Source organism: Lissotriton vulgaris, chromosome 6 (assembly GCF_964263255.1).
Source record: "Lissotriton vulgaris chromosome 6, aLisVul1.2, whole genome shotgun sequence".
Lineage (NCBI taxonomy): Eukaryota > Metazoa > Chordata > Amphibia > Caudata > Salamandridae > Lissotriton > Lissotriton vulgaris.
In genome coordinates, this window is record NC_141694.1 from 240,208,445 (window position 1) to 240,496,802 (window position 288,358).

Genomic DNA, 288,358 nt, shown 5'->3' on the forward strand with positions numbered 1-288,358 from the left:
CCCCGTTAAAGGCCGCAGCTGAATTCTTCCAGTACACTGAAAGGTACATGGCATGCACCTCGTCATGAAAGACTCGAGTGAGCAGACTCTGCTGGACGGCCTTTATTCAGTGTTGCTTATCATGGACAAAATAAAATATGTTAGAGGTGAAGGGCTGTGTGAGAAAACACTTCTGAAAGTAAAAATAAAGTTTTAAGTATCTTTGTTAACTTTGTTCTTTTTTGCTATGGTTTTTGTAAAACTTTCATTTTGGGGGACTTTCCAGACTGCTGGCATTATCAAAAAACATAAATGGCTGAAAGCAAAAATAGTTTTTGGTGTCAAAGCACACCCTGGCATAATAGTCCTGGTACTGCATGGAGCTACTCTGTCAATATTGTCCTAGTGAAAGCTGGTGAAAAATCACAAAACCATCACTCACAGTGAAGTTAGCCAACGGTTGAAGTGAGCCAACCCGTTGCCCAATGCTGTAGTGGGAGGAAGAAAAATGTGAATGATATAACAGACCAATGGATGAAGAGGGTAAACTGAAAGTGTGTGAGTGTGTGTGTTTTCGTAAAAACCAAGAGGTCTGCGAAAGCCAGTCCTAAAAACATGATCATGCGGATACTGACACTAGTGCCCTCCGGGGGGCTCCTGGTGCCAGAGCGGGCCTCTAAAGCAGCTTCACAGCAAAGCAGTGTATGTTGCTGGAAAGCTTACATACTGTGTGGCACCTTAATGAAGCCACTTACACAGCCTCACACAGATGCAAAATAACGTGCTGCTCAATGAAGTGCAAGTGTTGAGACTGGAGAAGGATTTACGTACTCTCCTTCCTAATGTGAAATCATATGTGAGCAGGCTAAATAATGTCACTAACAATGCCCGACACTGCAAGCTCCAAATTAGTGTGATTTAGGCTGACCTCATATGTAAATGACAGTCAATGGCTAAAGAGGGGGATCTATTTCCTATTTTTTATGCATGCTGCCTTGTGCGTTGACACATGGTGAATGACACTTCAGCAAACCGCTAGGAAGAAATGCCAGCAGAGAGCTAGCCTAAATATCTTTAATGGATATATCACAATGTATGAATTACTGTATTTTTGCCATGAATAATGCAAGCACCATTACATGCCAAATCTGAGAGAAACAGGGCAGGGAAGCACGTGTACCCAAATCCAGGCAGAGGCCTTTTCTCCGAACATATGGGTGCTCAAATCTACAAGGGCGGGCTCGATTATATGTTGACAAATAGGATTGTAAGAGATTGGTACTGCAATTCATACTTCTGCCTTTTGCTGTATGTGTAAGCCAGTGCATTGATAAATTAAGATTGCCAGAGATGATAAAAGGATTTGAAAATATAGTAATTTCCAAAAATATTGTTTCCATACCTGGGCTTTCTTACCAGAAGACTCATAAATGAAGCCAATGGTTGCCTGGTGGTGCACATACCAAAATTGGACAGTAAACCAAAGGCCGATACATCAAACCATTTTACCACTATTATTGTCTTGAACATCATGAGAACCACTTCGCTAATATTAGTGGTTGTGTCAGCGACACATCTAATGCTGGTTGGAAACTGGTCCGAAATTGTTGGATGACTTTATGTTCAAATATGGGTGGGTGTGTGTGTGTGTGTAAACTATCAGCATTCCATGATCTCATTTTAGTTCTATCCATTTATTTCCAGTGACTGCCCAACATGCTCGTTCTTTTCCATGTAAGCTTAGTCTAGACAAGGACCACATCTTTATTCTTTCTGAAAGAACCAGTGACCATTTTTACACGTATGTCCACCTCAACCATGTGCTGCGCCATCATGCCACATCCCTGACTCCCACCCCGTCCTAGAGCATCACGTTACTATGTTACCAAAATGTCCATACAGTGGGTATTCTAGGTTTATACAGTTACTAAACACACAGGTGATTTACTGTAGGCATATAGTATTTTAGTAACATAAGAGGCGTTTTCTGATAACAAATCCGATCAAACCATGCTTTATTTAACAAGTTTCACAATGTTAGACTTGCGTTTTTTTTGTTTAACAATGGAACCTGCCTTAGTTTTTATATTTAAACCTGATTCAATTGAACAATCGACAATTTTTAAATAATAAATAAATGTTAAAATAATAATAGTCTTTCCACAGCACTAATAGGAGTGGACTATTTTAGCGTAAGTATGTCGACCCAACAGTTCTTTTAAGATAATCTTTTAAGATAATCTTAAATGGTTAGAATATCATACCAAAACATAGAAATTCAAACTCGTTCCATTTATCTTAACATCAGAAACATAAATTACAATCATTTAGGAAACACTGCTATTTAAAGAACATTATTTCTTCTCCAAATAGTATTTTACCATTCACAGTAACTTTGAAAGCTGAAGGACGGAGAATTAACTGAACATACACCTAAGAACTCCTGCTCTTCACTGCCAGCATTTTTCAAAATCCACACCTAAACTGCCTTTGTGAGGTAAATCGTGCCACGGAGTCTTCAGAATTAAACCCAACACATATTTCAGTCGGAGGCCAACATCAGATAATGAACTGACACCAAATGAAATAACTGTTTTGTCGAAATAGAATGACAGTTTATGAATTCAAAGGAGTCACCAACATCTGTATAATAATTTTATCTTCCATTTCAAAACAATCTTGTTGAGTTAATCGTTTATGAGGCAAACATTGGATCCGACTCATATGTTAAAATGAGTAAATCAAATAAAGTGCTAATGACACTCGGACTTGGTTTCCACGGGTACTGCAAATGGATGTTGTAAAACGTAAATTCCTGGAAAACAAAAAAAATCTATTTAGCAAATGCTTTGTCAAAAGCTCTGTACTTGAAAATGATAAACACTGTGTTCTCAATATTTATTATTAAGAAACCTTTTATGCATTTTTTTAAACAACAGTTTAATGGTATGCAATTAATAGTACTCATTTCTCTTTTGCTTAACGATTGGTGCGATATCCAGGCTGCACCGCATGCCATTCTGCTCACAACATAGGTTGTAAAATGCAGCCCCCAACACGAAAAGGTCCAACTTCTGGTGATTGTGTGGGATGAACAGACTCACATACACCTCATTTACGGAAGGACTAAAGCACAGGCACCATTAAAAGCGGCTGGGTTGTCTGGGGAACAGTTAAAGGGCCACAGATATGTCTCGAAGGGTGAAAGTGGAAGGTTTGTGGTAACCAATTTCCAAGCAACCAAGTCTACAATAGAAAGATGGCTTCATTCAACAATTGTTGACCATCCGGGCAGACACAGGTTAGATGCAATGTTTCAGTCAAGGGAGATTTGTGGGGTGAATCTATTTACCGTGCCACACAATTATCACACTTGCGATAATATAAGAGACTTCAGCAGAGGTTGTTTGCTACACCACTTGTTCTCCAGTATCTCATATTCATGTAAAGCATTTATAGTGTGAAGGGTAATCAGAAATAACATAATAAAATAATTTAAAAAACTGCGGAAAATAATTCTCCCCAAGCCATAAACCCTTCCCTTAGGAATCGGGCCATCATCATTAGCAGAAAACACTATCAGAGGTCCTATCAGTCACACCACAAGCACATTCTCCAGTAGAACAGGGAAACAGAGGGTCTGTGTTAGATCCACAGCTAAAAGGACTACCAGATCTAAAATATTCAACCAGGCCAGACAGGGCTAGTCCTCTGCATCGCAACCCTAATATCCTTTCCTTGGGCGAACACTTTTGAAGGTGCTAGTGAGGCCACTGCCTTTGGAATGCAAGCGCATTTATCTCTGCCCGAAGGTGCACTTAAATATAGACCTGTATATGAGTAGCAGTGATTACCGGGGTGTTTTTCACTAAGGGGTTCATAGTGACAAAATATACAAAGAGAGCAAAGTGCTAGTTGTTTATAACACACCAACAAGAGGTGAAACGCATGCCCTTTACTCAGTTAACAATTTACACATTCATATTGTATAACGGTTTTTATATGTGTGCAACAATGTAAACAGGGTTTTAAAATTGTGCATTTTAAAAACAGAAATAAACATGGACTAGAGAAAGCACTGACATCTCACTCTTTCAATGTCTGACTGTTGACCTAACACATTTAGGAAACATACTCTTAGAACAAAGTCACCCCGACAGAAGTGGAACTAGTAACGCTTAGAGAATGCATCTCAATAGCGGACACCATAGGTGCCTGAAGGATAAATTACTTACCTGTAATCCCAGTTCTCTTCCAGGGGTATACTCATCAAAGTCATAAGCACTGAATAGTCCAGCCCATTCGCAGGAACCCTGAAGCATTTACAATAATATAAACATAAACATATACATATATACAAATATATATATTACCTACTGGCGGTCGCCAGTAGGTAGTTATAGTTAGGATTTTTTTCAATGCAAAATCTCAAAATTCTATTTGGAATAACTTTGGCGCCGGTTGACAAATCTGCCTGAAAATTTCCTCAAATTTGCCTCGCGGAGCTCCGGTCCTTCCTTGTAATGTCACTGACCATGTCATGAGTGATGTAATATGTGCGTCATCAGCAGTGCATTACACGCGCAAGTTATAGTGAGTCCAACTAACTATAACGTGGAATTTCAATGGTTTTATGTCAGTAAAATTTCCAGCTAACTATAACTGGTGTGAAACCTATGTTTTTTTCAGTGAATTTAATAGGTTTTTTAAATGCTAATTCCCAACTATAACTGGAGTGAAACCTATGGTTTTTTCAGTGAATATATATATATATATATACACACACACACACAGACACACATATATATATATATGTATATACACATATATGTATGTTGTCGAAAAACATACGTAGTATCTTCAAAACAAACATACATATATATGTACATACACTTAAACATGCAGCCTAACACCATACAACAGGCTAAGATGCCAAAATTGCATTGGATTTTTCATTTAAAATAGGCACATTTTTACAAAGCATTAGAATATATAAAAACATGCACTCCTTAGGGTTTGGAAATAGCCCTTTATTTTCAAGGAAAAAAGGAAAGTAATTGCAAGCAACTAGCCCATAGGGATGTACCACGTTACCACGCGTACTTTTAGCAAGCATACCATTACCACAGATTTTTTACAACGCAGGTCATGTTACAACGGATACCCTTACAACGCAATACACTACAACGCACATACTATTACAACGCATACCATTACAACGTAAGTATAGGTAAGTATATATATTTTATTTAAAAATATTTTTGTAATATTTAATTTAATAATTCATTATTATATTTAAAATAATTATTTTTTAAATATTTAATTTAATTATTTATTATTTAATCATTAAATAATTATATTAATGAAATTATTTTTAATTGTAAATTTTTAAAATATATATTAAAAATACCCCTGTACCCCAAAACCCATACCCAGCCCTAAAACCTAAAAATACCCCTGTACCCCAAAACCCAAACCCATACCCAACCCTAAAACCACCCATGTACCCCAAAACCAGCCCTAAAACCTAAAAATACCCCTGTACCCCAAAACCCATACCCAACCCTAAAACCTAAAAATACCCCTGTACCCCAAAACCCAAACCCAACCCTAAAACCTAAAAATACCCCTGTACCCCAAAACCCAAACCCAGCCCTAAAACCTAAAAATACCCCTGTACCCCAAAACCCAAAAATACCCCTGTACCCCAAAACCCAAACCTAAAACCTAAAAATACCCCTGTACCCCAAAACCCAAACCCAGCCCTAAAACCTAAAAATACCCCTGTACCCCAAAACCCAAACCCAGCCCTAAAACCTAAAAATACCCCTGTACCCCAAAACCCAAACCCAGCCCTAAAACCTAAAAATACCCCTGTACCCCAAAACCCAAGCCCAGCCCTAAAACCTAAAAATACCCCTGTACCCCAAAACCCAAACCCAGCCCATAAACCTAAAAATACCCCTGAACCCCAAAACCCAAACCCAACCCTAAAACCTAAAAATACCCCTGTACCCCAAAACCCAACCCTAAAACCTAAAAATACCCCTGTACCCCAAAAACCACACCCAATACCCCAATACTTACCTTTAAACTTACCTAAATTTACGATGTAATGGTATGCGTTGTAATAGTACCTGCGTTGTAAAAAAATGTGTGGTAAAGGTATCCGTGGTAATGGATCCTGCGTGGTAATGGATCCGTGGTAACGGTACTGCGTGCTAAAAAAAACGTGGTAACAGTTACATACCAGCCCATAGGCTGCGTAAAAAGAATCACAACAGTAATCAAAACTGGCACAGTGCCGACAGGGATCCAATTGGTGGGTAGACTTTTTTTAAAACCTCAAGGAAGTCTGTATGCTGTAATAGCCACTAAATGAATCTTTATAGAGGAAAACTGAAGGCCTGATTTGGCCAATTACAATAGATGGGGTAAGATCAACTGCTCCTGCCCCTGAATGGGATCATAATTATTATTGATGCACCATAAGTAAAACCGCTTCTATTTGAAAGCGTACAACTCTCTGGTGGATGGTCTTCTTGGGTCCTTAACCCCTTGAGTGCTGCTGACGGGAGCACTACCTTGCTAGTGCTGCCGTCGGCAAACAGCCGGCGCAGCCCCGCCCATTTTGCAGCAGTGCCGCACTGCCGCGAAATCGCGGCCGCGGCAAAGGGGTTAAGGATGTTCATACAGTCTGCTGACAAAGCTAGATGCCCGTACTGGAGAACCTCAGGAGCCTTGCCGTTAATCTGAGAGATGAGAGGTTGGGGTGAAACACCTTCCCCAAATGCTTGGATAGTAAGTCCGGTCACCAAGCTAACCTCCTGTGCTGGGTCTCTGATAGTTGAAGAAGGTCTGGATACCACCACTGGCGAGGCCTCAAGGGGGCAATCAGTATCATTCTGGTCTTGGCCCTGTAGAGCTTGTTGATCACTAGAGGAATGAGTGGAATTGGTGGAAAAGCGTAAAGTAATGTTGCAACCATTTGATCCAAAGTGCATTACCTCTGGAGCCTGGTTGGTAGAACCTGGATGCGAAGACGGGGCATTTTGCATATGTTGAGTCCGCAAACAGGTCGATGTCTGGTATGCCCTATCACTGGAAGGTGCCTTGTGCACCTTCTAGTGATAGGGCATACCAGACTTGGCTTCATTCAACAATTGTTGACCATCTGTCAAGGGAGATTTGTGGGGTGAATCTATGTACAGTGCCACACAATTATCACGCAAGAGGTTGTTTGCTACACCACTTGTTCTCCGGTATCCCATATTCATGTAATGCATTTACTGTGTGATGAAATAAAATAATTAAAAATTCGGAAAATAATTCTCCCCAAGCCATAAACCCTTCCCCTAGGGTTCAGGCCATCATCATTAGCAGAAAACACTATTAGATGTCGTATCAGTCACACCACAAGCAAATTCTCCAATAGTACAGGGAAACAGGGGTCCGCGTTCGATCCACAGCTAAAAGGACTACCAGATCTAAAATATTCAGACAGGGCCTGGTTGAATATTTCAACCAGGCCCTGTCTGGTTGAAATATTCAACCAGACTTTGTTGTTTAGCACCCAATTGTGAGCTTCAACGAAGTTCCGACTTAGAGAGTCTGCATGGATGTTGAGAGTACCTGGGTGATGATTTAACTTCCTTGCGAGTAGCCACTTCGATATGGTTTGAGCCTCCTGTGAGAGTGTCTCGAACTGGTTCCTCCCTGTTTTTTCAGGTAATACATGGCTGTAGTATTGTCCGTCTGATTCAACAGGGAGCGTGTGCTAACGGACAGGAGCAATGCCTGCAGTGCAAAATGTACAGCTCTCAGCTCTACCATATTGATATGATAACTCCGCTCCGTCTCTGACCACAACCCTTGTATTGAAGAGGACCCATGCGAGTCCCCTAATCCTGGAGGGAAGCTTATGTGGCAATTGTCTGGCTGGGAAGATCGTGATGAAAAGGAATTTCTTTCAGTCAATCAATCAATCAATCAACAATTTGTATAGCGCGCTACTCACCCGGTAGGGTCTCAATGCTCTGGCGGGAGGGGTTCGTTACTGCTCCAAGAGCCAGGTCTCGAGTTGTTTCCAGAAGGAGAGGTGGTCCTGGGTCAGCCGTAGGTGGATGGGGAGAGAGTTCCATACCTTGGCCGCCAGGTAGGAGAAGGATCTTCCTCCAGCGGTGGCTCCGCAAATGCCTGGTACGGCGGCGAGGGAGAGGCTGGCCGATCGTAGCTGGCGGGTGGGTGTGTAGAAAGTGAGGCGGCTGTTGAGGTACATCGGGCCCATGTCGTGGAGAGCCTTCTGTGCGTGAGTGAGGAGTCTGAACGTGATCCTCTTGTTGACAGGGAGCCAGTGCAGGTCTCTCAGGTGGGTAGAGATGTGGCTGCGACGAGGGATGTCCAGGATGAGTTGTGCGGAGGGGTTCTGTATGCGCTGGACTCTTTTCCGTAGTTTGGCAGTGGTTCCCGCGTAGAGGGTGTTCCCGTAGTCCAGTTGGCTGGTGTCGAGTGCTTGGGTGACTGTCTTCCTGGTTTCTGTGGGGAACCATCGGAAGATCTTACTGAGCATGCGCAGGGTGTTGAAGCACGATGACGATACAGCGTTGGCTTGTCTGGTCATCGAGAGGGAGAAGCCCAAGTTTCGTGCGCGGTCGGTTGGCATGGGGGTGGTGCCCAGGGCAGGGGGCCACCAGGAGTCGTCCTAGGCGGAGGGCGATGATCCCAGGATGAGGACTTCCGTCTTGTCTGAGTTCAGTTTCAGGCGGCTGTTCTTCAACCACTCGGCAACGACTTTCATCCCTTTGTGTAGGCTGGCTATGGCGGTGGCGGGGTCGTTGGTGAGGGAGAGGATCAGCTGGGTGTCGTCGGCGTAGGAGATGATGTTAAGTTGTGTTGGCATGTGATGGCTGCGAGGGGGCTCATGTAGACGTTGAAGCGGGTGGGGCTGAGTGAGGACCCTTGTGGTACGCCGCAGATTACTTCGGTGGCCTCGGATCTGAACGGTGGGAGACGGACTCTCTTGGTTCTTCCGGCGCGGAACGAGATGATCCACTCCAGTGCCTTCTCTTGAATTCCGATGTTGCTGAGACGCTGTGCTAGGGTGCGGTGGCAGACAGTGTCGAATGCTGCAGAGAGGTCCAGGAGGATGAGGGCCGCTGTTTCCCTGTTATCGAGCAGGGATCTGATGTCGTCGGTGGCTGCGATTAGGGCAGTCTCGGTGATGTGGTTGGCTCGGAAGCCGGACTGCGAAGGGTCGAGGGATCAGTTTGTCTCGAGGAAGGCAAGCTGTTTGTTGACGGTCTTCTCGATGACTTTGGCAGGAAAGGGAGGAGCGAGATGGGGCGGAAGTTCTTGAGGTCGTGTGGTCCGCTGTTGGTTTCTTCAGGAGGGCTTAGAGCTCGGCGCGCTTCCTGCTCTCTGGGAAGGTGGCGGTGTTGAAGGAGATGTTGATGATGTCCCGGAGTTGGGGTGCGATGACGGAGTCGGCCTGGTTGAAGACGTGGTGGGGGCAGTGGTCGGTTGGTGATCCGGAGTGGAGGGTGTTCATCGTGCGGGTGGTGTCTTCGGTGCTGACCGGGGTCCAGTTGCAGAGGGTGGTGGTGGGCGTTGGTTCGGTGGTTGGGTGTGTGGTCTGTGCGCCGAAGCTGTTGTGTATGTCTGCGATCTTGCGGTGGAAGAAGGTGGCGAGTGAGTCGCAGAGGTCCTGCGAGGGTGTGATGTTGTTGCTTCCGGCGTTGGGGTTGGAGAGCTCTTTGATGAGGCTGAAGAGTTCCTTGCTGTTGTGGGTGTTGTTGTCCAGTCGTTCTTTGAATGTAGTCCTTTTGGTGGTGCGGATCAGCTGGTGGTGTTTGCGGGTGGCGTTCTTGAAGGCTGTCATGTTTTCTGTGGTCTGGTCGTGGCGCCAGGCTTTTTCAAGGGTGCAGCAGTTTTTCTTGGATGTTTTGAGTTAGTCGGTGAACCAGGAGGCTTTCTTGCTGCTGGTTCTGCTGGGAGGTATCTTCAGTGGTGCGAGGTAGTCGGCGCAGTTGGTGAACCACTGTGTGAAGGTGCGGGCTGCTTCGTTGGGGTCCGTTGCACTGGCGGGAGGGTTCTGGCTGAGGGAGGTGGTGAGCTGGTCGGCGGTGATCTTGCTCCAGCTCCTGCGAGGAACCTGTTGCGGGTGGTGGTAGGTCGTGGTTCTTTTGAAGCTGAAGTGGACGCAGCTGTGATCCGTCCAATGAAGTCCGGTGGAGTGGCTGAAGGAGATGTGCTTGCTGAAGGAGAAGACGGTGTCAAGCGTGTGGCCGGCGTAGTGGGAGGGGGTGTTTACCAGTTGCTTGAGTCTGAGGTTGGCGAGGTTATCCAGCAGAGCGGTGGTGTTGCCGTCCTTGTTGTTCTCCAGGTGGAAGTTGAGGTCCCCTAGGAGGATGTAGTCAGCGGAGGAGAGGGAGTGAGGGCTAATGAAGTCTGTGATGTCTTCACTGAATTGTGTGCGTGGTCCCGGGGGTCTGTAGATGAGAATGCCTCTGAGGGTGGTCTTAGGGTCGGTGTGTATCTGGAAGTGGAGGTGCTCGGCGGCAGTGAAGGTGTCGTCGGAGTTAGTCGTGATGCGGATGGTGTTCCTGTGGACGATGGCGATGCCTCCTCCGGTTTGGTAGACGCGGTCCCTCCGTGTGATCCTGTATCCGTCCGGGATGGCTATGGCGATGTCGGGCGCTGAGGAGGCGTTCATCCAGGTTTCCGTGAGGAAGGCGACGTCTGGTGATGTTGTGTCGAGCAGGTTCAAGAGTTCGACGGCGTGTCTGTGGACGGAGCGGGTGTTGAGCAGGATGCACTTGAGGCGATTGTTGCTGGTGCCTGGCTTTTTGGTGCAGGTCCGGTGGTAGGTGAACTTGCAGGCTTGGTAAGCGAAGGGTCCGTGGGTGTGTTTCGAGTTTGCACAGTAGCAGGCGGGGTTCCGGCCGGCATGGAGTTCGTTGAGGGTGGTTGCGTCGTAAGTTCGTCGCGTGGGCTGGCCTCCTCGGGGGCCAGAGGTCCTGGCGCTGGGCGCGGGCCAGGCACGGACGGGCGTAGACGGGCTTGCCTTTGGCGCGCCTTTGGCACGCAAACGGCGCGCGTGAACGCTGCGTGTACGCGTGGGCTTCATATGAGGCAAAGTGGGAGGGAGGAGCAGCTGGGAGGCAGGAGCGGGGTGGCCAATCGGGTAAAGAAAAGGGGGCGGGCCGCGAGGGAGCAGCAGCGGGAAGCGGGGAGCGGGTGGGGGCACCAGAGGGTAGCGTGAATAGCGAAGCACACTATCTGAAAGACATAAATACAAAAGCAGAAGTTTAAACACAAGTACAGGGAAGATTACAGTGAGCACAAAAATCGGGCGAAAACGGAGCAGTGAGAGCGAGCAGCAGCGAGGGGGCACAGCTGGCAAGCCGTGCGGCATGGGGGGGGTGATCGATCCATCCACCATTTGAGTGAATCCCTGGTTGACTGAAGTAGAATCACAGAGTCTTCCCAATGGTAAGGGTCTTGCGACCACTGATCCTCCAGAGCTTGCTGCAGAGGACGCATTTGTAGTCCGGCATTCGGGACAATGAAGATGCAGAATGCCATCAAGCATAGAAGTGAGGACAGTTGTCTGACCATGGGAAGTTGAGAGCGGAGCAGAGTGTAGCACTTGTTGTGTATTGAGGATAGCCTCTCCACCAAAGGACACACATGCACACTTACAGTATCCAGAGAAGCCCCCAGGTAATGAATCTTTTGAGTTGGGTCGAAAATCAACTTCGCATAGTTGATTTGTTGGCCCAGATGGCCTGGCACATGTATAGAGCATTTGAGTTTATTCTGCAGCGAAGTGGGTGACAAGCTTTTCAGTAGCCAGTCGTCCAGATACGGGTAGATGAAGATCTTCTTGTGAAGAAAAGCTGCTACTACTGCCAAGCGTTTTGAGAAGGTGTGGGGGGCTAATTTGAGCCCAAATGGGAGGACTTGGAACTGCAGTGTTGAGACGCTACCTGAAAACGCAGAAACGTTTTCTTAAAGTATGCGTTTTGAAGATCTACGGAACAGATCCAGTCCCCTTGATGGCGTTGGGGAAAGTTGTGGTGCAGCGCTAACATCCAAAATGTTTCTTTGCATATGAACTTGTTCACACGTCCCAGATTGAGTATTGGTCTGTAATCTTGGGTAGGACACCTTTTTAGAACCAAGTAGTACGGGAATAAATTCCCTGTCGCTGTTACAGAAAAGGAACTTCCTTTATAACGTCTTTTATTTAGGAGAGTATTCACCTCTGTCTGTAGCAAGTGATGTTGTTGGACATAAGTTCCCAGAGTGGTACTGATGGAGGTGGGGCTTTGAATCTGAGCAAGTAACCATTCTGCACAAAATTGAGCACCCACTTGTCTCTGGAATCTTTCTCCACTCGTCCAGGTGAAACATGATACTTTCCCCACCAGAGCGGGCAATGGGGATTGGGGAAGCCAGTGCTCATTGTTTTGCAGGTTGCTTCGCTGAGGAAGGTGCTGGTCTAGGGGTTCCCCTTCTTCGTCGACGCTGGAGGTACTGTAACCTGGGCTACTGTTGCAGAGTCAAGCAGTGAGGGGCTTGAACCCTCTGTTAAAAATGCAGACGGTTGTATGATCGGTACTGGGTCGAAAATAATTATGCTTCCCAAGACAGACCAACCCCAAAGTGCCCAAATCAGATTCCATCTTGGACATCTCGTCATCAGCATGAGCGCCGAATAAGGAGGTAACATTGAAAGAAAGGTTCATAATCCTGTGTTGTGCTTCCGGTTTAAGACCAGTGAACCAGAACCAGGCCTAGCACAAATACCGTGGTAGTATCCATGTGCTGCTGAATCCAAGTCATCTGCATCTGATCTGGTTCGCAACAAGCCCACCTTCCTGCAAGATCTCATGAAAGTCTTGGTGGTCTTCCTTGGGCAGCTTATCTGTGAATCTAGCCAAAGAGTCATACAGAGCCCTGTCGTACCTCCCAGGAGTGCTGCAAAACTAGCCAAGTATTGCACATTGTATTTCCCGGGGAGTCCATGCGCTTACTCTCCTTCTCAGAGGGACAGAAGAGGATGCTGCTCTAGGATGTGTCCTCCTGGCTGCCAAAGAATAGGGGGTCAGGAGATGCACTGCCTAGTTAGCAATTTAATTAATCTACTCTAATACTTAGTATATTTAGATGAGTTATAGTTAGCTAAACTAACTATAACAGGGAAATTTCAATGGTTTTGTATGAGTGAAATGACCAGCTAACTAGAACATGTGTGAAGCCTATGATTTTCCAGTGAATTTCTAAGGTTTTTAAAATTCTAATTCCTAACTATAACGTGGCTGAATCCTATGGTTTTTTTCCAGTGAATTTCTAAGGTTTTTAAAATTCTAATTCCTAACTATAACGTGGCTGAATCCTATGGTTTTTTTCAGTGAATTTCTAAGGTTTTTTAAATGTTCATTTTTATCTATAACGTGGCTGAAACCTATGGTTTTTTCAGTGAATCTATAACCGACTGGCGGTCGCCAGTAGGTAGTTATAGTTAGGACCTAGTTTCCATAGGAAATCCACAACATTCTATTTGGAATAACTTAGGCACCGGCGGACAAATCTTTGCGAACTTCTCCAAGGAAATGGCCTGCTTGGTTCCGCTCCTTCCGTGAAGGTTTGGGGGTGATTTGTCAAGTGGGGGCCGAGAAAAAAGGGGGGTCCCAAAACGTGTTTTCCCCATGCAATTTTCCATAGGGACCTTTAGCCAGGGCTACAGCCCGAACGGCTGAACGGAATTACACCAAAGTTGGCAGAGAGGTGGAGTTTGGTTCTCAGATTGTGCTTTTTGTTGAATAGTGTAAATCCGTTCACTAGTTTGAGAAAATTACAAGTAAAATCATAGCGATATCTGGAGACCAAGTACGGCACGCGTACGGAAATCTGTACAATTACGAGTACGAGCTGCATGCTGATTGGTTGTCAACTGCCTGTCAACACTGGAAACCAGCCATCTTGTTCGTCGCAAAAAACAAGTCACAAGAAAATAGTAAAACAAAGTTGAGAAATAAGGAAAAGGGGCAGGGTAGAAACATCCTGAACCTCTAGGGTTGCTCAGGGGGTCGTTGATGGATTTTTAGGCAATATATTCTAATTTTGTTTAAAAAAATAGAAAAATTGCGGCGTACACGTACGGAAATCTGTACAATTATGAGCACGAGCTGCCTGCCAATTGGCTGTCAATGCTCAAATCTAGGAAGTGTTGGCAGCCATCTTTTAATGAAGTATGCGGGGGGCTCATGGCTCTTGTACATGCCCCGGGGACCGCCACCTTCCTGGAGCAGTAATATTTGAAAAAGGGGGGTCCGTGAGGGCACGGACCTCCAAGCCCCGGGGAATACCACTTTTCGGGGCTTTTTAATGTTGGGAGGGGGTCGCGCAGTCTCCGTCCTGCAGCTCTTGATGACTCTGGGGACCGCCATCTCTCAGGGTCGACTCCTGCAGTGTCACGGGGTGTCCGGGAGCGTTGCGGCTCCCACTTTAGCACAGGAAACCGGTTTCCTATTTGAAAGAGAGAGCAAGTCAAGCTGCAGTGTCTTTCAAGTAGGAAAGCAGATTGCTTTTCGTTAGAGAGAGCAGCATATAAACTTTCCTCTTTGACAAAGCAATGCCGGCTCTTTAAGGACGCCGGGAGCCGGCTGAAACCGTGGGGGTATTGGTGGTCCCTACACGGTCCCTAATGATATTTTTTGAGTCCTGGGGAATGGGTTCCTTTGCAGCTCCTTAAGCATTCGTACATTTAATTTCTGCAAAATCCTTTTTGTGATGGGGAACAGAGTATTCCTCTAGTGACGTCATCCATGTATGTTTTTTACTTTTTCTTTATTTGAATTACGTTTTATTTACAGTATGTTTCTAACTCTCTTAAGAACGAGTTCCACAGCGTAGCGCGAGTTGCAGTGTTTTTAGCTTTTTTGTTCTTTTGCTTACTTACCAGTTTGTGTTCAAGATTCGGTGTCTTATTTGTGTAGCTTTCCTTTGTGCATCTTTTGTGCAGCCTTTTTTTGTGTATGTTTTTTTTAATCTGAGTTTTCTTATTCAGTGCTTCATCCAGTGTTGTGAATATAGCAGTACATCTGTAGACATGTACTTTACTCCTTTTCCTTGCCTCACTCCACCCTAATTGACAACGTAATGGGGTGAGTCAAAGCATGGCACTGGTGTCGTCACTGTTTTAAGTTTGCAACACAGTAGGTAGGATAAATAAATAAAGCACTTGACACAATGCAGAGTGACACTTTATTGTATTTAATTTTCAAATGTTTTGAAAATAAAATACACTCATGTACAAAATATTATTGCTTTATTTGTAAGATAAATATTTAATATATTTCATATGAATCACCACATATGGTGTTATCACAGTAAAGATAAAATGAAGTGTTTGGTTTTGTACAAGGACCTACAACATAAGAAATTCAACAAAACAATTTGGAAGACAGTTTTGAAATTAGTAACAGTGTCATAGAAGAGCTGAACATACTTTTTTACAAGTAGCAAGAATGAAGAGGAAGATATAAATGCTGCAGATATCAGCTGTGATTTCCTAGACTAAACCTTAGATGTTGATTTTCTGGAAGCATTAGATGACATCGAGTACGATCATATGACTTTTGAAATTGATAATCAGGAACATGAAATACATGAGGAAATTATTTTGGTTTGAGACATTCTTCTTGCAGAATGGTAATCATTCAGCTAGTACTGAAGTACTCACGTTGCAAAGTGGGCCTTAGGGCATGGACTGCTTCAAACCCCTATAGACTATGTATGCACTTTTTTATGCACCGTCAAATTTGTCTTTTATATCTTTAATTGCCCAGTCTGTTTCCTTACATTTCTAGGAAACACTAATACACTTCTAGCAAGGCAGCATGTGTTCCAATTTACTGCCTTCAGCTGGGGTAGTTGTTACAACAAAAAGGCTCAATAAAGGGCCTGCACTTTGAATACGAATATGAAATAGAATAGTTGATAACCATAGCCAAGAAAGGCAGCAAGTAGGTGTGTGTACGTGTAGATGGTGTGTTGATTGAGTGGAAGATGAATAATGTAAAAAATAAGAAAGGCTGCAAGTGTGCAAATTACCCATTGCCATTCACGGGTAGTAGTTACCAAGAAGGCAAAATAAAAGGCCTGTACTTTGAATTAGAATAACAAACTGAAGATTTGATAACCATAGACCTTACTGGCTCTTTTTTAATATTGGTAGACTTTTATTAAGCTTTTTATTATACATGAATGGCAGGAAGTGTGCAAATTACCTACTGCCATTCACGAGTAATAGTTACCAAGAAGTTCAATAAAGGGCCTGTACTTTGAACTTTTATTACAAGAAGAATAATTGATAACCCAGCCAACAAAGGCAGCAAGTGTGCAAATTTCTCACTGCCTTCGGCCAGGGTAGTAGCTATAACAAAAAGTCTTGATAAAGGTGCCATGACTTTGAATCACAATATGAAATTCAAGAATAATTGATAACCCCAGCCAAGAAAAGCAGTAAGTGCGCAAATTTCTCACTGCCTTCGGTCGGGGTAGTATCTCCATTAAAAAGGCTCGATAAAGGGCCTAGAGTTTGAATCAGAATATGAAATTCAAGAATAATTGAGAACCCTAGCCAAGAAAGGCAGCATGTAAGTGTGTGTACATGTGGATGATGAGTTCATTGATTGGAAGATGAATAAGGTAAAAAGTTAGAAATGTTGAAAATGCGCAAAGTAAGCATTGTCTTATCATTGAAGTAGATATTTGGATACCGAGCTCATTACAGACTGCAATTTACGGGAAGTAGTTAACAAGAAGGCTGAATAAAGGGTGTGCACTTTGAATTTGTATTTGAAGAAGAATAACTTATAACCCCAGTCAAGAAAGGCAGCAAGTGTGCATATTTCCAACTGCTTTTGGTGGGAGAAGTTACGACAAAAAAGATTGATAAATGTCTAATGAGTAATGTTGAGGAGAGATATGTTCCTGATTTTTATGAAGTTGACAGACTGTTTCATGTAACAGAAAAGTTCATTGCAATAAATGTATAGTAATGTAAGTTTACTAAAATCAAGAATATTATGTGAGTATGGACTGCTTGCCGTAGATGCTGTTGCAGCAGTTTGTGTGCTTGGTGCAGCAGCAGGTGGGTTGCCCTGCAATTTTTGTGTTGCAGCTCAAGCAAAGTTGTTGTGGTGCAAGCTCTTCACGTGTCGCACTATATTTGCTGTGTCAAAGAAGTCTTTTTTGGATGAATTACCCTTTGAAAGAGTTGTTTGGTAAATTTTACAGATTACTTTTGGAGCATTAACCTTTGGCTGGAGTATTAGCTACGACAAAAAGGTTCGATAAAAGGCTTTGACGTTCAATCAGAATATGAAATTGAAGAATAATTGATAATTCCAGTCAAGAAATGCAGAAAGTGTGCAAATGAAGCACTGCTTTCGGCTGGGGTAGTTGGTACCAATTACAAGATAATGTCAAAAAAAGTAATGTTGAGCATAGCGATGCTCCTGCTCCCTGCATTTTATTAGGTCGATATACTGTTCCCCGTAAGACAAAAGTTCATCACAATACATTTATTATGATGAACTTTTGTCTTACGGGGAACAGTCTATCGACCTAATAAAATTCAGGGAGCAGGAGCATCGCAACAGCATCTACGGCAAGAAGTCCATAGAATGTTAATTTTACCGAAATGAGGATCAATTTGTGGGTTTGGACTGCTTGCTGAATATGCTGCTGCAGCAATCGATGTGCTTGGTACAACAGCAGGTGGGTTTTCCTGTAATGCTCGAGCACAGTTATTGGGGTGAGTTATTGATATATCGTATCATACTTGGTGTGCCAAAGGAGTATTTTTTGGATGCATCACTCCTTTAAAGAGTTGTTTGGCAAATTTTACAGGTTACTAACGGAGCATTACCCTTTTTTTGTTCTTCGGGAATAGTAAATAAGTTCCAAATTTGAGATTTTTTCTTCTTCTTTGGAGGGTCTTCAGGAATGAAATCTCTTTTTGAAGAAAAGCAGGAAGATGATTGCATTGCTGTTATTATGGTGTTCTTCTTTCAATTTGACCGGATTCTCAGAAGAGATGGTCCTTCTTAGGAACTCAAAGTAGAATGAATAAAAAGGGAGGGATCTTTGAACAGTTGGAATAGGAAGTGTTATGAACTAATACACTATAATACGTTTACTTTCTGGCTTTTTCAGTTAAATATTCAATTTCTTGTACAGATTTAAGCGCTCAATTTTGTATTGCAGGAAGACTTAGACTCACCCAAATGATTCTTCTAGATTTGTAGTAAAGACTTGCAGATGATGAGTGATCTGAACATTCATAAGCTCTAATTTCTCGGTGATATAACATTTTTAAACTGTAACTATTTAATTTTTTAGTTAGAGTTTTCTTGTAGGAAATCTCTTTTCACATCTCTTTCAATTCTGTCTTTTCTGATTTTTGTTATGTAGGGTGTTAAATATCGAGCAACAGCAACAGAACTGTCTGCAATATATTGAATGTCTATGTTAGCATTCCACATGGACAAAATGAATGGGTTGTAGTCATTTATATATTTTGACTTTTCATTTCTTTTTAAGTTGTATGTATTTTTTGGAGAATTGTTTGGGATAGTATGTAGCAAAGATGACATAAAACTGTTCACTCTTCCTGACAATTTTACAGAACGTGGAAATCCAAAACGACATTTGGTGTAGAACTTGTTCTTACATTTGCAGTGTTTTAAGTCCTTATCTTGTGTACTTTTCGGTATATTACATGTGGCATATTTTCCAATAAAGGACAGCGCAGTATCATCTGACTCAGTTGTAAATTTGGGAGCATATTTGATTCATATTAGCATATGTGTGTGAGGTGCATCTTTTGGTTGATACTCTTTTCTCCAAAAGAAATCCAAAACCTTTCCAAGAGGAGAATTTTTTTATTGGTGATAAAAGATATAGCTTTGAATCTGATTGAAATACTTGTATACATTAACTAGATCCAAAGAACACAATTCTCCAGGTATCTTGTATTCAATATTTAGTATCTTTGGATTTGTGTCTCGAAGAAATTGAAGTCAATCGTACCAAGCGTACTCAGCACAGCTCACATATACATTTTTATAATATTGATTAGTTTTTTTAGTAGATACGTTGCCTTTTACACTTTGCTAACATTCACTAATTCTTGCCAAATGTTCATACTCCTAGTAGGAACGCCATTAACAAGAATAATTAAAGGTTGATCTTCTACATTTTCTACACCAATTGTTTTAATTTTTTATAAAAAAAATCTACAGGCAAATATACAACTATTCCCTTTAATCCTGTTTGTAAATCTGAAGGAGGCAATTGTCCCGTCTTAGGCTCCATATGAACAATAGCCTGAAATGGTTGCACACATTGAATAAGAATAGACTCATATGTGTTTAACTCCTTGAATGCTCATGACGAGCTGAGCTCGTCATGAGCCACGGCGCTCCGGTGCTCATAACAAGCTCAGCTCGTCATGAGCCGTGGAATGCTCGCATGCGGGGATGATTCCCCTGCTGTGCTGAGCATTCCACGAGAACGGGTGTAGCCGTGACGAGCTGAGCTCGTCATGAGCATAGGAGCACCGTGCCTCATGTGCGCGCCCCCCTCCGCCCCAGCACAGCGGGGGAATATCCCCCGCAGCGGTGTTAAATCCATCAGTTCAGAAGGAATAATTACGAACTCAAGATTAATATGCACAGCTCTAGCAGGCATTTTGTTCTCATCTAATTTTTTATAATATTTACAAATACGCTGATCAGAACCCAAATCAAAAGAATTCTCTACCAACAAATAAGTTGCAAAATGTTTCCATTTGTTATTATGTTCCTTTTTAAATACAGATGAACAGTCCTGGTTTGATTTTTTATAATGAGTTTGTTGAAAACAAATAGAAGAATAATTTGGCGTTTGAAGTGAAATCACCTTAAACTTTGTAATATCTTGCTCAAAATTTTCTACAGTAGAACATTGTATATTCACATTTTCTTCTATTAATATCTCAGTTTCTGCACGGTCTTCCTGAGGACCAAAGTAAGTAAGCTAAATTGCATTAGAGACATTCGTTACATCTGATACAGATTCACCGAAAAGAGTACTGTTCAATTTTTTTTTAACATTAGTGCTGGAATTCTTGCGTAATACAATGTTCGGACTAATTTCCTCATTTGAGTATGATGAACTGGTAACTTTCTGAATTGGTGAAAAACACTTCGCCATAATTTTTTAGAAAGACAAGCTAGAGAATGACCTTGCAAACCAGTATTTTCTCTCACTCTACAAGTCTGTAGTCCTTGCAACATCTTAATCTTTTTTTTAACACTATATAGTTATGTAAGAAATTGTATTTAAAAAATCACTAGATTTTTGAGTTACAGTATAAATACTACTACAATTGCAAGTGTTCACTGGAGCTTTAGGACGTTTCCCTAAAACTTCCTCAGCTAACACCTCTTTTGCATTTCTAGGAACAAAGTTGGCTTTCACAATAGCACAACCATTTCTAAGCTCATAGGCACGACCACTAGTGTCAACTGCAAGAAAGAAATCGGTACTCTAAAGATAGCAGTCATCATTAAAAATAGGCTCAGAACTTGAACTATGGTTCCATTCACCCAAAAAAACCTCTGAAAAATTACTTCTGTTACTTACTCTTTTCCACTTACTTTTGCCCTTCATTAAAGGGATTTGTTTATCCAGTGATCGAATTGTATTGATTACTATAACAAATAAAAAAATTCAATTTGAAAACCTTGTCAAGTAGATTTTCTAGTTTTCTTTTTCTTATAAAATGCGGCTTAAAAAAAGAAATTCTTCACTTTCTTGATTAAATTTGTCACAACTGTATTATAAAATACAAGAATAATTGATAACCCTAGCCAAGAGAGGCAGTAAGTGTACAAATTTCTTACTGCCTTCGGCTGGGGGTAGTTGTTACAATAAAAAAGGCTTGATAAAGGGCGTGCACTTAAAATACGGGTATGAAATAGAATAGTTGATAACCGTAGCCAAGAAAGTTAGCAAGTAGGTGTGTGTACGTGTAGATGTGTTGATTGAGTGGAAGATGAATTTTGTCAAAAACAAGAAAGGCTGCAAGTGTGCAAATTAATCAGTATCTTTAGCTGGGGAAGTAGTTACAACAAAAAGGCTAGATAAAGGGCCTTGACTTTGAATCAGAATATAAAATTGAACAATTATTGATAACTCCAGCAAAGAAAGGCAGAAAGTGTGCAAATTTCCCACTGCCTTCGGACAGGGTAGTTCTTACAACAAAAAAGCTTGATAAATGTGTAGTGACTGATCTTGAGGATAGCGATGCTCCTGTTTCTTGTTTTTGATGAGGTTGATAGATTATTTCATGTAACACAAAAGTTCATCGCAATAAATGCATAGAAATTTAAGTTTACCACAATCAAGATTAATATGAGAGTATGGACTGGTTGCCGAGGATGCTGTTGCAGCAGTTGATGTGCTTGGTGGAGCAGCAGGTGGGATGCCCTTCAATCTTTGTGTTGCAGCTCAAGCAAAGTTGTTGAGGTGCAAGTTCTTCATGTGCCGCACTATATTTGCTGTGCTAAAGAAGTATTCTTTGTATGGATCACCCTTTAAAAGAGTTGTTTGGCAAATTTTACAGATTACTTTTGGAGTAATAACCTTCGGTTGGGGTAGTAGCTATGACAAAAAGGTTCGATAAAGGGCCTTGATGTTCATTCAGAATATTAAGTTGAGGAATAATTGATAATCCCAACCAAGAAAGGCAGCAAGTTTGTATCTAAAGCAACAAAGTTCTGTGGAGTGTGTTGATGCGTGGTCCAAGCACGATACATTGGTAGCAAAGTCTTTAAAATCAAGTTTTCTAATAAATATCGGTTGTCCATTCACAGAAGTTGAAGTACATCTTTAAAAAGTATGATATATTTTTTCCTAAATAAGTCATCTCATTCAATACGGTCACATGGTGATGAGTTGTGGTGCACTGAGTTAGTAATACCTTTGGCGCGGAGCTTGAATGTACCTTGTGATGATGTGTGGTCGGGGGGGAGGTACATTAATTGAAGTAATGTCTTTTGTTGATTGAATTCTGTATCAATTCCATTTAAAAAGACAGTATGTCTCACTGTGACATAAAACTGTTCACTCTTCTTTGTGATGATTTATGGTGCACTGAGTAAGTAGTATCTTTGGCGTTGAGCTTGTACGTTTCATGTGCAGTGTAGATTGAAGGCAGTTGTTAACAGACAGACTAATGATTTTTGTCACTTATTTAAACAAAATGTGAACACATATAGTAGAAATGTGTCTGCATTAAATAAATAAAGGCTGAATTTCCTAGGTGTTCAAACTTTTGGAAAATCTGAGGACACTGTGCAATTGTCTCTGTTTTAAGTAAATCAAGATTGTATTGAATGTTTTCTGTAGTGCTGGTGCTCTTGGTATCTAGTTGTGAACTCTTCTGATTGCAGAATTGATTGAAGGCACTTCTAAGCACACATATTGAAGAGAACTTTACATGCAAAACTCAATTGAAGTCTTGAACTTATTATGTATAGTTAACAGAATGTGAGGACACCGTATAATTGTCTCTGCCTTAAGGAAAGCAATTATGAATACAAAGCTGTACTTCATGTAGAAGGAAAGCTGAATTCAAGTTGTCAACCCAGCTGTCCGCAGTGTAGATTGAAGGCTGTTCTTGACACAAAGATCAATGAATGCTGGTTTGTCACAGTTAACAGAATCTGAGGACACAGAACAATTGTCAGTTTTAAATAAAGCAAGGCTAGATTCAATGTTGTCCTTAGTGTAGATGGAAAGGTGAATTTAAGTTGTGAACCCTGCTGTCCGTAATGTAGATTGAAGGCTCTAGTGAGCACAGTTATAGAGGAATGCTATTTGTGAGATTCTTTTACAAAATTGGAAGATAAAGAATCCATTAGTCTCTACCTTAAATAAAGGAAGGCTGGATTCAATGTTTTCTGTAGTACTTATGTGCTCGTGGTATAAAGAGGTAAACACTGGTGTTCTTAGTGTCCATTTGAAGGTAGTACTTAGTATAGATATTGAGGAATGTTTCTTGTGCCATCCATTAATAAAATTGTGTCTGCCTTACATAAATGAAGGCAAATTTGAATGTGTGCAGTGTAGATGGAAAGCTGAATTCAAGTTTTGAACCCTGCTGTCCGTAGTGTGGATCGAAGGCAGTAGGTGACACAGACATGGAGAAATGCTTTTTGTCACTTATTTAAACAAAATCTGAAGATATACAGTAGAAATATCTCTAAATTAAAAAAAATGAAGGCTGAATTTTCTACTGTTCAAACTTTAAGAAAATATGAGGACATTGTGAAATTGTCCTTGAAAGGCAGCAAGTATTCAAATGTGTCACTGCCTTCGGCCAGGGTAGTTGATAGAACAAAAAGGGCTTGATAAAGGCCTGCACTTTGAATAGGACTATGAAATTGAACAAGAGTTCATAACCCCTGCAAAGAAATGCAGGAAGTGCGCACATTTCCCACTGCTTTCTGGCAGTGCAGTATCTACATGAAAAAGGCCTGATAAAGGGACATGAGTTTGAATTAGAATGTGAAATTGAAGAGTAATTGATAACCACAGCCAAGAAAGTCAGGAAGTGTGCAAATTTGCCATTGCCTTCGGCCGGGGTAGTAGCTACACCAAAAAGGCTCGATAAATGGTGTTGAGTTTGAATCAGAATATGAAATAGGTGTTATTCTTAGTTTAGTTTCCACTGAGTTAGTGGTACCTGAAACAACCAGGTTTGTGGAAATTGCGAAGATGTGTGGTCCGGGCAGGATGTACTAATCGTAATTTTTATTGGTCTTGTGAATTCTGGCTTAGTAAGGGCAATTGGCGATTTAGTTAGTAATACCTTTGGCGCTGAGGTTGAACGTACCCTGTGATGATACATGATCGGAGGGGAGGAACAGTAATTGAAGTAATGTCGTTAGTCGATTGAATTCTGCATCAATTCCATTTAAAAGGAACAGTATGTTTCACTATAACATAAAAGTGTTCACTCTTCTTGGTGATTTTTTATGGTGGAGTGAGTAAGTAGTATCTTTGGCGCTGAGCTTGTACGTTCCTTGCGCAGTGTAGATTGAAGGCAGTTGTTGACACAGAGATAGACAAATGCTTTTTGTCAGTTATTTAAAGAAAATGTGAAGGCATATAGTAGAATTTTCTCTGCATTAAATGAAGGCTGAATTTCCTACTGTTCAAACTTTAAGAAAATCTGAGGACATTTTGCAATTGTCTCTGTTTGAAATCAATCAAGATTGTATTGAATGTTTTCTGTAGTGCTGGCGGTCTTGGTATCTAGTTCTCAACTGTACACAGTGTAGAAATGATTGAAGGCCGTTCTCAGCACAGATACTAAAGAGAAATTTACATCCAAAGCTGATTTGAAGTTGTGAACCCTGCTGTCTGCAATGTAGATTGAAGGTACTACTAGACACAAACATCAATGAATGCTATTTTGTACCGTTAAAAGAATCTGAGGACATAGTACAATTGTCTCTGCTTTAAATAAATTGAGAGTAATATGTCATACTCTGTTTTAAGAATTTGCTGCATTCTTAAATGCACAAAGGCAAGCATTAAGTTTGATGCCATGCTTAGGTCATCAATAATGAGAAGTTTCATTTTCGTCAAGACTCTTGAAACTTTACAACAAGCTTCTCCAGATAGCTTGAGGTATTGTAATTTGTTGTTATGCTCCACAGGTAGTACAAGTAAATGATGTAATGTAGGATTGGATATGTTAACATTTGGTCATGTTTTGAATATAAGGAACATATTACAAATATGCAACAAGCAAATGATGCGGAATATGGAACTATTCCACAAGAAATAAACATTGGAGAAATGACTGAACATGGCAAAGAAGATTTACAGAGACGATTACTTTGAAATTTGTTTCCAAAAGAAAATATTATTCCTAAGCTGGTAGCTACTTTTTAAATAATTGACAACCCCAGTGAAGAAAAGCAGCAAGTGTGAAAATATCCTACTGCCTTCGGCCAGGGTATTAGCTACAACAAAAAGGCTCGATAAAGGGCCCCAGCCTAGAAAGACAGTTAGTGTGCACATTATCCACTGCCTTCGGCCGGGGTCATAGGTACAGAAAAAAGGCCCAAAAAAGGGCCACCAGTTTGTATCAGAATATGAAATTCACAAATGATTGATAACCCCAGCCAAAAACAGTAGCAAGTTGGTGTGTTTTATGTGTAGATGATGTGTTGATTGAGTGGAAGATAAAAAAAGGTGAAAAATTAGAAAGTGTCAGGTGCCCCACAAGACTTACCCTTGCTTGCGAAGCAATTCCGCAGAGACTACAAGAGCACTCGTCCCTGTACCCACCTGACCCTCGTGGAAGCTAAGACCCAGCAGGGATGAGATGGGCGCAGGGAAGGGAGCCACGGTGTAGAGGCTTAATGGGATTGTGGGGCTTGCGGGTTCTCCGGTGCCAGCTGGAAACCAGCGAAGAACCAGCTCAGAAACAGAGCTAGACCAGAAAGGGACCACCCCACACCACACACACAGAACTAGTGTCCTTCCGGGAACTCACCAGTGCTTCTGAAGACCGCTGGACCCAGTTCAGCTCCTGATAAGGACAGCTAAGGTGATGCGCTCCTGCGTGGGACACCAAAGCTTGAACCAAAGGAAAGCGCTCCTGCGCATGCACAAACAAACGTCAACTTAAATGGCAAAGCGCTTCTGCGCGTAGAATAGATATAGTATGCAGTCACGAAACATAAGGCATCCCTTGGTGCTGCAAACAGGCTATATACAATGCTCCCGCTTAGTGGAGCAATCCCCCTAACAGCGCTCCAGCGCGATGGGGGAACCAACTATCTATGCAAACACACCCCAAAGTAAAGCACTCCTGTGCAGAAAACCCTCAACCCTCCAAGTACAGCGCTCCGGCGCGACAAGGGTCAAGGAAGGCCAACAGGTGCCAATCTGAATAACGCTTCAGAGCGGAGAACCACATTGAAAACAAACAAGCGCTCCTGCGCGAGTTCAGGTATTGATATAATAAGCGCTCCGAGCATCCGCGTCTCAGGATCCAGAAAGTATACGAAGCACTGAACCGGCGTGAAAAGCGATGTTTAAGCGTTTCCCCCGGAAGTGCTTCAGTGCTCACAGGTCAGCAGCCCAGGACTAGACCGGGACTTTACTTCCGCCCGGAAGTGAGTATCCCAGTTCTTCTGTGTGTGCCATGGCAAGTGGCCAGGAGCGGCAACCCCTGCGAACCGTGACAGCACCCCCCCCCCCCAGAACAGGTCCCCCCAGAGAGAAGACAGGGGAGGCAGGGCGAGGGCTCAGAGGGTGACTCAGATGAAAAGCACGGACCAGAACAGGAGCATGGCGCACATGTGACAGGGGCTCCCAGGACCGCTCATCGGGACCGTACCCCTTCCAGTCCACCAAGTAAAACAGCTTGCCCCTGGTGCGACGAGACCCCAAGATAGCCCTGACCTCATACTCAACATGGTCCTCCACCACCACCGGAGAAGGAGGAGAGAAAACAGAGCCGCCAGAGTGGACCGCACGCAGAAGGGAGACATGGACGACCGGGTGGATCTTCATGTGCGGAGGAAGCGAGAGCCTCATGGCCACAGGGTTGACCACCTTCTCGATGACAAAGGGACCCACAAAACGAGGCAACAGCTTCTTGGGTCCATGCACATTGAGGTGCCGAATGGAAAGCCACACCCTATCACCTGCGCGGTATGCGGGTTCCTTTTGTCTATGTGCGTCAGCATGCGCCTTGTAGGTGTCCTTCACCTTGGCCAACTCGAACCGAGCTTGCTGCCAGAGCCTGCGCAGTGAATCATGGTAAGACCGTACTGTGGGCAACCGGCTATCCAGGGTCACCTCCCAGGCAGTGGTGCGGGGGTGTCGTCCGTGGAGGCAGAAGAAAGGGGACATGCCGATGGCCGAATGCTTGCTATTGTTGTACGCATATTCCGCCATCCATAGCACCTCAGACCATTCCTTCTCAACTGTAAGCAGCAAACAGCGAAGGTACTGCTCCATGGTGTGGTTTGTCCTTTCGGCCGGACCATCGGTCTAGGGATGGTATGCAGAGGATAGGCGTACGTCCATCTCGAGTATCCTGCAGACCTCCTTCCAGAAGCGGGACACAAATTGCGATCCCCGATCCGTAATGACCACCGACGGGATGCCATGGAGGCGAACCACCTCCTGCAAGAAGACCAAGGCCAGTTCTGCTGCCGTGGGCAATTTCACCAAGGGCACGAAATGCGCCATCTTGGGCAGGTGGTCCACTATGGTGAGGACCGCGGTGTGACCCGTCTTGGTGAGCGGGAGCTCGACCACAAAATCCATTGAGACGGTGTGCCACGGATACGGCGGTACAGGAATGGGACGCAGATAGCCAACAGCAGGCTCTGACCTGTTCTTGCCTAGCAGACAAACGGCGCAGCTTGTCACATGTTTTTTTGTGTCGGTCACCATTGTCGGCCACCAGAACCGTCTCTGTACCAGATCGAGCGTCTTGTGATAGCCCAGATGACCGGAGAGGATATGATCATGGCATAGGCAGAGCGCTCTTTTTTGTCCAGGCAACCCCGGAAGGTACAGCTGTTCTCCTCTATATAGCAACCCTGTCACACCTTCGTCACCTTCTGCCAGGATCACTGGATCGACCTGCTTCGTGTCTTGTTTCGCCTGGGTGTTCAAATCTGTGGATGCGACTAAGCCCTGGAAGTGTTTCTCCGGTATGATTGAAACAGGCTCGGCGTCTTCGGCATCCTCATCAGCTTCCTCTAGCTGCGAAAGAGCATCCGCTTCGGCTTGGTCTTTCCCAGGCCAGAACGTGATCACAAAGTTGTACTCGTTAAAGAACAGGGTCCATCGGAGCTGTCGGGCTGTGAGGGCACGTGCTGATCGTAGAAACTGGAGGATACTGTGGTCTGTGTAGATGGTTACTGAATGTTTGGCGTCTTTCAGGAAGTGGCGCTATTCCTCGAACACTGTCTTAATGGCTAGGAGCTCCCGATCAGACACGGTATAGTTGCGTTCAGCGGGTTGGAGCTTCTTGGAGTAAAAGGCCGCAGGATGCAGCGGTCCTGTGCTGGTACTTCTTTGTGAGAGCACTCCCCCTATGGCGTCCTTAGAGGCATCTGCCTCCACTATGAAGGGTTGCTCCGTATTAGGGTGCACCAGGACCGGGGCTCGGTAAAATGCCTTTTCAGTTCTTGGAAGGCGTCGTCAGCTTTTTGATCCCAACCAAAACGCACCCCTTTGCCCAACAAGCGTGTGATAGGAGCCACCATCTCGGAGAAACCCGTTATGAATCGACGGTAGTAGTTGGAGAAACCGAGGAACCTTTGTACCCCTTTTACGGACTCCGGGGCAGGCCAGGATAGGATAGCTTCCACTTTCTTGTTGTCCATTTGGATGCCTGCTGGAGTGATGATATGCCCCAGGAACTCAACAGAGGTGACGTGAAAAACGCTCTTCTCCAGTTTCACGTTCAAACGGTACTTTTTCAACTGTTGGAGGACGGAACGCACATGCAGAATGTGCTCTACGGTGGTCTGTGAATATATCAAGATATCGTCTATGTAGACTATACAAAAGACGTCGAAGTCTCTCAATACCTCCTCGATGAAGAACTGGAACGCGGCGGGGGCATTACAGAGTCCGAAAGGCATGACCTGGTATTCGAACAGACCGAACTTCGTCCGGAAGTCGGTCTTCCATTCGTCACCCTTGCGGTCTCTGACTAGATGGTAAGCGCCCCGCAGGTCAAGCTTTGTGTAAACGGAGGCGTTCTTGACCTGGTCCAGGAGGTTGGAGATCAAAGGTAGAGGGTACCGGTTCTTCACGGTGATGGCGTTTATCGAGCGGAAGTCTATGCAGGTCCTCAGGTCCCCTTCCTTCTTCGATACGAAGAAAAGGGGAGAGGAAACCGGAGACCTGGAGTGACGAATAAACCCGTTGTCCAGGAACTCGTCCAGATAGGAGCGGAGGTGGAGGTTCTCCTTTTCCGTGAGTGAATATATACTGCTGCATGGCAACGTGGAGCCGGGGATCAGGTCAATACGGCAGTCAAACGACCGATGGGGTGGCAGAGTGTTGGCTCCCTTCTAGTCGAATACCTCTGCTAGGTCTAGAAATTCATTCGGTATGGTTGCTTGGGAAACCAACCCCATGCCTTGTACTGGCAGCGAGCATGCTTGTATGGAGCGAGCGCTTAGCAGGTCGTCCTTCGAGTATCAGGTGCTACAGCAGTGTTCCGAATCCAGGTATATGATTCTGGTTACCCAATCGATGTGGGGATTGTGCTTCACCAACCATGGCAAACCCAAAATCACCTTGAATTGAGGGGCGTCTATTACATCAAAGCTGATGGACTCGGCATGGTTGTTGGCAAAGGACATAGTCATGTTCTCTGTTCGGTGTCTAATAGGGCCGGAAGTCAGGTCCGTTCCATCAACCGCCTTGACGGTTTCTGGCTGTCAAATGGAAGCACTTTGAAAACATGACAGATTAACAAAGGGCGCTCAGGCCCTGCAGTAATAGGCTTGATTTTTATATTTAGTTTCTTGTGTGGGTGGCATAGTTATTGTTGTAGGCCCAGTAGTAGCATGTACATGAGCAGTCTTGGTATACGTAACTATCAAGAGTAACATTTCAATCATGGACAAACAATAACCATAACACTTTCAAAAAAGGCAGCAATTGCACTTAATGACTGATCATGAAGTGTTGAAGTGTCGAAAATATGTATTTTGGCGAAAGCATGTTATAAAAAGATGTACGATAGAGTGAAAAATGGTTAGGTAACCTAAGCTAAATAAAGGGTTAGTACAACACCGTAGTGTCAAAGTTATAAATCCAACAATTATTATGAATTAAATCTATGGTAGTCTGAGGAGGCAAAACTTTCGTCGGCCAACTAGAGCACAGAAAAAAAAACTATAGGTCACGTGAGGAAGCAAGAAATGTTAAGTCAGTGGAGGATTAAAAGGGAGCAAATATGATGATTACCAGAGAGTATGTATGTTGAAACACAAAGCACGTGGCGTAGCACAAAAATGCAACATATATATTTATGAAAGCACAATATGTAAGAAAACAGGCTTGGGAAGGCCATGTGAGGCAATAATAAATATTAAAATTCATGGGAGAAAAAAAAAAGGAAAATAGAGCTCGGAGGGACACGTGACGCAGTAAAAAAATAATACTAATATGAATGCACAAATTGGACCAATACAGGCTAAAGCACGGGGCACAGTTCAAAAATAGTACACAGAAATTCGTGCACGCACAATTTATTTAGAAAAGGCCTACTAGGGCCCTGTGATGCAGAAGGTAATATTACGATCAACCATATACGATCAATAACATTAGAGGCCGGGGAAGGCCACGTGACGTAGCAATAATTAATAAAAGTTACAGGACGATTAGGAGGAAACAAATACAATGAAGTACAAAGCACATGGAGCAAAAAAATAAAGCAAAATAGATCTGGGAGGGCCACATGACGCAGTCAAAAAATAATACTATTATGAACGCACAAATTATAAGAATACAGGCTAAAGCGCGTGACACTTCAAAAATAGGACACAGAAATTCATGCACGTACAATTTATTTAGAAAAGGCCAAGGAGGGCTCCTTGACGCAGAAGGAAACATTATGACCAATTATATATGATAAATAATAAGAGGCCTGGGAAGGCCACATGAGGTAACAATAAACATTAAAAGTCACGGGAGGAGTAGGAGGGAGCAAATACGATGAAGCACAGAGCATGTGCCGCAGAAAAGTAAAGCAAAACAGCTGGGAGGGGCATGTGACGCAGTAAAAAATATAATACTAACATGAATGCACAAATTGGACCAATACAGGCTACAGCATGGGGCACAGTTCAAAAATAGTACACAGAAATTCATGCACAAAGAATTTATTTAGAAAAGGCCTACTAAGGCCCCGTGACACAGAAGGCAATATTACGAACAACCATATACGATCAATACGAATAGAGGCCTGGGAGGTAGCAATAAATATTAAAAGTCACGGGAGGATTAGGAGGGAGCAAATACAATGAAGTACAAAGTATGTGCGCACAAAAATAAAGCCAACCAGAGCTTCATGGGCCATGTGACAGCAAAAAAAAAAATATATATATATCATGCAGGTACAATTTATAGCGGCTTCTCCTACCTTTGCTTTTGTCGTATCTTGTCTTGTCTTCAAAGGCTGGGGCGTTGGCTGGGCCTGGGTGGGTGGGCGCGGGCGACGCCGGCACTGCGTCTATGATGGCCTGGCTGGAAGGTAGCAGCAGTGACACCACGTTGAGTGTCATGAGTCCTCCTCTTCTCGAGCAAACAGTTTGTAGTACAATCGACGACAATGAGAGTCTGTCACCGCAGCGGAGGCAAAAGAGAGCGTGGTAAGGTCACTATCCGTTTTATATGGGAACTGTAGGGGCTGACCAAACTAAGTCCAGGGTCGTCATTGGTAGCGTTTTCGCGGTCTAGAAGACGGACCTAATGTATTGGGTTCCAGGCTTAATAATAGCAAGAAAGGTACGTGGTGATATGTGGGAAAGTGTGGGCGGGCGTGCACTGTGAAAATGTGAGTGTGTGCACCAACAATTACCAACAGAGAGAGACGGGGCGGGGTTTTCATGTGCGCAGAGGCAGACCCAGAATCCGATCTCCAATGAGTGACCACTTGTAAATATTCTCGTAGCGTGCCCTGTCCTCTGATTTGACAGTGCGAGAGTTATTGCCCCATAGTTTGCATTGCTTATCATTCTCAGCGCATACTCGCATATGCGCTACGAATACGCTTTGACGTTACGCGTTGCATCAAAGCTTCCGTGTGACATCATGTACGGCGCCCCCGTACGCGAAAGGCGCACATGTTTTTAATTGTTTAAAAGCATATATTTATGTATTTAATGAACATACTAACAGAATACATTATGTACAATAGTTATGAAAATGTAAACAATATTATAATACTTTAAAAGCAATTACACAAATCGCGGTGGAACGTTATATGTACTCGCATCGTAAGAGCACCGTAAGCTCAGCGTAAGCAAAGTCATATGACTTTAAAAGAAAAGGATTTGATTGGTTCATAATAGTTCCTATTCCAATTGTTGAAAGTTCTGTCACATTTTAATCATTCTACTTTGTCTTTCTAAGAAGAAGCATCTGTTCTGAGCATCCTGTCAAATAGAAGGAAGATTACCATAATAACAGCAATGTACTCCTCTTCCAGCCATTCTTCAGAGGAATATTTAATTCCTGAAAAACCTCCAAAGAAGAGGAAAGAAGCTCTAAATTGGCAATGTTTTTACTTTTCCAGAAGGGCAAAAAAAGGTTAATGCTCCAAAAGTAACCTGTAAAATTTGCCAAACAAGTCTTTTAAGGGGTGATCCATCTAAAAAATACTCCTTTGGCACAGCAAATATGGTGCGACACGTGAAGAACTTGCCCCCCAATAACTTTGCTCGAGCTGCAACACGGAGGTTGCAGGAGAACCCACCTGCTTCTGCACCAAGCACATCAAATACAGCAGCAGAATTTTCAGCAAGCAGTCCACATCTACAAATTGATTCTGATTTTGCGGACGTTAAAATTGTATGCATTTATTGCGATAAACTTGTGTTATAGGGAACGGTCTATTGATCTGTTAAAACGCAGGTCAAAGGAGCATCGCTGTCCTCAACGTTAGTTTTTTTTTTTCATTCTTTTGTTCCAGTTGGACACTTTTTTGGTTCCAGTTCTATTTTTTGGTTTTAAAAAAAAAACTAGTTGACAAAACAAAAAAAGAAAAAAAAATAAAAACACAAAAAAAGTTTTTTAGAACTACCTTCACTGGTCAAAGAAAGAACTATATTTCTATTTTAGTGTATAAAAATGTGTCAGAATGAATGTGTAGTTCATAAATGAATGAATGAAAACATTACTAGTGTATGGTGAATGTGAAAGTGCAGAACTATAAGGAAGTGCTACGGCATTCATCTATAAGGTGTTTATATTATACTGTAGTACCTCTGAAGCACTTGAATGTAACATATCCATATAAATATGTTACAAGTCTATGCTTCAAGTTGCACTGCTGGTGAAACTGCCTGGGTGAATTTGTATGCGTTAGGGGTAGATATACAACCTCCTTGTGCCTCTTTTAACCCAGCCGTTACGTCACTTTTGCGATGCACTGGTAGTGTAAAAGATGTGACATGGTTTGTGGAAGGTGCATCACATTATAAAGCCCTGCGCCAGAAGGAGGGGATATCACAGTACACAATAATTGTCATATCTCTGGGAATGTACCACTTATTGTACATCTGCTGATTAGTGTTTTAATGTACTGAATGGTTTCTTTTAGAGTAGTGTACAGATAAGCACATAGTGCTGTATGGTCAGTACAATACTGAAACAGAAGTATGATGGTGTTTACTGGAAGTGTAAGGATACAGATTGGGGAATTGAAGGTATGAAAGACAAGTTTGCTGGTGCATAGAAGACTACATGCATAGTCTATTGGGGTTTTCTCATGAACTACTGAACAGATTTACTCCATTTCAGAAAAAGCACAATCTACAAACCGAACTCTACCACTCTGCCAAATTTGGTATAATTACATTAGTGTATGCGCATGGTACAATGATAAAAAAAAACAATGTTAAAGGAATTATATAGAATTCAATTTTAATATATTGGAAAAAAAAGTATTAATTCGGTTTTTTTAAATTTTGTTTTGTTAATATTTTACATTAAGAATATGAAATATAATGTAAAAAATGAAATAAATATAAATATTTATATTATAAATGTAAGAAATTGGTATGAAAATAAATAAATATAATTATTAATACATTTAATAATTATCATTTACAAAACCTCTGAAATTCATTGAAAAAAAATATAGGTTTCGCACCTGGATAGTTAGGAATTAGCATTTAAAAAACCCTTAAGAAATTCACTTTAAAAAACCATAGGATTCACAGATGTTATAGTTAGCTGGACATTTCACTCATACATATATATATATATATATATATATATATATATATATATATATATATATATATATATATATATATATATATATATATATATATATATATATATATATATATATATATATATATATATATATATATCCAAAACTTGAGTTCGCCCCAGGTGAGAGAGACCACAGGCAGTTGTGCATCAATCCGCTTTATTTGGAGACAAACGCTCGCCAAGCAGCACACAGGAATCTTCCTTCTAAAATCAAGAGCCAGACGCGTTTCAGGAGAATGACCCTCCCTTCCTCAGTGGCTTTCCTGCTACCAACGACGGGCGGATTACCCCTCGCACTTGAATGTCAAATGAGTCCCGCCCATGTGGGCGTGGCCAACACCGTGGCACTCTGGTTCTCCTAGTGCAGGTAGGTTTCAACTACAGTGAGTGTCCGTCGTGTAGTGCAGTACATTAACATAGTGTCACCCCAGTGGGTTGAAGTCCAAAAGCTGCTCTGTTGCATGGCTTCTGCCTCGTATTGCCTCTGGGATTTCTGCCTTCCCTAAGAGTCAGCTTCTCCTGTTACTCGGGCCTGCAGCGCAGGGGGTCTCTTCTCGCGGCCGGACGCAGCCGCTCAAAATCCAAAACTTGAGTTCGCCCCAGGTGAGAGAGACCACAGGCAGTTGTGCATCAATCCGCCCGTCGTTGGTAGCAGGAAAGCCACTGAGGAAGGGAGGGTCATTCTCCAGAAACGCGTCTGGCTCTTGATTTTAGAAGGAAGATTCCTATGTGCTGCTTGGCGAGCGTTTGTCTCCAAATAAAGCGGATTGATGCACAACTGCCTGTGGTCTCTCTCACCTGGGGCAAACTCAAGTTTTGGATTTTGAGCGGCAGCGTCCGGCCGCGAGAAGAGACCCCCTGCGCTGCAGGCCCGAGTAACAGGAGAAGCTGACTCTTAGGGAAGGCAGAAATCCCGGAGGCAATACGAGGCAGAAGCCATGCAACAGAGCAGCTTTTGGACTTCAACCCACTGGGGTGACACTATGTTAATGTGCTGCATTACACGACGGACACTCACTGTAGTTGAAACCTGCCTGCACTACGAGAACCAGAGTGCCACGGTGTTGGCCACGCCCACATGGGCGAGACTCATTTGACATTCAAGTGCGAGGGGTAATCCGCCCGTCGTTGGTAGCAGGAAAGCCACTGAGGAAGGGAGGGTCATTCTCCTGAAAAGCGTCTGGCTCTTGATTTTAGAAGGAAGATTCCTGTGTGCTGCTTGGCGATCGTTTGTCTCCAAATAAAGCGGATTGATGCACAACTGCCTGTGGTCTCTCTCACCTGGGGCGAACTCAAGTTTTGGATATATATATATATATATATATATTCCACCAAGCACAGCGGCCGCTGTGCGAATGCACTTCCAATCCAGTCTTTCACAAAGTTTTCAACGAGATAGCGTGTGTGCTCAAAATTTATTTATTTCTTCATTTTGGTTCCAGCATGTAATACACGGAAAACATGGAACAAAAAACCCAACGCGTTTCGGCGATTTGACTCTCGCCTTGCTCACGGGTAACTCGTGTAACGAAAATGAAGCTTATAAATAAAGTTGTTACAAAGGTGCACATGTGATCAGTGAACAAATAGTAAACATAGACAAAGGACGTGGACCATGTAACTTTGGCGGCCATCTTATCACAGTATTATTAACAGGCTGGTCAAATCAAAATAATACATTCCTAGTGGATTTATCAGCTGTTTCCATGATTTTAGGTAGCTGTATCGTGATTCATAAACATATTAATATCACCCTATAGTGCGTGGTTGATAGGTTGGTCCAAACAAGCTAAGTAATGAAACGTAACTTGATTCAAAGCCAAGTGACTATAGACTATGCTTAAATAAAGTGTCCGTGCACTAAAGTGCAGATCACATAAAATCCAAGTGGATTATATAACGTCCGTGAACATCAAAGTTCCCCCAATGTCTGGACCTGTTTCTATGCTCATCAGAGGTTTAAATCCTATTCTTTTCTTCCCCAGTGGGACAAATAATGCTAGTTTCCAGGTAGTCACGTGTATTCTCACAACACAGGAATTCAACAATTATTTTCTTCAGATGACATATCTTCTTGATCCTGTACATCAGCAGGAGAAAACAAAAAAGAGAGGGATACAGCCTGTCAGATTAGCAAATTCATGCCAAATATAAGTAAATGCCAAACTATGTCCAAAACAGTTTCAATTATACATCCTCTGTCATTGTGATACCAATGTGTTTAAAATGTTGAAATGCAGCAGTTTTGCAGGAGTTATAGAACATGCAATGTGTGTCATTACTGTTGGTCAGTACCAGTATACTCAAGACAATATTGAAGCCCCAATAACATGAAATTATGCAGAAAAAGGACGGAACACAGTTGTATAGCCTTTACTCTCCGAGGTGCCAAACCATTTCTTCCTCAGAGTTAAGACCTCCCGGAATGAGGGTATCTAGATTTATAATGTACCTGTTCTCTAGCTGTCGTAGCTTACGAATCTTGTCCCCCCCTCTTTTCATTTGGGGTAATTTATCCACTACAAAGAATTTTAGAAGGTTGCGATTCCCTCCATGTAGTACCTCAAAGTGTCGAGCAACAGGTGAGTTTTGTTCTTTGTTTTGGATTGCCCTCATATGTTGTAAAATCCGGGTCTTAGCAGGGAACATGGTGCTACCTACGTACTTTTTAGGACAGGGACATGTAAGCACATAAACACAGTATTCCGACAGACACGTGAGATGTTTTTCAATGGTTTTCTCTTTGTCTTCTACCGGAAAGTATACTTTTTTGACATTTGTGCTATACTTGCAAGCTTTGCACTTCATGCAAGTATAAAAACCCTGAATTTTGGAGGTGATAGATTTGGTCATGCTCACCTCATTTTGGCTTACCTTGCTTCTGAGTGTATCTGCTCTGCGATAGGTGACACATGGCCTCTCCTTAAGGATGTCATTAAGGGTTGGTTCTGTCCTAAGGACTTTCCAATGTTTGTACAGGCTTTTTTGAACTTTCCATGACGGAGTGAAACGTGGAAATGAATCTAATCGTTTCATTTTCCTCGCTTCCACTTCTCTGTTCTGAGGTCGGTAGGGACAGGTGACTAATCTTGCTTGCTTTGTCGAATGAACAGTCTATGACTTTTTGTTTATAGCCTCTCTCCCTGAAACGTTCTTTCATACATTCCCCCTCTTTGGCAAAATCTGAGTCCCTGCTACAATTCCTCCGAGCCCGGAGGAATTCACCAAACGGAATACTCTCAATCAGAGCTCTGGGATGACGGCTTTCCACATGGAGTAGAGTGTTCCCTGCGGTTTTCTTGTGAAACAATTTCATCGCAAGTTTGCCTGCAGAGACCTCCACAGATAGATCTAGGAAGACTGCCTTGGATTCACTGATCTTGCCTTCTAGGGTTAGGTTGAGCTCATTTCTGTTAAGTTCTTTGATAAATAGTTCTGCAATGTTTGGACCCTCCTAGATGATAAATAGGTCGTCTATGTATCGCAGCCATACTCTCACATGGCTGCGATACAGAGTGTTGGTCCTTGCTACTTGCTGCCCCCAGCTCGCCATGAATAGATTAGCGAAACTGGGAGCAAAGCAAGTTCCCATTGCTGTCCCTTGACATTGGCGGTAGTACGTGTCATTAAACACAAAATAGTTGTGCTCGAGACAGAACTGCATCATTTTGATGATCATTTCCGTATGCTCCAGATAAGAGATAGACCTTCTCTTTAGGTACATATATATATATATATATATATACACACACACACACACACACACACGTATGTTTGTTTTGAGGATACTATGCATGTTTGTTTTGACAATATATATATATATATATATATATATATATATATATATATATATATATACACACACACACATATATATATACACATATATACATACATACATATATATACATATACACATATACATATACACATATACATATACACATATATACATATACACATAAATACATATATATATTTATATTGTCATTATAGTTTATGCTCCGGGGTCCCCAGCGAATGGGCAGGTCTATCCAGTGCTGATGACTATCGATGAGTATTCCCTGGAAGAGAAGTAGGGGTGCAGCACACCCAGAAAGCATTCTGGAGTTCAGAAGTTGAATGAACAATACAGATGCCTCAAAATATGTGTGTATCCTGTCACATTTGCTGCTCCTTCAAAGATCAAATAGCAGGCTATATCTATTGACAGGTTGCTACTGACTTGGAAACTAGAGTGCAATTTTATTTTTCCGACTGCCAAGTGACATGATTTTGTAAAAGTTATCTAGGCGACAATCCTGATGGGGAACAGGAAGGAAAAGGAAAGGCTGTACCATGTCAGTTTTTTCTAACAGGCTACAACATTTAAAGATTGGACAATTAACTATGAACATTTCAAATTATAGCAGTAATTCGGAAAGCACACATAAAGCGTCTTTTCTAATTCTAATAACATTTTAATAGGATCAAAAGAAATAAAGACACTTTACTCTGTAATGTGCAAATGATACATATTAACTGAAACCAGATTTCCATGCATTCATTTTTACCAGTAAAACTGCATGTCTATGCAAATATATTGGCCATTCCAAAGGAAAATGGAATGTTTGTAAATTAGTGTGCTACTTTACCAGTGCTCCAAAATTCACCGCCAGCTACATGCCACATCATTATCGTTCTCCTGCTCAATAGGATGGCACATTTGCTAGACTTGTTTTTTTTTTTGTAGGACTCTTTGATCTATCACAGTTCCTAGAACTTCAGTGATATAACATTAATGGCAGAACCCCCACTCTGAAAATTGTTCCAGCATCACTGGCTGATAATGGCCGGAAGCAGTTCCAATAAGGCTGAGGGATTTAGCAGAACATGCACATCCAGTGCTGAATGGACCCTGAAGTCTCTACACAATGCAGAAGTGATTTTCTCTGTCGCTATTGATCACACACCTGCTTACAAAACAGACTTATCACCTAACATGTAACTGCTAAGGGTAATCATTTTGTGGTGGGTGCAATAACAGGGTCTGTGGATGTGTCCCAGAATCGAGTACTCGAAGAGTGAAAATCTCAGGATGCAGGACACTTAACTCTTCCTGTCCTTCTTGTGGGTGACAGAAGGGCACAAGGGGCGCTCATAACAAACACTTCTTGTAGTTTAAAACTACTTTCAAGGAACTACAGTTGACTTTTGGTTAAACAGCCAGATAATAAATTTCATGGTGGCATCTGTGACCTGTCTCTCCATATAGGCCAATGGGTGCAATCTTGGGCAAATCACATTCTCATGTATTCTCTCACTCGCATGTTCAATCAACAAGTGCAGTATGTGATATAATTTGAGTGGAGTTACTTAGAGAGATACTGAAAACAAATACCACAGCTTGACCATTATGTTTAGCCGTGAAACAGGCAGCTTTACAATTCTCCACACTACGGTTCATGAATAAAAAGCATTGTTAAAGCCAGTAGCTCTCACCTACAAGATATACTAGCTTAGTCAGTGTTTTAGCCATATTTCACAGCAGTATGACTGCTCTCCAGCATAGTTAAAAGTTAGGGGAAACAGTGTTAAGACGCGGTCAGGGCTGGCCATGTCAGAGCGATATATTTTTCTGGTGGGGATGAGGAAGACACAAAGAAACAGGGGTGTGAAGAGGTGGCAAGCAAGGAAATGCGGAAGTCGTGGGAGAAGGGATAGTGACAACAGGTGAGAAATGATGCGGGATGGGGAAGGTTGAAGCAATGACTGGGTAAACGAGGTAAGCAACGAAAATGGCGAGGTAGCAACAAAAACAGCGAGGAAGCTTCTCTATCTATTTTCTCCTCCAAGAACAAAAACCCTTCAGCAGCCGTAGACTAAGAAGGGGGCCGCATTGAGGGGGGTTTACGAGGAGCAACGGCAAAGAGACCCAGCCGCAATTGCAGTGGAGGGGGGCGCACTGAGGGAGGTTTCTGCAGTGCAGTTGGCTGTACCTCTGAGAAAGAGATATTATCATGAAGCACAGATGCCTCACCAGGACAAAACTGCCAGGCTGCCTTTACTTCAGAGTGTTTTACTGTTAACACGCACAGTATTTTAGATGACAAAAGCAGCAGCTATGTTGAACTAGAAGGAATCACTCAAATGTAATCCGAAAATCGCACAGAAAGAAAACATTGCCAGCAAAATAAGTGTTAAATATTTCATGAAATGCGTCTGTATCGTAATGTGAAATATGCATTCAGTATAAACAAGCAACGGAGTGGGAGGCGTGGCCGGAAAACTGAGCCGACAAGCATGCTTGAAATTAGTGCAGCCTTAGGGAGAATGATTAGACAGACAAGCACAGTGCAAGAAACGTGCAGGAGAAATTATGTAAACAAGCACAGTGCAAGTGATGTACAGGCAAAACGTTATAAAAAAGGGGCCTAAAATCGGATGGAAACATTACTTCAGCAACAGGAAACCGATAAGAGCAGCACACAAGGATCAGCAGAAGGAACAGGAAACAGTATAATGCAGCCAATAGAAACTGAGAAAAAAGTAAGTGGCAAGCACAGGGACCAAAGAAATGCAATGAAAGCAGAGGGGGTGTAAGCTCCTTTTAGGATATATCCTCGCGATGTGTAGGCAAAATCTAATAAGAGTAGTATCGGGTTGGAGAATAAATAATATCAGTTGTAAAGCGCCTAGTTACACCAACTGGTTTGTCCCCGCGCTGAGGCAATAACTCTTCATAGAAGGAGAACTATACCTGGAAAAGCCAGGTTTTCCGGGTTTTTTTCGGAAGAGAGACTCCGATGGTTCCGCACGGAGAGAAAGAGGTAGAGTGGTCTAGTTTTTGGCTACCAAATAACTGAACAAACGCACTTCCATTCTTACTTTTTGTACTTCGGAACCTTTAACCAGATAGGTCCTGGTTGATCTAAGATGGTGTGTAGGATTATAAGGGGTAAGTAGGCCATGCAGATAACTTGGACCTTTGCCCTGTAAGCTACGGCGACTAATGCATAAGGCTTTAAAAATAACTTTGCATTACAGGCAGCCAATGCAGGTCTTCAAAAGCCTTCACCGTGGAAGCTCTTGTGAGCTTCAGAATTAGGCGGGCTGGCGCATGCTGGATAAATTGCAGCGTGTGAAGGCATTTGTTTGTTGCTCCTAAATAGAGAACGTTACTGTGGTCCAATTGGGATGTTAACAAAGTGTGGATCAGGGTTTTCCTAGCTGGGGTAGGAAGAAAGTCCAGCGTTTTCTGTGACATTCTCAAGATTACAAAGAACTTCCCTACCACCTTTCTGGTCTGTGCCTCAAAGGAAGGAGTGGAGTCCAACCAAATTCTTAGGTTTTTAATCTGTTTTCTTGGGGTAGGAGTAGGGCCCAATATCTATGGCCACCATGCCGATGACCGAATGGAGGGGGGGATTCCCCACCACTAAGATATCTGTTTTACTGCAGTTTAATTTAAGGCAGGTATTTGTCACCCATGAGGTCAAGTCAGGAAGATAACGTGATGGCTGCTACGTCAGAGGTTTGCAATAACGAGACAACCAACTTCATGCCATCCACATATGACACAATGGTGACTCATTGCCATTCCACAATCTCTGCCAGGGGTGTGATATAAAGGTAAAAAAATGTAGGGCTCAAAATGTAGCCCCTTGGGACCCCTTGGGACAGAGCTATACTTTTGGAGATATGTGGGCGTTGTGCCACCTGGAAGCTCCGATCCTGCATAAAGGAAGCTATCCATTTAAGTACGACATCATCCAGCCCTCCTAATCGGAGACGTTGTAAAAGCAGTTTGTGGGATACCGTATCAAAGGCAGCACTGAGGTCCAAGAAGGAGTTGAAACGGGTATAGGAGGGCTAGTGGGAGGGAAACATGAAACCGGGATAGGCAAAGACACAGGGAGGGGTTGGTAATAAGTTAAAAACAAAGAATAATAATACACAGCAAAAGGGTTGTTAAATATACTGGGCTATCTAGGACAAAGGGCACTTAAGACTTGTGGAGCACCGTACTGCCACAGTGCTGTTGTGTTTTTGCTGGTGTTAGATGCTTTGGGCACTGTGCCACTGCTGTCCAGAGCCAAGTGTTCCCTATTGTAAATTAATATACGCATCAGAGATTCCATGATTGGCTGATATGGTTTACTGGTCAGACCCTAGTACAGTGCATTAAGTGTGCCCAGGGCTTGTAAACCAAATGCTACTAGTGGGCTTGCAGCACTGGTTTTGCCAACCACAGAAGCAGCCTGTAAACGTGTGTCTCAGGTCTGCCATTGCGGAGCCTGTGAGCAGTCTGGTACTGCCACGTTGACTGGGCATGTGACCCTCTTGCCAGTCCCTAAACCTTCCCTTTTCTTCATGTCAGACAGCCCTATGGTAGGCCCAAGGGCAGGGTGCATTCTAGGTATAAGGTAGGACAAGCGCTGATATGTGTGGCATGTCCTAATAGTGAATTACAGCCATTTTCGTTCTTCACTATTGCAAGGCTACCTACTCCCTATAGGCCAGAATGGGCCTGCCTCTGCTAGGTTATGTGTTCCTTGTCTGGATTTTGAGTGACAGGGGCTGGGGGATTCCAGGAGACAGGGTGAGTCAACCCAGTGCTGAATAGAGAGATCTGCATCTAGATGGGAGGGAGGAGTTGCACCTGGGACCTGAATAGGGCTGTGCCTTCCCTCCACAATGCTGTGTGACTTCCCTCCACAATGCTGGCTCCACCTCCTGTGGTGCGTCTGATGTCTCTACCCTGCACTATGAAAGGAAAGAAGAAGTCATGTAAGCAGAGTGCTCCAGAACTGACCAGAGCTGGTTTGGACTAGGCAAATGCCTCTCTTCCTTCAGAGAACAAAGATAAACTGTGTACAGAAGAGGTGACCAGACCCCACAGAATTAGATCACTTTTGGGAAACAAGAAGAAACCTTTGCTTAGGAGAGGAACTCGAGAGACTAAGGAGAGACCATCCCTAAACTGAAGTGCTGCTTGGGGGATTGGCCTGCAGTGGTTGCCTGACTGCCAAAGAAAGGAGAGAGGAACTTTGTGTGCACTTTCATCAACTTGTAATGATCTCCAAGGGCTTGAGAAAAGAGCATGCCTCCTGTGGAAGTCTCAGGGACAACCGACTTCACCCACCAGCTCCCCAAAGATTTCTTTGGAAGTGCCTGTAGATGTGCTGGACTTTCTGAGGAACTGCGTATCGCTAGGAGCTGGAAGCGCGACTCACGAGTAAGAAGCTTGACGCCGACTGCAGCTGTCGCTTCACAACGCGAGAAGGCATCGGCGGAGAAGAGGATCGACGTTGCAGCAGACCCTTCACCAGGAAGCGTGTTGCAGGGCCCGTCGCGGCCCACAAGAACCGCTGTGTCATCGCAGGGCCACAGAAGCGCCTTGCATCGCCGGAGAAGAGGATCGACTTCGCAGCAGACGCCGCCGCAACACCGGGAAGAGTTTCGCAGGACCTTTCGAGGCTCGCATCGATGTCAAAGCACCGAGCATCGCCGGAGAAGAGGATCGACGTTGCAGCGGACGGCACAACATCACCTACAAAAAGACAACATCTTTCTTTCTTTGCACCAGATCTTCTTCGGATCAGAGAAGAACCGACGCATCACCGTCCCCTATGCAGCAGCAGGGGACCGACGCATCACCGTTCTTGCGTGTAAGGAATCAACGCATCACCTTCCCTGCAACACTTTTGTAGTATTGCGTTACGCATTTTAAGGTACATTGACTCAAAGTGTCGCATTTTGCATCCAAGATAGAACTAAGCTAATTCTACCATTTTAAGTACAGTATTGTGGATTTTTGTCGTTTGTGGTCTTGTGTTAGATCCATACAAAATATACCTATTTTTAATAAACAACTTGTGTGGCGTCCATCTGTAGTGTTATCACTTGATTACTGTATGCGTTCACAAATGCTTTACACACTGCCTCTGAAATAAGCCTGTCTGCTCGTGCCAAGCTATCAAGGGGTTGAGCAGGGGTTATTTTAGGAGTGTACCCCATTACCCTGACTAGATGCAAGGGTCCCTATTTGTCACAGGTACCCACCTATGCCAACTAGAGACCCCCAAATCTAACAGTTTGCTATTAACACTATTGTTGTGCATGTGGAGCGACCCGTCACCCTGTGTTCAGGCAGGTCGCTCCCAATGCCACAGAGCTAGCTCCACCTGTCTGTGCCTGTGCCCTCCGCCCGCTGCTGACGAGAGTTCGAGCCTCCTGTGGCTGCCCTAGTTTTCACTACTTTTCGCTGTATTTCAGCCTGCTCCTCTGGGCTACTGTGTTGCTTTCTTCATGGTATTGTTTTTACCTTTTTTGCTGATTTTTTTGTGCTCCTTGGAGCACCCCTGTTCCCTCTCCCCCGCTGCGCTTCGTTTTTCCTGCTGCTGCGTCCCTGCCCCCGCTCGCCAATTGACCCTCAAGCCTGCCTCCCAGCTGCTCCTCCCCATCACCTCTCCTTCTTAATGGCGGCCGCGCCCCTGACGCGCCTAAGGCATGCCAGTCTGCGCCCGTCCGCTCCTGGACCGCGCCCAGCGCCAGACCCCCCTGCCCCGGAATGTGCCACGACACGTCACTGCTACAACGCCAACCTCCTCCATGCACTCAACACCAGCCGCTCATCTACCTGCGTCCAGGCCACCCCAAAGCGCACCCACGGACCGTTCACCTGCCAAAACTGCAACTTCACCAGCCAGCATACACCAACACGACCTGCCCCTCCTACTAGGGCAGGCCACAACTATCTCAGGTGCATACTACTCAACACCCACTCCGTCCATAGGCACGCGGTCGAACTCTGGGACCTGCTCGACTAATCCTGCCCGGACATCGCCTTCCTGACGGAGACCTGGATGAACACCTCATCGTCACCCGACATAGACCGAGAGAAGGAATCACCATCGTCCACAAAAACACCCTAAGAATATCGACCAGCACTGAAGACACCCTCAGCTCCGCCGAACACCTGCACTTCCAGATCCACATCGACCCCAACACCACTCTCCGAGGAACCCTCGTCTATAAACCCCCTGGACCCCAGCCACAGTTCAGCGACTCCATCACTGACATAGTGAGCTTGCACACCTTGGCATCCACAGACTACATCCTCCTCGGAGACCTGAACTTCCACCTTGAGAAAGGCAACAACAGCAACTCCACCACCCTGCTCGACAACCTCGGACTCAGACAGCTTGTCACGACACCCACATACAACACGGGACACACGCTCAACCCAATCTTTTCCGCCAGCAACCAAGTCACCTTCAGCCACACCACCAATCTCCACTGGACCATCGCTGCATCCACTTCTCCTTCAAAATAAAACCACAGCACACAACCACCCGCAATGAATCCCCACAGCAGCTGGAACAAGGTCACCGAAAACCAGCTAATCACCACCCTCGCCCGAGACACACCAATCAAGCCCGCCGACACCGAATGAGCCACCCGGAACCTCAGGCAGTGGATCAACGACTGCGCCAACAGCCTCGCCCCGATCAAGAAACCTTCAAACAGACGGACCAACAGAAGGGCCATCTGGTTCACCACTGACCTCCATGCATCCAAGCAGACCTGCCGAAGACTCGAGAAGAAGTGGTGCCATGAACAGAAACCTGACAACCATGCAGCCCTTAAGAACGCCAGCCGTAGGCACCACCAACTCATTCGAACCACCAAAAGGACCTCCTTCAAGGAACCCATCGACAACAATGCACGCAAAAGCAAAGAGCTCTTCAACATCGTGAAGGAACTCGCCAACCCCAGCTCTGACATCCCGCCTTCACAAGAACTTTGCGACTCTCTAGCCACCTTCTTTCACCGCAAGATCATAGACATCCATGACAGCTTCAACACTCAGACCCCCCCTCCCCCCCGACAGCCGCTGACACCTCAGACCCACCCCCCCCAGTAACACCGGCCTCCTGCTTTCCTGGAACCACATCAACGACGAAGACACCATCAAAACCATGAACACCATACACTCCGGCTCTCCTTCAGACCCCTGCCCTCACCACATCTTCAACAAAGCGAGCCCCATCATCGCTCCCCAACTCGTAAAGATCTTCAACAGCTCCTTCGAGACCGCCATCTTCCCGGAGAGCTGGAAACACGCAGAGATCAACGCCCTCCTCAAGCAACCAAAGGCGGACCCAAAGGATCTCAAGAATTTCCGGCCCATCTCCCTGCTCCCGTTACCGGCAAAAGTCATTGAGAAGATTGTCAACAAATAGCTGACCGGCTTCCTCGAAGAGAACACCACCCTGGACTCATCCCAATCCGGATTCCGCAGCAACCGCAGCACGGAAACCAACCTCATCGCCACCACTAATGACATCAGGACCCTGCTGGACAACGGCGAAAAAGCGTCCCTCATCCTCCTAGACCTCTCAGCCGCCTTCAACACCGTCTGCCACCATACGCACACGCCTCCACAACGCAGGGATCTGCGAAAAAGCACAGGACTGGATCAACTCCTTCCTCACAGACAGAAACCAAAGAGTCTGCCTCCCTCCATTCCGATCCGAAGCCACCAAGATCACCTGCGGTGTACCCCAAGGAACATCCCTCAGCCCGACCCTCTTCAACATCTACATGACACTACTCGCCAACATTGTCTGATCACACAACCTCAACATAGTCTCATGCCGACGACACCCAGCTTATCCTCTCTCTCACCAAAGACCCTGCCATAGCCAAAATCAACTTCCACTAAGGAATGAAGGCCGTCGCTTAATGGATGAAGAACAGTTGCCTGAAACTGAACTCGGACAAGGAGGCCCTCATCCTCGGCTCCACCCCCTCCCCCTGGGCCGACTTCTGGTGGCTGGCCTCGCTGGGAGCTACGCCGACACCCACAGACCACGCATGCAACCTGGGATTCGTCCTCGACTAACCACAGTCAATGACCCAGCAAGTCAATGCCGTCCCCTCCTCCTGCTTCAACACCCTCCACATGCTTCGCAAGATCAACAGATGTCTCCCTAAGCCCTCCTCACCAGTAGGCTGGACTACGGCAATGCCCTCTATGCGGGAATCACGGCCTAACTACAGAAAAGACTAAAGCTTACAGAATGCTCCCACACGCCTCATCCTCGACATCCCCCGCCACAGCCACATCACTGCCCACCTGAGGGACCTGCACTGGCTCCCCGTCAACAAGAGGATCACCTTCAAGCTCCTCACCAATGCTCAGAAAGCACTCCATGACGCCGGACCAGAATACCTCAACAAATGACTCACCTTCTACACCCCAACCGCCAGCTTCGCTATGCTGACCTCGCCCTCGCCACCGTCCCAACCATCCACCCAACGACCACCTGTGGCAGATCCTTTTCGAACCACGACGCCAAGACATGGAACACCCTCCCCATCCACCTGTGCCAGACCCAGGACCTGCTGACCTTCAGGCGACTTCTCAAGGCCTGGCTGTTCAAGCAGTCCCCCCCCACCCATCCCCCACCAACTTCCCCCTAGCACCTTGAGACCCTCGCGGGTGAGTAGTGCGCTCTAAAAATGTCTGATTGATTGCTATCCCTACACTTCGTACGCCAGCCTTCTTGCTGATACTTGTGCCAGGCCCATCTGGATTACTGATGTGCAGGACTTGTCCCACCATGCAGGTCTCAAGGCCCAATGTTGGCCCCTTCGTTGGTCATGCTGGAGTACCCATCTTTCCACAACCAGTGCACAGTGCTATCACACAGACCACTCTAGGCATGTGTGTGTAGAAGGGATTGAAACAGTCTGCGCTCTTTAGACTTTTGTGGATGTGTGCCTGTCTGACGTTACAAATGTTATGGTTGTGAACCTCACTGCGATATTCTCGGTCCCTTGGAAAAAAGGGTCGAGAGAGAGACAGAAAAACTAAATAGGTTTACTGCGACTTAGGCGAAACGAGCACGTATGTTTAGCATTACTGTAGTAGATTGCAACCATGATTTGACCTGGTTTGTGGGAAATGAGCAGGGCAAACACAAGCATTACGGGGTTATGGAAAATGAGCAATATTATGAAATACTGTAACATTGAACCAAGCGAGTCCTAGGCCGGATATGGGAAATTAAATTTGGCATCGTGACTATATGTATTGTGACAGTTTTTTTATCTTGAGTGATTATTACCAATATAAAAGGGAAAATTATGCACACTGATTCTCTGGTGATTACTCACTCAGTTATATTGGCCATTTATGTGTCAACATGGTGTCTACTCAGTTGCTGCACGGTAGGGAACATTATGTGTTTTTTAGATCGAGCTACAGTGCGCATGCACTGTCGGTAAGACCTGCTGTTATCAATAAAATAATGTTATTCTTGTCTCCTACTTACCATTGGTGCAGTTAAGCGTCGCTATTCTTTGCTGCCTCCTGTCTCGTTGCTGCAGCCGATATGTCAATTCTTTTCGAGGCAGAGGAGCACCGGTAAAGTACAAGTTACTCACGCTTGTTTACTATATATTCCTTCCTGCGCACTCTTTTTTGGCATCTAAAGGCGCGCAGCACTGCAAAACTGTGCTGAGCTGGTAAATCAACACATTGGTTTATTTTGGATGTAAACATAATTTCCAACTCCTGCTTGATGAGTCTGTGGCCTGCTCTCCCCTTCTTTCTCACACACTTTTTCCTCTCTTCTACCTGGATTTCACTCACCACTTTAAGTGCAAACTTCATATCCCTCTATCTTTTCCCTGATAACTAATCTATGCAGCTCTCACACCTAAGTATTCCCATACTACATAATTCCACTACATAAATCCACTACACACCACACAATTCCACAACAATTCCAATACAAACCACATAATTCAGCTACACGCCACTTACATCCACCCCACTCCCAAAAAATGGGTAAAAGGCATTATCATTTACGCCAATAGCTTTAACTCTACCAAATGTGAGACCTATTGCATTGCAAATGCTTGTTTTTTTACACAGGATTTAAATTACAGAGAAGACAGGATGTTTTAAATATAACTGCTTGTGACGGATCCTTGCAAACGCAACACGATGATGGATTGATGGAGTGTTGAAACTTTTCAACCACTCATTCCCAGCCAAGAGATGTGGGTTTAATCCATTGTTCTTTTCCTCACTATACTACCCCAGTTTGGACCCAGCCATATGCAAATCAGTCTTGACCCTGCAATCCTGGGAACAAATCAGCCCGAACTGCCGGGCCAGGTGCTCCCTGGACTGAAAACCAGCATCCTGGGAGCGGTTTCACCACGAATCAGGCAGGCTAGCTTGAATTCAATGGCACAGCGAGCTAAGGACCCAAGTCTGGGCATATTCTTGGCCACTTAGGGTGAACGTAGCAAAATCAACAAGATATTGGACGGAGTGTTGAAACCTTTCAAACACTCATACCCAGTCAAGAGATCTGAGTTTAATCCATCGTTCTTTTGCTCACTATGCCACTCCATGTAGGACCCGGCCATATGCAAATCAGTCTTGACCCTGCTCCTTATGGGAACAGTCCAGCCTGAATATCCATCATACTTGGCAGGTGATGCAGATTACAGATCTGGTTCCATCTGGATTCCATCTGGCTAGCATCTTGTGTGGTTCTAAACATTGTGCAAACCTGGTGCTTAAAGTCACTCTCCACAACAAAATACTTCTTCGTAGTGCTGGCACTGGTAGACTTGGCACCCTTGGCTTGGTATCCCCTGACTTTTTGTCTCTACCTCCTGTATTTTTTACTGTGTGCTGGATTTCGTTTTTGCTTGCATGGAGTCTTTAGGCAATTTGCCACTGCTGACCAGTGCCAAAGTGCAAATGCTCCCTGTGTAAATTGGCATTTTAATTAGTTATCCATGATTGACATATTTGATTTACTAGTAAGTCCATTCCCAAGTAAAGAGCACTGTGTGCCCCCCGGCCATGTACCTCGAATGACACTACTCATCCTGCAGCACGGATTGTGCCATCCACGCCAGTAGCCATTCAAATATGTCCTAGACCTGCCACTGAAGTGTCTGCGTGCACAGTTTTGACTGCCATATTGAGCTGGCAAGTACACCCATTTGCCAGGCCATAACCTTCCCTTTTCTTACATGTCGGTCAACCATATGGTAGGCCGCAGGTATCATCATGGGTAGGGTGCAGAGTATGTTAAAGGTAGGACATGCACTGGTGTTGGTTATATGTCCTGATAGTGAAATACTGTGCATTACGTTTTTCCCTATTGTCCGGACTAGCTCCCCCATAGGCTATCATTGGAGCTGCACTGAAACATTTTACATGTGTAACTTTCAATTGGGAACAGAGAGAGAGTTGGAGTTTAGGCTCTCTGAACTGAGAATTTAATAACACATCTTTTAATAAAGGTGATTTTTAAACTGTGTTTTTGAAAATACCACTTTTAGAAAGTGGGCATTTGTTGTTTAACCATGCAAGTTTGTGTATTCACAGTCTGGTTTTGGAGTTTTCACTAGCCCCTGAATAGGCTTTGTCAGGTCTGCACAATGCTGCCTCCACCTCCTGTAGTGAAGCTGGTCTGTGTCCGTCTGAAACCCGACAGCGACCAGACCAGGGACTCTGGTCCTCTGACCCGCCACCACTTCACCTCCAGCACTTTTCACAAACTCAACCCCGGAAGCAACAACTTCCAGCTTTTGATGGAGAACACCACCCACGGCCCTCTCTCCTGTCTACACTGCTGCCACACCTTCCCCCTCCCCGTACCCAAGGAGCATCCTCCTTAACGTATGTTCCATACACAAGCACGCCATAGAAATCTGGGACATCCTCAACACCTACTCGCCAGACGTTGCCTTCCTCACAGAAACCTGGACCAACAGCAACCCTGCACCCGACATCATCACCGCCATTCCCTCGCATCCACTGACTGATAACCACGATGACTCAAACACCACCTCCCTCCTAGAGAACCCTGGCAAAATAGAAGTGAAACAACTAGTCATTGCTCGCAGGCACACAGCGGACCACATGCTTTTTCCTCCGGTGAAGACGGGGTTAAGTATCTCCTACACCACAAAACTCCTCTGGACAGATCACCACTGCATCCATTTCTCCTTCAAAAACTCCACCGTAGACAGGCATGTCCACTGCCTCCCCCGCAGAAGTTGGAAAGTTACTGAAGACCAGCTCTCCTTCGCCCTCGTCAACACCCCACCAAAACTTCATAAGAAGCAAACATCGCAGCACGCAACCTCCACTGCTGGATCACGAACTACGCCGACACACTCGGTCCCTCAAGAAAGCCACCAGAGGGGTGGCAAGGCTTGGCACCAGCCAGGGTGGCTGCAGAACCATCCTGCATAATTCGCCTGATTTTGCCTCACAGAGCGGAGCGGGGTGTCCAGTCCAACGATCGACTGCCTGGGGGCCGGTGCTGGGTTTGCGATCCCGCTCTGGAATGGCAGCAGAGACCGGGGCCTACACCAGCACTGGATGGCACTAAAGGAGCTTGGCTGAGGGCCACAAGTTAGGCAGAGAAACGACTGCTGGGGTCAGGCTGCCGCTATCTGGACTGGTGTCTGTGGTATCCACTGCCTGAGGCATAGACACTGGGCCGTAACCAGCTGTCTCTTCTGTCTCCCCCGGGTTGCGGACGAGGAGGGCCATGGTGAAGACGCCTAGAGCGGGCTGCAGGGCACGACAGCAAGGAAAATACACTGGCTTGGAGGATTGGCCCGAGGGACCGGCACACGAGCAGGTGAAGAGATGCCCCAGGAGGCCATAACAGATGAGGGATAAGACGGATGTAGAACAAGGATGAACAACACCCTGCAAGACTAGGAGAGCAAGAGCCAGCAAACAGCTAGAGGTTAAGGCGAGCCTTGGGTGAGGCAGTGAAGCCTGGTGACAACGAATTGGTGGTTTGGAAGCACTGCATAAATGTAAGTCTACACTGGAAGTGATGAGGCCTGGCTGGAAGCGGGGCTTCTACTGCAGAGTGGAGTAAGGAAATTAACGCCTGGGAAGAATCATTCTGGGCCCTTCTGTTGAGCTGCGCTGGTGTCTACTCAGCAGGTGCTGCTGATTCCAGCTCTTAGACCCAGAAGGGCGCATTGCAGGGGGCAAGCCCAGAGGTTAACGAGCTCCATACTAGGACCACCAACATGCGCCTGAAGGGAGTACCCCCTTGCCCCCATCAAGTGCAATAAATTGGACAAATAGGCGGAGCTCATGCAGGCGGCTGCTGACGGACACGCGGCTGGAAGGCAGGAGGAGGTGGCAGAACCCTCGCTTGGGGATACAATGGCAGCCATTCATGAACTGAGAACTAACCCTAGAAACGAAAATGGAGAAGGCCACCGAGAAACTGGAAGATCAGGTACAGCGGTTAGCCCACCAGCACAAAATAATGGACACAAAACACTAAGACCAGGAAGGAAAGGCCGTACAAACAAAATTAGGGTGGTGCGGGTCCTGGAGTGGTTAGAGGGCCCCTCCATGGATCTCTTCTTGCAGGACCGCATACTGAACCATCTGAAAGGCCTATCAAGTTTTTTCTCAGTCGAACGAGGCGCAGAGCACCGGTACCTCCGCTGAGGTCAGGAGCCCCACCCATGACAATTATTGCCTAGACCCTGAACTATTGAGATCGCAACACTATCCTACAAGCTGCACGCCTCAAGGGAGATCTACCCTATGAAAAGGCATTGATCCGTTTTTTCCTCCAACTTTACACTACTGGTGCAATAACAGCGACACACACATTCGACGAAGGCAAAAGGACACTCTGGCCCAAAGGCCTCTAATACAGGATGCTGTTCCCGGTGAAGCTCAGGGTGTTGGACAATGGCAAGTCTTGGACGTTTACAGCGCCCAGGGAGACACGAGACTGGCTTGTAGATGAACGAGGAAACAAGCAACAGCGACTGCACTTCGGGGATCAGAGTGGCGATGTCCCTCATGGGGAACACAATGATGTTTCAGGCGAAGGTCTCTCACCAGGTGAGCGTTTTTGGAATGAGAGGACACTTGGCCCTGCTCGTAGGATGGGGCAGAAAAGAAACACACTTTGCTGAGCAACGAGCCCCTGCTGATTCTTGGGCAAGATTAACTAAAGACTGAGCTATGGACTTCTCCACATTTAAAGGTCTCACAAGTGTGGAGGTTCTTGTGAACAAATGTAGAGAAAGAAAAACATTGGGCACTAGAATTCCAGGGAAGATGGGAGAGGGCTGCTAATGATCTACAGGAAGTGGCGCCAGCTGACCCCAGCATATAGTGAAAGTTTGATTGGGCGACAGGTGCTCTGCAAATTGGGGATGAGGGTAGTTTTAGGCCTACGGTGCAGGATAGCAGGGTGATGGGGTATTATGAGGGTACTTATTTCTGGTATTATGTTGTATAAGATGCATGTTTTCTTGATTTAGCTTCAGAGACACCAATATGCAACGTATGTGATATTCAGCCAAATGATGACAGGGAAGAGGAGGAGACAATCTGGAAGGAGTCAGGAAGGCTGTGACCTATTCCACTATGGCTATGACATCGCCACATAAAACTGCAGTGAAGGTCATTATGTGTAATGTCAATGGCCTGGGAGGTAAAATCAAGTGTTGATGGTCCTACAATCCCCAGACCTAGTTCTCCTACAGTAGCAGCATTTAACCCCTTCAATGCTCATGACGAGCTCAGCTCGTCATGAGGCACAGTTGAGCTGTGCTTATGACGAGCTGAGCTCGTCATGAAAAGAGGAATTCATAAAATGTTAGCACAGGAGGGGAAAACCATTAGCAGCCAATGTGTTAAAGGGCAACAACTACCTGGGAGAGAATCGGTTTGGATACACACTTCTAGCTCATGTGGGATTCACATCATGCTCCAGGGGATGGCAATCCTCACCACAAACACAATACCTTTCCTACCGCAGCCTACGTAGCAGAACCCAACGGGCAGGTACATGGTGCTTACAGGGTGATGGGAGGGCCAGACTCATAGAACACATTAAAATCTTATTAGATATGCCCCAAGACATCCTCATACTGGAAGGGGCTATGAATGCCAAAATGTCAGTAGAGCAAGATAGGAAAACAATGCCCCATCAGGGTACAGGGCCACAGTCATTGCATACATTTGCTGAAGCAATGGGGCATTTGGACTTATGGAGGGCTCACAACTTGACTGCTAGTTAATACATGTACATCTTGGCAGCACATGGTAGTGGCTCAAGTCTATATTACTTCTTAACTCAGACCATGTATGCAGGGCAATTTCGTGAAGCACGTCACAGGGCAAGGGGCATATCAGATCACTCTCCGGTGGAGGTGCTTCTACAGGGTCCTGCTCAAGACTAAACTCTCCCACTGCGCATAGACCCCAAGCATTTTAGAGTTCGCAAATTTCAAAATAAATGTCGGGAACTAACAAAACAATACTGCGATGAAAATACAGGCTTAATGAACTCACATAGCACTCTCCGACAAGCATTTAAAGTGGTGGCCACGGATTTTGTAATGGCAGTGGCTGGGGCAAAAGAAAAGGGCAGCGCTCCAGCTGCGATAAAACAGAACAAGAAATATCAAACTTGGAGATGCTGTTGGGGCAGGAAGGGGCAATCGACCCAGCACTGAGACACAAGTTGTGTCTGCAACAGGCAGAGCTCATTGACTTGGAGGAGAATGTGGCTCGTGCGCACACGGTTGCCAGGCAGAGACAAATATATGATGTTGGTGATAACATCAATAAGATAATAGCATGGCTAGAAAGGTGAGATAGGAACCGAAACTGGGTGTCAGAGCTCCGAAATCCAGGTGACCCCACCAAAGAGGACCGAAGCGGAAATAGCAGGGGCTTTTGCAGCCTACTATGAGGCAATATACCATACGGTCTCTAGCAGGTCGGGAGAAGATGGCGCCAAACTGCTCAAAGACTTTCCCCTACCGGTGCTTACGGCGGAGGATAGCGAGGCAATTGATTGAGACTTGACGTCAGAAGAGATCATGGGGACCACCCGGGATTTACAATCTGGGAAGGAGGAGAGTCCGGACGGTCTCCCCACAGAATTATATAAATGCGTGGAACAGGGAGTGGCCGAGCCGATCCTAAACATGTTCACTGCTGCAGGAGATGAGGGACAGCTGCCAGAAGATCTAAGTGAGAGGCTGGCTTAGTATATGGTGCTCACTTATTTGAGGAAAGCACCTTGCACTAATCCAGGAAACCCTTATGGTTATTTTAGTTGTCTTAGACAACCTTAGAAAGCCCTTTAAGTGGAAGCTGTGGAGAGAAGCCTTCAAGGCTTAGTCCAGAATGAGTGCATGTTTTACCAGTACTTAATCTTAGGGTTTAGGTTAAGTGAAAAAGAATCACCCAGTGTAGTTATAAAAATGTGTATTTAATTACAAACACTCACTAACATGTTGCAATATCTCCTACCCTGAGATATATTCACAATACACATAATACTATGAGAACAGAACACATAAGTAAACAAATACAAAGTCTCTAGAGGGAGACCAAACCATATACTAAAATAGTGGAATGCAAATCAAGTCTTAAGTCGAGACTGAACCCAGAAGACATAGAAGTGTTGGGGACCCAAGGAACTACCCAAGGGAAGTACCCATGAACCCCACGGAAGTCGGGTGCAGCACGTGAACACAACCGCCTGATCAGCACAAGTCAATGGGTAAGTCGCGGATGCAGTTTTAAAGAAGAAGGACCCTTCCAGTGGACCCTGAAGAAACCCTGTGGAAGATGGAAGAATGGAGTGTCAACCCACTCGTGCATATCCCAGGAACCAGTATACCTACACCAGGGAAGCCAAGTGCATGAAGTGACCTCGGAAACCGGCATAGACCACTATGGAGGACTTCAGGAAAAAGTGCAGCTGGAAAAGAAAATGAAGGAGTCTGGAGGAACCCAAAGGTGGATTTAAGATGAGAAGAACCTGCAAGCAGAGGGGACAGAGTCTATGCCATACAGGAGTGACCAGGAGGCACAGAGACGAATGCCCGTCGGTGTTGATAGATACATGAAATTTGATGGTGCCCTTGAAGTTGCAGCTGTGCGGACCAGGCGCCGCTGTGGAAGACCAGGAGCCGTTCACGACCTGTCCTACGTTGGTTGTCAGAGCCAGGAGGGGTGGGGGGGGGGGGGGGTAGGGGGGGGGGGTTCAGTGTCCGGCAGGGGAACCAACAAGCTTTGGCAGCAGCAGCAACCAATGTAGTCGTCAAAAATGGTACAGCGTCATGGAGAGCAAGGTCCAGGTGACTGACCACGAGCAGGTAAGACAGATTAGGCAACAAGCAAACAGGGGAGACCACTGAAGTCAAAGAAGACTCAAGTGGAGCCATGGGCCTAAGGCACAGGAGTGGCAAGAGGACCTTGAGGAGCTCACCAATGAAGAAAGCCCATGCTGCAGAGGTAGCAGTGAGGGCAAAGATCTTGGCTGCAGGAGTTGCTTAAGGTTGGAGCTTCTTGGAGCCTGAAGATCTCTGGAGGAGAGAGTCAATAAAGCACAGGGGTTATGCTCCAATGAGGGAACTGGTCCCAAACTCAGTATGAAGACAGTGTAGGCCCAGAGGGAGTTGCAGACCTACTACCTGTGTTGCTGAGCCTTTCGGTGTCTGTGGGAGCCCAAAATCAGAAGACCAGTCAGCTGTGTTGCAGTGCCTGTGGATGCATGGGAGTGACTCTTTCACTCCAAGGGAGATTCCTTTGGGTGTCTTGGATGTCCACAGGCCTGGTAAAGAACCTGTAGGGAGCACAGGCACAGATGTTGCAGAAGACCGTAGGACAATGAGACCAGGAGCAACAGGAATCTTCCCTGTTGCAGTCTTGGTTCCCTAAGCGAAGTCCAGAGAGTTCAGACAGGCGAAGTTGAAATGGGTTTCAATCTGAATCATGTCCCAAAACAAATCTAGGGACTCACCCACAGGTAAGCCCCTAAGTACCCTTAGGAAAACGTTGGGACAACTAAGGGGTCCCTCCCACAGGGGGCTGGACAGTGGGGAGGATACTCCCATGTCCTGTGTCCAGTTTTGCACCAGAGCGGAAGCCAAGACTCCCTGAACTGGAGTATGCAAGGAGGGCACACAATGTCCCCGTCAAGACGTCTCAGTGGCACTGTTAAGTATCCCACCCTGCCCCCAATACACTAAAACTTGTCTGGGAGGTGGTCACACCTCCTTGTGACAGGATACCTATTGTTCTGCCGTCCCCTGATAAAGCTTGGATCAGCAGCAGGAGGGCAGAATCGAGTCGCTAGTCGTCAGGAGCACTAGTTTGCTGTCTGGTTCTCGAAGACTGGAGGGCACTGAGGGCCTCCCGAAGGAGCTTTATAGTGCATGGAATCATAACTCCCACACTGTTTACGGTGTGGGGGTATGAATCCAACATGTTCGATACCAAACATGACAGGATTCATTACCACCAGTTTAGAGATGGTCATCGGGTAATACGCACGCCCACTCTATATGTTGTAACGGCTGATGCTCTAACAACGTGGTAGAATGGACTCAGAACGTTGTAGTGGTGCCCTGCTAATGCAGAGGTACCCTCAAATTTGTCTTCAGGATTGAAAGACCTCCCTTAGGAGTGACTTATGGGTTTTAAGTGTCACCTCAGTTATAGAGAAACCTTTGTCTTAAGTGGTGCTAGCACCAGCTAGCACAGGCTGCAATGGCAGGCCTGAAACCACCATTTGAAGGGTTATCAGCCCATGGTGGACCCCGGTGTACATATGCCCTAGGTATTTTAGTCCCATTTACTAGGGACTTACAAGGATACTCCAGTAGCCAATCTGGAGTGTACCCAAGTACTCACTATGCCCAATTTAGGGAGGAAGCAAAAGACACACAATTGATGGAAGGAATGCAGAACAAATCAGCACATTCACCCCCGTTAAAATATCTGGGTTGAATCCATCATTCCTTTGCTCACCATGCCACTTCAGTTTAAACCTGGCCATATGCAAATCAGTCTTGACCCTGTGCCTCATGGGAACTGTCAGGCACTAACTGCCAAGCCAGGCCCTCCCTGGACCGGAAACAAGCATCTTAGGACTGGTTTTGGGGAAGCCCGATAACAGTGCTCCATAAACTGCAGTGGGGGTCTATGAGGGCGGTCTGGCAGACTCAGATATTAGGAGCTACTACTTGGCATCACAGCTTGTCAACGTAAAATACAATGAACCCGCCTATCGAACAGACCGCCTTGTCATGGGAAATTGTGGATGCCCAGCTGTGCTGTACAGTAAATGGCCAGATAGATCATTCCAAGTACATACAAGGACGGTAGGGCAGACATGACACAAAGCCACAAAACTATTGGGATGGGATCTATTTGGACCCAAACGGACAGGGCTTACATGTGCATTCTGGTGGCAGTGAATTAATGCCATAGATTCCTGTGGGTTTAGCCGCAGCTCTCGGCTGACGCTCAAATTCCTAAAAAGGATTTGAGAGTCTTTATAGGGACATGCACAATTGGCACATTAAATTCAGACCATGGACCTGCATTTAGCTCTCTGGCTTACAAAGAAGCTATGGGAAGTTTGGGTGTGGTCTTGTGGTATCTCGCTCTGTATCATCCTGAGGGAAATTAGATTGTGGAGAGGAAAAACCGGGACTTAAAGCAATCCTTAACAGCAAGGGTATTCGGCTCAGGTGGCAGTTGGGTCAATCGCCTATATGGGGTCCAGAGGGCACTTAAAATATCAAGAAGTTCCCCAGGGTCCATACTCCATATGAAGCCCTGTTTGGGAATAGAATGTGGGTACACAACCTCGATTGTGGCAGCGCAGTGGCGGATGAATAACCATTTGACATCAATGATCGTTTGGCTGTTTAACTGAAACTCAATGAATTCTGGGCATTACAAAGCAATGTTCAAGTAAAACGCAAAGCCACTGGGGAAGTGAAAGTTGTTCCGGCAAGATCTGTCTGGGTCCCAAAGATTGGAGACCTTGTCAGAGACAAAATTGTGGACAAAGAAAGAATTTGGGCTATCTTACAGAGATACCAACAATGGGATGGAACTTGTGCCTGTTGAAATCGAACAGCAACAAAATTCAAATGAAACACAAATCTCAATTTGGCCTAATACCGACATTTATGTTAATATATCTTGAAGGGGGAAGTACACAGCACAAACTACTCATTCCAGGCACGAGGGGTGCTAATATGGATAAGGGCAGGCATCCACACGTCGCAGAGGAGGTGGTTACAGACCCGGAGGGGAGAGATGTATTCGTGAAAGGCAAACTGAATGGGCTATTGCTTCTTATAGGCTCTGTATATGCCCCGAATGTGGAGCAAAACGTATTCCTCAGGAAACTTACAAGAGTACTGGCCAGATGAAGTGGACTCCCCAGGCTTATCGGAGACTTAGAATCAGTCTTGAATGTAGGCTTAGACAGGTCATATCCACCCCTAACAAGCACCACTGCAACACCCAACGCACAGGCCCCGTTGGCATGACTAACAAACTGGTCGCTGACAGATGTATGGCGGACCTTGAACCCCAACATACATATGTGCTTGTTCTATTCCTCAGTGCATTACCTCCACGTCCGACTCGGCGGCATAGTTGGACCGTCCGCCCTCCTCCCCATATCAAACACACTGAATACTTGGGATGCACAAACTCAGATCACAACCCCCATTTTTGGCAGCTCACATGGGACATAGGACACCCCCTGGTAGCCACATGGCGCCTACAACCAACAGTGCTGGAAGACAAGGCATTCCGCTCCTCCCTGTGGACAACCATACTAGAGCACTTTAAGGTAACCTTGAATGGGACACCTTCAAGGTGGCCCTGAGCCATCACTGCTTGGGAGCCAGCTGGAACACACGCAAATAACTGGACACAGTAGATTGACAGCTGCTGGGTAAAGAGAAAGCAGTCAGCGAGAAGCAAGGAAACAAGAAGGGTAGACACACTGCAGGCTGAACACGCGGACCTGTTAGAGCGGCTCTACTGCCACACCTATGCAGCACAGTTAGCACGCACACATGCCACTGCCGACCGCACAGGTAAAATGCTCGTGGCTACTGCGCCAGGATCAATAACACCATCCCATAGGCACCGTAAGGTCTGAAAAAGGACAGCTTGTTTACACACAACATAAAATACACCGAACAATGACACGCCATAACACCACACTGTACCGATCCATGAGGTCCCATGATGAGAGGAAACTTCCAACGTTTCTAGAGTCTCTGTAACGGCCTGAAACAGCAATGACAAAAACAACAGTTGATGGACAGAATGCAGAACAATGTCATACATTCACCCCAATACAGAGATCTGGGCCTAAATCCATGTTTTTTTTGCTCACCATGCCATTCCAGTTTGAACCCAGCCATATGCAAATCAGTCTTGACCCTGTGCCTCATGGGAACAGTCCAGCCAGAACTGCCTGACCAGGTCCTCCCTGGACTGGAAACAAGCATCCTAGGACCGATTTTAGGGTTTCACCCCTCTTCAGCTAGGATAGCTTGATTCCAGTGGCATGGAGAGCACAGGACTCACGTCTGAGCATGCCCGTCCCACTAGGGGTGACAAATGTAAAACAACAGTTGATGGACAGAATTCAGAACAATGTCATACATTCACCCCAGTACAGAGATATGGGGCTAAATCCATCGTTATTTTGCTCACCATTCCATTCCAGTTTGAACCCAGCCATATGCAAATCAGTCTTGACCTTGTGCCTCATAGGAACAGTCCAGCCATAACTGCCATGCCAGGTCCTCCCTGGACTGGAAACAAGCATCCTAGGACCGGTTTCGGGGTTTCACCCCTCTTCAGCCAGCAATGAAGCACATGCGTCTCCTAAATGAGCATATAACACCTGTGGAAATCCGAAGCGCAATAATCGGGCTAGAGAATGGGAAACCACTGGCCTTGATATATTCCCAGCAGAATTCTTTTAGGCAGAAGTCAAAATACTTGCTCCCTGCTTACATGCACTGTACACAGAGGCCCTGAACGAGCATCAACTTGCCCATCCATGTGAGAGGCGAATCTGGTGTCCCTGTCCAAGCCCCACAAAGACCCCACGGAACTGGGATCATAGAGGCCACTAGCTCTCCTGAACGTTGATTACAAAATACTAGCAAAGCTACTAGCGAACAGACTCACACAGGAGGTCTCCAATCCGGTGGACGCAGACCAGAATGGGTTTGTGTCCAGAAGAACCTCACTAAATCGGAGGCACTTCTTTAGAATCGTCACTTACTCAAAAACCCACTGGCCACGCGCAGGGTGCCTGATATTAGTTCTCACTTGGGCCAAAACGGAGAGCGCCACACTCCATGGATAATCCACGCTGGGCCTCTGTAAGGTCTCTATAGCCACCAACTGTGACACAATCCTGGATGTACTGACCCTCATCCACAACAACAACAACAACACACTACCCCTAACCCCAGTAACAGTTGTGTCTTAAAAGAACTTACACCACAAGCATACAGCAAGACACGCTATGGAGAAAGTAAACAAAAAGCACTTGCATGCCTACTTCACAGCAGACTAAGAATCATGACCAAAACGCCAGTCACTCACACTAGTTCACAGAAAACAGCAACCAGAGTGACCACGCGCCAGCTTAAGAGTTCAGTTTTATATCCTATTAATTTGTCACAATTCCATTATAACCTGCCTCCACAGTTTAAGCTGCTTAGAACACCATGCAACCAAACCACGGAAGTAGAGCGCATACCTCAACAACTCCAGTAGAGTTGTATTAATCAATAATTTGAGTGATAGTTAACCAATTGTAAATGTTATGAACTATATATACTGTGACTGTAATATTATGCAATTGGCGAATCAACGAACAACCTGATAAATGTATGTAAAATGTTGAGATGAGCGCTAGAAGATCTATGTAATAAGCAGCCACGAAACGCAGCAGTTTATCTAATCTGCATAGCTCATGTACACCTGTAAAAAAAAAAAAAGCTAAGAAAAACAGATTTAAAAAAACCAAAATAATTTGCTGAGCTACCAAAGATAGATTGAACTTCGTCTGGCTACTTTATCCATTTTGATACATTCTCGCTGGATCCAAGAGAACCAGAATCAACTCCAGCTCCTGTTTCCCCATAAACAACAACTATGTGACTTCTACCTTTGGATGAAAAAGACTCACTTTGTTACTCCCTGGCTACAGCTCTGGATTGCAAATGGTCTACTTTTCCTGGTCCTTTGGATAGGTATAGTCAATGTCTTTTTCCTGCTCCTGAATGGACATTATCTCCCAGAACACTCTGCAGTACAATGTGAACTTGGTCCTGAAACAGCATGCATTATCACATAGTGAGCAAAGAGACCTGTGAACATTACAGCAGTTCCAGAGGGAATAGTTTGGGATAGGGCTGCATAGGATTTATATGGTCCAACTGAAATTTTGAAAATACCACATTTGTTTAACATTTCTTCTGTTGAGATCATCACTTTCAGTACTTTCTCTGATGATTGGGACTTTTAAACTGTAAATACTATGCTGTCAGATTTAGAACAATCTGCTGCGTTTTCAAGTATTGAGTTGTATGAGGATAAATCTGATTTTGACACCATGTATTGTTACCAACACTATTTCCTGCACAAAGCAAGTATCCCACATAATATTTTCCCTTAACAACAATGGGAACATTGTCCAACACCACCTAAACGGAGTTCACATATATTATGCTTCCTTCATTTACCAGCTGTCTTTACAGGGTTTGGACTTTTGGAAGGACACCAGACACAAAATCTGTCTGGAGGACTAGAGATTGGCAAATTGAGGGAACTGGACCTTATTTAGTGCATGCCTCATACCACAGCAAATTATATTACTGAATAATACAGTGCAACAGACTTCCTGTCTTGGGTTAGCAAAGATAAAGGACTTGAACACGCCTTGGATTTCCTCACTCACACACTTTGAGGGGTGGTGAAACTATACACAACATATTAAGGATGAACTAGATGACATTCTACGCGATGGTTCATACAATTAATCGGACCCCAAATGGAAATGATGGTTGCTTTGGCCTATCAACACAAATAGGTATCAGTCAAGATTCAGAGGTACCACTGAAGGATTTAGTACCCGTAGGCCTGACCTACGCTACGTACAAACAGAACACTCAGGAAATTATGCTTAGAGTGGCCGAACCCTCAACAATGCCCCATGTGAAACAACACTTGTCCTTGCTCTCTGATGACATGGATCTAAGGATTTCTAGTTAGGTCCCCAGAAGCCACGTCAGAAACGCTTCTTATGCGTTATTTACAACGAAGTATGGAAAAACTCTCAACAAGAGGCTGCGGAGAGATTGCCCGAGATTGACAGGGTTTACGTAGAAAAGTCTTTGCCAGTGGTCAACACGGCTATGAACACACTGACCTCCAGGATGTATTCACTGGGAAACAATGTGTCTTCTGCGATAGTTATAATGGAACATGATTTGTCTAGTCTTCAACTTGGGCAATTGATATCCACCTGTGAGTTTGGCGGTGCTGTGGGGGTTGTGAACGTCCCTCCGCTTCTGGGTCAGTTTCCTGTGTTGCTGCCGCTGCCCCTCGCCGCACCCGCTCCGCGGGTGCCGCTTCGCGGCTTCAGGGAGTGAAAAGCTGTGCCTAAAGGCTCCTGGAGGCGCTTGAGACAGACATTGCGCCAGCGCTCTAGCAGGGACTCGGAGGTCCAGGAGTCCCTGCTCTCCCAGGTGCATTGCAGACGCGCCCACCACCAGACACGCCCCCCGCCTGACCAGCGAGAAAAGGCGCGTGTCTCCTGACATCCTTGGGACCCACCTGTGAGTTTATCGGTGCTGTGGAGGTTGTGAACGTCCCTCCGCTTCTGGGTCAGTTTCCTGTGTTGCTGCCACTGCCCCTCGCCGCACCCGCTCCGCGGGTGCCGCTTCGCGGCTTCAGGGAGTGAAAAGCTGTGCCTAAAGGCTCCTGGAGGCGCTTGAGACAGACATTGCGCCAGCGCACTAGCAGGGACTCGGAGGTCCAGGAGTCCCTGCTCTCCCAGGTGCATTGCGGACGCGCCCACCACCAGACACGCCCCCCGCCTGCAACTTGCTTACTTCACGTCTTGCTAGGCGCTTAGCGGGACGCCGAGCGAAGCCCGAGCAAAGGGCGGGCCGTCTGTGGCCGTCAGGGGCTGTCAAGGCTGGGCTGGGCCACGTCCCTTTCCATCATCAGCAGTGAGTGTATACGGCCTGTGTGAGACCCCGTGCTGTTTCCTGCAATCATGTCCACCCGCTCTGGAAAACTTCTTAGGAGTGATGGTGAAAAGGGGTCCATTGCCGGGAGCCCTGTTATAGGAACTATGGACCGCTTCATCACCAGGGTGGCGGCGGTGATTGAAAAGGAGATTGCCATGTCTGAGAGGCGCCTATCTGAGGTTTATCTCCCTTCAAGACGTTCTTCCTTGGGGGTTGCTGCCCAGTCGCTTACACCGGCTAGTGAGCGGGTTGACTCTGCTCCTCCACCCGGTGTGTCTGGCTACTCTATAGACCCCCCCGAGTTTGATGAAATAGGACAAAATATAGATAGGCTGGAAAATCTGGCCGCACTTCTCCCTATTGCCCCTGTGGAAGATAGTGGTCCTAGTATACTGTCTTCGACAGTATCACCTAAACCCCTTAAGGAGTCCACCAATGATCCCTTGCCTCCAAAACCGCCTACCCCCACCATAGTTATACCAGATGGGGAGATAGACAGGGAGTCTCTAAACATCCAAACTCCCAAAACCAGGCAGGAAAATAGGCTCCCAAATAAAAAGGCAAGGAAATGCAAAAAGGGTAGGCTAGTGAGACAGGCCGCTCTTTACCAAAGTGTAAGAAAGCACTCTGGCCCTGGCATGAGAAACATAAGGGGTCGGTCTATAGAGAATGGAGTCGACATAGGAGGGGACGTTGTGATTTCTCCCAGGGGGGCCACACTCAGATGTTAACGCTGCCAAGGCTTCTGAGCCCACTGACTCTGTAACAATTGATAACATCCTTGAGAAGTTAGATAGTCTCTTGAGGCCTCTACTAACTCAGGTTAAGGGTCTAGGGGTGAGGATAGATAAATTAGAGCAATCAACCCTTGACGGGTTCCACTCACTCAAATCAGGACACGGGCGCAAAGGGGAACAAACCACCACCCCAGAGAAACTCTAAGCCCCCAACCTGTCAAAATAAGGTTGACTCTAATAGTGCATTAACCTCAGCTCCCAAATCTCCTCCCCGCCCCAAAGCAGGACCAATACACAAGGGGCCACCAACACACTTAGAACCTGCCTTAAATAAACCTAAGTCTCTCCCACAAAAACAGCCACAGACAGCTAGTGGTAAAACGAAAGACACTCAAACACCAGGCACATGCAACAAATCGCATGAATTAGTGGCAGGGAAAGCTCCTAGATCTGTACCCCAACCTATAGCCCCAGCTACTACTTTATCGGTCCCTAGCAACCCAGTACGCCGGATACCTCCAGTAAACCTCCCGCCAGACTGTCAACCTTTTGTTGCTGTTATGGTTAACGTTCCTCCCCTAAAGGAAGGCCAGATGGAAAACCATCAATCACTTAAGAATAAGTGCATCCATTGGTTGAAGGCAAACAAGCCAATTCCGTTGGGTGTGGATGGTATTATCCTAAGTGTCCGTAGAGTAGGGTGGGTAGGCCAGGGAAAAAAAATCCAGGAGGGGGATTGCATAATCATAAATTTTCAAGACCCTAGAGTAGTGCCCTCGATCTGTACTCCTATTAAAAACATGGGGGCTCCAGGGGTTAAATTGGTAGATCTTTCTTATTTCTACCCCAGGCATATTGTTAGCTTAACTGGAGGAAGTTTAAGCTCCCCTGATTTCAGTCAAAACTGGGAGACACAGTGGGCAGGGCCTACGGGGGGCACAAGGGTGAATCATTTGTGGGCACCAGGGCCCTACTGACTGGAATTTGGGAGTAGAGTAGACCCAATTGGAGCATCACCAACCCAAACTAACCTTGAAAGCGGGATAGTAGCCCCTAAAGCCACCTCCCAAGACCCCTGCTCCCCTGAGACACCCTTGAGGAGGACTACAGACAGGGACATTCTCACACCCAGCGACACTCCAGCTGTGACGGACCTAGTCTCTAAGGTTTTCAGCTGGAATGTGGCAGGGATTGCAAGAAAACTGGCCCAACCAGGCTTTACTGCTTGGGTTGATGAGCATTCCCTGTGTATTTTCCAAGAGACATGGAGCTTGGTGTCGGTCCATAGGGTAGGATTTTCTTCCTATTTCTCCCCTGCACAAGTGTCGGAAACAGGGAGAGGGCGACCTTCGGGTGGCCTTCTCATTTGGGTCGCAGCCTCTCTAGACTGTAGAGTAGAGGAGTTTCCCACAGGCTGCCCGGACATACAAAATATCACCCTAATAGATCAAAGGGGAAGACTGGTCCTAAATGTTTATGCCCGGGGGACCAAGGGTGGGAGAAAGTCTCCTGTAATATCTCTCCTCGAGACTTTGCTAAAGAATACCCCATACAAGACACGCACACTGGTTGCGGGCGACATGAACTGCACGTACGAGCCCTTGGGCTCAGACGTTGCCCTCGACCAAGACGAGGAGGATGCCAGGCTAGGGATCCCCGTACTGGAAATCCCACCGATCAGAAGGTGGACAGAAGTGGTGCTCCAGCTATATTCACTGACCCTTGAATTTAACTTAAGGGCAGCAAATGGGAGGACAACCTCGGATAGGGGGGGTTCCCACACGTTTAACAGGCCAGGACACACCTCCAGGATAGATTATTTACTAATAGATGTATACCTATGGTCATATGTAAGGGATATGCAGGTGGTCCCTACGACTGAAAGCGACCACAATCCAGTCTCCTTAAGCATGGACCAGTGGTGGTGTCCCACAAGGAAGGACAATACTAACCGGGTAGCTGTACCCCCGGATGAGTCTGAAGTCTCCCCATGTGGTAGACGAATAAAATGGGCGAAACTGGCCCTCTCTGAGGCAAAGGTAGGGGAAATTTTAACCCTCTTAAATCAGGTGGTGACAACCCTCGGGTCCTCCCTAGAAGGGGTGGGTAGAGTGAGTGGTCTTTTTGTCTCCTTGGTGGAAGCCTTGACTAATGTGTTTACCTCACACCCTAGCAAGTCGGGTAACAAAAAATTTAAAAAACTAGATAAATGGTTGGTATACCCAAACTTGTAGGGCACTTAAGGGTAACCTATTTGAAGCAGTAAAACATAAACCCCGAAATGTGATACAGGAAGCAAGGAAGGCCTATAATGAATCCCTCAAAACGGCTAGGAGGGAGTGGGAGGAAAAATTCTGGGAAGACCTGCTCCAAGCCAGTAAAAGTAAGGATTCAAGGGCATTCTGGAATCTCATAGCCACACGGAATAAACCCGATGCAGCTATGAGACCCTGCAGCATCCCGCCTCAAAACTGGGTAAAACATTTTGGGGCTTTATATCTCCCTCCAGATGGGGAACCGAATGGTGGGTGGAACCTTACGCTAGCAATTGAACCTCACGCCTATGATCTCTTCACTCCCCTAGAGATTGAAAAGGTTATAGGGTGGGTAGCGCCTCGTAAGGCAACAGGCCCAGACGGCCTCCCGGGGGATCTCATGAGGGCAAACCCAGTGGAATGGGGAAGGGTTATTGATGCTCTCCTAAACGACATCATGATGGGAGGGGCAGTGCCAGAATCCTGGAAAGGGGCGGTGGTGGTCCCGATTTATAAAAAAGGATGTAGGGAAGCCCCGGGGAACTACCGCCCCATAAGCCTGATAGACTCCACCCAAAAGATAGCTGGTAAAGCCATCCTCGGAAGGATCCTCCATTGGGTGGAGGAGAACAAAATCTTATCGGACTTTCAGGCAGGTTTTCGGGCTGGAATGGGGACAATAGAGCAGGTGTTTAGGTTGGCACTACTGGGGTGGAAGGTGGTGGAACTAGGCAAGGGTAGTCTTTACTTGGCCTTTATAGACCTGAAGACTGCCTTTGACCTAGTCCCCCGGGAGGAGCTTTGGAGGGTGCTTTATGAGCTGGGATTACCCCCTTACATCCTGTCCCTCCTCATTAGCCTCCATGCCCATACCTTCGCACAGGTCCGTTGGGGTAAAAACGGAGAACTCACCGAGAAGATACCAGTGTCCAGGGGCGTAAGACAGGGCTGTGTCTTGGCGCCCACCCTATTTTCACTTTATGTGAATGGGGTGGTAGAACATCTCCAACAAGAACCAGCTGACGCCCCCTGTCTCGGAGGAGTCCGGATCCCCACTATGCTTTTTGCGGACGACACGCTTTTGATCTCGAAGACTCCCCAAGGCCTGCAGAAATTGCTAACGCGTTTCCAGGAGTTTTGTGCCGCAAAAGGGTTAATAATTAATGTGGACAAAACAAAATATCTAGTCCTAAATCCACCAAGGAAATTGGGCCGCCCACCAACGCTTAACTCTGTTGCCTTGGAGAAGGTGTCCGAATTCGATTACCTTGGTATTCGGATAACGGACAGGTTGTCCTGGGCAAATCACATCAACAAAATGGTCCTTAACCACAGGAGAGTAGGAGGAGCTCTCATGAGGGAGTTCCGGGCCTCAACTAGGAGATCACTCACCCCGGTAATTGATATCTACAAGGCCAAGGTAGTGACATCAGCCTTGTATGGGGCAGAACTGTGGGGCCACTGCCGACTGGACACCTTAGCGACAGCGGAGAGAAAACTACTAAAATCCCTTATTTCTATCCCACTGAGCACACCGTCCGTACCAGTGTTGTTGGATACAGGCTGAAAAAACATTAAAGATCAAGCCCAGCTTCGCCCTCTCCTTTTAAGGACACGAATCTGGAGGGGTGAAGAGCTAAAATCCTACGCTGACGGCCTGGGGGAAATAATGAGTTTGGGGGGTTGGGCCAAAATAAAATGGTTAAGAGAAACTAAAAAACTTCTGGAGAAGATTGGATTGGGGGACTATTGGTTAACACGCTCAGCCCCTCCGAAAGAAGTTGTTAAGGCCCTTTTTTGGAAGTGGACTGCGGAGCAACTAATTACAAGCTCAAACCATTGCAAGTCTACTGTTGCCTTCTTATTAGTCAAAGACATTGTGGCCTTTGAACCCTACCTGGACCTGATTACCCTCCCCTTTGATCGAGCCCTTTACTTTAAATTTAGAGTTGGATCCCTCCCGCTTGGTACTGTGACATCAAATTGGAAATCAGCGGCCCGTACGTCCCCCAATTGTGCTTGTTGCCCGAGTAGGGTAGAGTCCCTTGCGCATGTTCTATTTGAATGCCCGGACTATGCAAGGCCTAGGAGCTTCTGGTTGAAACCTCTTTGCCAAAACATGGGTACACGTAGCCACTTAGTAGCCTTGCGCATCCTAACTACGGACACATCCCCCCCCATTGTATGTGGAACAGCAACATTTTTAAAACAGTTTTGGCTTATTCGATGTAAGAGATTGTCAGTAGCGGTTTAATCCTTTTTTTAGTTAAATTATTCGGGCACCTCATGCCCTTTTATTGTTTTTAAATGAGTCCTTATACTGACTTCTTAAAGTGATGCTTTTTGTACATTGTAATGATTGTATTGTAAATGTGCTTATAAGATATCTTGCATATCGAATAAAAGCTTATGACTGACTGATATCCATTCTATTATTGAACTGGACGCAACAATCACTGTGTTCTTGTCACGTGCTCTGGCGGTATATCAACAGTTCGTCTCTGTTTTCTGCATAGAACTTAACAGAAAGACAGACAACAATGGCACTAAGAGATGAAAAGTATACAATGCCGCACATTGAATATTTGGACCAATTACATTTTACCGTGGCTGAGTCACCCTCAACAGAATGATTAATCTATGGCCATATTACACTGCCAGTCACGACATTCCAATGTTAGTACTGTCTACAGTTTCACCAGGTAGGCAGGTACGGAGATGAAGCGTTGAGAGAGGGGTACATACATGAATCTTGGGAATTGCCATACAGATTTCGAGGCAGGAATGGGGACACTTAAGTTTTTCTCAGCCGTTCAGACTGTGAGAGTTCCGTAAGTGGGTCTCAGGATATTGTGCTTTACGGAGCATGTAATGTTTCAGTTGCAAACCTATTGTGTCACTTGGAAGGATCCCCAGCTGCTGTGAGTTATCCAGTGTTCAAACTATTCTCAAATCGAATGACCCAAACAGTAAGGGAAGTGCTGTTAAGGCCTTCATTGAATGTTTCCCTTATATGGTTTGATTCCCTGAGCAGGCTGACAGCCATGCTTTTACAAAAGGATGAGGCCTTAACCTCAGCCCGACAGACTTTTGATCTCCAGGTTGCATGGTCTTTAGCTGAAATACAGGCATTAGTCCGAAGGAACATCCGGCTTCATTTCGGGGAAATGGTACATCTTATCTTTAACATGTCTGATACATAGGTTCTGGACTATTGAGCACCATTCGGATGATCTTCAGAGTTATCCCATTAGTCATACACTCCATATTAGGAAACGCGTTTGGAGGGCGACCCCTTTTCCTACACCTTGCAGTGGGTATCCTGGTTTTAATTTTCCTGCTACGCAATGAACGTCCCAGCTTCCAAAGAGATGGAGAAAGCACTCCTAGTGCAACAATGCCATGAGCGCATGGTACTCTATCTGGGCACACCTTGGCTTCGGGAGCTAAGGGAGCATTGGTTCCAATCGTTCAGATAGGTCTGTGTTAAGTGTTACTTGCCTGTGCTCCGCTGTCTATTCTGCGGATACGAATGTGTGTTAGGCATATGTTTAACACTTCCATTGGTTGCGCCACCAGACAGACGTCCTACTGGACCCTTTAAAGGCCCACGTATTAGTGTTGTCCACATATTCCAATGTTGATTCTTAGAGCCACCACGGGATGCTTCAGTTCCTGTCAGAATGGGCATCGGGTCTCTGCAACAGGCTCACAGGTGCTGAGAGCTTCCTCAGCGGCTGCTGTGTGTACCGGGGACCACAATTGCTCCACTGACCTGATCCAAGAGGTGTTACAGGGACCGTGGTCTGCGAAGTCAAGCAGCAGTGATCGTGAGTCTCCCACACAGGACACAAACATTTGGCTCTCCGTGTGATGTGAACAATTTGGCCTTATTCCAAAAAACAGGCCAAAGTGGAATTTGGAAACATAATTTTGTTTTATTTTTCATTCCTTGCTCTCACTGAGCACCATGGCTTTCGATGTGCTCAGTTAGTCTAAACAGTATATTGACTAGAGGACTAATAGATGTTTTCCTTTTTACATATACCATGTTTTTAGATGTGTTTACATTTGTTTTTAACAATGTTTTTATACTTCTTAGACGGTAATTTTTTATCATTTGTTTATCTTATCGTACTTCGGATGAGAAGTGGGTGTTATGAGGCCTCATGTACCCAAATACAGGCCTAATTAGCTGCACAACCTTTTACCTACATTTGTCCTAACTTGCTCAACATAACGGCTCTGGTGCTGACCGTTTGTCTAGTTATGTCCTGAATAAATGTTGTGTTTCTACGAAAACTAGCCTACTTGATTATGCATGAGGATTCTTAGTATTATACAACAGGATTACCATCTTCTGTAAAAATAACTCTGTACATAAGTCACCACTATCGTCATCCTTAAACGGCAGGCCCACAGTATCATTACACATCTAGGTAGAACCCCTGAGGGTACGTTTTGGGTATATAAGCACGACATCTTCACTAGGCTAACCAGAGGAGAAGCTTCCATGCTTGCACGAGACACTGGAATCCCTGCACGCAGAAACTCCAGCATGCAGTGGTCTACCATCCCTTCTGAGGTGTCCTTTGTACTTTCCCATCAGGTAATGGGGTTGGCTCTTTCCTAGGGGAATTCTTGGCTTAACACCTTCATACATGCTAGGTACAATTAGCTAGGGTTTGCATCTTAGGAGTACTCTTGATTACTGCTATGTATTCATATGCCTGCATATCTTCACTTTTTTAACACCATGGTAGAATTCTACCTTTTATTTACTCTGTAGGTGCTTGAAGTCGCATAGATCTGTTTCTGTCTCATGGTTGTGTCAGCCCATATACTTTGTACTAGAAAGACGCTGGTTCAATAAATGCTTATTGAAAACATCCCCATAATTTATTCAGTGTATTTCTCTGAGACTAAGTGAGTTCGAGTAACTGAGCGAAAAGTAGTACACTGTTTCCATGATCCCTTAAGGATCAAGGGTTGTAATGTCCGATAGTTGCTAGAGACTATTCACTTCTTGGTAAAGTTAGGGGGCTTATCATGGCACTGTGAGATAGCTGGTCTAAAGGCTAATATATCTTTGGGGGGTGTCTGGAATCAGTCTAGACTCCAATCCTGTAGTTTATGTTATCTAAACGTGCAGATCCAATATACATTTATAGGAACTACATGACACTACCTCGCTACCAAAGCCAGGAACACCCTTCCTCTTCCATCTCCGGCAATCTCCCACATTGCCCCAGTTAAGAAAGACCTGACTTTGATGACCCCAGCACTCAACGGAGCACGCCCCCCCCCCAGTGCCCTGAGACCCTCACAAGTGAGTAGTTGCACTTTACCAATCCTGATTGATTGACTGATTGACCATGAGAAGAGCTGAAGAGCTGCCAGGAGGAGTACTGCCCCTTTGCTGTGCGTTGCTTTGCTGGGTTGGTCTGCAGTTGCTGCTTCTAAAAGGAGTGAAATGTTTGCCCTGCTGTGGTATCCTACTTTAAGAAGATCTCCAAGGGCTTGATGCATGGCATGCCTCCTGTTCTAAAGTGCCAGGGACAAAAATATTTCACTTGCAGCATCCTTGAACTCCATTGCTGGGAGTTTGGACCAGCCTTATGGCACCAACTCAAGTTCTGGAGGTTGGTCCTGCTGCAAAGAACTGAAAAGAACTAAAAGAAACCTGAAAAATGGATTCCCTGCCCTTCCAGTGCCTTTTTTTCTGATGCAGCACCGCTGTGTTGAAAGAATTTCCTTGCACTGCCGCCATGAGGCCAAAGAATCGATGCAGCATCTACCAGCGGCTGTAAAATTCATCCACTGCATGCAGAGTCCGGGGCCACGACCTCCAAAGTCAGATGTCACCACACCGACTCAGACGCAGGCCCTGCTATGCAGCTGAAAGAATCGACGCATCTTGGTACCACGGCTGAAGAAGATTGACGCAGATCCCGTTTGCTGCCACATCAACCTCCAGTGCATCTTGGATTTCCAAGTCGTGCCTGGGCACAATACATCTCCAACTTAGCACATGCAGACCAGAACCGTCTAGAAATAGACGCCTCACTTCCCCCTAATGTCTGGATTTGACGCATCACTTCTCCTGTGTGCAGCAGAATTGTTGCCACACCTCGCCTCACAAAGGACTCAGGAATGGAGGCATTGCTGTGTTTTCCAAAGCTTCCCTCCTCTGCACCGGTTTTACTTTGAGGATTTTGCCACATTTGAGGTACTTTGTGTAAAAATGATGCATCCATAGATTTCAATGGACAGAATTGCTTGAAACCTTTTAAAAGTCATATTTTGAGTTGAGTACGTTGTATTTTTGTCGTTTTGGTCTTGATTGGTTTAGCAAAATTGACTTTATTTTTCTAAACTGGTGTAGTGCCCATTTGCAGTATTTTCACTGTGAGTTTGGGTACAAATACTTTACACATTGCCTCAGAGATAAGCCAGTATGCTCCTGCCAAGCTACCAAGTGGGTGAGCAGGGGTTAGCTAGGTGTGTAAAACCATTATCCTGACTAGGAGGTAGGGTCCCTACTTGGACAAGGTGAATACCTCTGCCAACTAGAGACCCCAATTCCTAACAGGCACAGATTGTGGTGGCCACATGAAGACTGGTAATGAATGCCCACTTTTGATTTCCGGCATAGCTAATAAAACTCACTAATATGTCAGAGAGTATACGATTTGTGTATAAAATAAAACCCTTGATTTAGCGTCCAGATCAGCCTCCCCACCCCCCCAGACTAAAACCGCCTTTGAATTTTCCGTTGGGTTCCACTTACTATAAACATAGGTTGCATCTTACTTATCTCTTATGAAAACCGTGTTTTTAATGTCAGTTTGTTATGGTTCATGTTATCTGCCTGTAGTTATTTCATTATCCTCAGGAGGGCAGTTTTTTTTTTAATAGAACAAACGCGGTCGGAAGGTATAGGAGCGCAAGTTGATTTACAAAAGGACACATTCCTTTTTTTGGTAGGCACAGAGAGAATATCAGCCTGATTCATCAAAGACCCGTTTTGCAAGTCTATAATAGCGATTCATAAGGAATCGCTATTACAGACTCGCAAAACAGGATTCATGTAGCAATCGCAAAATAAAATGCGATTCCTACATATCCCTTATTTGTGATTAGCAAATTGCTAATCGCAAATAAGGAATACTCCCCATTCATTCCTATGGGCCTTGAATGGGGAGTATTCCTTATTTGCGATTAGCAATTTGCTAATCGCAAATAAGATAGCGATTTAAAGGGTGGCAGGGGTGTCCAAAGGACACCCTGTAGCACCCCTTAAGTGCAAATTTACACAGGTGTTGCGCACACACATGTCCAAAGGACATGTGTGTGTGCAACATGCAACTTAAAAAAATGCTTTTAAAAGCATTTTTCAACGTTTTCGCTATTTACCACGAGGTTTGACCTTGCGGTAAATAGCGGGCCGAAATTGCGAATTCGCAATTTAAAAATGGATGATGAATTGCATTTAAGGAATCTCAAATAGAGATTCCTTAAATGTAATTCCTCGCTAAATAGCGAAATCGCTATTACCGATTTTTGCATTTGGGATGATGAATCCCAAATGCAAAAATCACACTCGCAAAGGGCCAGATTCTCAGAATCTGGCCCTTTGCGAGCGCAATTCAGCTTGATGAATCAGGCTGTAAGTACTTTGCCCAATATCACAGGATGTTGAGCTGGCACCAAGACTCTAACTCGGTTCCCCCATTCCAAAGTCAGCATCTTGGACCGTTAGGCCACATCCTCTCTAAGGGTGGGCTTGGTCTTCAGATTACATCTGCAGCGTATCGAGCGGAGGTGTTTATCACTATTTGGGTATCAGCTTAAACTAATAAGTGAAGCAGCTAAGCTCAGGGCCATAGATTCCCACTATGGACATATCACATGTATTCTTTTATGGCAACGTGCCTACTTCCAACGCAAGTATTTTGTGACTAGAGCAGAGATTTTTTTGGAGCATAATTAGCCCATCACAATTCAAGACCAGGTTGATTGATCATTACAACAGACTAGTGTGTGCTATTTTCCCAAATAGCAAAAATAACAACACGTGTATTACTAATGCTGCATGGCAGAAGACATCAAACGGCAGTGATACACGATGCAAAAAACACTAAACTTAAATAATACATGACAGATCGTGCAATAAATGCAAGACAAATGGTAGATGTTCATGTTGACCAGTTCCAAGGGATTCCGATTCTTTTATATTGGTATATGAACCTCTGCAGAGAAAATGCCATTTGCATCTTAGAAAATGCTTATTCGTGTCTATTGTTTTCAATTGGTATTTTTTTTACAATAGAGCCTACCCTGTTGTGTAGCATATATAATTCAGTGTCCAATTTCGCATTACTATGACCCAGGGGAAACCAGTTTGCAGAGCATAGCTGGACTTTCACCGGTGGTGTCAACAGTGGTGTTCAGCAGGACCAGATTAGAGGCTACAGTTCCACCATGCACACGACTGGGAGTGTAACATTTTTAACAGGCAGGAAGGAAAAGAAAACAATAGTGAAAACCCAATAAATTCAGATTGTTTCGGCAAGAGAATGTAGCATAACACCCAGAACTGCAGACTTTGGTACCGGCAAAACGCTTTGAATCTCGGCACTCCCCGAGCCCACAAAGAAAAAAGAACAAGCAGCGACATTAAAGAGACAAGCAGGAAAAACATTTCTGAAAAAAAAAAAGTTTCTCAAATCTAACCAATAAACAGAAAAGAGTAACGAGACCAGTAAATTTGGCGGTGCTCCCGGGAGTAAAAAAAAAAGTTAAAAAAAGGGCTGGACGAAAAAAAGAGAGGTATAACCTCTAGTAAGAAAGCATTTCTAAAGGAAAATGGAGCAGCGAATTAAAATCAGTGGGTGGGCTGTAAGACCACATAAGGATACAGTATGTCTCGAAGCCCGCACATGCGCTGCCCAGGCCCGACCTAAAAAATGAGAACGTCTACCATTAACTATGCTATCTTTTTATCTTACTTGTTTAACATGTTACATATAACATTTCACTGTACCCATTTACCTCTTGAGGCCCACTCTGTACTTTGGGGATTAATCAATCAATCAATCAGGATTTGTAAAGTGTGGCAAATCACAAGTGAGTCTCTCAAGATACTGGAGTTGCTAGATGCTTCGCAGTGCTCTCTGTTTATTCATTCAAACAGCCTGGTCTTGAGTCCTTTCATGGAGTGGTGGGGCGGTCCTAAGGTGCAGGGGAAGGTCGTTCCAGTCTTTGGCACCAGGTGAGAGAAGGAGAGCCCTCTGCTATTGGCTTGGCAGATCCAAAGGGTGTCTGCAAGGAAGAAGGAAGGGGATGGCAGGTGACTGGCTGGTTGCTTGTCTTTCGTTGTGCAGGGCTGTGTATGTGTAGGTCAACATCTCAAACTGGCATCTCTTCTGGCTCTGGATCCTGTGTAGCCTCTTGAGGTGTGGAGGAATGCGATTCCATCTGGGTAGGTCGAGGACGAGTCTTGCAGCTGAGTTTTGTAGTGATTCCTATGTAGAGAGTGTTCCCGTAGTCCAACCTGTTTGTGATGAGGGACACAGTGACAGTCCTTCAGGTGTGTATTGGGAGCCACCTGAAAATCTTTGCAGCATGCGTAAGGTATGGAAGCAGGCAGATGAGACTGCATTTACCAGTTTCTGCATAGATAACTTGCTGTCCTAGGTGATGTGGAGGTTGCCGGCAGGGTCAGTCAGGGTAGAGGAGGGCACAGATCAGCAGGCCCACAAGCGCCGTTGTTGAGCAAGGTTTTGTTCCCAAAGGGGAGGACTTCCAATTTTTCCATGTTGAGCTTGAGAGAGTTGCCTTCATCAGGTCGGCAACGTTCATCATACATATGTGAAGTTGGCTTTAGTAGTGGAAGGGTCTTCTGACAGCAAGAGGATGAGCTGGGTGTCATCAGTATGTGAGATGATGCTAAGTCCGTTTGAACTGATGGTGTCGGGAAGGGGGGGGGCTATGAACACGTTGAAGAAGGTGAGGCTGAGGGACGATCCTTGTGGGACACGCAGATGATATTCTTGGGTTCCGAGGTGAAGGGTGGAAGATGGATTCTCTGGGTTCTTCTAGAGAGGTATTAGGAGATCCATTTGAGGGCATCTCCCTAGATTCCGATTTGGTGAAGTCTGTTGATCAAGATGTGGTGGGTAACAATGTTGAAGGTGGCTAACAGGTCCTGAAGGATAAGGGCTGCTGTTTCTGCAATGAAGCCTGTCTTGGTCCTGTGGTTGGCTCGAAATCTGGTTTGATAGGTTCCAGGAGTTAGTGGCGTTTCAGGTGTTTGACGAGTTTAAAAAAAAAAAAATTATACCGAGTTTTATAAAGCACAAACTTGACCCAAAGGTGTCGGAGCGCTTTACAAGAACACCAGTTACATTACATGAGGACACATTCATTTTTGTTCAGCACAGGGAAATTAAGTGTTTTGCCCAGAACCACAAGATGTTGTGCGTCCTTGCCAAGACTCAAACCCAGGTCTCTGGATTTGAGGTGGACCGCCCTAGTCGATAAAGCAACTCCTCTCCCCAGTTGCTGGTTGACCGTCTTTTTGACAACCTTTGCCAGAAAGAGGAGTAGGGAGATGGGTCATTAGTTCTTTGGTTTTGCTGTGTCAGAGGATAGTTTCTTCAGGACAGAGTTTACATCCACAACAAATTGAATGCGGCAGGTGAGGAGTGGGGCCTCATGGGGGGGGGGGGGGGGGGGGAGGAGGGGAACGTTTGATTGTTTTGCTTGAAAAGCCAATAAACATATCAGAAATATACCTCTTTCACAAATATATTGTCCTGGATGTGGTGGAAACCACACAAATATAACCTACTATTTATGCAAACAAAGTCATGAAGAACAATTTTACTATTTACAACACACAAACAGAAAACACTGATGTGAGGGAAACAGCAATGCAGCGAGCAATTACATATATACCGAAGGTTAGGGTGGATGTTAGGGGGTTATGTTAAAGATGTTGGTTTGTTGTCAACATGTAAAACTGTAAAATGGCCCAATGATTAATAAGCTATTATATGCCAATAGCATATTACAAAGCACATCCAAAAACATAGGATCGCAAAGGACTCTGGTGAACATATGTAACCGATGCAATAAAAACATTCAAAAGTAATTACAGCCATCATTATCCTGACTGCAAGTGACACCGTATTACCAGATCTGAACACTCAAACCTGCACACATGAAAAAAACTGCAACAATCCCCTTTGATCGATACCACATGTACCAATCGATGCTGCAATATTGTGTCTTGACAAACCACATGCACTTTTTTTGTGTTTTTTTTTAGGATTCCCATATGATTTATAAACTCGAAGTACAAAACAAATCATACATGGTTCAATCACTCATTTTGTTTTGTACCTGGAACCTCAAATATTGCATGAAACAAACTTCATTACTGAATTTGTTTGCGCTATCTGACCCCCACCTCCTCCCTTTATTCAGGAATGAGATTAGAACTCAGTCAAAGTGTTCAACCATGAAATGGATAACATTAGGCATGAGTTCCATTTGATCTAGTAGACAAGTGCCCCATGCCACAACAGGATACCCCCACAGGATGACTTTGGTCCTTGCACCAAATAAAAAAAAAAGTAAAACCATTATCAACAGTCATTCACAGGGCAGGATCCCTGCACCCAATTCATAGGGCAGTATCCCTGCACCTATTACACAATAAAATGAAGCCATGATGTACCCCTCCGCCGGTCTAAACTTAGCACCTGATGTTCGGTCTTTAAAAACCCTGCAACCAAATTGGGAGTAAATAATGGGATATGATAATAGTGAAAGAAATCTTCATCAAACACTATGCTAAAGGATATGAGGTATGAAACCTCTGGATCCACAAGCAAGCTTCCGGATAATGTCCATATCGCACATGGCACAGCCAATACACTGGGTACACGAGGAGGGAAAGGGGTACACAGCTAAGCCTCCTCTCAAAAAGGCCCCTCAGGGTAGCTGCCAACAGCTGTCTCAAAGCTTGTATCTTACTGGAGGGCCCATATGAGTGTAGAACTCCATGAACAGCCTCGACAGCTAGCTGTAACAGAGGACCATTCTGTGGAGAAAGTGCTGGCAGCTTCAATGGGAAAAGCGACACAAGTATCTATGGAATGGGCATGGAGAAGAACGTACAAATTACAAAAGTAGGCCGAATTGGGACACATCGCTCAATGAGGGAAACCAGGCCCCATTGATTCAAGACAGCTCCAGCTGGCAGCACGCACGCAGCCCAGGAAGTACAGAACACTGTGCAAGCCTCAAAGCAGGCATGTTCTGGGCTAACAATCACCAACACAAAGGCAAGGAATACAATATAGAGATCAACGATCAAGGGAGCAGAAACCCAGCCAAAGGAAGCAATCAGCGTCATTCGCCAACCTGGAATAACGGCATTAGTCATTGACCAACCACAGCGAACCACGCAGCAGGAAACACAGGCTACGCTTTTTCACCCTACGCTTTTTCACCCCATGTATATTTTCAAAGGTCACCCGGATACTCTGAATAGAGGTAACGTCATAAGGCTATTAAAAGCAATACCAACTCTTGCTGGCCTGAGTTAAACTGACTTACTTTGTATAGAATTCATCTGCACAGCAAACCCTTCAATGCCAGAGACAACTAAAGCCACAAGGAAATCAACTAAAATCACTGAGAAAATTCTAGTAGAACAGTGCATCTTTTAAGCCTGGGGCTTTCACATCATCCCATATCAAAAACCTGAGTACCTCCTACCCCCTACCTCTTAAAGTCTTCAATCCAAGACCTGCATCAACAAAACCACACAGTTGCACAAATTCTATGCTTAGAGGGGTGCTGGGAAGAATTCCACAACAGAGGGACAAAGGGTTGGCGGACCTACAAGATAGAGCTTGGGCAGCAACAGCACCTCAGAGCAGATCTTTATATATTGGGCCAATCACACGGACCAAGACCACCTTCGCGGAGGTGTATGGACGTTTCACACAGAACGAAGGCGCTACACGTGTTAAGGATACCCCACTCCACCCATAGTCATGGACCATTAATGGTCTATCTACCAAAAATAAAGTTCCGGATTTCCGGCAATACGTCAAGGCCTTTGACATAATCATGCTGCAGGAAACCTGGCTCACTGACCCACACTACTTTCAAGGCTCCATGTGCTTCACCACATCGGCCACAAAGGGAGGCAAATTTTGACACCACTCTGGGGGGCTGGCAACATATGTATCCACGACGGGCATACCATTGGCAGAGCTTGTGCGCACTACTTCAGCAGCTATCACAGCATTTAAGCTCACCATCTCCCTCCAGGGCGCACAAACAGAGATGGTTTTAGTCAACTCATATATTCACCCAAAAAAACAAAGCGAAAGATTCAAAAAGGTTAACTGACCAAGTATAAAAGTACGCAACTGAGATGGAAATCTCAAACTTTATCCTGCCTGGGGACATAAACCAATACCTCTGCGGTACATCGGGGGCAAAGAGGTTTGCATCCAATCCGCAATTTTTAACACTCGGACCCAATGCGCACCAACACACGGAGGCAAGAGCCGCAAGAAAAGCTGTCACCTGGAAGACTTAAAACACCCACTCCTCAGAGCTCTCAATGGTAGATTCCCAGAAGAGTAGCCTCCTGTTTCATCATATTACTCCTCCACAACAAGCTCCATATCAGATTATATGTTTGCAAGCCTCTCACTGTTTTCACACATCCTTGGGTTCAGAATGGGGAACAAGGAGGAAAGAAATCACTGTCTACAAGAAGGCTGCTAATAGCCACTGTACCCATCTACATCCAGCGAGAACTAGCCCAGGGGACCATTTACAACTCAAATTTAAGGAGGATCAAATGTGCAGCATTTAACGCAGAGTCTCTGTCAGAAGCAGCAACTGAACTCTTCAAATCACATGCAACAAGCTTAAAAGACCAAAAATCCCAATGGAAACATTTTACAGCCACATTTCTAGAATGTCAGGCTGCACCCTCAACCAAAAAAGATCACTCCCAGGTTTCAAGCCGGAGAAATAAGATCCCAAAAGCACATAGAGACCATCTCAAGCTCTTCTAAAAATCAATAAACAGCAATTTAAGTACATTGAGAAGACAGCTAGGAGCCTCAAGTACCCGGTAACTTTTGAGGAATCAAGGGATCTCACTCAAAAAAACTGAAATGGGAAATTAACAAAGAGCAAGAAAATGCAACTTGGACAAAACTTCTCCATGACCAAAACCATAATGATAGCGCCAACTTCTGGAAAATGGTGAACAACATAATCCACCCTCTCCATGAGGGAATTTCGTCACATATCTCAGAAGAAATCCGGGTTGAATTTTTAACTAAGCATTATAATGAACAAATGGGCGGCGCCGGCATACAGGACATTAACAGATGGCAAAAAGAAAAACACTCGGGAGCGGGCCACAATGAGACGCCAGTGCAGAGCACGCCAGATGGAGAGGTCAAATCGGCTAGTGAGGAGAGTGACTCACCGCTACTCCTAACAAAAAAGCAGATCGCAAAAGGGAGAAAAAAAGGGTCTCCTGGAACGAATGGCATTCCACCCGCACTGTTCAAAGCTAAGGCGGCTGACTGGGCAGACATCCTGCAACCTCTTGAAAACAAAGGAAGGGTTATTCGTGTTGTGATAAGTGGTGACGCCTCCACAGTTTAACGTAAATTCTTGGTAGAACAATTATTAAAACAGTGCTACAGAAAAGAGGAAAACCCACAACCTCCAAATCAGACGGTAGTCCACAAACAATGAATACAAAGGATCTGTGCACACGTCCTTTCGTTGACAGTATAAGTACTGTACGTAATTAGACAACCACAAAACAAAGCACAATAAGAGATGTTGGTAGAAGTATTCTTTCAGTTTAGGTTTATTACAGGTGCCCAGCCAACACGTGTTTCATCAGGGAGTTACCCAAGACTTCTTCAGGGCTCTAAAAAATGCATAATGGTAGCAGGTTACACAAATGTAATCGCACCACATACATTGCATAATGGCAAGCTTAACAGAACTGTGACTTCTAGTGCAAACAAACATCCAAGCAAGTGATTCCAAAAATTACCAAGATTTCTGGATTGCAACATACAGATATTATATTGAAAAAATCCTCTCATGATCTCTCTGAGTTCAAAAAATTGTACATGTTGGACCAACTACTAAGTCAGACATAGATCATACAGTTTGAGTCCCGTGCAAACACATAATGGTTGATAAGGTTCACAGTGTCAATTACACCAGCAAAGTTTGAAGTATGTACATTGACCTGGTGTACTGGAGAGGGTTACCATCACCCATGCATTAGAGTAACCAGTGCAATAATGAGAGAGAGAAATGAGGGTGTTATGGAAAACACCCTATAGTGTGCACGCAAAATTGCGCGTCTTACCTAAAGGGCAGCTTATCAAAAACTTCGAAAAATACGAAACACTAACGTGGGAAACAGAAGAAAAAACTATGGTAAGACAATAGTCGTTCAATAAAGGCAAAGTGCAAGCAACTAAGCAAGCAAGTCTTGGCTCAAGCGCATAGAATCTCACCTCTCCGCTGGTTTTACTTCCGTCCCGGCAGTGGCTGATTTCAGGCTATGTTGCTAGCAAGGACAGTATCTTAGACTGGTAAGTACCAGAAAGGGGAGCGCTGTTAAGAGGAACATATGAAATTTAATCATAAGGAGCCTGAACAGTGTGCTACAGAAGGAGCATAATCAAATATCTCCACAAACCTATCGACATATACATGAATAAAAATAATGGCAAAATTAGCCGAGGGAATATAACAACATGGCCCATAATGTTACTCTGGCCAGTGTGTCATAAGCAGTGAAAAATGTGCCCATCACTATGACCTATCAAAAAACACGGCTAATGCTCTGCATGACACGAAGCATTAAAATATGACCAACCACATAAAAACGGCCAAAATAGGTCATTTCCAATAGTAATGCGCCGCCCCAAAATTAGAGGGGACTAATTACATTGAAATTCAATTATCAGACGTTGCAAATAAATCAAACATAATAGGGAATATATTAAACCTTCGCCGAGTGTTCCAATATGGAGACCAAATATGGGCCAGTCATAACCATGTATCGAGCTAAACTTCCACGTACAAAGCACCCCCTAAAAGTTATCATGCACAAACAGGGATGTATGTACATCGAGTAAGTCAGATGCCCAGTCAAGGTCCAGTACAATAAAATGGCATAAGAAAAAATGAACATACAACACCGATCACGTCTAACTCCGATGGCAAATCATGCTCAAACATGCCGAAAAAGTCCATCCATGCCCAGAGAAAAAAAAACGTGTTCGCTCACCACTAATCAAACTCATGATTCAAGCAGCCAGTACGCCGCCGCCATTCCTTCACCCGTGTGTGTCGCGGAAGTAAATGAGGCTTCCCGGCATACGACGTCTATATAGATACGCGCTAAAGCTAGAGCGCTAAACTCATCCGGGACTCCTAGAGGATCGCGTTTGCAAACCCGGAAGTGGGTATATGTCGTAACATTTGTTGCTTCCTAACTTAGTGAGCAACTCGACCCCGATTTGGGTTACGACGCAAAGTTAAATTTTAAAGCTCAAGTAGTGAATTCTTGTACTGCACAAAAATGAAAAACTTAAGCGAAGAATAAAATGAAAAAAGGACAATGGTGTGCAAGACTGAGAGTCTGGAGCCAATATTACCGAATACGTATTGTAATAGGTCCCCATCATGCGCACCATAATTACCCGAACTGTGACTAGAACTTGACATGTTGCTGTCTTAAGTTTGGACTGGTAAGTAATAAAAACATGTTCTGAGATTCACTGCAGAGGACAGGTGTTATATGTACTTGCTCGGACGAGAGCACCATCATCTCAAGATTGATATGGATGCTCGAACGGACAATGGTAAAAAAAAAAAAGGGGGTGGGACCTAACTGGATAACTAATCGTATCCACGTTCGGAAAACTCCTAAGGTCCCAAGAGGAAAATCTTTGGGTAAGGTTCAAACTAAGAGAGTTAAACTGAAGGAAGGAGCCCAACAACCATGTGACATGATGTGTTCATACATAGTATTTCCCATGAGCTTCCGTATGCTTAGAAATAATATAGTTAAAACGGTCAGCATCACGAGTTCATTGTATATATCACACAGGATGTGTCAATCAAACATTCCAAACACTTATTCCTGGTGACGGATGTTACAGATTCCATCAACAAGCTAACAAAATACACAGTATATGCCACTTTACTCTATGTAGGTGTTAGTCCCCTAGGAAGTATTGCAATTTATAGTCTGTGTTAAGCCCCTGTTCAACTGCATTAAGGCGCAAAATCCAGGTCGGTTCTGCCCGGCGAAGAGACAGTTCTCTGTCTCCGCCTCTTTGGTGAGGTGGAATCATTTCTATGCTAAAGAAATTGAATTGTTTATATTGTCCCTGATCTTTACACGTCATGGCATGTATGGCAATCGGGTATCTGGAATCACCCTGCTTCAGTGCCCTAGCACTGATGCGATCCTTAAGACTCCGTATGGTACTCCCCAGATACTGCTGATTGCACTTACTTTTAATAACATAGATGACAAATTTGGTGAAAGACTTTATGTTCGGCTTAATGTGGTATTTTTTCTCCATCGGGACCTTGAAATTCAGTGGTGTTGTGTAGTGCCCATTTACAAACGCCACAGGTTCCACATTTATAGAATCTCAGAGGGCGTTTGATTAACCAATTGGTGTCTCTCGTTGTCATAGGGACGGTAGGGCTGAGGATGCTTCTAAATGAGGTGCCCCTCCTATAGGTGACCAAGGGTCTACCCGAGGTAAATTCATCGAAAGATTTGGCCGCCCACAGAATATTCCAATGTTTGTGCATCACCCTGGTCAGTGTGTCTGTTTCTTGATTATAGTTTGTGACCAGTCTCACAGGCTGACTGGTTGTAGTTCTAGATACCTTAACTCTGAGTGTGTCAGTGCGTGTCACTAGTTGTATACGTTTTTCGGCTGTCTCGAGCGTCTTTTGCTGATAGCCCCTGGCTACAAATCTCTTTTTCATGACTTCTAGGCTTGCCTGAAATTCTAGTTTAGTGCTGCAATTGCGCCTTGCCCTAGTGAATTCCCCATAGGGGATGGCCTTAATTTGATGGTCGGGATGTGCACTGGTAGCATGCAGTAACAAATTACACGCTGTGGGTTTACGATGTAACCTAATCTGCATTGCGCCATTATGTATAAAGAGCTCAACATCTAAGAAAACAAGATTGGTTTTGCTCCAGTGATGTGTAAGTTGAACAACTAATGTGTTTGTGTTCAGAAATTTAACGAATTCCTGCAATGTTTGTTCTGATCCTGACCACAAGAGAAGACAATCGTCTATGTAGCACCCCCAGTAAGTAAAGTGTTCACTGAATCTGCTACCTTTCTCACTCCAAATCCACTTCGCTTCGAAGTAACCCATGAAGAGGTTAGCGAATGAGGGCCAAAACTTCGAGCCCATCGCCACTCCTTTCACTTGCTTATACCATTTGCCCTCAAACGTGAAGCAGTTATTGCTGAGTATAAGCTCAATCATAGTTAGAAGCATCCTATGTTTCCATTGTGTCGCTGGTTTTTTGCCAAAATGCCATTTCATGGCTAGCATACCTAAGCTGGGGTCAATATTCGTGTACAAAGAGACCACATCTAGAGAGGCCAATATGATGTCATTCTCCCAGGTGACGTCCGCCAATAGACCTAGAATGTGTTCAGTGTCTCTAATGTACGCAGGAAGATTTTGGACCAGGGGTTGTAAAAACAGGTCTACATAATCTGCAATACGCTCTGAAGGACCACTAATGCTCGAGACGATGGGCCTACCAGGTGGGAAAGGGAGATTATTATGGACTTTTGGTAGCGCATATAGTACCGGGTACCTTTGTTTATCTACTTTAAGATACTGAAATTCTTCAATGCTTAGCAGACGGTCCTCATGCCATGCTTTAAGGTTTTTGTTGAAAAGTAGAGTGAGCGTGTTCATAAGGTTGGCTTTTAGTGTCTCATAGCAGGAGTTAACAGACAGCTGACCCAGAATCTCATTGTTGTAATCTTGCCTGTCCATGATCACGATGTTGCCACCCTTGTCTGCCTCTCTAAATATGATTGAGGTGTTGCTGGATAGTAAGTTGAGTGCTGATCTTTCCCCATTAGTCAAATTATCATGTTTGGTACCTCTGTAAAATTTGCTCTTAGATTCAAGTTTGTCTAAGTCCCGTAGGGTTACTTTATAAAATGTGTCGATCACGTTACCCCCAGCTAAGGTTGGGGTCCACTTTGACTTGACTTTCAGACCACTCAAAATGGTGAGATCACACTCCACATCCAAAGTTGATGGACAGAATGCAGAACAATGTCTTACATTCACCCCAGTACAAAGATCTAGGCCTAAATCCATCGTTTTTTTGCACTCCACACCACCCTAGGTCAGACACTGGCTATATGCAAATCAGTCTTGAACCTGTGCCTCATGGGAACAGTCCAGCCCGAACTACCAAGCCATGTCTTTCCTAGACCGGAATCAAGCATCCAAGGACCGGTTTCTGGCTATCAGTCTTCTTCAGCCTGGATAGCTTGACTCCAGTGATGTGGAGAGTCTGGGACTCGCGTCTGAGCATACCCAGCCCACTCAGGGTGAAAATTGCAAAAAACACAGTTGATGGACAGAATGCAGAACAATGTCTTCCATTCACCCCAGTACAAAGATCTAGGCCTAAATCCATCGTTTTTTTGCACTCCACACCACTCTAGGTCAGACACTGGCTATATGCAAATCAGCTTTGACCCTGTGACTCATGGGAACAGTCCAGCTCGAACTACCAAGCCATGTCTTTCCTAGACCGGAATCAAGCATGCAAAGACACCACTGGAGTCATGTCATTCGGTGTCACGTCTTGGTTAGTAATTGATAACAGCTGTGTGTCATGCAGGTCTTGTTTATTTAACACATCTAACACACCACACTCAGGAATATTCTTCACATTCTTATTTCTCAATGGATTATTTATGAAAATGTTTTTCAGTTTCAGATTTCTTACATATTTAAACAAATCTTTTTTGGCCTTACAGACATCACCCTTCTCTCTCGGACAAAATCCTAAGCCTTTCTTCAACAGTGAACTCATATCATCAGTCAGTACCACGGATGAGAGATTAATAATGTCCACCCCCTCATCTTTTATATTCGTTAGTTCCTCTTGTCCCCTGATCTCAGATTTCTCCCGCAATCGTTTGTGACCGGCTCTCTTGCCTCTCCTTGTTTTTTTGCTTGTGCCCCAATGTTGGGTTGCATTCTGTTCCCTTTTTTATTCGTTGGACCTCCTTTAAAAAAAGTTATCCAACCTGTTTAGATTGGAGGCGCTGGCAACACCATCCAATTCCCCAACACTATACATTGGAACACTTATGGAGGTTGAGCTGGATGACACTGAATTTGTGTTGTTTCCCTAGCCTGTCGGTATTTAAATCACCAGTAGTCATCTCATCATATTTGCTGGCGAAGGTAAAAACCCTCCCTTCTCTATAGTCGATTTAATCTCGCTTCAATTTACTCGCTTTGCGTTGCTTGATGTCCTCCTAATGTTTAGATAAGACATCAGCTAATATGACATAGTTCTTTTCAGTGGAATCAGGTATATTTAGATCTTTAATTTCACCCTCCAGTTTCTTGATTTCTAATTGGAACGCTGCTACTTTGCGGTCCACATTTTCTATCAAGATTCCATTAAGAGTTTTTGAGTTTAAAGTCAGCGAATCTTCCCATAGTTTGAAAATATCCTCATCAAGCTCGTCATAGGTGGGGAAGATTTGAGCACGCAAACCCCTGGGTACTCAGTCTAACCTCATGTATTGTCTGAGGGTAATTCAATCCCACCATTTACTCAACTTTTTTTAAGCTTCTCTAACCAAATTTCCTCTCAAACCCTCACTCTTAGTTTGACTTGTGTTTTTTACACTTGCTGCCACAGTGTCACCTTTAGTGAGATTTTGGAAAAGTTCTGCTGCAATTTTGTCTCGATCCATGATAATGGTAGAGAATACTTTTAGCTGTAGTAAACAAAGTAGTAAAACGTTTGGGCTGCCCTTATCGCCTTATGCCAAAACTGAAAACAAAAGAAGGGTTATTCGTGTTGCGATAAGTGGTGGCGCCTCCACAGTTTAACGTAAATTCTTGGTAGAACAATTATTAAAACGGTGCTACAGAAAAGAGGAAACCCCACAACCTCCAAATCAGACCGTAGTCCATCAATCAATCAATCAAACTTTATTTCGGTTTTGTTTTTACAAACCATAAAACTACATAAATAAAATACAACAGGATAAAAATTCATTGTGGAAAGAACCAACATTAAAGTGCAATTAATACTGGGTTTAGCAGCAATTTATATCAAAAAAATTAGTCAACTATGTAGCAGCATAGGTTTTACTATATGTACTATAAAGTAAAGTGTAAACAAAGTGCATTATAGATCCATGCATTTTCTGTATTTAAGAACTGATTTTAAGAATTCCAATACAAAAAGGATGCAATCATTATGTAATAACTGTAGATACATCATGGCTGGTCTGATCTGATAAAAATTAAGTTTCTTTAAAAGGGGGACCAGATAACGTTTGCGGGGAAATTCATATAATTTACATAAAAACATACAATGCAGCACGTCCTGCGGAGACTTCCCGTCGCAGCAGCAGGGAGCTGCTTCTTTACTAAAAACAGAATTTTTAGGCCTTACAAGCAGGTGATGAAATTGATTAATCTGTAACCTTGTTAGCAGAAATTTTTTGTATGAGGACAAGGAGCCCAATAAGTAAGGCTCAGTGTGTGGTGTTGTTTTTAACATAATATATGTCCCAACACTTGGTTTCAATACCTCAATGGCTTCCCTCTTCATTTTTCTTTCTCTGAGGAAGGCCCTTTTTATTGCCTGCACATCCCCCTTAAGAATACATTCAGGGGTATCAAATCACTCACCTTGCCCTACACTTAATAAGCCTTTTCTGATGTAGTTCAACCACAGAGGAGTTATCCATAGACAGCAATCTTTTAAAATCATATGTGTAAGGGGGATATCAGGGTTTAACCACAGGTTTAACCAGCAGGTCAGTGGACGCAAGGAAAAAGAGTCACTGACGTACTGGATCTCCAATTCTTCATGAGCAGTGAGGTTTGGTGTACCTTGTGGGAGACACAATAAGCGTTTCAGAAAGGTATTCTCTACTATTTGTAGACGCTCTCCCCAGATATACCCCCAGATTTCGCTTCCATAAGTTGCAGTCACCACTGATTTAGCATTATATAATTGCAGCATTGCACCAGTGGGCTTTTTCTCCAATTTAGATGCAAAATTAAATATTGCTGCATTTACTCTAGCAACGTCCCCTTTCTTTTTGAAGACAAGAGGGCCCCAATTCAATTTGTTTCAAAGAGGACACCGAGATACGAGAACGTGTTGGTAAACTGATTTTTTGCATCTACCACATAAAAATGGAAATTCTTTTTTAGTAGCTGGCCTATCTGCATAATATACAATTTAGAATCTTATTGTAAGATCTCTGTCAGACATAAAGGACTTGAAGGCAGTTAAGAAGCCTTGAAGACCTCGTTCAGTCGTAGATAGGAGGACCGCATCGTCCGCATATTGTAGGACCGGGAACCCCCGGCGTCCCACTCTGGGACAGTCGTCCCCCACCTCCCGTAAAGCGCTATCTTGGTTATTAATATAAGAGTTAAACAAAAAGGGAGCCAAAATACATCCTTGTCGGACTCCCCTTCTAATGTTAAAATCATTGGTCACGCTCAGGTCCTGAGAAAACCTAACAGTTGCTCTTTTGGACCTATGCAGATCTTCTAAAAAATCTACGATGCCACTATCAACCCCCCTTTCCCTCATGGACTGCCAAAGCTTCTTCCTTTTCACGCAGTCAAAAGCTGCGGACAGGTGCATGAAGGCAAGGGGAATAGACCCCTTATGTGCCACTGTATATTTTCTTAAAATCAGAAACAGATTGAGACATTTGGTGATTGTAGAACGTCCCCTACAGAACCCGTACTGGGAGTCAGACATGATTTTATTGTTTTCTACCCATACAGTGCGTCTTTGCAATAAGACCCTTACCATTAATTTCACCATATAATCTATGAGTGAAATAGATCTATAGCAGTGTGGGCTACTTTTATCCCCTTTTGAAAAAACGGGTACTATAGTTGAAATTCCCCATGACTGAGGGCAACCACTTTGAGCTGCAGCATTAAAAACAGATTGCAAAATTGGTGCCCAAAAAGAGGGATCAGACTTGAATAAGTCTGGGGGGATCCCATCGGGACATGGGGCTTTGCCGGCTGTTAAGCCTACAATTCCTTCCAGGATCTCCCCCCTCCCAAACTTAAATATGTTAACATTAAGATCGGGTGCCCAGGTGTCATTCTGTTCGTATGGGCAGGCATACATTTGCTCAAAATGGGCCTCCCATTCCTCTTTTGTGATATAACAATCAAGGCCACCTCCTGCCTCCTGATCTAGGAAAGGTTTTTTTAAAATACCCCAAAACTTAGAACTATTCTTGAGAGTTTCAGGATCCAGTAACTCATCCCATGCCTCATCCCATGCCTCATCCCTTAAGGCTCCCTTGCGTTTAGCTAACGCTATTTTGCAATCCCTACGGAAGACTATTACGTCAGCTTTCACTCTGGGTCTAGTGGCTAGGGCTGCCCTCAAACTTCTTGCTGATTTTCGAGCACTGTTGATCAAACCATTTGGGGCCCACATTTTTCTGTTTCTTAACTGGTGCTGAAGGCCACAAACACCTTTGCAGATTGGTGCCCCCCCCCCCCTGTGTGCAGACAGCTATTTTATCTGCACATACCGTTTTTATATCATTATAAAACAGCTCTGGGGTTACTTGTGCCCATCTTAACCTATGCTTCCCATCAGTTGTAGTTTGTGCTCCCAGTTTAGGGTATGATCCAATTTCTGTTTCCCAGGGGCCTGTTAGGTGAAGTGTTAAAGGATTGTGATCACTAAATTCACTATCACCAGTTAGAAAGGAGTGTGCAGATGTTTGCATGAGGGATGAGATTAACACAAAATCAATAAAAATCCCTTTCCCATGGCCCTTAAAAGTAGGCACCTCAAATCGGGCATATAGGTCCATCAAAGCCATGACTGGTGTCAAATCAAATTCATTAGTCATTTCATTTAGCAATTCCCCTTCAACCGAGTGCTCAAAATGCTTCGACAGTGGACAGTTCATCTCGGAAATACAAGAAGATAGGGGGTTGCCACAAGAAAGAATATTGAAATCACCTACAACCATAAGATTATGTAAATAATGGCTCATAGATCTATAAATAAAAGCGTTCAGAGCAAGTATAAAACTTTGATCAGGACGTAGAGAGGAAGAATTATAAAAATTTACCAGGCCTACCATGCTATTCCCAGTATGCAGTGTTCTTGCAAGAATGCCCGGATCAGAAGTAGGTACTACACAAACTTTGCATGCCAGAGCTACAGAAACAGATTGCTATTCCCCCCTTTGATCTCCCCCTGATAGATACAAGTGCTGGAACAAAATAAGCCTTGTAACCTTCCAAAAAAAAGATCGTAATCAGCCGACCAGGTTTCCTGCAAGCAAATTGTCAAGAATTGCTTGACATAATTTATCTAGCTAGGGTTCCCTATCTTGGCAGACAGTCCTGCAATATTCCAGGAGATGAAGTTAATCGTACTTCCTCTTGGCAGCCTATCCTCTAAAGCTCCTGGGGTGGTTTTCCTCCCTCCTACTGGAGTACCCGATCCCTTAAGTCAATCACAGGCTTCCAGGCCAGACAAGATTTCATATCTGTTTTGTACTGGAAATCTACACCCATTATTATTTAAACTACTATGTGATATCTGTGGTGGCAAAGGGGGAGCATGATGTAAAAGGGGTCTCACCCTAGACCAGTCACCCTCCGTTGGTTTACCTCCCGATTAAATCTAACCGGCCCCTCCTCGGTAATGGCCTGTAAAAAAAAAAAAAACAAGGGTAGTAATTTAATTACAGTGCCCGTTGTTGACTGTGATCTTAGTCCCCTTGAGAGTAAACGGCCTGCAGTGTAAGGGTTATCAAAATTAATGATGAAGCAATCACCACTCCCTATTTTATTGAAGCTACCAATCCAGTTGACCCTACGTGCCATTATTATATTGGTAATAAGGTTCACTCCATCAAGGGTATTCTAGTTAAGCCTATACACTATTTTGTTCAATAGTTGCCCATACCTTTCGTTCTCTCCTGGAAGGAGAGCAGGGACCGGTCCCAATATGACTACATATGGAGTAGCTTCTGGCGGGATATCAATAACTGCTGCTCTCCGGGACATCCTAGGTCCTTCCTCTGGCCTCTGGTTTGATTCAGGGATAGGAGAGCTCTTCCTAGTTTTCAAAGGTTGTGTTAAATCTATCTTATCTCTCGCATTACTCCTGAGGTTACTTGGGTCATCTGTAACAATTGACATAGTATTAGGCAACACTGGTTCATCCTCTATGTCATTGCAACCATCTATTCTATTTGTCGTACTCGGGACTTAAATATTAGAGTTCTGGGTGTCCACTGTAACTGTGACCTTCAAGAGTTTGGCCAACAAGGATTCCAAATTCAGTAATCTGGATTCTACCCCACTCAGTTTTAACACAATGGGTTCCAGTAAGATTTTTACCCTGTCCTCAAGTTTCCCCCAGAAATCTCCGTCTATATGCCCAGTGGATGATGTTCCTTCAGCACTTTGGATATTATTAGACAAATCTCTCTGGGACTCTTTACCAGTGTCGTGTATTTCTACCACTGTCACCCCTTTAATTCCTGGGGCTGTATGTCCCTGCTGTTTAGATGCCCGTTTTTTTGGGAATGGCAATAGTTGTTTTTTTTGACGGGTGGTTCATGTTTTATGTTTCTGCACTCTTCCCCGCAGTTTATACTTAACCAGGCTGGATATCAGTTCCGGGGACCCAGAGAGCCGACTTACATTAGATATGAATGTGTCAGCCTCTATCCGAGCGACCCTTTCTTGAACTAGGGGTGACATAATATGGGTCACAGGGATATATGATGTTAGCACGCATACCATTACCACGCATTTTTTACAACGCAGGACCTTTTACAACGAATACCTTTACAACGCATTACACTACAACGCAGATACTATTACAACGCATACCATTACAACGTAAGTATAGGTAAGTATATAATATTTTTAAATAATGTAATTAATTATTTAAATATTTTAATTAATTAAATATTTTATTAAAAATTTAAAATAATTATATTAATTTTTATTTAATAATTTGTAAATATATATGTTAAAAATACCCCTGTACCCAAAACCCAAACCCAACCCTGAACCGTAAAAATACCCCTGTACCCCAAAACCCTAACCCAGCACCCTAAAAATACCCCTGCACCCCAAAACCCAAACTCAGCCCAGAACCCTAAAAATACCCCTGTACCCCAAAACCCAAACCCCAGCCCTGAACCCTAAAAATACCCCTGTACCCCAAAACCCAAACCCCAACCCTGAACCCTAAAAATACCCCTGTACCCCAAAACCCAAACCCAGCCCTGAAACCTAAAAATACCCCTGTACCCCAAATCCCAACCCCAACCCTGAAACCTAAAAATACCCCTGTACCCCAAATCCCAAACCCAATCCTGAACCCTAAAAATACCCATGAACCCCAAAACCCAAACCCAGCCCTGAAACCTAAAAATACCCCTGTACCCCAAAACCAGCCCTGAAACCTAAAAATACCCCTGTACCCCAAAACCCAAACCCAACCCTGAACCCTAAAAATACCCCTGTACCCCAAAACCCAAACCCAGCCCTGAAACCTAAAAATACCCCTGTACCCCAAAACCCAAACCCAGCCCTGAAACCTAAAAATACCCCAGTACCCCAAAACCAGCCCTGAAACCTAATACCCCTGTACCCCAAAACCAAAACCCAACCCTGAACCCTAAAAATACCCCTGTACCCCAAAACCCTAACCCAGCCCAGAACCCTAAAAATACCCCTGCACCCCAAAACCCAAACCCAGCCCTGAACCCTAAAAATACCCCGGTACCCCAAAACCCAAACCCCAACCCTGAACCCTAAAAATACCCCTGTACCCCAAAACCCAAACCTGAAACCTAAAAATACCCCTGCACCCCAAAACCCAAACCCAATACCCCTAATGTTTTTTAAAAAAGATAAACTCACCTATACTTACCTTGTAATGGTATGCGTTGTAATAGTATCTGCGTTGTAGTGTAATGCGTTGTAAAGGTATTCGTTGTAAAGGATCCTGCGTGGTAATAGTTTCGTTGTAACAGTATTTCGTGCTAAAAGATGTGTGGTAACAGTTACATACCGGGTCACAGTATCTATAAGAGCCGGAGTGGTAGATAGCCTGCCAAATGTAGGATCCAGGGATAACCTGCGTTCCGTCATTATGATTTCTTTATTAATAACAGTTTCTGCCCTGGTCAAATAAGCATCCAGGGTACCAACTATTCCCGGCCCACCTCCTAATTTCCTTTTAGTCATTATAGAGAAGGTCAATTCTGTGTAACCAAATAGAAAATTACTTAGATCATAGAATACCCTAATACAAAGATAATCAAGATCTAGTGCAACTAATTGATCTTGATAGCAACAGACTAGGCTCACACACAACCTGAATCCTGGACTATCATATACACAATGTTATACATAATTACCGATGCAATAATAAAATGTTAAAGAAAAACAAAAAAAAAGTAAACGCTAAAAACCAAGTATTAAATGTCCACAATGGCGCCTTAAAAGAAATGGACTAATTTTCGCGTATTAAACCGTTAGTAGTCCTTTTCAATATAGTTCAAAATGTCTGCGAGTATCAGGTTCACAAAAGGTCTGGGACGTAAACCCTTCTAGTTGCGCAAAGTTGACAGTAGCATATATTTACTCACGGGATAGTGAAGACATCATCCTGGATACGTGTTTTTAGGGGGGTGGCCCGGCCTCGCCTCTTCTGGCCCCTGACGGCCACAGACAGCACGTCCTTTGCCCGGGCTTAGCCCTGCGCTGCCCGTGCGCGTTCCGAGATATGTGGGGGCGGGAGCGCTTTTGAGTGCTGGGGCCGGCGCAGGATTGACGTGTCTCCCCTGCAAAGGCTGCTGGGAGATGTAGGCAATAATGTTAGAACCTGTTCCCCCCACGGCGCGTGAGCAACGCTGGAAGCCGTTCCCCTCACGGGCGGGAGCAACGCTGGAAGCCGTTCCCCTCACGACGCAGCCCAGCGGAACCAGAGATCAGCCTTTCCCCTCACAGCAGGATGGTGAGTCTGCAAGCACGCCCCGCGATGCGTGGGGGCGGGAGCGCTTTTGAGTGCTGGTGCCGGCGCAGGACTGACGTGTCTCCCCTGTAAAGCCAGCTGGGAGATGTAGGCAATAATGTTAGAAGCTGTTCCCCCCCCAAGGCGCGTGAGCAATGCTGGAAGCCGTTCCCCTCACGGCGCCTGAGCAACGCTGGAAGCCGTTCCCCTCACGGGCGAGAGCAACGCTGGAAGCCGTTCCCCTCACGGCGCAGGAGAACGCTGGAAGCAGTTCCCCTCACGGCGCAGCCCAGCGGAACCTGAGATGAGCCGTTCCCCTCACGGCAGGATGGTGAGTCTGCAAGCGCGTCCCACGATGCGTGGGGGCGGGAGGGTTTTTGAGAGCTGGTGCCGGCGCAGGACTAACGTGTCTCCCCTGCAAAGGGTGCTGGGAGATGTAGGCAATAATGTTAGAAGCCGTTCCCCTCACGGCGCGTGAGCAACGCTGGAAGCCGTTCCCCTCACGGCGCAGGAGCAACGCTGGAAGCCATTCCCCTCACAGCGCAGCCGAGCGGAAACTGAGATCAGCCGTTGCCCTCACAGCGGGATGGTGAGTCTGCAAGCGCGTCCGGGACCGTATTCCACAAACAATGAATACAAAGGATCTGTGCACACGTCCTTTCGTTGACAGTATAAGTACTGTACGTAATTAGACAACCACAAAACAAAACACAATGAGAGATGTTGATAGAAGTATTCTTTCAGTTTAGGTTTATTCCAGGTGCCCGCCCAACACGTGTTTCGTCAGGGAGTTACCCAAGACTTCTTCAGGGCTCTAAAAAACGCATAATGGTAGCAGGTTACACAAAAGTAATCTCACCACATACATTACATTATGGCAAGCTAAACAGAACTGTGACTTCTAGTGCAAACAAACACCCAAGCAAGTGATTCCAAAAATTACCAAGATTTCTGGATTTTAACATACAGATATTATATTGAAAAAATCATCTCATGATCTCTCCGAGTTCAAATAATTGTACATGTTGGACCAACTACCAAGTCAGACATAGATCATACAGTTTGAGTCCTGTGCAAACATATAATGGTTGATGTTGGACGGACAATGGTAAAAAAAAGGGGGTGGGGGGGGAGACCTATCTGGATATTCTTCGCTTACGTTTTTCATTTTTGTGCAGTACAGGAATTTGCTATTTTATCTTTAAAATTTTACTTTGCGTCGTAACCCAAATCAGGGTCGAGTTGCTCACTAAGTTAGGAAGCAACAAATGTTACGACATATACCCACTTCCGGGTTTGCAAATGCGATTCTCTAGGAGTCCCGGATGAGGTTAGCGCTCTAGCTTTAGCGCGTATCTACATAGACGTGGTATGCCGGGAAGACTCATTCACTTCCGCGACACACACGGGTAAAGGAATGGCGGCGGCGTACTGGCTGCTTGAATGAGGAGTTTGATTACTGGTGAGCGAACACTTTTTTTTCCTCTGGGCATGGATGGACTTTTTCGACATTTTAGAGCATGCTTTGCCGTCGGAGTCAGACTTGATCAGTGTTGTATGTTATTTTTTTCTTAGGCCGTTTCATTGTACTGGACCTTGACTGGTCAACTGACTTACTCGATGTACATACATCCATGTTTGTGCATGATAATTTTTCGGGGGTACTTTTTACGTGGAAGTTTAGCTCGATACATGGTTATGACTGGCCCATATTTGGTCTCCATATTGGAACACTCAGGGAAGGTTTAATATATTCCCCATTATGGTTGATTTATTTGCAACGTCTGCTAATATAATTTCAATGTAAGTAGTCCCCTTGAATTTTGGGGCGGCGCATTACGATTAGAAATAATGTTCGTACCCGGACCTATTTGGACGTTTTTATGTGGTCTGTCATATTTAAATGCTTCCTGTCATGCAGAGCAGCAGCCGTGTTTTTTGATAGGTCATTGTGATGGGCACATTTTTCACTACTTATGACACACTGGCCAGAGTAACATCATAGGCCATGTTGTGATATACCCTCGGCTAATTTTGCCATTATTTTTTATTCATATATATGTCGATAGTCTTGTGGAGATATTTGATTATACTCTTTCTGTAGCACACTATTCGGGCTCCTTATGATTAAATTTCATATGTTCCTCTTAACAGCGCTCCGCTTTCTGGTACTTACCAGTCTAGGATGCTGTCCTTGCTAGCAACATTGTCTGAAATCAACCACAGTAAAGAAAAACGGGCGGAGAGGGGAGATTCTCTGCACTTGAGCCAAGACTTGCTTGCGTAGTTGTTGCACTTTGCCTGTACTGACTAGTGTCTTACCATAGTTTTTTCTTCTGTTTCCCTCGTTCGTGTTTAGTATTTTTTGTCGTTTTTGATAAGCTGCCCTTTAGGTTAGACGCGCAATTTTGCGTGCACACTATAGGTTGTTTTGCTTAACACCCTCATTTCTCTCTCTCATTATTGCACTGGTTACTCTGATGCATGGGTGATGGTGACCCTCTCCAGTACACCAGGTCAATGTATATACTGCAAACTTTTCTGGTGCAATTGACACTGTGAACCTTATCAACCATTATGTGTTTGCACGGGACTCAAACTGTATGATTTATGTCAGACTAAGTAGTTGGTCCAACATCAACCATTATATGTTTGCACGGGACTCAAACTGTATTATCTATGTCTGACTTAGTAGTTGGTCCAACATGTACAATTATTTGAACTCCGAGATCATGAGATGATTTTTTCAATATAATATCTGTATGTATGTTGCAATCCAGAAATCTTGGTAATTTTTGGAATAACTTGCTTGGGTGTTTGTTTGCACTAAAAGTCACAGTTCTGTTTAGCTTGCCATAATGTAATGTATGTGGTGCGATTACATTTGTGTAACCTGCTACCATTATGCATTTTTTTACAGCCCTTGGGTAATTCCCTGACGAAACACATGTTGGCTGGGCACCTGGAATAAACCTAAACTGAAAGAATACATCTCTCATTGTGTTTTGTTTTGTGGTTGTCTAATTACGTACAGTACTTATACTGTCAACGAAAAAACGTGTGCACAGATCCTTTGTATTCATCCTGCAACCTCTTTTCCTGGAGGTTAGGCTACTAAGCAGACTACCAGAATCATGGAAGGGCTCGACAACTGTTCCGATTCACAAGAAAGGAGATAAGGCCCAGCCGAGCAACTACCGTCTGGTTGCACTGATTGACAATGAAACAAAATACTTTGGGGGCACTGTCTTAGAGGATCTCACAACCTGGGCAGAGGAAAATGAGATATTACCGCTAAACCAGACAGGCTATCGCAAAACTGCAGGCACAACGACAAATATCCTCGCAATCTCCCTACTCATCGACGCAGCCAAGACTACATCTATGCTTCATCGACTTTAATGCTGTAGTTGATAACGTTGAAAGGGGCAGACTGTGGGGGAAGCTGGCGCGCTGAGGAATCCCACAGGCCATTCTAAACATCCTGTCACTTCTCCACACAGCCACCTGGGTTTAGGTATAACTGGTCGGCAGGACTCACCCCTCTTCAAAAGTCCCTTCAACCAAAAGGTTTAAAGCATGGTTGCGAGGCTGCACCCACCCTGTTCAACCTATTCATGGCTGACCTTCTGCAAGCTCTTAACACCTGCACCTCACATGCGACTAGGCGGCAAAATACTGACCAATCTTATGTACGCCGATGATGTAGTGCTGCTCAGCCATACCTATGTTGGTCTTCAACATTTACTCATCGAAATGCAGAATTATGCTACAGATAACTTAAAAATGAACCTTAGTAAGACACGGACAATGGCGATAAATAACAAAAGGAATCGGAAGAGGAGAAGGCACGTGTGAGGCACACAGCTTGAACCAACAACTGAATACAAGTACCTAGGAGTTATCAATGATCAAGAAGGGACCTTTGCTCGCCAGAAAGAAGAAATCAGAAGGAGAGGGTTGGTCATAGAGATATCGATGAAAAATCTCGCAAATAAATTGACAGGGCCTACACTGAGCCAGGTCCTGAAGGTAGCTCAAGCCAAACTACTCCCTACGATAACCTACAGCAGTGAAGCAATGTGGGGTAGAGATGCCAATTTTCATGACAGCATGCTGGTTAAAGCATACAGAACTATGTTTTGCCTTCCGTTCTACACCTCACCAGCTCAAATAAGGCTGGAGTTCGGCTTATTAAAACAACCCCTGGCTAGGCATGGATCTTTATATTATTTGCTGGAACAAGATCAGAACTTCCACCTCAAACACCTTAAATCAACTCCTACGGCAAGAATTCAAGCACAGGGAAACTTCCTGCGCAAGAAGTTGCCTACAGGAATCTCTGAAAATCGCCAGCCTCACCGAACTCTGGAACACATAAATTCACCATTTAACTTTTAAATAATTGGTCTGAAATGAGTAAAACAACTCTCACTGGTGGAGGACAAGGCAACATTCTCAGCCATATTTAACACCTGGATGACCCTAAATTCCTATAAAACACTCACACCTTAAAAATACTTTAATCAGGGTTATCCGAAACCAATAAAAATAAAATTCCTAAGGCATGGATTGGGCATTCTTCCTTGTACTCAGCACCTTCCACCTTGGCTGAGGGCATCAACCCAAAGCACTTGCAGGCTGTGCAATACGGAACAAGGAGACATTCTGCACTTAATCTGCACATGCAAGGAGCTGCAGCAAGAGAGGTCACCGCTGTTAAAGGACCCCTTCAAGCAGAAAGGAATTTGCACCAGGAGGCAAGAGGTGCTGGCATGTTTTGACCTGGGGGCCACACAACTGAACTGCAGAACGGTAAAATTTCTCATGCTGGCCGAACAAAAAATGCCTAAAATGGCAATCCAACCGTAGCAATGTTAGTAATAAGCTGCCTGTGTAGCCATTAGCTCACAAGCCGGTCACTGCATCTCTTTGTTGCAAGAAGAAAAGAGCACCTTTACACTGTACAGCATTTTTAGTATGTATATTATTGGTTTAACAGAGGCTACAACACCAGTTCTATTGGCTATTTTAAAATGTTGCAATGGTTTTCAGTAATACGCAAATAAAAATAAACTTGAAACTCATTAAAGACTCTGACGTCGAGTACTAGAGTCTTTCTGTACCAATAACTAACACCACTGGTCTTGCGATCTTTAATCTAACTATGTCACAAAATTTAGAAATTAAATGAAACATTTAGCCACAATGACAACATTATTTTCCCAACTTTACCAATATATTAGACCGGTTATACTATAATTACAAACCACTTTATTTAAACACTCAGCAGTTTATTTCTCTTCCCACCAGTTCTGTATGAGTGTTTCACATTTGCAGTGCTTCACTGAGTGAGAGTCACAGTATTCTCATGCATATCTTTGGGTACAGGCACCACATTACATCTCTAACACCGTTGTTTGTAACATCATAAAAGCAACGTTTTTTCTGGGGGTCTGTGTGACTCCATGGCTGGCCTGCGCACATCGCGGTCAGCGGCGCATTTGGATTTGTACTCGTCACGACGTCCTGATAGCCTTAGTTGGAGCTATTATTTTCTGAGATTTAAATATTTGCGGTGTGCACTATGGATTTTTGTTGTTTTGGTCTGGTTTAATTTAGATAAATATTCTCTATTTTTCTAAACTGGTGTGGTGTCCAAGTGGTGTTTTAACTGTGTTATTGTGGGTTATATACAAACACTTTACATATTCCTTCTGCAGTTTAGTCTTTCTGCTCTGTGCCAAGCTACCAGAGGGAAAGCACAGAAAAATATATGTGTGTACTTTACTCATCCTGACTAGAAGGAAGGGCCCCTACTTGGACAGGGTGCATACTACTGCAAACTAGAGACTGTAGTGAGGGCTGGGCCTTGTTGCGCATATTGCTAGGTTAGCATAGGCCTTTTAGAAGTTCAAACGCCATTTTACCTTTCTGCTGCTTTTGCACACAACACTGTATATAACTGTTTTAAGTTAGGCTGCGTGAAATGCTACACATGAGAATGGCTTGTTTTCAGCATCTCTAGACTCACATCGTGACTCTAGTCTGCACACTGAGTGCTAAAGCCCCCAAGGTTATCATAACAAGGTAGCTGTTGTTCGGGCTGATCGGCTCACGTTTTAGCCATAACATACATGCAGCTGCAGCAACGTGATTCTGGCGCCTTTAATATTGCACAGTAAGCATGATATCCGACACTTGGAAGAATCCCGTTTTTCCAGAGAGACAGAGAGATTTTGCAGATCCTGATGTGATTCACACCTGCTGATCTTGGAGGTATGGGGACCCCACAAAAAAGCCTAAGAGACGTTCTATATTTTATAAAACATAGTTCCTAGGTAGGGAGGGTGAAAGACCTTTTTTCACCATCATTGTAATATGATTTCTCCGTTTGTGTTTTATGGAATTGTAACAGTGCTGATCATATTATTTCTAATCATATGTCTGCTTATGTTAGCAAAGATACTGCATCTTAGAGCACGTCGTTAAAATAAATATTTTAACCTTTCCTGTGTCTCTTTTTTACTCCTGTTGTGGACTGGTATGAGAGTATAATGAAAGAGTGTTCTTGTTTCCCACCATCCGGAGTATAACCCAAGTTGTATGTTCTGGGTTGTCTAATCATTGGTTCCTTTGCTTTAGGACGAAGAGCTAATGTGACACTGATGCTAGCTGGTTAGGGTTTCAAGGCACAAAGGTGAGTTCACTGGGTCTCTGTCCACAGTTCTGTGTAGGACCAGAATCCCTGCGACAAGACCTCCATTTGTAACACTACTTCCAGCAGAAATGCATCTCATTTTCTCAACACCAGACTGTCTGTCAGAAAATGTTCTGTAAGGCGACTGGATCAAGAGTGTCTGCAGCTCACTCATGTGACAAACTGATGTTATTGGGACCAAAATCACCATTTTCAAGGGTCAAGAGGCATAATGGACAACTGTGAATGGACTCAAAAAGGGGTGCACATTAGGAAAGTGAGAACCCAATTCAAGTACCTCTGTGGTATCACAAAAGGTTTCAACAGAAATATACACATCACAACAGGTTATATGAGCAAACAAGAATTATCTCTCAACCACAAGAAAAAGTTGGGAGAGCCAACAAGTAGCCTTTAACAGTGTGCAGTGCAAGTCTTTACTGGGCCAAGGCTAAAACAAAAGATAATATCCAATTGATTGGCTTGTAATGGGTCCATCAAACAGTTGCTGCACCAATCTAAACGTGCCCCATTACCTGGCGTACATGGACTTTGTAGAAGGGCATCTAGCTCCCTGTCTAACTTCAATAACCATAGAAAGAGAAACAAATGAAATGAACTGCTGCTGCTCAATTACCACACATGGAGGTGCAGGTGCACAGAAACTGCTACTGTGACAGAAGATCCTACGGAAGAGGTAGCTTGATCAGATGACAGATGTTCATGGAAAAACTCTCCTGGCCCAATCAAGAGACACTAAGATGACTTGGGACCAGTCGTTCTTCAGAACTTGAGCCAGGAGAGGAAACAGTCCCAATTAATGAGAGAGCGAGACAAAGAGCGATAGAAACACAGAGAGAGGGAGAGAGAAAAAGAGTGTAATTGTGGGAACATCAGCTTGCAAGTATTGACATTGCATGTTCTTGGCTGTGGCGAAGACATTGAGCCAAGATTCTCCTCGTATCTGGAAGACGTCCTACTCCATTGTTTGGTGTAACCACCATATGTGATCCGCTAAGCATGGGCAGCTGAGTTGGCCTTCCCTGGTGTTTAAAGATCCCTCCAGGTGTTCCATGACCAGAGAAATGCCCTGTCAATACAGCCAGGTACAGAGGCGTACAGCACCCAAACTGAGGGCCCAAGACTCCACCTAGTCCTGCTTGTTGAAGTACCACAAAGCGGCGGGTTGCCTGTGGGAACCTGTACTAGCTTTCTTTTGCTAGTTGGCAGGAAGGCCTTCAACGGCAAGTGGATTGACCTACACTCGAACAGACTGATGTGGAGAAAGGTTTCAGCCGGAGACCAGAGTCCTCTGAGCTCCACCTCTTCCAGAGACCCTCCTCCCAACACAACAACGAAGCATCCATCACGACCATCAGCCCTGAGTGGGGTAGGGAGAGGGGTCTGTTCTGGCCCAAACATGGTCCAACAGCTGCCACTGCAGATCCTTCACAGTCTCCTCCAAACACCTGGATGGAATCCAATAGATTACCCCGGCATTGCACTCACTAGGACTTCATATCCCACTTCAAAGCCAGTATGAGCCATCTGGCACAAGCGACGAGCAGGAGACAAACAGGCTCAGTAGCCTCAGTCATCCTCACTGCAATTTAGGGCATAGGAGGAAATTTAGGAATGATACCCAAAATGCCTTGGACTCTCCACTCTAGGAGAAAGGCACTAAAAGGCACTGCATCCAGGATGGCTCAGATTAACAGGCGCATCTGCCAAGGAGTCAGGCATTAATTTAGCACATTGATAGTGACCTCTAATGACGTAAGAAGGGTCAATGTTTTCTGGTGGTGGTCTACAACAGCCTGGGGCGAGTCTCCTTTCATTCAATCATCAAGGTATAGGAAGACTGGAACACTCAACTTCCAAATATGTGCTAGGACCACAGACATCTCTTTCGTGAACACCTGAGGAGCACTGGTCAGACTAAAAGGGAGCCTCACAAACTGAAAAGTCTTATGGCTCACTATAACCACAGAAACTGCCTGTGAGCCAGCAGGACACAAATCTGGAAATAAGCATTCTGCAGGTCCAAAGCTAACAACCAGTATCTGGGTTCAAGGGCAGACAAAATGTGGCCTCGCATGAACACAATGAATGCATTATTTCTCAGGGCAAACTATATCTACTGGAGGGGTTTTGTCCTACAGGACCAGGCAGGACAAATTCATAATAATAAAACACAAGTGCCTGGTCTCGAGTTTAATGCTGTTTTTAATTTTCAGCAAATTGTGAGCTCATTATTAAATTATGAGACTCAGTGTTATTTCACTTATTTTCTGTATTTTTCTTGCTTTGTAGAGTTCAGTAAGAGGTTGTAACACATCCTAGATCAAATTATAACAAAATAACTCAAAGCACGAATCATGAATTCATTAACATGAGACAATCATAACATTGATATTTACATAAACATTTAGACATTAACATGCAACAACTTAATGTAAAGGTACACCAGAGACTATTAAGATTCAGTCCTTTCCCATCATTCCTTTTGTAATTTTAGGACTGCTATCACTATAGGCATCTTTTTGTATGGAAAGAGTTCAAATAAGTCCAGCACTGCGGGACATCCTTTCGATTTTGTGCCTTTTAGTGAGTGCGAGAAGTAGATCTCGTTGGAAATGCCGACGCGTTTCCAAACCCGGTCCGATTGATCGGGTTTTTCCTCAGGGCAAGCCTGGGTACCTAACAAATTAAAAATATAATTTTAGTCTCTACTCTTTAGCTTATTGTATCATTATTCACACGTTTATGGGACATGAAGTACCTTAATGTTTCCAAGACGCGATGTCGTCTGTGTGTTCAATCGCGTAACCTTTTATCTGCATAAAGACAAAGGGGACTGTCAGTTGTCTCCTTATCTCTTTGTGTTATGTAAACATGGGCATTTCATGGTTAGTGCCGTTCCGCTATTTTACACTTACTTTGTGTTGCGGTGCCTTGCACTGCAGCTGGATCACAAGTACGAACGTTGTCCAAAGATGAAGTTCACATTGTTCGTAATGGAGGCGCAAGCATGGTTTGGTTTTTCCTCTTTGTTTATATCTGGGCGCGTCTCCCTTAATGAGGTTACGTCCGCGTTTTAATATTTCGGCTGCAAGGTTAAACGCTAGGGTTAGCTTAGCAATCCCATAACTAGTCTGTTATTGCAAATAGGGGGGCAAGGAGCAAGCTCACCTTGTTGTTTCAAGCTAGAATCTGCAGTCGTTCCGCCAAATTACCATTCGGACTCCATCCGGAAGTGACCTTTATTAATAACCTGACTTTGCCTCGCTCGAGGTGTTGTGGGAGTTGTAGTCATTAATAGCTAATGGGAATGGACTTTTGTGGGAGTTAGTGGTTTTGCTCATGTTTAATCATCACTTTTAAAAGAAACATAAATGTAAAAGCAGGTGGGGTTTCCCAGTGGGGACGGTGGTGTCACAGAGCGGCTCAATGAATATTTCTTTGCAACTCAGTAAGTTCGTTCATCCCCTCTATTACGCAGTTGAACTTTAGGATTAAATATGCTTCTCTTTGCAGCAATAATGTCTCTACATCCCCTCCCCGTGTGGGAGTTTTTATTCCTGATAGTACAGTCCACTTCAATTCTTTTTCTGTGTGACCACTTTGAATGAAATGTTGAACCATTGGAGCTGTTAGTACTTTTTGTTTAATTCGGGACCGATGTGGTGATATTCTTTGATTTATTTGCTGATTTGTTTTCCACAAACTAGAGTGGTACAGAGCCCTGAATGAAGATCCCACTGAGCAAATACAAAGTGAAATAAGAACCAAACTAACGGAAGGGTTTGACAAAGGCATCTTGGGTCCGAAGGAGTTTAACTATTTAATGAAAAAGAATCCTTGCACCCCGGTAATCTACTTTTTACCTAAAATACATAAACATCTTACAGAACCACCCGGGAGACCGATAGTCTCCGGGTGTTACTCTCTATTAGAGCCATTAGCAAAATACGTAGATGTATTTTTAAAGCCATTCATGGACCAGGTAAAAGCCTATCTGAAAGATACCATGGACTTTATTAACAAAGTCGAAGGGGCAGCATTTGACAAAAGCCAACACCTAATGGGGTCCTTTGATATCATTTCCCTGTATACACAAATCCGGCAAGAGTAGGGGTTAGAAGCAATCGAGTTTTTTTCTTGAAACTCGCCACAAAGACTTCCCACGGAATTCATAATAGATCTAGCCAGAATCGCACTTAAGAGGAACTACTTTCGGTTCATGGACACGTTCTACGTGCAGGTGAAGGGGACCGCCATGGGGTGTCCTTATGCCCGGGAGATGGCGGTCCTCTTCATGGCCCTGTACGAGGAGCGTTTTGTGTACCAAGATAATCCCTATCAAAATCACATTCTAAATTGGTATCGTTACATTGACGACATCTGGTGTCAATGGAACGGTTCTGTAGAAACTTTGATCCAATTTCATGAATGGCTGAATACGAGACACCCTGACATAAAATTTAACATAACGCACAGTACTACCCGTCTCACATTTCTAGACGTAGAGGTTGGTGTACAGGATCAAAAACTGATCACGACATTATATCGCAAATCCACAGACAAAAATACCATCCTCCATTATAAAAGCTACCACCCACAAAGTCTAAAAGCCAATCTCCCCTATAGCCAAATGCTTAGGATTAGGAGGAATTGTTCTAGGAAAGAAGACTTCTTATCACACTCAGAAACTCTGAGCAACCAACTTAAAACAAGAGGCTACCCAGACAAAATGCTAAAACATTCTATTAGAAGAGCCTGGTATACACCAAGGGAAGAATTGTTGTCCAAAAAACTTAAAAAACCTTTGGAGAGGTTAGTATGTGTTACAACCTACGGTCCTTACACAAACAAGTTCAAATCCATAATCTTGAAAAACTGGCACCTGTTAACTGGACTAGGGATGCCAATGGAGAAACCGCTTTTTGCTCTTAAAAAGAATAAGAGCATTGGTCAGCAGATTGTGAGGGCAGATTTGGGAGTCAGTCAGGCCAAAACAGATTTACGCGCATTGTGGCGACTAAAACCAATAGAAGGCCATCATAAGTGTGGCACGTGTGTTTCATGTGCCACAACAATCGAAGGCACAGATTTTGAGTTCAACAATATCAAATGGACTCACAAAGAGTTCACGAACTGTAAAAGTCGCAACTTGGTGTATGCGATTATCTGCCCCTGTCCCAAACTATATATTGGGAAAACAAATCAGCAAATAAATCAAAGAATATCACAACATCGGTCCCGAATTAAACAAAAAGTATGAACAGCTCCAATGGTTCAACATTTCATTCAAAGTGGTCACACAGAAAAAGAATTGAAGTGGACTGTACTGTCAGGAATAAAAACTCCCCCACGGGGAGGGGATGTAGAGACATTATTGCTGCAAAGAGAAGCATATTTAATCCTAAAGTTCAACTGTGTAATAGAGGGGATGAACGAACTTACTGAGTTGCAAAGAAATATTCATTGAGCCGCTCTGTGACACCACCGTCCCCACTGGGAAACCCCACCTGCTTTTAAAAGAAACATAAATGTAAACGTGATGATTAAACATGAACAAAATCACTAACTTCCACAAAAGTCCGTTCCCATTAGCTATTAATGACTACAACTCCCACAACACCTCGAGCGAGGCAAAGTCAGGTGATTAATAAAGGTCACTACCGGATGGAGTCCGAATGGTAATGTGGCGGAACGACTGCAGATTCTAGCTTGAAACAACAAGGTGAGCTTGCTCCTTACCTCCCTACTTGCAATAACAGACTAGTTATGGGATTGCTAAGCTAACCCTAGCGTTTAACCTTGCAGCCGAAATATTCAAACGCGGACGCAACCTCATTAAGGGAGACGCGCCCAAATATAAACAAAGATGAAAAACCAAACCCTGCTTGCGCCTCCATTACGAACAATGTGAAGTTCATCTTTGGACAACGTTCGTACGTGTGATCCAGCTGCAGTGCAAGGCACCGCAACACAAAGTAAGTGTAAAATAGCGGTCCGGCACTAACAATGAAATGCCCATGTTTACATAACAAAGAGATAAGGAGACAACTGACAGTCCCCTTTCTCTTTATGCAAATAAAAGGTTACGCGATTGAACACACAGACGACATCGCGTTTTGGAAACATTAAGGTACTTCATGTCCCATAAACGTGTGAATAATGATACAATAAAGGAAAGAGTAGAGACTAAAATTATATTTTTAATTTGTTCAGTACCCAGGCTTGCCCTGAGGAAAAACCCCGATCAATCGGACCAGGTTTGGAAACGCGTCGGCATTTCCAACGAGATCTACTTCTCGCACTCACTAAAAGGCACAAAATCGAAAGGATGTCCCGCAGTGCTGGACTTATTTGAACTCTTTCCATACCAAAAGACGCCTATAGTGATAGCAGTCCTAAAATTACAAAAGGAATAACGGGAAAGGACTGAATCTTAATAGTCTCTGGCGTACCTTTACATTAAGTTGTTGCATGTTAATGTCTAAATGTTTATGTAAATATCAATGTTATGATTGTCTCATGTTAATGAATTCATGATTCGTGCTTGGAGTTATTTTGTTATAATTTGTTCTAGGATGTGTTACAACCTCTTGCTGAACTGTACAAAGCAAGAAAAATACAGAAAATAAGTGAAATAACACTGAGTCTCATAATTTAATAATGAGCTCACAATTTGCTGAAAATTAAAAACAGCTTTGAACTCGAAACCAGGCACTTGTGTTTTATTATTATTTCACAGGGCAGCATTAAGATACCAAAGATCGAAAAAAATGACAGGGACATCCATTCTTTTTCAGCACAAGGAAGTGGTAGGATAACGTTAAGTCCGTTGTATCCAGAGCAAAGGAAGAGGTACAATAGTTTATAGTGAAAATCCAACAAAACGTTTAAGTCCACACGTCTACTTTTTCTTCTTCTTTTATTTTGTCATAGCAGCATTCATGTGGATCCTAGCCAACACGTGTTTAGTCTAATAGCGGTATACGCAACAGACTTCATCAGGGCAATTCCAATAAGGTGTGTTCTTACATCGCAATCAAATGTCCATATCGAATAATAAATAGAGTGGAATAAAGATCTCCAATCTGGTTAAAATCAGAATTCCGACCCCACGTAAGGGGCTTAGGTCTCAAGGTCCTGAGATCATAAGTGTAGCAGTAAATAGTCATATAACGAGAAACCGGCGTCTAGTAAGTAGTAGGAGAACACCTAGTTTCTGCTTCCAAGGCCAGAACCCTCTCTATAGTGCATTTGGTCAAAAGGTTCTGCACTTCCTGCTGCAAACCTGACATGGCATCCCAAGTCAGCTGCCCTGATGGGTGTGGAAGGTGAAGTGGGGTAGACAAAAATAGAAGGGAACAGGCACATTGTACAATTCGGAAGGGCCATTTTTCGGAAGTTATGTCATGCCGCCCCTGGAGGAAATGGCGGATTCTTCCTTCTACAGGGTGGTTGTGTGCCATAAAGGGGACACATAAGCTGTAAAAAGGTTGTGATTCCTTGGAGAGACTAATCTGTGTTTTGCCCCAATGTCCTGGATATTGTCCCTGGGAGCTGCAGCCCCCAACATCGAAAGGACTGAGTAGCTTGGTGTTTTAGATTTGTCCAACTTCTAGTATACCAAAAATAGGGTCAATATTTGGTAAACTGCTTAGCAGGTGTGGAGAGAAAGGCCAAGCTGTTGTGTGACTCTCTTTGAACCGTTCAAGGGCAGATTCAGATCTCAAGGAATGAAGATATCACAGAAATCAGTCAATGGATCACACATAGCTGTTACACATTACTAGCATGAAGGCATTAACCTAAAGAAGAAAAGAAGCACCAACAACAGAGATCTTAGAAGCACCTAAAAGCCATGAAAAAGGAGCAGACTATATTGAAATGTGGACCACAGAATCTAAATGGATATCCTGCCAAAGTAAACGGAAAAAAAACTGTTGAAAAAGCTGTTGCAAAAGAAGAAAGAAAGATGAGGTCCAAAGTGTTTCTTCCAAATGTATTTTTATTAGTTTTACCGACAAATATAACACAAACCCTCAAAGCCCTATTCGGACCAATGTTATAGTCCATATTTCTCCGAATTACAATGATACACATCACCTTCTCTCCACTTCCTAACACCCCCAAAATAAGGAAGAAACATTTCCAACTGGATTAATAGGTTTTCACAGCTTTGGATGATAGAAGGCAGTCGGGAGACACCTTCATTCAGTTCAGAACTAGGTCTCCCAGAAGAGATGAAGTGCTCTTGGTGATCTCGAACATTTACTGTGGTGAATTTGGCCAGTAAAAGAAGGAGTTTTATACCACCATTATCAACAATGCCATAAATTATTAAATCACAAGTTTATTGTGGGTAGAGCAGTGCTCTCCCATTTACAGTCTCCAATTCAGCTGCTAATATTACACAGGAAAAACAGACTGAAACCTGTCAAATAGGGAGATTGCTTCACAAGCGTTATATGCATATTAGAGATGGAAAATAATGGGGTACTTTTCCTTTATCATAAGCCTGAAGTTGGAATGAAGACATCACTTCACAAGGGCTAGTTGCATATTACAGATGGGCAATAAAGGGGATGTTTCATGTTACTGTAGACCTACACTTGGCTGGGCTGTGAGAAACTATTCCAAGACTCCCAAGTCACTGTCTCTCACACCTGCAAAACGGATCTTACAAGACATCTAACGTGTAAGCTCATTCTTAAACAAGCATTAGCAAAGTCAACTGGTCTTGCTATTCCGTAAGTGAAAGTGCTCCTTTATTGAATTGCAAGTTTGCATGTTTTTTTTTCCTTTCCCTTTTTCTTTAACAATGTGCTAGTATGTCATTCATTATATGTTAACATATTTAGCACAAACTAGTGAAATAATTGTATATATTTATGTTTTCGTAATGAAATTCTTGACCAAAAAAGTGTATAAGCTGGCTGGGCATGGGATTAAAGTTGGGAAGGGACTAATGCAAAAATGTACTGAATAAAGAACTGTTTAAAAAAAAAAAAAGAAAGTTTGCATGGTTGTAAATATGAGTCGGTACATGGAAACATGGCTAAAGCTTGGATTGATTATTGAGAATATGGATGGATAGAAAATAGTTTCCAAATGCATGAATAGTTACTGGGTGAGTGAGTACATAATGTAAATGAACTGGTGCATAGTCACTCAACTACGGATTTCTACATGGTACAAACAATTCTTGAAAGATCTGGAAAGATATTTTCCACAGAATACATACAGCTCGAAAAATGAGCTATTTTGTTAAACATATGAAAATCTGAAGCATATCAATGAACGGCTCAAAACCGGTTTATGCATATTGGGAGGCAGGCTGCACATAACTGACTCCAGAAACTACTAGCAGGTCTAAGCTCTTCTTAGTCTTGTCATATCATCTCACCTGCAGGCGCTGCTGTGTTGTCCTCTCTATTAAGATGCTACTTAGAGGTCTTAGAGGAATGATTCAACCATAGCACTTCTCTGGAGCTAATTAACCTTGTAAAAAAGTACAAATAAAGACATTCTTTGATGATTTATGATCCTGGTGTGTAGAGCAGTAAACTGCAGCTATCAATCACATGTAATCCGCATGCCATACAGTCTTCAGCTACACACTGAGAACAATAAAATGGCAGGTAAACCAGAACAATGGTCTCTGGTAATGCTTGTTCGTATATCAGTTTGATACCATCAGTTCACAAACCGATGCTGTGTTCCCTGTACCTATACGCAGTGCTCCTGGAGGTGTTGTTCTGGACACCGCTGGAGAGTCCGCTCTGGATATTGTTCTTGCACAGTTGAAAAAATTAATAGATAATAGCCTTGTTCCATTTTGGGGGCGCTTGGAGGACTTGGATACTGCAATGAGTAAACTGATTGGCCAAAAATAGTCACCACGGAACGCTGTAGTCACAGGGGAGGGTTTAGGCCCAGATGTTCCTCATATACCTGCAGGCGATTATAGACCCCCGAGGGAGGCACTTTCAAACATACCAATGGAAACTATCAGAATAAATGCCCGTAACACTGAGTTAGCAGTAAGCACTGTTCCCCATCAAACAGGGTCTGACTCATCAGAATCAAGCCTGGAGGCTTCCTACTGGCCCCCGGGGTTCTATTACTCTGAAAGGGACCTATGACCCAGTCTCCCACATGATGTACCTAAATGCTAAAGGGCCTGTCCAAATAGTGCTAGGGGTGGATGGGGTACGAGGGGATTCTCTGGTGGCTATTAAGGAAGGTACTGGAGCTTTGATGCTTCTGACTATCAATCTATTCCCAGCCTCACTTCCACATGTCATTATATTAAGTGTCTATTCTGGCTGGCTTGACAGGAGCAGTTTTCCTACGACCGTGCAGGAGAGATTCTAATGGTTCATAGAGTTGGCTTGGTAGGCACTAGACCCAAAACACTGCAAGGGGACTGTATTGTCACTAACTTTAGCAAACCACAGATTGCTCGCATCTTGACTAGTCACATCCTCAGCTCACAAGTGCTATCAACAGGAGTCAGGGCCCACACTTTAGACTATTTCTATCCCCACAGTCGCAATCATAATAGACCCACTAACATCTGTGTCACAGTCAATAGGTTCTTAGGTCAATCTACAGTGGCCCATTATCCCAGACCTCTCTTCTTAACCATCCCAGTGGCGAACAGGTATGGGGTTTTAGAGGAGGTGGATTGACTTCCGTGGAATGGTGGATCTGATCCGAAAAGTGGGCGTAGGTAGGGAACCAAGGGGCTCCAACAGTGGGCAGACGATTCAGGTTATTTTGTGTGGTATCAGGGATGCTCCAGGAGTCTTGCTAACTGATTACCAGCAGGGAAATCCACAGTCTGTTGTGCACGAGTTTCCATTCTCTGGCACATCTAGCAGCGGTTCTCCCAGGGAAGGAATGGAAGCAGTCCCTTTGGCCCAGCACGAGAATACCCTAAGCCCAGATTTTAATAGTCATTTCCCCTCTGGTGAATACCCTAATTCTGACCATAAGTTGCAGATCCTACCCTGGAACATCGCCGGAATTAACAACAAACTGGACCCCCCAGAATGGGGGTTATTCGTATGTAGTTATGATGTGTGTATGTTCCAGGAAACTTGGGTCAGGACTGATATTAGGAGTACGGGGTATGCAACTTTTAACGTCTGAGCTACAAAGGAGGGGGGGTAGACTCTCTGGGGGCCTCTGTAACTGGGTTGCTAAACATTTGGACTGCAGAGTGTACTACTTGAACACCTTGTCTAATGACATCCAGTGCACCATACTTACTTTTCCACCTAGCCTCAAAATTGCCTTTATTAATATTTACTCTCGTCCTGTAAGTATTTGCCATGAATCACAGACCTTTGAACAACTGAACACCTTCATTGGTACTGTTCCCCCGAATAGAAGATTGGTTTTAGGGGTGACTTTTTTTGTCAATTTGAGCCTCTTGTTGCCTCTTCTGATGCACTCTCTAGTGCTGAGGATCGGTTATGGTCAATCCCGACCCTCAAATTCAAACTATGAAGACTTGGACACCGCTGGCACTTCAGAGTAATGCAGTTACACTAACCTACTCTGATAGCTTGTAATGGCAGCACCAAGTCAGACAGAACAGGGAAGTCAACCACTAATAAACCTGGACAATCCTATATGCTCGATTACATTTTAGTTAAAACCGGATCATGGAAATGGGTGGCTGATGTCACTATCCTGCCACAGCAGGACAGCGATCATAATGCCTTGAAACTGGAGCTACAGCTCCCAAATTTCAATAACCCTAAGGAAAGTAGTACCCCTGTAGCTAGCAATCTAATTCTCGCTAACAATAGGAGGAGAATTAGTTTGGGGGAGGGGGGGGGGGGGGTAGGACAACACTAAAGCAGTCTCCAGACAAAATAAATAGCTGCACTATTCTCTCCAACCATAAAGCCCATTCAGAAAATGGGGGAGATTGTTAGGGAACTGAATCCTCCCCAATCCATTGACAGAATAGAAGTGCTGCAGATAGAACTAACAGCTAGTTTGGCTCACACATTTAAACCCCTGTCACATCCCAAAGCAAAGCAGGGTTCCAAATCAACCTGGTACAATGACACTTGTCGCAAGGCCAAGAGAGCCCTCCTCAATGCTATCAATAGTAGTGATAGATACCTGATTAAGCAAACTAGGTGCTGCTATTGAGATTGCATCCAACGAGCAAATAAGGTCTGGGAGTCCGACAGATGGGATGCCATCAGATTACCCCTTTCAAATAGAGACATGAAGCTGTTCTGGTCACTCGTGTACTCGGATAGCAATGAAGGCCAGCCAGCTCTAGAGCCCAATATTGCTGCAGTGGCATGGAAGACCCACTTCCAAGCCTTATACTCCACGGAAGTAGGTACTGATCTACAACCTGGCAGCTTCTCAACAATCCCCATGATAGCAGCTAATGAGGACCAAGGGATCACCCTAGCTGAGGTCCTAAATGCAATTAGGAAGCTCTCTTGGCAAAGCACCGGGTTTAGACAAGATTCCAGGGTACTGTTTAGGGAAGAACCAACAATATGGGGACACTACCTCTGGGTAGTCTTTAATGCCATCCTGCAAGGCATGGTGATCCCGGACACCTGGCTGGGGGCTGAAATGTAACCTGTTTTCAAAAAGGCTCACCTCTTTTACCGACCAACTATAGGCTGATCAGTCTGATTGATGTCACACAGAAACTGGTTGCTAGGGTCCTCCTCAATCACCTTTAAGTGTGGATGGAGGAGTGTGAAATCTTGAGTCCCTACCAAGCAAGTTTCAGGAAAAACATCTCCACTATTGAACAAATATTAAGGTTACAGCTATTATATTGTTAGGCTGTATCAATGGAGGGTGGCAGCCTCTATTTGACATTTGTCGACCTGAAAATTGCCTACGATTTGGTACCTAGAGACAAATTGTGGGAGATTCTCAAACAACAGGGAAACCCCCATTTAACTTTTGACGTGGATTATGAGACTGCACGTGGGCAATTATGCCCAATGAAGGTACGGGAAATTCGGAGAACTAACCCCTCATTTTCAAGTCAATAGAGGAGTAAGGCAGGGGTGAGTGCTTGCCCCAACCCTCTTTTGTCTTTATCAACGCTCTAGTTGCCCAACTAAATGAGGTAGTGGACTACGATGCCCCCAAGCCGATGCATAGCAAGGTGCCAGCAATGATGTTTGCTGATGACACATTGCTCCTTTCTAAGTCACCCATGGGCATCCAGAGGGTTCTTGAGCTTTGTAACATTCTGAGCAACTAGGGGGCTAGAGATCAAGACTCTCAAAACCAAAGTTATGGTTGTTAATCCAGCTAAATCCTCCCGCCCTAACCCTTCTTTAAATGGGACATTGCTAGAGCGTGTGACTGTTTTTGACTATCTTGATGGCACACTGTCTGAAAAGTTTGATTTGGGCCCACAACTATCTAAAGCAAGCCTCAAACTTGCCCAGAGAGTAGGGGGAGTATTACAAGCTTAAAAGAGCTCCTCCTGCAAAGTAGCTGCCAGGGTGGCTGAGATTTTATAAAGGGCAAATCAGGAGCACTGTAAAACATGGGGCTGAGCTCTGGGGGCACTGCCACCTGGGTGGTCTGTCTAAAACTGAGAATACCCTCTTGAGGCAGTTGCTGGGTCTTCCATAAAGTACCCCTCTTATTTCTTTACGCATGGATCATGAATCTTGGTATTAGACCCATAGCAGAGGAAATTGGTCTCCGACCACTAACATTCCGGCGGAGACTGTGGGCTACCTTGGAACTCGCAGATTTTCAGTTACAACTTAAGGAGATTCTGTGTCTTCCGGGTGCGGGCAATCTGCCATGGTTTTCACACATAAGGGACAAACAAGGCCTTCCTAACCTATGGAGCAATCCAGAAGTACTGTGTCAGGGCATCTCGCCTCTTGCATTAGTACGAACATATAGATCGCTCAAACGAGCTGATATTCTGGGGAACGCACAACTCGGTCGTCTAACAGCTGACTTTCTAAACATCAAAGCGGAGTATCGCTTCAAACACTTTTTGGATGCCATCCAACCTTTTTTGTTACAAAAAACAAGGGAACTCAAAAGGTATAGTATAGGGACTTTGGGCAGTATCATGTTATAGAAAACAATTGTCCCCACTTTGCAGGAACCTGGGGGTGCAGGCAGTTTGCGGAGGTATTTAGATTATTCAAACTGACTCCCACCCAACCATAGCTTTTGCTGTCTCCCGATTCTTGAATTCTATGTGGCACAACCGGAGGTAATTGTTAGATTTAGTTTTGTAAGTCTGAAAATTCTTTTTTTTAGTCCCGATCTTGTCATTTCTTACTTATTTTAGTCATTTTAATCTTTCAAATTACTTTTAACCAGTTTCCAACATGTTATATTTTAAATATTAACATCCTTGAACAATGGAAATTTGAAGCTACTAATTTTACAATGTGTAATCAGTAGTTGCTGACTAATAGCATCTTAAATCTACTAATCATCTTCTGTCATGATGAATTTTATTGGAGTTTTGTTCTCATTTTATGTCAATACATTGGCTTTTTCCATGTATTTTATTTATTATTGTTTGCATGGTTTACTTTTTACGGTCTTACAGACCGAAATACATTTTGTTGGAATGGAAAGGTTTGACAATAGACTAACGGCCAATGGCAAAATTAATAATTATGGATGAGTTTGCTGCACTCAGCACATACTATACAAGTTGTTGCACGTTTTGCAGATTTCAACAAAAACATTGTTTCAGGCTCCAATGGATCAAAAGTAAGTAAAAACTTCACGTGATGCCACGGTGTGATTAGAGTGCGTTATAAATGGCATTAATTTAACATAACATAACGCTTAACTGGTATCCTTTCAGTTGAGGATTGCGGAATACAGGTGTTAAAAATGTACTAATGAAAGGAATTATTTGCCAAAGCAGTATTAATATGTTCAAATTATAAAATTAGCAACATAACACGGCTATTTCCAATTCCACATTAAGCTCCATAATTTGTCTTTTCTTTATGAATTTTTTCTCTCAACCCTGCAGATAATTTGGTTCTCACTGCCACAGAATTCCACTTGCCATGGCTACAATTCACATCCAGTCATGAAGACTCCTATCAGCATTAGATGAGGGACCAAACAGTACGCTCTATGTCCTAAAAAGAGAAGTACACTTTGTTAATAAGACACCAAAGAATGGAGAGTAGTGGGGAGCATGACAGATAGATGCATCTCAAGGGTACAGGAGTCGAAACATCAGTTGGACAATGTAATTTACAAGGTCCAGGAAGACAGAAAGTACATTTGTTCTTTGATTTTCTCCAAAGCAGTGTTGTCAGTTTTCAAACAAGACTGGTTAACTAGTGTAACCCATGGGTTCACTGAGCTGTGTTCTGGTAGTCCAAAGGGACGACCTTGCTGGCCGGACAGTTATGGAAGCTGCAAGGAGTTCATATTCAGTTCCTACACCTTTTGCTTCTACTCCACATACGCTTCCTACTTTTCTCCTATATCAACAGAGGTGGTGAGTCCAGGGACTCTGGCTTTCACTACTATAAAAAGCAACTACTATTGTTTGGCGCTGTAGGAAACACTGATTGGTTGCTCGCAGACACAAGCATGTGTAATAACATGTGAATGTTCAGCAGGGTTGTCATCATGCTTTCAAGTTCAGTGGTGTGGGGCGTCATGTGCAACTGAACGAATCCCAGCTATGAGTGTTGGATCAGAGGTTGCCTGTTTTCATATAACAACCCCATATCCTTGCCACCCAGGTGAATAATCAGTCACGGTTCCAATTAAGACATGACATTAGTGACTACCATTTTTCAAGGTATAAAATAGCTCAGCAAAAAAACACAACCACTAGAAAATTATTGTATTACAAATTCTGCAAAACCTTCTCTGTTGCCGAGTAAAAGCAATTATCTAAGCGCTTGAAAGAGAGACAAGAAATGTTGCAGTTTGTTTTCCGATCTTACTTTCCATAGTTCAAATGAAGCTTTTCGGCAGAACAAAAGAACAGCACTCCAGCAGGTCTTGGCTCACGAAATGCCACAACTGAAAAGGACAACGTGGGTATGTTGAATTGATTCATGAAAAGAACCACAATGGTAGGCCTGATATTGTTTAGCAAACCTCAAAATGGCATTTATTGAAAAGACAAGAGTTACACACAGCACTGTGGTCATTGCTGGAAATAGTAGCCTCTAGCAGCATATATATCCAAAATGCAAATTACGATATACACAACTATTTATCTCCATCAGTGAAAATGACAATAGGATGACAGAAATGGTCAATGCAGAAACAAGGCGCACAGAACGCACCAAAGCCTAAGCACAGTCACCAAGTATAATGAAGCAGTGCAAAATCTCTGAATAAATAGGAAAACAACTGCACGCACTAGAAAAAAAGACCTACGCTAGCGGTAGGCATATTCCGTAGACCGAGGGCGACACACTTGTCTAGAAGTTTACATAAAAAAATACGCTGAAGACTGGAAACATTTCCCAAGTGTGGACGTCTTATGAATGTGGACGACCGTGGTCTCGAAGATCTTGTATAAATAAGGTACCAACATTGAATGCAATTGTGAAAAACAGGGCTGATGGTTGAAGGGGAGGTGACCACTGTTCAAGCAACAGCCACAATCCCCATCAGGGCGAATCACAAAAATCACTAAATTAACCTGTGCTTAACTCTAGTAGCTTGGCACTAAATCCAGTCAGGCTTAGCTGAGAGGCAATGTGCAAAATATTTATGCACTACACAAACAGTAATAAATTTAAAAAAACAACAGAGGAATATTTGCACACCAAATTTGAAAAATACAGCAAATTTTTCTAAATTTGACAACAAAATGACAAATATCCAATCAATCCGAGCAGGGCTCCATCGTGGCCGGTCTGAAACTTTGATTTTGTCCTGGTCAAGCATCACCAGATGTTCTGAGTGGCGCTATAGGTTTACAAGTGCTATATAGTGCTACATTTAAAAAAAAAAATCAAATATCATGTTCCCTACACTGGAGTTTTGGTGTCATTTTAAAGAGAAAATGGTTTCCAATTTTTATAATTTGATGTGGGAGTTTTATTGTGTGTTATGTCTTATTTATTTACTGAATTGTTGTTTTATATACCTGTCTCCTGGAAAGGGGCGACCAACTCGGTCCCCCCGAACGTATGGCCGAGTGCCTCGATCCCCCCGGGAAGCCATTTTTGGGCGGGAGGCGCGCCTCAGCTGGTATGCCCGAAGCGGCGTAGCTGGGGCGTGCTCGTTCCCGCCCTAGAGTGGGCTGGCCTAGACACCGACGCAGCCAGCCACGCCCTCGGGGCAGGCAGGGGCGGGTATACGCCCGCCCTGAAGACGGATAAAAAGGGACGCAAGACCAGAAGACATCCTCTTGTTCTTGTGCTCTGAAGCTGCACCTCCTCGCTGCACGTGAGCTCGGGACAGAACGAAGAGCCAATTTTGACCCACCCACCAGCCCCTGAAGACAGCCAGTTGTGTATAATAAAGTTGATTAATTTTTGATTCGGTTTTCGTATACAGGTTGTAGTGCCATGTTGATGAGTTAATAAAGAATGGTTGTTTTGAGTATGTTTGCCATTAAAGATATTCAGTTTAAGGTTGAATTTTTAATGCATGCTCTTTCGGTCATAGTGGCCAATGTATTCGTAGGTTAATTTGCACTGTCGTATTTATTTTGGTAGGCGGTAAGGTCATGATCGGTGAGCACTAATTAGTAGATCCCTATGAGTGGGCGTCACCCAACACGGATGGGAGCGCTCGGGAGAGGTGGCCATTGGCCCCTCAATGGGGAGGCGGTCCCTTCTAAGGATGGGTCGCCGGAAGTAAAGGAAAGGCGGTCAAGGCCCCTTCCTTTGTAGGAGGGGTTACAGCCCCCTCCTGGGGAATTTCCCGGGGCCAGTGACATCTGCGACGGCAGATGCGGTAAGTAGTGTGGGGTTGGGATAAGGTCTACGGTACCTTCTAGATACCTCACACGAGTATTCGAACGACCTTTAACTGGCGTCGAGTCTTTAGGTGCCCCCGTCAAGTCAAGGGAAATTGGTAATAGTTGCACTTGAGGTACGCCTCCGTGCTGTCGCCCAGCCCAAGTGGGAGGGGTAAGTCTGGTTAGGGATCTTGACACCGGTTATGATCTTGCCGTTGGCCCTTAAACGTTAGGTTGTACAATTTCAATATGTCAAGAAATGTTTTGTAGGATGCTAGTTCGGCTAGGAGAACCTCTGTATTAGAGAATCTGTTAAGGTTAGCCAAACATCGTAATATGGTAATGAAATTGTACATAACATGAAACGTTTAATGTTTTAATTTTGTTTTAATAAATACGGCCGGGATGGTCACTCCATCCCACTTCCAAAAACTTCAAGAACTGTTTCCGGTTTCCCTCCTTTTGGGGATTGATTGTGTTGAGAGGGGGTGGCGGGTATCTCGGCCATATAAGTTAAACTTGCCTGCTCGCAGCCAAGCTACCCAAGGCTGAGATGGGAATAGTTTATTGGTAGTGGTCCAAACCCCAAAAGTAAAAGAAATGTACTGGTAGACCATAGAAACATTGATCGAATTCAAAACTGCCTGCCTTTCATAGAAAGTGGAAAAGTGGGAGGAGGTGTTGTAATTGTGCATAAAGATAGGTTGAAAGTCTCAGTTATTGACTTCATCTCCAACACTGAAATGGAAATTTATATTTTTTAATTTGACTTAACCCCCCAGGACAGTCTAAAGGGTGTTCTTACATACCGCCCTCCTGGGTCACTTATAGATTTTAATCTAGAAATGATGAAAAAGATTGCCCCTCATACGATTACCTCTCAACACTTTCTGTTACTGGGGGATTTTATTATCTATGGCGAAGACAATGAAAATAGAGACACAGCTAGTTTCTTTGCCAACATGGAGGCATTGGGCCTTGTAAAGATCAATACGGGCTCGACCCATTCGGCAGGTCACACGTTGGAAATCTTGCTCACTAACTCACCATATATATTTGCCGATTCCCCCATCCTGTGACATGGTCTGACCATTCCTTGATTCCATTTCAGATAAAGAACTGTGTTAGTACTCAAGCCCCTGCATACTAAAACACAATCATAAAAGACAATGGCATAGAGTAACTCTTGACGCCTTTAACAAAAACTTTGAGCCCCCTATATCTGATGAGCATATGGACACTGAAAAAAAGCTTAGGGTCTATTAAGATGATTTAGCCACAGTGATGGACACTCTTGCCCCCATGAAACTACAACAAACTAATAGTCATAAACAATGTGCAACTTGGCACACCCAGGACGTACCTAATGAAAAACCTAAAAGCAAAAACCTTGAGAAACTCTGGCACAAAACAAATATGGAAAAGGAGAAACTTAATTTGAAAAAAGCTCTCACATCGTACCATAAGAATTTAAGAAAGGCATGGAAAGCCCATATAATTTTAAATCTCAACAAAGCGGGCAATTAAACCAAGTAACTTTACAAAATTCTAAATACTTTCACTAATCCTACTGCTTGTAATGTGCATATTCCCCCTTCCCAAGCACTTTGTGATAACATGGCAAACTATTTTGATGAAAAAAATAAGCCTTATATATGATCAATTCCCCCAGGTCTCTAATTCCTTGGATTACTTAAATTTGCTGCCTTTTACATTTACCACGGGATTGTCTGCAACTGGTCTTCAACATTTTAATGCGATGCAGATATCCCAGGCAGAAGCCATGTTGAGAATGGGTAAATCAGGCTCTGCTCTTGATGTTATGCCAGCATATGTGTTTGCCCTACTTGCCCCTGTCCTAGCTCCCATAATTTGTAACATTCCCTCACTTCTTTGAGCGAGGGGGTACTCCCACTTGAGTGGAAGGCCGCTCAGGTGCTACCTATTAAGAAAAAAGCCCACATACCCGCTGAGATGATTGCTAACTATCACCCGATCTCGCTTTTGACGCTTATGTGCAAAATGGTGGAAGGGTACGCCACCACCCAGCTGATGGGTTACCTTGAATCTAGGAACCCTTGATCCCATTCAATCTGGATTCAGACCCCACCACTCTACTGAAACCACTCTCATTGGTGTCACAGACTATATTATAATGGCTCTGGATAACAACAAGGCAGTGCTGCTCGTGACAGCAGCCTTTGACACTGTCTCCCACCAGAAACTGATTCACCAATTGGGAGAATTTGGTCTGCAGGGACAGACGCTTATATGGCTTGCCAGCTTACTGGATCAACGTACACAGACAAATAACTTAGGTCCATTTCGTTCCCATACTCTGAAACTCACTAAGGGGGAGTGGGGGAGGGGGGGGGGGGTGCATGGCTCTTGTTTGAGCCCTACATTGTTTAATTTTTATGTGGCCCCCTCGCTAAGATTGTTAGGGAATATGGTATAACTCCCTACTCGTATGCTAACAAAACTCAACTACTTCTGTCCTTCGATAAGGACACGGAATTAGTTGATAAACGCTTCGAGGAGGGCATGGTGGCCATATCTGACTGGATGACTGAAAATGTTCTTCAGCTTAATGCATCTAAGGCTGCAATTCTTTTATTTGCCTCTGCTCAATCCATTTGGTCCCCTAATTAGTGGCCCACAATGTTGGGCCCCACTCCTACAAAGCAAAACCAAAGGGGATGAACTGGGGTGGCAGAGTGAGCTAAAGAAGGATGATGGAATAAACCCAGAACAGTTGACTGGGGGTGAGTGCTTGCAATGACCAACACTCCGTCCATCATCCCCTTCGGTTTTGCTTTGTTCCCCTAAGTTGGCAGGGTATTCCCAGACGCGTCCCTTGCTCACTTTGCCACTGGATTCAAGATAGCCTGGCTGATAACTGCTGATTAGCCAGAAACCGGTCCCAAAATGCTAGTTTCCGGTCCAGGGAAGACATGGCTTGGCAGTTCGGACTGGACTGTTCCCATGAGGCACAGGGACAGACTGATTGCATATGGCCATGTCTGAACTGGGGTGGCAGAGTGAGCTAAAGAATGATGATGGATTAAACCGAGTTCAGTATACAGGGGGTGAGTGCATGCAATGTTCAACACTACGTCCATCATCCCCTTGATTTTGCTTTGGGCCCCGCTCCTACTCCATCTCTAACAGCAAAAAATGTAGGGGCCCATTTGGATAAATCTTTGTCCATGAAAGATCCTGTTGTAGTCATGAATTGAACTTACGACCACACTCTGAGTCTCTTGCGCAGAGTGTTTCAGTAGTTGCCCTTATCAATTTGTCGCACTGTGATTCAGGCTTTGGTTATTGGCCGACTTGATTATTGCAATGCTCTTCAAGCATCTGCAAACAAATCACTCTTGAATAGAATGCAGACTGTCCAGAATATATCTGCACGCCTGGCTCTCAAAATGCCCTCACCCACCTCATCTAGGCCTCTGGGGAGACAGCTTCACTGGCTGGCGATTGGACAGAGTTACATTTAAGCTCTGCTGCCTAGTACATAAATCACTTTATGGCAGATGTCCCAGCTATTTGTCAGACAAAATGAAATCCTACCATCTGAGTAGGCTTTTTAGATCCGTAGGGAAAGGTCTGGTAGCGGTCCCCCACTACAGGAAACTATGAACAGGAAGCAGGACCTTCGCTTATCTTGCTTGAAAATATTGGAAAACTCTGCCCGAGAAACTGCACAAATGTCCTAGTCTTCTCCGATTCAGGAAACCCCTGCAGACTGAATTATTCCGGGACTTATTTGAGCTGAACCTGTACATTGTCATCTCTTCGGGGGTGATTACGGCACTCTATAAATTCCTTTAAAAATTACAAAGCTGTCCCCTAGAACATTTCAACACATGTAGGCAATTTACTGACCGTCGCATGGGTAAAATGAAATGTGAGAAATAAAGACACTGCTTCTTGAGATTCCCAGTTTCAAGACTTCCCAAACCATAAAGCACTTAATTAGAATAACCACCAATCTCTGCAAATCACTACCTGCTCAGCTAGGAATCCAACTTACTCTCTTGTCATTCCGAAAGCAATTACAAACACACCTTTTTTAACAAGCATTTAAACCATGTCTTTGTGCCCTGTGAACCTAGTTTCTCTACTGCAGGTTACTAAATGACTGCTTGCCTATTGCTCAGAGCCCCTTCTCCTAACAGCTTTGGTTCAACATTCCTACCATATATTTCTCAAATTGGTTTTGGGATTATATGTTGATTAAAGCCTACCAAAACAAGTTGCTATACCTGTGCTATATACAACAAATAAAAATAAATGCTTTGGCGGGAAAAGAATGGTGTATTGACTATCACACTGTCAATATATGTAATTCAGTTGAACAAACAAGATTTCTAAAATGTCTCCCCGAAATGAATGATGCAATGGTGATTGAGGTGGTTATAACAGAAGAAACTGATGTTATGTTAATTGGGGCCAAACTCCTTGATTGGGGACGTGCAGTCATTAAAGTAGAATTCTGGTGCATTAATGAGAACCAGAAGTGCAATCATTAAAAACATGTGGCGCAGGGGGAAACAACTCTGGAAAAAAGAAAGAAAAACGGTGCACTGTGTTTGCTCTGTGTGTGTTTATTTGTCTCAGTGGTGATGAAAGGAACAACGCGGTCATGGATTAGGTAGGCATATGATGGGCAGAATCACACATATGCTGGGGACTAATTTTTGTGCATGCTCTGGTTATTTCAATCGAACGTTAAGAATGTCACACACCTAGAAAGAACCGGGCACTGGACATAAAAGTGACTGTGCAAAGGTACCAAATTACAACTGATCTACATGGACAACTATAAGTAATATAGACCTTCGCAGAAGCGTGTCTGCGTTTACCTTTGGGCACTGCTGTTTCTTCTTCGTGTCTGTCGCTGCTGGGTGCTGGGCTCCTGACGCCGTTAGTGATCCCTGTTGACGGCGCCTCACACCATCTTGGCTGCCGAGGGGAGGAACTACGGTTCCCAGCATCCCTAGCGGCCGGACACCACCGCCACTTCCTGTCCCGCGCACCAGGAGGTGCACAAAATCGAGGAGCTCCCTCGGTGGAGCGGGGACCTTCGCAGAAGCGTGTCTGCGTTTACCTTTGGGCACTGCTGTTTCTTCTTCGTGTCTGTCGCTGCTGGGTGCTGGGCTCCTGACGCCGTTAGTGATCCCTGTTGACGGCGCCTCACACCATCTTGGCTGCCGAGGGGAGGAACTACGGTTCCCAGCATCCCTAGCGGCCGGACACCACCGCCACTTCCTGTCCCGCGCACCAGGAGGTGCACAAAATCGAGGAGCTCCCTCGGTGGAGCGGGGACCTTCGCAGAAGCGTGTCTGCGTTTACCTTTGGGCACTGCTGTTTCTTCTTCGTGTCTGTCGCTGCTGGGTGCTGGGCTCCTGACGCCGTTAGTGATCCCTGTTGACGGCGCCTCACACCATCTTGGCTGCCGAGGGGAGGAACTACGGTTCCCAGCATCCCTAGCGGCCGGACACCACCGCCACTTCCTGTCCCGCGCACCAGGAGGTGCACAAAATCGAGGAGCTCCCTCCGCGTCGCGGACGCGCGCGGACGTCGCCGGGCGGAGCCCGGGCAGAGGGTGGGCCGTCTGTGGCCGTCCGTGGACGACTGTGGTCGGGCGGGCCACCCCCCTAAGAACACCTCAACCGTAAGTGTCATACTCTAGCGCCAACATGGGTGATTCCACTACCATAAACACCCACATTGATATATCCTCCCAGGATGCTGATACCTCTGCCTCAGTCTCCCTGATCACATCTTTTGAAACACTAATTGAAACCGCTTTCAATGAAATAGTAGAGACAGAGAGGAGGTTTTCAATGGGTTCTTATATGACTAACAACATACCAAGTGTTCCTGGAAACACCCATATTACCCCCGAGATTACAGTGGTTAAGCCACCACTTCCACCTGTAGCCGTGCCTACTGTATCAGAAGACGAAAACACGGTTATATATATAGCTACAGATTCTGCCCTATTAAGAACCACAGCAGTTAGCCAACTGGCACCTCTGTCTAAAGAAACTACCCCTATTAGCACACCTGTTTCCCAGGGGGATGTCATTACCCTGGATGTTACGGAGCCCAGCAGTAACAAACCAGGAAGGGGGAAAAGGAAAAGAGGTATCATTAAGCAAAGCACTAATAAAAGAAAACAACCCTCAACAAACAAGAGCCAGCCTACTCCCCAAAGCCTGTGGAACAAACAAAAATCTTTGGGGGTGGCAACTGTACCCACGGAGGAAAAAGACTCTGTGGATATAGATAACACTTCCTTTTCACCCATAACCCACCCTGATGGGAACGGCAATACTGTTTGGACCCAAACAACACTAATGGGAAATAATTATAACTTTTCCAAACAGAATGGGAACCTCATCGAAACTATAGTAGACACTATTTTTAATCGAGTAGAGAAACTTATGATCAATCAATTTAATAATGTTTTTAAAAGACTGGACAGATTAGACAACCTGGTCAAAAATGTTGAAGCCAAAAGGAAGGGGTCTATTAGCCTGGACCAAATTAGAGCCGACCGTCTTTTAAAAGATCTTGAATCCTTAAGCAACACCCTCCCATCAAAAACACAGGCTGCTTGCATTGTATTGAATAAGGGAACGAAAAACCGGGAATCTTCATCATCATCGCCCATTACACAACCTCCAGTCCAACCACGAACTGTTAATGCAGGGGCTAAGTGTGTAAAACCTAGTACGGCTGTTAAAACCATCCCTACCCCTGCACCAAGGAAAATCACTCCTTTGGCCACTACTAACAAAAGCGTAACCAACAAGGATGACCACCTTACACAACCTATTACAGCCACAACATCAGCTGCAAACGATAACATAGGTTCTACTCAAGTAAGGTTAAATAAGTCCCACAAAAACGTAGGGCCGGTGCGTCCTCTACACTTACCACCGGATGCCTGCCCATTTGTTTTGATTTTGGCAGGAGTACCAGTGCTGAGGGAGGATCAGGGGGAAACCTGGGTTCAACTCCGAAACAAATTTATAGACTGGCTAACCAAACATAAAGGGGTCGGATATGATATATCAAGAGAAATAATATCAGCCCGTAGGGTGCCTTGGATTGGACCACTACCTAAAGATAAGGATGGAGATTGTGTAGTTCTTAATTTCAAAAATCCAGGAACTGTAAGACATTTGCTTAATATAAGTGGTAACTGTTCAGCTATTTCCACGGTTGTAACTATGCTACCTTTAAGCTATTTTTACAGACAGCCACCTATGCAATTCCAACCGCCTTTAATGCATTTTTATCCTCCACCAAGGTACCCTCAGCCACCAGCCATGCATTTCCAGCCAGTTGCTTTCCCCTTCAACACATTCAATAGATTTTCACCCTTGTCAGGTTTGGATATGTTGGATTGACCCTCTCTAATTAAGCCAGCCTACTCAGTTGCTTCCCTATCATCTGTCACCAACGGAAACCAGGCAGATATAAATTCCCTGATAGGAAATCCTGTAAGAGGCCAATCTACGAATCATAAGTCCTCGGACTCTGTACTTTCTGTTGTGAGTTGGAATATAGCGGGACTTAATTCCAAACTGAAAATCAAAGAATGGCTTGACTGGGTGAATACTAATTGTGACTTATTGTTGCTCCAGGAAACTTGGTGTTTAACTGACCCTACAATGGAGGGCTTCTGCTGCTATAACTCAAAGGCCTTAGCCTCATCTATGGGACGGCCAAGCGGGGGGCTATCCATTTGGTCGAAGATAAAACCAGGGGTACAAATCAAAACGATACCAACACCAGGCAAAAGTTTTATGGCTGTAAAATACATTAATAGGATGATTTTATGTATAATTAACTTTTATAATAATGATTTTGTTAATCATCCCAATGGAAACTTTTTGTCTTTGTTTAGTTTTATTGATGATATCGCTGAGGGTTTGAAATATGGTCATTATGATGGTATTTGTATAGGGGGAGATTTTAATGCTCATATGTATCGCACGAGTGCTCCGTGTCAAAATGGCGAGGAATTAAAGACCATATTAGCCTCACGTAACTTAGTGAACGCCATGGAAATCGCTGGTACTAGCGCCGAAACAAAATTTGCACCCACCTATATAGGCCAAGGCTGCGCCTCAACGATTGATTATGTATTTCTTTGTCCATCTCTGTGTAATATAATTAGAAAAGCTGAGGTTATTTGCAGTACATATAGTGACCACTATCCGCTAAGAATACATCTAGACCATCCTCAGACAAGAAAGGCTGCATTAAAGGTTGAGAGTGGCCCACAAAATTTGGTACTGTCTACCGATAGACTTAGACTAATATGGAAAGGGGCGGATAACAAAGCTATTCTAGCCAATGTAATCAGAAAGCACCCAATGTTAATAGACATTTGTCTGTCCCTTGAGAGCACCGATGAAGTGTTGATTGGGGCATTTGGTAATCTCTGTGGGGCAGTGAGAAGGGAATCCTCTAAACCATCTAGGCCCAATACAGACCACAGCCCACGCTGGTTTGATTCCGCGTGTTCTAAAGCCAATAGGGAATTGAGGGCGGCCTTACAACTAAACCCTAGGGATTTTAACCTAGTGAGAGAACTAAGAACTAAATATAAACTCGCCCTACGGACAAGAACAGAGGCTTTAGTGGTTAACCATTGGGAGTTACTAATACGGAATGTCTCTCTAAAAGACACCGCGGGGTTCTGGAGAGAAGTCAAATCACTCAGGTCCTTTGGTTCTAACATCCAACCAATTAACTGTAACATCAATGGAGAGGATTGGGTGGAGCACTTCTCCAAAATCTACAACATAGCTGCCCCTAGCATAGATTCTATTTTGTCTATAAACAATAATGATCAACTGAACTTCTCAATATCTGAGGTGGAGGATGCAATTTCTGATAGCGCCAGTAATAAAGCCCCTGGCCCTGACGGTCTATCTATCGACCAGATCAAATCGGAAATTAACTTTTGGGCCCCCCTATTATGTAACTTATTTAATCACTTGACCGATAGCTCCATCCCCGAAACCTGGTCGAACAGCGTTATCGTACCAATATTTAAGAAAGGTGACAGGGCCGATCCGGCCTGTTACCGACCGATCTCGCTGATCGACAACACATTAAAAGTCCTTGGTAGAGTATTATTTAAGAGAATAAGGGATTGGGCCGAAGATAATAATGTGTTACACTGCAGCCAATTGGGGTTTAGAAGCCATGTGGGCACTGTTGAGCAGTGTCTCAACCTGAACCTAATCATGGCCAAATATATTATCGTTAAAAAGTCCCCACTTTATTTAGGTTTTATGGATCTGAGCTCCGCTTTTGATTTTGTTAACCGCTCTAGGTTATGGTCACAATTGCTGGAATATGGTTTAGATGATTCTTTAGTACATTTTCTTTCATATTTACACAGGGATCTTAAGGCAAAAGTACGCATTAACAACGAAGGTGAATTATCTGGTGACATTTCCATCCAAAGAGGAGTCCGGCAGGGCTGTGTACTCGCTCCTTTACTTTTTATTTTATATATTAATGGGCTGAGCCCTGCCCTGAGTAAGAACACTAAGGATGTCCCAATTATTAATGGTTCCCCTATCACCACCTTACTTTATGCGGATGACGCTGTATTGATGGGGCGTACCCCAAATGCGTTGCGCTCATTAATTACAGGGTTTGTTGTTTTTATGTCTGACTTAGGTTTGAATACTAATTTTAAAAAATCATTTATCATGAATTGTGGTTTAAAAAGATATAACATCCTTTCAATTAAAAGTGGCGAAAATGAACTAAAATGTACAAGTACCTTCCCCTATTTAGGGTTATTATTCTCTAATACTGGCTCGTGGCAGCATCACACTGCCCATGCAAGAAATAAGATTGGCAAATCAATTAATTCAATCTTATCTCTTCGCCAACCGAGAGTGGCAGATGTGATCACCCCATTGTTAAATATTTATCGTACCCAATGTCTGCCAACTGGGACATACGGATCCGAAGTGTGGGGCTATTGTAATAGCTTGCCTCTGCAGCTTGAGGAAAATAGATTTTGCAGGAAGGTATTGGGTGGTATTTCTTGCACGTCCATCTTCATCTGCCACCAAGAACTTAAGTTGCTATACATAGCTGATTTCATAAGGTCAAGGCCTACGCTCTTCTGGTTAAAAACCTGGACAAATCCAGCAGCTTCCTTGACCCGTAGCATAATCTTAGACTGTTTATCTCATGAACGATCCAACCTTATACCTTGGCTAAATGCGGTCAAGAATAGTCTAATCAGTGTTGGACACGGTTCCCTGTTTAGCTCGCCAAATACCATTGTGCCCGCCCATAAGAACATTGTAAAACGGGCATTGTATGAGTTATACAAAGAGGAACGCATGAGAACTGAATTAATGAAACCAGCTATTATTAAATATCTTCCACTAACTGTGACTAACAATATTGTTTTAAATGAATCCTACAAACCCTGTAGATATCTGACATTACCGATAGGTAGATGGAATCGGAGCCTCTTATTCAGGTTCCGTGATGGCAGTATTGTAAATTTGTTGAGCTTTCCACTCGGCTATAACAAAAATCTAGAAGAGCTTGAATGCCAGTGTTCTGTCGGTGGGAAACAAAGTTTATTGCATTATTTTATCTTCTGTGGCCATTATAAATTGTATATCCATCATTACCTATTGCCAATTTTCAGAAAATACAATCTAAGAGACTTTAAATTGGCATTTAAATTTTTGCAAATGCTACCAACCGATGATGTCATATTTACCGTAAGCTGCTTCATAAAAGCCTGTGTAAAATCGAGGGCAAGTATGGAACATGCATAACGGTCTTCGGACGCATAACGCACTTTAAAACTCTAAATACAAACTGTATAGAGGTTTTTATCTGTATGGAAATATTGTTACTAGCATTATCTAAACAGAAATTTATGAATGTTTTTCTAAACTGTTTGTGGTACAATCTTATGTAATATGCACCTTTGCCGTATATGCTGCTCATGTCTGATTGGGATGTATTTTAACATTTTTTAACTTTTAACTTTGTATATGTCTTTACGTATTTTAAAAGATTCATCCTGTATGTACTTTTATGGATTTTTCAGAATCCGAATAAAGATCATTTAATTTTTTCATTTTCATAATATAGACTTCAAAGCAAACACAATAATGCTGTCAACTTTCCTGAATTCTATGTCAGGACCAGAGGCAAGGATTACCCTAATCTCACTTAGCTTTTAATACAACATTTCCAAACCACAGCCATTTTGAAGTTAACAACTCAAGAAAAAACTACTGTTCCCAGAAATCCTAGGGAACTGTATCAAGTACTTCTTCTAATGGATGCCACTGGTGCCAATATAGTCCATCTTCGGTGTTGAGGCCTCCTCTTTCTTCGCTGCTGCAGTCCAGTTAAGTCTTCTTGGCTCGCTCTGTGATATTTACTTTTAAAATTGTGGCAGTTTGGGGTGGCGTGGCCTGCCGAGCAGCGGAATGGCCGCTCTCTGAGTGAGCTCCGCGGATCAGGACTAAATCCTGAACTTATCCTGCACCTTAGAGGGAGCACAACTGGCCGAGGCCAATCGCATATGTGACAGACCGTGGGGTGACAAGCTGCCCGAAATCCTGACCCCCCTGCGTGCGCTGGATCCGCTCACGGAAGCCGGGAGGAGTGAGCCTGGTTCGCCGAGGACACCTGTGGAGCCCTGAGGGCGGGAGGAGCGCCAACTTGAGACCGTGGCTCTGTGGGCCTGATCGGAGGAGCTGCGGTGCGGCCGGATTCAGCTCCTGCATACACCGTGGAGAACACACGCTGGAGAGATTAACGGCGCTGGGTTCTCGGGATCGGGTGCACTTCTTTCGTCTGCACCGTGACGCCCTGGGGCTATGATAAAACGTTTGCAGGCTGCACCCTGTTGCACGAGGTGATAAGGAGGCTCGCTGGGTCTGCTAGTGAAAGGGTGCCCGACTGCCATATCTGCTGAAGCAGTGAGACTTGGTGAGGACGGCGTGAAGGCACTGTGGGTGGCTGTGGGGGTGCCTGGGGACCTCTACCCCGTTCATAAGCCCGGACCCGCAGGTTTTAGCCCAGCGGAGAGACCTATCTTTCACAGCAGGAACGTCGGAGGAGCAGCACGTGAGTTCTGGGCTGGTGGAGATTAAAAGCTTCAAATCCTACCTGGCAGGCCACTTAGTGTGCAAATTTGGGAGCAGGGTGCTGCTGCATCACCCGCCTCCTCATTGGAGATCGGCTGAGTCCGGGCTCCCTCACTCACATCACCGCAGAGGTGCAGACGTGGGGAGAAGGCAGCCATTTTGTACCCACGCGCCCAGGCCCCGAGCAACAGAGGAAGAAGTGGAAGGCACTGACACGTGGTGGATTGGTGGTGGATGGACACCCACTGCTGGCTAATGAAGTTGCGAGGACCCTGGGGCACCGGCCCGTGTTAGAAAAGGGATTCTGTAGTCTAGTTCTTGCAATACGACGCTGGCTGTAGGCTGCTTGACACCACAATCATACAGGCGGCTGGCGCTGTGAGGAGGAGCGGAGGCCACGCCGGAGGAGCTGTAGGGATCTGAGCTCTGCTGGGCGGAGGCGGTAGGCTGCCCGGTTATACTGTCCCTGTCACCTGCGCTTGTGGGCTGCCCTGAAGTGCCTGTGGAGGTGTGACCGTTGAGGGGGGCCTTGCTGCTCGCACACCTGCCCTTCGCTGGGAACAGTTCTTTGTACAGTTGAGTGACACGCTGTTTTGGCCTACACTGCTGCTACAATGGGGAGACAGGACGCCAGACAGCCCAAGCTGGCCTTCGAGAACAAGAAGGCACCAAAACAGGGAGAGCCAGACCCGGACACCCAGGCGGGAGGAAATCTGGACAGGGATTGAGATGAGCAGAGCCCAGATCTCAGAACCCTGATGCTAGATATGCGCTCAAGTCTTCGCAATATTGATGCAAAACTTGATAATTTAACATCCTAGCTAGATGCAGTCAAATCACAAGTCGGGACACATGAGACCGGCCTGGATGCCCTTGAAAATCGACATACATAATGCCACGAATTCCAAGTGGAAACGAAAGAACAACTGCTTTATATGGACAAACTGTTGGGGATAATCAGGGCCAAGAATGAGGATTTGGAGGCGCGGTCAAGGCGCAACAACATCCGCATCAGCGTAATTCCGGAGACAACCGCCATCACTAAAATGGAACTGTACGTGTCGGACTTGTTGCGAGAGCTGTTCGATCCGCACCTCTCTGCTGTGTTCGCAGTGGAACGGGCACATAGGTCACCGGGACCGGGACAATCGGCAGGAGCGACGCCAAGGCCCATCATCGCACGATTGATGAACTATCAAGACAGAGACCTAGTGCTACGCATGTCCAGATAAAAGGGTAAAATTACTCATAAAGGAAATGCAATTTCGTTCTACCCAGATTTTACACCTGCAGTGCAGGCTACAAGACGGGAATTCCTCCCTGTGAAAAGGATTCTCCTACAGGCCCAAATACCCTACTCTCTGCTGTATCCTGCCAAGTTGAAGGTCTTGGTGGATGGTTCACCACACTTCACGGATGCGAAATCGGCACTAAAATTCACAAAGCATGTTGGAGGAAAGGCGGCTAAGAAATCACAGGTTACAGTGGAGGCGTCAGGAGGAGCTTTCAGTGACAATGACGGAGCGGGGGGTATTGTATGAACAGGTGTTGCCTCTTCAGTTAAATGCTGGGCGGGTAGATCATGCTTGTCTGCCTACGCCAGGTTGGGTATACTGGGGAGGCTGCACCAATTTATTTTATTCTTTTTCCATTTATTGCATTATGGGCTTCTGGCCGAACTGGGCCCTCCACAAATTTCCCGATCACCTTGTGTAATGTAAGGGTACCTGCCGGTACAGCGGCGCCTCGGAGGGAAGGTTCCCATTCTCATTCAATACTGCATTGTTTGAAGTTCTTAATGGGGTGGGATATTCTGAAACATGATTGGGTTGTTGGAGTGGGTGGGGGATGGATAGGGAGGGTTGTTATGGTTCGTAATGCCGGTTATTCAAACAGATGGTGCAGAGCTGATTCTTCAACTGTAATAGTTGTGTCATGCACTGTGACATATCACAACCTGAGTGGTTGTGAATGGCTCCTGATAATGCATTAAATTGTATTTCTTGGAACGTTCGTGGACTGAACGATGGCAGAAAATCAAGATTGGTGCATGCTTACTTGGCTCGTCATAAAGTGGATCTATGTCTTTTGCAAGAAACACACCTAAACACCACGCCGTCCCGGAGACTAAGTCACTCTAGATGGGGTCTTGTATACTCGGCAATCTATTCTAACTACGCCAGGGGGGGGTTGCTGTTCTGCTGCGGCAGGGGCTGGACTGGAGGCAGGGGCTAACACAAATAGATCCAGAGGGTCGATATCTCCTGGTGCAGGGACGCCTGTGTGGTATAACCGTCCTAATAGTGGCAGTATATGGCCAGAACACGGATTCCCCTGACTTTTTCAATACACTATGGTCCAGAATCAAATCTATCGGGTGTGACACAATTTTGTGGGATGGTGATTTTAATACCATACTTACTGAGAGCCTAGACAGGAGGGGGACGGCTAGGTCCCTGAATCCGGCGGCCAGTGCAGCACTTCGCGAGATAATGGTGGAAGGTGACCTAATAGACATATGGAGGAGCAGACATGGTACATTGCAGTAAGGCACCTGTATAACTGAGCATCACAATGCATGGTCCCGCCTCGACTTTTGGCTATTGTCCCGAGATCTAGCTGCTTGCGCGGTTGAGATAACACACTTGCCACGCTCCCTGTCGGACCATGCCCAGTGTCTGCTGCGGCTGTCTCTGCCGTCCGGGCCCAGCCGTGCGCTCGCCTGGAGGCTCCTGCCACACGCTCTACTCGCTTGAGGCCTTTAAGCCTGAGATCAGGAATGACATTTAGACCACTTTCGAAACAAGGCTGGGTCAGTCGACACAGAGGGTACGCTCTGGGAGGCCTTTAAGGTGGTCATACGGGGGCAATGCATTGCGAGGCAAGCGGGGGTGCTTAAGGCCATCAGGAGCTCCCTGGCCTCATTGGAAGCGGATATTAAAACGCTTGAGACAGTACTTTGCTGAGGGGCACGGGGACACTTCGGGACTGCTTAAGGCTAAACTGTATGCTGAGGAAGCGCAGCGAGAGGTAAAATTTCTAGGACAGTATGCAGAGGCAAGGAGATATGGCGAGGGGGATAGGCCAGGGGGAACGCTGGCGAACATGATTAGGCCATCCAGAACAGCGACACATATACATGAGATACAGGACAAATCTGGGAGAGTGGTGAGAGGGCAGGAAGAGATATTGAGGAAGTTAAGGCTTCTACTCTGATTTACACACGGCAATCCAAAGTGAATGCCCAGAGGGGATAGGGTCCTTTCTAGAGTCCATTACGCTGGCCTGGTTCAATGACACGTATAGAAAGTACATGGACCTTCCGATAACAACTGAAGATGTAGTACTAGTCCTAAAGAGCATGCCCCTGAACAAGGCCCAAGGCCCGGATGGCCTCACAACCGCCTTTTCCAAGACACATACAGAAGTGCTGGCACCCAGACTGTTGGCGGTCTACGAGGAAGCTTTGGAGGTAGGGAGGTTGCCTGACTCTGAGAGAGGCTTTAATTGTAACATTGCTGAAGCCAGGAAAAGCAGAGGATGAGCTGTAGATGTGAAAATATTCGCCAAACTGTTGGTTAACCGACTTCAGCCTCTGCTGCCCCTTGTGGCCCTCCAGGACCAGTCTGGGTTAATTCCGGGGAGATCTATGTCCCACAATTTAAGGACCATTTTCTCCACGCTGCATTATTTGCACCCCAGTGTGCATGCTGCCGTGGTGTTTTTGGATGCCACAAAGGCTTTCGACACCCTGGAGTGGCCATACTTGTTTGCGATCTTAAATAATATGGGGTTCAGACCTTTTTATAAGCAGGATCAGGCTATTGTACACTGCTCCAAGCGCTAGAATACAAGTGAACGGCATGATTTCAGATCCCTTCCCTATCTCACGAGGCAAGGGTGTCCCCTATCCCCGCTGCTTTTCGCCATAGCTATAGAGCCGTTGGCAACCAGAATAAGACAACATCACACTGCTAGGGGTAGAGGGTTCAGCTCCAGAAGCCTGTTAATTTTGCTGTACGCTGATGATGTGACCCTCTACCTCATTAATCCAGAAGTCAACCTAGACCCGGTATTACCAGAGTTCGTTCGGTTCGGTGGACTGGCAGGTGTTTGTATAAACTGGACACAATCTGTTGTGTTTCCCTTAGCAGATAATACTCCGGCGGTCACATCTGAGTTCCTGCTGAGGTGGGAGCCAAACGAAGTTAAATAATTGGGTATCTGGATAAGCAGAGACCTTCAGGAGATCTGGAATTTAAATTACGGGCGTGCTATGGTCTGGTTGGAGGGCAAAGTGAAATTATGGATAAAGCTGCCGCTGTCCCTCACCGGGCCAATAGCCCTGGCGAAAATGGTCATATTGCCAAAATTTCTTTACTTATTCGTTAATGTCCCGATCCCACCGACATCACACTTTGCCACACTCAAGTTGTAACTTGTCACGCTGGTGTGGGCGGGTGGCCAGGCGAGAACGGCCTGGGAAGTGTTAGCGTTACCACTGACCCAGGGTGGACTGGGAGCTTCTGAAATGCGCCTCTATACGTTAAGCGCACAAGCTCACTTTTTGCATTTTCTGGTTACACCGTTGCCGCTGCGGGTGGCTGTGTGTGCAAAGGCGAGCCGTCCCAGGGGCGAGGTAGACACGGCATGGACACGGAGATGGGAATGGAGCGAGCTGCGGAGGAGAGCTGGGGGTCCCGTTGATACACGCCCCGTCCGTGTCTCTGGCACAAAACCCACTGCTTCCTTGCTTGGATTGACACGTTGGTACTTCCACGCAGCAGCCACTGGGCTTGCACACGTTGCTTATCTGTTCCCGGATGGTGAATTCATGCCTCCAACTACGGCCGCTGAGGGCCAGGAAGTACACTTTTCAGATTTATGTTTTTGTATCACAGACTCAAGTCGGCTTGCCGGGCTATGCGCAGTGACTTCCCGAAAGCTCCCCCAACTTTCCAGGTGCTGGAAAACTCTGTTGAGTTCCCCTTCTCCCAAGAAAATGGGGACTAAAATATACCGGCAAATGCAGAAAGATGCCCCCGCAGTGCAACTCACGGCCTTGCAAAAATGGAATGATGAGCTTCCTGTCCCTCTCACCGAGGAGCAGTGGAACTTCTGCTCCGGGCAACTCTCTGAGCTGTCCCCAAACTACAGATTGTGATTAATCCATTTTTAAATATCTGCACAGGTTTTATAGGACGCTGGTCAGCCTGCACAGAGTGGGGCTAGGAGAAGATGACAGTTGCTGGAGATGCAGGCAGTTCCCTGCGACATTCCTACACATGGTGTGGTCGTGTGAGAAGCTGGAGGGCTACTGGGCCTCTATTTTCACATCCATCGATCAGATAGTGGGTAGGATGGACGCCCCTTCTCCTGAACTTGGTATATTAGGATATGTTCAACAGACTGTGCCCAAATTAGAAAGTTGCATGCAATGCTGTTTCTGTATGCTAAACGTCAGGTTGCAATGCATTGGGGTAGGCGGAGGGCGCCGTCAGCGGCAGGCTGGTTGAAATTTGTTACATATGGCCATTTACAACTAGGCACATTTTGGGAATTGATGCCACCCACTTCTAGGCCTCGGGATATCTGGGAGCCGTACCTACAGTGGCAGTAGGAGAGACAACGAGGCGATGGCAGTGGCGGGGAGGACATTGAATGAGCGATCAAGGGATACAATGAAGATGTGAAGTGGGAAGTGTTGATCCGTATGGATATCTGGAAAGTACATGATGGCCACTAAGCAATACTTTTTATTTCTGTATTGTAAAAATCCGCTCTGTGCTGAAACTATGGATGTGTAGTGCTGTATACTGCTGAAGCTCGGGCCTCAAACAGGACAACCACTTGAAAGTATGTAATGCTTATTATTGCAATGACACAGCAAATACAAGATGTAACTATTGTTTTAATGTAATGCACAGAGTGCACTAGACTTTTGTAATTGAAGATGTATAATGACTGGATGTTGTTGAGTTTGTATGAAGTTGTATATGGTTTTGAAAAATACCAATAAACAAAATGAAAACAGAAAAAAAAATTGGCAGTTTACTATACTTTCTGATATTGTGCGTTCTAAACTGTTTCTAAAACACAGGTTCTTTGTACTCCGCGCGCCTGCCGCAACTCGCCCTTAATAACAGGTACTACAGTGCGGTCCACCACCCATTAGGGGATAGAGCCATAAGTCGCATCTCAATGGCTCTGTGACGAGTGTTGCCTCATAGAGCTGTCCACACTCACTGCAGGAGCCCTGTTGCATCGCAGCCTGTCAGTCTGCATCAGACGCTCCCCGGGGTCATTATTTGCCACTCAATATCTCAGACATCCCAATGGGATCTGTATTCATTCCACTGTGTGACAACCTACAGGGTCTGTATTTTGAAGGTCGTGAGGATCTATTGGGACACGTTCAGGTAGTGCTTACCCAGTGTCCAGATGGGATGCAAGTGTCCCTTAGGTTTTTACCAATATAGTGTGTTCCCCTGGCCACCCATATCCTCTGGGTCCACCCCATAAACATATTTACACGCCCTGCATGTGTAAAGTAAAACCCGGACTCAGCCTACAGAACATGGGCATTCCCAAGTGCCCCTACAGTGTACTGTTAAACAACTCTTGGGGCTAAATCTTTATACAGCACTATGCACCATGAAGTGTGATGTTTATCAGGAGGAAGATTCCTTATCCTTCCTCTAAAAGGATGATCATTTCTGTGAGGCGGTGGACACCTCGATTTATAAGGTTATCAACGCAGTCATGGAGACCCCTTGAGCTGCGACTCTCGGACAAAAAATGTGCACAAATGCACGTAAATCCTCCAACCTCCCCCTCAGTTGCCTCCGGCATCCCTTCCGCTGCCCCCTCCTCCCCCAGCACCTGGCATACCCCTTCTTAGAGGACTCCACCCCCCTATACAATCAGCACCAAGAAGGGGTAGATCATGATGCATCTAAGAAGGCCTTCCTTGACCAAATGCCCCAGATTGGGGGGTCAGGGGACAAAGTAGATAAATATTCCGGACCTGACCAGCTTGCCCTAGACCAGCCAGACCCAGATGAGTCCCACAGAGGATCTGAAGAAAAGCCGGGCCTCTCCAGTCCCTGCTGCCCTTCCCCATACTGTAGCCCCAAACATGGGGGAGATTCAGATATGCTTTGACCTGGGATGGAGAATATCGCCTGGTCACAGACTGGGCTCCACTAAATAAGTTTGCGAGGTACATGGCAACATGGCTCTGCAAGCCACAGAAAAGAGTGCCATCGCTGGAAGGGAAGGTTACCCTTACCCCAGACATTAAACCCAAAATGGCATCTTCCTGGCAAAATATATTGCGCACTCTACAAAGGGTATTGATCGCTCTTGGTGTTCATGCCAAGATAAACTTGTTGACGCCATAGGTCCCATGTCTAAAATCCTGGACATGGTGGAAGAGGCAAAGGCATCAGGTTCCATCATTACACCCAACAACCTTTTAGGAATGACCCAGCGCCCAATTCCGTTTAATGGGCAACTCAAATTGCCTGCTCTCCAGGGAGCGCTAACACTCTGCTGATTTGCTGAAACAGGTTGATCTGGCCTTATAGAAGGCAGGCCCAGTAGTCCAAGGGAAATTGTTCAGGACCCCCTTGTGAAAGAATTAGGCAAGTTTGTGACGACCTTCACATCACTGGATAATGCCCAAGCTAATATCAGATGCGTCTTTACCCATAGGGTTTTCCAAGGCCCGGTCGTGCTAGGGGGTGCATGACCGGCCACTCCTACTCTACAATCCCCTCCAGGGTACAAGGCTCTGGGCGTGGGCAGTGGCAGAACAATGCTCAATATACAAACTTCTACCCCACAAGATTTCAGCGATCTGCAGGAGAGGAGTATTTATGGGTCACACTGGCAACAAATCTGGCAATAAGTGTAACTTCTTCCCATGTCAGGTTGGGGGGCTGTCTGGCACGGTTTCTCCCAGCTTGGTCTTCCATCACATCAGATGCACAGGTGTTACAGATGGTACAAGGGTTCCAAATAGAGTTCTAAAGGATGCCACATCAGGAGTCCAGACCACATCTCATCTGTATATCTCAGCATGCCATCGAGCTCATAGACAAAGAGGTAGGAGAGCTCTTACAAAAAATAACCATATGCTGCTCAACCACGCATCCCAACAGCTTCATCAGCAACATCTTTTTAGTGGACAAAGCTGATGGTGGATTGAGACAGGTAAAAACCTTAAGGAGTTCGACAAGTGGCTGGTATACCCCCACTTCAAGATCAACAGCATCCACCTCCTCAGGAATGCTCTCCTGCCCGTGGATTACAAAGCCTGATCACTGCAAGAGATTTACTGCAGTGTGGAGTTGCCGAGCAAGCTTTTGGGGGCATTGGGGCAGCAGTAAAATGTCATCCAAATAGAAGAGTCGTATACCCAGGGCCTGAAGGAACGCTAATATTGGTGTGCGGACCTTCGTGAAACACCACGGGGCAGACAACAGCCCGAAGAGGAGGGTGGTGAATTCGAAGGTCTGGATGCACCAGACAAATTGGAGAAACCGGAAGTGAGGAGGGAAAACAGGAATAGTCACATTGGTGTGCCTATGTGATGGTGCGCCTGGATCTGAACGACAACTATGTGACTATTCATGTTGTCCCTCCTCACCGTTGGTTTCTCCAATTTGTCTGGTGAACCCAGACCTGGTGTTTCCTTCCTCAGCTGCAACAGAAGTTAACACTAGACAAATTTTAATATTATTAATGGCCCTCTCATTCTGATCCTAGTCTCCCAGATTTCAGATGAAAAGCAAATAAATGTAAAAGGATATGATGACAGACCTGCAGGCGATGGAAAGGAAGAGAAATTATGAAACTGGCAAAGGAAAAAGTGGGAGAGGAAGTTGAGTTTCAGTGCAAAAATAAGATTGGAGTAAATGTGGCAGGAATGATGTAAGGTAAGGAGGATAGAAGAAAAAAATTAAAGCAAGCATGGAATGATGGAAAAAATGTAAGTAAACAAGAAAATGAAAATAAAGTTGGAAGAAAGGAAATTAAATTTAAGATTAACTCTAACAGGAATTATGGACAAATAGATGGAACAATGGAAAGAGGAAAGAGGATGTCACAATGGAAGGAGGGACGGAAAGAAAGATGGAAAAGAGATATAAGTATTCAAGAATCGAAGGAAAAAATAGATGGCTGGAAGGATGCATCAGTGGAAGAAAAGGTGGAACAATCAACATTTCCTTTGGTTGACTCACAAACTCTTCTTCATAGGTTGAAGCTGGTTATTTTACTACCATTCAAGACGTGGTTCATGGTGGAGGGAATTTTATTTCTCTGGCTACTCTCTTGACATGGATTGTCCATACACCCAACACATTTTAATACCTCTTTTCGCCATTACTGCACTGAAAGTCAGTGCCGCTCATGCTGCACTGGTTATGTTTGGGCCATTCTCTAAAGTTATGTATCTACTTACTGTGCCTTTCTCCCCAACAGAAAAAACTCTATGGGTTTGCCAGTTACTTCTTAAGGATACTGATTTGTTTGTTGGGTGCACGAGTAGTGCAAATCATATCACTTGAATTCAAACAACAACTAGATGTTAATAGTTTTTTTATATCAGTTTAGTAAGTCTAAAATGAGTAAAATTTACATGACCGGCTTTAACAACACAACAAATCCTATAGGGAAACTCAGCTTTTAGATATCTGTTGATGGCTGAATAACATCGAACTTTGAAATGCATGCAAATGTATTAAGAAAATGATCACTTACAATTTGAATAAACTTTTACCAAACTTCTCCATTCTCCTTTTACGTTCTATTTGTTCTGATCATTACTTTCGAAGGTCCAGACGCTTGTGCTGGGTCTTGAATTCTTTCTTTATTTGACTGCTGAGGGCAAATAACACCTTTACCATCTTTTTTACTGTTGTATGTGCTACTTTCATCTCGTAGATTCAAAACATTTAAAGTGGTGCTACCATGTTTCAGATTGTCCAGCCGGGAATTCTCTGAAAGGTTAGTCTTACTAGTGCCATGTTTAATATGTGAAAGTCTTAAAGCAGTATTTTTTGCCCAAGTCATCTTAACTGGCTTTTTAGAGATATCACTGGGTTTTGTGCCCACAGGTGTATCAAAATCAGGGGTCTTTCTTTTTGATCGGACAGCATGCCCCGCAGCTATAAGGTCATCAGCTAAATTGCTTCGTCCACGGGAAATATCCACATCTAGTGTAAGACCATGTTGGTAATTCTTAAATTGTATCTGAAGTTCTTTTTCTTTCAAGTAATTCTGAAAGTAAAGGATTGCTTTTTCTGTCCATTTTTCTAAATTAACAGGGACCACTTCACTTAAGGTGCACGGATAAGCTAGTCTTGGTAAACTAGCAATATTTTCAGGAATCATTTTCAGTTGATCCATGTCCTTCGACAGTACTTGAACAGAACATCCAAAGTCGATAAATGTTAGTAACGCAAAGTCAGCAGAAACATTAGAAACCTCTGCTCTGCACCACTGTTCTTTCAAGTCAGATGTTATCAGGCAGTGAGAACCAGGAATGACCTGTTCCAATGGTAATGTAGGTAAGTTGTCTGGTAAGTCACACAGTAGCAGACACAACTCAGTCATGATGTCAAATGAGTCTTCCAACTGAACGAAGAAATTGAAAGGGTCTCTGGCTGCAGTTACAAACCCAAGGTATGATTTAGCGCTGCTGCGTGTAATCCATGGAATAGAATGAACAGGTTGTACTGGAAATGAATGAGAGTCCTCCAAGTTGAGTGGTTCACTTTTCGCTGTAGGATAAGGAGTCACACCTGAATACTGCATAAGTAGTTGGTCACCTACCAGAATCTCAACTTCCCATGTAGAAATGGCTTTAGAGTATCGCAGAAAAAGGATTTTCAAAACTTGAGATGATAAGGAGTTCATTACAGATTTGAAGAAACACCTCCCAGTTCTTTTAAGCCATACCCATTTGCAAGCAACAGTTTGTTTGGGTATGCTTTTCAGAATCCCGTTTAATATCTTTGCATTAGTCATGGACACCTTTTCAGTTCTACCATTATCCACAAACTCAACTAACATCATCTTCTCTTCAGAGAATACTTCCTTCACTTCAGCCCTGAACCATTTAAGGCTTTCTTCAGATTTTGCCAAACACATGATTCCATCCTTGATGTTTCCAACAGGCAGTGAATTTTCTTTTAACTTTGCTGCATTATCAAGGAGCACAGACAAGTATGTTGATTGATTTTCTCTTGCCAGTAATGTCACATAAAAAGTTCCACAATCTGAAATACTGCTCAATTTTACTTTTTCTAACTGTCCAGAAGGTAATGTTTGATTTGGAATATAGCAGACATTGATGTGGTCGTCATTGGCCCCCTGCAGATTTGCTTTGTCACATACATCAGGCAAAGTGGACGTGCTGACTTTGGCCGATTTCATTTCACTCTGCTTTAGCACAAACGTATTTTCACTTTGCTTTTTGGTCTTGACTAATGGAATGTTCGCTGGCACTAGGTCTTCTTGGAAGGACAGACATTCCTCGCCAACAGTCATGTCATAATTTATGTTAACTTCCCACCCATGTTCATACTCCTGAACAAAATGAAAACGAACAGGTTCATTGCTGATGGGCAATTTTTGGGAATCATATGGCACATTATCCATAAAAGCAGCGGCATCAGGATTTCCACACCTACTTCCACTAAGAAATGCTGGGTGTGCAAGTCTTGGAGTGGTTAGGAATTTCACTGGAAGGTTGTACAATTCTGAACGACTTACAACTGATGAATTTCCATAGTCTATAAACTCTACATCAAACATTTCATCTGATTTTACTTGTTTAACAACTGCTCGATATAAAGCAGCATCTTTTTCATACTCTGCTAAAACCAGATTGCCTGCTTTAAATGTTTCTTCCTTAGAATGTATTAGAGTGAAAGACTGAGAATTAAGCTCTTCTGCTATTTGTACTATTAAATGTTCATCCTCCGCAAGATGAATGTAGAAATTTGATGGACTATTTACGTGAGACACATAGCCTAACGCCTCAGAATTTGACTTAATATTTGGCTTAGGAAGATTTGTATATTGTGGTTTTGAGGAATTCCTGCAATCTTGCAGAGACTTGCCACATTTCTTTGATGTAACCATGTTTGTATGTGAATCAAACTGTTTTCTAAAATCATTGGAATGACTGTCTGGTGGTTCATTGAAAGAAGCATTAAAAGTAGCCATGCCGGTGCTCAAATTCATAGGATTACTTGTATATTCACCATCCTTGCTTTTGATTCCATCTTTTTTTTCAAAATGGTCTATGTTTTGTAACCCTTCACTTTCACAATCTACTGCTTCATACACTGGAAATTGAACAGCATGTTTTATTTTAGTAATTGAATTACTATTGGTTTTTCCCTGCACTTCCACAAAACCGGCCGAATGCATCGTCATCAATTCTTTAATTTTTTTATTTATGTTTAGACATCCATCATAAAGTTCCAAAGACAGTTGCCCATCCATTTCCCGAGATATGATAACTGCCTTCAGAATCTTCCCCAAACAGTTTTCTTCGAACCACTTTACTACTTCTAGAGGGGGCAAAGTATCTGTGAAATCTGCGAGGTAACATTTCAAAGCTTGCATTGGTGTGTATAGTAAATCTGTGGCTTCTTCTGGAATAGGCAAGACTTCATGTCTTTCTATTGTTTGCTTGTTTCCAAAGTCTACAAAGTATACCATTAAATGTGAAGATGATTGCACCGGGCATGCAAGTGCTCTGTAAAAGTTACCATCTTCAAAATACTTTGCTATACAGAGTCTTACATTGCTGTCTCTGGAAGAGCCAACTGAACTGCCAATCCGTGCAACTCTAGTCATCAAAGCATCTATAGTTTCACTGTTTCTAACAAGTTGACAATAAAATTTCTTTGGGCTGTATATGTGAGTTATATATATTTCCTCTTCAGTTCCCATTTTAATGTTGAAAGAGGAGTACATAAAAGTAAAAATAGAAATAGAAGGTGAAAGTGGTTTTGAAGAATCAAACGACTGAGCAAAGCCTTGATCTATAAGAAATTCTTTTGCACTATGAAAAGGAGTCTCTAAATCAACCACATTGCATAGGAGTTTAGGTTTCACAAGCATCAGGGAGTAAATTGTGCACTTCAGAGAACCACTACTTACTGAATCAAGGAAACTTCTAAAACCTGCACATGCCTCTTTAGTCCAATTCATTGGATCTGCATTTAGGGACTCTACTAGGTTGTAAAGACTGCAACAGAATGCCTGACCTTCCAAAAGAAGAAAATCGGGGATGATACTTTTCAGATCTTCAACTTTAACTCTTTCTTGGAAACCATAATCTATGAATATTACATCTACTTCTTTTGGTGAGATGTGTTGAATTACAGATGCTCTGTACCACTTCCCATCCACTAATCGCTTAGCAATACAGGCGATCTTTCCAACTTCATATGGCTCTCCTTGAACTCTATAGTGACTTTGTATTTGCTTCATTAAGCTTCCCAATGCTTCAGATTGAGTCTGTAATTGACACCAAAACACTCCTGGTGAGCACATATGAGAACAAACAACTTCAATAACAGATCCGGGTTTAAAAACATGCTGGTCATAATAGCATATGGGTTCTTTATCTCTTAGAGTACTGATCTTTTTTGAAAATATATTTCCTGAACTTGGAGGAGAAGACAAAGGCTTTTCTGATACACAAACATCTTCTGATAATATATTTTCTTGTTTAGTCTTTGTGATAATATTGATTTGGGCTGATGTGTTCTTTGTGGTTTTTACTCCTTTTAAGTCTGATACAGATGTGTTTTCAGCTTTGGACAGAGGAGGACGATCTGGAGTGGATTCCCAATATTCAGCATATCCAGCTTGAACCATCAGTGTAACAACATTAGGTTCCTCAGAAGTGTTTGTAAGGTGCAGGTCTACAACATATCTTTCATTTTGTTTTCCCAGTACATGAACCATGAGTGATTTGCCAAATACTGCACTTTTAAAGAAGTCAGTTGCACTCTTTACCCATACTTCTTCAAGAGAGCATGCATGCGCAAGTGTGCAACACATAGCTACTGCCGGGAAGTCATGAAATTCTTCAAACAATTTTTTCACATGACTGTCAGGGATGGTTTCGGTGTTTCCAAAATCTAAAAAATAAACTGTAATTTCCATATCATGCACTTCAGATATGACAGCTCTGTAAAAGTTCATGTCCTTGCTATATCGTGCACAACAGAGCATGCCAGGCTGTGGATTTTCAAGAAGCATGTCACAAGCTTCACACATGGCATACTTTTCTCCGATATTTTTTATCATTTTTAAATATGCAACTTCCTGTTCATCAATCCGAACCCAAAAGTTAGAGGGATTTAGTACATACTGCACATAAGCTATATAGACAGAATCTACTTTCATTTTCATTCTGGGATACAACACTTTTAAACCCATTTCATTTGTATTTGTGCAGTCTATTTCCATTTCTTGAGGAGCAACAATCTCCACTGCAGAAGGTTTCTCAGAACAGATTTTATTTTCTTCCTCATGAGAGAAGATTTTGTATGGAGATTTAGGAGACCGCAATGGGGGCAACTTATTTTCATGCCTAACTGGAGAAGGAATTGGTACATTCTTATTGAGTAAAGTAACATGATATAAATGTGCTTCCTTACAAAACTTGTCTACATGAACTAAAACAGTCTGCCCTAATAAAGCATGTTTAAATTCGCCAAGTTGGAAAATTCTATGATTTTCATCTTGCAAAGTTAGACAAGATAAAGCACATGGAAATGACATCATTGGAAATAAACGAAATTCAGGCTCAAGCTTGTGGACAGACTTGGAAGGCACTGATTCACTGTACCCAAAGTCCATAAACCACACTTTCAATTTATCATCAGAAAGCAGCTGTTGTATAACTCCTCTGTGCCACCTTCCATCTTTCCGCTTTGCAGCACACAACAATCCAAAATGGTCACATACAGCTTCTTTACTAATTGCTTCATAATGTAAGAACATAGCTGATGTTAAATTCTCTAGTTCTTGAATCCATGGTGAAATTCGGCAGTGAAATTGAAGAGGGCTAACAGCAGCAGTTATCTTGACTTTCTCTGTTGTATCAACAGAAAGACAAGGTCGTAAATGATCCACAATTTGTTGAAAGGTTGGAATAGTCTCTATGTAATCTGCTTGAATATGTTTTTGCTGAAGCAAATCTGGTATCTGCTTTTGGAAGGACCCTATTGGAAACTCCTTCAATATTTCTACAATGAGATTAAATGTATCTTTGTCAACATACTCTGCTAAACTCAATTTGACTACATCGTCAATTATTTTGGGTACTTCAAGGAGGACAACTTGATTGGGTAAAATAGCTTGAACATGGCCTTTCACATGTATTCCTAGGAGTGATGAAAAATAATTTGTAGCCTTGGAGCTCCATTTTTCTTCAGGTGGAAGAATGTTGGAAAAAATACCACAGACTATTTTTGGAGGCAGCTGGAAAATTTCACCACAAGCGGATGCAATGTGGGTAATATCAACTTTCAAAACATTTCCAGTATCTATGAGGAAAACCTCAAACATTTCTCCTTTCTTTTCCAAAATTCTTCCTCTGTGCCATTCCATAGAATCTTTATCTTCCACTAAGCAGAAGTCGCCAGCCACAACACTGTCCTTTACCTTGGGAACATTTTGTATCTCTTTCTGTAATATGTGGTAGTCAAATTCAAATTCAGCATTATATTTGCCCTGAAATTCTACTAACACCTGCTTTGGTTTGCACTGTACTACAGATATCTTAAGGTCCATATCTAATGGAAATTTTGGCAGCAGAGGTACGGAATCCATGAGGTCTGAAAGACAAAACAAAAAAAAGTAAATGTTTGAAAGACTTCAGTCATGAAATACAAACTACAAAGATGAGTACAAATGCTGAAACATATCAGAAATGCTGAAACATATCAGAGAAACCCAGAGTTAAAATGTCAAGAAAAAATCAATGTAATGTAATAAAGTCTTGCAATTCTTATCTTCCACAGGCACATGAAATAAGAGTACCAGCGTGTAGTTCTCAAAAAAAGTGCTAGTAATCATTTCTGTATGTCAGGGTCACCTGCTTCTTTTTAGACTGTTCAAGGACTCACAGGTACAATTGTCTTTTGCTGTGACAGGTCAAGAGTCAGTTACCAAAGATACAACTGTAGCTTTGACCCCAATAAGGTGAATTAGTTGCTTAGTTTAAGCAGAATAATCGATCTGATCTAGACAATAGGAGGTACTTTAGCAGTGGTGTGGCAGCATTGCTTTGTATGCACAAGATGTGCAGTATTATCGAAGCCAAGCAGCCACAAAGCTCAGTCTAACATTTATTTGGCACATTATCTGGCAAGTTAAGACCAAACTCCCAAAAGAAGCACGTCAATTATGACCTAATATGTAGAAAGGAGGGCGCTTGAGAAACTGCCACAATAATTACGTCTCTTTACTCTAGGTCCATCACAACAAATCCCTCAAACAGTTTTAAAAAAAGCATGAATTCACTTCTTAATACAGCGACTGCTGCATTTTCAGCAAGGTGATAGGCTAATTAGTACATTTTAATTACTGTATAATAATGAGCAATACCCCTTCTCAAACCATTCTAAGATGCAGTAAAAAGTTCTACACTACCAGTTTAAAGTCATCTGTCAAGGCTTTGAACTTCAATGTTCATGCTATATGCTCCCAATATAAAAATCTATTTTGTACATCTTACTTACCTTTACAAACGATGTCTGAACTACAAGCTAAACTGGATAATCCATTTGCTGCCTTTGATTCCTGAATTGAACCAACATCACTCAATAAATTGCACTAATAGACACCAAATGGATACTCTTGTTAGTTCAACATTGTTAACCCCTTCGAAGCTAATGACGAGCTGGGCTCGTCATGGCGCTTACCTGCCGTGCGCGGATGACAAGGCCAGCTCGTCATGATTTATGGGATTTTGTTGTTTTTAGCGCAGGACGGGAAAACGCCTAGCAGCCATGTGGTTAATAAATTATTTCAAACCACTTTGCATTGTTTGGAAAAGAGGACTTTTTGTGACCGAACACAAGTTCGAAAATACTGTTCCATTATCTTTGAAAATGGGTATTGCATCACATGTAATCCAGAAAAAATGCAGTTTTAAGTCCCTCCCCACAGATTTTTTCACCTATGTGTTTAAGTCAGCTAGTCATGACTCCGATACATCTTAATAGAGGAATGGTTTAGCATCAGCTGCATTAAGGTTGTGGATGCTCATACTTGTTCTGTTATCCCTCAAATTGAGAACTCTGCATAGTTGTGAATTTGAGATGATCTCTCACTGCCTATAAGGCATTTTGACTCTACATTGTTCTCAACTGACCTCACCACAATCAACTTGCAAAACTCTTTAGCAAATCTCCAAATACCGAATAAACAGAAAAAGCTTAATGCTAATTAGATTAAAATGTAAAAAAGAGTTGGTGAAAAAAGCTACACTGGCTTCCGATTTCCCAGCGCATAGCCTTTAAAGCAGGCTGTATCACCTTCAAGGCCACACAAGATAAAGGCCCTGCCTTTATTCGCAGTCTGGTTTCTAAATATACTCCCACCAGAAGCCTGCGCTCTGCTCAAAAATCCCTATTGGAGGTGCCTCGCTTTAAAAGGAAGCGACAGGGAGGCTGCTGCTTTCGCCATCTAGCAGCCTCCCTTTGGAATTCCATCCCCTTACCGATTAGGCAGAGTAAGGATTTACCCACCTTTCGTAAGGGACTAAAAACCTGGCTGTTCTCTCAAGCCTACCATTAGCCATTGATAGCTTAGTGTTATGTTGTACGGATTCTTCACTCTCCCTATAGCGCCATGAAGCCCACGGGCGTACGAGCGCTTGATAAATTGATTTTAACATAACATAACATAACATAAAAGATTCAATTTTGGAAAGTCTATATGTTAGAAAGACACCAATATTACAGTAAATAAGGAGTAATATTTGATACTTTAACATGATTAAAAACATGGTAATCGGTGTAGCGAGATATGGACCATTATTGCCCCCGAGGATGTTTGAAATAATTGCAGAGAATTTTCAGTTTTATCGATCACACTAGTTTATGAAGCCGAAGTGGCTCCACCAATTATATATTGTAGGGTTTATAAGGAAGTAAAGGTATTGGATGTTTGAACAAGAAAAGATAAATACATTCTATTGATAATCCAAGACTTTCTATTGATTTTAGTTCATTTGATAGTCCAAGCTACAAAAAAAACCTAACTGCTTAGTACAGACGATTAAGATAAAGGTCAGTGAGCAAGTACGTTGTTTTTCAAATAGAATACACAAGGTTTCTGGAACCTTGCAGCCATTCTAATGTTGGGATAGTCCGAGAAAGGCAAAAAAGATGATAGAATCAATCATTAAATAAGCAAAATAGTTTATTGTACACAGAAAAACAGAGGTCTTTCTTAATCAGTATCAGAAAACTGTATACAGACAGGTAGGGAAACAGCAGTTAGTATACATCTCCTATTCGAGAAAATATTAATTTCTATGTAGCAATCGAAAACCTGAAATGGAAAAAAAGGTTTAGCACTGGGCAGGAGTGCTACTACTTACTAGGAAGGCCCTGGTTGAGGCTTACATGGACCATCGGCTGTCCAATCTGATGAGTAACGGTTCAACTGGTCGGCTGACTAATGCTTTTCTTACAGTTAAAAGAACTTATTGGGCCGAGACCATTTTGGATAGTATTCAACCAGCGTTGGCCAAAAAATTGTTTCTACAATTTAAATATAGGTGTATCCCACTTCGTTCGTTTGTTAAAAACTGGGGGGACCACGATGCGATGAATGCCCTGCCTGTGGTGAAGTAGAGGAAACGGAGGTGCACGTTTTCTTCCACTGCCACTCTTACAGGACACCTAGGCGACGCTGGTTAGTACAAGTATGTACGAATATGGGCACAAGACACTCAAATGAGGCTTTAAGAATACTCAAAACTGAGTTGCACCCCACAATTGTCTATTCAGTCTCCCATTATTTATTTTCCATGTGGTGCTTAAGAAGGAAGTTTTTGGAGCCCGATCCCTAACGGTTGAACCCAGTATATGGTCCTTCCCCTTTTTTAGAAACAAAATAAGATTTATTAATTATGTCCCATGATTGAACAAATTTAATTGTAATTTTATTAACAATGAAGCCTTAGCTTCTGTTGTAATAAGTTATTTTATTATATGTGTGTGTCTCTAGTATGGTTTTGTTCTAAAAATTTCACAAATTATTTGCACTAGCACTTTATGGCCATTGCTAATGTGTACGGTAATTGAATGGAAGAACTGTATTAATGTTTTTACCAAGTTTTTATCCACGTTTTTATCTACTGTGGACATTTATATGCTTTTATGGTCAATGTACCGAAATAAAGCTTTTCAAATGAATGAATCAATGCTACTATATGTGTTACAACTATATCATAGGTATATAGACAAAAACTAAACTACACACACAAATTATGCAAAAATATATCTTTTTATTATTTCATTTATTTTTTGTTTATTATCAAAAAGTAGATCATACAAATAAACAACAGTAAAATCACAATGGAAAAGATTTTTTGAGAAATTATTTCATTAATGTATCTGATTTTGCAATGAGGTATGACCACAGAAAGACAATCCAAGACAAAAAAGGGGAAAAAAATATTGAAAAAATATTGACAAATACAATAATATGTTGGTAAATCCTGAAGTTTAACAATTGCAACTAAATGTTAATATCCACTGTTATGTGGGAAACACTGATTGAAAAGCACAATTGTCACCAAACACAATTGGCATTCGAAAACCTGTACACTGGGTACTACAAACATCTTCAAACTGAAGTTAAGAGTAAGCAAAAATAATTACAAGCTATAACGATGTGAAAATGTTGATTCAAATAAAAAAGCAGCCAGGCTGTCTCTTAAGGACAATACCAGCTAAGGAAGCGAAAGGGATAATACACTTGATGTAGTATAAAATGGTGTTTACCAAACACCTTAAAATCAGCACTTCCAAAGTAACGTGCAGAACAGTAATTTGAATACACATTTATAACTAGCTTATAAACTATACTGTTCTAAAGATGAAATATTTTTATTGCACTTTTTGTTTGTAATAGTTTTGCATTATATTTTGTGAAAAATGTAAATAAAAATACTTACAGCTACACCTTACAGAACCTTCATAGAAAAACATCAGTTAAAAAAGACATGACTAAGTCGCCAGGCAGTGTTCAGCAAAATAAAAAAAAGTGAGTTGTCCGTTGCACTGGATTCCGAGTCTTTCAGAAATGGGGAAAAAAGTACAACTTCCCACTGTCAATTAACAGCTGAATTGCGCTGCCAATGGAAAAAAGTGATCTTTGGAATAAGTCTTCACATAGAACTCATTTCCAAAAACAAGTTATAGTTGCACAGACCATACTGTGTAGAATCAATCTTTATGACAATATTCTTAATTCAATCAACATCAATATTTGATAAAGGATTGTAGAGAATATTGAATTACAGCCAGTATTTATAAATGACTACAATTGAGCCAAACCAAGTTTTATTTGAAAAACATTAATGTATTTTCAAGAAATTCATTAAAAAAAAAAAATATCAATGAGTTATAAAGAGTTTCTTTCAAAAAAAGACGGAGAATGAATGGACCCGAGCTGTAAAGAAAACCAAAACCGAACAAAGGAAAACACAGTCAAGGAGAATGTGGACATCAATGGTACATTGATTGTTGTTTATCAAAGACAGCAGTTTAAATTTCGTGCAATCACAGACACAGGGAATTACTCAATGTATCATAATTACAGAAAATAGTTGGTCTTTGTACATGTGTTGATGGTGTTTCGATCCTTAAAGGGATACAAGCGTCTCATCGGAACTGTTTTCACCTGAGGTTGGCTGGTATTGTGGAGTCAAATCCACATGGTAGGGACTCACTATGGGAATGTAAATAACAATTGGGCCTGTTTTGTGAAGGCGACTCCTATTGTGGACTTGGAAGGGGCGAATTACCCCCAATAGTTCTGTGAAGAGTTTAAGAGCAGCTAACGCGGGCTCCCGGTCAGAGATGCTGTCTACCAGACAGCATCACCGACCGTGAGAGTGGTCTTCAGGGCAAACAGGAAGCAGTGCAAATAGGAGCCTACACGGACATCAATGTATTGGTCCTACAAGGACAAGGTTATATTGATCAGAATATCCCCAACCCAAGTGATACACTGATTAATTCACTGTGTCCGTGATTGTACTGAATATGAACTATCTTTGATCAACAACAACCAATATACCTTTGATGCTCACATTGTACTTCACGGTTGTTTCCTTTGTACGATTTTGATTTTCCTTACACCTGGGGTGTATTCATTTTTCTTTATCTCTTTTTTTGAAAGAAACTACTCATCACTCATAAATTGATTTTTTGATTCATTTTTGGAAAAAACATGGTCTTTAAAAAAAAAAACTTGTTTCGCTGAATCGTAGTTCTCTATCAACCATGGCTGTGCTTCAACAGTTTGGTCTGTGTAACTATAACTTGTTTTCAGAAAGGAGTCCCAATGTAAACACTTGTTCCAAGGATCACTTGACACCCATGTTCACATGGAAGGGTTGCTCAGGGGGGGTGTGGCTTGGAGCTCGGCAAAATGGCCGCACAGTAGTGTAGCTCTGCCAGCGACCGTCAAGAATCCTATAATTATCCTTGCCCCAGCCTTGTAATTTCGGCAGTGTAATAGTGGGACTGAATTGCGGGAGTTTGCTGTTGATGCCCGGCGAAACCTGCTTGGAGCTGGGAAGCCGGACCTTAGGTGACCACGTGGCTGCCGGGGGAGCTCCGGTAATGGCGGCCCCGTCTGAGCTGCTGCCGAGACCAGACGCTGTAAACACCAGAGCAGACCGGGTACCCAGTGAACCAGATCCCTGCAGAGCGGAGCTGACGGGGAGAGGCCCCACTGAGGTACCAAAGGGGGGTGTGAGTGTTTTATTGGTTCAGATGCTCCGTCCATTACCACCCCCTTTTTTAACCACTGAGGTAACAGCGCTGGGATCACGCTCAGAGGCGAGGCGGGGGCGGAGGCCGCGGCAGCTGTGGGAGAGGGTCAGTCAGGTAGTCCGACGCAAGTGCCCGGCGCCGAGGTGCGGAGTAGGCCGTAAGGAGTGGCGGTCCAGCGGCGCTTTGTGCCCGGTCGCCCTTGCTCCCCCCTCCCTCTCCGCCATACGAATCTTGTCGTGACACCCCTGCAGGCCAGTAATATAGGCGCTACGTGTGCGCATTGCAGCGCAAGCTACCAGAAAGGTTCAAATGGGGGATAAGTGAAGGGCGGCGGCGCACCACCCGAGGCAGTGACCAGTCTACATGGCGCCTAAAGACTACTGATCCGGGCTAAAAGACGGTCATAAACGCTGCATGCGCCAGCTCGGCGGGCACTGTTCTGGCGCCAGCGTATTCACCCTTGAGCCCCCTTGATGTTGCTGACACCGTACTGACTGACTGCGGCCTAGACACGCTTTGACCTTGCCTGGGCGCCTAGAGACAAATGCTATAACAAACGTGCACCTACTGCTTCTGGGGCCCCTAACCAGGCTCAGTAACACACGTAGACTCACTCGCTGACCGGGCGTCCTGCAGGGGGAAGTGAGAGACACTGTATTATAGAGCCAACACCCATAATACAGCGCTATGGGAAAGCCTGACAAGAACCAACCCCGGCTGACATTTGAATTACGAAAAGGGTCCAAACCCGGCCACACTGCAACATCAGATTCAGAGCTGGACACGCAAACACCTCCTCCCACTGCAATTGAGAAATCTTTGGCCGCTATTCAGGCGAGTCTGCAAGCAATAGACGGCAAGATTGAGGCATTAAATGGAAGAATGGATCAATTTTCGCCTAAACTCGATAAACATGCGACGCGCATTGGGGAGGCTGAACAGCGAATCACGGATGCGAAAGATGGGCTACAACAGGTGGCAGAGAAGACCTTAGACATCTCTAAGTTGCTGGCAGTTATCCAAGCTAAAAATGAGGTCATCGATGCGCGTTCGCACTGAAATAATACCCGCATTTTGGGCCTGCCGGAATCAACAAATGTGGGGAGGCTGGAGGACTACGTCGAGGCGATGCTCCAGGAAATCTGTGGGAGAGACGAACTCTCTCCTTTATTTGCAATCGAACGAGCGCACCGATCACTTGCAGCTCGCCCCCCACCAGAAACCCCCCCCCCCGAGGACAATAATAGCCCGCTTGCTCAATTTTAGGGATCGAGACACGATCCTGCGCATCACCAGATTGAAAGGCTCCATTACCTATAAAGGTGTTGCGCTTTCCTTGGCAACTGTGCAAGCAGCCCGCAAAGAATTCCAGAACTTCAAGAAACTGCAACAAAAAGAACAGGTCCAATACGCAATACTGTACCCTGCACGTTTGCGAGTCGGCACCATGGAAAATGGAAAAATCTTCAACAATCCCAAGCATGCAATGGACCAAGCGCAGACACTGCGGGGACATGGACAACATGCACCCAATACCCAGACATCCGACGTTGATTAATGAACAGTAAGGGGGGTACATCGCGGAATATTAAGGGGACCGTGATGTCATTGACTGGAGGAGTTGGGTGGGTGGCAATGTTGCGAAGGCAATACACTAGTAAGGAGTGCTGCAATCTCCCATAGGGTTTTACCAGTTTACTTCGCGAGCTGCCCTAGTACGCAAGGCTGGTGGGGATATTGAAATACAGGTGGCACCTCTCCCTAAATCATCTGGGAGTGGTTGCAGCCACCACGACCCCGATGGGTGATCCTGATCGGACTTGCGTTTCCTCTTATTGGGGGGATTGCGGGAGTTATGTGAGGGCAATGTCTTTAGCAGGTTGGGAATGCTGAAGTGGGAGGAGGAAGGGGGGGGGGGGGTCATGTTTGTTTATTGTTTGCCAAAGATTTTCAAACTTAGAAACATCGCAATATGCTATTGCCACTGTTGTGAGCGCAGATATGCTGGTAGACTAAACAATGGTGTAGGGTTCTGACACACAACATGACTGGGACCACATATAACTGTGTAACGTGGAACGTACGTGGGCTCAACACGCCGCAAAAAAATCAGACAAGTGCTGGCACAGTTAGACAGACTACAATCAACAAGAAGAGTCGGAAGGTCTGTTAAACGACGTAGCTGAGTCTATGAAGTCCTAATGAAGTGATCCTTTTGGATTGCACTGAACCAGGCCGAATGGTCACAAGACACAGATATGTGTTAGATATCCTATCAGCCCACCCATTTGGCGGAGCCTCGTCATGTAGGACACCTAACCAGGGTGGTGAGTCCAAGCCCAGTAAATTGGCCAGACATCACGCACTACTGGTTCAACATGTAAAAGTGTCCGTGCCACTGAATGGTGCTGAAAAAGTGCAGTGCAAAACAGGGAATAAAGTAAGAGTGATCTAAAATGACGGTCGAGGCAAAGAAAAATATGTTTAATGAAGATATTCACCAAGACGTCAGATTAAAAAGAAGTGTATAACAGTGTGAAAAAATCACAGTGATTTTTTCACACTGTTATACACTTCTTTTTAATCTGACGTCTTGGTGAATATCTTCATTAAACATATTTTTCTTTGCCTTGACCGTCATTTTAGATCACTCTTACTTTATTCCCTGTTTTGCACTGCACTTTTTCAGCACCATTCAGTGGCACGGACACTTTTACATGTTGAACCAGTAGTGCGTGATGTCTGGCCAATTTACTGGGCTTGGACTCACCACCCTGGTTAGGTGTCCTACATGACGAGGCTCCGCCAAATGGGTGGGCTGATAGGATATCTAACACATATCTGTGTCTTGTGACCATTCGGCCTGGTTCAGTGCAATCCAAAAGGATCACTTCATTAGGACTTCATAGACTCAGCTACGTCGTTTAACAGACCTTCCGACTCTTCTTGTTGATTGTAGTTTGATTAGGGGTATTGAGTTTGGTAGGTCTATAAAGATAGTCCCCTTGACCCTCCTTAACCTTTGTTTACAGTTAGACAGACACCACATACATATTGCACTACTGTAGGAAACACATCTAACTAAGGCGTCAGAGGACAGAGTAGCAAGACGATGGGCATCATATCGCCTGGCATCTACGTACTCATCCTACGCAAGAGGAGTCCTTATGTTGGTAAAAAAGGGAGTGTCATTCACAGCTCTCCAATCTAGCTTAGACAATGCAGGGTGATGGGAAAATTGGGCAATGTCCTGGTAACAATTATTAGTGTGTATGGCCCGGTGGTCGACGACACGACAGCCTATCTTAATATGTTCAGGGTACTAAGCACTTGGCCTGACACAGAGATCATAATGGGGGGAGACCTCAACACCAACTTAGATGCCACAATGGATAAATCAAACCCACAGAGTGCTCGGATGGTTAAGGTTGCCAACTGTGTGAAAGATAGCATGATGGAGTTTGGGTTGGTGGATGCATGGCGGCAGAGGAAGAAAGGGGTACTAACAGGGACACACATCACTCCTGCGACTAAGGGTTGGTCTCGGCTGGACTATTGGCTCTTGAGCGAAGGGGCACACAACTGGGTCACAGAGGTCCGCAACCTCCCAAGAACACAGTCAGACCACATTCCGGTGTTCATCTTTGTGCACATCCCACATAACCCGCATAAACCGTTCACATGGCGCTTCCGAGCGGAGTCACTCCTTGACCCGACGTACGCCGACACCATCAAAACCGCTATATTACAATATTTCGAAGATAATGTGGGGACAGTGGCTAGTCAGGAAACACTTTGGGAGGCCTTCAAGGTCACAACTCCGGGAACATGCATTAGCATTGCTGCGGGGATACTAAGGGATAGAAGAGGTCAACTATCCACAATAGAGAAACAGCTGCGAGAGCTGGAAACAATATGATCACATGCCTTCAAAAGACACACTTGCTAGTATACACAAACACATTGATGAGTACAACACTCTAGCAGAGACAGAGGTCAGGTATCTTTCCAAGCGACACATAGCTAGGCGATATGGAGAAGGGGGTCGACCGGGCAGACCACTAGCAGGGCGATTGCAGAGCAGAACTGGTCAACTTCCGGTAGAGCGCATTGTAGGCACGGATGGTCAAGCCCACTTCTCATCCGCTGCCATAGTACAGTAACTCCGCCAATTCTACGCCACGCTGTATACATCCACGGGGCGGATGGACGATCAAGCTATGAACGACTACTTAGAAGACATTGCCTGTGCGTGGTTGTCAGACATAGATATAGAGGACGTAGTAGATGCCATTAATTCACTCCCGAACGGAAAAGCCCCCGGACCTGAAGGGCTAACTGCCGAATGTTATAAAGCGCATGCCAACATCTTAGTTCCCCGCCTATTAGAAATGTATGCAGAAGCGTATGACTCCGGCAGACTCCCCCCTCTTTGCGCCAAGCGATGATCATTACCCTATTGAAAAAAGACAAATCCCCCAACCGCTGTGAGACTTACCGTCCTCTATCTCTCATCAATCTAGATGAAAACAAGTTACTTACCTGTAACTTTGGTTCCCCAGTATTGGTAACTTTCATAGATTCCCATGCTTTGTATCATTCCCCGTCGTCGGACTGGGAGTCTCGGTAATAAAAAATACCATAGTAGTAGGTACAAAAGAGAAAAGAAAGGCCTAGGCCTCATTCCCTTTTGTAGCATATCAGCCTCTTTTTGTAAAAGAGACCAAACTCTTGGCATCAGCCAATCAGAAGAGCCTCACCCTTAGAACCTTCCTGAAGGAACCTCAGAGCCTCAGATTTTCGTAGCCGTTGTGTACTAGACACCATACTTGCTGAAGGCTGAGCTTTCCCCGGGGAGGTGGGTGGGCGCATGGGAATCTATGAAAGTTACCAATACTGGGGAACCAAAGTTACAGGTAAGTAACTTGTTTTCTTGCCCCAGTATTGGAACTTTCATAGATTCCCATGCTTTGTATCAGAATAGCAAGCAGTAAACAGCATAAAACACATTTTGTAAAAAGGTACATCATAACATAAGAAATGAAAGAACAAAATGTGTTACCCATGGAAGGTGGGATAGAAAGGAAAGCTCACCACTCATTTGAAGAGGTTCCTCAGGACAGCCTGGCCCACTGCCGCATCATCCTGCTGCAATGATTCTAAGCAGTAATGCTTAGTGAACGTATGCACGCTGCTCCAGGCCATCAGCCCTGCAAATGTCTTTGATATGTACCCCCGCAAAGAGGGCTGTAGAAGATGCTACTGATCTCGTTGAGTGAGCACGGATCCTGCCCACCAGAGGTTTCCCTGCAATCTTGTGGCAATGGAGAATAGCACTTGAAATCCATCTTTTGTTAGGACCGCCGAAGGCAATGAACAACTGCGAGGACTTTCTAAAGTCCTTGGTGCGGTCAATGTAGAATTTGAGACATCGTTGTAAATCCAGAGTGTGTAATGTTTTTCCCGCTGGAGTAACTGGGTTCGGAAAAAATGTTTTTAAAATCACTGGCTCGTTCAAGTGAAAGTCAGTTGGAACTTTGGGGATGAACCTTGGGTTCGTCCGCAAGATGACTGTGTTCTTTTTGAACTGTAGAAACGGTTCCTGGATAGTAAGGGCCTGCAACTACCCCACTCGCCTTGCTGAGGTGAGGGCTAAGAGCAAAGCTAGTTTCCATGACAAGAATTTCAGGTCTGAGCGGTGAATCGGCTCAAAGGGTCCTTTCATCAGTTGAGCCAGTACTAAGTTCAAATGCCACGTCGGAGGAGGAGATCTCACTGGCGGATAGACCCTGAAGAGGCCTTTGAGGAATTGTTTGACAATTCTTGAAGACCATAGCGAAGGACCAGACTCGGATCTTCTGAATCTTGAAAGTGCCGCCAAGTGGACTTTGATCGTTGAATGGGATAGATTGCCTTTAGCTAGCGAAAGTAGGTAAGGCAGGAGTTGATGTGGTTTTGAGGTGAACGGATCAACCTTTTCTTTCTTGCACCAAATACAGAATCTTTTCCATTTAAGTTTGTATGTCTTGTTTGTTGAAGGCGCCCTCGCCTGGAAAAGGATGTCTCTGATCTCTTTGGAAAGAGGGACATTCAGGTATTCTCGCTGGTCAGGAGCCATGCAGTCAGGTGTAACGACCTTGGGTCTGGGTGCCAAACCTGTCCTTCGGACATTGTCAGAAGATCCGGAACAACTTCCAGACCTATTGGAGGAACCAGCGACAGCAGATGGAGCTCAGTATACCAAAACTGTCTCGGCCATGCTGGGGCTATAAGGATCAACTTGCAAGGTTCCGTCTTCAGTTTCCCGATGAGGCGTGGAATCAGGGGAATTGGCGGAAATGCATAAATGAATCTTCCCGTCCAGGCTATTGAGAGAGCATTGCCTAGCGATCCCTGATGGTGGAATCTGCTGGCGTAGGCTCGGCACTTCCTGTTGGTTGGCGTCGCAAACAGGTCCACCTCTGGCGTGCCCCATGTTTGAAAGAGCCGATACAGAACCTGTTGCTTCAGCTCCCACTCGTGAGTGACAGAGGTGAGTCTGCTCAGTCTGTCGGCGCCCTCGTTCAGCGCTCCTGGCAAGTGCTCCGCCTTTAGAGAAATTCCGTGAAGAATTGCCCATTCCAGAATCCGTTGAGCCTCTCGCGACAAGGGGAGTGACCTCGTACCTCCTTCCTTGTTCACATAATGCATAGCCGTGGTGTTGTCCGTCCGGACTAGCACTTGTGAACCCTGGAGTTATTTAATATAGTTGATGGTAGCGTGCGTTTTTGTATTGATTTAAATGTTATGTTTTGAATTTGAAACCTCAAAGTTTTTCCTCGTAATCCAGCAGATGGCAGTGCGACTTCATGCTGTGGCCCTTGAGCAGTTGCAGTTGTTTTCAGTTACATGCAGGGATAATGTAACATGCTTCAATTTATTTGAAATTTACCTTTTATAACTCTGCTCTTAGCCGATTCAGATTCTTCAGATTATGAGCTTTGCGTCCAGACTCTTGTATGAACTCTAATTTAGTTACATTTGAAAACGTTTTTTTTTCATGTTTGACCTATTCCAGGTAGTTTGATTGATGTGTTGTCAATAAATATTGGTTGCACACTATAGGTTTCGCTGGGCCTCCAGGTAGTAAAGATATGCCAATTTACCAACTGAAGCAGGGAGGACGTGTTGTTCTGTGAACCTGTCTCATAACGTAACTGATACAAGCATTTGCAATGCAATAGGCCTTACATTTGCGGGATTTTGAGCTGTTGGTATTGTAAACTGAAATGCCTTTAATTATTGCAGGTTTTTATAGATAAATAAATCAAAATCGAGCAAATGCGAGACCTACTGCATTGCAAATGCTTGTTGCCTTAGCAGCAGAATCATCTCTACCAGCTGCAACCTGTCCCAAGTGTAGAACTACTGTCTGCAGGTTTTGTTGCATGGCTGCCAAAGCCCTGGTTTTGGTGGATACCCATCTAACCTGTTTAATATCAGTGAAATGTGCAAAGTTTTCATAAATTATTCTTGAAATTTCTTTGGCATCTCTTCACCTCTTGGGACTATACCAATACAATTTGAAAACCCATTTCAAAGTTTGCTCAAACTGACAAATAGAAGGATGGGATTTTACAGCATCTAGATTCCCAAGCTGAAGCTTGTGGGCTACACAGTGGAAAGGCAAAAGAAAAGGAAAGTCTTTCTTTAAGAGTGCTGCAACCCCTCCCTTAGATCCCATCATAACTGCAGCACCATCAACATTGACCGCTATTAGTGATGGGCCTGAATGTTCTGTAGACCTCATATCTACTAAATCCAAAGATAACATTTTGATTCCTTTAACTATACTGTCCAGCACTCCTTGAACATGTGCATGTTCAAGCCGATCTGCAAATAGAGTGTAGGGCTTCCTTCCCACCATTGACCACTCTCACTAGCACACTTTCCTGTTCAGTGATAGCACTATCAGTGCTTCAGTCAGCAATATTGAGATAAAGCGAGAATTTGAAACTCATTTTTTGATGTCCTGTCGAAGTATATCTGCCTCACATCTTATGAATTCTGAGGCTTTTTCAGAGTTTGCAGAATTTTCTCCTATATCCACACCAACTTTCTACATAGCCCTACATAAGAAGTCCATGTCTGAGAGTGACTTACCCTGTTTTGCAATTAGGTAAGCATTGTTAAACAAGATGGTCAGTTTGAAATTTGAATAGAGCCATTGCACTGCGGGTGCTCGCCCGGGTCAAGTTTCGCCTTTTCTGCTGCTGTGTGCAGATATTTTGGAAATACCCGTGGGCAGTGAGGCTTGCAGAAATTTCCCTCCTGCAGACACCCTGTGGGGTTGTCTAACCTTGGGGCACAATAAAGGAGGGAAAAATGTCTTGCTTCTCAAGGGGTATCCATGCTCCGAGCAATGGCCTGTGCCCACGGCCATATGGCCGAGATACCCGCCACCCCCTCTCAACACAATCAATCCCCAAAAGGAGGGAAACCGGAAACAGTTCTTGAAGTTTTTGGAAGTGGGATGGAGTGACCATCCCGGCCGTATTTATTAAAACAAAATTAAAACATTAAACGTTTCATGTTATGTACAATTTCATTACCATATTACGATGTTTGGCTAACCTTAACAGATTCTCTAATACAGAGGTTCTCCTAGCCGAACTAGCATCCTACAAAACATTTCTTGACATATTGAAATTGTACAACCTAACGTTTAAGGGCCAACGGCAAGATCATAACCGGTGTCAAGATCCCTAACCAGACTTACCCCTCCCACTTGGGCTGGGCGACAGCACGGAGGCGTACCTCAAGTGCAACTATTACCAATTTCCCTTGACTTGACGGGGGCACCTAAAGACTCGACGCCAGTTAAAGGTCGTTCGAATACTCGTGTGAGGTATCTAGAAGGTACCGTAGACCTTATCCCAACCCCACACTACTTACCGCATCTGCCGTCGCAGATGTCACTGGCCCCGGGAAATTCCCCAGGAGGGGGCTGTAACCCCTCCTACAAAGGAAGGGGCCTTGACCGCCTTTCCTTTACTTCCGGCGACCCATCCTTAGAAGGGACCGCCTCCCCATTGAGGGGCCAATGGCCACCTCTCCCGAGCGCTCCCATCCGTGTTGGGTGACGCCCACTCATAGGGATCTACTAATTAGTGCTCACCGATCATGACCTTACCGCCTACCAAAATAAATACGACAGTGCAAATTAACCTACGAATACATTGGCCACTATGACCGAAAGAGCATGCATTAAAAATTCAACCTTAAACTGAATATCTTTAATGGCAAACATACTCAAAACAACCATTCTTTATTAACTCATCAACATGGCACTACAACCTGTATACGAAAACCGAATCAAAATTAATCAACTTTATTATACACAACTGGCTGTCTTCAGGGGCTGGTGGGTGGGTCAAAATTGGCTCTTCGTTCTGTCCCGAGCTCACGTGCAGCGAGGAGGTGCAGCTTCAGAGCACAAGAACAAGAGGATGTCTTCTGGTCTTGCGTCCCTTTTTATCCGTCTTCAGGGCGGGCGTATACCCGCCCCTGCCTGCCCCGAGGGCGTGGCTGGCTGCGTCGGTGTCTAGGCCAGCCCACTCTAGGGCGGGAACGAGCGCGCCCCAGCTACGCCGCTTCGGGCATACCAGCTGAGGCGCGCCTCCCGCCCAAAAATGGCTTCCCGGGGGGATCGAGGCACTCGGCCATACGTTCGGGGGGACCGAGTTGGTCGCCCCTTTCCATATGGCCGAGATACCCGCCACCCCCTCTCAACACAATCAATCCCCAAAAGGAGGGAAACCGGAAACAGTTCTTGAAGTTTTTGGAAGTGGGATGGAGTGACCATCCCGGCCGTATTTATTAAAACAAAATTAAAACATTAAACGTTTCATGTTATGTACAATTTCATTACCATATTACGATGTTTGGCTAACCTTAACAGATTCTCTAATACAGAGGTTCTCCTAGCCGAACTAGCATCCTACAAAACATTTCTTGACATATTGAAATTGTACAACCTAACGTTTAAGGGCCAACGGCAAGATCATAACCGGTGTCAAGATCCCTAACCAGACTTACCCCTCCCACTTGGGCTGGGCGACAGCACGGAGGCGTACCTCAAGTGCAACTATTACCAATTTCCCTTGACTTGACGGGGGCACCTAAAGACTCGACGCCAGTTAAAGGTCGTTCGAATACTCGTGTGAGGTATCTAGAAGGTACCGTAGACCTTATCCCAACCCCACACTACTTACCGCATCTGCCGTCGCAGATGTCACTGGCCCCGGGAAATTCCCCAGGAGGGGGCTGTAACCCCTCCTACAAAGGAAGGGGCCTTGACCGCCTTTCCTTTACTTCCGGCGACCCATCCTTAGAAGGGACCGCCTCCCCATTGAGGGGCCAATGGCCACCTCTCCCGAGCGCTCCCATCCGTGTTGGGTGACGCCCACTCATAGGGATCTACTAATTAGTGCTCACCGATCATGACCTTACCGCCACAGGCCCGGATAGTTGACCGGCTATCCGGGCCCCCCACAAAACTCCTAGCTAAAGGTCATGTTCCAACGTTTTTAACCATGCTAAGAAGTCCCCTATGAGTAACTCATTTCCCACCCGAGACAAATGCACACCATCCCCTAGATACATACTGTCATCATTAATACAACCGTGCGAGATAGAATGCAATGTCCTGGAGCGAAACAACCTACTCACTTTGTTATTAAGTTTTCTAACAGAATGGTTCAAAGCAGGGATCGAAACAGCCCCCCGCCACACTTTCCGTGGGATCATATGCGACCACGCAATTATGCACCCCGGAACTTTCCTCGCCAACCAACTTACCGTGGAAAGCATTGCCTCCAGGAGAAGTCGTCTACCGGTGGTGACCAAATCATTGCCCCCTAAATGTACTATGACTATAGACGGCGGTGACCTCGTCCGCCCTAACAAACCCTCAAAAAATGCCTGAAACTGGTCAATACAGAGACCGCCCCTTCCGTAGAAGGACATTCTGTACCCGTATTCCCCAGCTACGTGAATCATGTCACCTGCTTCGAATACGTCAGCGGCACGCCTCACGTATGAGTGGCCCACGACCCACACCTCCTTTCTCACAGCCGGTGATGTTTGACCGCTGGCCTGGTGTTGGGTCGACTGCATAGTCCGCCCCGCCTCGAAGGCTTGCGTAACTGAAAACCAAACAGAAGACAAGAAGCGTGAGTACATTATTACAGCTTCACAACATGTGCAACCGCACATACCTCTTATAACAATTGGAGGACCAACGCCCCACTCGTTTTACTTGTTCCACATTAAGACCCCTGGCTGTAGCTTCAGTGGCAGCCCCTATCCGAAAGGAATGGGTCCCAAACTCACCCGGGTCCAAGCCCGCTGCGGTAATTGACATCGCGAGCACCCGCTGAAACTGAAACTTCGTCAGTGGGGTGGCGTCCGCGTGTCTCAACAATGTCCCCCCCCATGATGCCACCCTTTGTGCTAGGTAATCTTCTAAACACTTCACCGGACACATGGGAGACCCTGAAATCCTGCGAATGACTATGCAGTCACCCACCCCACCTTGATCGGTTTTTGACTTGACAAAGGATACAGTCATCGTCTCACCCCTGATCTGAACGTGTTCCCGGCACAAACCCCCCACCACATCCCGCTTGTTCCTTGCTACCAGCTCACTTATCCTCATTGCCCCGTGAAATGCAAGCGTAAAAGCAGCTCGGAACAAACAGGCCTCGAACTGAGACGAGCATGTGGCGGGGAGTGTGGCCAGCAACTGGGACAACCTATCCAGACCTATTGGGCGCCTCTCATCTACTTTGCGACCCTCAAGGCGTTGCCACCCACGCAGCGCTTTCTGTACCACAAAAGACGCTGTCGGGTCCTGGATATTATGCGCCCTGGCAACAAAGGAAATGGCAGCACGATGCCTCTGGGCTGTAGCCACCGACTTCCCAGCCTTACGCAAGGACATCAGAAAATGTACTACCCAATCCTCATGCCCCCAAAGCCCCCCTCTCTCAGTCCCCAAAAAGGCTAAATAAGCCCGAAACGCCCCTTCGTATGCCTTCCTCGTCCTTGGTGCTAGACTCTCTCCCACGAGGTAACGAAGTTCGGGGCACCGAGAGACCAGAGAGCTTCGGGAAAGGGTGCTGGCTCTGGGTCCGCTGAGGGAAGGAAACCAAAGAAAGCCTGCATTTGAAAACGAGACAGTGCATCAGCAGCCTGATTCATCACCCCTGGGACATGTTTTGCTCTGAATACCACGTTCAGTTGCATACACAGTAAGACAATTTCTTTAAGCAGCCTTAAAATCATTTTGCAACGTGCTGCCTGACTATTGATGCATTCTACAACGGTCATATTGTCCGACCAAAATATGACAGAGTGATTTTTGAATCCATCGGGCCAGGTTCTAAGGGCCACCAAAATGGGAAACAGTTCAAGGAAAGCAATATTGCTCGTCAGCCCCTCTTCATGCCACCATGTTGGCCACCTTTGCGCCGACCATTTTGTGCCGAAGATGGCGCCGAAACCCATGCTTCCCGCTGAATCTGTCCATAGACCAAGCTCTTTAGAGGACAAGGCCGGTTTGTTCCAGACGACTCGACCATTGAAATCCGCCAAAAATGCTAACCAAATGCGCATGTCTTGGCGGACCTCGGCCGATAATCTCGTGCGATGATGACCCTCTCTTAGGCCAACCATCGCCTGGGCAATTGAACGGGAGAAGGGGCGGGCCATCGGGATCACCCTTAGGGCAAAATTCAACTTCCCCACCAATTGCTGCAATTGATGCAGCGTAACTTTAGATGCAATAATACACATTTGCAGGGCTGCCCTGAATTTCGACACTTTGGCAGCCGGTAAACGAAAACAACCCTCACTAGAATCCAACTCGATCCCGAGAAACTCGAGGCAAGTTGTGGGACCCACCGTTTTACCTGGTGCCAATGGCACGCCAAATTGATTCATTAAAACACAAAATTCAGTCAAGGCCCGGGCACATTCATCATCCCCAGCGGCCCCAAGGAACAGAAAGTCATCGAGGTAATGCATCACGTTCCGAAAACCCGTTTTCTTCGTGTAAACCCATTGTAGAAAACTACTGAATTTCTCGAAATATGCACAAGATATAGAGCACCCCATCGGCATACACCTATCCATGTAATACGAACCTCGAAACATGAATCCCAAAAGACGTTGGTCTTCCGGGTATACCGGGAGCAAACGGAACGCTGACTCGATATCTGATTTCGCCATCAGCGCTCCGGGCCCCAGGCGATTCAAAATGGCTACGGCCTCATCGAATGATGCGTACCGCACCGAACAAATCTCTGGATCAATTGCGTCGTTTACAGAAAGGCCATGAGGCGCCGATAAATTGTGAATCAATCGAAACTCACCTGGGTCCTTCTTGGGGACCACCCCTAAAGGAGAACAAACAAAATTCTGTACCGGGGGAACACTAAACGGGCCGGCAACCCGACCTCGGGTAACCTCTTTCCGGATCTTATCCTGTACTACAATCGTATGCTGCAAGACGGAAAGTTGGTTTTTGCACGTCCCAACACCCTGAAAGTTCCCCACCGGGATGCGGAAACCATATGAAAAACCGTTTCGTAGCACCCCAGCTGAAGCACGATCTGGGTATTCGCTGAGCCAAGGAATCATTGCCAGGGTATCAATCGGGGTCGGTAAAGGCGCCCCTCGGACTATATTAGACCTGTTTGGCGCCCCCTCTACCCCCATTTTCACCCGATTTGGCTCTGCACGAGGACTCAGGATGGGGTGCCCCACAACCACTACATTCGTGTTTGAATTTACAAGATCCCGGGGGCCTAGTACATTTACTTCTGTTGAAATTGAAACAGAAACCCCTCTTCCCTGTATTGCCGGCGGGTCTCGTGTAATCGTCTGTACCCGTACCCGACCGAAAGGGCGTCCCCCCATTTTGGCGGGAGGATTCACCAACAGTACACCCCACCAACGGCACTTTCAACATCCCCGACTCTTTCATTTTATTCCATGTCAAAGAATCGTAACAGTCCCAGGTTAAACTTTTATTATGCTCCATCGCTTTCCTGAAAAGGTTGTCATAACAGAACCATTGGTTACCTTGGTGCGATGTCGAGTACCCCATAATTCGTGACTGATATACTGGGAATTCAGGGAGCAATTCAGGTCTACGTTCCCCCAAAATTGACGTAAAAATTCCCCAAGCATTACCCCAGTTGCCAATATTCTCATTCACTTTAAAGGCGGCCATTTTTGCGCGCCAAACACTTGGGTGCATCAGATCCTTTTGGCCCTTAACAGTTTCCACCTCATAATGATCAACGAGCAAGGAGAAAATGTTTACGTATTCCCCCGCCCAAATCTTTTCCTTTATTGCCAAAGGAACATGTTGCCCCAACTTCTCTCTACGAGAGGGTGTTGACTCATCCCTTGCGATCGGCAATGGCCGCTTACCTGCACCGGACGCTGCCTCCGCCACTCGTGGCTTGTCTATCACCGCATCCGACGCGGGCACCTTGGCTGTATCACGTTTCTCGCGCAACTGTTTAATGAGTGCTTGCGCTTCGGCAGCCGTGGCGCCCTCGCTACTGTCCCCCAACCACGCCGCTAACTGTGCCGCCAACTCGGGAGGCATATCTTCAGCGGATGTCGGGGTGACTACTACAGGGATCGGATTCCCCTCCTTCGGTACCGGGGCCGGTACCGGGGCTGGCGCCTCGAGCGGGGAAGAGGGAACCGGGACATCTCCCCCGACCGGCCCCCTTCTCGGCCTCTTTGGCTTCCCTCCGGTCGGTGGACGCCCCGATCCCTCCTCACCGTCTCGCTCCGCCAACCGTTTCTTAATTTCGGACATGTCCTTCATGAGGGCCCGAACCAACTGGTCAGTCGACATTCTCTTCACGCCTTTCTTGGGCATCTTTTCAGACGAAGTATCTAGAAGACAAAAAGAGGGATTAAAACGCTCAAAATTGGCTCTTCGTTCTGTCCCGAGCTCACGTGCAGCGAGGAGGTGCAGCTTCAGAGCACAAGAACAAGAGGATGTCTTCTGGTCTTGCGTCCCTTTTTATCCGTCTTCAGGGCGGGCGTATACCCGCCCCTGCCTGCCCCGAGGGCGTGGCTGGCTGCGTCGGTGTCTAGGCCAGCCCACTCTAGGGCGGGAACGAGCGCGCCCCAGCTACGCCGCTTCGGGCATACCAGCTGAGGCGCGCCTCCCGCCCAAAAATGGCTTCCCGGGGGGATCGAGGCACTCGGCCATACGTTCGGGGGGACCGAGTTGGTCGCCCCTTTCCACTTGCACTGTAGGTAGTGCGCACGCACTTTAAAGTGGTGTTTGGTGCTTAAATAAAAAATGCAGGACATTATTTTTCTTCACCCCTTGTCTCAATGTGAATTTCAATACGGCCTGAATAAGCTTGCATAAGACCTTGAGTGCTAATAAAAGAATAGCATTTGTTTGCGGTTTTATATAGCGCAACCTCAACCTGAAGGTATTGGAGCACTTTACATGAGCGCCAGTTACATTTACACAAGGACGGTCACATTAATTTATTTTTAAAGTGCCCTATTAAATTGACGCAGCATGTGTTATGCAGAGGGGATATTTAGGTTGTTAAGTCTCAAAATGTGCCTTTGAATCCAAGCTCATGTCTCCGCTTTACCAACGTGGTGTAATCTGGACAACCTTTTTACCTAATAATTTTCCAGTGTCCTTTTACAATTAGCAATTAAGCAAGCATGGCAACTCAAGAAAGAAACTGCAGCGAGGCAGCAGCTTAAAAGAAATGCACACCACAGGCTTAATTATACCCACTAAAATACTAGGCACTGGCCAATTGAGCATTTTCTCACACAAATGGGAAAGATATCGCCCATTTGTGAGGGACATTGCCCAATATGGCAATTCTGAGTCACACATCTGGTGTAAAAGGGAGTTCTAATCAGCTCTCTGCACAGCAATGGAAACGTGCGCAGTTGGCACGACTTACAGCACGGCTCCAATAGCATTGGTTGGTCACATCTGTTGGTACTTCAGGTGTGGAATTAACTGAATTCTGGAGCTCCCGGAGCTAGGTCACTTACCCCAAACAGCATGGGCAACAAAGACAACAGCACAAAAGGGGGGTGGGGGTGAGGGGCTGGCAGGGGCACAGTGAAGTTGAAATGCAAGGCCGAAAGAGCTATTTATTAATATTCAAAACCCTACTAACAGAGGCAGCGTAGTGCTGGGAGGATTTGGTAAGAGGTCATAAGCCGTAGTAAACAGGCAGTGACTGGGCCCCAATAATAGGGACTCCGTGGGTTCTTGGTCAGGCCAGGCTTGAAACCCGATAATCTTTGACAATATTCACCCTGCTACCTTTCCCCCCTCCCGTACATTAACCAAACGCATCAGCTTTAGTCTGGACACACTACCCCCCCCCCTGCTTTTGGGTGTTGCTCTATTTCAGTGACTTGCTCTTAGAGCATAGGTGTTAGCCCCACCTCACCCCGTGGCGTGCACACAACCATGGAGGCGTTAGCTAGCTGCAGTCAACATGTGGTTTTCGGATTGGCACGTGCGCCCCATCATCATCTTCTTACGGACATCAGTAACGGGAAGGTATGTGGAAGATGGGGTTGGGGAGACAAGGGATAGGGCTATCGCCTCCAAGAACACAGATTGAACTGTCTTACCCAAATCGATAAACAGGGGCAGCAGCTTGAAGAGCTGTTGGCTGATAAGGCCGATCGGACTCCCCACCTTACCGTATTTGATGCAAATGCAGCAGTATCCGGATCCTTTGGCGGGCTTCTCCAGAAGTGGAAACCAGTGATGTTTATAGTGGTCCGCTAGCACCTTGCCCACAACCCCTTCATAATCCCGCAGTCAGCTATCGCTCACTCAACCCTGAAGCAACGAGGATAGGAAGCCGGTGGCAGCAGTGATCTCCGGGTGCCCATGGGACAGAAGGACTAGGTAGAGGCGGCGGCCGGGTCCTGCGGCATAACGGGCCTTGTGTAAACAAGTGGGGGCAGAATGTCATCTGATTTGCGGATCCCTAGGATGATTAGGGGCGCTTGATAGGTCCATAGTGTGTGGAGTAAGTTGAAGTAAGCGTGGCTGTGGTAAAGGGACAGTGACTTCTCTTGGACAGTGGGATACGGCCTCCCATCAAATTCGTTCTGCAGCTTGTTTCCAAGTTCAAGTTCAGGAATTTGCATAGCGCACTACTCACCCAGAGGGTCTCAAGGCGCTTGAGGGAGGGTAGGTGCATTACTTATCGAATAGCCAGGTTTTTAGTTGCTTTCTGAAGGAGAGGTGGTTCTGTGTAAGTCGGAGGTGAGTGGGGAGAGAATTCCAGGTTTTGGACGCTAAGTAGGAGAAGGATCTTCCTCCCATGGTAGATCTGTGGATGCGCGGAATTGCGGCGAGGGCTTGATTGGATGATCGTAGTTGGCGGGTGGGTGTGTAGAAGGACAGTCGAGTGTTGAGGCATTCAGGTCCTAGGTCGTAGAGGGCCTTGTGTGCGTGGGTGAGGAGACGGAACGTTATTCTCTTGTTGACGGGGAGCCAGTGGAGATCCTTCAGGTGACCGGAAATGTGAGCATGACGGGGAATGTCCAGTATGAGTCTGGCTGAGGCGTTTTGGATGCGTTGGAGTTTTTTCTGTAGTTTGGCTGTGGTCCCGGCGTAAAGGGTATTTCCATAATCCAGTCGGCTGGTGACCAGTGCATGGGTGACTGTCTTTCTTGTTTCGGTGGGGATCCAGCGGAAGATTTTTTTTGAGCATGCGTAGGATGTTGAAGCATGAAGATGAGACGGCGTTGACTTGTCTGGTCATCGAGAGGGAGGAGTCTAGGATGAAGCCCAGGTTACGTGCGTGATCTGTAGGTATGGGTGCTGTGCCCAGGGCCGGTGGCCACCACGAGTCGTCCCAGGCAGAGGGAGATGATCCTAAGATGAGGACTTACGTTTTGTCAGAGTTCAGTTTTAAACGGCTGTTCTTCATCCATTCGGCTACTTCTTTCATTTCTTCGTGTAGATTGGTTTTGGCGGTGTTTGGGTCTTTGGTGAGGGAGAGGATCAGCTGGGTGTCATCTGCGTAGGAGATGATGTTGAGGTTGTGTTGGCGCGCGATGGATGCGAGGGGACTCATGTATACGTTGAAGAGGGTGGGGCTGAGTGAAGATCCTTGTGGTACACCACAGATGACTTCGGTGGCCTCTGATTTGAATGGGGGGAGGCGGATTCTCTGGGTTCTTCCGGCGAGGAACGAGATGATCCAATCCAAATCTTTTCCTTGTATTACGACATTGTTGAGGCGTTGTATGAGTGTGCTATGACATACTGTGTCGAAGGCGGCGGAGAGGTCTAGTAGGATGAGGGCAACTGTTTCTCCGTAGTCCAGTAGCGTTCGGATGTCGTCTGTAGCTGCGATGAGGGCGGTTTCTGTGCGTTGTTTGGCTCGGAAGCCGGACTGTGAAGGGTCGAGGGAATTGTTGGATTCAAGGAAGGCGGCGAGCTGACTATTGACGGCTTTCTCAATGACTTTGGCAGGGAATGGGAGGAGTGAGATGTGCCGGTAGTTCTTAAGTTCAGAGGGGTCTGCTGTGGGTTTCTTCAGAAGGGGGCTGAGCTCGGCATGTTTCCAGCTTTCCGGGAAGGTAGCGGAGTTGAAGGAACAGTTGATGACATCGCGGAGATGGGGTGCGATGATGGAGTCTGCTTTGTTGAAGATGTGGTGGGGACATGGGTCGGTTGGCGATGCTGAGTGAATTGAGTTCATCAGGCGGATGGTGTCTTCAGTGGTGATTGGGTTCCAGGCGAAAAGGTTGTGAGAGTGCTGTTTTGGTTCAGAGGTGGGTGGAGTGGGCTGTTCATCGGACTGGTTTTCAAAGCTGTTATGTATGTCGGCGATTTTGTTGTGGAAGAAAGAGGATAAAGAGTTGCAGAGGTCTTGGGAGGGAGTGATGTCGTTGGTGCCGGCGGTGGGGTTGGTAAATTCTTTGACGATGTTGAATAGTTCCTTGCTGTTGTGGGCGTGGTTGTCGAGTCGATCCTTGAATGCTGATTTCTTGGTGGATCGGATCAATTGGTGGTGTTTGCGGGTGGCGTCCTTGAAGATGGTCAGGTTGTCAGAGGTTGGGTTTTTTCTCCAGGTTTTCTCGAGGGTACGACATTACTTCTTGGATTTCTTAAGGTCATCGTTGAACCAGGGGGCCTTTTTGCTACCTTGTTTGATCTGATGGTTTTTCAAGGGTGCTAATACGTCAGCGCTGTGGGCGATCCATTGTCTGAGTTTGATGGCAGCTTGGTTTGGGTCCGATGGTATGGCAGGAGGGTTTTGGTTTAGCGATGTGAACAGTTGGTCGGTGGGGATTTTGTTCCAGTTTCTTCGAGGAATAGGTTGTTGGGGGTTGTGGGTCATGGTCTTTTTGTAGCTGAAGTGAACGCAGCTGTGGTCCGTCCAGTGGAGAGCTGTGGTGTGATCGAAGGAGATGTGTTTGCTGGAGGTGAAGATAGGGTCAAGCGTGTGTCCGGCAAGGTGGGTGGGGGTGTCAACAAGTTGTTTAAGTCCGAGATTGGCCAGGTTGTCCAGAAGGGTGGTGGTGTTGCTGTCGTTTTTCTTTTCCAGGTGGAAGTTGAGGTCTCCCAGTAGAATGTAGTTCTCAGAGGTGAGGGCATGTGGGCTGATTAAGTCGGTGATGTCTTCGTTGAATTGTGTGCGGGTTCCTGGTGGTCTGTAGATGAGGGGGCCTCTGAGTGTGGATCTGGAAATGAAGGTGTTCGGCGGTCGCGAGGTTATCGTCGGAGCTGGTCGTGATTCGGATGGTGTTCTTATGGACGATGGCGATGCCTCCTCCTGTTTGGTTGGTGCGGTCTTTTCGGATGATCTTGTAAGCGTCCGGGATGGCTCTGTTGTCTCCGGCCCGATCGATTGGCAGTCTCTCCCAGGCACACAGGTACTTTGTCAGGCCAATTCAAGTTACCACTTTTTTCAGATCCCCGGTACTGTGGCACTCTGCTTCAGTGCCCCCACGTTTCATGCTGTCTCACGCTCCAGTAACAGTGATGAGAGCCCACGCTTTCTGGAACTGCAAGGTTACACACGGTCTCTCACAGCAGGTGCACCAAATCTATTCTAATTACAGAGCGCTCTGCAAGCTGAGCAAATTATAACCCTGTTGAACGCTCTACAAGTGCTATGGCGGGCCTTATGGCAGTGCTTATTTTACCTTAATGTATTGCCTCAAGACGGCCACAAACTCCTGCTTGCTGAGACTGAGTGACGTTTTACTCCCTCAGCCAATCACTGTCTAGAGCCCAGTTATGGGCTGCTAGCCAATCACAAGCCTTCAAAGGTTCCCGGCATGCTTATCTGATTGGCTGTGAGCCCCATAGTGCCCACAGCCTGTTTTATTTGCGTGATTTAATGTCTACTTGTCCGGACAAAATAAACATGAAATCTTCTTGCCGAACCGATAAAAACAACTTGGTTTGGGCGTCGGGCGATATGATTCCCACAAGCCTGGAGGCGCTCAGCGAGAAAAATATACAGAAATAGCAACATTTTGCTGGAGAAGAGGAAGAAAATGAAGATAGTTTGGAATTGTATTTTTTGGGGTGGAAGCTTAGGTCATAGATTAACTGAAAATAAAGGGACATTTAGAGAGACCATACACCCCCCCCTACCTTAACCAATAAATATGTGAAAAAAACCTGTAGTTTGTTACATGTGAGGGTTGGACATTTGGGTTTTAGTGTATAATTTAAGTGTGAGTGACACCGAACCGGACACGTCCCTGGCCCATACGTTTCAAGGAAACCCGCTTACCTGTAGACTCCAGGGCCCCAATATCGATTTCCAGGAGGCTAAACACACCCCTCCGTACTCTGCCCACACAGGAACTAGTTCCGCGTGACGTCACCGGAGGAGGAGGGAGTTACCCCGGAAGGAATGACCCGGGGGCGGAGAAAAGGAGCGAATCAACTCTCAGCAGGCGCGAAGAAGCCGGAGTGAAGAGGAAGACGCCGGAAGAGACGGAGAGACGAGAAGACACAGAGCTGAAGGACATCGAGGAACCCCGAGGAGGCAAAGAAGATGGAGAAGAAGCTGAGATGTGGTGTGAGGAAAGGTGGACCCCACAGGAGGAGGCTGGAGAGCGGCTGCAACTCTGGAGAGTTGCGGCAGAGCCGATGAGTCATTCAAGTCGGGAAGGGGAGGGAGAGGGGTGATTAGGGAGGGGGTGGTAAAGACCCAGAGGGGACAGCACGGGCACGAGGGTTTCTTTTGGTTTGTACGACCCCTTTTTCACAACCCCTATCTGAAACGTTATCTCAGTTCTTGTGTATACGTCTACATCGACCAGGGGCCAGTATAAAAGCCTGCCTCTAATCCCTAACTAAGTTTCTTTAGCCACAATAAAAACCCCTTACCCCACAAAATATCCCCTTCAAAGCAGCGTGAATCACAACGGTGCATGGTGACGGGTTAGCCCTAATATATGGGCATAGGATGGTAGACAGGACTGATGGCTCCTTATTTCTTTTCCTCTCATGAGCCTCCATGGGAGAAGTCCTAACCTAGAAGGAGACTGGATTAATGAGAAGTATCTGGAAGGCGACGTCTCCCTGAAGGGAAAGCAAAGACCCGAAGATCCTGAGAAAGCCTGGAAACCCACTAGCTCCATACCAAAGTCTACAGTTTAAAAAACTGTTAATAAACGCTCCCAACTGGCACCCTACATACAGCCGCCTCGTCTGTTTATCCGGCCCGCACTCCCACATTAAGTGTCTAGTGGGAGGAGTTTTAGGATTGCTCTGTTGGGAGATCATTGCTGTTGTCGGTTTGCTGTCCTGTTCCTGTTTACTTATTACTGACTTGGTCTTTGCCTCTTCAAATCTTCTTGAGAGGACTTGCTGTTCTCATGGCCGGAGAGTAGATTTTCTATTTGGGTTAGTATGGACTGAAATCTGAATTTGCCTAACCATTTGCAAATGTATTTTGTTTCTGAATCTTTTGTCTCTTCGCCTATCCACTCCCTTATGCATGGTCATTGATATGAGTTTGTCATTTTCTCTTCTGATTTTTTGTTCTCCCTGTGACGATCTATGGTTCATGCTGTGTGGTCATATAAATAGCATTTATTTCACATTATTTAGACAAACTTTACAAATGTACAAATTAGTGATTCATTCTAGACCATTAATTTCCCAAATGTGATCAACTATATAAAGATAGCATCGCCAAATTGCTTTGTAAACCAAAAAATGAGAATACATTTTGGAGATTGGTAAATTTGGTATAGACGTTGAAATATACTGATCCCAGAATGAAGGGACTTTGTGGAGTAATGGAAATTGGGCATAGTCTTAGGAAAAATTCTAGTCCTGAATCGCTGGATCACAGATAAAATCCTTATCAAAATGGGACAGAATAACAGTATTTGTAACTGGTATGTGGGGGTGAGTTTCCAGACTCAAGCAGCTAGCTTCCTTATTAGTTTGATACTTAAATGTGAAGGAGGAATCAAGGAAGATTACAAGGTTTCTTACAATGTCGACCAGGACGGTGCGGAAACCAATAATCTGGGGCCAGATGTGGTTACTCCACTCTTTTAGTTTCACATGGATAGAAAATAATGTTCGCTGAATTCAGCTTTAGAAAATGGAGGACATCCACCAACGGATAATTCCTAAGCAGATGTTTAGCTTGGATTGATTATCACCAAACAAAATAGCCTTTGTGCGAACAAGAAATGGGGAGAAGGCAATACATGTCATTTGCTTATAGGTAGAATCATGGCCCCACTGATGGAGGAGACCAGCAAGATGGACTAAGTACAGATTGAACGGGCCCTGTAAGGGTGGAACAATGAAGTACGCTATATTTCGGAAGTCTGTGCTTTGAAGATAATGGGGGGGGAGGGATTTAGATTGCAAACAGAAAGGAATGGATCAAATGTAATGAACTACCTGAAATAGACATCTCTTCAAGTGCAGTGCAGATTATGAACTGGTCACTAGTTTTGAAAGTTTCAGAAAGATCTAAAGCAGCAGTGCACAGACTACTCTGCAGATCATCCAATACAGAAAGCACCACTGATTCTGTTGCACTTACATCCCGATTAAGTGTTTCCAAGCCGATAAAACATACAATTCCTTGGCAGGATTCCTAGAAAAAAAAAATAATAATCCAAGGTGAAAAAAATGTAGATCCAATGGTTAGACACCACTGCTCATCGCCATTTTGTTGTGTGTGGAAATACCACATCAATTTAGTTGTTAGCAGTCCAAAGCTTGTAGGGGTGGAGGGAGTGTAGAATGCAACAGGTGAAACACAGGCTTACAGCTGAAAATACGTCCAGTACAGTAGCAGTATTAAATGATTGCCCAGTCAAAATGAAAAAAAGGAGTATTTATATAAGATCACAAAGTAAAGTATAGCACACAGACAATGCACACTTTCCCACGAGGTTGGGGCTCTATGGTTCAATAGGCAGGTCACCGAGTCCCAAGTCTCTCGAACTAATGGTTAGTCCCGATTCACTATAGGTGACATTAAGGTTAAGGATTCACTATAGGTGACATTAAGGTTAAGCTCCACTGGTGGTTCAAGTCTCAGCAGTCCCTCGCAGACTCTTGCAAGAGTCAGTCTTCCAGCTCCCAAAGCTTTATCAATCAACCATTATGTGCATAGCACAGCTTGTCGCCCCTAGGGATCTCTGGGTGCTGAGGAAACAAGGTCTCAGTCGAAAAAAGCCAGGTCTAGAGTTTTCTTCTCAAGTCTGCCAAGGAGGTTTCTGTTTGGAGGTGGAGAGGCAGAGCGCAGGTGTCTATCAGGCAGATGGAAGTTGAATTGAAGGTTGATGTAGGAGAGTCCTTCATTGTGTAGGGCTTTGCATGCATTAGGATATTGCAATGGCATCTCTTCTGGATGGGAAGCCAATTGAGGTTTCCGAGGTGGGGGTGATGTGGGTCCGTTTGGGGAGGTCCAGGAGGAGTCTGGCTGCGGTGTTCTGTATGTTGTGGAGTCTGTGGAAGAGCTGGGTGGAGACACAGAGTAGAGTGCATTGCAGTAGTCAAGGTGGCGGTTGACAAGGGCCTGTGCAACGGTCTTTCTGGTGTTGATTGGATCCATATGAAGATTCTGCAGAGCATGCGAAAGGTGTAGAAGAAGGAGACTGCTTCAACTTGTCGTTTCATGGTCAGTTGGCTGTCGAGGATGATGCCAAGGTTGCGTGCATGGTCTGTCGGTGTGGGTGTTGGACAGAGTTCTGTTGGGCATCAGCTCACTACTTCCATTTTGTCGGAGTGGAGCTTGAGGCAGTATCTTTAGAAGGGGGCTGACCTCTGCGTGTTTCCATCTGTCTGGGAAGATTGCTGTGGAGATGGAGGTGTTGAGGATGCTGGTGAGTTCCTTGCTGATTGGATTGGTTCCGAGGTTGAAGAGATGGTGGTGGCAGGGTTAGTGGGTGCCCTAGAGGGCATGGACTGCATGAGGACTGTGGTGGTCTGAGTGGTGAGCGGAGCCCAGGTTCTGATTGTTCAGCTAGTGTTCTCTGGTTGGTTGAAGTTGTTGAGGCGGAGAGTAGTGGGCTGGTGGTTGAAGTAGTTGTAGATGGTGGCGATCTTGCTGGGACAGTAGTTCGAGAGGGTGTTCTCAGTAGTTCAAGAGGGTGTCACAGAGTTCTTGGGAGGGGTAGACGGTGCTCTCTGTAGCTGTGGGGTTGGAGAATTCCTTGGCTATTTTGAAGAGGTCCTTTGCGTGATTGGCTGCGGAGTCAATGCTGGCAGTGATTGCTGTTTTCTTGGCTTCCTTGATGCGCAGGTGGAAGTTGCTGAGGGCTGCTTTTTTTGAGCGGCCCTGTCGGAGGGGTTCTTGGTGACGTGCCATTGCTTCTCGAGTAGGTGACAATTGCACTTGGTGGCTCTAAGGAGTACTGGCTCTAAAGAGTAACAGCATTTTGGGTAGTGTGGCGCTGAAGGTCCATGTCTAATGAGTTCGTTACCTTGTCCCAGCTGCGGTGGTTGGAGCTGTGGTGTTTGGCGATGGCATGTTGGGCGTAGGAGATGGAAAAGTGAGTGATGGTGTGGTCAGTCCAGGTAAGATCTGTAATGTGGGCAAATTTAATTCTGTTGCTGGATGTGGAAAAATAAGTTCCCACTGGATCTCCAAGCCCTGCAATCAGTCTTACCCATTCCTGAAGGGGTTGCACTACTGGAGTCTTAGGAAGCATTTCACTTTGGGTGTTGCAGAGGGATTTTGAACAGTTTTAAACTTAGGGAGTGTTTCCCAAATTTGGAGCAGCATCGCTCTATTTAAGATACAAGTTATGTACAAGGGGATCACTACATGTCCCCACGGAATTCAGACTAGGAAAATTGATTATATGACATATGATACTTTTTGGATCCATTTTTACTTCGCTCATGCATTGTTTGTCTCTTAGGTATCCCCCAAGGACAGAAGTACGAAACGGGTAAGACCCTTGGGCCTCACATATGTGCATTGTATGCATACATAGCCAGGCACGGATACATTTGCCCTGACAAAGGCCCCGGACCCAGTTCGGGTCCCAGTGCGGGCAGAAACATGTTGGCACTTACATACGAGGGTTAATTTAACAAACTAAATCCAAAAGAGACCCTGAAATAACTTTTTATTCATACCCCCGGTTCCCTGCAAATAAAATCATTTCTGGGTTTACCTGTAGAGATTTTTAACTCTTTACTTCCCTTCTGGGCCCCTGCTTATCCAGTAAGATTTTATCTAAAAACTAGTTGCGTCAATCATGGTGTTAGCACCATACCAGAGCGTGAATAGGCCCCGATGATGAAGCATGAAACAATAAAGTTGGGGCGCCTTCTCCAATATGTTTGGATACCCAAGAGATGCTAGAAGTGGAATCTTCCTAGAACTGGATCCATATTGTTCCTCCTTCAGATCAGTCCAGTTGCTCTTGTGTGTGAACAGTGACTTTGGGAGAACGCAACTGTCTCAGTCTTGTGAGAATAGTCCCGGTAATTGCACCAGTTACGGCACAGGCAGAAACTGCCAAAGCAGGGCAGCTAGTGAGAAAGTCAAACACAGGTCATTCAATTTTGGTTGTGGTGTCACTGATGTGATGGAGCGCAGAATTTCCAACTACCCGAGTTGCCCCCTCGATGCTCAGCTGGCAGGCACGAATGCTGTGACGATCCCAACCCAAAGCTGACCTCAAAGGTTTTGAGGGGGCCACACAGACTGCTCGATTCACCTAGATGGCGGCAAAGAGGACCGGTAGGTAGCGAGAAGTAGGTAAAAATGTGTTGCCAAATAGCAATAAAAAAGACATAGGAGTCAATAGATAAAATAGGGCAGAGCTGCAGCCAGGCAACAAAAGCAACTTCCCTTACCGAGGAGAGGTGGCCGTGCCACCCTGCGATATCCAAAATGTTTGAGCCACAATACTACACCAGACAGGTTGCAGTATAGTGATTTTGGCCAGCGCTTTTCTGTAATCTCCGTCCACATTGAATTACCAATAGGATGAGACAATAAAAAACAATTAGATACCAGATATTATTCGTGACATATATGACAAGCTTACATATGCTTCAAAGTTCCTTAAATTCTTTTTATTGATAACTAGCAGCCCGCCCCGGCGTTACCCGGGTCAGAAGGGGGCTGGGCGCAGCATTTTGGGCTTTTGTGCAGTCCCGGCCGGGCCCCCGCCGCCCGCCCAGACATTGCCTAGACCGCCCCCCGCCCGCCTGCCTCTGCCGCGCTCCGGACTTCACTGCCACGCCCAGGCCACCGCCCGCCCCAACATTGCCCAGACCGCCTCCCGCCTCGCCTTACCTGAGCCGCCGCTCCTCCCCGAGCTCCGGACTTCACCGCCACTCGTCACCGCTCCTCCCAGCCTGTCGTCATCACGCACGTGTAGGTCGCGGTGAGCTCTACGTCGCGGCCGGCGCTAGTTTTAGGGGACTACTTTGTTGGTAAATTTTTATTTTTTAATTAACGTATTATTTTATTTTATGTCGCTTATGTCCATCTACACACCCTGAGGATTCCAACAATGTATTGGGTGTGTGGATTGGCGCTGTGGTTCCAGAGTTTACCTTGCCAAAAGGTTTCGGTTCTCTCTTTATACTAGTGGTATAGATAGATAAGTCAGAGATAGGCAACCAACGCGTTTCAACCAAACATGGACTGCAAACATTTAAAGAGTACACAAATCAGTCTAAAATTAATGACTTAAACATACATATATTGAATACAGACAAACCTTATACCTGTATGTGTTAATCTAGAAATCAGCGGAACAGGATTTAAAACAATAAATACAACACAATCACTATAAAAACAGAAAAACAAACACACCATCGCAAATAATAATATTGCTAACTCAACACATTGTCGACTGCTGCAAACTTCAACTAGCGACAATCGCAGAGAGGGTTTCACATCGAAAAGGAAACTGTGTAATCAAACAATAGTTTATTAAGTGAGGTTATTACTGCTTTGTCTCCATGTACAAGATAGACAACTGAACTAGAAGTCTGAGTGCAAAACAGAAAGAAGTAATTATAATAGAGCAGAAAAGTGTACAGACCAAGAAAAAAGTGAAGAGTAAAACGTAAATCTAGATTACTACAAAGAGTTGTTAATACCTGTTCTCCATGTACACGATAGGCAACTGAGCTAAAGATGTAAGACAAAGCAAGAAAAATTATTTTACAAGACAAGATATATCAAAAAGAAAAAAGGGGGAAAGAAGAAAGCCAAACAGGATGTGATGGGTAGACAAAAGTGATAATAAAATGACCTAAACAAAGAGGGAACCGCACCTATCACTCGTAAAGGCATAAAAGCATTCAAAATAGACTAAAAGTTGTGCCAAAATAGAACTCTCTCTTAGGAGTAGTACCAACTCTAATCCTTAAATTAACAATGTATACATTACAACAATAATAAAAGTACCATACCAGATCGATTATTGAGACAACTGTAGTGTACATATATCTTGAAGCACTCCTGCCGGCGTTCTATGTCTTTCGTTCACAACTGGTGAGAGACAATAGAAAAAGTAAAAGTTTGACTTTGTTCAATCACCAGTGAAATTCTCACAGTAAAGAATTAGTACATACACTGAGAGAATTAGTACCCAGAAAAACTGGGTGAGATATCTTATGAATAGCAGGTAACCCATGTGTTCTATACTGGAAACCTACCAATTATAAACTGTTGTATGTACCAGCTACAAACCCTGTGATCCCCCAAAACTATGCGCCATTTTCATAAAAAAATATTTTTAAAAAAGTGAAATGGTAGACCCATCCCGTGCCCAGAACGAAGCAATGTGATCACATCTACAAAGAACAATACATATATACTGCCATCGGTCTACTGAATTTGTGGTCTTAAATGCTCCCACATCCAAGTTGAACAACCCCAAGTGAATGGGAGTCTACTAAACTACATGGTTTTATACAGCAAAGTCCCCAACAGTATGTATGGTATAACTGATTCTGAATTTCACGACTGATTCAAGGTAGTCCTTCAGTCCAATTTGTAAACTGACCGCACACAGGGAAGGAACAGATCACGAAAAGGTGAAACCGTTACTGGTAAGCAGGAAAAACAGTTGCAAACGAATGTAGCCATTAGACATTTTGAGTCTCAGTGACTCAAATAAACCAAGTCCGACCGAGCTCTCACTTCAATTTCATCCATAAACTACCAGCCCACAATGGGGTATAGATTGATTAAACATTTGCCGACACCAAGCCACTGTACGTGGTCAAAATAACTGGTATGGCATCATTCAGTACGGCTTATTAAAATACTAATAGTAAAAAGAAAATTTAGATCTCTACTTTTTTCCTCCGGCCACTTGCTTGTTTCTCTTTTTACGCGCCAGGACACTCTGGTAGTATACGAGCGCGCTACAAAACAGCTAAATAAATAAATAAATAAATAAATAAAGTATCACAATGTTGAGCCAGTGCGGGACCCCCACAATGTAAAAACACATCAATAGCATCTTATATAAACAGCACAAAGCTGTATAAACAAACGCCCAGTACGCATTACCAAGACATCAGAATAAATATAATCAAATGTACCAAGCACCAAGTACCATGAGGATGTGCATGAATATAACTAATCATAGAAGTTGAGTCGCTTAAAAGTGTACAGCAAAGCCGTCTGGGCCACCGCATCAGTGTTCATGCGTATCTAACCCCGGCCGATTCTGGAAGCTCTCCTTAAGCGGAACAGCCACTCCCATTTTGCAGCACTAGAAAGCATCTCTCTCCCTGGAGCACGCATGCATCTATGACCGTGTTTCGACACCAATAAATCTCGGGAGACCAGTACAGAGTGTGGTGTAAGAGTGTAATCATGCATAGAATCATGTTTTTCGAGTGTACATTAATCAGAAACCATTAACCTACTAACTGACGTTGAAGACCACGTGTCTAGACTAATGAACGCATTTCAATGTGGTAACCCATAGACAATAACGTGTGAACCAAAGTCTTCCTATTGAGTGAACACACTATATACTCAAAGTAAGGACTCACTAGGATACTTTTACAAACAATGCAAGATCATCTGTCCAGCATACCAAATGTACCATTAGCTAGTCAATACATGAAAAACTAAGAACAGAAACTCGTCCATACATCTTATATGTGATAAAGAGGAGAACCCTCAGCACCCGCAAATGAATGTTAAGTGAATCTTTTAGGATACAAAGCCCCAGAGCGTGTAACATGGAAAAGAACGTACAAATTACAACAAATGATTTAATATTTTGATGCAATTCATGGTCCACACGGAGTCCCATTTTGACAGTCCGTAAAGCACAAATACATCTCACTTTCAGTTGCCTAAGATGTTGCTTTCTGTCTCCATTGCTCCTATCCAGAAGGCTATATCAATGCCATGGAAACTGAAATTAGACCTATTGGACCCCACCGTGCATTCATGTGATACTAAAGAGTATTACATATCTTGGCTGATACATGATCTTTGGTGTTACTGAATGTGTCTTTAATTGGCATGTAGTACTGCCAGTGCAGATTGTTTTGCAAGTGTATATAATAATGTACACCACATAGCAAGATAACCAATTTATGAAATGATGAATGTGTTTCTTGTCTATGTCATAACTGAATTATTTGATTTTGTTGACACCCATATGGTATTAGTTAGAATCCCCACATGTGTAGAAACCCCATAGGCCTTTCTAACTAGGTTTCTGAATCCTGCATCTTAAGAAAAGTTTAACTAGGATATAGTGTCTCCCTTATGGTCTTATACCTCCTATATGTAATCAAGGGTTTGTTGGAGCTCAGACTACCGACCCCCGGTACTCCTTTCAACAACGCCCAATTTCTATTTAAAATTTTAAAGACCTCCTGGTTAAGTCCTGAGTGTGTTGTTATGAACGACAAGTTTTCCATTGTGTTTGTCTTCCGTTTGGTCTTCAGTGTGTCTTCCCATTTTATGTTCTTAGATTTAGCCACAGCCTGTTAGAGGATGTCAATTCTGTACCCTCACCTTTTTAATCCCATGTTAGTCTATCTGGCGTGATACTCAAAGTTTGTATCTTTGCTACACTTTCTGCGTATACCCAGCATCTCACCAAATGGAATAGCACACTAGGTGAATGCTCGGTGTGCACTTTCATAGTGCAATACACTATTTACAGCTGTATCTTTACAAATTCGAGTACTCTGTACTGTGTTGTTAGTGATATAAAGTTCCACATCTAAAAACTGTTTGCCCGTTTGGGACATGCAAATGTAAATATTAGATTAAAAGTGTGGTCATTTAAAAATCCAAAATATTCTTTCATGTGGTTTTCACTTCCGTTAGAAATGGGATTTCTGGTTGGCTAGGGCATGCGCCTAAGCCAGGTAGAAACCACCACTCCAGTCACGGCAAGGGAGTTACACACTGAAGATAACCCCTGGTCACCCCCTTGGTAGCTTGCCATGGCAGTCAGGCTTATCCCAGAGGCAATGTGTAAAGCATTTGCACAACACACACAGCAGCGACACACTAGGCCCACCACAAAAGAAACTCCACACAGGGTAATATAAAAATAGCCTTTGTATAAACACATTAGAACGTAATCATGTTTGTACACTGTGCCACCTGGCACTGGGTATTACTTTCCAGGGGAGTATAAACTTTACAGGGCCAATCGGGCCACTGTCAACCATCAGACCGTACAAGTAGTAAAAAAAAACAGTCATTTCTGGTAAACACTGGACGTGGCATAAACACATTCTGCATAGATCACCTTAGGCACACATCCTAAATCACTAGTGCACCACAGTAACACTAATACGGTGCACCCATCACCTCAGGGCCTTACCCCCAACCAAAACATGAGGTGCTCTGGGGCCCGTCTTGGGCTTCCCCACAATGCCCTTTGTTCCAAAGGCAGGTCTCTCCTTCTCTTGTGTCCATCTGACACAGGGCTTCGACTAGCCCCCTAAAGATCCGCAGAGTAATCGGGGGTGGGGAGCAACTCACTATTGTCTCCTCTTAGAAAAGGAATGCCCCCATGTTGCAGCTGCTGTGATCCGGTATTAATAATAATAAAAACATTTATTAAGCGCCTGAATAAACTAAAACAGTGCGCGTCCGCACTCCGGTATTGCAGCTGTGACCACAGTTAGGCACCCATAGTGTGCCTCAAAGGCCCCACTCACCACATTTTACAGGGCCCGGGAGGCTCGTTGCTAACCTCCCTCGCTGGATCCTTTTCCAGTCTGCGCACTGACCGCCAACCCGGAGTTACGTGGGAGGTGGCCCTACTTCTTCAACCCACCCCTCCACGCTCCAGAAACAAAGGGGGCAGGCACCTGAGGAGGAATCTCGGGGCCCTCCACTCATGTTAAGGGTGTGGCAAGCTGGGGCCATCTCACCTGGAGTCTCGCCGCAGATGACCACCGGCTGCCTCCTTCTCAACCCGGTCCTCTCTCCAGGAGGGCGGGACCGCGATGGCCCATAGTGTCCCTTCCGGCAGTTCTCCTCACTCTGCCACACTATGGCAGCGCACCGCTCACGCAAACCCACGAGGCTCAGTTTCTCCTCCCTGTCCGGGCAACGCCTACAATCAGGCAAAGACTGTACCTGACTTCCGGCGGCTCCGCAGACTCTCTAGTCAATCCGGCCCAGAGTCAAGCACTAGTAGTCAAAGCTCCGCCCCAATCAGGCAGCATGGAGGAATCCACACGTCTGGATTCCTCCTCAGTGGAATTCCGCAATGGAGCAAGCTTTGCAGCATAGCGCTTTCAAGCGCAAAACACCTGGCAAGTTCCTCATGCCTAGGGGCAGGGTGAGCCCAGACCTGGGGGCTCAGATCACATAGGAGAGGGTGGTGCTGCCACGCTGTAGAGCACAAAGCGCCCCTCTCTAGATCAGCCCCCTCTGCAGGATAAAAGAGCACTCACCAAGCACTCGCACAGAACAGAGCTGGGCCCCCGGCAGGCCAGCTGACAGGGCCCTCCCGCAGGAGGGAAGTCCTTTGTGGCAGTTCCTCCTGGCACCCAGCAATCCTTCATTTCCACGCAGGTACAACTTACATGGTCATATCCCCAATACTTATACTACATGTCCTCTTGGTTCTGCCCTGGCACAGGCCTTGGGACCCAGTTCCAACAAGTTACTCCTCTCAGATCAGGAACTACTGGTGACACACTCACCAGGGAACCCCCAATGCATTCCTATGAGATGGCCGCATCACAGTAGTGAGAAACGCCTGGGTTTCTGAGATACCACTTTACAAGGGACTGATAGCTCAATTAAATACGCCAAACAGGTGTAGAACAATCTTACCATGTTTTACCATAGAGAGCACATGCACTTTAGACTGCACAGCAGTGATAAAGTGCCCAAAGTCCTAAAACCAAAAACACCACGTCAGAAAAACAGAGTAGGAGGAAGGCAAAAAGTTCAGGGATGACCCTGCAAAAAGGGCGAAGTCCAACAACTTTCCTTCCAAATGACAATCACGTCATCTATATAGCCGCCCCAATAATAGATGTTCTTCGTCCATTCAGCAGCCGCTGTGGACCAAGCATGCATATGCTCCACCCACCCCATAAACAGGTTCACATATGATAGCGCAAATTTAGGGCCCAGTATTGTTGGTACCAGTTTTTATCATAAACAAAATAATTGTTAGTAAGAATACATTCCACCATTTCTAGTACCATCTTTTTGTGCTACAGAAGATTTGCTCCTTGTGTTGACAAATAAAAGTTCTTGGCCTGAATGCCAACATTTTTACTGAATTAGCAGAAAATTACAGGATATATCTGAGGAAGAGGGCACATTCAGCGGTGGCGAGAAAGTCAGGACAGAATTAAGTACAACATTATAGCTACAAGGTGACTTGTTTGGCCATTCAGCCTGCGGCAGGCGGAGTAGAAGGAAAACCGCTATCATCAACTTAGCAGTCGGCGTCCTTTAGACCGCAGAGAGGAACATGTTAGAATGCAACAAAGTTTCCAAATTCAGGCTCGAAATGTGGTGCAAGAGTTGATTCAACATTGTTACTGGCCAACCCATAATAAAGGAGAAATTCTAGACCTCATAATCACCAAAGAGCATACCATCACGTTAGATACCATTACCACCTGTGATTGGTCCGACCACCACAGCATCTTCTTTTATATTAACGGGGAGGTGTCTCTGAGGAAGGCTTAACCAGCGGAATCGAAGATCTGGAAAAGGGCCCATAGAGCTATCAATACAGTTGAACTAGCAACCCATTGTAAATATGCCCTCTCCTCCCAAGCTGACATGTCTGAGGTTTCAGGTACTCACTGCCTTCTACATCTCTCTCTAACATCATGGGTTCCATTGCACCACTCCAACAAAAAAATGCCTCAACTAAAATATCCGAACCGTTATTCAAGGACAATTTAAACTCAGAACGCCGCAATCTTAGAGCAATTGAACGATCTTGGAGCTACAAACCTTCCTCGGGTCAGCTAAAACTCCTTAGAGAGGTTAGGAGCTCCTACAACAAACAAATCAAGAGCGCTAAGGCAGACTACTTCAGATCCGAACTTGATCAAGGCGCTAATCGTCCCAAGAAACTTTTTGAACTGGTTAAACAGCAATCGGGGGAAGCTCCGAACCAGTCTGACTTTAAAGTCAGCCCACCCTCATGCGACGGAGAATGAGAAATCAAGACTCATCAACATTGAACGTGCTTCTAAGAAAGTTCTATTGCCTTCATTTGGGTACGCACCACCTCCTGCCCACTTAGGTCAAACCAATCAAAATGAGCACCGAGAACAATGCCGCATGGGGCAACTTTACTCCCTTCAGTGAAAGAAACATCAACAAGGTTCTTCAGAGTATCAACCGATCTACTCACTTCAGAGACCCGTTGCCTCCTTCCATCTTCAAACAAATCAAGGATATCATCATCCCCATCTGGACAAAGATTGTCAACGCCTCACTGTCACAAGGCATGATCTCAGATTGCCTAAAAGCAGCTCAGGTATCACCTATACTAAAAGAAATTCATGAAGATAGTGCTGACTTGAACAACTTCCGCTCTATCTCCAACATCCCCACCCTAGCCAAACTCCTGAAAAAATGCGTCCAATCAGAACTCCGCTCACATCTAGAATTTCCAACTCCCCGACCAGCATCAATCTGGCTTTCTGAGTAGGCACAGCACTGTATCGGCTATCACTCATGTTCTAGATGACATTTTAAAAATGCTTGACCAAAATAAATCCTGCCTCCTAATCCTCCTTGACCTCTCCTCTGCGTTTGACACTGTCAATCACGACAACCTTTTATTCATTTTGAAGAACAGGATGGGCCTCTCTGGCCGGGTTTTACAATGGCTCTCGTCCTTCCTCCACCACCGATCAAAAAGAGTCAAGGCGAACCACTCTCTCTCTCAGCCCTCTCCAGTATCCATGGGGTACCCACAAGAGTCCGCCTTATCTCCTACACTCTTCAACGTGTCCTTGTAACCATTACCTAATGCACTAAATTCCTCGAACATTCTCTTCCATATGTATGCGAACGTTACAAAACTATACATTTGTAATTTGCATTTGTACAGCGCGCTATCACTGTCAGATCTCTAGGCGCTATAAGACAGAAATCTACCCTAGCATGTGAGGAGATATTAATTGATTAGGTTGTGCCACCGCGAAAAAGACTGTTTTTAACTTCTTTCCTGAAAGGGAGAAGGGCGTGTTCCTCGAGCAAATTCTCCGGCAGCTTGTTCCAAAGTAGAGGAATGGAGGTTGAAAAAGCTCTTCCTCCTTTAGAGGTCAAGCTAAAGCGGGGGCATGCCAGCAAGACGGCCTCTGAGGACCGTAGCAACCTGCTAGGAGTATAGTTGGCTAAACTATCTTTAATATAGGTTGGGGCTTGGCCATAGATTGTTTTATGCGCGATGGAAAGGCCCTTAAACCTGGTTCTCTGCCTGGCCGGAAGCCAGGGCAGCTGACTTAGAGGAGGGGAGTGGCGTGGGCCCTCCTAGGCAGTCTAAAGATTAATCTGGCAGCATCATTCATGTGACCAGTAGTCTGGCCAACACATTTTTGGGGAGCCAGATATACAGGGAGTTCCCGTAGTCTAGTAGGGACACTATTATGACCGATACAGCCGTTCTGAGTGTGGCAAATGTGAGAAGGGGGGCAAGTTTCCGTAGTTGTTTAGCATGCTGACACATGTTTCTACTACTGCCGACACCTGCTGGGTCATAGAGAGCTTGGCATCAATTTTGATGCCCAGGCTTTTACGGCCAGAGCTGGTTCAGGATTTGAGCCCAGCTCTTGTGGCCAAAAAAAGGTTCCTCCAGGAGTTGGAGTCTGTGATGATGGCCACTACCTAGGTCTGCTCAGGATTAATTTTGAAGGAATTGGCAGTCATCCAGTTGACAGTAAATTTTAAAATGTTTAGCATTCTTGTGTGGGAGGCCGGCGAGCTATCTATCTGGATGATAATTTGAGTGCTGTCGGCGTAGTTATAGGTCTGACACTACATGAGCTTCAGTGCGGTTATCAGGGGCTGGACGTGGGCATTGAATAGGAGAGGTGACAACGCAGAACCCTGTGGTACCCAGCACAAGAGTTTGCAGGAATGGGACATATGGTCAGCCAGCTGTACTCTCCGAGATCGATCATTGAGGAAAGATGTGAGCCAAATAAGGGTCATGCCCTTGATGCCCAGCTCTGAGATCCGCAACAAAAGTTGGTCATTGTTGACAGTATCAAATGCCACGGATAGGTCTAGCTAAACCAGGGCACATGGCTTTTTCTTATCAGCCCTTAACTGGAGTTCATCCAACACTGACAGCATTACCACTTCCGTGCTGTGACGAGCCCTAAACCTTGCCAGATTGTTATGCAGGAGGTGGTTTGCTTCTATGTGGAATGACAGGGATTTCAGCAGGTGAGGTTCCAGCACGTTCGACAGGAATGGGAGCTGGGAGATTGGCCTCAAGCTTTTTAGGTTCTTCACGTCAGTCCCTGGTGTTTTTTTTTTTTTAAGCGGGTTGACACAAGCTTTCTTAAAATTGGTGGGGACGTGGCCTGATGCTAGAGATTGATTTAGTAGCGAGAGGACCTAGCTTTCTATCCCTGGTAGTGCCAACTTAAAGATCCTCGGTGGGCAGGGTCCGCAGGTGACCAGGACTCAACCCGCCCCATTAAGGGAGACAGGGAGTCACAGGTGAGCCTGGGGAAGACGCTGAGTAGTAAGTTGGAGGCAGAGGATCGGATGCTAAGGGACAGAGGACAATAGGACGAAGATGAATCTCCGTCAGTAGGTCCTTCACTTTCTTTAAGAAGAAGGACTGGAACTTGTTGCAATCTTACAGACAGAAGAGGGGCTTCTGTTCCTGAGCTTGTCTCTGCTCTTTTAAAATCCGAAAAGTTTCTTTTAGTGTATTTTCAGCAGTCAAAATCCTAGTTCCTTAGATTTCTGCCTTCCTTGTTAAAATTGCTTTTTGTAGACTGCAAACTGAGTGATATTCTAGCCATGCACCAGGGTCGGAAGCTTTACGCCAGGGTCTCTCGCGCTGGCAAAGGGTTTGTTTCAGGTTTTTTAAAGCTTCGTTGAACCAGGGGGCCCCTTTGCCTTCGTCCCTTACTCTTTCCCCATGGATTGGGGCTTTCATGTTGATGGCATTCTTCAGCCTTGTAGACAGGGTGGCGCTTTCTACATCAAGGTGTCCCTGTATTGGACTTGGGGTGGCTGATTTGTGTAGGGTGTTAACCAGGTCGTCAGCTCTCATTTTATTCCAACCCGCAGCACTTTACACTCAAGGGAGGGACGAGCTGCTTGTTTTGTGGGTGGGAACCAACCTCTGATTGAATGGTGAACAGACCAGGCGCAGGGACTGATATCTATTGGGCTAGTAAATGGGTGGGATGTCCAGACCAAATAGAGTATGCAGCCCTTCTCATGAGTAGGACAATTCACTAATTGTCTGAGTTCCAAAGAGATCAGTGCCTCATCCAACTGTTTAGCCTGGCTGTCTTTTGGAATCTGATCCCAGTGGAAGTTAAAATCCCCCATCACCAGGATACGTTGATACTGTGAGCGGATAACGTTCACTAATTCTGTAAAAAGCTCAACAAACTTGGGTGGCGTTCGCGGGAAACAGTACACTATCAGAATGACTAGACGGGGGGGCGTGGCTAGGCACGCAATGGCGGAGGTCGCAATCGGGTAGAGCTCCGGGCCGAGCTCCCCTTCCCTGGGCCGATTCTCCGTCAGATTTCCTCGCAGCCGCCTGAAACTGCAGGCGGACCATCATAGAGTCGATATTGGCACTCTGGCCGATTTTTGTACCAGAGGACCGACCCTGTCCACACCGGACTTTCCTGGAGGCCTCCTGCGGGACTCGCTGCTGCCCGGCCGGCGGAGGAGGCCACGAGAGACCGCGGCTTGGGCCTGGCAACTGGGCCTACACATGCATCCCACGGACTAACGTGCACGGCCTCCCCGCCCACCGGAAACAAGACCTGGGAGCCCTCTCGCTGCTCCGACCCAAGTTCAACATTATTTCCAGGGAACTGCGGAGGGACTGAGCCTGAGGGGAGCAAAGACCTGGCCTGCTGAAGCCGCCCGCTATACCGGTAAGGACCCGGACCAAGAGTACAACCACCCGACTGCTAGATACCGCGATCGGAGGCACTGCGACCCCCTGAGGTGCTGCAGGCAGAGCACTAGCGAGGCTGAGAAGCCGGAAGAATAGGCCCCCCTCCGGGTCTTGCCAAGTGACCGTGGACACCCAGCGAGGCCCCTCCTCACACATGGGCGATACTGCAGTGAGCAGCAGGCACTACCGGATGCCTGATTCAGACGCCAAGGCCCACACAGAGGTGGCGCCGAAGACCCACTAGAGCCATACCCCCAAAGTGGGGCACACACCCTGCTGGTGGAGACGCTGCCTAGCTCCGGTCGCCACGGGCCCCACTGAGCCCTTCACGATCAGCTGGCCTGGGGAGGTCTGGTGAGATTCGTCCAGCTGCATATCCGCCGGAGGATCGGAACCATCAGAGACGCGTGGGACACTGGGAGAAGGCCTTGGAACTGGCGGGGAAGAGAGGGACTGGCGGGGAAGAGAGGGACTGGCGGGGAAGAGAGGGACTGGCGCAAGCAGAACGACCTTGTGCTGCAGTTTTCTATACCGGAGAGTACCTAGCTCCCCTGTGACACGCTGCGGAGCAGCGAAGCTGCAGTCACGGATCCCCGGACCCTCCGGAGACCTCACATGGACCTCCTACCTGCCACAACTGCCCCGGAAACGATGTGACCGCTAGCTATCCGTGGCTCACGCCAATGCGGAGGTGATGACTGACACCTGCTGAACCATACGGACACACATGTCTAGTCCGAGGGCCGCCATTGCCGACGCGCGTGACAACACTCTGCTAGCTGCGTTGGAGATGTCACGCATTCTATTGCCCCTCTGATCTTGGAAACCAACAAGCCTCTTCAGGACCACAACCCAAGGAACATTTCACTACCGGAGTCTCCCGTGAACTCAACCGAACAGATAGCCGAGTAGCTCTGCCCATGTCCGGAGGAGTAAGGACGCGCACCGGAACTGAAGGTGCCCCACCGAAAGGGAAGACTGATAAAGCGCAGAGGAAGATGGATACCGACCAGGTGACCACTAGACTGGACAGCATGCTCGCCGCCATGGAACGCCTGGAAGAGTCGCTCCAGTCGACCAGAACCTCACTGGAGACTAAAATAGAGAGCATTGCCATAGACCTCACCGACCTGAGAGACGATCACAAAAAACTGGCGGATCGGACCAAAACCCTGGAGGGGACAGTGGCGGAACTCGAGCCCAGAGTCAACCAGACGGATAAACAAGTACAGGACCTCCTCAACAGGGTTGAGTTTCTGGAAGACCACGCTGAGGATGCGGAAGGGCGGGCACGGCGGAACATCATAAGACTCGTGGGGATTCCAGAAAAATGGGAGGTCAACAATCCAGCCCACCACATAGAGGACTATCTGAGGACCATTCTTCCAGAAGGCACGCTCTCGCCCTATTTCGTGGCGGAGCGGGCGCACCAAGTACCCACGAGGCCACTTCCCAAGGGATCCAACCCGAGACCGCTGCTCCTCCGGATACTGAACTATCGCGACCGGGACTCTGTCCTGCGAGAAGCTAGAAAACTCGGAGACATCCGCATAGACAATGCCACCGTGATGTTCTTCCCAGACTACACCATTCAAGTGCAGCGTCAAAGACATTCCTTCCTAGAGGTAAAACGACGGCTCCGCAGAGCAGGTCTTCAGTATTCCATCCTTTTCCCCGCAAAACTGAGAGTGGTGGCACAAGATAAAACCAATTTCTTTACTAACCATGAAGAAGTAAACGCTTGGCTCGATGGTGGCACTGACGCGGCGCCAAGACAAACCCAGAGCTACGAGACGAGACCACGGGCACGTTGACCGAGACGTCGTCGCAGGAACAGGGAACATCAAGCCCGTCGCCCGGAGGAAGCGGCGCGCCACTCCCCGCCGGCGGATCAAATTCTCCAGGAGCAGCGGGATGCACTCCGTAGGGTCTCTCAGCTCAGCAGCTCCCCGACATCGGACGCTGCACAAGGCGATAGCCCTCGGATAGTTCCAAGCGACGATGAAGCCATCTACGGTATACCAGACTCTCAGCTCTCTGTGGACCTGCCGGATATCACACCACAGACAGCTGACTTGCCTCACTGAGATCACACGAGGAGGCCTGGCAGAACCCGCCGGAATGAAAGACATGGTAATAGAGATTGGGTGGACGCTATTGCACCGTTGGAGCTGAGAGACACCGGAAGCGACCCCTTACATCTGGGACGGCCGGAGGAGAAGGGACGCAGTGAGGATTATCCCAGACACCTGAACACAGATATGGTGATGTAATGGGAGGGCATCCCTGTACCCCGCCTCCCTCTGCCCGCTGGCCTTTGCATACAGGGGACTGTATATGACTGACTTGGGGTGAGCGGTCTACTTCACCATACCCCTGTAAGGCTGGCTGGACCAGGACTCCTGCGCCTCTGGCTAAGCTAATCCTCCGCACAGTGACTTTGGCTGCAGGACACATGTAACATATGGCCCAGGGAGGGATAATGTTTTCCTTCTTTATCCAGACAACTGTTCTGCTGAGACTGCGCCTAGCACGCGACACCCCCTTGATTTGAACGGTTGTCCCTCTCGATTGAGAGTATGGACGGTGGCATGTTTTGCTACTGCCCTTTTGGCATTCTTATATGGTTCACGCCCTTTTGGTTAACTTTGTTAGTTGCTTATTACCCCTTATGTGAATATCTGGGTTGTGTTAATTGTGTCAGTGGTAATAGCTGTGGACGTGCTGGGTGGGGGGCTGTAATGGGGTCAATCACTGAATACAGAGAGGAGGGGAAACTACCTAAACTGATATCATGCCTGCGATAAAAATCTGCACCTGGAACATCAGAGGCATGCACACACCATCACGCCGTTATCAAATATTCTCATACCTTAAGAGACACCAGATCCAAATTGCACTTTTGCAGCAAACACATTTGAACAAGGCGGAGGCAATAGCGCTACGCCGCCGATGGAGAGGGCAACTGTATGCTACGGAATACTCCTCATATGCCCGTGGAGCGCTACTGTGGGTAAGACCGGGCACTCCCTTTGCGATGACGCATTCCCACACTGACCCGGAGGGCTGGTACGTGCTTGTACACAGCCGTCTTGATGGGCAACCCGTAGTTCTAGCATCCATCTATTCTCCCAATACAGATCAGGGAGGCTTTCTTGCACACCTCTCGGAGAAACTGGCACCCTGGCATGGAATCCCCTTAATACTCAGGGGTGACTACAATAACACACTGGACCCAACACTAGACCGCTCTATCCTACCCCGGTCAGACGCACCATCTTGTGGGAAAAAGAGAGCATTCATTCAGGCGGCAGCGCAATGGGACCTGCAGGATGCCTGGCGCACCCGTAATCCCAACACCAGAGTATACTCCCACTATTCGGGAGCACAAGCTTTACATGTACGTCTGGACAGATACATGGTAACATCGGAATTACTGCCCTACATCACGGACACACAACACCTTGGCCGAACACAATCAGACCACAATCCACACACGCTAGACATAGCATGGGAACGCCCACACCCACCCATTCCCATTATAGCCCGCCCTATTACTTGATGCCCCCTTCCGAGACTCCCTACAAGCCTGCGTAGCGCAAAACTTCACAGATAATTCAGGCACGGCGCCCTCCCCACAGATTGAATGGGACGCCTTCAAGGTCGTGATCAGGGGACACTGTCTGGGCACACAGGGGAACATGCAGAAACAAATGGAAGCTGACCTGCGCCAGGTGGAGGCTGACCTACTCCGCCGGGAACAGGAAGCGGTGGCAGGAACGGATGAGCGGCTGCTCGCAGCCCGAGAGGAACACACAACACTGTTAGAACAGCTGCGTCACCTTAACTATGCAGCCCATTCGGCGCGTGTACATCATCATAGCGACAAACCCGGGAAATTATTGGCCTGGCTTATCAGACAGGAGGGCCGCACCTCGCCGGTGTCTGCCATTCAGACAGCTGAGGAGGGGGTGGTGTATACTCAGAGAAAAATACATCAAGCCTTCGTGCAACATTATCAGGCCTTATACCGGTCACAGCTGAGAGTCACAACTGAAACTCTCGCAGACTACCTGACAGATTTGCAGCTGCCATCCCTCACGACTGCACAGCAAGGCGACCTTGAGGCGCCGTTCACGAGCCATTTTCGATCTTTCCAACGGTAAATCACCTGGCCCGGATGGGCTGCCCGCTGAATTTTTTAAGGCATGCTCGGAAACCCTCATCCCAGAGTTACTCAGGTGTACACTGCTGAAATAGATGACTCGGCGCTCCCGGCCACACTCAATGAAGCCACCCTTGTTTCGCTCCTGAAACCCGGCAGGGAAGAAACGCTTATGGGCTCATATAGACCCCTGGCCCTGTTAAAAACTGATTATAAAATCTTCACCTCTCTACTAGCCCGGCGCCAAGCCGCCGTAGTCCCGACCCTGGTCCATGGTGATCAAAATGGCTTTGTACCTGCACGAAGCACCTCTCACAACATCCGTCGCCTCTTCCGGATACAGGAAACTGCCACACTGCACTGGCCAAAATCAGGGTGCCTAGTGCTGGACCTTGAGAAAGCCTTTGACTCCGTGGAATGGCCCTACCTCAAAGCAGTGCTGGAAAAATTCGACCTAGGTGACGCATATGTCGACATGATTGGGCTGCTTTATCAGAGACCCAGTGTGAGAGTGCGAACAGGCGGATTACTCTCGGATAAAGTGGAGGTGCGCAGAGGGACTCGACAAGGATGCCACCCTGTCGCCACTTCTCTTCTCCCTGGCCATGGAGCCCCTCACAGCACTGCTGGTAACACGAGGTGCGGGATGGGGGATCCCACTGGCTGATGGCATATATGTGGTCTCGCTTTATGCGGATGACCTGCTTCTAAATGTACGTGATCTCGCCGACGTGCTGTGTCTATTGTCGGACATATTCCGGATGTTCGAGGAGGTGTCCGGTCTTAAGGTCAACTGGGCCAAATCCGGAGTGTACTCGTTCAGCCCCGACACACAAGAGTACGATGTACGCCTCGGGGATGTCGGGCTCGCTTGGTATCCCACCACATTCAAATACCTTGGGATACACATCTATAGGGATCCGCCAGACATAATGGAAGGTAACCTGATGTGTGCTATCTCCTCGCTGCGCGCCCAAATGACCTTCTGGAAGACATTGCCCCTAAATGTGCCCAGCCGGATAGCGCTCTCCAAAATGATAGTGCTGCCGAGACTATTATACCACTTCGCCAACATCCCGCTGTACATCCCTGCCCGGGTGTTCCGCGACCTAGAACACATGATTTGGAACCGGATTTGGAACGCTGGGCGCCCCCGGGTTGCATTGGCGAAACTCTACTCGCCCACTGCAGAAGGGGGGTTGGCGGTCCCTAATTTAGAGCTGTATTATCTTGCGGCACAGCTGCAATGGGTGACACTGGCTGAGTGGAACAAACCTGGATGATACCGCTACCGAAGCCACTATATGGACCCACACGCAAATATGCAAGCTGTTCCATCCTCTGACCAAGGGACCAAGTCAAACCATATGCTCCCGCGCTCCCCCTGCTGGGCACCCCCGGGAGGGGTGGAATGGTGACCTCGCACTTGCTGGAAAGTTGGGACACGGCTGGGGTGGAAACCGCAGGCGATCTCTAAGCAGATGGAGCTATCCTCCCTTTTGAAGACCTGATGGAGAGCACAGGCCTGCCAGCCGGGCAATTCCTTCTCCATGCATCCATACTCCGCACGTACACAGAGTCTTGGGGAGACATACACGAGGAACTGCCGACACCACCTAGTGCAATACCTACATGTCATGGGTAGAGGCTCCCATATCACACACTGGCTAGCGCAAGCCCTACTCATACATACGCAACGATCCACACAGCCACTACGAGATAAGTGGGCGGCCTCCTGAGGGAGGGAATGGACAGACAAGGAATGGACAATGGTGCTTGCAAGCCCCGTGAATGTTCCACGCAACTCCCGTTCCAAAATAATACAGTTTTATATACTACATCAAGCATACTTGTCGCCAGACAAGATCAATAGATACTTTATGACCAATACCGCTGGCTGCCCCAGATGTGACCTGATAGGCGCAGACATTTTACACATGCTCTGGTATTGCCCCATTCTAGCCACATACTGGAGCAAAGTGACATCCCTTCTGACGCACAGCGCTGGCACAGGCCTACCCCACACATGGGAGGCCTGCATTCTAGGATTATACAGGAGGACTAAATTGAATAAAGTACCGGCCAGGTTTTGGGACCTGGGACTAATAACTGCCTCGCGAATGCTCACTAAGCACTGGAAAAAGAAGGAACCACCGCTCACCAAGTACTGGTACATTTCCTTTATTAACCGGGCAAGGGCGGAAAGCATTCCATTACATCGGGAAGAAATAGCGGGCTTGACGAAATTCCCAATTGCACAACTCTGGGATGACACATTGGGCTCCCTACAGCGGGAAGGCGAAACTAGGGGGCTCACTTAGATACTGACACACTGGAGGAGACACATGTTGGGGAGGAGCGATGACACCACGGGATCAAATAACAATATCCCCCCTGGTACCTGCGGGACCTGGGAACCGGCGATAAGAAACCTCCAGGTTGGAGGGGGCTTGGCTTCCCCCGCTCCATCAAGTACTGACTGTAATACGCTTCTACCACACTGGCCACGGGTCCGAGCACCCACCCACAGGAAAGTCCAATGATACAAGACACTGCACTATACCCTCCAGACACACACCATAACCCCACTTCCCCTAAATTTCCCCCCCTTGTTGTTCCGCACAACCCTTTGGTCACTTTTTCTTCCTTCCTCGTCCCACTCGGGGAACGGTTAGAGGCACTCGACGCACCCGTATTAATACTTCATGGTTGATTACCCTTTTAGGGTCTGTCTTACACCCCGGTAGGAACTGGCTTGGGGACTGATATGGCGGGCTAACCACTGTGCGTGCTAAGATATAAATTGTATTGATCAGGAGGTCTAGTCACAATCATGGCGCGGCATCCCTGACAGAACGACACATCAAATGATACCGCACACTGTCAGCTGGACATGAGGTGGACACACGCAAGAGTTACATACACATGCCGCCTCCCACAGGACACCAATGCACAACATCCTGAGACCACATTGCCCTACAAACAAAACAAAATCCTACACAATAAAGATACGTTGTAGAACAGAGTCGCCCCAGCCTCACTACCGCAGGGCTTGATATAAGTTAAATATATTCCGCACACAATAAGGCTACTTCACTTACTGGCGCTGCAATCTCTCGAATACAATGATATTTGGACAGAAGCTTACCGTTCCACAAGGGCAATGTACATCCATATATCGACCGATTGAACACGTGAATCAACGAAATACATCCCACTAAAAAATGATCATAGAGTCTATGTTAGACTACCATATGTATCAGCACAGCGGATACCGGAATAATATCTTGTCTATATTACGGAATTTCTGGGTAAACCGGATAAGAACTGTTGAGTTTATTGATTTGGTTCCTTTTGTTAAAAAATGAAAAAACAAGACGCCATTTGAATGTAAATACGAAATGTAAGTACATATGATGCATACAGTACGTTCCATGCTAACGGATCTGATGATACTGATTGAAGAGCTATGTATGGTCTCTATTTCTACTGATTATCGTGTTGCAGCCGGCCCCAGGGTTGTAGGCTCCACATTGTGTATTGCGTACAAATGCTCATAAACGTCTTTAAAAAAAAAAATTACAAGAAAAAAATCAGAATGACTAGACAGGTGGTCTGGGAGCAGATCTTAGCCCCAACACATCAGCCCCCTCAATGCTTTCTGCACATAGAGCCTCTGTCTTTAGCGGTTGATTATACAGAATCAGGACTCCACCCCCTATGGTGCTGCCTCGTTTGTTGTAGCAAAGGCCAGCATAGTTCAGGGCATGGAGGCTACCATGTCAGTCCGGAGCTGAGAACTCCTCAAGCCAGATTTCTGTGACTCTTACGATGTCCAGAGGTTCGTCTTGGAGGAGAGAGAAGAACTCAAGATTGTGTTTCTGCAGGGAACGGATGTTAAGGTGTTGTGTGTAGATTTAGATACCGTATATAGGTTTCCCGATTTATGCCCTTATATAGGCACAATTCACTTTGCCCTTATTTAGGCACAGAAATCCAACCCTTATTTAGGCATTATCCATGCTAACCAAATAGAGGCATGGTCTCCTACATCGGTCCATACACGTCACAACGTTTTCTTGTAAAACCGGACTCTTAAGGACTTCCCCTGCTTGGATTATTGATTTCTCGACTAACTCATTTATTATGCATGAACATCTATTTCTTAGGGGCTCTTTCACGACGTTCCTCTGCCAGACTTGTACGTCAATACCGGCATTCCTAAACACCTTAAATATACCTTAACTTGCCTTGGCAAACCACGGTTCGGCTACATACTTGCACATCTCAGCTACGCGGCCCGCCACGGCAAATACGGAAGGAAGTAGAGTCCCCACATGGCGCATTGACCAGACGCTGTCATCCTCATCGCAGAGAATCCAGCTCCAGTGTTTCCGACTCCCCTTGCGGGGTGCTAGAGATCGAGACCCGGAAAGAGATTCTAACGTCTTTCATTCCAACGTATTGAGCAGACTAGAACCTAGAGGGACTCTTGGCAAAACTAAACTATAGCTAGCTATACTTTAGAAAACAGCACCTACTTCTTACCTTGTACTACACTTAGGTTAGGTACACTGGAATAGATGTGTATTTACATTTTAGCCTGTGTTATTTATATATGTATTTTTATGAATATGTGTCATAGCTACAAGCCATGCTATTGCAGAATTATTTTATCTTACTGCCAACGCTGTACATATTATACTTCACATTTGATCTCTACTACCAAACAGAAAAGTTTGTAGTTTCCTTTAGGTGTTCGGCAATCCATAAGTCTACTAGATTAGAGGAGTAAGTCTTTATCAGTTGAATCCCAAAAGGGGTCTAAGTTATTGTATAGATAGGCCCAAAACATATCCTTAACCACATCCTTCACAGACAAACCAGCACTACACAACAAAGGATTGTTACTTTTAGCAAGTTTGTTGACCCTCTCAACTAATCCATTACCTTGGGAATTATACAGTGAATAACATGCATTCCTCATGTAGGCGAGTAGGGTCGGCTTCCTAAGGTTACCCCCACTTTTCGCTGTGATTCTCTGGTTTTTCGGCTTTAGTGTGGCTGTGGACCTGCTAATCAGGCCCACAGCCCAGCTGTTCGCTCTCTAAATTGATACCATGTACTTTAGGTACATGCCAGATTGGTTACTGGGTCACCCTTGTGAGCCCCTGTATAGTGTACCATAGGTACCAAGGGCATAGGTGCACCCTAGGCCTACCAGGGGCTGCAGCATGTATTGTGCCACCCTGGTTTGCCTTCCAAACTGACACCACAGGTCTGTTGACACAGCCTGGGTAAGGTGGTGTAAACACCCCTTACTTAGATATATAGATATATTTCAAATAACGGTTATTACATCTAACCTAGGACTAAGACATGTTTCTAAAAATTATCTCTTTTTGGCATTAGCAGCTTGTTATTTGAATGTACTTTCATGGATTAACAAACGGGGCCATTCTTCAGAGTATAACATTGTGGCTTTACAATATCACGCAGGAAATGTTTTTGTCTATAAACACATAGACACATTGATTTGTCATGTAGTATGGTAGACGGATAATTTTGTTGATATTGTTTCTATTTGGTATATTGCCACGTGTTCCTGTATTTACCAATTTTCGAATCATTTGTTCAAGGTTAACAGTTTTACTTTGATTGGTCCTAGAAAGTAATACAATTACATTATTTTTTAACATTGCTGCACGTTTACAATATAGTAGGTTTTCTATGTCCTTTAACAAACCATATGCACTGTCACTTTAAAAACCTGGCTGCTTGACTTGCAATTTGTCATGTGATCAAGCCTTCTCCAAGGCGAAACGCGTCATGGCGGCAGCGCTGGCTTTAATTGAATAAACTTGTTGCACCAGCACTCTCTGGGTCGACTCTTCGTCATTTGGGATTCTGCAGATAATCTCTGTCGATTTGGTGACGACTAACACAATCTATATATATATATATATATATATATACACATATAGACAAATATACACCTATAAGTCACTCCGATGGCAGGCCTTAACAATCCTGGGGGCAGAGTGCTTGATTTTATGTGAGAGGGCGCCCTAGCATGAGCTGTGCCCCTCTGCAGCTTTCAGAACCATCTCCTTATAGCTGTTCTATGATTTAGCCATACCATATACTCTTAAATGCATTATAATCCTCGCGGTTAATGCTAACTTTGGTTTGGCTTTATCAAAACATGTTGTGTAAGGAGTCAAACACTTTGGAATACTGTGCAACTTATTGTATGCTAATTGAGTAACTTGTATTGTACTTTTACCTCTGACCTCATAAAGAGTGCAGAGGGGTTGTGTTTAGAATAAATACATATGTATTTGATATATACCTTGTGTGGTGTCCTTTCATTTGGTACTAAAGGGATAATAATTGGTAAAACAACTTGCTTAATACGCTCTCTGAAGTCTTAGCCGGATGACTGCTGGTCCATGCTACCACTAGGATAGCTTTCTATAAGGTTGACTTTACAACTACCATCAATAAGGGTCGATTAGACTGGTGCAAGGTGCCCACCTGAACTAGTGGACATCATATGCCAGGCTAACTTCTCACACCTCACATAAAGGGTGTCCAAACATATTTGCATTTCATGTGCCATCAGGTGCATGCTATTTTATGTGAGTAGAACAGAGGGTCTGCCTCCTTTTTAAACACCTCACTCAGAAAATCAATGGTAGAAGAAGTAGTTGTAAATCAATAGAGTGGCGGGTCCCGCACTCTGTTTGGGTAATCCAAAATTCAAATAATCTGTATGTGGAGAACATACACCGTTTTACTGGTGTACAGTGAGGTATTGTCCTCCGAGCCTGGACGTGGAGTTTAATGAGAATGTCGCGTTTCCCCACTAGGAAACTTCCTTCAGGTGCACTGCATGTGTCCAAATTGGAATCAACTGTAATCCAAGTTCAAAATGTTGATGCAATAAGCTTTTATTTGGTCATCATTATTACCATCTTTGCAATTTCATTAATTAATCCAGTCATTCTGTTGTAAATAAATCTAGAACCCTAGTGTAATGTTCCCGATTCATGCCCTTATATAGGTATAAATTACCCGACCCTTATATAGGCATAGAAATCATTACCATATTTGGACTGAGCCTATACAGCTCAAATACGGCATGGCTACTTCCACTAAGTTCCAAGAAACAACAACGATTTCTTAGAAAAACCCGCCTTCAGCAGCTAGGGACTTCCCCTCGCCTGAATACTAATTTATCTAGGAAATCATGGAGTTTTCAAAGAACTGAGTCTTTGAGTGCAAACGTATTAATTTACACGGTGCCTGCAAAGGATCTGCAAATAACCTCTCTTGCCACCTGCACGGTAGACCCTCCACAGTGATAGAACCAATTTTAAGGCAGCTAGCCAATGGCAGCTACGTTATGCTCAATGACCACCGCTGTTGTGGCATGTTGCCAGGAAAAAAATATCTGGTTAGTGTGTCATCCAGGGTCACTTGTTGTATTCAAGTATTGTATCCAAAGAGCAAGACGGACAGGGAGATGGAGTTATGACCTTCACTGAATATCTCTTCTATACGAATTGATACTTTAAGCAGAATGAAAGTCATTCTTTTGCAGAAAACTGTGCCACGGACCTCGTCTAAAGAAACTTATGATCTGCAAGTTGCAAGGGCTTCTGCAGAGATACATGCATTATTATGAACAAACTGCCCAGCACATTTTGCAAAAATGTTAAGTCAAATCTTAAATAGGTCTAATACCAGTGGCATCGCACATGTATTTAAGACAATTTTTTCGGGACTGTTAACACCATTTGAAGCAGTCCTCCGCATTTTCCCAAATTTCGTGCACTCTGGTCTGCCTCTCATTTTGGGACTCGTAGCAGGAATTCTATTTTTATTCCTTCTGCTCCGATATGGCAAGTCCGGTCACCAGCGATACCAGGAAAACCATGGAACAATGCCTCCTTGCCATGAGGTATCGTGAGAGAATTACACAGATTCTTGGCTTGGCTCGTTTAAGAGATCTGAACACAACTTGGGTTCTATCGTTCAGACCAATCTGGCAAGATTGCTTCTAAACTGTTCTACGATGCCTGCTTTGCGGAGAGGAATGAGTGTTGGACATTTGTCTTACACTTCCATCGGTACTGCCATCGGATGTTGATGCCTTGCTTGGTCCGGTAAGGGCTCATGCATTGTGTTGTCCCAACGGCTACCAATCCGGATGACGGCATTCATTGAGGTCTCACCAGTAAGTGTAACTGAGGGTGAGATAGGAGGATCAACAGGCACACAGGTACCATCTGATATGAACACTGCTAACACGGCACCTGACAGCAACATGTCTCATCTGTGCACATTTGATCTACTTTCTGAAATAGTTCCACTTTCACCTACTGTGGTAGACTATTTCTTTGCCAGCCTAGAGAATCTGATGTTTTTTCCTTACACAGAGAATAACTCTTGATTCATGCACACAGCGTTCCCTGAACTCTGAAATTCGGCCTTCCTGTTTTCAAAACAAAGACTTCTAACTTTGGAACTCTTTTCTTCTCAAACAATTGCATTTTTTTTATTCTCTCCAAAACATTGAGTTTTTTTGGGCACAAAGTAATCTGCTTAAAGTAGAACTATTCTTAGAGAACAATAAATTCTTTTTGAACACTTCCTAGAAAAAAAAATAATAATAATTTTTGGGTCTTGTCCTCTCAATACTATAAACTATTGATATGCTATGTTATGTTATGAAATGGTCTCGACCTTTTGTCTGTATTTAAAAGCCATTTTCATGAATATAATTACATGATTCATTCAGTTTGCAATTCAGATATCACGTTTTATGCTTTGAATAACATAATTTCCTTAAATACGTACTGTAGAAATGCTAATTTTTTCGTGTACAACCATTTCAAGTGCATTTCATGTATTTTGGGGTAGGATTGTAAACACATGCCTTAGATATGTTCAGTGCTTATACATTTAGTTTATTGAACTCAATATCGTGGAGTGGGTGTTGTAAATGAATCTAGAACCCTAGTGACATTTTCCCGATTCATGCCCTTATATAGGTATAAATTACCCGATCCTTATATAGGCATTGAAATCATTACCATATTTGGACTGAGACTATACAGCTCAAATACGGCATGGCTACTTCCACTAAGTTCCAAGAATCAACAACGATTTCTTAGAAAAATCCGCCTCTATCAGCTAGGGACTCGCACGAATACTAATTTATCTAGGAAATCATGGAGTTTTCAAAGAACTGGGTCTTTGAGTGACGTTATTAAGTCCAATCATACGTCAAACTCGGCACCTTCAAAGTATAAATATGCCTACATTTGCCCAGACTAACACACAGTGGTTTGGAGCAGATAGACTACTTGCCCGATGCCCTGCAGCAGCAAGTGCCGAAGGAAGCCGACCCTCCAGCTGACTCACTGAGAGACGCTGTCTTTTCTCCTGCCGAGAAATCCAGCTCCAGTTTTTTCAGGCTACCCTTGCGGGTTGCTGGGAAATCGAGTCTTGAGAGATACAAGACCTCCTTCATTCTAAAACCAAGGTACGGAGCTGATTAGACACTTAGAGAATTATTTGATAGATCCTTGGCAGAGAAATACTAAACTTAAGCTACTCCACACCTACTTCTTCCCTTATACTAGACTTAGGTTAGGTACACCGGGGTAGGCGTATTTTAGAAGCACCAGTTGAGTACTTTTAGTCATTATTTTATCACTGTATGTATTTTATAAGTTTTAGGCAACTTATGGCTTTGAAACCATATCATGCTTTTACAGTACTGCTTTGTAATACTTTTCGTATTATATGCCCTGTACTTTATAACCAGTATTATGATTGTAGCATTACATTTCTTATGCTTGAGAAAGAAGACTGTTCAATAAATACCTTTTATTGAAAACGCCCGTCTCTCTATTTTCTCAGCACCTCTGGTGAAACGAAGCATGCACGATTGACGGAGTAAAAAAGTTATCTATCGTTTCCGCGACTCTAGAGATGGATTTCTTATTCTTGGGAAACAAAGTGGTCATGTTTATGCGGTTGTCAGAAACAAATCCCTTCTTGTTTATTCAAGAAAGTTTCTTGTGACCTCGGAGCTAGCTGGCACTCACAATTAAGTTTAATATATACGATAGAGACCTAGAGGACCTCAGTCCTACGTCTAAACTATAGTATATGTTATTCCAATGCACAGAGTGTGGTAAAGGAAGTAACAGAGTCCACTGTAGATACAAGTTCCTTTAATGTAAGTTCCTTCCAAGATAACAGGTACAGAAGTAAGATAGATAAAACCCCACCAGGAGCCAGCTCTCATCAGCTCAGCCGGAGTAGATCAACTGACGTTAAGAGCCAGAGAGTCACCCAGGCATTCTATGATGTCATCAACATTCTAATTAGTAGAGCACCACAGAGAAGTAGTTTACTACACATCCTCTCTCCTTAGAGAATGAGAAAAGAAAGAAGAAAACATAGACAAAGATACCTCAAGTGTGACTTTACCCAGGCATTCTATGATGTCATCAACATTCTAATCAGTAGAGCACCACAGAGAAGTAGTTTACTACACAGAGCCTTTTGGGAATATAGGAACTACACTACAATTCATGTGGTGACGTGTATTAATGAAGCATCTGTAGTAAATCCACAAGCCAGATGAATTAATAAAATAAGATTTATTCAAGTAAAATCTACACAGCTCTTCATCTGCCAGTGTCATCTGAGCTTGAACAGTTTCTCATGTATTGAAACATAACATTCCACCGTGGACAAGATGCAATGACCTCAAACACAATGACAGCTGAGCATAACAATTCCATTAAAGCTACAGTACTCAAATTAACATGGCTTAGAATATAACATACCTCCTTTTCTTCCTAAGGGAAAAAGAAGCAGTAAGTATGAACAACAAAAGTACATGGTCTAAAATTTTAACTAAAGCATTACAAGAAGGAAAACTACAGGAAAAAAAAACAAAACATAATAAGGATACTACAATAAAGAAAATGTATAACGGTGCCTAATCACGAAATCTACAAGGTAACTTAATAGATCTAGAACTCTTCCTAAGAGAAAAATTCATATTGCGGTCATGGACATCACGATTACCAGAAACTACACATTCTTTTACTTTTACAACTTTCAAAATATTCCACCAACATCCTCCTTCCACTTGAACAGCATTGACACCAATTCGCACAATCTTGATGGTTTCACTATATTTACTCTTCCCTTTCTTTGTGCGAGTGGAATTCTTAATCCTAACGTAACCATCTTCGCATTTTTCTTTTTGTCAAACCAAGCTTTCTCTTTATCTTGAGTTAATCCAGAATTAGTCTTGACTGTTTCTAAAACGGACTCAACATCAACTGAAGAATGAGACCATTTAGACATCTATCCCGGTCGAAAACTGGTATTAGCTTTCCTTCCCCTCAGTACTTCAAAAAGCGAAACATTCGTGGAGGAGTGCGGTGTAGTACTAAAAAACCAAAGCATACTTTCAATGGATGCAAAAACATCAGGCCTGTCCTTAACTGCCGACTTAACACAATCACCCACAACACGATTCATTCTTTCCACAAGACCATTTGTTTGTGGATAATAAAGTGAACTTCTAAGGTGTTTGACTCCACAGGATTTAAGAAAGGATTGGAATTCTACACTTCCAAACTGAGTTCCATTGTCTGAGATGATGAACTGAGGAAAACCTTCTCTCAAAAACACTTCCTTGAGAAACTTGATAACACTAGACGAATTAGCTTCCTTTACCCCTTTTACCTCAGGCCACTTGGATGTATAATCCATCAAGACAATAATGAACCTCATCCCTAAAGGTAAAACTTCATAAGGACCCATAATGTCAATTCCCACTTTAACCCATGGGCTGGTTGGACATTCAATAGGAGACAAAGGCAGAACAACAACCTTAAGTGATTTTTCAGAAGATGAGCACACTGGACAATTTTCAACAAACATTTGGATCTTACTATCCATGCTTGGCCACCAAAAATCTTGTCGTACACGACGTATTGTCAGAGAAATTCCTAAATGCCCCTCATGAGCTTCTTTCATAATGGTAGGTCTAAGACAATGAGGTGGAATAAGTTGCTCACATCTTAGTATTGAACCATCCTCAATCGAAATTTCTGACTCTACCTTCCAATATGGTTGTAATTCAGAAGACAAAGACCTCTCCTTAGGCCACCCATTCTTGACAAAATTGAACACCTCTTGCAACACCTTGTCCTTTAACAAAAATGCTCTTCAATTTCTTTTTCAGACCCAACTGCTAAAATGGGTACATCTATTGATGCCACAAAACAATCCTCCTCATCTGCATCATTTAAATCTTGGAAACTTGTACCTTCACACACATCATTACTCTGAGGATAACCTGACAAAAAGTCTGCTCATGTGTTTTTACCACCAGAAATATGTGTGACATCAAACTGATATTGAAGTAACTTAGTAACCATCCTAGTGATCCTAGGTGTGCAACATTTGCTAGGACCAGCAGACAAATTAGACACAAGTGGCTTGTGATCCGTGATTAAACTGAAATGCCTACCCCAAACATAAGGTCGATACTTATCAATAGCTCATACACAAGCTAACAGTTCTTTCTCTATAACAGAGTACTGAATTTCAGCACTCCTAAGAACCCTGGAAGCAAAAGCAACTGTATATTCTTTTTCACCAGAACGTTGAGTAAGAATAGCTCCTAAACCCACCTTGCTCGCATCTACAGTGATTAAACAAGGCAAGTCAGGGTCAAAAGGTGTAAGGGCATCACTTTTCTTCAAAATATCCTTCACATCCATGAAAGCACGATCACAATCTCCTGTCCATGAAAATTTAGTAGAAAATTTGAGCAAATTACTGATGGGTCTAACTATTGACGCATAGCTAGGGACAAATCTTGAATAGTATTCCAACAACCCAAGCAATGACTCAACTCCAGACCAGTCTTTAGCTACAGGTGCCTTCATGATAGCTTCAATTAATCCTTGCCTTGGTTTGATTCCTTCATGAGAAAGCAAATGACCCAGGTATTCTATTTCACTGCAACTAAACTTGCACTTCTCAGTTTTCAATAAAACTCCACTTTTTTTGACAATTTCCAAGACCTTCCTAACAATACTATCATGTATTTCATCATCCATGGCATATATCAAAACATCATCTTGAAAAACAAGAACACCCTCAACATCTCTCAACAAGTTTTGCATCACCCTCTGAAATACTGAGGCCGCGGAAGCTAGTCCAAAAGGCATCCTTTTGTAGCGGAAAGTACCAAGTGGAGACACAAAAGCTGTTAAAGATCGTGATTCAGGGTGAAGCTCTATTTGATGAAAGGCACTAGCCAGGTCTAATTTCGAAAAAATGTTTGCACCTTTGATACTGGTAAAAAGGTCCGTAATTTTAGGCAAAGGGTGGGAGTCAACCCAAATCTCCTTGTTCAAGGATCTGAGATCCACACAAACCCTAAGTTTTCCATCTCTCTTGCGTGCAACCACAAGATGAGACAACCATAATAATGAGTCAGTAGCTTCTATGATTCCTTTTTCACATAACATAGTTATCTCTTTATTAAGGTCTTCCTTAATGCTAAATGGAACACTCCTGAGCTTGTGTTTAATGAGAGTTGCTCCATCCTTAACTATAAATGTATGTTTGAACCCAGTGATCTTACCTAGCTGATCACTAAATACTGAAAGAAATTCATTGACCCACTTCGTGCTTTCCTCTTCACAAGATACAAGTAAAACTTGTTCTTTCATGCCTGGTCTAAGTTGCATACCAAAAAGGCCCTGATGAAACCATCCTAAAATGTTCAGTCCCTTGACAGCTACATAAACTTTCCCCCTTATTCTTCTACCTTTAAACTCTAAGTAATCCTCAAAGAATCCTAGTAATGCAATTCTACGTTTTTCATAGGAGGAAATAATTCTCTCTCACCCCATGTTTCATGAAACAATTCCTCAGTAATCATGGTGATCCTTGCACCTGAATCTGCTAAAAGTCTGGGAAGGAGAAAGTCGGTCTCCCGCAATCCCCCTCCGATGTGGAGTGCCCCAGGGCTCCTCATTAAGCCCCACACTTTTTAACGTATATATGGCCCCTCTGGAGGAGCTGGTCGCCCCTTTTGGAGTCACGATCGTCAGCTACGCTGACGACACTCAATTGGTGGTGACCCTCTCCCACCCCAAGATACAGCCTTCCAACCTGCATGACTGCCTGTCCACTGTCCATCAATGGATGGGCGACTCCGACCTAAAGTTGAACGGGTCAAAGACAGAGATCTTGCTTCTCGGACACAAAACCCCGAGTCTCCCGCCTAACATCTGGCCCGCATGTATGGGTGACCCCCCCTCCCCTAAGACAGAGGTCAAGAGTCTGGGAGTGTGGCTAGAGACAGATCTCACCTTCCGGACACAGGCCAGGAAAACAGCCGGCATCTGCTATGGGCTCCTGAGATCATGTAGGAAAGTCCTCCCCCTACTCCCATTCCAGTCCCGCCTTCTATTAATTCAAGGCTTAGTGCTAGCAAGGCTGGATTACAGTAACGCAATTTACCTCGGGTCGCCGGAGGCCACCTTGCAAACATTACAAAAAACTCAAAATGCCGCAGCCCGCCTGCTCACAAACACCCCAGCAAGAACTTCGGCCAAACCTGCCTTGAAAAAACTTCATTGGCTCCCCGTAAGGGAAAGAGTCGCTTTTAAAGCCCTCTGTTTGGCACACAAGGTCCTGAACAATTCGGGTCCCCCCATTCTGAGCACCTGGATCACTCCATACAGACCTTCGAGAGCGCTTCGGTCCGAACAAGGAAACCTTATTGTTGTCCCCAGGGTGAAGAAATCCCGCATAGGCGGCCGCAGATTCTCGGTGAACACGGCCAGAAAATGGAACGCTCTCCCCTCAAACCTCAGAGCCGAGCCAAACCTCCTTCGATTTAGAAAATCCCTCAAAACCCTCCTTTTTCCCTGATCCGCTCCACATGTTTCCTGTGCCCCCCGTTAGGAGTTCGAGGTTTCAGCGCTGGGATACTCAAGGGTGACTACGCGCTATACAAAAAACCAAAAATAAAATAAATAAATAAAAGATCAAGTTTCTTATCGCCAACAAGTATTTCAACTATAGGATCAACACAAGTTGACGGATCACCTGTGAGAGGTATTGATGTGTCGTCAGATTCTATATGGTCAGTGACAACAGAGATGGTTTCAGTATCTGAGTCATTATCTGATTCTACTACACAAGCTATAGTTTTCTTTTATAATTTCTTCTTTAAACAAACAGTGGCAAAATGTCCTACTTTTTTACAGTAGATACACGTAGAATTCAACGCAGGACATTTCACTCCTTTACTATGAATTGAACTTCCACATCGTAAACAAATATTGTTGGGTACAGAAACACCATCTTTGAACCTTGAAGAAAAATTGCTTACAGCCTTTGCGGATTTATTCTTCACTTTTCTAGAACTACCAACAAAATTGATACTATCTACTGGTTTGTCTTCTAGTTCTTTAAGAGAAATATGAGATGTTTCTATACTTTTCACAACTTTAATAGTTTCATCAAGAGAAGGATTATCCATAGAAAGTAACTTCTGTCTAGTCTGTTTATCTTTACAATGACCGACAAATTGATCACAAATTAATTGTTCCGTAAAGTTCTCAAAAAGACAGACAGAAGCTAACTTCCTGAGAGTGGAAAAATAAGCATCAACATCTTCACTTTCAGATTGCTTCCTCATAAAGAATTTGTGTCTAAGAACAATCAAATTAGGTTGCTTATCAAATCTAAGTTTTAGTTTCATAATGGTAGTTTGATACTCATCGATGACTTCGTTACCTGCAGGAGGATCAGGTAAGTGTTTGAAGATATATCTACCTTCAAAACCAAGAGAATGCAATGAAAGACATTTCTTTCTTTCAGGACGATACCTTGAAGCTCCAATGGCACCTAAATATGTTTCAAAAGCGTCAAACCAAATATCCCACTTCACTGGAGGATCTCCTGGAGTGTCAAGAAAAGAAGGAGGAGCATTGATAGACTGTAAAGAAGACATCATAAAAAATAAGTCACAACAAAAAAAAACTATATTATCATATACTATATCATAAAGGATAGAGTTTAAAGTTTCAATTGAATGACAAAAATAAAAAAATGGTTTATTCTTCTTTGTTGTAGGTAGAACGATCCTTCTGCTCCTTGTGGTCTTCTTGAACAATGGTTTTCCTGAGAAAAGAATGTTGAATATTGAAGAATGGAATTTTGAAGAAAATAGCATCCTCGTCGCCAAAAATATGTAGTAAATCCACAAGCCAGATGAATGAATAAAATAAGATTTATTCAAGTAAAATCTACACAGCTCTTCATCTGCCAGTGTCATCTGAGCTTGAACAGTTTCTCATGTATTGAAACATAACATTCCACCATGGACAAGATTCAATGACCTCATAAACACAATGACAGCTGAGCATAACAATTCCATCAAAGCTACAGTACTCAAATTAACATGGCTTAGAATATAACAGCATCATACAATAAGGTGCAATTTGTCCCCAATACTTTTTGGACATGGTAAATGCACTGCGTCAGGGGGTATGCGCCTAAAAAAATAATCAGAAAAGCAGAAAAAAACGACATTCCCAAGAAGTGGGTTTACCATTTATCTTAGGTTACCAGTGGAAGTTTCAGTGTAGGTGAATCATAAACTCCTATGTGGGATAGCATGCAAAATAAAATGAGATTACACTAGAAAGGTGCAAAGAAACGTAGTGAACGAAGTGAATAGATACACACATTCTTAAAACAACAAATGTAAAATACTATTGCCTAGACAAGTCAATAGCAATGTGGAATTCTTCACATGTCAAGGAAAGCTTTCCACTTGAAAGTCACGCTTAGTGACTGGTTAATAATAATACACTATTTTCTTGTAGAGAATTTAGAACATACGCTAGGCGACAAAGATTTATGCGTGTCATGGTGAACACCTCTGTTCAAGGAGGCAAATGTGGAAAGTGGATATCGAGTGAAGCCAAAAAAAGAAGATCGAAAAAGTGTTTGTGCTGCTTTATGGCAATCGGTGAAGTATCATTTGTGCTTAGTCCAATATGATTAGCGTATCAAAATTGAACATGCATTTAACGGTAAAACGTTTGGGAGCGCCATGGTTTTTAAAACAACTCAAAATACCTTATGCAGTGCAAAATAACTTATTAAGTCCAATATTATTAGCATACCAAAAGTGAACCTGAATTTAACGTTAAAATGCTTCCTTGCGACGTGGTTGTTAAAACAACTCAAAATACCTTAAGCAGTCCCAAGTTCTACACGTATCTCCTCGTTCATGAACAATCACTGAGTGTTTCAATGAAGGAAATAGAAATAGAAGACAGTCGCTGAAAAGTGGCTGCCATATTGGACTGATGTTTCCTACACACGAAAGGTGTGTGTGTGTGCTATAAAATGTGTAACAAGTATTACCAATGGAAAAAATAATGCTTTAGTATTAAAATACTGATGAAAAATAAACAAACAGTACAAATGGGTAGTAGTAAAGGGAACACAGTACCTGGAAAATAAACGGGCAGTTGAAAAGAAGATTTAAGTGACAGAGGTTGCCAATAAAGCTAAAAAGTTTTGACAATGAAGCATGTTTACAGGCACTTTAGGGATGGACTCCAAAATATCCATCGGAATAACAACTGGCTTTGACCAAAATGGATAGAAGAGTTATTGAAAGGTGAAATGAGATAAAAAGTGGCGGTCTAACGGAAAGCTGTACACGCCGGCCGAGCCTACCTCCTGTACCTGAGGCTCCGCTGAGGCGTGCTGCTTGAGAGTTGTGGCTGTGGGGCGGCCGGGCTTTGCTCCGCCGCTGAGTATCATCTTCCAACACTTCCGGCTGGCCGGGCTTGGCTCCGCCGGTTGGGAGAGACTAAACTACAGCCCCCAGCAGACCTGTGGTCAGGACGCCTCCCCCACCATCACTGCGCAGCGCCAGGAGGCACATAAAGACACACCCACTCCCTCGTCCCACGAGGACGCGCCGGGCTAGGCCCGGGCAAAGGGCGAGCCCTCTGAGGCCCTCAGAGACCGAAAGAGACTGGGCTGGGCCACCCCCCTTGATTTTGTCCCCTTGCCCATTAAGGTAACTCTCTTGTGCGTTTGACTGTAAGGAGTAGCAGTTGGTAATAGCCCTGATGGAGGGTAAAAGTAAAAGTAGAGTGGTGGTAAAAAAAACTCCAATGCATACACGTTCGGTTACAAGAAAACAAACATTGGCACCACCCCCTTTACCCACCCTAACTACTATCAATAGAATGCTACAGCAAACTATTGGGGTTGTGGTTAATGCCATTGAAAACATGGAGAGAAGACTCTCACTGCCAGCTAGCATGTGTTTAATAACTCAATCTCCAAAAGTGGTTAGCACATTAGTTGATATTACAAATGAAACATCATTATCTCATGATTCCCTTTTGTTACAATCTTTTGCAGGTCTACCTAGGAATGACCAAAATCAATCTGTTGTACCTCAACATTTAGAACCATCTATTACCTGTGTCAGGGATAGCAGACTGTCATTAACACCCGACTTGACAGTAAGTGTCATACCACAGCCCACAATCCAGAATGACGCGTCTAATGACCTGGGGGATCTAGATGGTTGTGATATCAATGGCATTACCCCCACTGTAGAAACGAGTGACATCAGTTTGGTAAGCAGTGAAACTGATTATGGGTCTGTTCAGCCTAAAAGGAAATCTACTTTTGGTAGGAAAAGGCTGACAATCAGTAAGCAGGGTAAGGCATTTCGACGCAAAAATAAGAGTGGTACAAACTCATGCAGACCGTGAGAGGGAGGGTGAGAAACATCAAAACAGTGGAAACATGTACTCAAAGGAAGCACTAACTCCAACTAGTGTTGAGGGACTGATGCAATATATGGAGAAAACCATAATAACCCACATTGCACCAGTGACAGAAACCCTAGAAATCCTTATTAAAAAAGTAGAGAACTCAGAAAAATTGGGTATAGCTAACCTGGATGTCTTAGAACATCTGGGTATACAGTTTAGGCCCCCCACAACTAATGTACCACCCGGAAAATTGAACAAAAACACACCAAGTATAGTAAACTGAACCCCTACTGTGACTGCCCCGGCGGTGAACTCTGAAGCTACCACAAGTGGCAGCAAGAGGCCAGCGACCATTTTTCCTAACACAACAAATGGGCTGAAAGCCGCCGGTGGTCAGAAGAATACAAGCGATCATGTTTACAACAATAAGAACCCGCCAGTACCCAGGCATCACAATAATAATATCATTACGGCCACAATTAATTTACACCGGAATGTAGACCATACGTAGCGATCCTTGCTAATCTACCCGAATTACAGTCTACCCAATTTAAAAATCAGGAAACCCTAAAAAATAAAACCCTGAATTGGTTGGTGAAAAACTGTGGCTTCCCAATACGTGGGGCCATTGAGATCATTTCTACACAGAGGGTAGGATGGGTGGGACCAAATAAAAAGGAGATAGATGGGGATTGCATAGTTATAAACTACAGGACTACTGAATGGGCGAGAGATTCGATATTACACGCACCCATGCCATCTAATCAGGAATATAACACCACCTTGTTCCCACTTGATTATTTTTATAGGAATCAGTCAGGAAGGCAAATTACCACGCACCCATTCCAGCACCCAAGAGATGTACATATTAACCATCCAAATGTTCCCCCCATCCCGGCCCCACTTTTCAATATATATGAGAATTTTGCATTCCCAACTTATAACAGATTCCAGGTGTTCAACTCATTAGAGGAGAATGATTGACTGAATGCATCATCTATGGTCGCACAACCTGAGATCGTTGTATCTGGTGATACAGTAACCTTGGCAAAAGAGTTGGGGGGCCAATGCTGTGTAAGAGTTGAAACTGAGCAAAATTTAAACTTGACCAACAATGAATTAAGCAAAGATAATGATGTAATTATAACGATGGTCAATGCTTTACAAATCACCAATATGATACCAAGTATAGAAACATCATTTTTATCTAATCACTCAGAGGACACAGGAGACAATCATGTTGATTCCCTTGTAATTACCACCTGGAATATAGCGGGACCTGCTGCTAAACTAAATACACTGTTCTGGGACAACTTTATTAAACAAGGTTACGATATAATCTGTTTACAAGAGACGTGGTACAGAGAACAAATACAAGTTGATGGTTACACCTCTTACAGCGTGACAGCAGTAGCCTCTAAGGCTGGCAGAGCAAAGGGGGGTCTACTGACTTTGGTTTCTACAAAAATAACGGAATTCAATGATGGAGGATATGTGGTGGTGGGTGAGCATGCCTCAGTCTTGCGCCTAATACACAGTAAAGGCAGGGATTTATTTATTGTGAACTTTTATAACAATATTGTGGGTCCTAATCGGGATAAGATCGTCCCTGATGTTGAGTGTGCAATAGAAGCAGCAATTGCGTGCTCAAATAACAGAACTGTGATACTATGGGCAGGAGATTTTAATATCAAAGCATGTAGTCAAGCCCGAAAGGGGATCTGTGGACATCGTGAAGAGTATCTGGGTGGTGATAATATCTTTTTTTAACCATTTCCCACACAGTAACTATGGTAGTGCACTGAACAATCTGGTAGCTAAATTAAGAGCTACTAGAATGTACAAAGAATAAAAAAAACGAAAAGTGCCCTACGTTTAGAGGGAGGGACGCCCACTCTAATATTGACCATATTCTGGGGACTAATGGCTCTGTTTACTCCAACATCTGGGTAATAGAGCAGCCCGTGAGTGACCATAATAGTATCTCAGTGGAATTAATGGGCTGGGGCCCAAAAACAACTGTATATGGTAGGCCCGTCCAAGGGATCACGGCCGAGAGACCAAACGGCATGAGGATCAAATGGACCAAGATAGACCCCAATTAACTGACGAAGGATATCATTTGTAAATGTAATACAGAGATTGAATATTGCTTAGCACCAATTGTGACCGCGCCCACCTTACTCTCTAACTTTTTAAAAATAACAAGTACTGTTGAGAACTCTATGGCCGTAAGAAATAGAAAGCCTAAAATAATTAAAACTGTGTGGTTTGATAAACAGTGTGCCCAGGCTCTAAAAAAATCTAAAAATAGCGCTGGATGATAAACCAAGAGATAAAGAAAGAGTTAGAGAAGGACGAATTAATTATGAATCTGCTTTAGTATCTAGGAAAAAAGAGTTGCAAAATGATGCTTGGTATAAACTAGATATGGCTGCTGAAACTAAAGATCACAAACTATTTTGGAAAATTATTAAAGGTCCTTTCTTAAAGAATGATAATATTCCCGAAATTAGTTCTCATGTTAGCTGCCACGCCTGGATTGTTCACTTTTCAGAGATTTTTAACTCTGATCTTAATCCAGATGGGTTCGCTTTTAATGCAGATGCATTATTATGCCTTAAATGGCCGAAAATGCATCTATTCTTAACTTTGGGTGAAGTTACAGAGGCAATCAAAAATAGTAAGGGTGGTAAAGCACCTGGGCCTGATGGGGTACCCATGGATTTTTAAAAACACGAAATAATCCTATGGGCTCCAATTTTAACACATTATTTTAATGCTGCGGTGGAAGATACTTTGCCACTGACATGGGGTCAGTCAATTATTGTTCCACTCCATAAAAAAGGATCTAGGTCCGAGGCCCGAAACTATCGACCCATCTCACTCTTGGACTCAACAGTTAAAATCCTTAGTCGAGTCCTATTCGTGAGATTGGAAGCCTGGGCTGAGGAAAAAACATCCTATCCCCAGTCCAGTATGGGTTTCGTAGGGGGATGGGTACAATGGAGCAGTGCGTGAACCTGGAACTCACAGTCAGCAAGTACACTAAAGCCAAAGCTGGTAACCTTTACCTGTGCTTTGCCGACTTGAGTTCAGCATTTGACCTGGTGGAACACGCACTGCTCTGGCCTACTTTACTGGAGATGGGCGCCCCCACTGAAAATATCCATCTGCTTGCCCGGTTGTATAACAACCTGTCCAGCAAAGTGAGATTCGGAAGAGATGGTGAATGTACCCCATTTTTTAAGATTAGAAGAGGTATCCGACAAGGATGGGTACTTGCCCCTCTACTGTTTTTGCTTTTTATTAATCAGGTCGATCAAATTTTAAGACAGACTAATGCAGATGCACCCACCATTAATGGTAACCCAATCCCAATCCTTTTATATGCGGATGACGCGGTCCTCCTTTCTAGGACTCATAATGGACTGCAACATCTAATTCATCAATTCCATCTTTTCATCGAAAATAGGAAGTTGAAAGTTAACAAAGGGAAGACTGTTACAATGGTATGTGGTAAGAAACTGAGAAACTGTAAGCCCTTCTTTTTAGAAGGGGACAGATTAGATTTTGTCAGTAGTTTCTGTTATTTGGGTATCACCTTTTCAGAAGATGGGAGATGGGTTAATGAACCAAAAAGTGTCCTTTTTAAAATGGTTAGGAATACAAGTTGTATTTTTAGATTTGCTGCAAAACTAGGGGGTCGTAGAATTCATGAAATGTTATCTATATTTAATGCAAGATGTATATCCTCAGCCATATACGGAGCCGGGGTATGGGGATATGATGCACAGAGTGCCAAACTGATTCAACGTGAGGAAAATGTGTTTTTAAAACGTTTAATTAGTGCACCGGCTACGGCTTCAACTGAATTAACACACAGGGAACTTAATATGAATCATGTTAATGATTTAATTGTTTTACGTCCTTTGTCCCTTTGGTGCTCAATTTGGGCAAAGGAGGAGACAAAATTCACCCAGGATGTAATTAATGACTGTATCAAACTTGATCGTCGATCAACTATACCCTGGCTAAGTCATATACAACATTGGTACAAGTCACTTTATGGCCTAAACATCTTCAAAGATCCTTTAACAAATTTTGTACCATCGAAGCGGGAGCTTAAAATCTTATTCCTTAAACATTTTAATTTAATTTAATTTAATAATTAATTTAATTAATGTCCCGAGGGTGCTGGGACGTTGGGGTTTGTACTCTGGGTTGTCGGTTCTACTGATGGGGGTGAGGTAAAGAGGAACACAGGCGCCTTCAGTAACGGTTTTAAAGAAGGCTTTATTGGAACGCAAGTCTTTTTCATTAAACTCAGTCTGTAGGATAGAAACAAGGCAAGGAATCCTCCGGTTTTAAACTCGTCGTCTTCGGGGCGTCAGGTGGTCACGTTCCTCGCCGAGGACTCATCGGTTGGTTCCGCTCCGGTACCGGTAAAGGAAAGGAAACAAGGGTCAGGACCAAATAATAATGTAGCACGTTCAAGGGTTGGGGAGTGAGGGAGTAACCATCGTGTATCCATGCAACACTTCGTTACCCCTAACTGCGGAGGAAAGAAAGTTGTGCTCGTGCAAAGGTAGGGGAGTTGCCGAGGCAGAGGATAGAGGGCTTCGTTACAGAAACGTTCACTACTGTTTCTTACGCCCGACCCAACCCGCTACCCGACCCCGTACCTCTTGAAGCCACGCTCCTCCCGTGGGAACGTGGCGGGGCGACGCGTGAAACCGTTGGCCTCCTGGCTTGTCGTTCTCCGTTGGTTCCGCGTCTTGAGATCTCCTCTCGTCCTCCACGTGGGCTTCCGCTCGTCGGGAAACGCCGTCCGACGAGGTGTCTGCTTCTCCGTCTTTTGACCCCGCTACGCCCATAGGGGGTGGGGTCTAGTTACCTGGCTCAAAAGTTTTAAAGGGACCTTCCGAAGCATTAATCGGAATCCAGCCGGAGTCATCCTCTTCACTCCATGAGGCTGCGGTATTCTGTGGGGACAAGGGGCAGGGTAAAAGAGGTGTGGCCGTCCACCATTCTGCAGTACTCTGAGGTTCCGGCTCCCGTGCCCCGTCACATTCCTCCCCCCCTGGCTTCTCCCGTTCGGGGAGAGGAAATACCCTTGAAAGGAAGTCCGCGTTACCATTGCCTTTTCCCTTACAGTGTTGGACGGTAAAGGCATACGGCTGAAGAGACAGGAACCACCTCAGCACTCTAGGATTTTGGCTACTGTTTTGATGTATCCATCTCAGGGGGCGCGTGGTCTGTATGAAGGATGAATGGTTTTCCCTCAAGATAATATCCAAGCTTTTCTACAGCCCACTTTATAGCCAATGCCTCCCTTTCGATAGTGGAATATCTACATTCTCTCGGAAACAGCTTCCTACTCACATATAAGACAGGATGCTCAATGCCGTCTGTGCTGACTTGGGACAGGACAGCCCCGATACCCACATTGGAAGCGTCTGTAGCTAGAATATAGGGTTTATCATGGTCAGGAGAGGTCAATACGGGGGCTGTGGTCATGGTGGTTTTTAAGTACTGAAAAGCTTTCACTGACTCAGCTGAGGGATGCCTAAAGACGCTAGGCCTAGTGTCTTTGCGAAGCAGGTCGGTCAAGGGGGCTGCTATCTCTGCGAAATGAGGAATAAACCTGCGGTAGTATCCCACCAGCCCCAGAAAAGCTTGCAGATCTCTTTTGTTAGATGGAAAAGGTACAGCTGCTATAGCTTTTACTTTCTCGCTTTGAGGAGCTATAGAACCTTCCCCCAAGACATACCCCAGGTAGTTTACGGTTTGAAAGGCAGCTTTTGATTTCTTTGCATTAATGTGAAGTCCCGCTTCCTGCAAAGCGGCGAGGATGGTTGTCAAATGTACCAGATGTTCCTTCCAGTCTCTGCTGTAAATGACTATATCATCTAAGTAGGCCGAGCTGAAAGAGGCATAGGGCTGTAGTACCCGGTTCATTAACCGTTGAAAGGTTGCTGGGGCCCCATGCAACCCGAATGGCAACACTGTAAATTCGTAAGCCCCATCATCCGTTACAAATGCCGTTTTCTTTCGATCTTCTTCCCTAAGGGGCACTTGCCAGTACCCCTTTGTGAGATCGATGGTGGTTATATAACGGGCATCCCCTATCTTTTCTATCAGGTCATCTACCCTTGGAATGGGATAGGTGTCGAAATGTGATACTGCATTTAGAGCCCGGAAGTCCATACAAAAACGTTTGGACCCATCCGGTTTGGGGATCATCACGATGGGTGAGGACCAATGACTCTGGGATGGCCGTATGACCCCGAGTCGTAACATGTCTTGGACTTCTTTGCGAACTGCATCTTTTCGGGCGGCTGGGATCCTGTAGGGTCTTTGCTTTACCACTTTACCCGGCAGAGTCTCTATTCTATGTTCAGCAAGATTGGTTCTTCCGGGTAAGTCAGAAAAGACATCAGAAAAAGGTTTCAGTGTCTCTGTTAATTCCTCCTTTTCTTGAGGGCTCAGTTCTGGGTTTACCACTAACTGCTCTAGGGTTGATGTCTGTGTCACTTCCATTTGGGCAACTAACTGTCCGTCTCGTGGCACTGGACCTAGCCATTCCTTGAGCATGTTAATGTGATAGGTTTGTGTCTTGGATGGTGACATCTGTAATCTATACGTAGTAAGCCCAATGGTTTCCACAATCTTATAGGGACCTTGCCACTTGTGTTTCTGTTTACTCATGCTAGAAGGTAAGAGTACTAGGGCCCAGCTTCCTTTTTTTAAGGTTCTCAACTTCTTCCCTTTATCATATGTTTGTTTGTATCTGTTCTGCTGGGCTTCCAGATTAGTATAGGCTAGCTCTTGTAGCTTTCCCAGCCTGGATCTTAAGTTACTCGTGTACTCTAACATGGACTTTTGTTCTTCTACCTCCTCACTCTCCCACATGTCCTTAGTTATTTCCAACAAGGAACGTGGCATCCTTCCATATAGGAGTTCAAAGGATGAGCATCCCAGGCTGCTTTGTTTCTGTGCCCTGATAACATAAAGGGCTATGGGTAAAAGCCTGTCCCAGGAGGGTCCTTCGGCTGACAACATCTTCTTCAGGGTTGACTTAAGGGTCTGATTATACCGTTCCACGAGACCGTCGGTCTGTGGATGGTACACCGACGTCTTTAGATGTTTTATGTCAAGAGAAGCACAGACCTCTTTCATTAGCTTGGACGTAAAGGGAGTTCCCTGATCAGTCAGGATTTCTTTAGGAAACCCTACTCTGGAAAACAAGTCTACAAATTTTTCAGCGATGGCTGCTGTGGTGGTGGTGGTTCGTAGTGGGAAGGCTTCAACAAACCGGGTGGCATAGTCAACTATGACTAGGGCATACAGGTACCCTCGGCTCGACTTTGGCAAGGGGCCTATGATGTCCATACCGACCCTCTCAAAGGGTACTCCTATAATGGGCATCTTTTGTAGGGGAGCCATAGGTGGACGACGGGTATTTTGTCGTTGACACACTTCACATTTTGCACAATAGTCCTGTACATCTTTATATATCCCGGGCCAAAAAAAATGTCTGATTATGCTGTCAGTAGTCTTTTCTTTTCCTGCGTGACCAGCTGTTAAGTGTGCATGGGCAAAGAAAAGGACCTGATCTCTAAAGGACAGGGGTACTAGCAGTTGTAATTCTCCTTCCGCTTTGTTTTGTCTATACAAGAGTTTGTTTTTTATTACAAAACGTGGATAGGAGGAAGGGGCTAGATCACCTGCAGCATGGGCAGCTTCCCAGGCATTGATTAGGGTTCTGTCCGCACTCTGAGCAAAACGAAAGTTTCTATCAATAACCCAAGGCTCGGGGGATAGGTATGCAGGAAGGCAGCCATTCTGTTTTGTTTGAGAAAGGGTCTCTTTGAAAAGGGATAAGAACTCAGGGTTGTCTGTTCCTAAGATCATGTCTTCAGGAAGCGAGTCCACCACCCCTACCCAGACTTTACATGGATCCCTATTAGGAAGGGCTATCGTAATAGAGGCTACTGGGTATGGTTTTACATCTCCGTGGACACACCTTATATAAACAGGCCCCTTTGGATTCATATGTTCTGGTTTAACAAATCGGGTTTGAATCACTGACTGAATCTAACAATGCCTTTACAGAATAACCATTCAATAACCATTCATCCTCATACTCACGTAGAAGGTGCTGCCCATTTCGGCGGAGTACATCACTGTTCTCGGGAGATAGCCGACTTCCATCGGTTCCTCGGGTGGCTTACGTTTGGGACACATTCTTGCAATATGGCCCCAGTCTCCGCATTCGAAGCACTGAGGACCTTTGTTGGGTGGAAGGATCATACTTGTAGGTCGTAGAAGTCGGGGCAGTTCGACCCCGCCCTTAGGCTTTTTCTCTAATTTGGGTGGCGGAATCACTTTCTGAGTTTTCTCCGGCTCCCAAGTGAGGGTTTTTGGTTGAGCTCTAGCATATTGGGAAGCCATTTCAATTGCGTGTTCCACAGTAAGTCCCACATGTTGGCGCAACCAGCGCTGGGTAGCGTAAGGCAGGGCCTCCATGAACTGCTCCAAGTAGATTTTCTTTAGAATGTCTTCTTTACTACAGAGGTCTGGACGTAACCATTTGTCTGCTGACATTTTTAGCCTAAAGAAAAGCGTCTTCGGATTTTCCCCTGGAATGCCTCTCTCTTTCCTAAATCGCATCCGATAAGCCTCCTGATCCAAACCTAAATGGTCCAGGATCACCATTTTGATGGTGGCGTACGGGGTTGTACCTAGGGGATTAGCTGCTTGATAGGCAGACTGCGCTTCACCTGTAAGAAGAGGCGCTAGAAAGAACGGCCATTTCTCTTCCGGCCAACTCAGCGCACGTGCCGCCCTTTCAAAATTAATCAGGAAGGCGTCCGGATCTTCACCTGAAACATATTTCTGAAAAGCCACTCCTGGGGGATGGGGGGTATGTACTCTAACCTCCCCTTGGACGACCTGTGGAGCCGGTGTTACACTCTTCATGCTTTCCAGCTGAGCTGTTATTGTGGAAGTGAACATGTCCCGGTCTGCCTGAGCAGACGACATTTGGTTTTCCATTGCTTTTTCCAATTTCTCCTGTCCTTTAATTATATGGTCGATTAGGGCCTCCATCTTTTCCTTACAGATGGATGAAGATCCCACTTCTGACACCAGTTGTCCCGAGGGTGCTGGGACGTTGGGGTTTGTACTCTGGGTTGTCGGTTCTACTGATGGGGGTGAGGTAAAGAGGAACACAGGCGCCTTCAGTAACGGTTTTAAAGAAGGCTTTATTGGAACGTAAGTCTTTTTCATTAAACTCAGTCTGTAGGATAGAAACAAGGCAAGGAATCCTCCGGTTTTAAACTCGTCTTCGGGGCGTCAGGTGGTCACGTTCCTCGCCGAGGACTCGTCGGTTGGTTCCGCTCCGGTACCGGTAAAGGAAAGGAAACAAGGGTCAGGACCAAATAATAATGTAGCACATTCTCAAGGGTTGGGGAGTGAGGGAGTAACCATTGTGTATCCATGCAATACTTCGTTACCCCTAACTGCGGAGGAAAGAAAGTTGTGCTCGTGCAAAGGTAGGGGAGTTGCCGAGGCAGAGGATAGAGGGCTTCGTTACAGAAACGTTCACTACTGTTTCTTACGCCCGACCCAACCCGCTACCCGACCCCGTACCTCTTGAAGCCACGCTCCTCCCGTGGGAACGTGGCGGGGAGACGCGTGAAACCGTTGGCCTCGTGGCTTGTCGTTCTCCGTTGGTTCCGCGTCTTGGGATCTCCTCTCGTCCTCCACGTGGGCTTCCGCTCCTCGGGAAACGCCGTCCGACGAGGTGTCTGCTTCTCCGTCTTTTGACCCCGCTACGCCCATAGGGGGTGGGGTCTCGTTACCTGGCTCAAAAGTTTTAAAGGGACCTTCCGAAGCATTAATCGGAATCCAGCCGGAGTCATCCTCTTCACTCCATGAGGCTGCGGTATTCTGTGGGGACAAGGGGCAGGGTAAAAGAGGTGTGGCCGTCCACCATTCTGCAGTACTCTGAGGTTCCGGCTCCCGTGCCCCGTCACAATTAATTTAATTTCAAAATTTAATTAAATTTAATAACGATTTCTAAAGCGCCTGGTGACCCAAGGGCATCCCCGCGCTATAAAGTTTGTGATCCTGTTGAGGGGGAGGGAGGGAGGAGAGATACTTATAGAGGGACTCTATTTAGGGAATAGGTGTGTCTTTAATTTCTTGCGAAATGCCAGGTAGTTAGGTTCAAGTCTGAGGGAGCGTGGAAGAGCGTTCCAACCAGCAGCTGCTTGAACGGAAAATTGTCGTCCTCCTGTGCGAGTCCTTTTAAATCTAGGAATGTTGGCCAGGTTCTCATTCTGGGATCGTAGGGATCTGGTTGCTGTGTAGGGGGTGATCATTTTGCTGAGGATCGCCGGGCCAGATCCGTTGATCAGCTTATGTGTCGTGCACATCGCTTTAAATTGCACCCTTTGGCGCACAGGGAGCCAGTGCAGAGCTTTGAGGGCCGGTTTGGCGGACATTCTGGGGGGGAGGTTGGTGAGTATGCGTGCCGCCGCGTTCTGTGTCCGCTGGAGCTTTGTCAGAGTGGCCTCAGGGGCTCCCAGGTAGACCAAATTACTGTAGTCCAGGCGAGACAGTACTAGTCCCTGGATGAGCAGTTTCCTGGAAGTAGGTGGTAGTAAGGGGAGGATCTTGCGGGTCGTGCGTAGGAGCCCGAAGCAGGTGCCAGAAGTTTTAGCTGCTTGTGTCTTCATAGACAGTTCTGGTTCGAGCCACACACCGAGTGTCTTAAATTCACGCTTCGGGGGGGGATTTCTCCGAATACGTCGGGCCAGAGTGCTGGAGGGATGGTCGCTCATTGTTTTAATGATGAATTATTCATCCAGTTGTGAATTTCTATAAGACAATTGGTCAGGTTTTCTGGGTGGTCGATCAATTGGGACAAGGAAACGACCAGCTGGGTGTCGTCAGCATAACTTACCATTTTTATATTAAATGGTGTCACCACGTCCTCAAGGGGGGCCATATATGCATTAAAAAGCGTCGGGCTCAGGGAGGAGCCCTGAGGGACACCGCTTGTAATTGGAAGGGTGGATGAGTGGTGATTGTTGTCCCACACTTGGAACGTGCGCCCTGTAAGAAAGGATTCAATCCAACTGAGTGACGTCCCGGTAAGTCCTGCCTCCGCCAGTCTATGCAGAAGGACACGGTGGTTGACTGTGTCGAAGGCTGCGCTTAGATCCAGGAGGATCACTGCCACTGATCCTCCTGAATCCAGTATGCGCCTTGCTTCTTCAATGACGGCAAGGAGTGCGGTGTCTGTGCCATGGCCCGGGCGAAATCCAGTTTGGGATTGCCTGAGTACTTTGTTGGTCTCAAAGAACTGAGATAATTGTACGTTTACCAATTTCTCTGCTACTTTGCTGATACCAGGGAGGAGTGATATTGGTCGGTAATTAGACATGTCTGCTGGGTCTAGCTGGGGTTTTTTTTTTAAGTGCTTTCACCACAGCACTCTTCCAGCTGTCGGGGGCGGATCCGTGGGCGAGCGAACTGTTAATAAGTTCCGTGACAGTGGGCACGATGACTGAGGCTACGGTTTTCAGGAACCTGATCGGTGCTGGGTCCCGAGGCGATCCGCTTTTCATTTTCGTCAAGGTTCTTTCTACCTCTAGGCAAGTTACTGGCCGAAATGTCGGCAGTGTGGGGCGCAGGTTGCTTTCGGTCTGGTCGAGGGATAAACGGCTTTCCATGTGATTAGGGGGGCCGGGGGGTGGGAGGGAGGCCAGGATGCGGGTGATTTTGTCGTTAAAGTAATTAGCTAGTTCATTACTTCGATCAACTTTGGGGGTGGTGGAATGGGGGGTGTTGGGGACTTTGAGCAGCTCCTTTACAATTAAGAAGGATTCCCTGGCTGAGTTGGATGATTCTTGTATCCTCGTGTCATAGTGTGAGGCTTTGGCTTGTCTGATTGACTCTTTATAAAGTCTGACTGTGATCTGGTAAGCTTCTTTATTGGCATGCTGCCAATTTCTTCTCCAAAGCCGTTCGGCTTTTTTGCAGTTTTTGCGAAGTAGTCGGAGGTCCGTGGTATACCACGGGGCCGACCCAGGTTTGCCGTTTTTGTCCTCCCTAGTTCTAAGTGGGAGTACTGAGTCCAGTGAGGAGGTGATCCATTCTCTGAATTTTTTGTCGGCAATAGCCGGGTCTTCCGCGTATGCAGGGGTAGTCCTTTCTAGGGTCTTGGCTCATTCTTCAGTGGGGAGTCTGGACCAGGTCCTGTCCCTGCAGTAGGTGGGCGGTTTTTGGGGTTTCCTGAAAATTCCAGGTAGTTGCCAGGAGACTAAGAAGTGGTCTGTCCAGGGAAGGGGAAGAGCCTCCTTCGCTTGCATCGAGGGAGAGCTAGTAAACACTGGGTCCAGTAGATGACCCTTGATGTGGGTGGCTCCGGAGTTAAGGAGGCGAATGTCAAGTGCCGCCAGATCTGAAATCAGATCGTTAGCTACTGAGTCTGCCGGGTCTTCGAGATGAATGTTCAGGTCACCTACTATCATAAAGTTTGATAGAGAGTGGGCCTGGGTTGTAACTGAGTCCAGGAGGGAACTAGCGAAGGGACCTGGGAGACCGGGAGGACGGTACACAAGTATTCCCGTTAATGAGTTGGTTGGGTTTAGCTTAATAGTAAAGTGGAGACTTAAACATACAGCTGGGATTAGAGTGGAAAAATATGCAAAACAAAGTACGTTCAATCTCTACCTGGAATATAATATTAATGAAGGCTTCAAAACTTATCTTAGTATTGTTAGTACTAACTCTCACCGTTTTGTATTGACCCGTCTCCATTTGGGAATTGTGCACCACCTTGTGGCCTTCCCCGTGGTTAAGAAACCCGCCACCTGTCTGTGTCCTTGTGACGGTAAATCCAAACAGAACACTTGTCACTTTATGCTATCCTGTAACTTATACCTTTTTTAGAAAATTTTATTTAAAACCCATCTTTTTAAAATATAATACGTGTGGTATACAAACAGCGATGCAACTGATGTTCAATCTAGAGACCCCAGATGTATGTTTTCATGTGGCCACTTATATTTTAAAATTTATTTCCGTAAGAAAGTCAATTATTATATGAATTTATTCAATGATGCTTTATCATTTTTAAGTACTTGAAATCTGTGCTGCTAAACGTATTGCGTATTTTTGGTAGGTTGTTATTGACACCTTGCACTTTATCATGCTAATTTGCACATATATGAATATTGTATAATCGCTGCTATCGTTTCTTTTGAGCACTGAAAGAAGGCCATAACACTTGCACTTTATTATGACTTAGCTTAGACCTTTTAAGCATTTGGTTTTGTGCTGCTAAATGCACATTGCACTTTAGGAACGATGGAATTAACACTTGCACTTTATTAGGCTACTTTGCACATATATCAATATCAGATGAATGCCGCTATATTGTAGTGTACACAGAAATAACTTTATAATTATTTGTGCTTTACTTTTGATAAAATTTTGTACATATTTTAGCGGAAACGTGCTCCGAAAAACCTGATCTATATGTATGTTGTTTTGTTACTATGTCTGTTGCTATATGGTTGTATTTTTACATACCGAATAAAGCATCTTTTGACTTTGAGATAAAAAGTGCTGGAGAAAAATAGAAATTAAATAAAAACCTAGGAGTTTGAGAATTAGAAAAGGGAGCTTGAAAAACGTTAGTTAAATATAACAGCTGTATTCAATACGGTCATTCAGACCATGGGTCATCAAAGTGTTCATCCTCTTAATCCAAAATGTTTCCCATTGGATAAGGTATTCCCAGTTGTCTCTTCCTTCTTTTGATTCCACATTATTTTTATAGGCTCTCCCTTCACACTGTCCTGATGAAGACCCCAACATGAGGCAACAATTACCCTTCTAGCGTACTTTGGGGGTCGAAACGTAGACTACGCCATCCCAGCACACCATAGGATATAAAGAAACATATTGATGAGACCTATGTCTGATGCAACTTTGGAACCTTGTACATGTTGATTGTAAAGGCGTTTTTTGATTTTAACGTGATGTTTCAAAAAAGTCACACCACCTTTACCCGGTCCCTCACAACCTCCACACTTTCCCTTCCCTTCCCATTGAGAGCACTCTGAAATGTAATGATTTAACAATTGCATTGAAGCACTTCTGTTTGTTTTGAAATATTTGATATTTGACGACGGCTGATAGCCAGAAACTGGTCCTAGGAGGCTTTGATCCCGGTCCAGGAAAGACATGGCTTGGCAGTTCGGGCTAGACTGTTCCCATGAGGCACAGGATAAAGGATGATTTCCATATGGCCATGTCTGAACTGGGGTAGTGTGGAGTGCAAAAAAACGATGGATTTAGGTCCAGATCTCTGTACTGGGGTGAATATATGACATTGTTCTGTATTCTGTCCATTAATTGTTGTTTTTGCATTTGTCACCCCGTGTGGGATGGGTATGCTCAGACGTGAGTCCCATGCTCTCCACACGACTGGAGTCTAGCTATCCTGGCTGAAGACGGCTGATAGCCAGAAACCGGTCCTAGGATGCTTGATTCCAGTCCAGGAAAGACATGGCTTGGCAGTTCGGGCTGGACTGTTCCCATGAGGCACAGGATAAAGGCTGATTTCCATATGGCCATGTCTGAACTGGGGTAGTGTGGAGTGCAAAATAACGATGGATTTAGGTCCAGATCTCTGTACTGGAGTGAATGTATGACATTGTTCTGCATTCTGTCCATCAATTGTTGTTTTTGCATTTGTCGCCATCTGGGCAGCTCTCCAGAGTAGTTCTTAATTTGTAAAAAACATAAATGCCGGGGCCCATAATGTTTATTAGGAGCCAACTGCCGGTGCTGTCAAATACCAGGATTGCAGAATACCCAGGCTGCCTAATATTCATTCCACATAATGTCTCTCCCAAAATACTGAATTTACTATCTTTATCTGAGGACTTTAAATAGGTCCTGGACTCCAATAATGAATGTCATGCTCATCACCTGCAACCACCAGCTCAAATTAAGCACTGTACCATAGCTTGGAGAAGCAGTGGAGGTCACTACTATTTTTCGGTCTTCACATTGACCCCATTATACTCTCATATAGCACAACTCCAGCCATGGGAAGGCTAAAAGTGTAAGCGCATTGTAGAAAAATAAATAGGCTTCATTTCCTGAAGAGGCTGGAAAAGGACTCCTTCTGTACCAGTCAGAGCATGAGAGAAGAAGAAGGCAGCCAAGGCTCAGACAGGAAGTTTCTTGTAAATTAACTTTAGATTTGACCAGCCCTTAGATAAATCTGGGAAAGCTAAAATATGGCAGAATGGCACCACTGATTTATGTGACTTACCCAGGGCATGGAAGAGTAATGACCTGAAAAGCACTTTGCAATGCCAGTGACAGTCCTAGGCTTCTGCTCACATGGCACATTAGCAAGATGCCAGTGCCAAATAAAAAGTCACCATGCCAATTTCACAGGCATTAGAGCACCCAGGGCTGGGGTACATGCCAGTTCACAATGAATGAATAAATTAATTATTTCTTTATTGGTTCAGATTACTTATCATTACAAACAAAACCCGATACGAAACAAAGTATCACAATGTCCATAAAAATTATGATATAACGAATTATGATTTGGATCTATTCATTAAATAAATTTCTAGCCAATGTCCCCTATTGTACAAATTTTACTTAGATTCAGGATACTGTCAAATACAGTTAATATCAATAAAAGTGTTGCTTCTTCATGGGATTCCTAAATTCTCCTCTTATAACTATTTAAATGCATAGTTAAAATTACTATTAGATCTTGCATCCATTACACACTGTGCCCGATTTCGCGGGCACTTTTGAAAAAAATCGCTGCTTTTTTACAAAAGTGCTAATTTTGCGGCAAACCATGAAATTGCAAAACCCTGGAGGGTCTGAATGCCTCTACACCTCCCCCTTACACCCACCACCATTCGACTGCATGAGGCACTCCCCAGAGCTTTCAAAACCACAAAATCGTCTCCTTCACACAGCACTAGCTATAGCCAAAATATGCATCTTGCGACAGTGGAGATCACCAACCCCACCATCGCAGGAGGAATGGTTGTTAGCTATGATACACACAGCCTCCCATGAGCAAGTCATGTACAACCTTCAAGACCAGACTGACCTGTTCTTTCAGATATGGAGAAGTTTCCTGATTGCGGATAGAGATACTGATAAGAATCCCACAACAGACATCCTGACTCAAGCAGCTGCAACGACATCAGATGATGCCCTCTAATCCAAAACAAGAGTATTGACCCCATGCTTAAGAGGTCTCCCTACTCCCTTAACACCCCTTCAGTGCTCATACGATCTTCCATGTACCTCAAACTCCCTCCCCCTCCCTCATATGGGCACAATGGGTCTGCTTTACATCAACCATTATACATCCTCAACATCTCCTGTCGCCTTGTGCCTCCCTCTTTGCTCCCCTGATCTCCTACTCTCACCCCCCTCCTCCCTGCCCATTCCCTCCCATGTCCATTCCCCCTGGCTCTGCAGAGCAGTACGTCAGCAAAACAGCAATTCGGACACTTTGTAAACACGCTCCGCATCAGTGCAAAGAAGTGAACCTGCAATAGGAGGTGCATAATAATATACCATCCTTCTGAATATCAGCACTTCTCCCCCACTAAGCATAGTAATTACACCCAAGAATAGAGAGTGCATTCCCCCATAGCCACAAGATGATACTGCAGATTGACAATCGACTCTCGATACTTGCCCTAAATTCAATTTGATTATCAAAATGAGTGCCCGTAGGACTTCACACATTAGGCCAACACTGGATTCGGTATCACCGATAGGCCAGATTCCCTCATACTCCCCGCCCCCCACTCTTCCCTCTCTGTCCCGAGATATATACCGATATATGCTTTTCTCAGCCCTCAAGAGGCACATGTCGCACACATTACTCCTTATATTGTTTACTCAGCCATTGTAAATGTGCGACCGATGCTATAGTTTTCAAGATGTAAATTTTTGCAAAATGTTAATGAAGAATTACAACACAAAAAAGAAAGGCAGCTCTGGTGCCGGGCACACTCCACCTTTAAATTCCACTGTGGGGCCTACATGTGCCATGTGGCATGGCTGATGAGAAAATAAAAAAAAAATTTAAAAAAAATGCACAAGGCTAAAAGTTTCAAACCCACGCTCACCTCAATCCAGGAACTAGCGTGAAACATTGGGATAGAAACACAAGCATCCTGGTCTTGTTGCTGCAGAAGAAAAGCACTGGCCTCCACTGTATCCAGTATCACCACAATGAATGGAAGCCTCAGAGGATCAAGTGTGATTTCAGCTCCCTTGATGGCATTCCATCGTTGTCCAGAAGTGGTCCACAACGGACTTCATCGCGTCTATCTTCAGCAGCAGTCAAAGTAAGTAAATACAGTGATTGCTAACCTCAGAGTATGGGCTGTGACCGCAGCCATCACTTCAGTAAACAACTGAGGGGAACCCGGTAGGCCAAACTGAAAATGTTCTTGGCCCACCTTAATTCACAGGTAACATCTCTGCGACTGCAGGAGAGGTATATAAAATGGATTATCTTGCAGGGCCATTAACACCTTCCTGTTGCCTGGGTCCAAAGCAGAGCCGATCCGGGTCTCCATGAGCATCTGGTTCTCCATGAGCATCTGGTTCTCCATGAGCATCTGGTTCTCCATGAGCACAGAGAGGACAGAGGTCCAATATAAGCTGTGGCCCACATCCTTTTTCAGAATGAGCAAATAGAGAGGGAAATAGCCCCTGTCTTTCTCAGAGGTTACTACCTTCCCTATGGCACATTTGGAAAGCAACATGCACAAATCAATTCTAATGTGGGAGGCATATTTAGTGGAGAGGAAAGAAGTACTAGGATATAGTGGTTTTGTAAAAAAATCAGGAAAACCCATCTATTGAACATGATGGATCGTTAACCTGGGAGGAAATACTACATCCTGCTTTCGACTTAATGATCAGGAGTCGCTAAGGACAAAGTAAAGAGGTTTGTTGGCCAGTGTAGCAGTGAAAGAAATGGAAGACTTGTGCCCCTATTGGTCTTCCCGCTGTTTGCTAGATCACAGTACATGGCCCCTTCGATAAAGGAATGGGATACTTGTGCCTACAGGATGTAGGACATTACAACGCATGCTTTTACCACGCATGCCTTTACAACACGGTTTTTACAATGCATGCCTATACAACGCATAGTGCTTTGGGGCGCTGGATAGTGAATAGTTTAATTTACTATTCCAACTCCAGTCCTCGTGGATAGTAGGGAACGTGTTGGATAGTAAATTAAACCTATTCCCTATCCTAGAGCGCCCCCCAGCGCAATGCGTTGTAATGGTTTGCGTTGTAAAAGTTGCGTCGTAAAGGCACTGCGTGGTAAAAGTTGCGTTGTAAAGGATGTTTCCCGTGCCTACATGCCAAACCCTAGGAGTAGTCACTCAATTTCTCAACTGGTGTGAAATTGTTTGGCAGTGGCCAGCAGACCCAGGGAACGCACTGTAGTTCCAATATCTTTAAGATTTCCTTAGTGGTGTCTGACTTTACACCGAAGAGCATCAAAATGTATGTATTTACCACATGTGACCCAACCACTAAAGGGTCAAAGGGAGTGTGAAAGGGCTTTGCCCTAAGGGTGAGGGAGCAAGTTTGTGCTCTCCCTTCCAATACCGTATTCACCAAAGAAACTAACTGGCCTTTCTGTTGTTAACCCCACCTGTTGGGGCTTTTTCCACCTTGTAGTGTAGGTGCTCCTTCGAGGAGGGATATCTCTAGCTACTCAAAATATTCCAATGTTATAAACCAGCACAATGGTGCAATAAAATTGACAGCATGGCCTCACACACCTCTTGGGTGTCAGGCTTCATTATTAGCCATCCCAGATTTGGCAAAGAATCCTCTAATGGCAAACAAGCCCATGTTAGGTTTGTAGTTCCAGTATTAGTAGGAAACTGAGGTAAAGAAAAAAAAAAAAGGAGCGGGGTTCAATAAAAAGTCCTGCCGCCTACCAGTCTCCTGTCCCCTTTGTCTTCCTACTCGAAAGATAGGAGAGTAGGTTCTAAAAATAGCTTGTCCTAAATAAATCTGGCTCGCCATAGGGAGCAGGCGAGTGGATTGTTTGAGCCCTGAAACACTTTTAAGAAGCCCAAAGCAGCCATAAAAAATACCAGGTGTTTCGTCCCAACACTTCAAATACCTCAATGTCACTTATCAGGTCATGAATGATGTAATATGTGACGTCATCAGCAGTGCATTGCGGGGGCGTAAATTATAGTTAGCTCAACTAACTATAATGGCGGAATTTCTATTGTTTTGTATGGCTGAAATGCCCAACTAACTAGAACGTCCCTGAAACCTATGGTTTTTTCAGTGAATTTCTAAGGTTTTTAAATGCTAATTTATAACTTTAACGTCCCTGAAACCTATGTTTTTTTCAGTGAATTTCAATGTTTTTTTATATGCTAATTTCAAATTATAATGTTCATTAAACCTATAGTTTTTTCAGTGATTTAAAATGATCACTTTATTGTCAACCTAGTAAAAACAGCCAATATCTCAGTTTTCCAGCAATAGCTTCCACAAAAAAAGAATTAGTCACAAATGAGAACAACTACTAACAGTAATAATATACAGACTAGACCAAATTCATCTTGCAAGTCCAAACGAACACTGATTGGCAGTCTACAATGCGGACAGCAGAGCTCCCAATTTGAACTATAATGCCCCTGAAACCTACATATTTCGACAGTGTATTTCATAAATGTTTCATCTTTTGTTCCATTCACCTACACTGCGAACAGCAGGGCTCACAATTCACATCAAGTCGCAAAAGCAAATGACGCTGTCCAATAGGCAAGAGACCGTGTAGCACAACTTATGCTCCCTTTCTGATACAATATTTTGTGTATAATTTCTCATCTGCTGTCCTACCTCAGTGTACCACAAGTCATGAACCCTTTACGATAGAATCTTTTCTCTATGATTTCATATCTGGTACCAGTACCTTAGAGAAGCACAAATTATTGACCCTTTATGATTGAATCTCTGTGTCTGATCCAATGATTACTGTTTTACTTGTTAAATCCACCAACCATTCTTGGAGGGCTGGCTTGCAATCACCCCACACGCATCCACACCAGACGTCACTGGACATGTGACCCTGTTAATAAAAAGGAGTAGAGCGCACATGCCCATACCCAGTTCCACTATCTGTGTTCGTGTGCTCATTATGTATGCAACGTTCTGCCCCTAGGCCCTATCACATTACATAGTGCTCTGGACAGCGTATGCAACCATCTTACCTTTGACACTGGGGGAAAACATTAGTTATGTAACTTGGTCTTGGTCATTGTACAAGTACATACGTAGAGACTGCATCATTAGAGTACTGAAATGAGAGTGTATACTGAATTTATAAGTGTGTGAGGATTGTCGCAGTGATTTTATAAGTACATATGTTGGCACAGCCTAACTCTGACAACGACCTTCTCTCTAATTGGCTACCCTCCATGTGCCAAAAACTGAAACTTCAACTTTCCATGGTTCCTGTATTGCTACAGCTGTAACACTCCACTGAATCTCATGTCCACCATCTTTCTTGTGCGTAACTATGGATGAATGTAGGGTTTGTGATTCCCTGTACCTTCCATGTTGTGAGACTTGGCTCACAGTGTGACACTTTGGCTTTTGCAACCTGGGTAGCACTCCAACACGGACACCCGCATCCAGTGGTCAGATTTTTTTCACTTTTCTATAGCCCAAAGCCAACTAAAAAGTTGCCCGAAGTAGCCCAATAGTGCTACTTTAGGAAATGAGGGGCAGGGACAGCGTCACTCAGGCGGTGAATGCATTGCAGTTGATGTTGCAGCAGTATGCCAAGTAAATATTTGTCTAATAAAGAGCTTTAACATACTACTTTGCTGGAGCGTTCTATATATATTTATAATCTGACAACTAGCACAAACCAAAATGTTACAACACAACTGGAAAAATATAGCCCAATTGTGCGTGATGTAGCCCAATCTAGCAACACTGATACCACAGCCACTCCATCACGGCTGGTGTACACCCACACCACACCCATCCACCACAGGCTTCACAAGACATGTGATCCTGCTAATACATGTGCCATTTTAGATTTTAGAGAACGTGACCTCACTTCTTACTGAGTTACTAGCAGCGCAAGCACTGAGTGGGTGTACAACCTGCGATGATGAAAGGTACAATAATATGTCCTCTGCCATGGCTATATAAAGACTCGGTAGCAAACGTGAGACCTGTTTGCTTGCAGAACGGAGCTGCATGAGGTGGAAGGTGCCCTGACCGCAAAAAGGTGAGCAGTGAGGCCTTGGTGCGCAGAGTCGTGCAGATACCTCTGGTAAGCGGGAGTGGATGGGGGACAGCACCCTGAATGCAGAAAGACGGCAGAGCAATCTAGGCATACGCACTCAGCGTCGCGGTTAGTAACACGAGCACTGGTGCAATACCAGAGGAGCCAGTGCTGACTTCCAACTATGGGCTCTCACAGCTCGCGACTGCCTCGCGTCGCTTTGGGAATGTTATGTTTTGAATGTGAAAAGTGTCAATGTCTCTCTCTTCTCATCATTCTTTTTATCTAACAGGCTCTGTTTCACAAATTGACGCCGCCTCCCCAAACACCACCAGAGCTGAACACATGTAGAACCTGCGGTGATGCATGGCCATCCTGGAAATCAACACCTAGCACAAGATTACCTTATTGCACTTAATAAGTGATAACTTTAGTTTGGAAATAGACAGCAAAATGCGTATTCCTCTCAAATGAATGGTAATTTAAAACCCTATTTAAAGAGAAAGTCAGATTTTACATTACTATTTTGAAAATGTCACATTTAGAAAGTTGGTAATTTTAAATAAATTGTTCCTTTCTGCCAGTGACACAAGACTATGAATGTCTCTCCTGTGGTGTTTTGTGTTTTGCTCCTCACATAGGGACAAAAGAGTGTTGGATAGGGAGTACCTATGCTGAGCAGAAAGTCCTGGGGGGGGGGGCTGTGCTCATTATTTATGAGCTTCAACAGGTAGCCTCAAGCTTTGCCCAAACCAGTCCTGGTTTCTAAAAGCTGCCTGTCCTGCCACTGAAAATGCAGCGCACATCTAGATCTGCCTGCCTTTTGTTAACCTTGACAGCTTGGAGCCGAACCCAAGAAAGGGTAGACAAATGGGGCATCCACCACATAAAAGCTGCCACTGGAGATAAAATTGCCACCCTGACCCCAGAGCAGCAGCAGGACTGTCGCCAAGTCTTGGGTCAGTTCGCCCCTCTATTCTCCCTGACCCCAGGTGTCACCAACTGGTGCGTCCACGATGTGGACACTGGAGACAACCTGCCTGTGAAACAGAAGTTTTACAGAGTGGCTGACAAGGTCAGAGCTAGCATCAAAGAAGAGGTTTCTAAGATGTTAGCGCTAGGGGTAATTGAGCCCTCCAGCAGCCCCTGGGCTAGCCCAGTGGTCTTAGTGCCTAAGAAAGCTGCTACACCTGGTGGCCCCCCGGAACTCCGTTTCTGCGTGGACTACCGTGGGCTCAATGCGGTCACCAAGACTGACGCGCACCTCATCCCCAGAGCTGATGAGCTGGTGGATCGGTTGGGAGCTGCCCAGTACCCGCGCACCTTTGATTTGACTTCAGGTTACTGGCAGATTGCCTTAACTGAGGGGGCCAAGGAAAGATCAGCATTTTCAACACCAGAGGGTCACTTCCAGTTTCGTGACATGCCCTTTGGGTTGAAAAATGTCCCTGCCACATTGCAGAGACTGGTCAACCAGGTATTACCAGGGCTGGAGGAATTCAGCGCAGCATACCTGGATGACATTGCTGTGTTCAGCTCCACTTGGGAGGAACACTTGCAACACCTCTGCGCAGTGTTGAAGGCTCTGCAGAAGGCAGGCCTCACTATCAAGGCCAGTAAGTGCCAGATAGGGCAGGGATCTGTGGGGTACTTGGTACACCAGGTGGGGAGTGGCCAGGTGGCACCCCTACAGGCGAAGATTGATACCAGTCTGGCTTGGGAACCCCCCCCCCCAAGACCCAGACTGTGAGGAGAGCCTTTTTAGGTCTCACCGGGTATTACAGACGGTTTGTCAAAGGTTATGGCACCATTGTAGCCCCTTTGACAGAGCTGACATCTAGAAATCAGCCCAGGAAAGTGAATTGGACTGAGGCCTGTTAAACTGCTTTTGACACCCTCAAAACTGCCATGTGCACAGCACCGGTGCTTAAAGCACCTGACTTCAAGTGAGTTCATTGTGCAAACTGACGCTTCAGAGCAAGGCGTGGGAGCAGTACTCTCACAGGTCAATGATGAGGGTGGAGACCAACCAGTGGCTTTCATTAGTAGGAGGCTACTCCCCAGGGAACAGAGATGGAGTGCAATCGAAAGGGAAGCTTTTGCTGTGGCCTGGGCTCTGAAGAAGCTGAGGCCCTACCTGTTTGGGACTCACTTCCGTGTTCAGACCGACCACAGGCCCCTCAGATGGTTAATGCAGATGAGGGGTGAGAAGCCAAAACTGTTGAGGCGGTCCATTTCCCTACAGGGGATGGACTTTACGGTGGAGCATCGCCCTGGTACAGAACACGCCAACGCTGATGGTCTGTCCAGATTCTTCCGCCTTAGTGATGAGGACTCCCAAGAGGTTGGGTAGTTCTCCCCACTTTCAGCTGGAGGGGACAAGTGTTAGACCTGACATCCTTGGCGTGGTTTTCCCCCATCTTTTTGCCTCTGACTCATGTATTTTTGATGCTGTGCTGGATTTCATTTTTGCTGGTTTAGATGCTTTGGACACTCTGCCACTGCTGATCAGTGTCAGAGTGTAAGTGCTCCCTCTGTAAATTGTCATATTGATTGGATATACCCGATTGACATATTTGTATCACCATGAAGTCCCTAGTAAAGTGCACTGTGTGTGCCAGGGCTGGTGATGACAGATGCTACTAGTGGGCCTGCAGCGCAGATTGCGCCACCCACATAACTGCCATGTCCGCCTGGCCAGTGTCCTCACTGGCTGGGCCTAACCCTTCCCTGTCTGTGCACATCAGTCACCCCTATGGAAGGCTCAAGGTACCCCCCTGGGCAGGGCGCAGTGCATGGGTAAGGTAGAGCATGTACTAGTGCAGGTAACATGCTCTGGTAGTGAGCAGCAGCCGTTTTGTGTGCTCACTGCTGTAAGGCTATCTTGCTCCTTAGATTAACATGGGGGAGGATGGTCCCAATGGATACCAGCCTATCTTCCCATAGGAACAAGATGGGACATAAGTGTATGATATCCCTGAACTCAGAATTTAATAACACATCTTTTAGGAAAGGTTGTTTTTAAATTCTGTGTTTGAGAATAGTACTTTTAGAAAGTGGCTGTTCTCTCGTCTAAAACCTTTCTGTGTGCCTGAGACTGTTTGTGGATTGACTGTCTGGGTTGAGCATGACAGGGTCTGCAGAGCCCCCAGGGGGTTATCTGAGCCAGCCCGTGGATGAAAGGCAGCATCTGCTGCCAGGGAAGTGGGAGGAGATAGCATCTGATAGTGAAGGGCTGTGCCTGCCTAACCACAAAGCTGGCTGCACCTCCTGCTGGGCGACTGTCACCTCTGTCCCGGATACTGAGAGGAAGAAGGAAGCCAGGAAACCCCCAGAGCCCCAGCAACACCCGGAAATGGTTTGGACCGGGCTCAGGGCCCCCTTTGCACAAAGACTTCAAAGACATTTTGGGGTATTAGAGAAGGACCCCTGACAACAGAAAATCAGATTCTACAATCAAGAGGAACCTCTGCCAGAAGAAGGACTGCCGAAGGAGCTGATGGAAGATTGCCTTGCTGTGTGCTTTAAGGGCTGACCTATCTTGCTATCCAACTGAAGGAGAGGAGAAGAAAGGGACTTTGCTGTGTGCTGTGACCCTGCCTGCTTGAAACTACAGAGACTTTGCTGTGTGCGGTGTCTCCACTGAATCTCCAAGGGCCTGATAAGAGCTGTCCTCCTGTTGGGAACCCAGGGTTAAAGGTTCCTAAAGCTTTGCCAAGAATTACTGCAAGATCGTGCTGTTTTGGACCTGGAGCGTGTGGTGCTCAACTGCTGAGTGTAAGAAGGGATCGTTGTGCTCATCGGCACATTCCCGGCGGGAGTCGGAGGTCTGTGGTGCCTCCCCTCGCGGAATTCACTCAAGAGCGGTTGTGAGGCTAAGAGGGCGGTCCGTCCGTGACCCGCGCCCTCTAAAATCATCTGCCGCCTGATCACCGCCGCTGCCCAGGGCCAGAAAACCTCTTCCCGAAGTGCCGTCCTGATCAGAGCTGCGGGGCCGAAGAATGAAGCCACCGCGCTCCCCGTTGGTTGGAGGAGCCGAGCCCCCTCACCAACGCCGCGACGGGATAGGCCCGTGCGGCGCAGCGTCATCAGTGTTGTTGGGCCGTGATTGGCCTAAGGAGCGGAGCGTCATTGCTTGCCTGTCCCGGGAGCCGCACTGCCATTGGCTGATTCCCGGGTGCTGCTGGAGGCTCGCCCCATTTGCCGCGACAGGATTGGTCCCCGTCATCGGGACCTCTTCGAGTGCCGTCTGATCACCGCCGGGACCGGGGAAGACTGACCCGACCTCGCCGAGGGAATCCAGCGAGTGCTCCCAGCCCCAGCCGGCTGTCTCTGCTCCCCGCTGCTCCCTGAAGGACTGAGAGCGGGCGGAGAGCTTCGTGAGACCGGCCGGGCCAGAGCGCGAGTGAGCGCTGGAAGGCGGGGAGCGTCTGAGGCCTGACGAAGTGCCGGACGAGGGGAAGGGAGTCCCCCCCCAGCATTCCGGTGAGGCGCACTTGTAGCGCATAGGGCCCCTGACGCTAGGTGCTGATTCTTTTGGCAATTTGGAAGCCGGCATAGTTTTTACACGCTTGAGGCCCATTGCTTTGCGGGCTGAGAATAATTCTGGCATTGCGCAATTTGCTCGTTTTGAGAGCCAATTGAAGATAAATCAGTGGCATTATTTTTAGCTACTTATTAAAGAGACTAGAGACTATTTTCTTTTAATAAGAACTTCCTAATAAGTGCAACCATTAAGAATTAAGTGCAACCTTTACCTGAAGAAGTGATTATCGTGTATTACTGCTTTTTACTGCCTGCAACTAGATAAAGTTATATATTTTTATAAAATATACTTACCTGTGTGGTCTCAGTTTGTGGTGGATTGGGATTATTGTTGTGTTAAGTGCAAATATTATACTCATTGCCTTGGGGATAAGCCTGCCTGCTTGCGCCAAGCTACCTAGAGGGAGAGCGGAGGTTATCTACTGTGTGTATTCCTTCACCCTGACTAGAAGCAAGGGTCCCTACTTGGTCTAAGGTACTTACCTCTGCGAATTAGAGACCCCCAGTTCTAACAGGCGCCAAATGATCCTCAGACATCGATCGAAAGACTGTCGCATGAAGGGAGTGATAGTCTCAAATGGGAGGGAGTAGCCCCTTCTGACTATCTGCAAAACCCAGCTGTCTGACGTGATGGATTGCCAGTGGGGGACTTGATGGCAAATCCTGCCACCCACTGGCCGCCCGCTGATGGACCAGATAGGAGGGTTTGGAGGCCGCCGCAGGGTGGGGGGGGAGGGGGCGGTGGGGGTGGGGGTGTGGACTGGGCAGCTTGGGTAGACAAGTGGCTGGACTGGGTCGGAGGTTGAGGGGTGGACCCTTCCGTAGCCACGCAATGGGCAAAAGGCAGATTATTGTGGACAGGAGATCACAGCGAGGCCCAAGGATGTGGCCGTAGCTTGAAAATCCATTAAGCGCTTCAGCGCAGAGTCTGCCTTGTCACCAAAAAGGCAACAACCATCGAAGGGCATGTCCAGTAGAGTTGTCACCAAAAAGGCAACAACCATCGAAGGGCATGTCCAGTAGAGTTGTCACCAAAAAGGCAACAACCATCGAAGGGCATGTCCAGTAGAGTTGACTAACATCACCCGAAAAACCAGACATCCTCAACCAGGTGTTGCGCCGACGTGGCAATCGTTCTCCCCAGTGAGTCGGTGGTATCTAGTCCACAGAGAATTGCAAATTTTGCTGCATCTCTCCCATCCGCCACGGATTGGGAGAGGACGGCCTGGGACTCCTCTCGGCACTGGGGCAGCACCTGCGCAATCGTATCCCAGATGATATGGGAGTATCGGCCCAAGAGGCTGGTATTCACAGACTGCAGTGCCAAGCTGGTGGAAGAGAACATGCGCTTCCCAAGATAATCCAGCTTCTTGGATTCCCTGGCTGGGGGAGCAGAAGGGAGAACCTGGGAAGAAGAAGCAGCTTGGGCAACCAATCTCTCGGGGAAGGGTGTTGGGTGAGGAGAATGGGATCACGAGGAGCCGGTTGGCGGCATGCTAATCGGCTGGTCCACTGTAGCCCCAGTGCTGAGATTGGACCATGGGCCCAGAAGGACGTCCGTGAGCGCTTCATTGTAGGGCCATAGGGGTTCTGAGGAAGTTGCCTCAGGTTGAAGCACCTCTGTCAGGAGGATTGTCCTGACTGCCACTGTAGGGAGCTCTAGGTCCAAGGCCTCAGCAGCCCTACACACCACCACTGCATAGGCGCACCCTCCTCTGCAGCCACAGTAGGGGGAGAAAGCATACCAAGGTCTGGGGAGGTGTCCATCTCCTGGCGTCACCCAATTCCTCTCTGCAGTCCGGTTCTTCCAGCTGGTCTTTCAAAAGGCCAAGCAGCCCTTCTCAGTCCTCATCACTCACAGGGCAATAGGGAACACCTGGGATGAACAAGGGAACATAAGGTTCCTCCGGCGTCGGCTTCTTCGCCTTCTACTTGTGCATTGAGTTACCTGAAGAGTGCAAAGACTTGGTCCGGTGCCGAGGAGTCATTCCACCAGGTCTCGGTGAGGAAGGCAACGTCTGGGGCGGAGATGTCGAGCAGGCCCCAGAGCTCGACGGCGTGTTTGCATGTGCAGCGGGTGTGGAGGAGGATGCAGCTAAGTGGGTTGGGTCCGGTCCTTGGAGGCTTGGTGGTTCTGTCGCAGGTGTGGCAGGAGAAAGGTCTGTGGGTGCGTTTCGGGGCGGCCTGGAAGCAGCGGGGGTCTCGTCCGGTGTTGAGAGCATGGAGGGTGTTGGCGTCATATCGGAGTTTGGCGTTTTGGAGTACACAGGGTCCAGGAGTCCTGGCACTGGGCGCGGTCCAGGCGCAGACGGGCTTGCATTGGGCATTGCACTTGAAAGCAGGTACTTGACCGCTTTCTCAATTATGGGGACACTACATCACTTCTGTCGTCTCCCCCATTGATTCAAGTATAGTCCAGGGTTATTTTCAGCTAGCGTAACAGAGTTACTACAAACGTATGATGATGAGGCATTATCTTATGGTGATGACATCTATCTAACAGAGGATGACTTGGACAGTAATTTGAACACAATGAATACCATTATACTTGGATTCACCTCTGAAGATTATAAATTTAACTTTATAAAATCAAGAATTGCCCACCTCAACGACCTTATTCTAGGATATGAGTTATCAAGTGAAGGCAAAAGCAGGCCACCAACTTTTTAGAAAAGTGTGCGCTGGTCCAACCTCCAAAAACGCTGAAAAACTTAGTCAATTCTAGGTTTCCTACATTTCGGAAGAACATACATTCTAAACTACGCAGAAAGGGTGAAACCTCTCTACAAATTAATCAAACCTGATTCCAAAACAACTAATTGCACTCAGAAACATACTGACATTTTGCATTCAGTGCAAACAGACATAGTGGCAACAACACATTTACAGACACAGGTAAATGTATGCAACCTTGTAATCCAAATCATCCCAGGAAGATGCAGATTCACAAACTTAACCTTTAATGAAGGTAAAAAAAAGTGCCAATAGCTTATAAATCACAATTGTACACACAAGCTGAAATTAAATTCACTTCTACAGAAAAAAATCTGACAGCAGTTCAAACTGCAGTATCAAAAGAGAGCCCTCGCACAGGGAAAACGCATAATGGCCATTAGGCCTGTACCTGCCTTAGAGGCAGCATCAAAAGCAAGCATTACAAATGCAAAGGCTTTACATCCAAGATGGATACAATGGGTTAATTATCTTGCTGCAACAGACGTGGAATACGTTTTTGACCCTTATTTGAAAACTCAAGAATTTCTACAAAACGAACAAGAATGTCCTCTGCTCACCGAGATTCTGCCTCTAGAACAGTACGAATGTATAATTTATACAAACGGATCAGCACAGCCCGCAATTGGGGGTAAACAAGCTTATAGTGCTGCGTGCGCAATCTTTAAAAGGTCGATGGTGCGATGGTAAACTCCTACCTATGGCAACAAAAACGCAATCTCTAGGAGATTGTACAGCTCAGCGAGCTGAACTACAAGCATTCAAGATGGCGCTTGAAAATACTGATCGCGAATTCCCCACACTCCGTGTGCGATTCCTATTACTGCGTTCAATCTTACAATGAATACTTGCAGAACTGGATTCAAAACGGTTTCAAAGATGCAAAAGGTGGCACAATCAAGCATAAGTTGCTTTGGGAACAAGTAATTCAATTACAGAAAGAACTACGAAAGACTCACGTGATGGCGTTCACGTTGCAGGGAATACATTGGCTGATGAAGCCGCGAAGGCAGCTCTGCATACGGCTTCCGTAGCTGCAATCACTCGTTCAAAAATGAAAATAGACAGCAAAATAATGCTGGATGTTAATGCCACAAGCAAAAGCAGTGGTGCAGTGTTACCTCAAAATTATCCACTCACATATTCATACATAATAGATGCCAACTCAGTTCCTTTTGCTCGAATCCCTGGAGTGGGGATAGAGTAATTCCAAACCGGAAAGGTAGAGTAGATTTGATACACGAAGCACATTTGGGCAAGGGTCTGACACATCAAGGGATCTCTAAATCAATACTAGAATTAAAGGAGACATACTGGTGGCCAGGGATGAATGCCCACATTCATGAATTTGCAATTAATTGCCATGACTGAAACAGAGATCGCAGCCAGATACCCGACTACAGTGTTGCCAGCCCAGTGCAGACACCGTGGTTAGACAGCATTAGACTATCTACACGCAGACGTCCCTATGGACAAATGCGGTCCGACAACTATTAAGACAGATTCCTTTGGATGTGGACTCAGCGCTTGGCGGACGCTCGAACTGTTATAAAAGATTTGAGAGTCTTTATCGGCACATAGGAAGTCGGCACACTACATTCTGGTCAGGGTCCTGCGTTTAGCTCCAAAGCTTACAAGGAGGCCATGGCCAATCTGGGCATTGCATTGCGGTATTCTAGTCCATTCCATCCTGAGGGAAATTCTGTAGTGGAGACAAGAAGCCGGGATATAAAGCAATCTATTACAGCTAGGGTATTAGGCTCGGGTGACGGGTGGGTCAAACATCTAATAAGTGTCCAACGTAGTATAAATAATCTGCCAAGAAGTTCTCTGGGTGGTATCACTCCATATGAAATCCTTTTTAGTACTAGAAGGATTGTCCAGGACCTTGATCGTCACACTTCAGTGGTATAACAAAAACCTTTTGATATCAAAGAAAGTTTGGCTGTTTTGCAGGACTTAAATAAAACAAGGAGGTGTCAAAGCAACACACTGCAGAAGCCAACGACCACTGGAGGGGAACCACCCGTCCCAGCAAGGCCTGTCTGGATTCCAAAGATTGGGGATCTAGTCAGAGAAAAGATTGCGGACAAGAAGGAATATGGCCATCGTACAGACAACCAGAACCTGTGCTAGCAAACCACGGATCAAGAACAGTGTTACTGCCGCCCCTTGCTGGAAGAAAGGAGAACAGGTTTGTATCCATCGACCTGGTAAAACCACATCACGTGGCCAATCATAAGTAGTAGGCCAAGTGGACTCCAAAGATGTAGCAGACGACCAAATCTGGCTACTATCCAAGAGGTTCAAACTGAAAGACTCATCACATTTGAAGAATCTGCAGTGCGCAAAGAGGGACTAAGCAATAAAGCCATGGAACTTGTGCCTCGAGACCCAAATAACAGTTTGTCAAGAAACACCTGTATACAATGATGTAGCATCGGACTATAATAATATGACAAGGGATCCAGTAGCTCCAGTGATTTCAAGTAATCCTGATGCAATACCTACAATTGACAGAACTGCATCTGGCTATTTCATTAACTTTGATACGTTTTCCGAGGATCCCAGTGCACCTGAAACGACGCCAGCAAATAACACATTTAAAGAACAAGCAACAAAGGCGTACTTTTTCTCCTACTTTGGCTAATTCTTGTATTAAGTTTGTGAACGCTGATAAATGGAAGATATAGTAAAAAGGACACAGCAAGTAATAACATCAACTTACTGCTCAAGCCACAAAAATCATCTCATTGTGAACAAAGAGACTTGACATCAGTAAACATAACAGCCATTCCTATACCTGGTGGTATAGCTTGGGACAGAACTGATTAGGACATCTTTTATCCTGCAGAGCTGTTGAAAATTCTACAACAATTCAAGGTTTCCTTGAGTGACTGTTTCACCCAGCACATTTTTTGATGATTGGGACTTTGAGACGGTTAATAATATGATGTCAGACTTCGATATGTTTGCAAAATTTACAACACATGAATACTTAGAAGGTTCATATGATTATGAACAAATTTACTGTTATAATCACTATAGTCATCATTTTTTGCATAAATCTGTAAAACCTAGAAATGTTTATACTTTTAATCAATGGGAACATTGTCCAACGCCACCAAAGGGTAGCTCAAAAACATTCTATGAAATGAAAAATTTCCATACTTCTTACGTTTTAATGTCTCAAATCCAGAAACGTTTTTACTTTAAAAATGGTAAAAAGTCAGGAACAAAAAGTTCCTGACTTGTTGACTAATACTAAGCATCGCTTCCAACGTAACCGGAGCCTCTTTTGAAGTCCCAGGGGTCTGCTGATACCGGGAGCGCATGGGGCCATCGGGAGCACGCACTGGAAAGTGCAAACTGCTGTCTGCTGGTGGCTGCGGAGTCACGAGCACGCAAGCACAGGACTCCTACTCCCAGGAGTCTGTGCATGCCACACCTGTGCACGAGACCGCCCACCCTCCCACCGATCCGTTATTACTGAGCTAAGGGTCCGCAGCGCGGGACGCTCGCGGGGACGCACCTAGGAGAAGCCCGGGACAGGGGGGGGGGGGTGGGGGGGGGTCTGTGGCCATCAGGGGCCAGAGGAGGCCGGGCCACCCCCCTTGGCTTTGCCAAACCAAAAATGAGGTAAAGAGAATAAAAAAACCTCCGGGGATCATCTATATGTACGTCTGGGCCTTCCCTAAGGGACTCTATATTGCCTAGTAAGAACATTTAAGGTGTTTGTTGCTGCACTCCTATTAAATATATAACAGCCAGATTCACCATGACTTGTAAGGGTGTTCCCAAAAATACTATCTCCCAGAGGGACTCCCTAAAGGGGACATTGGACCACTACTTAAATAGGGCAACATCGACCATTGACGTGCAATAGAAAGAACAGATAGTCGTCTTTCTATAGATATCACATCTAGTAAGCGATCTCCTCTACTGTCACTTGACGCAGCACAAAACTTTTCTTTCTTGGAGGATCTAAGCAAGATGTGTAATACGATGTACGCTCCTGTGGAACAGGGAAGTGGGCAAATTAGCGTTCCAACCAGCCCTACAGTAAACACAATTCCCCAGTCTAGTACACCATCTCAATTAAACCAAAGTCTGCTGGGTACCCCTCTTACTATCAACAAAAGATAACACGTAAACGATAGTGCTCCCTCAGGTCCCATCTGTCAAAAGAAACCGAAATGGGGCTAAACACACGGAGAGTTCAGCAAAACATCAAATTGTACTCAAGCCCCCCACTCGCTACTACCACCACCCCTAAAGCACCCAAGGCACATTCAATATTGGAAACTCCTGCACTTTCCCCAGAGGCAACTCTATTGGTCCAGATTGAACACCTGGTTAAATCTATAATATCCCCGCTGATAGAAAGAATAAACAGCTTAGGAGAAAGGCTCACGGGTATAGAGGAAATGGCTAAGGCAAATTAGCTACTCATAAAAAGCATGGTAGGACCTAAGCAATTACAGTCGTTAACTGCCACTGAAGCGCCCAAAGCTACTGCACATAGTATTACTGTCCAAAATCAACCACTAGTCCTACATACGTCATCTTCAAATACTCAGAAAGCTACCTTAAAACCTGAGTTCTGCTCCTATAGAAGGGCAGAACAAAGAACCTACATGCCATGAGGGGACAGTTGCTAACCAAGGCAATATACCAAGAAAAATTAACCATATACACTTACCACCGGAGGCCGCCCCATTTGTGTCCATCCTCACGGGAGTGCCTGTACTTACAAATGGAAAAACCGAAAGGCAACAGGAACTAAAAAATAAAGTATCGTTCTGGTTAACAAAAAATAGACCCCTGCCACCTAACATCGATGGAAGAATATTAAATGTTAGAAGGGTGGGTTGGCTAGGACCCCTCCCAAAGGATATTGACGGAGACTTGGTATTAGTAAATTTCAGGGATGAACATGTTGTCCCATATCTCCAAGCCTGGCAGCCACAAATAGGAGACGGCCCTATTGTAGCATGGGAACTGCGTGACTTTTACCCTAGTACATCATACTTCCAATCTCTAAGATCAAATGCAGAGAGTAACTACTCGATGGGCAGTAGAGACCTTGCATTGAGTGGCTATAACATTCCCACTTCCAACCGATTTGATTTACTTTCTGGTTTAGATATATAGGATTGAATGGACATGGACATTACTGTTTAGGAACTCCCCTATTTTGCGCCTAACATGTAATGAACGATAACTTATATCACCCAGTCCTCTTAGACCCAAAGAGTTAAGATATAATTGTATTCGCTTCAACAGTTTTTAACACGTTTTATATTTTTATTGTGTAAGTTAATCATCTTGGATGTTTTGTAACAGTTTGTTCAGAAGGGAAACATGTCTCATTTTAGAACTCTTTTGTAAAAAATTTCTATGTTTATGAAATCTTATGTTATATGCTTTTATGGTTATATGTATAACCGAATAAAGTACTTTAAGTGAGTACTAAGCAAATTTATTCTGAGGCCTTTTATGCTCAGCTGTCCACATTAGGTTTTGACTTTTGGAGACAACATTGAGACAAAAATTGTCTGGGGCACAAAAGACTGGCAGTTGCAGGGACTAGTAGCTTTATTTCGAGCCTGCATTATCCCTGAACAAATAATGTTTTTGAATGATACTGTCCAACAGATATCCTGTCTTGGTGTAGCTAAGATAAAAGATTTGAACAAACCTTTCATACCTACACCTACACCGGATAGTAAAAACACTACAGAGGGGGTGGTTTTTTTAACTTAAAAACAGAACTGATCCGGATTGGAAAACATGGTTAATCTAGCCTACAGACACAAACAACTGTCAAGATAGATTCCTGAACAAGACACAAGGGTTCACATACACCAGGACAGATCCAAGATATTCCCAGAGACAACATCCAGGGATAGTAACAACATACAGTGTAGGAAAACTGTGCCTTGAGTGGCTACAAAAGTATACACTAACAGAGGTAAAACAACACTTATCTTTGCTTAAAGATGGCGTAGATTTAAGGGTATTCTTACAAGGAACTGCAAAACCGCGTCAAACGTTTTATATAAGCTGGTATATATGCCATTTATAATGTAACTTGGAAAGCAACACAAGCAGAGACTGCTGAACGAATACGACAAATTGACTGTATTAATCTCTCTCTGTTGTTGACAATGGGTTAACGACTGTCATCCAGAATGTATTCTTTGGACAGCATAGTATCCTCTGCCATAGACATAATGGAACAGGACTTGCTCATGCTACAGCATGGACAGTCACAATTGCGTTCTATAATGCTTTTAGGCTGGACGTTACAAAATCGTCGTTCTGGATACGTGCAATGGCGTCTAATCAACACCATGTCATTGTTTTCTGTATTTAACCTTAAAGATAAACAAATCACTTTGGCACAAAGAGGAGCAGACTATAAGGTACTACGCATTGAGAAACTGGAAAGATTACTGTTAACTGTTTCAGAAAAACCTGCAACAGAATGGCTAATACATGGGACAATCACTCTGCCGGTCACAATTTTCCATTTTCAATATTGTTTGAAACATATACCAGCTAGCGTATATGAAAGGTTGGGTAAACAATACATCAAGTCAACCTGGGAATTACTATATTCACACAGATGTTGGCGTGGGGGGAAAGAAGTATTTCCTAGTGGTACAAACTGCAAAAGCGCACTAAGCTGTACACTTTTATGTCAGGGTATTAACTTGCACAGGGCCTGCGATGGTTCTTCGACCAACTTATCCGGTCACCTGCAAGGCTCTCCTGCTGCAGTGATAGATCCATTTTTTAGGCAGCTTTCTAATGGAAGCTATATTATGTTGAATGATCACAGCTGTTGTGGAATGTTGCCACAAATAGCCTCTCTTGTAAATGTGTCAGCCAGGGTCACTTGTATGCAAGTATTGATTACTAAAACTAAGACAGACGGGGAGTCACCGATATGGCCTTCACTAAACATCTCTTCTATACGAATTGATACTTTAAGCAGAATATAAGCCATTCTTTTACAAAAAACTGTGCCATTGACCTCGTCCAAAGAGACGTATGAACTACTAGTTACAAGGTCTTCTGCAGATATACATGCCCTTTTATTGACAAACAGCCCAATACATTTCACAGAAATATTGAGACGTATCTTAGACACGTCTGATACCAGTGGTATCGTAGTAGTATTTAAGACAGTTTTTTCGGGACTGTTAGCACTGTTTGAAGCAGTCCTCTGCATATTTCCAAACTTCATGCCCTCTGTGTTCGGCGGCCTGCCTCTCATTTTGGGACTCGTAGCAGGAATACTATTTTTGTTCCTTCGGCCTCGAATTGGTGAATCCTGTCACCAGCGACACCCAGATTACCTTAGAAAACACTCTACTGGCAATGAAGTGTAGTGAGCGCTTGATACTGATTTTTGGCCTAGCTTGTTTAAGAGATCTGAACACGACGTGGTTTCTATCATTCTGACCAATCTGGTGAGATTGCACCTTACCTGTTTTACGATGCCTGCGATGTGGAGAAGAATGCGTGCTAGACATCTGTCGGACACTCCTATCAGTCCTGTCAACGGATGTTGATACTTTGCTTGGATCGGTAACGGCTCATGCATTGTGTTGTCCCCAACGGCTACCAATCCTGATGACGGCATTCATTGAGGTCTCACCGACGCAAACTGCCGACGGTGAGATATGTGGATCAACAGGCACACAGGTACCATCGCCATCTCCTTTGAACATCGCCAACACAGACGGCAATGCTTCTCATTTTTGTGCACTCGATCTACTTAACGAAGTGGTCCAACTTTCACCTAGTATGGTAGAAGAATTCTTTACCATCGTAGAAGATTTGATGTTTTCACCAAACAATGAGACCGATTTTTGAAGTTAGCACACAGTGTTCTATCGGACTCTGTATTCGACCTTCACATTTCAAAACAAGCTTCTAACTTTGGAACTCTATTTTTCTACAATTTGAATTTTTTCCAAAATTGAATTTTTTTTTGAGGCACAAAGTTCTCTGCTTAAAGTAGAACTATTCCTAGAGAAAAATATTTCTTTCAATACTTCCAAGAGACAATATTTGACCAAACAATTCATGTATTTTGTCATGGAAGGGTCTCGACTTTTCTTCTGTATTTAAGAGCCATTTCATGAATAAAATTTTGTGATTCAGTCGGATAACATTTCCAATGTCATACTGTTAGACCATTTTAAAAAACAAGGGAACCCGCTAGGTAAACAAGGACCTGGGGTATCAATTGCAAGAAAAACAACGGTCCTTGGCAAAGAAAATGACAATTATAATAATTATAGGCCACAATATGCGCTATAATAACCAAAAAAGTCCAGCCAGACTTGGAAATTTATTCAATAATTAAATAAATTGATTTGGAAGGAAACAATAAAACAGTGGGACACAGTCCTGCATCCACAATGCTATACGTACATTAAGACAATACAAACATATAAGGTGTTTCAGGCATGTAAGGAAAAATGGAGCAAGAAGGGGAAACTTTACAATGCACTTGCTTCACATATGTGGGGAACAAAACATTTTAGGCACATAATAGTGAACTAGTGTTAAGCCCACATATCATGTCGACGGCGTTTCGATCCAGTCAAGGATAGTGGATCATCATCAGGACAACCATTGCCTGCCTGAATTGAAGCAGAAGCGCGAAGAGCGGTGTGTCTACCACGCTGTCCCAAGTGGTCTGGAAGGGCTGAGTCAGAACTGGCTGCTGCAGTAAGCCGATGTGGTTGTACCATGCACCTTAAGGTTAAGGTGTACGAGTGGAGGCCTGGTCAGTTGGAGCGTCTAGGATAGGTTATGGCTGGGCATCAAGGGTACGTTATTCTGGAAACAATTGAAGAGTACGAAGGGCGGCTAGGTGAAGGATCAGAGATGGGCTCCAGGGAGGAGCAGTGTCTCGGTAGTGCTGTGGCGTTGGTCAGCAATGGACCTAGAATTGCGACGGCTTCCGTGGGGTGAAGCGCTATCGCCTGTTAATAGGACATGGAACCAGGGTTGGGCTCCAAGACGAACGGAGGTAGAGGGACCTAATTAGGGCAGCTGCCAGATGGGCTGTATGCAGAGTTCCTTCGTTCTCAATGGAACGGCGGAAGACGTCCCGGTGCTCGATCGCGCCGTGGAGCCTACGGGATCGAGCACCAGGACGTCTTCCGCCGTTCCATTGAGAACGAAGGAACGCTGCATACAGCCCATCTGGCAGCTGCCCTAATTAGGTCCCTCTACCTCCGTTCGTCTTGGAGCCCAACCCTGGTTCCATGTCCTATTCACAGGCGATCGCGCTTCACCCCACGGAAGCCGTCGCAATTCTCGGTCCATTGCTGACCAATGCCACAGCACTACCGAGACACTGCTCCTCCCTGGAGCCCATCTCTGATCCTTCACCTAGCCGCCCTTCGTACTCTTCAATTGTTTCCAGAATAACGTACCCTTGATGCCCAGCCATAACCTATCCCAGACGCTCCAACTGACCAGGCTTCCACTCGGACACCTTAACCTTAAGGTGCATGGTACAACCACATCGGTTTACTGCAGCAGCCAGTTCTGACTAAGCCCTTCCAGACCACTTGGGACAGCGTGGTAGACACACCGCTCTTCTGCTTTAATTCAGGCAGGCAATGGTTGTCCTGATGATGATCCACTATCCTTGACTGGATCGAAACGCCGTCGACATGATATGTGGGCTTAACACTAGTTCACTATTATGTGCCTAAAATGTTTTGTTCCCCACATATGTGAAGCAAGTGCATTGTAAAGTTTCCCCTTCTTGCTCCATTTTTCCTTACATGCCTGAAACACCTTATATGTTTGTATTGTCTTAATGTACGTATAGCATTGTGGATGCAGGACTGTGTCCCACTGTTTTATTGTTTCCTTCCAAATCAATTTATTTAATTATTGAATAAATTTGCAAGTCCGGCTGGACTTTTTTGGTTATTATAGCGCATATTGTGGCCTATAATTGTTATAATCGTAATTTTCTTTGCCAAGGACCGTTGTTTTTCTTGCATACTGTTAGACCTGGCATCTTTGGCGTGGTTTCGCCCTATCTTTTTGCCTCTACCTCCTGTATTTTTAATGCTGTGCTGGATTTCGTTTTTGCTGGTTTAGATGCTTTGGGCACTTTGCCACTGCTTTTCAGTGTCAAAGTGCAAGTGCTCCCTGTATAAATTGTTGTTATGATTGATTATCCATGATTGGCATATTTGTGTCACCAAGAAGTCCCAGGTAAAGTGCACTCAGTGTGCTAGGGCTGGTGATTAAAGATTCTACTAGTGGGCCTGCAGCACTGACTGTGCCACCCACATGAGTAGCCCTAAAGTGGTGTCTCAGGCCTGTAACCGCAGTGCCTGTGTGCAGTCTGTGAACTTCCATGTCCTCCTGGTCAGTGTCCCCACTGGACAGGTCTAACCCTTCCATTTCTGTACACATTGGTCACCCCTATGGAAGGTCCAAGGTATCCCCTCTGGCAGGGGGCAGTGTGTGTGAAAGGTAGAGTGTGTACTTGTGCAGGGGACATGCTCTGGAAGTGAATTACAGCCATTTTCGTTTTTCACTATGGTAAGGCTATCTTGCCCCATAGGCTATCATGGGGAATGCTGGCTACAGTGGCTACCAGCATATCTTCCCATAGGAGCAAGATAGGACCTAAACGTCGGGTATCCCTGAACTCAGAATTTAATATCATATCCTTTAAGTAAACGTTTTTAAATCCTGTGTTTGAGAACAGCACTTTTAGAAAGTTGCTGTTCTCTTGTCTGACTTTGTGTGCCTTGGCCTGTTTGTGAATTGACTGTCTGGTTTGTGAGTAACAGGGGCTGGGTGGCTCCCAGAGGCTGAGTGGGCCATCCCTGGGCTGAATAGCTCCATCTGCATCTAGAGTGGTGGGAGGGGGTAGCAGCTGGGCCTGAATAGGGCTGTGCCTGCCTTCCTCAATGCTGGCTCCACCTCCTGCTGGGTGGTTGACGACCTTGCCCCTCTCTCGGAAAGGAGAGGCCAGAAAAACAAAGTGCTCAAGGAACACCCAGAACTGGTTCAATCTGGGCTCAGAGCCCTCTTGCACAAATGGAATCACAGACTTTTAGGGGTATAGGTACAGGACCCCTGACTACAGAAAATTAGATCATCCTGGAGTGAACCTCTGCCAAGGAGAAAGCTGAAACTGAAGAAGGAAGACTGTCCTGCTGTTGCTCTGCAGGACTGACCTGCTGTTTCTTTGCTGCCAAGGAGAGGGGAAGGACTTTGCTTTTGGTGCTGTGTCCCCTTGCTTGAATAAATCTCCAAGGGCCTGAAAAGAGCTAGCTCCCTGTTAAGAAGTCGCAGGAACACAAGCACTTCACCCCCAGCTTCCCCGAACTCTGCTGAGAGAGTTCTGCCCTTCTTGGAGTGCATGGGCCAGTTGTGGTGCCTCTGGAAGTTGTACCTGTGTTGGGAAGCTGGAAATCAAGCTTTTAAAGACTTTCTGCAAGTTTTGATGCATTGCTTGCGGAGCGCATTCCCGTCACTGCAAGGAAATTCACGCCAGAACGAAGGCAGAGATCGTCGCAGCACCTGTTGCCGCAGCCAGAGTCGTCGCATCCTTCGTTTGCGGGACTCACCAGACCGGTGCAGGAATTTTACCATAGCTTTGAGTGTCGTCGCAGAGCCTGTCATCGCTGGGTGAGATCGTCGCACCTCTTGCTTGCAAACCGCATCACGTTGCTGCAAGTGTCATCGCAGAGCCATTGCATCGAGGAGCTTCAAGAGGAAGATCACGGCTGGTCCGCGCATCGTCGCCCCGGAGATCGTCGCAGCCCCAAAGATCATAGTATCGTGCCTTTGCAAGCTTTTTCACTACGGAACCTCCGCACCGGAATCCATACAAGGTATCGCACCTCTCCCCATACAGACCGGAGTCGCCGCACCAAGCCCCCTACATCCAGCGGGGCTGTCGCATTGCCTCTCCAGGGTCTCAGGAGTGACGCATCGCTTGTTTTCCACCACACCAGTTTCTGTTTTGGAACTTTGTCGCATTTAAAGGTACTGTTGGCTAAACGTGACGCAATTGTGAACTTTTCACGCAACTATGGATTATTTTATCGCAACCTTAAGAACACTTTTGAAACCATATTTTTGAACTGTGTATGTTGGGTTTTTGTCGTTTTGGTCTTGTGTAGTTGAGATTAAATACCTTTATTTTTCTAAACTGTTGTGGAGTCAGTTTGTGGTGTTTTCACTGTGTTAATGTGAGTGTTGGTGCAAATACTTTACACATTGCCTTTGATAAGCCTTGACTGCTCTTGCCAAGCTACCAAGGGGGTGAGCAGGGGTTATCTTAAGAGTGTATCCTCCTTCTCCTGACTAGAAGCAAGGGTCCCTATTTGGACAGTGGTACCCACCTCTGCCTAGTTCTAACACATACTATATGCTTGAATGAAAACATTGCTTTCATAATGCATACAGCACAAATGGCATTTTTCCAGTACAACCTTTTCAAATTCATTTTTATGTATTTTGGGTGGGGTTGTAACATCATGCTTTGGATATGTTTTATACGCTTAAAATACAGTAATGTTGAACATAATAAAGTGGAGTGGGTGTTGTATGGCGTTTTAGGATCCGAGAGAATTTTCCTGATTCATGCCCTTATTTAGGTACAATTCACAATGCCCTAATATAGGCATAGAAATCATACCCTTATTTTGACATAGCCATACTGTCCAAATACAGGCATGGCTACTTCCAGCCTTACCAAAACGTCACAACAATTTCTTGAAAAATCGGCTTAAGCAGTCAGGGACCTCGCCTTGCTTGAATATTGATTTGTCCAAGAACTCATGGAATTTAAAAACAACTACTATGCCCTTGGGGTTCTTTACTGACTTTATTATGCCCGCCTTTACCTCAAACTAGGCACCTTCAAGGTATAAATATGCCTTCACTTGCTCTACCAAGACAAGGTTGGTTCGGAGCAGTTCGACTATCTACTTGCATGACGCAGCTCGCTACAGCAAGTGCCGAAGGAAGCCGACCCTCCAGCTGACGCACTGATCGAGAAGCTGTCCTTTCTCTCGCTGAGAATCCAGCTCCAGTGCTTCCAAGCTCCCCTTGCGGGGTGCTGAGAAATTGAGTCCCATTACAGAGATACCAGACCTCCTTCATTTTAAACTAAGGTATGGAGCCGATTAGACCCCAAGAGAAATCTTGGATAGATTCTTGGCAAAGAAAACCAAAACCTATGCTACACAAATACTTACTCCCTCCCGCGTACTAGACTTAGGTTAGGTACATTGAGGTAGGCGTATTTTAGAAGCACCAGTGGAGTACTTTTAGCCATTGTTATTTATGTATGTACTTTTATATGGTTTAAAAACCATACAATGCTTTTACAGTATTATTTTATAATTCTATTCTCGCTGTACGCATTATACTTTGCAGCCTGCATTACAATTGTAGCAGTTCACTTTACTTGCATGAAAGTAGACTGTTCAATAACCCCTTTTATTAAAAACGCCTGTCTCTCTATTTCTCTGCACCTCTATTGAAACTAAGCATGCACAATTGACTAATGAAATACTTATCTATTGTTTCCACGACTCTAGAGATAGATTTCTTATTCTTTGGAAACAAAGTTGTCATGTTTAAGCGGTTGTCAGAAATGAATCCCTTCTTGTGAATTCGAGAAAGTTTCTAGGTGACCTCTGAGCTAGCTGGCACTCACAGTTAAGTTTAGTATATTCGATAGAGACCTAGTAGACATAAGACGTACGTCAATTCTATAGGATATATTATTCCAATGAGCAGAGCCTATTAGGAATATAGGAACTACACTACAATTTCATGGAACAAGGCCACAACACAGATTAAATCTACTGGGAGGTCGTGGGGGTGATCTCCTTGTCAAGGAAGGGAGGGGACATCGCTAACCAATTGAACATTAGAGAATGTAAAGGGGGGGGTACCTACTTGACAGCATCAACAATGGACTCTATGACATTAGACTATTATTCTTGGAACATTTTTAAAGGACTTCAGTTGACAGTCCATGTATGAGAAATTGCAAGTTTCACTGTACTATTTGGGTAGATCTACATGTGTGACTCTTACCACTGTCCCTTGGTATGGCACACAACATGAAATTGAAGGGTCTGAATTTACAGTCCTTCCTTGCATACCTTTTAATGATTAATGGGTTATACCTTACAACCATGTAGAAAACCAGGTTAAGTGCTCGTGTGAGTGGCATACACTGCCCTTGGTATGAGATGTAAAGGTTTCTGGTCTGTTGTATACAATAGTAAGTGCCCACCGTATGTAGATCAGAACATCCAATCCTTACACAATATGAGCATTGTTTGATAGCAACACAGGATGCTCCTAGTGGAGATGTTCTCCTGAGTAGGGAGTGGGAGTTCAGCCCAAATGTAGGGGGGGTGGAGGTGTACAAATAATCCCAAGAATTGACAGGAACTGTGACAAAGAAGCTGCATCTGCCACATCTTCTTGACATTCCAGAGGCGTGCGTTTGCAGAGAATTGAGGAGCACAGTTATGCTGCTAGCAAGTTTCTCCCTCGATTACGTTGCCCACTACGTGGAGGGTGGCATACCTAATCAGGTTTGACACTAGTAGCTGTGTGACTTGGTCGACCCAATTCGATCCTTACAGCCAAACAAAGAAGGAGACTTAATCACACTGATGGAGGTTGTTCGCGTCTCTCAAGGAGCTGGGATGCCTCTGGGTAACCGTGCGCGGTACAAAATTCGTTAATAATAATAATAATAATAAAGGAGTGGATGCATTAAGTGGAGGAGTGCAGCAGTCTCCCACCAGTGAGTTTCTACTTGGAATTTGTAGCCCACATTCTGGTGGGCTGCATAACTAAGTTTGGCCTGATTAGAGATGTGACTTGTCGGTCTAATTTGTTTCCAACAGCACTTGATAGTGAAATATACACATCAATGGATGTTTTTTTAATACCATAACTAAATTGGTAAACAAGTAAGTCAAATGGTATGTCTGCTCACATTTTTGGGGTGACGTTAGAATTTTGGAATTTAGTAGTTCAATGCATGCTCACGTTTATTGTGTGATAACTGAGTTGCACCGTGATCTTGAAGGTGCATGGATTCACAAGCAGTGGTAACCACAGACCTTGGTTTATTTCATGAATGATGTAAGCATGTAACTGTTAGCAATGGAGGTAGGACACAGATGTATTCCTTGACATTCTCTCCCTGGTGACATAGTTGCATCCTGGATAAAGCTGGAGGGTGTTGGGCATTTGATGTATAGGCACCAAAGTAGACTCATGCGAGGTAATTATGGATCTATTTTTTTTAGTTTATCATAGATTGGAAATAGGATTCTTCAACACCATGGTGAAGAATTAAGCAGTATGGCCACCACTGGCATAGGCATTTTGTGCCCATATGTGCTTTCATGAACGGAGAGCGCTGGTAACTGTGTCCTTCCACTTTTTACTTTATGTGGGCTCCTCTAGGAGCCCCAATCTTTTCAACACCTACAGGTCCCGCCCGCAGCCATCATCAGAATCCACAGAATAAACAGCGTTGCCTACGCCGATGACACCAAGCTGATTCTCTTCCTCACCAACGAACCCAGTCGCCAAGAACAACTTTCACGATGGGATGAAGGCTGTCTCCCACCTAGATGATCAGCTGCCTCAGAGAAGACCCAATTCCTCATCATGGGCTCCACCCCCTCTGCCTGGGACAACTCCTGGTGGCCCGTACTACTATGAACCTCGCCCACGCCCCGCGCGGAACCTCTGCATCATACTGGACTCCTCACTCACCATGAACCGCCAAATCAACACCGTCTCATTATCCTGCTTCCACGCTCTATGCCTGCTCTGAAAGATCTTTAAATGGACCCCCATGAGTCTAGAAAGATGGTCACCCATGCACTAGTCAGCAGCAGAATAGACTACGGCAACGCACACTACGCCGCATCACCCAGAAACTCATCAAGAAACAGCAGAACGTTCAGAATGTCTCTGCCAAACTCATCCTCCACAACCCCCGCCGCAGCCATATCACCAGCTACTTCAGAGACCTCCCTTGGCTCCAAAACAACAAAAGATTCACCTTCAAGCTCCTCACACCTACAAAGCCCTACATGAAGCGTGACCAGAGTACCTCGGCCACGCCTTGCATTCCACGTACCCACCAGAGACCTCCGCTCAGCCCAACTAGCACTGGCTACCATCCCAAGTATCCACAAGATCATAGCGGGAGGAAGATCTTTCTCCTACCCTGCTGCAAAGACCTGGAACACCCTGCCTCCCCACCTCAGGCAATCCTCTTCTCTGCCTCAATTCAGGAAGGAACTCCAGACCAGGCTCTTAAACTGATCCATAGCGCCTTCGACGGACCATTAGCCCACCAGCCCATAGAGCCTTGAGACCCTTACAGGTGAGTAGTCAAGCTCTAAAAGCCACTGATTGATAAAATTGACTTCAAAGGTGTTAAAGGTGGTCGACAGCGTCCTGTGGAGACCCCTCAAAAGGTATTGTTATGTTATACATTTATATCGCGCTCGGCTACTCCGTAGAGAGTCCAGGCGCTTGCAAACGTAAAGGCAGACAGAACCAAAGACGGCTAGAACAAGAAGGTTTGAAGATGTTTTTTGAACAACGCAGGATCCTGAAAGCTCAGGAGCACCCAGGGAAGGGCAAGCGAGCAGCCTCCCAGCCTATGGCGCCTAAATCTAGGGGTCTGCATCAGGAGCTCAGAGGAGGATCTCAACTGCCTAGCCAAGGAATAGAAAACAAATGTATCCTGCAGATACCTCGGGACATTACCATACAGGGCCCTTATTGGGGTTGAAACATCAACAAAAAAAAACCTGAATGGTTGAGAGCTGGAATGAACAGAATGGAATGGCTAATTTATAAAAGCTACTCTTGATACCTTAAACCCTTAGAAGTGTATATATACATTGGTGATTGTACAGTGAGTTGGTGTTGTAAATATTGTCTATTCTATGCATTATGTGAGCACTGCGTCATCTGCACTATTGAATCACTTCTTCACACTATACTTCTGCTTATTTCGATTTGTAATAATACATTTATGACGGAGGCCCTGCCTGTCCAGCACATATTGTATTGAATATCAATGAATCAGCTTTCATGAATGGACACTGAACAATGGTGTGGTTTAAATGAACTTTATATATATTGTGAGTGAAGAATTAAAATGCATTGCCCGCATAGCATTGTATGATTACGCAACTTAAAATAAGTCCCACATAACTTTCTCTATACATCGATTTATATTTATTCAAGTCAAAGTGTTTCACAGAGGTTTGTTGCTCACAATGCAAGTTCCATGATTTGTCCTGTAATCTGTATGAGGACACACCAAGTGGGTCCTCATAGCGGGAAGTGGGCTACTGTCCTAGGTTTGCCGCATGAAGAGGTGGCAACATACCATTTTTTTAAAATCCTTAGCGTGACCAAACCTTTTAATCTGTGTCGGTGAGAGCGTGGTTTACAGGCCCTCGTGTTAACAGCCATTATTCTATGAAAAACAGAACTTTGTGCTGACATCCTGTGTGCATGTTGCTGTGCGTACAATACAAGAGAGAGAGAGAGAGAGAGAGAAAGAGACACCGAGTACCAAAGCCAAGGGAGGGGAGGAGGGGGGTTTCCTGAGAGAAACAAGTATTGATGGAAAATGTGCATTTGATGGAGGAAGGATTTGATATTCCTACGCGAGGAGCACCTAATCCCTCTTTGTTGCTTGTTCTAGCACTAAAAAGTGACAACGTTCTGCACGCGTAGCAATGAATTCAAGAAACTAATCAAGGGACACTGGAAACTTATATCTGATGACCTAGACATACAGGAACCTCCTATGCATGCTTTTAAGAAAGCAAAGAATGTCCGAGACCATGTAGTTTGCTCTCTCCTTGATACACCACCAAGTCCAACATTCCAGACTAAATGGAACCTTCCAACAATTGTGGGTCACTGTAAATGCACACGATGTAAGGCATGCAAAATGGCGATTGAAACCAAGCTATTTACATACAAACACCACAACATTCATATCAAGGCCCACACTAATTGCACTTCCAGTGTTGTCATCTATGCCATCTTATGCCCATGTAATCTACTATATGTCGGACACACCAGACAGAAAGTTAAGGCGCAAATACTGCAAAATTGCAGCAGGATCCGCTGCAACACCCCGGGTGCACCACTAGTGGAACACTTCAAGACACACACACACCCACCAGACTGCATCAGATGGTTGGTATTAGAAAAAGTGTCAGTGGGACCCAGAGGTGGCGACACTGGACCCATTTTGAAAGGCAGGGAGTGCAAGATGATGTATCTTCTGGACACAGTAAAGAACGGATTTGATGGCACGAATGCACAACTGGCGGGCCTTATCACAGAATAGTTGACATACAAGTGGGAGTGCACTCTAGGCCGAATGACCCATGGTTTGTAAGTCTAGCATCACATAGGCTGTTTTATCAGACAGATTCAATCAGCCCTATAGATTAACTCTGTTAGGTAACTATGCGATCGTATTGGCAGAGGGAACCTATCGCAAATCCAGAATGAGTTGTCACCAGATCTTGTACCCAGTGGCAACAGGCGGTCGCCATTACTTCCAGACTCTGGTTTATGCATCAATGATCAAGATTCCCTTATCTACAATGATCTACGAGGCACGTTTGCCGTAAACTGTATTCCAATTGTGATGTATAATGAATGTCATCATATGTGCAAGCACCACGATGTGGTCACTATTCAAAGATATGCGATGAACGGTTGCTACAAACTGTGTTCTGATACAATGATAACCAATTGTGATGTGTAATGGATGTCATCCTATGTACATGTACCACAATGTGGTCTACTATTTACCATTTACTACGGGATGTATAAATGGATGTTGTGTATTTTACTTGCATCACGGTGTGGTCTAGTACTTACTATGTCAACTGTGAGGAAGATCAGACACCAGAAACCCGGCGTATATTAATATGACGCCACACTGTGCACTTATGAGATCTGTTTAGCCTTTTGCCCTTGCATGCACACAGTACGTGCGCAGGACAAGGGACATTACTTTAGGTGACAGCGACTGTGACGGTCTACTCTGCCAACGCCGACCTGGCTCATTGAAGTCACTTGGCACTATATTCTATATATATGCTCTAGATCGGTGCCTAACGAGAAGACATGCTCACTGTCTCCAGGGACGCATGTACTCAACGCTGCATCTTTTGATACATCCCCTTCAGTCAGGACTTCAGGCCACACACACTAGGATATGCATGTTCTGACTCTTCCATGGAGGACAGCAGTGATGAGGAAAGTCGCCACATCCTCGTGCATGTAATCCACGCCCTATTTATTTCCCGGCACTTCACAGATACCGGCTTCCATTCAAGCTTTGGCCAGGATAGCCAGGTAAGTGAGCATGACGCTCCAAATTTTATTTTTATTTTTCAAACTGCAAGTCCCACCATGATCCAAGCGAGTTTACCGACTTTTGCTTATACCTACCAGATCTACGACTACTCACGTTGCCTTGACTTGATTTGGTCCAACGCTCTGTACATCATCCCCTTTGGTATCGCTTTGTTCGCCCTAAGTTGGCAGGGTACCCAGACGTGGGTCCCTTGCTCACTTTGCCACTGGATTCAAGCTAGCCTGGCTGATGACGGCTGATTAGCCAGAAACTGGTCCCAGGATGCTTTTTTCCAGTCCAGGGAAGAAATGACTTGGCAGTTCGGGCTTGACTGCTCCCATGAGGCACAGGGTAAGACTGATTTGCATATGGAAATGTCTATACTGGGGTGGCGGAGTGAGCTAAAGAATGATGATTGATTAAACCCAGATCAGTTGACTGGGGGTGAGTGTTTGATTTTCTCCAACGCGCCGTCCATCATCCCCTTTGGTATCGCTTTGACTTTGTTTATTGGAACCGACAGCCCCAGGGGTGCCCCTCAGTGATCGCACTAGCACCCCTCCTCTTTTTTAAGTTACGAGTGACTGCACTTCTTCCACCGCTATCTTCCTGAAGCGGGATGCTGTAGTATTTCGATCGCTCTGATCCTCCCGAAAGCCATTCTGATGGCGCCAATCGGTTAATACGATCACATATCTTTTCCAAGGTTACAGCCTCCATAAGTCAATCTCTAGGATCACACAGACTTCTAGGTTCTTCTGGACACTCCCCAGGGGGCCCGTGGCAGACTCAATGCGGACATTACATTTGCCCCAACTCTCCCTGACTTCCTACAGGTTATCGCTCAATTAGGTTGCTTTACTGAGAGCCAACTCATTTTCTTCTCTTTTAGGAACCACAAGATTTTTCCCATATATTTGCAAGTTTAGACTGCTGCAGATCTCCACACTGAGCAAAAAGAGAAAGTACCACCCCATTGGGTTCCTCCCATGGTGAGGAGCTCAGGAGCACTTCCTAGTTGAACTCACCAGCCATCATGTGATTGTTTCCCTTTTCCACCTCTCTTCCCCACCCAGGAGCTTCCACAAGCCCACATTTTACATTTCTATGGCGGAGGCTTTCCGTCGTTCTATTCAAGTAGGTAGCAACTACCAGACACACCAGTAGCATACACGACTACTCCTTCATACCCTGACAAATATTTTCCGATTACCCGCAGATGCTCTTCTCAGTCCCCACTGCAAGGTTAACATTCTGTCCTGCCCAAAGGGTTCAAAACGTCGACAATATTCAAACAGAAACTCTGGCAACAATGTTTATAAATAATTTATGGTCTATTTGATTTATGTGTACTGTTGGGAACAATTTACTTACCATAGGCTGGAAACGTCTACACCAAACTATGCTGATGCATATACTTCACAAATACCTTTTCCCTGTCCCCTACCCACACGTGACCACTTAACACCCATTCCCTTCCCTCATTTTCCTTTCACACCAAGAGGACTGTAATATATCGCACAAGTGCCACAATGAGCAACGGCATTGTCTTCATTTGTTTAATGCCTTGAATAAAATTGCATCAGGTGCTCTACTCTGCTATAAAGTAATTAATGGGGACACATGCTACAACAAATTTATTTTCTGTTTTGCTACTACTATTTATTTTTCACAAAAATTATTGTCTACTACTGTGACCACACTGTAACTAAAAAGTGAAAGGCAGACTTAAAATTACCAATTTACTTGACATCATCAAAAAATATGGGGCACCATTTGTGATGTGTATGTAGCATTTATAGGGGATATACATAAAACGGATATCAACACAAAACAGAAATAGACCAATTGGGAGAACATGCAAAAAAAGATGCGGTCTAATGGGCTAAACAGGTATATAAATTAAAGCAATTCATTTACATGACATTCATTATCTATGAAATCAATTACAACAAAATGAAAGAATGTCTGTCATAATCTATCGTATACCTGTTGACACTAGGCGTCGACACGTTTCGGTGGGTGTAACCGCTTTAAACACCACCTTCTTCAGGACAAAGGACTATATCGCCCAAGACACAGGTTGAATCTGTTTGGATTCAAGTAATCCTCAAAGCACTGCAGGAAATATCCACGTAGACCCTGGTAGTAAGATGGGTAGACCTCACTCTTACTTCTCATAAAATTCCCCAACTGTAGTGGAGGATGACCTTCTGTGAGGATTCAAAGAAATCTTCTCCAAAGGAACTGCGGGAAGTACCCACGTAGACCCTGATTGCGAGATAGGCAGACCTCACTCTCTCCTCTCAGTTAAAAATCCCAAATGATAATGGTTGATTGGTGTCTTAAAATACTGTTTGTGCACCAGCGGACAAATAAAATCTTAAAAAAACAGTTCAGAAGTTTGACCAGCGCCCACTTTCTGTAATTGATTTCTTTGGGACGTTGAATCAAATGGCAGTGCCCTCACGATGGCAACCCTTTCCAATGTTCTTGTACACGCTGTTAAGTCGCAATGCAAAGTCCGCATACGGGAAAACTCTCCTCTGTTGCAGAATGTCAACGCAACGCCGCTGCTGCAGAAAAAGGATCAGCACACCCCTTTCGGAACCAGCACATCGCCTTCACATTCACTGGTTTGGAACCAATGCATCTCCACCACTGTGTAGAGAAGATCAATGAATTTTCTCTGCAGCTTGGAGAAACCTGGCGCATTACACTCAGAAGTGCTGCATCTTGCAACTATCACATCACTGATGTTGCATGGAGAAATCCAATGCATCACCCCAACTGCATGGGGATCACCAATTCATCGCTTGGCTGCTCCCCACAAATTAATAAAAGCAAACCAAGGATCAAGGCACTTTTGTTCAGCAGGCCTAAGTGGGACCCCATATCAGGCACGTGGTCCTTCAGGGTTGGCCTGAACGCTCTACTTTCAAGTCCAGTCAAGTTTATTTAGCCTAGTTCCTTAAAACCATTGCATACAAGAACATAAAAATCTCATTGAAATGTTAAAAATAATAGAGACAAAATGTAGACCATTGTGGATTACAATTTAAGTTTTTGAGTGTATTTCAATCTAAGATTTTGCATACATGAAGGTGTAGCCCTTCATAAAGAGTCCTCTACCGGTAGCGAGTGATTGTATATTAAAATACTGTAGAGCCATGCAATAAAAAAAATTTTTTAAAAAAGGTAAAAGCATACATTTTTAGTTTGTCTGCAAGAGTGTTTTAAGTCAACTGTGAGCTAGTCTGAGAGCCCTTGCCTCAGCCTGCTGGCATCTTTTTAGCCATCAGTGGTAAAAATACTACTAAACAGCAGTTCAACTGTGGGTCCTTTGGTGTGATGTACGGCAGAGCGGCCTGTCTTTGAGTCTGGATCCCTCTTTGATTAAAGTGATCTTTAAGAAGCTGCCTCCTTTCCTTCCAGAGTTCTTTGCAGCTAGACAGGAGGTGCAGCAGATCTCCTGTGGATGTTCCACATTGGTGGCATATGGAACCTGCACAATCCCTAAGCCAGTACGGGAGGTGCTGAGTGCAAGGTAGAAGCCACAAGCGATATTTCAAGAATTGAATTTTAACTGTTTTTGAATATCCTAGGCTGAAGTATTTTGAGGGGTGAGTGGTGTGTAAGTGTACAAAGTCATCCAGCCATTGACCCTGGCTACTGCAGCTTTATCTTTGATCAGCGATGGAAGTTTTATGAATTCCATTCAAGCTTTTTTAATGCAATATTGCTGATGGAGTACTTCCACATGCTTTCTTTAAGATACGTTGTGGCTCTGTTGCAGTTCTAGCCATAGATAGTGATTAAAGGTTTCTAGTTGAGCCTTACAAATTTTGTTCCAGGTGATGATGTAGGTTCCTGGCCTTGCCAGAGACTGTTTTTGTAGTCCAAACTCGAGCCTGATCTATGTCAGCGAGGTTTGATTTGGAAAGCTGAAGACTATTCTGTATGCTCTTGTTATTGTGCTATGCAGGGTTTTAGCATCCCTGCCTCTCTGTGTTTTGCAGCCGTAGGCCATCATTGGTGTAAGTTTGGCTTGTGTTACTCGAACTATGGGAAGCAGTGATGGACTGTTCAGTTTTGAGCGGAGTTTCTCTAATGCGACCACCAGCACAAGGCCCTTTCTTCTGATCAAATCCCTCAAATCCTTGTCTATTATCACGCTTAAGTATTTGTATTCCGTTGCTGGTTCAATGTGTGTTTTCCCTCAGTACCAGGCCGGCGCCTTTTGAAATTTTTACTGATCGGCATTGTTCTGGTTTTCTCTAGATTGATGTTTGGGCCATTAGTATCGGAGACTTCCTGAGTGGGGGTGGGGAGTCGCTGCAGATCCACCTGCGTTTGACTGACCAGGACTAAGTCATCCACGTAGCGAGCTTGACAGTGCTAGGCCTCCTAGTCTGGGGGCGTGCGAGCTGCAGGTGTTCAATGCCGGTACCAAGACTGACAAGAAGAGATTGAATAAAGTTGGAGCCAGGATGCATCTCTGCTTTAGCCCTTTGTACGTTGGTATGCATCTTGAGAAAAACGAGCCATCTCCAATCTCTACCTGGACCCAGGTGTCAGTATGGAGAGCAATTAACAGGTTTAGAAGAGTCTTTGGGATCCCCCAATGGGCCACAATACTCCAGAATTTGTTGTGGTTTGCTGGATCAAAAGCTGCTTTATAGTCAATAAAGCATTGCTGTAACAGCATTTTTGATACTTTCACATTATCAATCAGCAGTGACATGGCCAGGATGTTTGTTGTTGTTCCGACAGACTTTCCGAAACCAGTCTGATTGAGCTGTATAATTGATCGCTCACTAGCCCATGACAGGAGTTTCTTTAGTAGTGGCTCTGCAAAATATTTTGCCTCATTATCTAAGAGAGCGACTAGGCGATAGTTCTTTGACTTGTCCCCAAATTCAAATATTGGGGAGATTATTGACCCACCCAGGCAGGTGGAAATGTGCCGATCGGTCCTATTTTGCTAAAAAGAGGTTCAAGAGCTTTGGCCAAGAGTTCAGCATCCCGTTTAAAAAAGTGCCTGGGGAATTTTCGTGGGCCCAGGGGCCCCCTCCCTCATGCCTTTTCCAATTTCCCTTCTGACTGCCGTGATTTTGTGAACTGGAGAAGATGCTAGTGTCGCAGTTACTTCTGTTGGTGGAGTTGCTGTAGAGCTCTCTTCCTCAACATGTGCAGCCGGCAGGGTCACTCTTATGTGTCTTGAACACTCTACTTTGTCCCGGTCCAGCGTGACCAAGTAACTCTTTAAGCGCCAACTGCTTCTAAGCATTATTTTTAGATTTATTCTTTAAAAATTCATATCTCGAACTCTACAGGTAGGATTTTTGTCGTTTCGGTCTTATCTTTTTAAATAAAATTAGTTTTTATTTTACTGAACTGGTGTGGAGTCTTTTTATGGTGTTTTCACAGTGTTATTGTTTGAGGTGATGAACAAATAAACATTTTACACATTGCCTTAACTACCAGGAGGTTGACCACAGGATAATTTAGGGTGTGTTGTGACCTACTCCGACTAGTATTGCGGTTTTTGCTTGGACATGGTACATACCTCTGCCAACCGGAACCCCAATTTCTAACACATACACTCAGCAACATATACAAGACAAGTTCTGAAGAATGCATGTCGAAAAAAGAAAACATACTTCCTTTTAAACACAGCGGGCTTATGTTTGTAATAGCAAACCTAAACATAGCAGCAGGTATCCATCTTGCATAGGTATTTTAAGTAGCATGGCCGCCCATGAGGTCAGCACATTTAGAACGAACATGCTGGTCAACTTGGAATGGTAAAGCAATGATACACTATGGACAACAGCATTCCATAATGATCTCCTGGTTTAAAAGAAGTGGCCGCATGGAATATGGTGCGCTGCAGATTAAATGAGGGGGGAAGAAGACGAAGAAGAAGACGAAGCCAACACCAGAAAATCCCTACCTACTAAAATAATCTATGAGATTCCATGTAAAACAAATTCTATCTGTAGGCTTTAATTCAGAGGAACAGCAACTCAACGTTATATGCCTATTGAAACAATTTTAATATATGCTTTCCACAGCCAATAGGTCAGGCCCACAGCCTTTATCATCATTTCAAGCTTTATTCGACTATTAAAAACAATCACAAAAGCGTACAATAAAACACAATACAGACATTATAATAAAACATTAGCTCAAAAATGGGGAATTTCGGAAAGTTAAAACACCAGACTTTTCCTGTGAGAAATGGCTTCGAGTAAAAAAGTAGCAGTAAAAAAACAGATGTCTGCAGAATCAAGTGCAAATAACAATTCCAAGGCTTGGGTAACAGTATACACTGAACATTTTAAAAACATAGGTCTGAGATAGAGACGGCGAAGATGCAAATAGAGCGGGCAGATAAGCATGAAATGCAAGGTACTTTGCCTAGTCTGACCATCGCAGGGACAGGGAGAATGGCTAGGAAGTTTCATCTCCGGGAAGGCAACTAAGTTATGTACAATACCAAGTCTGAGTCGTGTCAGAACAAACTGATGGGACTGCTTGGTTATGAATTTTAGGTGCATAGGCATGCCTTTTACTTCAGGTTTAGTGGTGTGATAGAATACATAGGTAGACATAGTAATACACTTTAACCTACGCATATCAGACTTAGTTTGGATGAAGACATCCTTAAGTTCCTTTTTCGATACAGTAACGACACAATAAGGATCCTTAAGGATGTCAAGATTAAAAACATCACCATAAGGAGAAGAGACATAGGTTAGCCAAGGAATCTTAAGGGCGTTGTCCAACTTCAAACAATCTGTGATTATCTTCCTAGAAAAAGTAGTCTCTGTTTTAGCCCATGTTGACCTCCAAACCATGAGAGGTCTTAATCCCATCAGATCAGTCAGATAATTTAAACAAACCTCACTATGGCACAGTACAGTAGGTGCCGAAGGAGGTAGGCAAAGCAATCTTCTAAGAAATCCATTCTCGGTGTTTTGCAGTACCCTATACTGACTATAGCCCCAAATACCAGAGCCGTACAAAGCAATAGACGCACATCTATGCCTGTAAATGTCTACCATATCAGGTATACGGCGGCTTCCTAGTTTTGCAGCAAAACGGAAGATACCAGATGAGCTTTTGGCCATTCTACCATTAACATTTAAGATCTCCTGGGACCAAGTCCCCTTGTTATTAAAAGTAACACCGAGGTAGCAGAACCTATCCACTACCTCAATATTGTGGTTGTTAAAATGGAACGGCATAACAGACTTCATCCGTTTACCACAGGCCATAATAAAGGTCTTGGTGTTATTTATTTTCAATTTCCTCTCATTAATAAAATTATAAAAAGTATTCATAAGCTTCTGTAGCCCATTTGGAGTACGCGAGAGAAGCACCGTATCGTCAGCATAAAGCAGAACTGGTCCTGGAAGTCCACCGACTTGAGGGGAATCAGCCTGGACCTTTTTGAGTTCAGATTCAATAGAATTGATAAAGAGGGAAAATAGCAGGGGGGCCAGTACACAGCCCTGCCTTATGCCTGACTTGACCCTGATTTTCTCAGTACATTCACCCGACGGACCAAAACGTATCTGGGCCGACAGCTTATTATAGAGACGAGCCAGAAAGTGAATGATTGCCGAGGGGGCGCCCATGGCCAGTAAAGTGCACCACAAGAGTTCATGGTCCACAAGATCAAAGGCGCTTGAAAGGTCGGCAAAACAAAGGAATAGGGAACCTTGTTTCACTCTCGTATATTTCCCAATAAGGAGGTCAAGATTAAGGCACTGCTCCGTAGTCCCTAGGCCTTTGCGAAAACCAAATTGGGATTCAGCCATGATATTGTTGTCTTCAACCCACTCCTCCAACCTTATCAGGAGAACCCTACTCATAATCTTTAGGGAGGAATCAAGAAGGGAGATAGGGCGGTAGTTCTTTGCATCGCCTCTATCTCCCTTTTTGTAAATGGGTAGAATTAGGGATTCACTCCAAGTGGGAGGGGTATTCTCCAGGACTGATGCATTAAACACCTGGGTCAGGAGTGGGCACCAGAGACTGGTGTTAGATTTATACATATCAACCGGGATCCCATTGGGTCCCGGTGCCTTTCCTCCTTTGCTCTGGCTTAGGGAGATAACCACTTCTAATAGGGTAATATCCAGGGGTATCCTTGTTTCAGACGTCGGAATAGTAGGTCCGTCAAAGTCACCCCCGGGTGGGTTAAAAATACCAGAAAAATGGGAAACCCAATTTGCCTCGCTGACCTGTGCTGACAATTTGGGAAACTCTTCATTGACAAGGAAAGGGCTGTTGACCGTGGACCAAAATAGCCTACTGTCCCGTAGCACCGATGCTTGGTTCAGGGCATCCCAGGCGAGTTCCCTGAGTTCCTGCTTCCTACGTACAAGATTGTTTTTGTAGGTAAGCCTAAGTAATTTGACGGCCTCTCTATCTCTCGGGAATTTTGTTAAGGCCAGCTTGAGTTCCCGCAGAGATTGGGTACATAGGCTATCAAACCAGCCCACATTTTGGTTCGGGCTTTAGTAATGGTAAGGCACCTTTTTACAGCAACACTGAGTGCCACAAAGTTAGTTATAATGCACCCGTTAGGGGCCTCGGGATTAAGGCAACTATGAATTTCAGCAAATCCCTCTTTAATAATTCTAGCTTGCAATATTTCAGAGTTATCCAAATTCTACTTTATACGGAATCCGTTCTGTCTACATGGGGTAACATCTTCTAATACCAAATAATCATTCTTAACAAGAGGCCCCCATGCAAAAATAAGCATGGTAATCGCATGGTGATCACTACCTCCAAGATCAGTGACGACGGGAACCGTACAATGTGTAGCAAAATGCGTAGAAACCAGTAAATGATCAATGGCAGAAGACGAGTTGGGTCCTACAAAGGTTGGAACAGGCTTACCATCCACATCTAAGGCCGGGGAATGAATCAGAAGATCCAGGTTCAGCACAAGGGAATTAAAAGAGTCACCATGGGGAGTATGTGCAAAATGTGCCCTGTTTTCCCCATTATCTCTATCATAGCCACAGATTCTAGTAAAGGAATATGGGCAAGTCCGGAGGTTAAAGTACCCACCCCAAATGATATCAATTGGTTTACTGACATCATTTCGCAAGTTCCTCAAAATAAGACCCAACTCCTCTGCCACCGAGGTATCTGAGGCATTAAACAGATTGTTATAGTGGTTAACCACCACTAGAACATGACCCTTAGTATGTTCTAGTATTAACATTTGAGAGTGGTGTCCCACAGGGAGGTAGGAAATCAAACATAATGGGAGTTTAACGGATGTAAAAATCACCAACCCCCCTTTAGCCCTACCCATACCTGACCTTATTGCATGGTTGTTATAAGACACAAACCCATCAAGTTCAATGTCATCAGTTGCCCAGGTCTCTTGCAAGCATAAAATATCAAAGTCAGTGAGGATCTCATTCCACCCCAAAGATGCCGATTGCCTGTTCCACCCTGCAACATTCCAGGTAACAAACTTTAGCCCAGGCGAACATGTGGGGGGTTGAATAGGCACTGGTACCATGGTAATTAAATCATTATTGACAGGTAGAGGGTCCAATAATACTGGATAAGCCACGGGAATTATCGGGGCAGATTGAGACATTGCAAGATTTTGGGTAGAAATAAGGCTACTGTCGGGCATAACCGAAGGTTCTTTATCAAAAGAAATAGTGGGGTCTACAGCAGTGGGCAGTCAATCAACACCATTGAGGCCACTCAGACAATTAAAACGATTATAATTATGGAAGGGTGGCAGGGGTGGTTGAAAAAAAGGTTGGGCTGGATACCCACAAGATCTACCCCTCCGATCAACCCTTGTCCATTTGTCCTGGGCTTGGTCACGCTGCATATGTATAGGGGGGGAAGAAAAAAGATACAGGCAGGGTCCGAATGGTGGATTCGAGTGATCTATTCGACCCCGAGCAGATGTAATGAACAGTCCTTGGGTCTCTAAAACTCACCAAAATACAGTCCCCTACTATTGACTTCCTGGTCTTACCCAGCCAGGGTACCCTTCTTACCATCACAATTTCATTATTAAAATATGCTGGAAGAGGTCTATTCCAGTTCAGCCATTTAATTACTTGATTTTTAAGTGAGAAAAAATTCTCACCTTCCCCCATCTCAAGGGGAGGAACCCCGGCCATAACAACCATAAGATCGTTAGCTTCAGGGGGAAGGTCGGGTCTCCGAATTCTAGGGGCAGGTTTCTCTAGTAAAGGGGGAGGAATACCATCACCATTTACTACCCCATTGAGATTTATAACAGGGGGAGTAATACCTGCGGATAATGGTGGGGGAATGATAGTTTTACTAGGGCATGGGGGGAACTGGTTTGGCCAAGAGGGGTTGCAAAGTAGGGGAGGCAGAAGTCACCCCAGTTGGTCCTGGGATGGCTAAGAGAGGTTGTGAGGTAAGGGGTAGGGTAGGAGGGGGCAGAGTCTCAGGGGATCTTCCAAGGGTATTGACCTGCGAATTCAAGCTACTTAATGTAGCCTCAAGGATAGTTAGTCTGATCTCCACTCTCTTGATACTCTCGCTAATAGGCTGCAGCAGAGATCTGAGCAAGAATTCTAGGTTCCCCTGGGGGACAACTGGAGGCAGTAAAGTAGGCAGGCTATTTGTAAGGAGAGGAGCGGGACCCATGACTTCATTGGACTTACCGGGAACTGGAACGGACTTAGTGGGTTTTCCAAAATCGCAATGGGAAAGTTTAGATTTACCCTTACCTCCCCTCGTCTTCCTTCTACGCTTATTAGGGGGAGGGCCATGCAACTCGGCCACTGTTACTAATTTAGGTTTAGCTTTCCTTCATTTGGAAATATGGATAGGTTGGGATGTAAGATCAATAGCCGAGCAACTGGGGCTAGTAGGAGGGGTAGGCTTCGGAACCTGGACGGAAGGTTGACTGGGACTAACAGTGCATTCCCTCAACAAAAGGGGGACTCCTTCCTGTGAAGAGGGTTCCTCACTAGCAATCAGCCTTTATCATAACTTTTCTAGTAAACAATTAGTCATATAGCCTTTGACCTTGGCCTGTCACCATAACCATCTTAACCCCATTGTACGTAGCATAAGCTTTTCATAGGCCAACCATCTGACATACAGTCAAAAAGGTACGAGCATATACAACAGGGGTGGACATCCTTTTCTAGAACAAAAGCCAATTATGTTTAATGAAAGTCATCATGCGCTAATATTTAATCGGAGCTTTAATAGTGACATTAGACAAGATTGCACTAGTAGCCACACCACCATATGAAATATTATCAGAAGTGATCACTTCAGTGCATCAGGCACAGGTGCCACATTGGTTTCCTGTTTAAAAGGCTCCCTCGAGCCGGTTGAGCGGATGAGCTCGTGGAGAGGCACCTGCGCGCTTTGAGAGGTACTGTGACCTGAGAATACTTTGGCAGCCTGCTCAGCAACCCCAAATATTTGATGCCTACTCTCTACTGATGACTGATAATGATCCAGAAACACGTTTATAGAGATGGCCAGTACAACTTTGTATTTACTCGAGACAATCCTGCAAGCACACACGCTTAGTAAAGAAGGGCAATGAATGACCAGAAAGGGCAGGAGCATAGGGCTTAAGAGGGGAGCAGCTGGCATTTTCACTTAGTTAAAGTCACACATTTCCCACGTGGGTACGCTAGAAACACTACTGTACCACCTGTAATTCTTCCCAATTTCTATTCAAACATTGGGCCATGTGATCTGGGCATCACAAATATTTTTCTGAACCTGGCTCCAAAGTTAAAAGGCACAAGAAATGGGAAACTCTCAAAACATTCTACAGAAGGCCGAGACAAAACCCCTTTTGTGTTAAATTTGGCGGCTCAAATCATTTGAAACAGTTATTCCTGTCTGTTTTGGGGACTGTGGGCAGTGCAGTCATGGTCAATCTTCCTACTCAGGTTAAAAACGTATTTACGGGAAAGAAGAATAATCACAAGCAAGATAGCATTTTCATTCAAAACAAGGGATAAGAGTTGCTTCAAAGTCCTCAACATGGTGTCCCAGCGTGAAAATCTGAAATAATTACCATATGAATAGTGCTTTGGGAAGGCACAATAGCCACAAGCGAGTTACCCAATAAAAATGGACAGCCTGTGTTGGTGCACACGAATCTGAAAGAAATTAACTCTCTGTGGGAGTAGGGCACGTGCAACTGTGGGGCTTATCACCTTTCTAGGCCAAAAAACACTTACTGTGGATTGTGGCAGTTTATGCATTTATTAAACACAACCACATTCATCTAGGCTAGATTGAGGGCCCACATGTCAATACTAGAACACTGATGGCCCCAAACACATCTGTAACCTTTTGGAGGCATGTGAATTCCAGGTAACAGTTTCGAGAGCACCGAAGACGGCTGTGCCAACCACCTAAAAAAACTAGCCCTTTACAAAACACAATAACTGTTACGGGGACTGGAGAAAGTCACTGGATTTGTTCATTCCTTTCTACTGCGTAGTAGAGGTTAAAACGCTTCACCAAATCGGAAAATATACGCCCATCGGCAACCGCCAAGGGAACAGCATAATAAAACAAAACAGAAGTAGGGAAGGCGAAACATAAAAACAATACCTGCATTAATATTAAGGTGACCACCTTACAAGTGTCGTCCGTGAAAACAGCCTACGGTCGACTTCCGGTCTTTTAACGTAAATCATTTGTCTGTAGTTTCGGCACTTCTCAATTGCATAACAACCAAGAACACAGCTAAACATATTCTGCGAATCATCTGAGAGTGACTGAACCTGCTCGTGTGTCAGGTAACCTAACTTGGAGCGGCGAAGACACGTCAGCCAATCCAAGCGCGCCACAGAGAACTCGAAAGTGCTGATTGGCTCTGGAAACCGCATGGGTAGTGCTTCGAGCCGTCCTCCCTGTGGGAAGGTGCTGACGATTTTGGGGCTGGCTAAACGTGACTGAAAAGGCGTTTAAGGTGTGTCAAGTATGGATTTAACGGTGAAAGTGCGTCCGTTTTCCGGTGGGCACGCAGCACGTTGTTGTTTGGATTTTATTAGATAATGCGGGGGTTAAGAGGGAGGAGAAAGCAGCAGTGCGGGCAAGACCTTGGTGGTCATTGCGAGCGATGGTTGGGCCATGTTCTCACCAACTAGGGCTGCCATCTTTCGTTTGGAAAAATACCAGCTGTTTGTAGCATGGCCTGTCTGGCGTTGTTTATTTTAGTTGTTAGTCTGGGATTAGGCATCCCTGGAACACATTTTAAAGAGCTTTCTTATTTTTCCAGTTTTAAGTATGTAGTGATAAGGAGAAAAAATACCAACAACTTTAATTGACCATCCTATTCGTTTGACTGGCAAGTGATGAGATGTCGGCCTTGGGCCCAAATGCTACTAAAAAAGATGACACAGATATACTTGTTAACTGGCCAAGAGCACGTGCTCCGGGCATTTTTATTTGCAGGGTAACACCACTTTTTGATGCCTGTGGTGGATGGGTGTGGGGTGAATGTGTGTCTAGCTCTCTAGGGAGTGGCTGGTAAATTCAGTGATTGCTGAGACACTAGAAGGTGTCCATCAGGACACTACATTCCTCCCAAACTTTATTGAAAAATAAAACATACACCAGTCCAACTTGTGGAAGTAAACCACAATCAACCATCACAGGGTCCATCAGCCTCTAGAATTGTGCAGCAGGAAGAGAGCCGGCATGGGGCTGGTGACTCGAACTGCAGCAGGACATGTTCGGCAGCTCCTCTGCAATGGTTTAGGAGCGTTGCCACACTGCCTGGCTCAGAGCCAGCAAATGTAAAATAAAATAATGCTCTAGCATCGTTTAATTTTACATTTGCCGGCTCTTCCACTGGTGTTGGAAGGGGCAGGGCTTAGGCATGGGAGGGGGAGGAGGAGAGCTATGTGCACTCCACTCCCTAAGTGTGCATTGTGTTTTGGCCGGCTGTCTCAGGCTGACTAAAACACACATGCGCAATTAGGGTTTCATATGGTGCATATCTCTTGACTGCAGTCGTGAGAGGGAAATTCTGTGACTTGCCCCAGTTTATGGTGACCCCAAGTATCCTCCGAACTGCAGAAAGGCCTGCAGTATAGGGTTGAGACTATCCTCCGGGTCGCGTATGTATAGAGTTAGGTCGCCGGCATATAAGAAAATACGGATTTGCCTTCCGGGGTATTGAAGAGCGTATTTGTGATGGTGCTGTCTGAGTTTAGCTGCCAGTGGCTCCATGGCCAGGGCAAATAGTAGTTGGGAGAGCGGGCATTCCTGCCTCGTTCCCCTTATACTGCATAATCTAGGGGAGCACATCCTGTTGATAATCAGCATGGCCTGTGGCTTAGTATACAATAGCTGGATCCAGGCCAAGAAAGGGGGTTGAATCTTGCCAAGTAGTCCCATTCAAGGAAATAAAATGCTTTGGTGGCGTCTAGAAAGACAGCCACTGCCGCTAGGTCAGGGTTAGGGTCAGTGCCCTGCAGGAGTACCAAGAGAGTTCGTAGGTTATGCGATGGCGCTCTGCCCGGCACAAAGCTGGACTGGTCTGGCAACACTAGGGCGCTCATCAGGGGGCTTACTCGAATGGCTTTTAGTTTATCCAATATTTTGGCATCGCAATTTATGAGCGAGAGCGGCCTGTATGAGTCGCTTCTATCACCTGATTTCCCTGGTTTCAGAGGGGAAATAATGAGCGCCTTTAGCATCGTTTGTCGAAGTATGCCTGTCTCTAGTCTCTTCATATAAGTTTTTCAGCATCGGAATGATGCTGAATGAGTGTTGCAGTATGTTTTATAGAACTCCGCAGTAAGGCCCTCTGGGCCCCGGGTCCGTCCAGACCGTAGCTACATAATTGCAGTGCGGATCTCTGCATCTTCGAAATCTGCTAGTAGGAATTCTCTCTGGGGTCTCCCAGCCATCCCAGTGCTATGTCCTCAAAGTATGTCTCAAACTCCATTGGCTGTGTTCTGTGCGTTGCATATAGGGTTTTCTAGAACGTATGAAATGTATCTAGAATATCTGAGGTATCCCTATTTATAAGGCCATCTGAGTCGACAACCTCCAGTTTAGTGCTGGAAAATCTCTGAGTTCGAGTCAGCTCAGCTAGAGCCTTCCCTGGGCGTTCCCCTTCTCCATATTGCCTGGCGCGATAGAATTTACATTCCCGCTCAGCTATTTCCTGATATTCCGTCAGCTTGTCTCTAATCTTTTCCTGCAAATCTGGACCATGTGTAGATTGCAATTATTACTCTAGTTGCTTAAGTTCAGATTCTAGCTTCCTCAGCGTACTACAGATATCCCTCAAAATACCTCCCCCCTTTGGCAATGCAGATCCCCCCTATGGTCACTTTAACTGCCTCCCATACGGGGGAGAACTGCGTCACTGTGTTAATATTACACATGAAAAATTCAGTGATTGAGAATGGGATATCAAGCAAGGCAGTCGCTGGTAATCTCCAAGACTGATATGGTGTCAGTGTTCAGGGGTGGTTGAGGGCAATCGGCACAGGTGAATGATCAGAATACTTGTACGGCAAGTGTCAAGAAGCAGTAAGCCACGCTTTTAATCCACTGGTCAAGAACCAGCCATCTATGTGGGACCATGAGGAGTGCACCGTGGAGTGGCATGTTCCTTCCCTATCAGTTGGGTGTAGGCTTCTCATTGCATCTAGTAGTCAGTTTTCTGTAAATATCTCCTGTAGCTGTCTTTGAGCGTTCGTGTAGTGGTGGGGTTGTGGTTTCTGTCGATCCAGCGGCGGATCCAGGGTGACGTTGAAGTCTCCATCCAGATCTCGTGTGTGGAGCCGAGTCTGGTGGCGCAGTGGACTAATGCATCCACTGTAGGGGACTGTGTTCGACCTCATGTTCACAGTAAGTTTTTTAAGTAAGTAGGTAATTTTATTTGCACAGTTAATTAAAACCAATGCAATGCAATACAAAACATAAAATTTGAAGCACAATGTAAAATCACATATGTTTAAAACCATCATTGTATGAACATTTATGTTCTTTTCTTAGTAATTTTAAAATCATATCAGCCATTCAGTTATCTCTCAGTATTTGATATTAAGTATGATTTGTGTTACAAGACAAGTTGGAACCAAGTCAATTCAATATTCTGGACCTGGCATTTTGTCCCCCACAGCCTTCAAAAATTTTACCAGGCTGCAGCTCAATTGAGGGTCCTGAGATGAAAAGCATGTTAGTACTGCGCTCCTTCGTGTACGTATCTCAAGCCGAATAAAGTGTTGTTTTAAAAGGAATTTCCTCTCATCCAGCAATTTCTCACAAGAGCATAGTAAGTGAATCATGTCTTCTTCTCTATGACCGCATAGCCGGCATGACAAACCTGCTTTCTTTTTTAACCAGTGCGGGAAATGCTGGATGCAGGGCAGCAGCCCAAATCTGTATTTTAAGAAGCACATTTTTGTCTTTTTTGCATAGCCCAATCCCAAATAGTTCTGAGGAGCTTTTGCCGAGTAAGAATTCAAAATCATCCAAGCATGCGTTCTTTTTGCAAAAACTGTTTTGTCTTGTACCCACGACTGGTGTTTGATAGATTTCTTAACCAGTTTGTTAAAGGTTTTATGGTCTAAGGAGGATGCCCAGAGCTGTTCCATCCCGGTGTTTACAAGACTTTTTGCAAGATATTTGGCTGCAGGCGAGGTCGAAGTCTGCTCTATTTCCCTCCATAGATGATCGTTCAAGGTTCCCTGTGCAGATTTCCTCACTTTGTCCCATACACAGATATAGGCCCCCTGGCGTCCCAGGAGCTGTTGTTGAATGCCAAACTCCAGCCTAATCTGTGATGGGGAGGTCCACTTAGAAAGACTAAAGATGATTCTATATGCGGCTGTGATTGTATTGTCAAGTATTATTGCATCTCTGCCCCGTAAAACCTCGCTTCCATAAGTGATTGTTGGCAGAAGTTTTGCTCGGATAGCTTGTACCAGTGGTGTTAATGATGGACCAGATAGCTTGTTATTCAAGGTTTTTAAAGCAATTGCCAGAGCTATCCCTTTGCCTTTGATGCAAGACCTTTGTGCAATGAATCGGCCGCCGTTGTCAATTTTCACGCCTAGATATTTATATATTGACGTATCTTTAATGCGAGATTTGTTCCAGAGCCACGTGAAGGTTTTTCCTTTTCTTTTACTGATGGTCATAGATTGAGTTTTCTCAAGGTTAACTATTAGATCATTTGCCTCAGAATAGCTCTGAGTGATGTTCAGGAGTCTTTGAAGCCCTACTTTAGTATGGCTTATGAGAACAATGTCGTCCGCATATAAGAGGCATGGTATACTAAGCCCTCCTAGTTTGGGGCGTGTGAGTTGCAGTCAGTCAGATTTGGCGCCAGGTCACCCAAGAGCAGGTTGAACAATGTTGGGGCCAGGACGCAACCCTGCTTGAGGCCATTGTTTGTCGGTATGCGCCTGGACAGCAATGAGCCGTCCCCCATCTTTATTCGTATCCAGGTCTCCGTGTGCAGGTTTATTAACAGGTCCAGCAGCAGTTTTGAGATCCCCCAATTCTTTAGTTTAGACCACAGGAGATTCCGATTGACGTTATCGAAAGCCGCTTTGTAATCTATGTAGCAGAGATGTAGTGGCAGTTTTTTCGTCTCTGCTTTGTTTATTAGTAGGCCCATGGTTAGGATATTAGTCATCGTGCCCACTGTTTTGACAAAACCTGTCTGATAAACTGGTATCAGCGATTTCTTTGCAGCCCATTCCTGTAGTTCCTCCAGCAGTAATCACAGGTTCTAATACCGGCGGGTTCACTCAGCATTTTATCCATCTGAGGTCGATAAAATGAGTACCATTGAGTTGGGTAACAATATACATCTGTTATTCAGCGCCTTGAGACCATTGGATGATACGTGCCCCTTACAGATACACATTTTATGTTATGAAATATCTACGACCTTCCCCCATATGATATTGAAGAACTTGGGGTTGTCGGCGTTGGTGCCATAACAACATGCAATTATGGTCTGAGCTGCCATTCTCTCCCACATAATGCAGTATCAACCATGCAGGTCTACCAGCTCCCCTATGGCTACATGTGGGATCTTCTTTTTGATAAGGATTACTGTTCCTCGCGCATCAGTGGAGTGTGCTGAGAAGCTTCGATGCGAAGCCGTAGGGTCGCAAAGGTGGTCGGGGCAGAGGGACCAATATGAGTTTCCTGTAATAGTTCACAGTGTATGCTATGTCTGTCTAAGTAAGCCCATACATGGTGGCGCTTCCTGGGGTTCGGGCTTCGCTCATTCCATGTGATAAAGTTGTAACTAGGCGGATCAGGGCGGGCCATTCATTTTGTGTATTCCACTGGGTGCATAGTACACGTGTCGAGCGTTGCTTGTTTGGGTGGTGTTGTGACCTGCAATTTTGCCTGTGATCTGCAGTAATGTGAGTGTCGCTAACTCCTGTTCCTTCCCTCCCCCCTCAAACATCACCAGCCCAAACCTGCTGTGGTAATTCTCACCCGTATCCCCACCCTGTAGCATTCTAATTGGGATCCTCCCAACTGTAAACAGATCTTCCCCTTGGGTAGCCAAGCTGGGAAGGACAGAAAAAATTGGAAAATAAGTCCTTATAGGGATGCCCTTCTGGGAATGCGCAGGAGGGCACATCAGGTCTACCTCACGGGCATGAGGGTGTACAGGACAGTAGTTTGATGCCTCAAATGTCCAGTATACACAGGTGTAGTTAAGGAGGTATCAGTGGTTATTTCTGATCTCAAGTTGCGATAACCCATTAACGGCTAATAAGTTGGCATAGTCAGTCCATATCTTCCGTTACGCAGTACTGCAGCCGCTATAGCTTTTTGTCTGTTCGCAGGCTGATTGTCTCGTATCCTTTCACTCTGGGACAGATAGGACTGACTGTGGATGGGAAGGGCTCAGAGTCACCTCCCACTGCGGCGAGCACCTGGTGATAGTCTTTAGAAAGTCTGCCACATGCTGCTGTTTCGTAAAGATGTTTTGCTTCCCTTGATGTGTAAAGTGAAGGCGGGCTGGGAAGAGCATTGCATAGGGTAGGTTTACCTGCTGAAGCTTCTTCTTGATGGGACCAAACTTCTTGCGAGTCTCTTGGACCGTCAAAGTGAAGTTCGGGTAGATTGCAATGGCGGAGCCGTCAAAATATTTGCTGCTTGTCTCGTGCCAGGCGGAGGGCGGTGTCTCGATCGCAGTAGTTCAACAGTCTTGCAATTATCGGGCGTGGAGGGGCTCCCGGCGGTGATCGACTAGCAAGAGATCAGTGAGGCATTTCCACTTTTAGCATGGTGGAGAACACATTTCGTTCAAAATCCATTATCAGCAGACTTTCCGCAAAGTCCTCCATGCGGCCAGTGTTTGTAATCTCTGATATTCCAAGAATTCTGAGGTTATTGCGATGCAATCTCTATTCTAAGTCCGCATTTTTAGCCGCTTTTACCTTTAGGAGCTGCTCCATGTCGTTCATATGTTTCGTGCTTCCCACGGTGGTATCCTCTAGATTAGATATGCGTTGCTCGGTGCCTTTTATGCGCTCTTCATGTTGATCTATTTCATGGGTGACATTATCCATGTGTGTGTTCATCGCATCCATCTTGGCCTCAATGGAGGTAAGGCTCGTTTTCACTGCTAGTGGGAGTTCTGTGTGGTCTTCAGTCTAGGTCTGGCCCCGGAGAGCAGTCCCTCCGCCATGGTCTGCTCAGGTTCACTGTGAGCACGGGTAGTTTTTCGCGCCTCAAATGGCAGCTTTGCTTGTCTGCCCTCGGGTTTTCCCATGCTGCGCTCTCTTTGCGCCTCAAAGTATGAGTGTGATTTGTGCAACAAGTGGGGAAAGCCGGTCCCTCCCCTCTTATGCGCAGGATTCGCATTGCAGCTCCTAATACGTGCTCTCCGTCTCAATGGTTTAGTGCTCTTCTGCAGGAGTTTACTGGTAGGTCCTCTTAGGGATGCTCTTCGCCTTGTGCATTTAGGGATACAGTGTCCGCGTTGTGTCCTTCCCCCTGTGAGTGTTTCCCTCGCTCGCCTGTGTTTAGTAGCTCAGCAGGCTTCTAAGTCCGAGTCGCCCCACCCTCTGGTCTTGATACCAACACCAAGGTTCCAGCCCCTCGCCAAATGCTGCTGGTACATGTATGGCTTTCTCCCTGCTGTGCTTCCCTTTGTACGTCTCACGCTGTGCAGCAGGGGCACTCAGTTCACTCAGCGCCACTTACAGCGTACTGTGGTCAGGTCTGTCCGGGTCGTAGTATGGCACTCCCGTTCTGGGTCACCTCACAGTACAGCACAAGGGCCCGGTCTCTGGCAGCAGGCAGTCTCGTGGGCCACGCGTACTCAGAAGGCGCCCACGCCGCCCTGCAGGCCATTATTTACTCACGGTTTCCGAGCAGACAGGTCTTGTCCTCAGCACTGTCTGCTGCGCCGAGCAGCCGCGTTTCCTCACTCCGCAGTGCTCTTTGTTCACCTGCGACTTGGTTCTCGCGCCGTAGCTGCCGGGGAACAAATCCTCATTGGTTCGTCCCTGTTGATCTCACTGCAGTCTGTTGGGGGTTTAACGGCAATGTGATGCAGCCTCCTTTTTGTCGTCAGCGGGGCCGCCGGCAGTTTCAGGTCACGTTTCTTGGTTTCTCTGTCTTCAAAACAGCCGCTGTTATCTTCGCAATCGGCAGCGGGTCCTCCAGTTCTGATTCCCGCTTAATGCAGATCAGCATGTGGACATTTGGGCAGGATTATTCTGCTGCTCGTTCCCTAAATGCAAGAGCCTCACGGAAGTGCAGCCAAGCTTGCTTGTGCGCCCTCTAGCGCCCCCCAGGGAGGCTAATGTTTGATGCACTTGATATGGACTGGAGTGATGGTGACTCTGGACGACATTTGGTGACGACTTCGTTCTTGAGTCGATCACAGGGAGTGGGGGTGGCCAGGCACTTCCATTTCTTTTGGGGAGGCATCTGCTTCCTTGCGCTTGTATTTCTTGAGTTACCAAGCCGTCAGTGACAGTGGCGTTATGGACACACTAAGAAGCGTGAGGCAGAAACTATGTTTGCAGCTTACTCTCGATCTCCTGCGGGGCAGTCCCCAGGTCGTTCTAGTTGGCTTGCTGTTTGTGTCTGTATACGCTCCCACCGCAGCTCGAGTTTGCTTCAGGTTCGGGCCTGGCCTCCCACAACTTTCCCTCCTGAACGTATTCGGTCATCAGGTTCCTAGAGTAGACCAGCCAGTTACACTTCCATATCTTCCGCCGGGCGTGGTGGCATGCTCATGACAATGATATTGTGGTTGCCATTATACCTGGACGACAGGTAGTGATGATTCACTTGGAGTAAGGGTATTCTTCTCCCTTGCCATCTGCGGTCGCAAGCAGGTATGCCATTTGACTCTAACTGCCAATTCTCAGGAACGGACGGTCGCACTGGAAAGCGCAGGGAAAGACGTGGATTACGCTTTCTGGCGGCTTACATGTGTTTCTCCCATTGAGCTGTCTCAAGGGATGTCGCTCCGCCTTGGTCGCTTTCTTGGCTTGTGGTGGTACGAGTCTGTGTACTTTTCCCCTTGTTGTTCTCTCCAGCACATTTGTGTTCATCCAGTTCTTCTTGGTGAAGGAATTGTCACTCTTCTCTTCCGTTCTTCCTTCCGGTGCGGTGGCATGCACCAACTTCCATGCAAGCCAATAGGGCCTATCAACTTCAATGATCTCTGGACCATGCGGGTGAGACTTCTTGCCTCTCTCTCTCCTGGATGCTGGGTGATGTTATGTGTTTCCTGTTCAGGGAGCTTCTTGATTCTCCTACTCCGGGGGGTTCACTCTTCTGGGAATGGCTTCCACGGACAGTAGGCAGCTGTGGTGTTGGCTTGCCACTTGGAGTGTGCAACTCTCCTCTTGCCTGTATTGGGCCACTGGGAACTCCATCTTGAGGCAGTGTCGGAGGAGGACAGTCTTCTCTTCTTTCTTGATGTGGCGTCATGCCACGTTCTCCTCATGTTGCTGTGGTGGCAGCTTGCCGCTTGGGAACCTGCTGCTCTCCTCCTGCCTGTAATGGGACGATATACGATGCCAACTGAAGGCAGTTTTGGGGCACTCCCTTGACTGTCTCTAGCCCACTGTGGGGCTTCGCTGGTGCAGTGGTGATGCAGAGTCTTTCCCTGCTGCATTAAGGCCACGCTAGGCCTTTACTCCTCTCTTTTCTTCAGGGAGCGCTGGGCAAGTGCAACATCTTTTTTGCAGGCACCAGGTGGCCAACCAGGCACAAACTGTAACCTGCTTTGTCTTTGTGAGGGTGCCCTTGCTCTCCTTGCTTGCGGTGGTGGCTAATTACCACTGGGGGCATGTGGCACTGCTTTTGCCACGCTGGGCATTGTGGTGCTGGACTGGGGAAAGCGGGTGCATTATTGTCTTCAGTTCTGGAATACAGGACTGGATCGTGCTCTTTATAATCTGTGCAGTACCACACCTTGCCACTAGGTGATACTGCAGAGGTTCTCCTTGGAAATCCAGCATTTCTTTCATGTGGCACTGCTTTTGCCACGCTGGGCATTGTGGTGCTGGACTGGGGAAAGCGGGTGCATTATTGTCTTCAGTTCTGGAATACAGGACTGGATCGTGCTCTTTATAATCTGTGCAGTACCACACCTTGCCACTAGGTGATACTGCAGAGGTTCTCCTTGGAAATCCAGCATTTCTTTGCTGTGGCTGTGGCATTTACTTGCTGAGAGGGGATTCCACCCTCGGACAACAGAGCAAAGTGAAAGGGACTTTGCAGGGCTCTCAGTCCCCCCGGGCGGCTTTGTCTTCAATGAGTTTATTTCTAATCTTAAACCACCGGTTGCAGTGCCAACACGATTCCACTCTGTGGTGCTTCAGGCACGGCAAGAAGCCACGTCAATTTACTGGATGCTGTGGTCCGAACGGGGCACTAAGACAGCAGTGCAGGGGAAACTTTCAGTGTTTTTGTGGTTCACTGGGCTCTTGGCAACTTTCTTTTCTCAGGCCGCGGCAGGCTTTCTCTAACTGCGGACATCATGAGGGCTTACAATGCAGACTGTGTACTGCAGGTGTGACAGGGCATAGTTTTTGGTCTCTATCCATGTATTGAAGAAAGAGCCGGCTGGGTGTGGTGTTGCCAGTTAGCCATTAGGTGGTACTGCCGCCACTGTTCATGCCACAGCAGCTTTCTACCCAGTGAGGTCCTGCCACTTTCCTTACATTTGGTGGGGTGCCTTTTGATTCCCTATTGCTGCTGCGCATTGTGCCGACAGCAATTCTAGCACTCCTGGGCAGTGCAGCATATATTTCCCTGCCACAGTGTTACCTTCAATAGCGCCATTTCCTCTTCGGATGCATGCCCACTCCAGATGGCTTCAAGAACGGTGATAGCCTCTCATTGATAGCTACTGTGATACACGCACATTCTGGGGCGTATAGTAGCAGTTAATGAGGAGCTCTGCTGTGATACGCACACACTGTGAAGTAGTGTGGCTCACTGGTTAGAGGCGGCAGACCCGAGAGCAGAGGACGGCCCGGGACCAGGGTTCGATTCCCGGCGCGGCAGGTTTCTGGACCAGGGTCAGCGGACTCGATAATTCTCTCGCCTCGGTGCCCACTCTGATCAGCGATCACACTCGGCAACTCTGGGCATTAGCTTGCCTCATCTTCACTAACGGCCCCACCAGACCGCCGGGGATGCCTGGTCTCACCCTGGAGATACCCATTAAGGGACCATCTCTCAGGGAAGCCAGGAAGGGTTTCGCAGCGGTCGAAGCGCCTTGGGACCCTACGGGTAAGTAGTGCGCTATATAAATGCCTATACATTTACATACATACATACATTTACTCTGTTTGCAATAGTTGTGTTTATTTAGCCTGTATGACAACTACTGTGACACATTTTGTAGCATAGTTCATCTACAAGAAGCATTACTGTGATACACACATATTGGTAATGCCCACTTTAGCAATTGTTGCTTTGCTGGGGAACACACACAGTCTAAGTGCATTGCCGTCCATTTGAACAGCATCTTGCTACCAATCCATCTCGTAAAGCACTCTCTAAGTCTGCAAAACCTGCCTATCGTCATCTTCATTCATACAGTGACAGGTACACATCTTTATGCAACTTTTAACTGTGTTCCACTCATTTTTATTCAGTGGTCTCACTAACTATAGCAGTCTTCTGTGATACACACACATTATTTGTATACATTATTTTAATATTTTCTCTCTAACGCCATGTAGAACATCACCACTCCTCTGTTCTTGTCCAGTTCGGGTAATCCTTCCATTAAATGGAAAAAGGTTTTCCAAAGTTACTTTAAAGTATGTAGCACTTCTTTGAGTGCATAACATAAATCTGCGCTACTTCTTTACTGCTTGGGGTCAGACGTCCAAGAAGTCTTCGATCATCTTCTAAATATACCTGAGGATGAGGCTGTTGACCTCGATG

At 45.1% G+C, this 288,358-nt stretch overlaps 1 protein-coding gene and 1 pseudogene across 2 annotated transcripts; both read right to left on the reverse strand.

Annotated features, from left to right (window-relative positions):
* Nucleotides 1-1,977: 1,977 nt before the first annotated feature.
* Nucleotides 1,978-182,620, reverse strand: TDRD15 (tudor domain containing 15). 2 transcript variants are annotated; one of them, XM_086926272.1, is made up of 3 exons: nucleotides 182,548-182,620; nucleotides 142,270-148,379; nucleotides 1,978-2,794 (listed from the first exon to the last, which is right to left on the reverse strand). In XM_086926272.1, exon 2 carries the CDS (start codon nucleotides 148,372-148,374, stop codon nucleotides 142,309-142,311), a length of 6,066 nt encoding a protein of 2,021 aa, XP_086782398.1. In that variant the 5' UTR covers nucleotides 148,375-148,379; nucleotides 182,548-182,620; the 3' UTR covers nucleotides 1,978-2,794; nucleotides 142,270-142,308. The 2 variants fall into 2 exon arrangements, with proteins under 2 accessions (XP_086782398.1, XP_086782399.1); XM_086926273.1 differs by lacking the exon at nucleotides 1,978-2,794 and adding an exon at nucleotides 35,555-36,184 and having other exon boundaries at nucleotides 182,548-182,610.
* LOC147707069 (protein BTG2 pseudogene) lies at nucleotides 171,109-171,578 on the reverse strand (annotated as a pseudogene).
* Nucleotides 182,621-288,358: the final 105,738 nt, after the last annotated feature.

Excerpts from the sequence above, each read along its gene's own strand:
- TDRD15 (XM_086926272.1), bottom strand. The coding sequence starts at position 148,374 with ATGGATTCCGTACCTCTGCTGCCAAAATTTCCATTAGATATGGACCTT.